At 41.4% G+C, this 243,793-nt stretch overlaps 1 protein-coding gene across 1 annotated transcript; it reads left to right on the forward strand.

Annotated features, from left to right (window-relative positions):
• The first annotated feature begins 53,879 nt into the window (after window positions 1–53,879).
• On the forward strand, window positions 53,880–242,053 carry LOC126088572 (aromatic-L-amino-acid decarboxylase-like). Its single transcript, XM_049906760.1, has 12 exons — window positions 53,880–53,929; window positions 92,305–92,398; window positions 136,057–136,177; window positions 139,135–139,248; window positions 139,406–139,525; window positions 142,184–142,313; window positions 162,561–162,709; window positions 167,165–167,276; window positions 185,451–185,568; window positions 206,481–206,571; window positions 236,020–236,220; window positions 240,970–242,053. Exons 2-12 carry the CDS (start codon window positions 92,319–92,321, stop codon window positions 241,198–241,200), a joined length of 1,467 nt encoding a protein of 488 aa, XP_049762717.1. The 5' UTR covers window positions 53,880–53,929; window positions 92,305–92,318; the 3' UTR covers window positions 241,201–242,053.
• The last annotated feature ends 1,740 nt before the right edge of the window (window positions 242,054–243,793 follow it).

The raw sequence follows: 243,793 nt of genomic DNA on the forward strand, positions 1-243,793 counted from the left end.
CTGGTCCATTGATCCAAATCCCAGTCTGTAGGGATGGAAGGGTTGGCTTGACTATGTTTAAAGACATCCACTTTTCCTAGTTCTGACTATTTCGTCTTCCTGTTCTTCTGACGCCCAGCTGTTGATAAAGCAATTCTAGCACAAGAGGAATACGATCTTGAGTGAATGATACGACATTTACATCAATAATATGACAAATGGGGACTAAAGATGAGTCTAAGAAAAATCACATTACAGTCAGTGAATACTAACGCTAGTTTTGAAATACACACCTATGGCGGAGCATTTACAATAAAGACAGAAAATTGTAGGGGCGCATACAGGGCGTCTCTCGCAAGAGTCATTGGGAGCATTTACTCTGGTGTTACTGTACATATTTTCAATTTCCTTTCTGTAGTGTAGCTGCAGTGACCCCAGACAAATACTGCCCAGCACGTCTTTCACGCGACGCCCAATGTCGACTGAAATCATCGGTTTGTTTCCCGTTAAAAACAAAATGATCTTTAAAGCGCAATTTTATGCGTCCATTCGATAGATAATTCCCAGCTTACCCTAGTGCGATACTAGTTTTATTTTTATGTATTGACGGGGACAGTAAATAGCGGATAATATTCAGTACTCTAACAGTGGCTGAGTAGCGCTGCTAGATGGCGGTAGCAGTCAGCGCAGCCCATGGGGTGCCGTCGCTTCTGCAATACTGATTATTTTTCGTGTTTTACTGTCTCTGTCAATATATAACGATAAATTTAGTATCGCAGTAGACTGATTTGGGAATTCTCTATCGGATTGTCACATAAAATACCGCTTTAAAGATAATTTTGCTTGTAAAAAGAAACAAACCGACGCTGTACGTTGGCACAGGGGGTTGCATGAAAGACAGGTGTGGGTATGGATTATTTACGAAGAAGAGCCAGAATATTGAGAAACGAGGAAATTAATGAAGTAAGAACTAGAATGACAAATAGGTATGAAGTCAAATCATTAAACTGATATGGAAATTTGTTGAGAATGCCAGGTCATAGCTGGTAAAAGAAATTTTTTGGATGAAAAACCACGTGGCAGACGGAAACGCAGCAGACCAAGACGTTCTTGGAAAGAACATAAAGGGAAAATCAGGGTGTCGCGGTTTACACAACGAGGATGCCCTGCAGGGAGAGGCTTGACAGAAGACAAGACACAGCAAAATGGTGTCATTTGCTGATCTTTGCATTAATTAATTCCGTATAATAATGATGGTTAAAATAAAAATAATAATAATAAATAGTAATAATACCGTAGATGTTAAACGACGCTAATGAAGAGAGCTTCCTTGATTCTAAACACTATATTATTAAATAGTACCTTCAAATTAGTGCCACACATGAATGTTGCCTATGAATAAGAGGCGCAGAATTAATTACTGACTTTTATTGAAATTCAGCACGTATGATTGGCGATAACTGCTGCAGCCGTACTGTCCTGACCATAAAATATCGTGATTAATGCCTGGATTACATTTCAAGCGTTCAGTGTGGTGAGGACATTTTCCCGCTGCTGACGGTGCTCCGTTTTGTCGGTGGGAAAGTTGAGCTCGGCGTCCCCACGTGTTCTATTCGCGATGAGCAGATGAGCCGACAATGTGTCGACACCGCGTTTCACTCTTTCCTTCTGTCTCATAATGATCTCAGTCAGTAGCAGCAGGATCAACAACGTAAACACTACACGCGCATTCAGTCAAGAGACATTTTCAGTTACGACACCTGACGTGCAAAGCGCCTAAGTGTTGTCCGCTAGAAAGAATGTACCACGGTGTGACCCAGATTCGTAAATTAAAAAATCGACGATGAATGTTCAGAAGTACTAGATGCAAACTGGAAGCCTTCCTTTTCTGGAACTCCTCGAATTTTTAAGAGAACTTTGGCTCTCCGATCTATCGCCGGCTCGGTAAGCGGATAATTTTTACCTCGTTATATTCAACTACATCAAATGTTGCGATGATTGATCCAATGATCCAGTCTCCACAACTCTCATTCGCAGTCTCAATTAGTTACGCTACATTCACACACAACCACGCTGCGAGCGAATTGAGGATATTGGCGATCGGTGCGAGGTGCACTCGTACGCTGGCCGTGGTAGCCGAGCGGTTCTAGGCGCTACAGTCTGGAACCGCGCGACCGCTACGGTCGCAGGTTCGAATCCTGCCTCGGGCATGGATGTGTGTGGTGTCCTTAGGTTAGTTAGGTTTAAGTAGTTCTAAGTTCTAGGGGACTGATGACCTAAGAAGTTAAGTCCCATAGTGCTCAGTGCCATTTGAACCATTTTTTTTTTAAGTAACGGTGATGGAGGTGGTTAGCGATTACGCACTCTTCTCTCCAAAGCAGATCACAAAGGCAAAATAATATTGAGATCTGGTAACTGTGCTGGCCAGGGGAGATGTAACAATTCATCCTTGTGCTGACAAAGCCAGTCCTGGACGACTAGTTTTGGTGCTCCAGGTTGCCCTGTAATTCTCTGCTGTTGGTGCTGGCAGGGCTCGTGAGTGCGATATTCAGTTCCGCAGTGACTAATACGGCTTTCGTATTCTTACTTCTTGACACAATCCTCTTCAGCGATCGTCTGTCTCGATCGCTTAACATACACTTTAGTCCGCAGTGTAACTTTGCGGATATTTATTTTCCACTTACCCCGTATGTAGTATAAATCAATACCGTGCCTCTTTAAACACCAAACACTTGGGCTGAGTTGCCTATGGGAGTATCCACCATAGGAGCACCATCAATTTGCCCACGTTCGAATCCACTTAGCCCCGACATATAGCCGTCACATCTATACGTAACACCGTTCTGACCGCGACTGACACTCGCAACGTATTGAGCGTATTGAGGCCACTGCACAGGTGCTGTTCGTGGTCAGATGCAAGCCTGTAGGCTTGGCTAGCATCTTCATTTTTGTTAAAGCAGGCATTTCTCGCACTGTTCCCATATTTTTGTCCAAGCCCTGTCCGTAAACAACATAAATAATTTAAATTTTTGTCTGTATCAATAAGACCATTGCTACAGAAACAAATTAAAATAGTTCCAATCACTGGGTTCCGAGCCAGGTTTTTGGGAGGTTACCCTGGGATGTCAGATAAATGTCGGAACACCTGTGTCCCACTACCAGCTCGCCTGGACCGCAGCTCTATAACGGAACAGATCTAAAACAAGCTGCTCTGATCCACGGAGTGGAAAATGAAAGTGTAAAGAAAGACATTACTTCTCATGTCATTAACTGTCCATTTGATATAACTGTTGCGCCATAAAACTCTTTTTTTGATGCAGTTGATAGAGGATACGGATCTGCTGCATTTTTATATAATCGCTGTCGTAACTAATCTTTGATAATTATGATCTTGATTAATGCGCAGCTCGCAGGCAACCTTACCAAGAAGTGGGGAGAGGGGTAAGGTGCTTCTTAATTAATCATAAAAGTTTTGAAGTGAATGAAATCAATCTTTTAATAATCTATCACAAATTAAATTTTAAAGGAGACCCAAAACAAATAAATGTGGAACAATTCTTTACATAATTGAGCGTACAAAATTTTAAAAACAGGCAAAAAGTAGCAAATGATGAAATTATCACATAAAATAGTGAAACTTTTTTTTCATTTTTTAAACTAGCGTGTAGTTCATAGTGAAACTAGTCACTCCCAAAAAAAATTTTTATTATATCAGACAAAATAGCAAATAGTGGTATTAATCCTTACAGTTCCACCACGTTACTCGGTCTTTAACAAGATTATTTACATGAGCAAACGGCTCCAGGAGGCAGTGACAAAGTGAGAAGCCGTTAACCTTCGGCCCAAAGAATTCACGAAATAAAACTACGACATAAAAATGAATTGTTACGCACATAGAAGAAGAAAATAACACATGTGCTTCGTGGCCCGAAGCTACAAATGAGCCTAACTCTGGTTTAGCAAAACCAGATAAATGAAAGAGAATTCACTAATGTCTCCTCAAGTTTAGTCAACAGTGGTTACCATCAACGGCACGAAACCATCATTAAATAGAGTAACTCCTTCTAAATGACTCCTTAACAGCTACGTGAAAACTCGATAAACAAGGGGTGAGAATAGACACACAGAAAAAATTTTCTTCATTTAACGAAGTTATAGGTATAACAATTAATTGACCGCAAGAACAATCACGTTTTAGCCTATAAGATAAACCAATATTAGAAAATAGTGCATGCATGCTACGTGCCACCTTTAAGCTTACCAACCAATCTCTAAGAGATGCAAACGACTGTTTTTCTCACCAGACGCGCTTCGCTTTATTGATGTAAAATGTCATCAGTGGCCAATCATTAAAGAGATTTATACCGAAAACAGTTCGTTAACAAATTATTGGCTTTTACTTACGGTAATTTCTGCTTGATTTTTCACCTAGCACGTCTTTGGTTTCTTTCTTCAGTACACACTGATACTTGCGGTCTAATTTTTCCCTGCCCTGAGGAACTATTACTTCAAAAAAGCGAAAAGCGACTGGTGAGAAAAACAAGCATTTTCTTGTAGTTGTAACGACGGAATAAAAATACCGTCAGGAAATGAATTTTAAAGGTTACACTTCCAATGGCAACATACTGCTGTCTGCGGCGTGTAATCAAATGAAGGCCATATTTCATTACCCTTTCCCTTACACAAGAGAAATGAGCTAAACGACGGCCTGAAATTCACACATTGTAATTAGATAATTTATACATCAAATACAGATGACAGTTGGCGATAAATGGCTTAATGAATCATTGCGAAAGCTCATCAGAAGAAGACAGGTCACATGACCCGAGCAAACAGGTGAATCACACACCAAAAGAACTTAATCTTCGACCACCTGCCAATTAGCTGTGAACAGCACATTGAATAACGTGTACTGACGCCTGTAATATGTTAACGCTCCCACCGAGCGGACTATATCGAAAGCAAACTTTTGTATCCCGCCTGGGAGGCGGCGCGTGGGTAAGGAACAGAAACAGGAAAAGGTACTTATCTCTCGGTACTGAAAATACGGTTTAAGCACCTTTACTAGTGGATAAACGTATGCAAACATATTATATAACTTGCAAGGTGGTGCGAAGTTGAAGCGAAGTGTCCTGGCTGGCTGTACCTGATCAAAATGGGGTGAAGCAGCCGCGGAGCTTGTAGACCTCGACAGCACCGGCTAGAGGGCGCTGTCGTCGGTGTCTCTCCTAGTGCCAACTTAGCAGAGCGGACCTACGTTGTGGCATCGTAGCTATCGATATCATACAAACGAAGTCACCAATATAGCCCACGCACGGCGCTGCCTTAATGGACTCAGTGACAGGATTTCCCAACAATGCTATGCAGCGCTTCACGAGACGGGAATATCTGGTATTGGCTCCAGGAGCATAACTAAGATATAAAGACGTCTCCGGCTACGTAATCCACATATAATTATATACGATTGTGGCCCGTTGACATGGCGCATTGTTATCCATAAAAAGCCCATCGTTATTTGGCAACATTTAGTCCATGAAATGGTCTCCAAGTAGCCGAACATAACCATTGTCGCTCAACGATGGGTTCAGTCGTACGAGAGGACCCAGTCCATGCCATATAAACACAGCCCACACCATTATTGAACCACCACCAGCTTTCGCAGTGCCTTGTAGACAGAATTTGAAGCCATTTTGACTACTTTGAAGACCGTGACTGTCTCGAGAAATATGTAAAGGTTTTTTTAATTACAGCTACCAGTCACAAACTTTGTCAACTATTGTATTACTTATTTATTTAGCTACATGTTTCGAGGGTTATACCTCATCTTCAGGCTAAATGGCATTACAAAAACAACTTTACAATAAGGTCATACTGATGTTACATACTCTTTTCGTAAAAGCTGTGGTCATCCTGTGGAAGAAGAGAAAATTTAGTAAGAGGCGATGTCACTTTGGAATCTGGACTGATGTTTGCACAAAAATGTTTTGTAACGGTCACTCACTTGTTCTTCTGGCGTGGCAGTCACGTTGTGATGCGTTGCGGTGTTTCCATTTCCGAGGCTCTCTTGGTCACTGTTCACAAATTGTCACTAACATAGCAGTAACTTGTAAACACAATCACAAACAGTTCTGTAGTGCAGTGAACAAGATGGCGGGCTAAATAAAGCTGGTTTCGATTTGACTATCCATTTGTCGATCTATATAGTGTCAGATGTTTACATCTCAACCTACATCTATAATACGACAATAAAGCGTGCAGAAGACATGTGCATTTTCTTTTTACTGCTTAGCCTTTGTGCATAAAACTGTCATAGATACTCTTCTGATGAATGATTAGGACTGTGTTTAGGGACTGTGAGGACAGTCGGCCGGAGTGGCCGTTCGGTTCTAGGCGCTACAGTCTGGAGCCGAGCGACCGTTACGGTCGCAGGTTCAATCCTGCTTCGGGCATGGATGTGTGTGATGTCCTTACATTAGTTAGGTTTAATTAGTTCTAAGTTCTAGGCGACTGATGACCTCAGAAGTTAAGTCGCATAGTGCTCAGAGCCATTTTTGAGGACAACTTTTGCTTTATTGACTAACAGTATATTACTAATTGTGTGCATCTGATCTATTTGATATTTTTAATATAAAAAATTTGTTAACGAAGTAGTCTTGGCCACTGCCCAAAACACTTCGTAAAATTTTTTGAGAGGGGTTGGGGGGCTATGTATGTAGCCTGTTTATATGTTTGTATGTTGGCAAAGCATTAATATCACTGACAGCGCTGTGCGCTCTTTCTAAGAGACTCTGTGGCGGGTCGGACTCGCAGTTAGAAGTTAATAGTTAGCAGTCATAGCGCGAGTGTCCGTCATGGAGATTTAATTTTGGTTTAACATGGATTGTAAGATATGGTTAACGGAATTATTGATGACTGTATAATTTTTGGAAGTGGATGTCACGGACGACTATATAAATTTTGGAACTGGATGTCACATGATTGAGGTAAAATCTGCTTAATACATTGGTTTCTCTGTAACAAATCTTTCCTTTGCTAATCACATGTCTATCAGTAGTTGGACCTTCAGTAGTTACGGTAATATTTTTATTTAGCTGGCTGTGACAAGCAAAGTGACAGTACCTCAGTGTCACTCAGCAGTTTAACAAGGTTCACTTGCATTCAGTTTTACTTAGCAGCTACAGAAAGAAATAAAGAAGTTCCAATACGACCTGGTGCGGATCCCAGACACTCTAACAGTACTCAAGAAGAAGTCGCACTACTATCCCACATGCGGTCTCCTTTATAGATGAACCACACGCTTCTAAAATTCTCCCATCTCCTTTGCAGATGAACTACACTTTCCTACAAAATTCCCAATAATCCGAAGTCGAGCATTCGCCTTCCTTATCACAATCCTCACATGCTCGTTGCATTCTATATCACTTTGCAACCTCACGCTCAGATATGAGGATTGGAACTTTCACAGTGGCAATAATTTATTTACGGCTCTTACAAAATAGATACGTGTTTTAAAGTTTTACTGACCTTCAAAGTAGTCACCAGCATTTTGTATAACCCCTTGCCAGTGATGTGGAAGTCGTAGGATACTCTTAGCAGTGCCAGTTGTGTTGATAGTTCGAGCGGCGCGCTCTAGTACCCGACGAATTTGTAGCAGTTCTGAAGCGAATGTTGAACTCACGAGGGAGTACAGTAGGTGGTGTAGCACTTAGCAGCCCCATCAGTTAAACAAATCAGTAACAGCTTTCACTGCACATGCTTGAGCATTGTCCTGCAAAATGATGGTCAAGTCCTGCAGAAAGTGTCATCACTTCTGTTCATTTTTGGAACACAACCTACGACCAGCTTAGAGACAGAAGTGATGACACTTTCTGCAGTACTAGACCATCATTTTCCAGGACAATTCTCAAGCATGTACAGTGAAAGCTGTTACTGATTGGCTTTCTTTCCAGCCCTGAACGCTGTCTACCGTAGCGATTCCATAATGCGTCTGAGACTGGAGCTCCCGACATCTAGCACACTCCTACCCACCCACGTGTGCCTGCGCGGACCCTGCTGAAGCAGTGGCGAGGCTAGACTTCCAGGCTTTCTTTCCAGCCCTGAACGCTGTCTACCGTAGCGATTCCATAATGCGTCTGACACTGGAGTCCCGACATCTAGCACACTCCTACCCACCCACGTGTGCCTGCGCGGACCCTGATGAAGCAGTGGCGAGGCTAGACTTCCAGGCTTTCTTTCCAGCCCTGAACGCTGTCTACCATAGCGATTCCATAATGCGTCTGACACTGGAGCTCCCGACATCTAGCACACTCCTACCCATCCACGTGTGCCTGCGCGGACCCTGATGAAGCAGTGGCGAGGCTAGACTTCCAGGCTTTCTTTCCAGCCCTGAACGCTGTCTACCGTAGCGATTCCATAATGCGTCTGACACTGGAGTCCCGACATCTAGCACACTCCTACCAACCCACGTGTGCCTGCGCGGACCCTGATGAAGCAGTGGCGAGGCTAGGCTTCCAGGCTTTCTTTCCAGCCCTGAACGCTGTCTACCGTAGCGATTCCATAATGCGTCTGACACTGGAGTCCCGACATCTAGCACACTCCTACCCACCCACGTGTGCCTGCGCGGACCCTGATGAAGCAGTGGCGAGGCTAGACTTCCAGGCTTTCTTTCCAGCCCTGAACGCTGTCTACCATAGCGATTCCATAATGCGTCTGACACTGGAGCTCCCGACATCTAGCACACTCCTACCCACCCACGTGTGCCTGCGCGGACCCTGATGAAGCAGTGGCGAGGCTAGACTTCCAGGCTTTCTTTCCAGCCCTGAACGCTGTCTACCGTAGCGATTCCATAATGCGTCTGACACTGGAGCTCCCGACATCTAGCAGACTCCTACCCACCCACGTGTGCCTGCGCGGACCCTGATGAAGCAGTGGTGAGGCTAGACTTCCAGGCTTTCTTTCCAGCCCTGAACGCTGTCTACCGTAGCGATTCCATAATGCGTCTGACACTGGAGTCCCGACATCTAGCACACTCCTACCAACCCACGTGTGCCTGCGCGGACCCTGATGAAGCAGTGGCGAGGCTAGGCTTCCAGGCTTTCTTTCCAGCCCTGAACGCTGTCTACCGTAGCGATTCCATAATGCGTCTGACACTGGAGTCCCGACATCTAGCACACTCCTACCCACCCACGTGTGCCTGCGCGGACCCTGATGAAGCAGTGGCGAGGCTAGACTTCCAGGCTTTCTTTCCAGCCCTGAACGCTGTCTACCGTAGCGATTCCATAATGCGTCTGACACTGGAGTCCCGACATCTAGCAGACTCCTACCCACCCACGTGTGCCTGCGCGGACCCTGATGAAGCAGTGGCGAGGCTAGACTTCCAGGCTTTCTTTCCAGCCCTGAACGCTGTCTACCGTAGCGATTCCATAATGCGTCTGACACTGGAGTCCCGACATCTAGCACACTCCTACCCACCCACGTGTGCCTGCGCGGACCCTGATGAAGCAGTGGCGAGGCTAGACTTCCAGGCTTTCTTTCCAGCCCTGAACGCTGTCTACCATAGCGATTCCATAATGCGTCTGACACTGGAGCTCCCGACATCTAGCACACTCCTACCCACCCACGTGTGCCTGCGCGGACCCTGATGAAGCAGTGGCGAGGCTAGACTTCCAGGCTTTCTTTCCAGCCCTGAACGCTGTCTACCGTAGCGATTCCATAATGCGTCTGACACTGGAGTCCCGACATCTAGCAGACTCCTACCCACCCACGTGTGCCTGCGCGGACCCTGATGAAGCAGTGGCGAGGCTAGACTGCCAGTCTCCCCATTGGACCTCTCACCATCCGCCACTCACCCTGCTGTGAGGGCAGATCCACCGCGTCGTGTACGCTACGAGGTGCATCGGCAGAAGATCCCGTGGGCGAAACAAGTACATGAACTATAAACAGTTGCGACAAATGCAGTACTATTACTCAGTTAAAGAACAGTCATTATAGCTTTATCTTGGAAGTCTTCCATTTGGTCCGTGTTTGCATAGAAAAACAACAGTATGGGAATTGTGAGTCCTCCTTGATGTAAAACACTTTTTGTTATTTATTTACTTATTTATTCCCGAAACTAGTTTGAGCGACAAATATCGACATATTCAGTGGCTTCTCTAAATCTATAACACGCAGAAAATAACATACACACACTGTAACACATTATTACATTTGCACTATCTGTTTTTTGAATATAGTTTTCTATAGATACCTTCATACTACCTTACTTATTGTACGACTTATATTCCTTATTTATGTCTCTGTGCGTGATGGGGAAGTGGTTCTTTTCGGTGTGTGTCCTTTCTTTCTGTGTTAGTTCTCTCAGAGCGGTAAAGAGCGTGTTGTTACAAAGCCTTGTGTTTTCGTTTATTATTTTTTTTCCTTCAACTATTGTCTTTTGTACGAAGTAATTTTCTTCTATTGCTAGTTGTCGGTATAGACGGTTGATGTGTAGATCGCTTTCTATATAGGTGGGGTTACGGTTTTTGTTACTTTAGGTGTTCTCGGTGCTCTGTGTACCTCGTTCGGAAATTACTGCTTGTTTGTCCCATGAATTGGGCCTGACAGGAGTTACATGTAGGTTAGTATATTCCAGTATTGTTTAATTTGTATGAGGTCCTTTCGTCTGGTGTTAGACATTTTTGAACCGTGTTGTCTCTTCTGAATGTTACTACGATCCCTTGCTGGTATACACTAACATGCAATAATAAAATATCACATAGAACTGTAGACATATTGAAAAAGATTAATTTTTACGTTGTAATAGAAGTCTTCATTTTTCAAGGTAAATTAATGATGGTAGGGTATTTTGCAAAATTTCAGATTATTACAAAAGTTGATTATAGTTTTCAAGAATGTAAATTACATTTCAACTTTTATATAAAATAAATTTTTTGTACATCACGGTTTCGCAGGCATTCTCTCTAATCCTAATACGCCATACGAAGAGAGGGTGTTTTAACCCCTTAAAATTGAAACTGGACGAAAACAAAAAAGTATTGCATTTTTTACCTCTCTGTGTACCCGCCAGGTTTCATTAGGATAGTTTATTTATACCTAGGAATGTTCCCTTGTTAGTGGTGCAGTTACGGCCGTGACGTAAAACATCAGGTGGTACATTATGTGACACGTTTGCGGAAAGAATGTTAGACGCAGAGAAAAAAAAAACCTAACACACTGAGATTGGTACGTATTAAGGTGCCAATGATCAAATGAGCAAAATATGTACATTTATGACACTAACACTCTGCATACGCAGTCAAACTGAAGCTCATTGCTTGCTCAGATACTAGTAGCACTCCGACTTCCAAAGATATAGCACTCACAAGTAGGTCTTCCAAGTACATCAGAAAGCCAGTTGCTACAATGAAATCTCTCATTAGCAAATTTCGCCAACCTAAACGATCTCAATTACCTATGTTAAAATGAAAGCCAACTTCCTGCACAATAATCGACTGGTAATTCAGACTGACGAGAAACGATTTGAGATTTAAAAAAGAGCCATTTGAGGGATTCGCAAGGATTAGTTTCGTCGCCACTACCATTTAACATCGATGTTATGTTCACAGTTCCAAATATAGACGTGATAGAGTTAGATGAAATGGCATTTATAATTAGTGGCAAAGTAGTTCCGAGTACTGTAAATATCATTTGTTTTCAAGTAAAGTTTAAATTCGCTGTATCTCGGTGTAAATAAAACAGAATGAGAATTGATACTGAGGAGAAGACACCTCTCTATTTCCGAGCAAGAAATCAGCACTGTAGTAGGCACGAACTATACAAGGGCACAACATTCCACGGAGCAGAACACTAGAACACCTTGGTGTAACAATGGATTAAAAATTGCTATTCAGAAACAATACAGACGATAAGGAAGGCCAATTTGTCCTATTGCGCCTGAGGCTACTTCCAGAGTCTGCGAACAGAGAGATAAAAACTTTTGACTATGTTGAGACTTTTGAAGGAAGAAATCACTGCAGCAACTAATAACAGAGGGCTGGCATTAATGAGACAACAAGCTGCAAGTACTGCAAAACCAGTTCTTATAGTCGATATTGCAGGCTCCAGAGTTTACTTTTTTGTGATATTACTATTTACTTTACGTCTTGAGAAAAGTAACAACGAACTATATTGGCGCGCAAAACTTAAGAACGAAACTAACTTTCGTATGATGTGTCACCGGCAGGTACCATACCTGTAGCTCTATGAAACTTGGACCATAAATACAAAGAGCTGCTACAAAACAGCACAGAAGGTAAATGAAAGAAAACGCAATAAGACGACAAGAAATGCCACTTTTCAAGCTTAACAATGACACCGAAATCACCGAGATTCGTGGCTGTACCCTACCGATTACAAAAGCCGGATCATGATTCTTAATACAGGGTGTCATCACCTTGGTCGGCAAAGCATACTCTGCAACGTGCTCCCATATTGGCCAAGAGATTGGCAAGGAGTTCCTGTGGTAGGACCTTCCATTCTTCCACAAGTGTGCTTGACAACTGGTGGATGGTGGTTGGTCCATGTGGGAGTGCTGCAGTTCTTCACCACAAACCACACTTGACCAGTGAGTCTAGCGTGTTTGAAGGTTTGCGGGCCAGTACGTCCGTACAACAATATAGGAGGGTCACTCCAAAAGAAACGCAATTTTTTTTAATCCATCTTTTATTCTACATGTTTGAAAGTTTTACCGTGTGTAGATACATCCTTTACGAACAATATTTTCATTTATCCACGTAATTTCCATCCCTCTCAACTGCCTTACGCCATCTTGGAACCAGCGTCTGTATACCCGCATGGTAAAATTCTGGACCAACCTTTTGGAGCCACTGTTTGGCAGCGTGCACAAGGGAGTCATCATCTTCAAACCTTGTTCCACAAAGAGAGTCTTTCAGTTTCCCAAAGAGATGCTCCCTGCCGCCGTTGGATAAGCAGCTGCAGCAGCAAGTCGTATACTCCTAGCTCACTCATTTGTTACATAGTTTAATTCTTAATTTCTTTGCGTGTTTTTGGTACTTGCATCGTTTAATTCATAAATTTCTGGCGTATTATAGTATTTGAGAGTTGTAGCATCGCGTTTTAGTACCCGAACAGTGTAAAATCGCGTAGTCTCCTTCCGCCGCCGAGCAGTGTGTCAGCAGTGCGCAAGTAGCAGCGTTACTGCATTTACTAGGCAATCTTGTATTTTAATAACCGTTTAAATTTTGTGTCGATTTGTTTGCGCTCTCTGTAGATTAGTTCAGACGTTCTTTGCACAACAGTTTTTAGCATGGATAGGGACTGCAACTGCTGTGTTCGGATGCAGGCTGAGTGGGCATCCCTTCGCTCCCAGCTTCAGACAGTGTTGGCTTCGGTCACACAGCTTGAGGCTGTTGCCAATGGGCATCACTGTGGGGGTCCGGATGGGGGTTTGTCGGCGACGGCCAGCTCATCCCACGCATCCCCCGATCGGACTACGACTGTGGCTGCCCGGGATACTGCCCGCATTGAGGCTGATCCCTCACCTGTGGTAGAGTGGGAGGTCGTCTCAAGGTGTGGCAGGGGGCGAAAGACATTCCGGAGGGCTGAACGGAAGGCCTCTCCAGTTTGTCTGACGAACCGGTTTCAGGCTCTGTCTCCGACCGATACTGATCTTCGGCCTGACATGGCTGCTTGTCCTGTTCCAGAGGTTGCCCCTCAGTCTGCAAGATCCGGGCGGTCGCAGAGGGTGGGCTTACTGGTAGTTGGGAGCTCCAACGTCAGGCGCGTAATGGGGTGCCTTAGGAATATGGCAGCAAGAGAGGGGAAGTAAACCAATGTGCACTCCGTGTGCATACCGGGGGGAGTCATTCCAGATGTGGAAAGGGTCCTTCCGGATGCCATTAAGGGTACAGGGTGCACCCATCTGCAGGTGGTCGCTCATGTCGGCACTAATGATGTGTGTCGCTATGGATCGGAGGAAATCCTCTCTGGCTTCCGGCGGCTATCTGATTTGGTGAAAACTGCCAGTCTCGCTAGCGGGATGAAAGCAGAGCTCACCATCTGCAGCATCGTCGACAGGACTGACTGCGGACCTTTGGTACAGAGCCGAGTGGAGGATCTGAATCAGAGGCTGAGACGGTTCTGCGACCGTGTGGGCTGCAGACTCCTCGACTTGCGCCATAGGGTGGTGGGGTTTCGGGTTCCGCTGGATAGGTCAGGAGTCCACTACACGCAACAAGCGGCTACACGGGTAGCAGGGGTTGTGTGGCGTGGGCTGGGCGGTTTTTTAGGTTAGATGGCCTTGGGCAAGTACAGAAAGGGCAACAGCCTCAACGGGTGCGGGGCAAAGTCAGGACATGCGGGGACTAAGCAGCAATCGGTATTGTAATTGTAAACTGCCGAAGCTGCGTTGGTAAAGTACCGAAACTTCAAGCGCTGATAGAAAGCACCGAAGCTGAAATCGTTATAGGTACAGAAAGCTGGCTGAAGCCAGACATAAATTCTGCCGAAATTTTTACAAAGGTACAGACGGTGTTTAGAAAGGATAGATTGCATGCAACCGGTGGTGGAGTGTTCGTCGCTGTTAGTAGTAGTTTATCCTGTAGTGAAGTAGAAGTGGATAGTTCCTGTGAATTATTATGGGTGGAGGTTACACTCAACAACCGAGCTGGGTTAATAATTGGCTCCTTTTACCGACCTCCCGACTCAGCAGCATTAGTGGCAGAACAACTGAGAGAAAATTTGGAATACATTTCACATAAATTTTCTCAGCATGTTATAGTCTTAGGGGGAGATTTCAATTTACCAGATATAGACTGGGACACTCAGATGTTTAGAACGGGTGATAGGGACAGAGCATCGAGTGACATTATACTGTGTGCACTATCCGAAAATTACCTCGAGCAATTAAACAGAGAACCGACTCGTGGAGATAACATCTTGGACCTACTGATAACAAACAGACCCGAACTTTTCGACTCTGTGTGTGCAGAACTGGGAATCAGTGATCATAAGGCCGTTGCAGCATCCCTGAATGTGGAAGTAAATAGGCATATAAAAAAAGGGAGGAAGGTTTATCTGTTTAGCAGGAGTAATAGAAGGCAGATTTCAGACTACCTAACAGATCAAAACGAAAATTTCTGTTCCGACACTGACAATGTTGAGTGTTTATGGAAAAAGTTCAAGGCAATCGTAAAATGCGTTTTAGACAGGTACGTACCGAGTAAAACTGTGAGCGACGGGAAAAACCCACCGTGGTACAACAACAAAGTTAGGAAACTACTGCGAAAGCAAAGAGAGCTTCACTCCAAGTTTAAACGCAGCCAAAACCTCTCAGACAAACAGAAGCTGAACGATGTCAAAGTTAGCGTAAGGGGGGCTATGCGTGAAGCGTTCAGTGAATTCGAAAGTAAAATTCTATGTACCGACTTGACAGAAAATCCTAGGAAGTTCTGGTCTTATGCTAAATCAATAAGTGGATCGAAACAGCATATCCAGACACTCCGGGCTGATGAAGGCATTGAAACAGAGGATGACACGCGTAAAGCTGAAATACTAAACACCTTTTTCCAAAGCTGTTTCACAGAGGAAGACCGCACTGCAGTTCCTTCTCTAAATCCTCGCACAAACGAAAAAATGGCTGACGTCGAAATAAGTGTCCAAGGAATAGAAAAGCAACTGGAATCACTCAACAGAGGAAAGTCCACTGGACCTGACGGGATACCAATTCGATTCTACACAGAGTACGCGAAAGAACTTGCCCCCCTGCTAACAGCCGTGTACCGCAAGTCTCTAGAGGAACGGAAGGTTCCAAATGACTGGAAAAGAGCACAGGTAGTCCCAGTCTTCAAGAAGGGTCGTCGAGCAGATGCGCAAAACTATAGACCTATATCTCTGACGTCGATCTGTTGTAGAATTTTAGAACATGTTTTTTGCTCGAGTATCATGTCGTTTTTGGAAACCCAGAATCTACTATGTAGGAATCAACATGGATTACGGAAACAGCGATCGTGTGAGACCCAACTCGCTTTATTTGTTCATGAGACCCAGAAAATATTAGATACAGGCTCCCAGGTAGATGCTATTTTCCTTGACTTCCGGAAGGCGTTCGATACAGTTCCGCACTGTCGCCTGATAAAGTAAGAGCCTACGGAATATCAGACCGCCTGTGTGGCTGGATTGAAGAGTTTTTAGCAAACAGAACACAGCATGTTGTTATCAATGGAGAGACGTCTACAGACGTTAAAGTAACCTCTGGCGTGCCACAGGGGAGTGTTATGTGACAATTGCTTTTCACAATACATATAAATGACCTAGTAGATAGTGTCGGAAGTTCCATGCGGCTTTTCGCGGATGATGCTGTAATATACAGAGAAGTTGCAGCATTAGAAAATTATAGCGAAATGCAGGAAGATCTGCAGCGGATAGGCACTTGGTGCAGGGAGTGGCAACTGACCCTTAACATAGACAAATGTAATGTATTGCGAAGACATAGAAAGAAGGATCCTTTATTGTATGATTATATGATAGCAGAACAAACACTGGTAGCAGTTACTTCTGTAAAATATCTGGGAGTATGCGTGCGGAACGATTCGAAGTGGAATGATCATATAAAATTAATTGTTGGTAACGCGGGTACCAGGTTGAGATTCATTGGGAGAGTCCTTAGAAAATGTAGTCCATCAACAAAGGAGGTGGCTTACAAAACACTCGTTCGACCTATACTTGAGTATTGCTCATCAGTGTGGGATCCGTACCAGATCGGGTTGGCGGAGGAGATAGAGAAGATCCAAAGAAGAGGGGCGCGTTTCGTCACAGGGTTATTTGGTAACCGTGATAGCGTTACGGAGATGTTTAACAAACTCAAGTGGCAGACTCTGCAAGAGAGGCGCTCTGCATCGCGGTGTAGCTTCCTCGCCAGGTTTCGAGAAGGTGCGTTTCTGGAGGAGGTATCGAACATATTGCTTCCCCCTACTTATACCTCCCGAGGAGATCACGAATGTAAAATTAGAGAGATTAGAGCGCGCACGGAGGCTTTCAGACAGTCGTTCATCCCGCGAACCATACGCGACTGGAACAGGAAAGGGAGGTAATGACAGTGGCACGTAAAGTGCCCTCCGCCACACACCGTTGGGTGGCTTGCGGAGTATAAATGTAGATGTAGATGTAGATGATAGTCACATGGAGCTAGGACAGGGCTGTAACGCGGGTGTTTCAGTGTTGTGCATCAGAGTTTTGTGATCGCTTCCACGGTTTTTTGACTGACATGTGGCCGTGCATTGTCGTGCAACAGCAAAACATCCTGATTTTGCCGATGTGGTCGGACACGACTCAGTCGATCTTGAAGTTTCTTCAGTGTCGTCACATATTCATCAGAATGTATGGTGGTTCCACTTGGTATGATGTCCACAAGCAAGAGTCCTTCGGAATAGAAAAACACTGTAGCCATAACTTTTCCAGCAGAAGGTTTAGAATTTTTTTTCTTGGGTGAATTTGCATGATGCCACTCCATTGATTGCCTCATCGTCTCTGGTGAAAAATAATGGAGCCATGTTTCATCACCTGTCACAATTCTTCCAAGAAATTCATCTCCACCTTTCTCTTACTGTTCCAAAAGTTCGCTGTATACCGTTTTTCTTGTTTGTGAGCCACTGTCAACATCCTGGGAACCCGCCTGGCACAAACCTTTTTTACTCGTAACGCCAACACTTTCAGTATTCTGCAAACAATTCCTTCCCTTATCCCAACGTAGCGTGACAATTCGCTCACTGCGATGCACCTGTCAGCGGTCACCAATTCATTAACTCTCTGCACATTGTCTGGAGTGTGTGCAGTACGAGGCCTGCTGCTGCGAGGACAATCCTCAATATTGCCGTGCCCGCTTTCATCAAGTAACCTGCTTGCCCAGCGACTAACTGTACTGCAATCGACAGCAGCATCTCCATACACCTTTTTCAACCTCTTGTGGATGTTTCCCACTGTCTAGTTTTCACAGCACAGGAATTCTATGACAGCGTGTTCCTTCAGACGAACGTCAAGTGTAGCAGCCATGTTGAAGACATGCTGTGACGGCGCCACTCACGGGAACAGGTTGAACTGAGTCTGAAAACAAGCGGGGAGGATGTAACTACACACTGTAAAACTTTCACACATGCAGAATGAAAACTGTATTTTTACAAAAATAGTGTGCATTTCTTTTAGCGTGACCCTCGTAATTTCCCACAGTTTAACATCTGGACCATCAAAGGGATCATTTTCGACAATATTCATGGGTGCATTACGTGTTCCCACGTGTCGGAGCAAGAGGATATGTCCAGCATTGTCGAACACGATTGTTTTGGTGGTCCAGGTGTTAAGGCTTGAGGATGAATAATGCTGCACGGTCGTACTGTCCTCCAAATCTTTCATCACGTTACACGCACCGGTGAACGTTATTGTGAAACTGCAGTCCTTCCACATGTGCGTCTTTTCAAGGGTGCAGTCGGTGCTGACTTCATTTCTCTGCGTGAGAATACGCGACTGCATCGAAGAGCGCAGGTGGAGAAATTCTTGCAACGAGAGGATATTTAACTTACAGGGGTGGACAAAAATATGGAAACACCACGAACATAACACGTTAGCATGCCTTGTACGGTCTGGAAAACAGTTAGCATTCAAAACAGCTTCCAGTTGCCTCGCAGTGGATAAGTACAGGCCCCATATAGTTTACAAGGGAATCTCTAACCATTCGTCCTGAGAAGTAGTGTCAAGTTCAGGTAACGAGAGGGAGGTGGGTAGTGATCGCACACCTTTCTCTCCAAAGTAGACCATAAACGCTCTATAACTGGTGACTTGGTGACTGTAGTGGCCAGGTGAGATGCGACAGTTTATCTTCGTGCCCACAAAACCGTCTTGAAAGATGCGAGCTGTGTGAGCAGGGGCCCTGTTGTTCTGGGACACAGCACCACATTGAGGAACAAACATTGTACCATGGAAGGGGCTTGACCAGCCAAAATGGTCACATAATCCATGGCATTAACCCGCTTTGGTAGAATACCCATGGGGCCAATGGAATATCACGATATGACTGCCCAAATCACCACCGAACACACGCCACATTTCACTCTTGGGACGTATACTCAGCCAGAACAATGATTTTATCTTGTAAGTCTTCCATTTGGTCCGTGTTTGCATAGAAAACAGTAATATCAGAAAATTGAGGCCACCTTGATGCAAAACTCCTTGTTATTTGTTTATTTCTTTATTCTCCCAAACTAGTTTCGGCGACAAATATCACCATCATCAGTGGATTTTTTTAACCTAAAACATGCAGAAAATAGCATGGTTATACAAACACAGTAGCACGTTATTACATTTTTACTATTCGTTTTTTTTAAATATATTTTTCTATGGACACTTTTGTCGTTGTTGTTGTGGTCTTCAGTCCAGAGACTGATTTGATGCAGCTCTCCATGCATGGACATTTTTATACTACCTTATTTATAGTATGTTACAGCATGTTTTAAGCAACTATTGTCGCTGTCTGCGACATATTTTTCTGTGCGCTTTTTGTTTCTGTTGCCGTTTTTTTACTTAGCGAACATCATATCATCTGCAAACATGTGAGCGGCTGTTAGTAAACAAAATACTAAAATGTGAACTTCGTATGTCAGCAATATATACTTGGTGTTGTGGTAAACCAGTTATTTGGTGTGTACTGAGCTGTTACGTAGCTATTCGTGTACTCACGTTAGTTGGATGGTATGTGGCTGCTTTTATACACAGAAAAACAAAACTTTCGCACTCTCTTTCTGATCCAGAACATTACGCCATCTTGCTGTTTGCGTGTGTCGCGGGAGGTGTATCGCATGTGGCGAGAAAGGCTATGAAAAACTGTAGCGCGAATTACGACGACTTATGTTCACCATTTATGTCTCTGTATGTGATGTGGAAGTGGTTCTTTTGCGTGTGTGTGCTTTCTGTTCTGTGTCGTTGGTCAGTTCTCTCAGAGCTGTAAAGGAGTGTGTTGTTACAAAGTGTTGTGTCTTCGTTTATTACGTTTTTGCCTTAGACTATAGCATTTTGTATGTAGTAATTTTCTTCTATTGTTAGTTGTCGGTATAGACTGTTGCTGTTTCTCAGAATGTGTAGATCGTTTTCGATATTGGTGGGGTTATGGCTTTTGTTCATTAGATGTTCTGCAAAAGTTGAATGTGTGCTGTCATTCTTTAGAGCTCTCATGTGCTCTGTGTACCTCGTTCGGAAATTTCTGCAAGCTGAAATAAGGTAGTATAAAAGTGTCCATAGAAAACTATATTAAAACAACGAATAGTAAAAATGTAATAACGTGTTACTGTGTTTGTATAACCATGCTATTTTCTGCATGTTTTAGGTAAAAAAAAACACTGATGATGGTGACATTTGTCGCCGAAACTAGTTTGGGAGAATAAAGAAATAAACAAATAACAAGGTGTTTTGCATAAAGTCGAACTCAATTTTCTGGTAATATTGTACTCAGCCAGAAGTTGGAAAGGGTGTTAAACGAGACTCAACAGACGGAATGGCTTTCTTCCATTGCTTCGTAGTCCACACCACTTTTTCCATTTGGATAATTGATGAGCTCGCCTTGCAACTTCCTGCTTCTGGAGGTCCCTTGGTGTTGTTTTGGTGCTGACATCGGTCCGCGAAAGTGACTTTCAGTTCCACAGTGGCTTTCGCAGATGTTGTCCTCTTATTTTGCGTCCCCATTCTCTTCAACGATCGTCCGGCACGATCACTCACCACACACTTTCGTCCGTATTGTGACGCAGCGGATGATGTTTCTCCACTTTCCCTGTGTGCGGGATAAATCTTCGATACGATGCCTCTTGAAAACACCAAACACTTCGCCTGCCTTGGTTACGGAAGCATACACAATGGAGCACCATTAATTTTCCTACGACAGGATTCACTTAGCTCCGACATAACGTATTCACAACTGCACAGAACACAGTTCTGACGACGACTTACAGTTACATCGTATTGAGAGCACCGCACAAATGCCGTTCCTGGTCAATACCACTAGGCTCGGCTAGCATCCGCATTTATGTCCAAGAAAACATTTAAAAGTGGTGTTCCCATATTTTTACCCAGTCCTTATACAGGGTGGTCCATTGATAATGACCGGGCCAAATATCTCACGAAATAAGCGTCAAACGAAAAACCTACAAAGTATGAAACTCGTCTAGCTTGAAGGGGGAAAGCAGATGGCGCTATGATTGGCCCGCTAGAAGGCGCTGCCATAGGTCAAACGGTAATCAACTGCGTTTTTATTAAATAGGAGTAGAGGGACAACCTTCGTATGACGACACACTGCATTGTTGCCAAATTTATTCAATATGGCGTCGATGACGTCATCCAAGATGGCGGCATGTAGACTTGGCAACAGCGCATGACGTCATCCAAGATGGCGACTTTTGGCGGGAAAATACGCCAATTGTGCTACATCCACTAACCTAAACTCCAGAAAAAATGGCGGAAAGTTTAAATTTTGCCAGGAAAATAGGCCAATTGTGCTATGTCCACAAACCTAAGCCTCCAGAAGAAAAAAATGGGGTGAAGTTTGAATTCCAACAGGATAATGCATAATGCGTAATGGAATGTAGTCGAATTAAGTCGGGTGATGCTGAGGGAATTAGATTAGGAAATGAGACACTTAAAGTAGTAAAGGAGTTTTGCTATTTGGGGAGCAAAATAACTGATGATGGTCGAAGTAGAGAGGATATAAAATGTAGACTGGCAATGGCAAGGAAAGCGTTTCTGAAGAAGAGAAATTTGTTAACATCGAGTATAGATTTAAGTGTCAGGAAGTCATTTCTGAAAGTATTTGTATGGAGTGTAGCCATGTATGGAAGTGAAACATGGACGATAAATAGTTTAGACAGAAAGAGAATAAAAGCTTTCGAAATGTGGTGCTACAGAAAAATGCTGAATATTAGAAGGGTAGATCACATAACTAATGAGGAAGTATTGAATAGGATTGGGGAGAAGAGAAGTTTGTGGCACAACTTGACCAGAAGAAGGGATCGGTTGGTTGGACATGTTCTGAGGCAACAAGGGATCACCAATTTAGTATTGGAAGGCAGTGTGGAGGGTAAAAATCGTAGGGGGAGACCAAGAGATGAATACACTAAGCAGATTCAGAGGGATGTAGGTTGCAGTAGGTACTGGGAGATGAAGAAGCTTGCACAGGATAGAGTAGCATGGAGAGCTGCATCAAACCAGTCTCAGGACTGAAGACAACAACAACAACAATGCATGCAAAACCGTACTTGTCTTTATTATTATTGATTATCATTTATTAACATTCACTATCGTTCATTATCATTTAAATAGACCAACTGGGCTAACCCTCCAGAAAAAATAGGCGCCAAATTCAAATTCCAACAGGATAATGCATGCAAAACCGTACTTGTCTTTATTATCATTTATTATCATTCATTATCATTTATTATTATTTATTATTATTGACCTGCCTCCACTAGAAAATTCCCTCCAAATTCAAATTCCAACACGATAATCACTGCAAAACTTTACTTGTGTTTATTATTACTCATTATTACTCATTACCATTTATTAACATTCATTATCATTCATTGTCATTTATCATCATTCATAATCATTTATTATCAAACAACTCCTAATTTTCGCAAATAATTTCAGTGCATAGGCTGATGAAAGGAGGAACGAGTGTACTTTATTTATTTGGGACATATCTTTTTGAAACTTTTCCTTCTCGTTGGTTTCGATATGTAAGGCTGACCTAAGGCATGCTATGAACTCCAGTAGTGCACTACACTTGGCAACACAACCACACCCATCAAGATATTCATTCCAATCCAGACCTGTAACTCCTCTACAGATAAATTTGTCCAGTTATTTGTCGACTCACTCGCAGTCTGACCAGATTGCCGTTTTTTGCGCAAAAACCGCTCAGACTACGCTGTGCTGCTCGGGGAAGTAAGGAAGGACTGCACTCTATTTATTTCAAGCCCTTTTATTTAGTCGTGGAGTATATTTGTCACAAAACACCCACACTGATCCGACTGAGGTCATCTGACACAGGCCACAAACACGTAAACAACTCCTAATTTCACCACACAATAGCAAACAGCTCTTAAATAATGCAGTACACAATATCAGCAGACGAGCTCTGTACTCTTAAACTCTCCAAATAAAGCACAGAACAGTGCACAGACATGCAAAATAGTGCAACAGACGTGCCCAAACACCCACAGCTGCCAAACCGACCAAAAGTCTCTGCTCGGCCTCCCCCCCCCCCCCCCCCCCCCAAACATGACCTCAACACAGACGCATTCGCGCCTAACACCTGAGAAATTCATATCGCCTATGCGCCTAAGATTACGCTCCAAGGTAGGCCGCGCGCGCGTGCGGTCGGCTGGGGTGGGGATTCCAGAGCCTCCAGGCAAGTTCAGCTTCAGAGCGCATGTGACAACCGACCATAAAGCTGCATTGTACTTCTCATGTATACCGCCGGCGTCTCAGGTCTGGACCTGCCTTCATGTCTATTGTCAGAATTGCCCGTAGCTCGTTGACACACACGATTAACGCGGCCTGGAAAACATTTACTACTTACATGCAACCGAGACGGTGTCGGAAAACCAATCACTCTGATCTGTGCTGCAGGCGCGTGTAATCATTGAGAACATTATATTTATTTTTTCGAACAACTTATTTAACCATACAGTATATCTATAACGCTATCACAAAACACCCACCCAGGTGTGCCCTGGGCCATGTCGCACAGTCCACAGACATGCACCCAGTCATAATGTCAGTATACACTATAGCAATCTGCTACTAGATAATTCTTCACACAGATGTGTATATACGCTCTGTACTCGTAAACTATCATTATAACGCATAGCAGAGCGTGCAGACCCGCTCGCAAAATAACTCATATAGGTACGAGAAGGGGTTCGCTACGCTTTCAACTACCTAGTTTCAACTCCTTTTCAAGGTCATCCTACAGCTCAGTTCCACATCAGAAATACAGGGTCATAGATCGTTGTATATGGGAAATATCTTACGATTTTCGCTAGCTTAGCAAATAAGAGGGGTCTAAATTCCCGTATAAAATATTTATTACTTTTGCATATTCATCTACACACAGAAAACAACTCTTTCTTTATATTTCTTAGGTGTAGTTTTAATAATGTCCAATTTAATTTTTAACTTATAACTTAAATCCACATCTGAATCATCTATTTATTTCTCCAATCAGTAATTTGACAAATACAGAGAAGGTATATTCTCGAATTCTAATACATATCTAACTTTCTTCCTCTAAAATACTTGTTTTGTGGCTTTAACTATTAGCTCTGTTCCTTCCTGCAGCTCTTCTAGGGGAGAGCATTCGGGGATTTTAATATTTCCTCGTATCTCCTCCATGACGCTGCAGTTAAAGCGTTCCACGTCTTCCAGTGTGTATGTCGGCAACTCTTCTGCTCAACATTCTTGCGGGATTTCTGTGTAGAACATTAAGTTTGCAACTTTTGCAAACGAGTGTCCATTAAATGTAGTTATTCCATCAGTTTTAAACTCGGCAAATGGCTGTTCTGTTGCTATGTTCGCCACACTTAGATATAATATAACCATCGCCGGCCGGAGTGGCCGTGAGGCTCTAGGTGCTACAGTCTGGAGCCTAGCGACCGCTACGGTCGCAGGTTCGAATCCTGCTTCGGGCATGGATGTGTGTGATGTCCTTAGGTTAGTTAGGTTTAATTAGTTCTAAGTTCTAGGCGACTGATGACCTCAGAAGTTAAGTCGCATAGTGCTCAGAGTCATTTGAACCATTTAATATAACCATCCTTTACTTTATGCACTGTCTACTGGATCAGATTTTAGGAACTTCCAGCTTCAATAATGCAAAGTGTCTTTCTATTTTCGTAGTTACTAACCCTTTTTATGAATCTTATTTATTATTTATTTATTTCAGTCATGCTTCTTCTAGTATTTGTGCACAAAAGTTATCTATTGTTATTTTAGCCTTTAGAATTTACTCCTGCAAACTATCTGTCACGTTCCTTTGTAAGTCATCGTTTGGGTATAGTCATTTTCGGGAATCATTCTCATTAACTAGGAAGACATTACAAACTAATAGCCTATGTACAACATGAAGACATTTGTTCCTTACTTACTATGATAGGACGGAAGAAGCGAATGGAACGTGAAAGGGAAAGAAAGTTTCATCCCGCGTGGACCGCACAATACGCCAAACCGTGTATCCACCAAAGAGTGGCAGACTTCCTACAGTAACTAGTTACTGTTATTTTTTAATTTCTTCGTTATCATCCTGAATGGTCCTTGATGCCCTTGCATAAACTTCTTGGTTTTAGATCTTTTTTTAATTCTGACTGCTGTTAGCTTATCAGTGCTAAAACTAGTGGGGAAAACTTCTGCGTCATACTGATTTTTTTCTGTTCTTAACCTTTTTTTCAGAAGTAGCCTCTATGTTTTTTAGCGTATAGCTCTCTCCCGAATTATCATCTGGCACCTTACTACTGAACTCAGTATCTTCCTGCAAATATCGAATATTCCTCATTACAATAATAGGCAGTTGCCTTGTTTTATTATTACTGCCTCTCTGTTTATCATGAAACTGATCTATTGTTACGTTATCTTTATCAACTGGTATCAAGGCCTCGTGCTGTACTGGACTAGATACTTTTCCAGTAGCACCTATTACACTGGCCAACGATGGAAAAACTTTTTTTGCTGATAATACCTTATTCTTATGATTTTTGAGGGTGGTAAATCCAAATACGATACTTAAAAAACTGTATCACTCACCATTTCTTCACAATTTACTGTTAAATTTATCAAATTAAACGATTTTTAAAGAATTTAACAGCTTTTACATAGTTAAAATAATTTGTAACGGAGCTATAATGAATGTAGATGACGTTGGTAGCACTGCTGAAAAACATTTGCTGGCAAAAAAAGGTCGATTCTATTTCTGTTTCAACAGATGGTGTTTTGTTTACTGTCAGTCTATCCTCACTTTCCCGTTTACTGTACATTTGCTCAGTACAATGTCTAATCATTGTTGTAAAAACTCTACTGACTATTTTTGTTATATTTGTGGTGAATTTTTGATTAAAAAACACCAAAGAAACGTTACAGATTTTGTGAAAAAGGTTTATCTATCACAGTTTGGATCTAAACGTAGTGATTAAGATAAATCTTAGGCGCCACATAAGGTATTTTATGTGTGTGTTGAAGAGCTGAGAAAATGGTCCGAAAAGGAGAAAAGAGCCTTTAGATTTGCTGTTCCTACGATATGGAGGGATCCAAGAAATCATTCTGATGATTGCTACTTTTGCAGTGTTGATATTACTGGTCATAATTCGAAAAACAAGAAGGTAATAAGCTACCCTAACCTTCCGTCCGCCATCCGACCAGTAGAGCATGGTGTAGATTTGCAGGTTTCTGAGCCACCAGATGATTTAAATTCTATTCCAACAGGAGTATTTTCTGATGTACAGTACGATATAGATGAACCACATGATGATGAATTCCATTGTAATACAGAAAGTCTAGAGCCCAAATTGTTTACTCAGACCGAGCTTAACGATCTGGTTAGGGATCTGGGCTTAACGAAAAAAAAAGTTGAATTTCTTGGCTGTAGATTAAAATAAAAGAACTTATTGGCAGTTGGAAACAGCATATACATGTGTAGAAGGAGAGAGGGGAGAAGGTATCTTTGTCGGACCTGACATTTGAAAATTGATGTCTGATGTTAACTTTGAATCCACAATGACCTTAAATGAGGAATAAGCATGGATATCATTCAAGCAAGTCGTTACAAAATTCTTAGGACATGAAAAAGACCCAGAATATGTTTCTATTATACCTACAATGTTAAAGAAGTTTAAAACCTTAGGATATTTAATGAGCCTGAAAGTTCACTTTTTGAACAGTCACCTTGATTACTTCCTGGACAACATGGGAAATGTTAGTGGGGAGCAAGGAGAGCGATTTTACCAGGACATTAAAGTGATGGAAAAATGTACCAAGGCCGCTGGAACACCAACATGATGGGGGACTACTGCTGGCCACTCACCGAGAAGTTCAGCAAGCGACTCATCATAGAAAAACTTACACAAGAAGCTTCAAAGAAAAAAGAGAAAGAAAATACAAACCATTTCCAGCTGACAAGTGAAACCTCTATTAGCACATACCATTGTTAATACAAACCATGCTTATGTTGTAACAAAGTGTTTCATTAACACCCTGTTTACCGTATAGCATAGGATTTTCATACTACATAGTAAAAAACAAATTGCTCGAAAACTATGAGTGATACAAAAAACCTAAGGCTAGATTTGGTTTCAGCTCATAAAAATCTATAAAGATCAGTTATCAAAGTAAAAAAAGTTTTATAAAAACAATTTTTCGTTGGCCTGTGTTATTCTTAAACCACTACCTTTCATGTCAGCTAATTCATTCTCATTAGGAACAACAAAGACTGCTTTGGACAAGGCACTTACTTCACTACCACTATCAAGAATACAATGCTGTATTACTTCTAAGCTGTCAGTTTTTATAACAGGGTGTGTTATTATACTCTGAACAGATCTCTCATACACATCTTCTAAGAAATCCTTCTCAGTTTGTTTCCAGCTAAAGTAGTTTTGTTCAGTTGCAAGTACATTCACACTTAGATTCTGGGGTTCACCAATCTCTACATTTTAGCTGCCTTTTCCAACCTGTCCACCAGTTTTAAATCAAAGCACTTGACGACTTGGCTACACTGAGCCACAGCGCCAAAGATCGCTCCAGAGAGTATTGTTCCGCTGCCTCCACTGGCTGTGCTTATTGAGACGTAGCGGCAGGCAGTTCTTGCCGAGAAGTTGTGGTGGACACTGCTTGTAGCTGAAGTTGGAGTGAGATGGGGTAGTAGTGAGTGTTTGTTCCATGTTTTATGCAGCTATTTGATGGGAGAGATAGCAGATGTTATTCTAATGGAGACATTGTAATGATCAGAGTGCGTTTCGTCAATATATATTGAGGTAACAAACTACTTTTATTTTTCTCTCTCATTATTTCAGTGACCTAAATAATGCGTCATTACAGGTTCAGTCAACAAAGCATCTGGCTTGTGTTCTTGTATTAGAGTGTAATTCTGGGTTTCTTGAGCAATTATAGTATTTCTAATTTTTTTTATATCACGTCAGTATAAATGGTATTTGAAATTTCTTGTCTTGTTGAAGAAGAACCGTGCCAGATGTGTACGTTGAGTCACACTCCCACACACAGAACAGTTATACTTGTGCTTTGGTTTCGTAGGTTTTATAGTTGCTGGGGACTTAATTAAGTAATTGTGTTAACGAAAATTTTCATTTCATTCTTTGTTGTTGTTCTATGCAGTCAGATTGCGTAATAATACTAGTCAGGGCCAGCCGTTTACGAGACTTGCGTAATCGGACAGACAGCTACTAAAAATATTTGCATTTTTTTTATTTAATAAAGCCCCCATGCACGTGGCGACCGCTGCTTAGGATCGTCCTTTGGAATTCTTCTGATTGCAAAAATAGTAGACAGTAGTATTGTTGTAGTAATTTGTAGTTTAGTAATTGTAGTCCATTTTGCATGTGTAGATTTGATAATTGGCATTCTTCTAATGGTATTTTTCAAAATTTAATTTTTATTGCCTTGTATACGCGTTTCACGATTTGGTGCAATTATTTCAATTGTTCGATTAATCGTGTTTGAGGGAAATATTTCGTGTGAATGGTATTGTTGAAGATGAGGAGTCATTGTGTGTAATTTTCGTACAGTGACGAATTTTTTATGTTTTGTAAATGATTACGCGATCGATGAAAAAGGCAAAAATGATGGATAGTGAGAATGGCGAAATTGTTAACATGGCGAACTCGCCAACAGAAGAAAACAGTGTGATGAATAATGAAGTGGAAAACAATGTAATAAGTCGGGAAAATAGCCCGGAACCATTTCAAAATTTTTCTCAATCAGAAAATTCACAGAATACGAGATTAACGATAGAAGATTCTGAAATAGTATCGAACACAGATAGCTTTATGGCTATGCAGAAGGAAGTTAGTTTTGTGGGAAATGTTAGGGGCGAAAAGAATTTCGAACCGGCTGATATGGAGCAGTTGATGAGTGCAATATTAAATTTGGGAGCACAGTTACGATCTGAATTAAAAACAGATAGGGGAACAATGGAAAAACGGTTAGACTCACTGGGATCACAAATGGGAACAATGGAAACACGGTTGGACTCACAAATAGGAACAATCAGAACTGAGATGGGAATACTGGAAACACGGTTAGACTCACGAATAGGGACATGTTTCAAAAATATGAAAGATGAGTTAAAGAAAGAAATCAGAGAAGAAGTACAACCGATTTTGAATTCTCACAATAACAGATTAATTGCAGTAGAGATTAGACAAAGGGAACAGGATAGAGAACAGGAAGAAAGAGATCGCGTGATAGTACAAAAATTTTCCGAGTTAAATTTACAACGTGCACACGATAAGAAAGAAATATTTGAGAGAATCGAGGAATCCGTACCAAATGACAGATTAAATAATCTAACACAACAATATGAACAGTTAGCTACCAAATGTGTTAATACTGAAACCCGAGTCGCGACACTTACGGAAGACGTAAATAAACAGAAAGAACAAATAGGTGATTTATCGGAAAGAGTTGAGGAGATTTCAGACAAATTGACAAGTCTTAGTTTAAATGGGGACAGAGATTCAGATGATACAGCACCATTGCCATTTGCAGAAACCGAAGAGTACCAGAACATAAATAAGCATGTTGAAAATCAGGGAAAATTTAATGAACGCGTTAAAAGGGAAGTTGAGGCATTACGAAAGCAAGTCAAACAGATCGAAGGCGAAATCGTAGGAAAAGATAGCAGAAGAAATTTAGAATCACGGATAGCAGAGGGCTTTGAAGAAAATAATTTGTTTCATTTACGGGATGCAACAAGAGATCGCCAGGCGCGCGAACTTGACAATAATCAACATTGGGACTGGGACAGACGCGGTAGGTCTTTGTCGCCATGAGGCGAAAACTTTGACTATAAACACTTTTTGACTGTTCGGAAATTTAAGATCTTCCGCAATTCTAAGAATGACATACATCCATGTGCATGGTTAGATCAATTTATGTACGCACTCCCACCAAATTGGCCACTAAGTCACAAACTGGAATTTATGTGTGGATATTTAGAAAACGAACCGGCGACGCGGATGCGCGCACTCATTAGAGATTGTAATAATCTGAATGATTTTTATCATGCATTTCTATCGGCATATTGGTCCGAAAACACGCAAGATAGAGTCAAACATAGTCTGATTATGCAGCGTAATTTTAAACAGTCCGAGTTCCGCACGCCGGCATAATATTTTGAAGACATGATTCGAAAGAATCAGTTCCTTTCCAACCCTTATAGCCCGAATGAATTAATTCGCATTTGTTTAACTAAGCTGCCACAATCCATAAGACAAATTGCTTTAGCTGGAAGATGTAAAGACGACATCGAGACTTTTAAGACTTTGTTGCAAGAACTTGAGTATGACAACGACGACGGGACTTCTTGTAACTTTTTCAGTAACAGTAATTACAATAGATTTTCAGAGAAAAGGGATAGTGATCGGAACGGGCGTTATGTGGGTAATTTTGACAATGACAGACGTAACAGACAGGACAATAGATACCAGCCTTATGACAATAACAGACGTTCTAACAGAAATTACACAGACAATTATAACAACGGTAATTCGTACCGGAATGATCAATCATATGGAAACAGTAATCGGTATCACCAAGACAGAAATTATTCATACAGTAATAGAAATTCTTACTATAGAAATAATCAGGGTAGTAGATACAACAATAATTTCAGAAGTGACAGTCGAAATTACACAAGAAGTAGTTATGCAGACAGACAGGAAAACAGAAATTTTAATAACAGACACAACCAAGATTTTGTATCTAACAGACAGGAGGGACCTAATTGGCATCCTCCACGTAACAGAACTTCAGAGAGACAAGTGCAAATCGTAGAAATGGATCCGCGAAATGACGCGAATACTCAAAGACGTGACGCAAACAATCGACAATGACTTGCAGCTTCGGTTTTCTGGCAGCAATATAGACGGTTCAGAAAGTAATGACACTACGACTTTACACTACGTACGCCTGGAAGACATGAGAGACATTTTGTTAGACGAAAAGGAAAATAATGTAGACGCATTTTTACATCCTGTTATTGAAGTATGTGTGGGTAAGAGTAAGTTCACTGCAGTTTTAGATTCTGGGAGCCCATTGAACGTCATTAGTGAATCAGTTTTTCGTATATGTGAAAGGACTATTGCCTGTCCTGTGTTACCTATTTCTAAAACTACAATTCGAGGAGCGATTTCTGGAAAAGGTGTAGAAGTTAAGCAACAGACCAACCTAAATTTCAATTGTCAAGGATACGAATTTTCTGCTAATTTTATTATTGTTCCATTACTCAGTACACAAATTATATTAGGTATGGAGTTTCTTAACGCACATAAGGCAATTTTGAACTTTAAAGAAGGAAGTGTGAATTTGACTGTTGCCGGAATGCCGAAATGTTTGAAATTTTTCGAGTGTTTAGCAAGATCTGAGTCAGATACAAAATGTTTAAGGTTTCTTACTTCTGATGTTTTCGTTGAGCATTATGACGACAATGTGTTTATTCATGACAATGACAATAGATACAGAGACGCGATGGATGATATAATTAATAGCGAAGAACTAATTAATGAAAAGGTTAAGAAAGCTGAAGTGCCAGATGACGTTGCAAGAGAAGAGCTGCACCAAATTTTGACTTCACATGCTACAGTGTTTAGTCATCACACGGGAACTATACAAGGCTTACAATATTTATTTAAAGTAAAAGAACACACACCATTTCGGGGGAAAACGTACGCTATTCCTTTGGCTTACAGAGACAAGGTTAAGAATGAACTTCAGTACATGTTAGATCAGGGCATTATTGAGCCTGCAGTCAGTCCTTATACTAGCCCATTACACGTTGTTCTTAAAAAGGATGGGTCAATTCGTTTGGTTCTGGATTCCAGACAGATAAATAACATCATCATTCCTGAAACTGACCGTCCACAAAATTTAGATGAACTTCTTCAACATTTCCATGGAATTAAAGTTTTATCCACGATTGATATGCGCGCGAGTTTTTGGCAAATAGAACTCCACCCTGATTGTAGAAAGTATACTGCCTTTTTAGCCTTTGGTAACTGTTACCAGTTTCGGAAATTACCGTTTGGACTTACTGTATCTTCACCAGCATTCATTCGTAGCTTAAATGAAATTTTACCTGTTTATCTTCGTGACAATATTACTTCATATGTTGACGACATTCTTATTGCTAAAAATTCTTGGAGTGAGCACAACAAAATTTTGGATTCATTATTACGTATTTTTGCAAGAGTTGGCATTACGGTGAACTTAGAAAAATCTGAATTTGGTCGTTCTCAGGTGAAATTTCTCGGTCACATTATTTCTACAGAAGGTATTCTTCCTGATCCAGAAAAATTAGACGCTATTCGTAATTATGCTGTTCCTACCACAAAACGTGATGTTCGTAGTTTCCTTGGTGTCTGTAATTTTCTTAGACGCTTTGTTAGATTGGACAATTTGGCCACACCTCGTTTATGTGAACTATCTGGAAAGAAATCTAATTGGTGTTGGGATGAGGAAGCTCAGTCAGAATTTGAACAACTCCGTGATGCTTTAGTTGCTGCTCCACTTCTTTCACATCCGGATTTATCTAAAGATTTTTGTTTGGCGACGGACTCATCATACAAAGGCCTAGGTGCACATTTATTTCAAGAGATAGAAGAAAACGGCGTTGTAGTCCAGAAAACTATTGCATTTGGAAGTCGTGTTCTCTCTAAATCAGAAAAGAATTATTCGATTACGGAACTTGAAGCTTTGGCTGTTGTTTGGGCTTTTACAAAATTTCGCACATTTTTGTTTGGCAGACATACTAAGGTTTATATCGATCATCGAGCTCTGGAATTTCTTATGTCGACAAAATTAACTCATGGCAGATTGTCACGATGGGCGTTGTACCTACAGGAATTTGATTTTAGTATTGTTTACATACAGGGTTCTTCAAATATTGTTGCTGATGCTTTATCACGTGCACCTATGGGTTTGAAACAAAGTACTGAAGAGGACTGCAAGGAAAACAATTATTGTTTGATGTATATTCAAGGTGTTGCGTTTGAGAACTTTATTTCGTCTTCGCTCCAGGACATCGCTAAGGAGCAAAATAAGGATCCAATCTGGAAGGACATTAAGGAGAAGTGGAGGAGAAAGGAAAGCGTAGCGATTAGACAGCATTATTTAGTTCGCAATGACATTCTTTTTAAACGAAAATCGGTCGACAACTCTGTTTGGTTAGTTTGTATTCCTGATGAGTGGGTTAATAAGCTGATTTGGTATACACATTTCAGTTATGCACACTTTGGTCCCAGAAAATGCTTTCATAAATTACGAGAAAATTGCTACTTCAATAATATGGAAAAACGTATTCGATTTGTTCTGGCCAAATGCAAATTATGTCAAAAGGCTAAGCCGCCAACAGTTTCTCACAGAGCACCGTTGTTTCCTATCATTCCAGCAAAATTAAAGGACATGGCTGCAGTTGATTTGTTCGGTCCAGTGGTTCGATCTACTAATGGTTTTGCGTACATTTTCATAGCAGTGGAACTGACATCAAAATATGTGTGTTTTACACCTTTACGCAAAGCAACAGCTCGTTCAGTATCTAATGCTTTCATCAAACATTTTCTTAAAGAAGTGGGTCATGTTGATAAGGTTATATCAGATAATGGATCACAGTTTCGTTCTAAAATTTGGCTTCATACTCTACGGCGTCGTAAAATTAAACCAATTTTCATTTCACTTTTTCACCCCCAATCTAACGCTTCAGAGAGATGGATGAAGGAAATCAATAAATTGTGTCGTCTTTATTGTCATCAGAATCACAGAACGTGGGATCAGTATCTTCATATTTTTCAAAACATTCTGAATGAACTCCCTAATGATTCAACTTCTTTACCGCCTATACTGATATTAAAAAACAAAGCACCGACAAATCGCATATCTGAAATCGTTCCTTTTCCGCATTCACGGAAACTGCGGCATTCTGAAGTTGTCAACCTGGCTCTACAAAATATTGCATCTGCGGCTGCTAGAAGAGAGAAATCAGCTAAGCGTCCTGGTCGTTTAAAAATCTTGTCAGTTGGTCAAAAAGTGTTAATTAAGTCTCATCGTTTGTCTCACAAAGGAAAAGGCTTGTGTCGCAAATTTTTTCTGCTTTATAACGGCCCATATAGAATTCGCAAAATTATTCATGATAACACTGTAGAAGTAGAAACTCTTAAATCACGACGCTCTAAGGGAATACATCATATATCAAACGTTAAAATTTTTGTGGAATGACATATTTTTGAGAGACTAACAGCTACTTGTAAACACGCAGAGAGTACAAGGACACCACGCTGTGTTTTGGTGGCGGCACATACTCAAAGCAACAGTCAAGTCTGCGCGCCGCACAGGGCAGTCGTTGACCGCAAACAATTGCTTTCTACGTCACGCGCCTACAGCTGATCGAGCGCTCAGTGCGAATGCACTGACAGCCGTAAACAAATACACAGTCTTTCTCCGAATAAAATCAGTATAAAGCTATAATGACTTGATGAATTATGTTATTAACATTCAGTATTTTTCAGAATACGGTTCTATAAAATATTTAAGAACTTCAGGTAAATTCTGTGCGTGTCCGACGTTAAGACGACTTGCTATCGAGAAAATTTCAGGAAAAATGTCATTTCGAAGAAGAAAGTAATAAACTAAAAAGGTAATTATTAATTGAGTTTATTTTTCAGGTAACATATTTCCGCTTAGGTACGTACTTTAGACATAATCTGCTGCTCGCGATTACGTGATTCATACTTTGTACTAATTTCATGTTCTATGAATTTACTTGTGAAGCGACGTGCTTGCGTACGTTAACTGATTTTGACAATGATTATTAATGAACTGGGTTGTAACTTGTGTATATTATGCATCGCTTGACTGCACTGATTTTTCACTGATGTCATATTTTTTAATTATGTGCCTGCTGTGCTTATTTATTTAAATTATAATTGTCACCTGATTAATTGTGCTGATGTGGTTAGGTATGTAAGTTATACTTTGTGATTTATCTGCTTGCGCCTTCATGTTTGCTTATTATAATGACATATGAACATTTATTTGCTTACGTTACGTAAGATATGTTTGCTGCTATGCGTATGGATTGCATATTTATACATTTCTGTTTGTTGTCACACCTACTCTTTAATTTGGTATATAGAAATACTGTTGTACTGTGTATGAACATAGAGTTTAGGTTACACTATGGTATTAGTTACAGATTGTTCGCTTGGCAGAGCCTCGTTGTAAGAATTGTGCTGCATCCACTTGTTGACATTCTGTTCACTACTGGTATATTTACTCGCTATTGCTTGTTTTGCTTACGCTCAGTGCTTTATATTTTTAAGATAAGAAAATGAACTGCTATAATTCGACGAATGACATTAGTACAAGGAACTTCATAGAAGTCACATGAGCTGGAGGTTTTATGAAAGCTGTATAAATGTATGCCAATAGGAAGGAAGCTAACGACATGGCATACCAACACAGTTATTACACTGCATTTTTCGTGAGCAATTGAAATAGGAAGTGACACTTGACACAAGAAATACTCCACATGTTTGCTTCTGTTTGCCATAATTCTTGAAGTGGTGTACACACTGTGAAATATTAGGATCATTCACACTCCGTAATCGTACTTAATTACTGAGAGTTATTCGAACTAAGTCTGTTAGAGGTCATGTATGCATTCTTTGTTTATAATTCATAATGAGTAGAAGATTTTGGTCAGATGGATTACACAGAGGTTGTGTGTTGACAGTGTGTCTTCGGATTGTATGGGATGATGAGGTTTGCATTAGGATTTTATCTGTACTTATTCGAGGAGACTGACTAGAGGAAAGAGTTGTTATGGAAGTGAAATGATACTGGCAATAAGGTTTATATGTATCGACGTATTGAAGAGGTATTATTGAGATATTGAGATTATATGAAGTTGATGGAGTTTTGGTGTATAAGAGGTAAAATAATCGAGGTGCATATATATTTTTTTTTTTGTTGGTCTATATGGAACAAGGAGGATGAAGATAGCAGACTAGAACACTAAAATGGAAGGAAGATTGTCTACATACACTTTGTTAAATCACTAAGCAGTATGTACTTTTTTTTTTGGAGAGAGGAAGTTGCATATCTTGGCACACTGACAGTTGTTCAGCAACCGTACATTTTTATTTGGCTTGGCAAACATTGGTCTTGACATGATGACTATGACGCTGACTTAACTATTATTGACTGTTATACATTGCTGCCACTACTACTTGATACACAAGTTGAACATAAAATTTTGACAGAATTGAATTTACACAGTTAACACTATTCAATTACACAGTAGTACTTAATGTGGATGAAAGATGAGTGAGTGTGTTTTGTGTGTTTTCCTTTCCTAATCCTACCCACCTATTTCCTAAATATTATTTTATTTGTTTGTAGTGGCTTGCACTGACACCCATAAATATTATAGGTTTACTGATGTTTGTGTATTTGTAATAGTAATATGACAATTATCTGACATCATTTGTGTGTTTGTTATGATTTGTATGTTTAGTGTAAGAGCATTGTAAAAGCATTTGTATGTGTATTCAAACTATTGTTCATGCTTGAACTGTCTGAGTAGTGATGGTGAATATTATGAACTGTTACCTGCACTTTTCAACATGATGTGTGACACTTAGAAATGTTTAATTTCTGCTGATGAACTGTGTGATCAGTGATAGTAAATATTATGGACTGTTACTTGTACTTTTTCTACGTGATTGGTGCCACTAGGACATGTTTAATTTCTGCTGATGAACAGTGTGATCAGTGATAGTAAATATTATGGACTGTTACTTGTACTTTTTCTACGTGATTGGTGCCACTAGGACATGTTTAATTTCTGCTGATGAACAGTGTGATTAGTGATAGGGAATATTATGGACTGCTGTCTGCACCTACTCGACATTGCTGGATGCAACTGATGGAACTGATTCTACTGAGATGATGTCACCTGTTGCTGTCTGCACCGGCTCAACATTGCTGGGTGCCACTGATGGACTGCTTCTACTGAAATGATGTCACCTGTTGGAGTCTGAACCTACTCCACATTGCTGGGTGCCACTGATGGACTGCTTCTACTGAAATTATGTCACCTGATGGTGTCTGCACCTACTCCACAATGCTGGGTGCAACTGATGGAACTGCCTTTATTGAAATGATGTCACTTGTTGCTCTCTGATACTGGGTGCGCAGATGGAGCTACTTCTATGGAAATGATGTCATTTGTCGGTATCGGCATCTACTCATCATTGCTGGGTGCCACTGATGGACTGCTTCTACTGAAATGATGTCACCTGTTGGAGTCTGCACCTGTTCCACAATGCTGGGTGCCACTGATGGACTGCTTCTACTGAAATGATGTCACCTGTTGGAGTCTGCACCTGTTCCACAATGCTGGGTGCCACTGATGGACTGCTTCTACTGAAATGATGTCGCCTGATGGTGTCTGCACCTACTCAACATTGTTGGGTGCTACTGCTGGAACTGTCAACCACTTGTTGTGAAAACATTTTAGGTGAATATTTGTATAAACTGATTTTTTGTGTATTACTGTTTGTGAAAAGTTATGAGACTCTTACCTGTACATATTCGTCATTGCTGACGCCATTGATTGAACTGTTTAACCACATAATACTTGTGTAAACTATTATGTAAAGTCACATGTATGAAAGAATTTGTATTCCTTACTGTATTTTATATATTAGGCTATTGAAAGGTCAGTGCAAAGCCAAAATTTTATCTATTTATATGATATTTACGTATTAATATTATCTTTTATTTTTGTCTGTATTTTTTTTGACGAATTTGGTGGTATTTTCACCACCAATGCTGGCAAAAATACCATCAAATTCTAGCCCGTGGAGGAAGGGCATATGAAAGGTGGCTACACTGAGCCACAGCGCCAAAGATCGCGCCAGAGAGTATTGTTCCGCCGCCTCCACTGGCTGTGCTTATTGAGACGTAGCGGCAGGCAGTTCTTGCCGAGAAGTTGTGGTGGACACTGCTTGTAGCTGAAGTTGGAGTGAGATGGGGTAGTAGTGAGTGTTTGTTCCATGTTTTATGCAGCTATTTGATGGGAGAGATAGCAGATGTTATTCTAATGGAGACATTGTAATGATCAGAGTGCGTTTCGTCAATATATATTGAGGTAACAAACTACTTTTATTTTTCTCTCTCATTATTTCAGTGACCTAAATAATGCGTCATTACAGGTTCAGTCAACAAAGCATCTGGCTTGTGTTCTTGTATTAGAGTGTAATTCTGGGTTTCTTGAGCAATTATAGTATTTCTAATTTTTTTTATATCACGTCAGTATAAATGGTATTTGAAATTTCTTGTCTTGTTGAAGAAGAACCGTGCCAGATGTGTACGTTGAGTCACACTCCCACACACAGAACAGTTATACGTGTGCTTTGGTTTCGTAGGTTTTATAGTTGCTGGGGACTTAATTAAGTAATTGTGTTAACGAAAATTTTCATTTCATTCTTTGTTGTTGTTCTATGCAGTCAGATTGCGTAATAATACTAGTCAGGGCCAGCCGTTTACGAGACTTGCGTAATCGGACAGACAGCTACTAAAAATATTTTCATTAATATTTAATTAAGCCCCCATGCAATCTCTCATACACATCTTCTAAGAAATCCTTCTCAATTTGTTTCCATCTAAAGTAGTTTTGTTCAGTTGCAAGTACATTCACACTTAGATTCTGGGGTTCACCAATCTCTACATTTTAGCTGCCTTTTCCAACCTGTCCACCAGTTTTAAATCAAAGCACTTGACGACTCCCTCTACTTCCGTTTGCTGCACATCAGCTAACTCAGAGCAACTGTGTCTCTGCGCGACATTGCTACAGTTTTCGACAAGTTAATACGCCTATCAGGTTCCGTGACCTGATTATTATTGCTACCCCCTTCATTCATCAATTCCACCGCTTTAAAACTTTGCAAAAGTGACCCTACTTCCTGTACCGCACAACTTTAGCCTTCAGATTACCATCGTTCTCGAAGATGTAAGCTTTTACCTCATCTTCGTCCATATCAGACTGAAACCCGTTTACTTCTTCCTCCCTATCAACTATAAAATTTTCTTTTTCTTCCTAGAGCCGTTTTCCTAAAGTATCCAAAATGGAAATGGAAATGCCGTGTGGCTTGGGCTTCCCGTCGGGTAGACCGTTCGCCTGCTGCAAGTCTTTCGAGTTGATGCCACTTCGGCGACTTGCGTGTCGATGGGGATGAAATGATGATGATAAGGACAACACAACACCGAGTCCCTGAGCGGAGATAATCTCCGACCCAGCCAGGAATCGAACACAGGCCGTTAGGTATGACATTCCGTCGCGTTGACCACTCAGCTACCAAGGTCGGACACAGTATCCAAAATGCAGTCAACTATATTATGAGAGTGGTTTAACACATCACTGGTACTGTCTGTTTCTATTTCATCATCCCTGTTTTCTATTCGCGTGTGTTTGCTGACTGTGGTCTGTGTTTTGTTAGTGGCTGTGTTACTGCTACCGCCTTGTGAGCGCCAGTTTCCTGATGGACGTGATTTAGTTTTCCACACACGCCTTGCTATGTTCATTTGATACAGCGTCAGATAGGGTAGCATTTTGCTCTCCGTCTTGTCTCCACGGTACAGTATTTATATTTCTGCTTTCGTCATAATAACTGCTGCGAAAGCGTAGTAACTGTCTACCCCCTCTTTCTCTACCACGGCATTGATTATGATAATTAGACCTTGTATTCCGAATCTACACACTCCCGCCATTAACGTTCCCACTGTCATCATTTCCGTTATTTAGTGAGTATTAGAAAACGTGTTATTATTTTGCATCTGCTCCCCAGCAGCAGCTACTCCTTCTACACGCTCTAAATATTCACAAGACAGCTTACCTTCTAGACCCATGATAATCATTTCCGGTTTCATCTTTTTTGTCAGTTGTGACACGTCCTGGAGCAAACATTTTACCACTACAAAATTATCTTAAAACATGGTTTTGTTTATTGTGTGACCAGTAATCATTAAGAAATGCAAACTTAAATTCAGAAAGATTTTTGCATCTTATCATTACGTCAGCTGACCACCGCCTTAGCATCTCTTGACAAATTACTTCTTATAAAAGAAAGTTTTTTCTCGCTCTGGCCATGCACTAGGCAAAACATCCTCAAAATCATTCCAGAGCTCTAATTAGTGAACTTGTTTGTCTGGATCGAAACGTAAAAATTGATGACATCCGATGAAAGCGTTGTCAACTGAAGCCACATTCTTTATAGTAACATTACAGCGACTACCAGAAGTTACTCTACCTTCTAAGTTAGTAATATATGTATTTAATTCGTCAACTTGTAATTCTACTGCTTTCATCCTGTCTGAGCAACTTTTATCAACATCTTCACAAAATTTTATATAGTCATATTTCACTTTCTTAATATCTTTCTGACAAGCATTTACTCTAATATTTACTTCCTCAAATCGTTTAGAGTGTTGTGGCTGGCAGGAGAGCCAACACCGTGTTACTAGAGGAAGCCGAAAGGCACGCGTTTTAGCTCACGCAGGCTGGCGTGAGGTCTGGAACAGGACAAGGAAATTAGAATTTAGAAAAACGGACGTAGCTGGTGGAATACTGAACTTTAATCCATTAATAATGAACGTCAGTCTTGACGGTACATGATTCATAATATCAATAGTAACTCGCTAGGTCGTAGCAAATGACGTAGCTGAAGGCTATGCTAACTGTCGTCTCGGCAAATGAGAGTGTATTTTGTCAGTGAACCATCGCTAGCAGAATCGGTTGTACAGCTGGGGCGAGTGCTAGGAAGTCTCTCTAGACCTGCCGCGTGGCGGCGCTCGGTCTGCAATCACTGATAGTGGCGACACGCGGGTCCGACGTATACTAACGGACCGCGGCCGATTTAAAGGCTACCACCTAGCAAGTGTGGTGTCTGGCATTGACACCACATTCCTCCCCCGCAAATCGGCGCACGGTTGTGGCATAAGGATTCGGCCCGCCGTGGGGAGGACCCCATGTTGACGTATGCGACGAGGTGGGGAGCCTAACAACAGGCGAGGCTGTGCCTCCCGCATCCTGCCATTCGGAGAGCTAGGAAACGCCTGAAAACCTGCTCCAGGGTGCACGCCAACATGCGGTGTATGCGCCCGTAAAGAGACAGGAGGGGCCGAAGGGTCGACCTCCATCGGGCCGTGGCACCCGACGGGAGAAGACGACAAACGGTCCGGAGCGGGCAAGAGTTCCATGCCGGAGGACAACTGGTCACGGGAAGCGATCGGCGGCGCGTGACCAAGGAAGGCGCCCGGCTGTTGCAGCGACGCGTCCACTGCGGGCGTCGCCGGCGGGAGAACAGGCGGCGGCGGTGGCGGCGGCGCGTCGCCATGGGGCAAAATGGAAGGCAGCGTCGGTAACACCTGGGGTCGAGGCGAGCCAGTAGATGGGTCCTCAGGGCGCTGACCGGACGGCACCGTCGCTGAAAGCAGACGGGGAGCGGCAGATCCCGTGCGACGACAGAGGCGCAGCTGATTGAGATGCCGACGCACCTCACCAGAGTCCCCCAAAACCAGATACATAGCGCGGCCGAGGCAGCGAAGAATGCGCCCTTCGAGCCAACGCCGTGAACCTCGATAGTGGCGGTAGTAGACAACGTCGCCTGGGGCAAAAGCAGGTGTCTGCCGCTGCACAGGAACCTGATGCTGACGAGGAAGTTGTTTCGTTCTCACTATACCCCAATGTCCTTGGTGGAGAATCTGTAAGACAGAGGACTGTAACGAACGTGGGACCACGACTGATCATTATCAGAACGCAACAGCAAAACACCACGTCGTACAAAAAGTCTCTCCTGGTGAGCAAAAAATTGGCGAACCAACGGATCCCCGATCCGTGACTTTGACAAGGGCCATTGCGTAGCAACAAAACGCAGAACGGTAGCAAGGACAGTGTCGGCAGCTGTGGCTGTAGCTACACGACGAAAATCAATCGGAAACGATTCGACCACGTCATCGATTTCCGAATCAATGAACATGCAAGCAAGTTCGGAGGAATCGAATGCTCTATCCTCAGCAACAGGCAAACGGGACAACGCATCGGCGTTTCCGTGCTTAGCAGTGGACCGATACAAGATATCGTAGCGGTACTGCGAGAGGAAAATAGACCAGCGAATGAATTTCTGCGCTGTACGTGGAGGTACAGGCTTGGTCGGATGAAAAAGCGATGGCAAAGGTTTGTGGTCTGTGATGATGGTAAAGTGACGACCATACAAGAAATCATGAAACTTTGTAACACCAAATAAGAGAGCCATTGCTACTTTCTTTGCGCAGACGAGAGCAATTTGGACGCAAAGGCAATAGGGCGATCTTGCGATCCATCTTTATGCGCAAGCACAGCACTGATCCCGAAATCCGATGCATCCACCATCAATAAAAGGGGATTCTGGGGATCGAATGGCGTAAGGCAAGTATTGGAAAGCAACGCCGATCTCAACTGGCGAAAGGCGCGTTCGCATGCCGTCGTCCAGACGAACGGAACACCTTTACGGCGTAAGCGATGAAGCGGAGCTGAAATGGAAGAGGCATGTGGAACATACCGGTGATAATAGTAGATTTTTCCCAGCACACTCTGTAGCTGCTTCAATTCTGCGGCGAAGGCAAGTCTTGTATGGCACGGAGGTGCTCGGGACTGGGATGTATGCATTGGGCATTGAGTACGTGTCCCAGGTAGGGCAAGTCACGAGCAAAAAACACACATTTGTCCTTCCGCAAGCGAAGACCATTTTGTCGCAAGACCTGAAATAATGTTCTGAGATTGACTAAATGTTCTTCTTCCGTCTTTCCGGAGATCACAATATCGTCCAGATAGTTTGCTGCAGTAGGGACCGACCCACAAACAGTTTGTAGATATTGCTGAAACAATGCAGGGGCGGATGCACACCCGAATGGCAGTCGTTTGAATCGATACAAACTAAGATGCGTGTTAACCACCAAAACGCGCTGGGATTCGTCGTCCACCGGTATTTGCAAGTACGCATCTGCTAGGTCCAACTTCGAAAAATATTTACCTGGGCACAGTTTGTCAAAAATATCTTCCGGGCGGGGTAAAGGAAAAGTTGCAATCGCTAGTTGTGGATTCACTGTTGCCTTGAAGTCCACACAAAGTCTCAATTGTCCCGAAGGTTTTTGGCAAAATTACTAAGGGTGATGCCCAGAGAGAAGCCTGCACACGTTCAATTACACCTTGTGATTCCAAATCGTGTAATGTTTTTGCGACCTCATCACGTAATGCGTGGGGAACATTGCGCGCTCTAAAAATTTCGGTTGCGCGTTTACTTTCAGTTCCAAATGTGCTTTATAGTTCTTAGTGCAACCGAGGCCCGGTGGAAAAACGTCTGCAAAGTCTTCACATAGACGAGAAACACTGTCGGAAGGCACAGTCTGGTTCACTGATAGGACCTGATTTACTATAGACAGGTTAAACAACTGAAATAAATCGAAACCAAACAAGTTCACTGCAGAACAAGAACGAAGGACGTAAAATGACACAAGCTTTGTTTGTCCTTTGTATGTTGCAAGAGGGCTGCACTGTCCTAACACAGGGATCTCTTGACCTGAATAGGTAGTTAACATTTGCGGCACGCAACGGAGGTGTGCAGTTTGTAAGTGTCTTGATTGATCAGTGAAACTGCAGCCCCGGTATCGAGCTGGAATGGTATCACTTTGCCGTTAATGTCCAAGTCCACAAAAAGTTTATTGCCCTGCTGACGACAAGAGCGACTGTCTCGTGCAACGTGAACTGACACTGGTACAAAATCACTTGCGACTTGAAGGGAGTTCACACTATTTGCACACTATTTGTGGGATGAACACAGTCACTGTTAGAGAGAGTGGCACTGGGCAGAGTGGAATGAACTACATGAATTTCCATAGGCAACGTGTCGCGAGCCTGAGTATCCTTGGTTCGATTCCGATTCCAGCGCGAATCAAAGGGCCTGGAATGATTTTGAGTTTCCGATCTGAGCTTTTTCTGGCAAACACTCTGAACATGTCCTTTTTTATTACAGAAAAAGCAAATAGCTTGGCGTGACGGGCAATTCTCATGTGAATGTCTAGTAGCACACTGCGGGCATTATTTCACTGCATTTGCTTGCTGGCGCAGTACATGTGGCTGAGAGCCAGGCGGCTTTGGCACGGCCGGGTGTGAGGACTGTTTACTGTTCCGTGCTGCTCGCCCGGTGGGCCGGCTAACCTGACACACGGCTGGTGAAGTTGCAAACGATTCTTGAGCAAAGTCAAGTGTGTCCTACCGATCCAATATGTTCATCACTTGTTGAAGGGAGGGATTGACTAGTTTCAAAATCTGTTCCCATATACGAACATCAGAAACGTTCTGTGCAATTGGATCATGGACCATAGTATCTGAATAAGGGAGTCCACATTGACACTCAAAAGCACAATCCCTAGTAAGGCCTTGCAAGGTTGCAACCCACTCCCGATTAGTTTGACCTGCCGTACGTTTTGTACGAAAGAAGGTATACCTTTTCGCAACTACATTGACTGATTCTTTGAAATATGCATCTATGCAGACAAAGGACGAAAAGTTGGTGCAACTGCATGTTGTGGCTGCATTAGCGGTGGAGCGGCGGCTGCCGCATCGTTTTGCATCGCACATTGACCCTGGACAAGCTGTCCAAGGGCATCCAGTAAGGCCTGCGTCTGCTGATTCTGTAAGCGATAAAATTCGGACAGTACATCTGGAGATGGTGGCGAAGCCATGATACAAGTAAATCAGGGAAGTATAGTTAAGAACGCGGTATGGCCTCGTCGCCAATGTTGTGGTTGGCAGGAGAGCCAACACCGTGTTACTAGAGGAAGCTGAAAGACACGCGTTTTAGCTCACGCAGGCTGGCGTGAGGTCTGGAACAGGACAAGGAAATTAGAATTTAGAAAAACGGACGTAGCTGGTGGAATACTTAACTTTAATCCATTAATGATGAACGTCGGTCTTGACAGTACATGATTCATAATATCAATAGTAACTGGTAATGGCGCCTTGCTAGGTCGTAGCAAATTACGTAACTGAAGGCTATGCTAACTATCGTCTCGGCAAATGAGAGCGTATTTTGTCAGTGAACCATCGCTAGCAAAGTCGGTTGTACAACTGGGGCGAGTGCTAGGAAGTCTCTCTAGACCTGCCGCGTGGCGGCGCTCGTTCTGCAATCACTGATAGTGGCGACACGCGGGTCCGACGTATACTAACGGACCGCGGCCGATTTAAAGGCTACCGCCTAGCAAGTGTGGTGTCTGGCGGTGACACCACATAGAGCAAAGTTTAGATTTGTTGCCTATTCTTTCTGACAATCTCCCTTCTAAAAGTTCATCAGCATCTTTGAAATTTTTGCGAACTTCGTCAATTTCGCTTTTGAAAGTACGATGTAGTTTATTTAGCTGTTGCCCTACTTTGACTTGTAGATCATGGCGGATAGCATCAGTTTCGTAATTTAGACTATTCTGTTTTGAGGTCATTTCATCCTTTAATGCTGGTGATAATATCGGACTCAATCTTACTTAAGTGTTTACTATTGGATTACATTTTATAGTTTAGTTCTTTATTACTATCCTTTAACTTTTTACTACTGGATTCAATCGATTCAAGTTTAGCAAACAGTAATTGCATCCAGTCTGGAGCATCTACATTGCCACTTGCCATCTACACTGACTTTAGAGGAATTTCTCGCATTTCCTGATCTGGCAGAATTTTAGACATATTGAGCCCAGTTTCATGATCTTATGATGTTATTAATTCAATCTTCTCCTTTTTGGCCTCTATTTCAATTACTTCGTCGTCAGAAAAACGTTCTAACTTTGCAGTATCATTGAAATTCAAATCAGATTCTACTTTTGACAAATCAAACTCCGATTTATTGATTCGACGGAACCATCCTCATTAAATTCAGTTTCTAATTCTGAGGATTCATTGTAAGAGACTGGTTCCGTCTTAACTTTCACATAGTTCTCCATTTTTAGTAGCCCGTTAGCAGCAACTAACAAATACTTTAAATATTCTTGACTTAATTTAATTGTTTGACCTCGACGAACGGTGCCGGCGCGGTGTACCAGCAAACGTGATGCGAAACGTCGCGACGTAAAGCAGGCAGCAGCAGCAGCTCTGGTGGTTGGGGGGGGGGGGGGGGGGGGGTGCTGGGCATCAGTGAGTGCGCGCAGCAGCTTGCAGGTTTGCAGGTGTCTCACAGGTCCACACAGCTCCGTGATGACGCAGACGCGATCCAGTGTCGTCTTCTTCCCTACTTCCTTCCTTCACAATCCAAGTTGCCGTGGCTGACATTCACAGTTTATTCAGCACACTCGCAAGTAAATCTTAACACTGTTCGCACTGGTCTCTGCCTATTTCACTTTGATGTCCTGTTATTGCCTAACAAGTGCGTTGTTTTCTACCAATCACTTCCACTGTTCAGTTTCCCGGAGGATACGCACCATATCTGGGAAGGCGATTATAGGTAATCATTAATAGTTGGTAATTCGCCGTCTTCTTACGACAATCCGGCAACTATTTTTGTGGTCAGCCACAAAGTGATCGAGAATATACTGACCATAGTTTCCAGTCTGCATGTCCACATTCTTGTCTAGCCCACATAAAGAAATGCTTCTATTCTCTATTTGCTTAGCATTGTGAAAGTCATTATTTTCCTAAACAGCACTATTAGCAATTCAGAGGCGACCTCTACGGTAAGTTCCTACCAAATTGTCTTTCGACCTGACTACTGATACTCAAATTAAATTAAATGATCGAAATAAATTCTCACCACTACAGTGGAAATAAAAGTCACCACTTGCCACGCGCATTTGCAAATAACACGGACGGCACACTAACGGCTACTTTAGTGAAAATGTATGCGATCCAGGATGGTCCTCGCGAGTTCACTGCCAATTATTACAGAAAATCAGCGTTTTCCAACAGTTTGTCATCCGAGGCAGCACGCACTCCGGCATTTAACAGACGCGGATCCTGAAGTAATAGAACCCAGTATATGGTCCTCGATGGCGATTGTTCATCAGAGACAAGGGTATCATCAGGAGTGCCCCAGGGAAGAGTGATAGGACCGCTGTTGTTCTGTATATACATAAATGATTTGGCGAACAGGGGGGCAGCAGTCTGCGGTTGTTTGCCGTGGTGTTCGGTAAGGTGTCAAAGTTGATTTACACATGTCTTTATCACTTCTTTAAAGAAGTTAATAACATAGGGAGCACATCGGACACCTAAAGCCTATTCAGATCGCTTTCTGAACTTTCTCTAAAAGAGAAGTTTTTGATACTCAGATCGTTGAAAATATCTACACCCTAAAAAGAGGCAGTGCTGCACGAGCTGAAAGCTACCAAGATGTTTCTGCTGTCAGGTTTTTCACACATGGGTGAAGAAGATTTGAACTTCTTTACCAGTGGACGTGTAAGTCTATCTTTTACTGGGATAATTATAGTTTTGCTAATGGTGGGCGTGACAAGAGCCTGTGAAATGTTACTAAATGGCTTCTCTAAAAAATACTTATCATCGTGCACAGAAGCGTATAACGCAGCTAATTATTAAATTAGGCCAAGCTATTACCATTACATGTGTTTGTAGGCAGGACTGACTATTCGAAAGCATTTGCTTCCCTTCTAGCAGCAGTTTGTCGTAGATCGCTGGAGCAACGAACGGTACTTCGCGACTGGAGAAAAGCGTAGGTCATTCAAGTCTTCAGGAAGACCATAGGACAGATGCACATAACTACAGGCCTATATCGTTGACGTCAATCTGATGTAGAATTATGGAATATGTTTTATGCTCAAGAATTATGACGTTCAAGGAGAAGGAAAATCTCCTCTATAAAAATCAATATGGATTCCTCAAACACACATCCTGTGAAACTCGGCTGTTTCTCCATGAGATCCATAGCGCTGTAGACAACGGTGCTCAGGTTGGTACTGTATTCCTTGACTTCAGGAAGGCATTTGAAACTGTCCCACACTGCCGGTTAATGAAGTAAGTACGAGCTTATCGAGTATCCGACCAGATTTGTGATTATCCAGGGTTTCCGTGCAGACAGAACTCGGCACGTCGCTCTAATGAAAGAAAATCGACGGATATAAAGGGAATTTCCGGGGGAAGGTAGAGAAGATTAGTGTTTGACGTCTCACCAACAATGGGGTCATTAGAGACGGAGCACAACCTCACATTAGGGAATGATGGTGAAGGAAAGCGGCCGTGCCCTTTCGTAGGAACCATCCCCGTATTCGCCTTAAGCGATTTAGGAAAATCACGGGAAGCCTAATATAGGATGGCTGAATGTGGATTTGTACCGTCGTCATACCCGAATGCGAGTCCAGCGTACTAACCACTACGCTACTCCGCTCGATGTAATTTCCGGAGTACCCCGAGGAAGTGTGATAGGACCGTTACTGTTTACAATGTATGTAAATGGTCTAGTAGATAGCGTCAAAAGCTCTTTAAGACTGTCCGCGGATGATTTGGTTCTCTGTAAGAAGGTAGTAACGCCAGTAGCCGGCACTAATTTGCAGAATAATTTGCACAGAATTGATTAATGGTGCTGGTTCTGGCGGTTGACCCTGAACATAAATAAACGTTGTGACTGCGTAAAGCCAAGCGCCGGCAAGCCAATCGGGAATGAGAGAGCAGAGGGGGCTCTGGCAAGACGTCAGACTATTGCAACGACAACGCAACAGCAGCGGCCTCTATGCGAAGAGGACATAAGCCCCGCGCCGGACTGGTCAAGGCCCAGTTCTACAGAAGCGTCAAGAGTAGCAACCAGGACAGAAGCGTCAACCCTCGTTACTTTTGCTTGTACATTCTGAGTAGCTCAAACTTGGAATTGTTATACTGAAGAGATTTCTTATTTTGTCTGTAGCCCGTTTGCTTGCAATGCATAAGCTCAACACAAAGTTAAGTATTGTATTTTTCCCTTTTGTAATAAAACTCATTAATACGATTTGTTTGAATGCTGTCTAGCGATCTGAGAAACCAGGTTTCCCAGACACCCCACATTTGACGACTAGGCAGGTTCAACAAATGTAACATATTGGTCATACATAAGAAAAGAAATCCCTACCGTACGACTACACTATTGATGACAAACTGCTGGCGACAGTATCTGCTGCAAAATATCTAAACGTAACGATCCAGAGCGACCTTAAGTGGAATGACCTCATAAAACAAATAGTAGGAAAAGAATACGCCAAACTCAGATTCATAGGAAGAATCTTAAGGAAATGTAACTGATCGGTAAAGGAAGAGGCTTACAAGGCGCTCGTTCGAGCGATTCGTGAGCACTGTTCATTGGTCTGGGACCTGCCAAATGGGCCTGACAGAAGAGATACAGAGATTCCTGCAGGGAATGATATAACTTTCTTAGAAAATAGCTTTCGGAGACTGTTATCTGAAATACTCCTCCATGATACTGACAAGGGGGAGATTCAGTCAGTAATAAAATCACTAACGACTATGGATCTGTTCTTGTAGAAACAGTGAATAGCCAATCAGTTGAAAAATGGAAGGTTCATTAAACCCTTTTACCATTGGCCGTTTACTGTTTCTACCAGTTGATGCTCCAGCCATATACAAAATTTTAAAACTGAGGACTCATGGATATGATAGGGTATGTATCAGAATAATAAAGTACTGTTCTGCACGTTTTAGCCCATTACTTAGCCATATCTGTAACATTACTTTAGGAACGATCAGTTCCCTGACCGATTTAAGTACTCAGTAATGAAGACAGTTTTATACCTATTTCCATGCCACCGTTGTTTGCTAAGGTTATTGAAAAGGCTGTCTATACAAGGGTAATTGATCATTTAGTTCAAATAATTTACTGTCAAATGTACTGTCTCGTTTTAGAAGTAGTCCGGACCTGAAAATACTATATTCTCTTTTCTCTGTGAGGCTCTGGACGGATTAAATGAAACTATATATGGAAGTCCTTTGGGTCTGGCCGTGAGTCGTGCATGGATAGCCAAATGGTAAGGCGACCATTCGCAATAAGTTGATAATCCGTGTTTGAGTCCTGGACTGGAACAAATTTTCGCTGCCGTCATTCCATTATACAGTTGACGGTACTCCTTATTCGCAGTTGCGAATACATTTCATGGATTAAATAAAAGATTGCGAACGCTAGGCGTCTTCTGTGATTGAACTAAGGCGTCTGTGTTTATCACAAAATATTATGGCAGAAGTTGGAGTATTATGGAATAAGAGGAGCAACTCACGATTGGTTCACTTCTTACTTTAAGAACAGACAGCAGAAGGTCATTCTCCGCAGTACTGAAAATAGCTAAGACGTGCAGTCCATATGAGGCACAATGAAGTGTGGGGTGCCCCAGGGGTCGGCGCTGGGGCCACTACTGTTTCTTATTTATATAAATGATATGGCTTCTATTATCATGTGTGATTTTAATATATTTCTGTTTGCTGATGACACCAGCTTGATAGCAAAGGATGTTGTGTCCAATATTGACACAGTATCACATAATGCAGTTCAAGACATAATTTTATGATTTTAGAAAAGAAATTGATGATATATCACAGTAAGACTCAGTTTTTACACTTTCTACCACACACTTCTTAAAAAAATGAAATTTTGATTATACGGAGTGGGCATATGATTAGTGATACTGAACAGTTCCAATTCCCAGGCATTCAGATAGGTAACAAGATGCCGTGGAAAGTCCAGCTGCAGGATCTTGTTCAAAAACTAAATGCTACTTTTATTATTATTTATTTTATACCCTTCATTGGACCACTCTAGTCAAAAATACAAAGTTGTAAACAAGTTATTACACAGGATACAATTTGGCTCAACAATTACTTAATATGATATTTAGGTAATATAATTATTAGTCTATTCTTATATGAAAGGTGTTTTGCTCTTCTGTCTGGCCAATATTTCTTCATTCTTTCAGATATTTTCTTTCTTTCTTCATCTGAGACCACTCTTCCTGTACTCCTTTTATTGATTTTCGTTTGTTGTCTGCTTTGCGGGTCTTGCAGTATTTTGATTTTCTCCGTCTTGCTTTTTAGGTCATCTACTGTAGTTTGGACTTCTTTTATATCTTCCTTAATTTCTGTGATCCATTTAATGTCGCTCTTGCTATTCCACAATTTTTGTATTATTATTTTTTTTTTTTACTAATTCTGTTTTCTGGAGTTCTCATCAGATGTCCAACGAATGAGATGCGTTTCTTCCTGATCGTGCTCATGACTGGTTCTATTTTCTTATATATTGTTTCATTTGATGCTATTCTCCAATGTCCATTTATTTTATACTATTTATTTATACATGTCCTAATTATTCTTCTTTCTATTTTTAGTATTCTGTCAATTTCTGCTGTATTAGTTGTTTTGAAGATAGTTTCAGTTGCATACGTTATTTCTGGCTGCTTAACTGTTTTATAGTGTTTTAATTTTGCATCTATAGATAGGCTTTTTTGTTGTATGTAGTTTTGGTACTGTAATTTGCGAAGTTCAGTTTTCTTATTCTATTCTGCCATGATGGCTTCTCATTTAGATTGCGTGTTATTATTTTGCCTAAATATTTAAATTTATCAACAATTTTGATTTCCTGTTCTCCTATTGTAATTTTGTTTGCAAGAGGTGGATCAGTTAGCATATTCTCCGTTTTTTCAAATGATATTCTAAGGCCTACTTTCTCTGCTAGTTCTTGTAGTTATTTCACTTGTTGCCTGGCTTCTTGAACGGTGTTGGCTAGGAAAGCAAGATCATCAGCGAATCCCAAGCAGTTTAAGCTAATATCTTTTGCACTTCCAATTCTTATCATCTTTGGATTGTCCTTGTACCATTCTCTCATTATGTATTCCAGTGCACAGTTGAACAGTAATGGTGATAGGCAGTCACCTTGCCTTAAGCCTGTTTTTATGAGGAATGGTTCCGAAATTTCTCCTCTAAACTTCACTTTTGATTTGGTGTTGGTTAAAGTGAGTTGTATTATTTTAATTAGTTTTGGATGGAGTCCTATATTTCTTAAAATTTTTAATACTTTATTTAGCATTAGAACAGTATCTAAATACGTGGTAGTTTAGCACCAAAAGTAGTCTACTTTGCTTATTTTCACTCGCTTATTACGTATGGTACTTTTTTGTTGTAACTCTTATGATTGAAAAAGGGTATCTTTGGCTCAGAAACCGATGGTTCAGGCAATAAGTGGTGTAAGTTTGCGAATCTCTTGTCGATTACTGTTAAGTAGCCTGGGAATTCTGACATTGGCTTCTCAATACATATTTCCTTGAATATCGTTGTTGTTGATAATATCAGCTTATTCTCAAGAGTTGGCAACTTTCACTCAATTAATACTAGGTAAAAAGCCAATCTGCATTTAGAACGCACCTCCTCGAGTCTTGTGCAGAAAAACGTGCGGTATTTTGCTGCATCCATTTTCAGTAAGCTATCACAAGAATTCAAAGATCTTGACAAGTCCAAAATGAAGAGTTTCCTCTTGGCTCACTCCTTCTATTCCGTCGAGGAACTCCTGGAATGATTAAAAACTTAAGCTACTTCCGGCGTTATTTTGTTGTTTATATTTATTTCAACTAATGTATTCTCGCCTTTATAGGATTCAGGTACGTTTCGTTTTATCTGTTATTACTCTTCTGTTACAATTTCACGTACTGGTTCGTTCCTCAATTTGGCCATACGGAACATGGTATACAAAATAAAAGTAAAATGAGAAGGTCCAATTAAGAGCGGCGCTTTTTGTCACGTGATCGGTTAGTCGGCGCGAGGGCGTTAAAGAGATGCTGAATTAACTCTGCTGGCCGGGGTGGCCGAGAGGTTCTAGGCGCTACAGTCTGGAACCGCGCGACCGCTACGGTCGCAGGTTCGAATCCTGCTTCGGGGATGGATGTGTGTGATGTCCTTAGGTTAGTTAGGTTTAAGTAGTTCTAAGTTCTAGGGGACTGATGACCCTAGCAGGTAAGTCCCATAGTGCTCAGAGCCATTTGAACCATTTTTTGAATTAACTCCAGTGGTAGACTTTACAAGAGAGGCGTTGTGCATCACAGAGAGGCTGAAATTTCGAGAGAGTATTTCCCTGGAAGAATCGGACGACATATTACTTCCTCCCGCGTACCTCTCACGAAACGACTACGTCAGTAAAATTCTAGACATTAGAGCTAATACAGAGGTTTACAGACAAGTCATTCTTGCCACGCGCCATTCGCGACTGGAACGGGCTGCAGAGGAACAGTTAGTGTACGTAAGTACTCTCCGCCACAAATCGTTAAGTGAGTTGCGGAGAGTGATGTAGATGCAGATGCAGATTGTTAAAGATCAACGTTTAGTTCGTAAGCCCGTACAGGTGGAGAAGGAGTGGAGAGTGGCTGACGCCTGGATGACGTTGGTAGGGTGCTGCATGGCGCGGCGCGGCGCAGCGGGACGAGTCCTTGCTCCTGTCCCCCTCCTCCTCCTCCCCCTCCATCTCCCCCTCCTCGTCCTCCTCCTCCTCCTCCGCCACCCACGCCTGCCGATGGCAGCGAGTATAAAAGGCTACACTGCGAGCCCCACGGCGGAAGTGCCGCCGCAGACCGACTGTCCACTCCCGACGCGACAACGACGACGGTAAGTCTGATCTGCAACGTACCCACTCACAGCTGTCCTTCAGACGTACCCGATATTCAGTCTACGCGGGCACCAGTATATGTTGGAACTAGTCTGTATATCCACCTGCCTCTACAGGTACAAGACTGCATCACATTATACTCCCCAGATGGTTCAGACGCTACAACTGGATCCTCTTTCAGTAGATGAAATTTTATGAAGCCACATCATAAACTGAAGTTTAGATATGAGTTCATTGGGGAAAAAATTAGTCACCCAGGCGCGTAACACAATGACAGCAGTATTCATCGCGGTACAGATTGGACATGAGGGGATATATAAGACACCGATGCCGAACAATTGCCGTCGCTAGAGATCACCAGCTTACACTGATGCTGTCCATGACGATAGATAGTTCCACTTGGAACTAGAAATGGTCTATTATAGTATTTCAAATCTGCGAATTTTACGGGTACACAATTTTCCTTTCTCCTGGTCATTCCTCTTACCAAGCATTCTCTCTTTTCGTCCGTTGAGCACGAACTGCCATTTGGAAGACATCAACTTTTTTCAAGATCATGCTCGAACAGCGAAATCTAGAGTCCTAGCAGTACGATATAATCTTTCTGATCTAAAGTTTTTGTCGCGTAAATCGTATCAAATTATTATAAAATCCTAGGTCCTCTTCCAATTTGCGTGTCCCCTTGATCGCTATTCGCCCTGAATACTCCGTCAGGTCTATAAACAGTCCGAATCGGGTGCGCCGTAGAAGAGCGTGCGTTAACGACCTCTGCTACGGAAGCAGAGCCGTCCAGAGTGTTCGTTTGGAAACGGATACTGCTTTGTACTGAAGAGATTTATCAGGCACAATCTAGGGCTCATTCCAGCGGTCGCCATCTGTCATGATCGTCCATTAGACAAAGTTCTCATATAAATTTCTTGTTGACCATCACATTCCCCACTACTTATCAAGTAATTTGTTTCTGCAGGTAGACACACCCGTGAAATCCGCCACTTGTTTTACAGGATAATCTTCAAAACGTCCTAGAATGTTCGTCCTTACTTCTCTTCACTTCAGTCTTGCGCTATATATTACACACCGCGGTGTACCTTAGTGAATATCCTGAACACTAATCTAATCTTCTGCAACAGTTTCCCACAACCCCTCTCCGTTCATTATATGCAGACTCCTGTGCGTACTGTTAATTTCGATACATTAGGTATATAATTTTTAGTCCAGTGAGCTGCAAAAAGGAGTTTTAGAACATTACAGAAGTCCATCATGACCTAAGGTGTTCATGCATAGCTCAAGCAATGCAGATGTATGCAACTCCACTGTAACAACAAATGGTTCCGAGCACTATAGGACTTAACTTCTGCGGTCATCAGTCCCCTAGAACTTAGAACTACTTAAACCTAACTAACCTAAGGACATCACACACATCCATGCCCGAGGCAGGATTCGAACCTGCGTCCGTAGCGGTCGCGCGGTTCCAGATTGTAGCGCCTAGAACCGCTCAGCCACCTCGGCCGGCCACTGTAACAACACAGCAATCAAAACGTATTACTAAACTTATCAGGACCACCATGTAGTAAGTCATGTATACATCAGCCGAGAGTTACACTGCAAGAAACAACTTTCTACTGTATTGTAAAGGTACTTTTAAGGCTGCCATCTCCGCAGTCGAGGGAATGGTATCGATACTTCGCAAGCTTGTGTACATTGGAAAGTTTATAGGTGTGAATACTATTTTGCTGTTGAATGGCACTAAGCGCCCTGCAACAAAAAGACAGAACACATGTTCGCGAACATCGCTAACATGTCACTGTGCTGTCTGATTGTCTTAAAAAAACACGAAAGACAAGAATGGTGCCATAAAATAACACAGCATACAGCTGCATCGTTGCGTTGTTCTCATCAATTCGAAATTGTCATGCAGCCTTCATACACTTTCTGAAACGGAAGTTCAAGACTTAATTTCCTGTCAATGATGAGATCATTAGAAACGGACAACAAATTGGGACAGAACGAAGACTGAACAGAAGATCGGTTGCATTCTTTTCACAGGAACCATTCCAGCACTCGCTTTAATCGACTTAGGAAAACCACAGAGATAATCTGAAATGGTCAGATGAGAGCTGAACTTGCCCCTCCGGAATACGAGTCCAGTCCCTCAGTCAATGCCCCACCTATCTCGGTCACTTCTTTAACTGAAAGTCATAATAAACAATAAGATGCCATTATTGACTCACTGTAGGCTACTGCTGATGTGCCAAAATGTTGTGGTTTTGTTTGGTTTTTGTCTGATGGGCAACGTAACGGCTTTTCTTTCTAATCTTCCAAACTCTTCAAAAGCCTCCAGTCAGCAGTAACGCCCTGACAATTTCGTGTCTAATCACGATAGTATTTTCTAACAGCAATTGAAAATTGACTTATTTGCGGAATCTGTAAGCCGCTTGTATGCATCCTTTTGTAAACGCAGTGTGTAAGAATGGTGAATTCACGGCCTTCAAGTAGCCTAAGTATGACAGCACACTTGCTTCCATGGAACACACAGGAGAAACTTCCCACGAGCGATGTAATGTCAGTCGGAACGGTGCTTATCACATCTGCCACAATAGATAAACACCCAAGGCGTCTGTAAATAAAGGTTCATTTACAGTGTCCAAATCTATAGAAATTATCTCATTTTTCTCCAAAAGCCCCTTCCCATTGACAGGTGGCGCAGTTGTTACCTCACTGAATTAGAGGAGTGCAATTTTAATTTTTGTGGCCCTACACAGATTTAATTTTCCGCTGTTCCCTTGTTTTATTGATGATCGCTGGTATGGTATCTTCAGCAATATGGCAGCCGATCTATTTTCTCTCGATTGCCCATCGTTTCTGGTGCATTATTCCTCATGAACTTTATGTCGACGTCGGGTAGAACTTTTAACATTCCTTCCTTCCTTCATCTTTCGTTGCTAAGCGTAGACCATATCCATAGACGATCTCTTCGACTGAGTTGAAAACAGGCCCTTAAATTTAAAAGCTGAAAACAGGTGTGACAGGAGACACCGCTGAAGAACTCGAAAGCACTGTTTCATTTGCCTGTCTGTTTTGCTGCTTACGCCGACTTGCAATATTCTCTTCGAACGGCATATCATTTACGTCTCTGAGTTGGGTTTGCAACTGTATAAAGCACACTTCTGATTTGTTTACTACTCCCGGGTCGTGGTTTGCGCAATGGTAAGTCACTTTCGTGATTAGTAACACAGCGTACGTAATTACTGTGTCTGTCATTTTGCCTCATTTCTGCTTGCACATCTGGTGTTTCTTCGTGTAACTTTGTACGAGTTCTACAGAAAGTGTTTCCACGGTCTTGTAACAGATGTTCATGGGGGAATCTGGACTACATATGAAGGGCTTATTTCACTTGCCTATAATGCTTCTGAAATTAATGATCCAAGTAAACAGATTTTTCAGCGCTCATTTAACTTTAGCACTCTGTATCTCATAATGAACAAAAGTGGACTTGTACCACTATTGAAATAAGCCCTTCATATGTCTGCCTTCTATTTCATCTTAGTAGACTTTAATAAAGCTATGATTATGTAAACTGAAGGTGATGATGATGAGGTCCCATACTCCGAGGAGCGAAGGGGACGATGCGGGAGACCCGCACGGCTGTACTAGGCAAGGTCCTACTGGAGTTGGTTTGCCATTGCCTTCCTCCTACCGTAATGGGGATGAATGATGATGATGAAGACGACACAACAATACACAGTCATCACGAGGCTGGAAAAACCCCTGACCACGCCGAGAATCGAACCCGGGACCCAGTGCGCGGGAAGCGAGAACGCTACCGCAAGACCACGAGCTGCGGACAGACTGAAGGTGACGTGGGGAAAGAGGAAAGGAAAGGAACTGATGATATGAGCTGCATCGGGACTTTATGCGGAATCAGCGGCGACGATTGAAAATGTGTACCCGACCGGGACTCGAAACAGGGATTTCTTGATTACTAGGCAGTTGTGATAAACACTGCTGCACGCGGACAGTGGTTGTCACAACTGCGCGGACTACCTCGCTACACTCCCCAGTCAACTCACATTCCCACCTACCATCTATAGCAAGCATGGGGCACATGGAGAGGTACTGTGGGTAGGCGAGAGGTCAGAATGTGAGTCGCCTGGAAGCGTGTCGAGATACTCCGCGCTTTTGGCAAGCAGTCTGTCCTGGAGATTCGGGGTTCAAATACTGGTCCGGCACACATTTTCACTCGTAGCCGCTGATTCCGCATAAAATGCCAATGCAGAGCTAATGTCATTAGTTCCTTCCCTTTCATTTCCTTTCCTTCTCCCCCCTATACGTATCACAGCTGCCGATTCCTCATGGTGTATGTTCTTTCGGAGATGCCCAGAACAGATACCACGAATTCATATATAACAGCTATGATTATTGTTTCCTTGAAATCTTGTGGTACGTTGTCACTGAACAGGATCAAAGAAGTGAACACGCCACGGGCAATCATATTCTGACAGTATTTTCTAGGTAGCATCTGTTATAGACTCTTAAACTTCATAACCTTGCGTGCTGCCTATGACGCGAGTAAGGAGCGCTGTCTAGGATGCCCTGAATGTTCGGAAAACCTCACAATTGATGGTGTTTAGCTTCTTTAAATTTTCTTTCCCAGTTCTTGAGTAATTTTCTACCTACTACTTGACCTATGGCCGGTTCTGAATCAAGCAAATGTAAGCAATGTATTCCTTTCCTGCCCTCCTTAAACCGACGCCCCCATATGTTTGGTCTCAGACTTCCGTGTGACCATTAAGCAATTTTTCTGAGAATTTTCAGTCACTGAACTTTAGGTAGATCTTCTAAAACCATCACTCCACATCTTAGGAAACTAACTACAGACTTTGGAGGAGTACGTAAGTATTATCTAAAGATAATGACGGTAAAACGTCTCATAAGACTTTTTAGAACTTTCAGGGAATCTGGGAAGCAGTGATCATAGCGGATTCCGGTATAGTCAACGGAACACGTCTTTCTCATTGTAGTAATAGCAGCGCGGTTTAAGGCGACTTGTCACGGCTCGCGCGGCTGCCCCGTCGGAGGTTCGAGTCCTCCCTCGGGCATGGGTGTGTGTGTGTTATCCTTAACGTAAGATAGTTTAAGTTAGATTAAGTAGTGTGTAAGCTTAGTGACCCATGAACTCAGCAGTTTGGTCTCATAGAACTTACCACAAATTTCCAGTTTACTCATTGTAGGAATCATTGCGAAGCAAATAGAATACTTTACAGCAAAATAAAGGATTCATCGAGATCGGTGAATAAAGTGATCCCACTACATTTGCCGCAATTTCATCATGACTGCTCAATGGTCTTGTTAACATTTTTGAACCAAGAAATTTTTCATACGCTTGTCATAACTGGATAACCAGTTTCACCACATCGGCAGCCTCCTTCGCTGAAGTTCCTGACTGGCGTTTACAGGAGCATCGTCTCGAACTTGGGATGGCTATGAAGTGTTTATGTTTCCTGGAAGAATTCATCCTCTACGGCTGTTGCTTCCTAGTTTCAGCTAAATATTTGCCATCGCACCCTGAGAACTAAGCGTATAGAAAGGCACTGTTACATAAGCGGGGAATTCTCTTTGAGATGCAATGGTTCTAACATTTGGGTCAAAACCGGACACATTGGATAGGAAATAGGAAATAGAAAATCGGACCAGTCTAGCTAAAGCACAACGTGACTGAGAATCTGTGACAGTGCGGGGAAAACACTAAAGTACTGCCTTCTCCCTCCTGTTAAACACGACTTCCATATCATAAAACAAAACACAGTCTTAGTGTGTGTACATAGAGACTGCTGTCTAATATGAACACTCGTTGTGGATGATTGGATTATCCTGGTGCTACCTGAGTATATGTAATACGCTATTCAAAAATTGTTCAAATGGCTCTGAGCACTATGGGACTTAACATCTCAGGTCATCAGTCCCCTAGAATTTAGAACTACTTAAACCTAACTAACCTAAGGATATTACACACATCCATGCCTGAGGCAGGATTCAACCTGTGACCGTATCGGTCGCGTGGCTCCAGACTGAAGCGCCTAGAACCGCTCGGCCACCACAGCCGGCAATACGCTATTCACTGATAGCGTGTGCCACGAGTTCTGCAGCGGTTGCCTGTTCGTTTTGCTTCCCTCACAAACCAAAACGGGATTCTCTAACTGTGCTGTGCGATTAGTTCGCCGTCTCACACGCTGACCGTCTGTCACTGGCTTCAACAACACACTACTCTTGTGTTAAGTGCCTCGGGACGACGAAAAATATCTTCGAAAGGGGGAAGAAATGAATAATATGAGAATGAACCACTGACGACCAGATCATAAGAGATCGAGCATAGAATCAGAGGGTTAAGGGTGGGAAGAATATCGGTCATGCATTTTCAAACCAATGACTGCAGTATTGGACTTCTGTAATTTAGGCAAATCATGGGAAATCTAAATCAGTTAAGATAGGGAGGGGGCCTGGTACTGGCTCCACCTGAATGAAGAGTCCAGCGTGTGAACCGTTGCACCACTACGCTCAGTAATATCTTCCATTTCGGTTGGCGTCTGTTTGAAAATTTTTCTCGTAGTTTTTCATTCTCGGAGAAGTGGTTGTTAGCAATCTTACTGAAAGCTAAAGAGGTGTTATTGTGTGTTCCACTGCTCTTCCCTTTACTTCAGATCGAATTGCTAGATGTTTCCGACATATGGATTTCTATCTCGAAGCATCCATTTGAAGCCAATACACTGTCCGCCTCGTTTTGACTTAATATGTTGTGGCTATGTGGCATATATAAAACCCATACCAGTTTATAAAATTTTATATAAAATGTTCGGGAAATATTTTAAAATATTTGGCTATTCTGTTTACATATTTTATAAAGCTCTCTACTTCACAAGTCAGAACCGGCAGAAGACGAAAGTTGGAGCAGACATCGCACGTGAATCAGGACTGTTCAATGTGTTACATCTGATTCATCTGAGGTTTGAGATTACAGAAGATATCTACGCCCTGCTGGCCGAACAAGAGACAAAGAACATTAGTTACATTGTTAATTGACTTTTTTATCCCTGAGTGCGTCCTGACTATTACTCTAAGGTTGCAGTATCTAACATTACATATCTATTCATGTCACTACATTGTTTACATTGGTATGAAGTTAAATATGTTTCGGAAGTAGATTCCATTTTCTAGTTTACATCTGTTTCAGTTTTTCCTCTCTTTAAAGAAGTTGATATTGAAAATGAGACCAATTTCACTAAAGCAGACACAAACAATGGCAGAAACAAGATAAACATTGTAAACTCACATTCGTACTTATCTTTACACTAAACTGAAACTAAGACCTCTTTCTCTCAAAATTAACACCTGCCTTGTTTTGTTTATATACAGTGGAAAACGAGTGAGATGTAAGATGAAAGTCTACATCGTATTCCTTAAAGGCAGAAAACACAAACCTGATGTGGGATAACATTATCACCGGAAAACGGGACACTGTTAATATCGTTTGTACAGCATAAGAAATTATTTTACTGTGTACATTGTTCATGAAATTTTATGGCAGGGAAAAACGTAGCCAGACATTCCGTAGAAGGTGGATAGAAAGTTAAGGTTCTATTTCCTGCCCAGGTATTTCACCTGGTCTGACACCACTTGGTTTCCTGTGGAGCTATGTGAAATGTCTTGTGCATAAGACATCTGTGGCAATGCCCTGGCCACAATTCTCACTGCCTGTGAAGTTATGCCAACACTGGGATTATTTCAAGGGGTACGACACCACTGGAAACTATTGAACCTACCCGTACCACTCGTCCAATTTAATGCAGCAAACTGAGGACATAAACCACTGCCATCCGGAGTGGCCATGCGGTTCTGGGCGCTACAGTCTGGAACCGAGCGACCGCTACGGTCGCAGGTTCGAATCCTGCCTCGGGCATGGATGTGTGTGGTGTCCTTAGGTTAGTTAGGTTTAATTAGTTCTAAGTTCTAGGCGACTAATGACCTCAGCAGTTGAGTCGCGTAGTGCTCAGAGCCATTTGAACCATTTTGGACATAAACCACTGATCGAAATTAAATAAATGTAAAAAAATCTTTGACAAATCTTTCGATCTAATCTACACCATGGACTACGCTACAGATCAGAGTGACAAAAGAATTAAGATTTCATATTTACATTTGTTAACTTCACCAACCTAAACTGTACCTCAGGCTATATCACTAATCAGTCTGTTACTGTACCCTACACACATGCACTGAAGAGCCAAAACAACTGGTAAACCTGCCTAATATCGTGTAGGGTTGTAACCTCCCCCTCACTTATCGACCTTAATGACAGTGAAAAATTAAACCGCGTAAACCTAATGGAAATTTGGGAAAAGCAATCGTCACCGATCGACTTTACCTGTCGGTAAAGAGGGAGGAAAGGGTTACATCTAAATGAAAGGAAAAATGCCAATGAAACTGGTGGAAATTAATTTTGAAAAGGGGTAAAGTTAATAAAGAAAGCAAATGTGCGGCCGTTACGTTAACAATTAACTAGCGGTAATTAGATATTTGAGATTTGGGGGAAATTACGGTCGCCAGTCCTAAGGATAATTACTATAGTAACTGAAAAATAAAGGTTATTACACACATAATTAGCACTAGAAGCGTGGCAACTGAAGGTTGACACGTGTAGTGTGAAAACTGAAAGTTCGTCAGAAGTAATAAATTTCGCTACACTCTGACTTAATTTAGAAAAATAATTAATAAAACCGGAAAATCGAAAGTTAATTTAGTGACTGAAGTCAATAGTGAGCTTTCTTTCTGAAGCACATCGAAATTCAGTAAAATACGGTTAGTCTTCGACTATCTCAACAATCATTTCAAAGGCTACTTGAATCTACGCAATTTAGAAATAAGAGATTTAACTTTGAACTTGAATTAAATGATTCTGAACAATTAACAATAGTAATATTTAGTACGTACCAAGCTGAGCTGCAGTCACAGGTAAGCTAAAATACGGTAACAAAACTCGCACTCTTAATTTGTGACTGTGTAATCTAAATATTGTAGCCAGCTATGAATACCTTAACTGAACTTTTAAATTAAAGCAGTGAAAACGAATGATGCTGGCGTTTGAATTTCAACGACACTCGGGTTCATTCCGGAAAAGGAAGGGACCCTGCTTGGTAATGCAATTGGGACAATGAGCAACAAAGGCTCATGCTACGTTCCTGTTGGTTTAGTTATGAAAATGTATCAGTTTGAAAAACTGAGGTCTGCCATACAGTTCTAAAACTTTACGTGCTTCCAGTCTTCCTTGTTGGTTGATTGAAGGTTTGAAGCCGTCGATCGAGGAGGTGGCGACAGTCACTCATTGTCGGCCGTCGCTGTTGCAGAAGCTGGATGTGGGCGCGCCTTCTTCTCGACACGGTCACCAGGCGAAACGGGCTCTTGATGTGCGCCAGCTAATGCTTCCCGTCCGCGACACCGTGTCAGAAACTATCATAGCAAGTCGAGCGCAATTACATGAAAGCGCGGCAACTCGCGGGAGCGTCACACAACACACCTGCTCCACTGCACCACCCCAGCCAAAACTCCCGCTTGGCCCGCGCTCCACGCGGCAGAGTTAACACAACCAAAGATCCTAAACACTTGTTCTCCACACGACCTATCGATGTATTCGTTCGATAGCATAGTTTTCCCTAGGCCAGACCCAGCGTATAAATACAAATAATATTCACAAAACAAATCAACATAAATGCATAAATACATATACACAAATAGTAAAACAATTACAATATAAAAAGACACAGAAATGTTATATCTTCAGGTAACAAAATAAGGAAAAAAATTTGCAGTGCAATAGATGGAAATAGGAGGATATGCATTTCCGGCGTTACAGGGTCCCCACGAGCACGCATAAGTGCCACAACAGGACGTGTCATGGACTCGACTAATGTCTGAAGTAGTGCTGGATGGAATTGACACCATGAATCCTGCAGGGCTGTCTATAAATCCGTAAGAGTACCTGGGGATGGAGATCTCTTCTGAACAGCTCCTTGCAAGACATCCCAGATATTCTCAGTAATGTTCACGACTAGGGAGTTTCGTGGGCAGTGGAAGTGCTTAACACAGAAGAGTGTTCCTGGAGCCAATTTGTAGCAATTCTGGGCGTGTGGAGTGTCGCGCTATTCTGCTCTAACTGCCCAAGTCTGTCGGAATGCACAATGGAAATGGATGGATGCAGGTGATCAGACAGCATGCTTACGTACTTGGCCCCTGTCAGAGTCGTATATAGACGTATCAGGGGTCCCATATCACTCCAACTGCACACACCCCACACCATTATAGAGCCTCCACCAGTTTGGTCAGTTCTCTGCTGACATGCATGGTCCATGGATTCAGCCGGCTCGAGTGGCCGAGCGGTTCTAGGCGCTACAGTCTGGAACCGCGCGACCGCTACGGTCGCAGGTTCGAATCCTGCCTCGGGCATGGATGTGTGTGATGTCCTTAGGTTAGTTAGGTTTAAGTAGTTCTAAGTTCTAGGGGACTGATGACCTCATAAGTTAAGTCCCATAGTGCTCAGAGCCATTTGAACCATTTGAACATTTTGTGTACAGGTTTCTCTATTTTTTTTTTTTTTTTTTTTGGGTCATCGGTCTACTGACTGGTTTGATGCGGCCCGCCACGAATTCCTTTCCTGTGCTAACCTCTTCATCTCAAAGTAGCACTTGCATCCTACGTCCTCAATTATTTGCTTGACGTATTCCAATCTCTGTCTTCCTCTACAGTTTTTGCCCTTTACAGCTCCCTCTAGTACCATGGAAGTCATTCCCTCATGTCTTAGCAGATGTCCTATCATCCTGTCCCTTCTCCTTAACAGTGTTTTCCACATATTCCTTTCCTCTCCGATTCTGCGTAGAACCTCCACATTTAGGTAGGAAACATTATTACATAAATGTACCTACCTGGGGGAAGTAGCCTGCAGGAAGGTGGCGACTCCCCAGTCAGCCGTTGTGCAGTACTTGAGGGAAACGGGACGCTGGTGGTGTTGCCAGCAGCAACCTGCCCGTATCTACTGCACTGTCTCCTTATTCACGTCTCATGGCAGATCTACCGATACTAGATGAGGAATAGTATTATTTGGAACACTGTCGTTCAGCCACCTTAACAGCTATAATCCAACAAGAAGAAAACACGGTCTGGAACAATAGTTCTTGCCTATAGGTACCGGATTCTCGGATCCCTGGCATCTGCGTCGATCACTTATTTCAGTTAACTTATTATTACGTTTGCTATTTTACAATTAATTACTTATGAAATTAGAGGATTGATTACAAGATTTCTCATTCTAACTGCTGACATATGCCACCCGATCTCTTTCTGTCTCAGTTCATTAAATTCATCTGTTGGTCGTTTGTGGGAGTACCAGTTCTGGAATTAGAAGAATGTACCTGCCTTCTAGATAGCCATTTAAGTGATAGGAGGTTACATCCTTAAGGTGACTGCTGTTACACTTTTGCCTTAGCGGTAGGAGTACAAAGTTTGAAGGACACAATAATTACCTTTCCCTTTTGCGTTTGCATGCTTCTTTCTCTGACAAAGTCATTTTTGTTCGTTGAAGACCTTTGTCCTTATTCTATATCTTCTTTATCCTTGCTATATCGTGAATATCCTTACTATGTTTTGCGACAGGATTCGCCAGTTTGTAGGTGTGGTCTGCTATACCCTCTATAATCTCAGACGGACTGGAGTAAAGCAGACAAAAATTTCACTATTCTTTTTTGCCGGAAGGTCAGACGTATTTCACGTTAATACCATTTCACCTATATTGAATGTGGTAGGCTCGTGGCTTCTGTCAGGGTTTCCGCCATTTGTAACGTATCCTTCCACAGACGGGGAGTTTTTCTCCGATAATTAGGCCGTTACTTATTTATTAATGATTCAGCTGTTCGTAATATCTCATGTGGGAGCATTAAGCAATAAAATATCTTCTCGAATGCTGCAAAAAATCCACGGAGATCCAACGTTTGCCGAGCAATTAAATCTCGCTACCGTCCCTACTTCTCTGAGGTCTCTCTGGAATCTGTGTCTTTTTTCCGCTTATTGCCCCCTCGTCATTAAAGGCGTCGACCGGTACTTCATTATCCCAACTTCGTCTATTCTGCTACATCTGTTTCTTCTTTCTGAATCCTAGCCTCTTAAACCCCCTTTCTTGGAATTCAGATTAGTTTCTCTATTAGTGCTCGACGAGCAAATTCTTTCCCTGTGTAAGACTCCCGGTTCCATGGTTGTCTCGATACGCTAGTATTTGTCACATTTGGCGGGATGGCTCTTTCAGATAGGAATTCATACGAATCCACCAAGAAATCTATAATTTCCTGTGTAGTCTGTAATCTTACCCTTAAGAGTTCTTTCCTAACAATTGGGAATTCTTCTTATTACCAGATTAAAAAATTGTTCCTAATTGTTATCAAGTAATATTCTACCATAGCCGACTCTCAATGGCTAAATGTCAAACGAAACATTGATTTTGTTTTTCTGTTAGTATCGTTGTTCTAAATAACTAAAAATTTTATACATGCCTGAAAACTTTTCCCATGAGGAGTTTTTATTATTTCATTACATCGACGTCATGGCATCAGCAGTGCTTGGAATGTAACAGTCATCTGATTCCCTACTTGATCGATTTCCCAATTTCCTGGCTCTCTAATTACAAGCCGGCCGGGGTGGCCGAGCGGTTCTAGGCACTGCAGTCTGGAACCGCGCGACCGCTACGGTCCTTTTGGCGCATTGGTAAGCATCACAGGCTCGGATGGAAGTGATGCTTACTGCCTATTCACGTCAGTGATGCGGGTGGCTACTAGTGTTAGGTCCGCCCTGTTAACCGAAATAGTGAGGAGCAGTGAAAATTAACACCACACGCAATCCCTGAATCCCAACCTAAGAAATGGCAAATATGTTTCGTTGGAGTGTTTAACACTAACAAATCATCCTCAACCACTATGGCACAGTTTTGTTAACTCTGACCCTCTTCAGAACTAAATTAAATTTTCTGGGAACTTTGAGTTGGTTCCTCCAATTTCAGAGAATATATTTCGTTTGCTAATGTTCAGTTCGGATCGTAATTTATTTCATCACCTTAAATAATTAACAAGTTGGGATACATCATAAATACAGCTGTTTGGATACATGTGTAAAAAGGGAATAAATGATGTTTACTTTCCGCCTTGAAAATATTTTTAATGTCTTCGTTTAGCCGCCTTTTGAGTTAATTTCCCTGTCACAACCATACCTTCACCCTCGAGTATACACGCCTTCTGCGTTTATTTGTCTCAGGCTAGATTTTCCCATCTGGGAATTAGTGTCCGATGAAACTAGGGCTAAAACACTGTGCATGGACTGCGCCGAGATATATGGGAATTCTGTGGTTTAGCAATTTATTCAGTAACGTACATCGGCAGCAAATAAGTAAAACGAATCATGAAAAGTATGGTACAATTAAATAATCCGACTCGAAAATTTAATTTTCCTCTCTCTCGATTCTGTGGCCCTCGCGAATCAATTTTATTCAGAACTTACGCTATCCGACATCATGCCAACTTCGTAATGGAGTGAAATGCCGCCAAGGTACAGAATTCCTCCCGAGGCGTCACAAGGAGCTAAATGTCGCTGAAGTGCGCTCACGTCATTAACTGTTTTAAGATAAACATATAACCATGACTATCCAGTGCAGCGTCGTCCTACAAATCGCTGCTCCAAGACTCCTCTACGCGCGTTAAAAACGTGACAGGTTGGAGAAACAGGCTGCAGTGAGCTGGAAAGTTGCACCACCATCCCGTCTCAGATAAGGTCATGTCCATAAGCGAGACACTAAATGAAGAAACATCACCCACAACTGACTTAGCAGTACTTCATGTTACTTCGACTACTAAGAAGCTTTAATAAAAGGAAAACGACTTGCGGCCGCTTGCGCATACTTTCCTTATGTTACAGCAGCCTGAAGAGATCTGTAGATTACCAGAACTCTATTGTATACTCGGAGTGAAGCGTGTTTTTTTATTCTGTAACCTCACGATTTTCTGAGGATTTCGTTTTTCAACGAAAGGACACGTTCCAGAAGCTCCAGCCGAGACCTATTTGTCTACTTTCAAATCCATCCCTAGAGTTCCTCACCTTCTCCTTTCTTTTATCATCTTCATAAACAACATCATCAATACGATAAACACAGTACAACTCTGTACATACTCTCATTGTACGAAGTGCATTCAAGTTCTAAGGCCTCCGATTTATTTTCTAATTAAGTACTCACCCGAAATCGATGGAACTGGCGTTACGTCTCGACGTAATCGCCCTGCAGACGTACACATTTTTCACAACGCTGACGCCATGATTCCATGGCAGCGGCGAAGGATTCTTTAGGAGTCTGTTTTGACCACTGGAAAATCGCTGAGGCAATAGCAGCACGGCTGGTGAATGTGCGGCCACGGAGAGTGTCTTTCATTGTTGGAAAAAGCCAAAAGTCACTAGGAGCCAGGCCAGGTGAGTAGGGAGCATGAGGAATCACTTCAAAGCTGTTATTACGAAGAGACTGGTGCGTAACGTTAGCTCGATGTGCGGGTGCGTTGTCTTGGTGAAACAGCACCCGCGCAGCCCTTCCCGGATGTTTTTGTTGCAGTGCAGGAAGGAATTTGTTCTTCAAAACATTTTCGTAGGGTGCACCTGTTACCGTAGTGCCCTTTGGAACGCAATGGGTAAGGATTACGCCCTCACTGTCCCAGAACATGGACACCATCATTTTTTCAGCACTGGCGGTTACCCGAAATTTTTTTGGTGGCGGTGAATCTGTGTGCTTCCATTGAGCTGACTGGTGCTTTGTTTCTGGATTGAAAAATGGCATCCACGTCTCATACATTGTCACAACCGACGAAAAGAAAGTCTCATTCATGATGTCGTTGCGCGTCAACATTGCTTGGCAACATGCCACAGAGGCAGCCATGTGGTCGTCCGTCAGCATTCGTGGCACCCACCTGGATGACACTTTTAGCATTTTCAGGTCGTCATGCAGGATTGTGTGCACAGAACCCACAGAAATGCCAACTCTGGAGGTGATCTGTTCAACAGTCATTCGGCGATCCCCCAAAACAATTCTCTCCACTTTCTCGATCATGTCGTCAGACCGGCTTGTGCGAGCCCGAGGTTGTTTCGGTTTGTTGTCACACGATGTTCTGCCTTCATTAAACAGTCGCACCCACGAACGCACTTTCGACACATCCATAACTCCATCACCACATGTCTCCTTCAACTGTCGATGAATTTCAATTGGTTTCACACCACGCAAATTCAGAAAACGAATGATTGCACGCTGTTCAAGTAAGGAAAACGTCGCCATTTTAAGTATTTAAAACAGTTCTCATTCTCGCCGCTGGCGGTAAAATTCCATCTGCCGTATGGTGCTGCCATCTCTGGGACGTATTGACAATGAACGCGGCCTCATTTTAAAACAATGCGCATGTTTCTATCTCTTTCCAGTCCGGAGAAAAAAAATCGGAGGCCTTAGAACTTGAATGCTCCTCGTATTAACTTACACGTGACTGTGAAACATTCGTCATACAAACCACCCAAGAGGAGTCAGTTAATAAAAGTTTTGCACCAGGCTGTGAGCCACGATAACGCATTCGTAATCAATGAGACAACTTCACACCATCATGTCATACAAATCCTGAAAGCAGCAGTGTCTACGTATATGTAGTGGAACACTCACGTACACTCACTTGCAGTGAAAGCAAAATCTCTGATTCACTGTTGCTGGCATTTTATCTGGCGCTCGTTGATGGACACCCTAACACATAACTTCCTCGCATACGCTGGCCCTGCTCCAAACGTTCTCCGTTGGGGAGAGACCCGTCAATCTGCTGACCAAGGCAGGGCTTCGCAAGCATGACGCCGTACAGTAGAAACTCTCCCCGTGTACAGACGAGCATTATCTTGCTGAAATGTAAGCCAAGGATGGCTTGCCGTGAAGGGTAACAAAACAGGACGTACCGCTTTGCTTTAAGGGTACCGCGGATGACAAAGAGAGGGGTCCTGTTATGAAAAGGAAAAGCATCCCAGAACGTCTCCCCTGGTTGAAGGGGCCGTATGGCGGGCGACGGTCAGGTTGGTATCCCATCACTGTTCAGGTTGTCTCCAGACACGTCTTCGGCCTGGAATCTCCTTTACTGGAACAGAATTGTCTCCAGTAATGAGCCCCGCTTCGAACTGAGCCCCGATGACGATCGAAGACGCGTCTGGAGACACCGCGGACAGCGGCAAGTACCAATCTAACAGTCGCCCGCATATGACCCGACACCCAGGAGTGATGGTCGGGAGCTCCATTTCTTTTCACAGCAGGAACTCTTTGGTTCTCACCTGCGGCACCTTTACATCGACATCTACATCTGCATAGATACTCCCAGTCCGCCGTACATGCGCGTAGCGGAGGCTACCTCGTACCATGACTAGTCATTTCTTTTCCTGTCCCACTCGCTAATAGAACGAGGGAAAAATCACTGCCTGTATGTCTCAGTATGGGCTCTGATTTCTAGTATCTTATCTTTGTGATCCTTACACACAATGTATGTTGCAGGAAGTAGAATCTTTCTGCAGCCAGCCTCCTGTGCCGGTTCTACAAAGTTTCTCAATAGTTTTCCTTCAAAAGAATGTCCCTTTCCTCCAGGGACTCCCATTTGAGTTCCTGAAGTATATCCGTAACGCTTGTGTGCTGTTCGAACCCACCAGTAACATATCTAGCGGTCCGTCCCTGAATTGCTTCGATGTCTTCCTTTAATCCGACTTGGTACGGATCTACATATACATCTACATCCATACTCCGCAAACCACCTGACGGTGTGTGGTGGAGGGTACTTTGAGTACCTCTGTCGGTTCCCCTTCTATTCCAGTCTCGTATTGTTCGTGGAAAGAAAGATTGTCGATATGCCTCTGTGTGGGCTCTAATCTCTCTGATTTTATACTCATGGTCTCTTCACGAGATATACGTAGGAGGGAGTAATATATTGCTTGACTCCTCGGTGAAGGTATGTTCTCGAAACTTCAACAAAAGCCCGTACCGAGCTACTGAGCGTCTCTCCTGCAGAGTCTTCCACTGGAGTTTATCTATCATCTCCGTAACGCTTTCGCGATTACTAAATGATCCTGTAACGAAGCGCGCTGCTCTCCGATGGATCTTCTTTATCTCTTCTATCAACCCTATCTCGTACGTATCCCACTCTGGTGAGCAATATTCAAGCAGTGGGCGAACAAGTGTACTGTAACCTACTTCCTTTATTTTCGGATTGCATTTTCTTAGGATTCTTCCAATGAATCTCAGTCTGGCACCTGCTCTACCGACGATCAACTTTATATGGTCATTCCATTTTAAATCACTCCTAATCCCTACTGCCAGATAATTTATGGAATTAACTGCTTCGGGGGGTTGCTGACCTGCTATATTGTAGCTAAATGATAAGGGATCTATCTTTCTATGTATTCGCAGCACATTACACTTGTCTACATTGAGATTCAATTGCCATTCCCTGCACCATGCGTCAATTCGTTGCAGATACTCCTGCATTTCAGTACAATTTTCCATTGTTACAACCTCTCGATATACCACAGCATCATCCGCAAAAAGCCTCAGTGAACTTCCGATGTTATCCACAAGGTCATTTATGTATGCTGTGAATGGCAACGGTCCTACGACACTCCCCTGCGGCACACCTGAAATCACTCTTACTTCGGAATAGTTCTCTCCATTGAGAATGACATGCTGCTTTCTGTTATCTAGGAACTCTTCAATCCAATCACACAATTGGCCTGATAGTCCATATGCTCTTACTTTGTTCATTAAACGACCGTGGGGAACTGTATCCAGCACTACTCAAGAATAGGTCGCGCTAGCGTCTTATATGCGGTCACCATTACAGATGAACCACACATTGCTAGAATTTTCCCAATAAACGGAAGTCGACCATTCACCTTCCCTATCTCAATCCTCACATGGCCCTTTCATTCCATTTCAGTGCACCACAGCTGTACGTCGACGATATTCTACGCAGCAGTTTTTTTGCCCTTCATGGCAAGCCATCCTGGGCTTACATTTTTGGAAAATAATGCCCGCCCGCACAGAACGACAGTTTCTAATGCTTGTCTTCGTGATTGCCAAACCATACCTAGATCATCAAGGTCACCCGATCTATTTCCAACTGAGAACTTCTGGGTCGTTATGGGCAGGACCTTTCAAACGACTCGGGATTTTGACTATCAAACGCGCCAATTAGACAGAATTTGGCACGATATCCCTCAGGAAGACATCCAACAACTCTGTCAATTAATGACAAGCCGAGTAACTGTTTGCATAAGGAACAAAGATGGACCAACGCGTTATTGAGTTACTCAGTTTGTGAAGCTCTTTCCTTCGAATAAATCGTCAACTTCTTCTGAAATTGTAATGATTTGTTTCTCTGTACACCTACATCACATCTACCGATTTCCGTCCCACTGGGATAATTCCTTCGCGGTCCGTCGTTTCTTTCTTTTTTTTCTTGGAATGTATCCCGAACGTGAATTATATGGAAGATTTAATGCATCAATATAAAAATCTGGGCCCCTCACAGACTGCTGGTTCAGTTCGCAAACAAATCGTGCTTATGATTTGTTGCCTGAACCGGATTGACTATGGGATAATAGGCGTAAAAACAGACAACAACAAAAATCTGAAACAGGTTTTTGTTAAGGTGTATTAGCAAGTTATCAGTGTTTTAATTATTTATTGTTCATTACATCATAGCCTTTTAGATTATCGATTTTTCTGAATCTAGGTATTTAGTCCTCGTTCTTCGATTAAGTTACCTCAGTCACTTCAAAATACTTGGTAAAGAAAGTGATAAAAAGTAAGTTGAGCGTAGCTCTTGTATCAGGGTTGGTGGGATTAATCCACGGAATTTATCGCGCAGAAAAATTTCATGTCACTGGGAAGTACTCTAGTTCTGACTTTCAATAAATGTTAGTAATAATAGCTAGAAACGAAACCGAAAGCGAAAACTTGAAGTGCTCCATGAGAGCTGATAAACACCAGTAAAAAGACGAATACGAAAACAGTAGGATAATTTGTAGTGATTTTATGTTGTAACTGAAAGTGTCTGTTACGTTACATCAGCGGCAACTTTCATTATATGCTCATATACACTACTGACCATTAAAATTGCTACACCACGAAGATGACGTTCTACAGACGCGAAATTTAACCGACAGGAAGAAGATGCTGTGATATGCAAATGATTGGATTTTCAGAGCATTCACACAAGGTTGGCGCCGGTGGCGACACCTTCAACGTGCTGACATGTGGAAAGTTTCCAACCAAGTTCTCATACACAAACTGCAGTTGACCGGCGTAGCCTGGTGAAACGTTGTTGTGATGCCTCGTGTAAGGAGGAGAAATGCGTACCATCACGTTTCCGACTTTGATAAAGGTCGGATTGTAGCCTATCGCGATTGCGGTTTATCGTATCGGGACATTGCTGCTCGCGTTGGTCGAGATCCAATGACTGTTAGCAGAATATGGAATCGGTGGATTCAGGAGGGTAATACGGAACGCCGTGCTGGATCCCAACGGCCTCGTATCACTAGCAGTCGAGATGACAGGCATCTTATCCGCGTGGCTGTAACGGATCGTGCAGCCACGTCTCGATCCCTGAGTCAACAGATAGGGACATTTGCAAGACAACAACCATCTGCACGAACAGTTCGACGACGTTTGCAGCAGCATGGACTATCAGCTCGCAGACCATGGCTGCGGTTACCCTTGACGCTGCATTAGAGACATGAGCGCCTGCGATGGTGTACTCAACGACGAACCTGGGTGCACGAATGGCAAAACGTCATTTTTCGGATGAATCCAGGTTCTGTTTACAGCATCACGACGGTCGCATTCGTGTTTGGCGACATCGCGGTGAACGCACATTGGAAGCTTGTATTCGTCATGACCATACTGGCGCATCACCCGGCGTGATGGTATTGGGTGCCATTGGTTACACGTCTCGGTCACCTCTTGTTCGCATTGACGGCACTTTGAACAGTGGACGTTACATTTCAGATGTGTTACGACCCGTGGCTCTACCCTTCGTTCGATCCCTGCGAAACCCTACATTTCAACAGGATATTGCACGTCCGCATGTTGCACGGGCCTTTCTGGATACAGAAAATGTTCGACTGCTGCTCTGGACAGCACATTCTCCAGATCTCTCACCAATTGAAAACGTCTGGTCAATGGTGGCTGAGCGACTGGCTCGTCACAATACGCCAGTCACTACTATTGATGAACTGTGGTATCGTGTTGAAGCTGCATGGGCAGCTGTACCTGTACACGCCGTCCAAGCTCTGTTTGATTCAATGCCCAGGCGTATCAAGGCCGTTGTCACGGCCAGAGGTGGTTGTTTTGGGTACTGATTTCTCAGGATCTATGCGCCCAAATTACGTGAAAATGTAACCACATGTCAGCTCTAGTATAATATATTTGCCCAATGAATACCCATTTATCATTTGTATTTCTTCTTGGTGTAGCAGTTTTAATGGCCAGTAGTTAGGTTATGAGAAACAAAGAGGCTTCCACCTGAAACAACCTATATCAGTATCTGACCAAAAATCTCCGAACACCATTATGTAATGCAAAATTGACCACTAGATGTCACAAGAAGCGGACGCGCCAGTATAAAAGGAGGCGAGGAGTATTGTGTTGTCAGTACAGAAACAGTAGCAGGTGAAGGGGCCAGTCAGGGCAGCTCAGAGACCTCGAACGTGGACTAGTCACTTTATGTCTGTCGAGTAACAAATTCATCACGAACATACCAACCGTTCCAGAGTTGACTGTTGGTGCTGTGATTGTGAAGTGGGAACGTGAAGAAACAACCACAGCGAATCGAAGACCAGGCGGATATCATGTACTGACGGACAGGGATGTTGAGCATTGCGGAAGGTAGCTATAAAGATCGCATGAAATTAGCAGAAGGAATTCCAAAGTGCTACCATCAGTCTTGCTAACACAATGATTGTGCGCAAGGGATGACGGGAAACCACTTTTTTTTTTTTTTTTTTTTTTTTTTTAATTGTATGGCTAGGGCCCCCAGTCGGGCAGGCCGTTCGGCGCGTGCTGGTCTTTCAATTTGACGCCAGTTCGGCGACCTGCAGTCGATGAGGATGATAGGATGATGATGAGGACAGCACAACACCCATTCCCTGGATGGAGAAAATTCCCCGACCCAGCCTGGAATCGAACCCGGGCCCAGAGGATTGACAATCCGTCACGCTGACCATTCAGCTACCAGGAGAGGACAATGGGAAACCACTGACATGGAGTGATGAAGCTCAATATACCCCGTGGCAGTCCAATGTGAGGGTTTGGCTTTGACGATTGCCTGGAGAGTATAACTGCCATGATGTGTAGTGCCCACAGTGAAGCATGGAGGAGATTGTGTTATGGTACGAGGATGTTTTTCGTGCATAGGGTATGGTCCCGTTATTGCGCTTAAGAAAACGCTAAATGCCGAAGGATACAAACACATTTTACAGCGTTATGCACTGCGTACAGTAGAGAAACAGTTCATAGATGATAACTGATTATAACAACATTACATTGCACCATGTCATAAAGCAGTATTTTTTGAGGTAATAGTTTGTGGACAATAACATTCCTAAAATGGACTGGCCTGTTATAGTCTCGGCCTGAACATATCCAGTACCTTTGGGATACATTAGAAAGTCGACTTCTCACCGGACACCAGCGTCCAACTTCTCTGATTTCGCCTCTTCGGGAAGAATGGCTACCATTCCTCCACAGGCACTCGGGCACCTCATTGGATTGTTGGTTGTTGGATGGTTGATTTGGGGAAGGGGACTAAACAGGTCATCTGTCCCATTGGATTAGGGAAGCATGGGGAAGTAAGTAAGCTGTATCCTTTCAAAGGAACCTCACGGCATTTGCCTGAAGTGATTTAGGGAAATCACGGAAAACCTTAATCAGGATGGCCGGGCGCGGATTTGAACCGTCGTCCTCACGAATGCCGGATACTTTTCATCAGAGAGCATATGTAGATCGAGCGCTTTTAATCCATCATACATTGGAAAAAGAAGTGGATAATTTAGCGGAATTATATCACAGTGTATGGAATCTACGTCAGGTCAGACCAGTAGGGATGACCGCGAAGGATAATGCGAGCGCTCACAGGATTATTTGAAACACGGGAGAGGGTAATTTAATACTAAAAATTTTAGCATATAGTTACTCTATCTGCATCTCGCAAAAAATGATTCGTTCAAGCGAATTACAGCTGGACAAGGTTCTCGAGAAAGAATTGTTTGCGTTGAAGGACTTGAGGGGATGGTACTGGATTATGTGGGGAAATATTCATCTATACGCATTAGTCAACATGTACATGAAATACATACTCCAAAGAAAAGAATGTGACCAGGGTTGGTGAAACAACAACTACACACCGATCGTGAAAAACATGTGCAAGCACCAGAGTTTACTTCTATCAGTGGTTTATGCAACACAGCATTGCAGTCTAGGACTTCCTACAAATTGCACTGCGTACGTGCGAGACGGCTTTCAGCCGCGATGGTTTTCAGCTGCCTCAATAGCCATGGCTGATGCAAATCCATAAGCCACACTCATCACGCATCACCAGCAGTGATTCATTACTAGGCTGTAAGCTTGAATTATGCGAACCCAGCTGATACGACCTTATTTGATGTCGCACATTTAAATGGTGGACGTCACATAGAGTGGTTTATGGTGAGGTGCGAGAGGTGATAACATAGTTACTGCAGACTGTATGTTTCGTTTCCGTAAGAGGGTAGGATTGCAACGCTACGGTACAGTATCCTATTTCAGTACATGCATACCTACGTGAGAATCTGAGCAACAGACACCATCATGACTGAATTACAGGAGCCGGCCGCGGTGGTCTAGCGGTTCTAGGCGCTCAGTCCGGAACCGCGGGACTGCTACGGTCGCAGGTTCAAATCCTGCCTCGGGCATGGATGTGTGTGATGTCCTTAGGTTAGTTAGGTTTAAGTAGTTCTAAGTTCTAGGGGACTGATGACCACAGATGTTAAGTCCCATAGTGCTCAGAGCCATTTGAACCATTTGAATTACAGGAGACGTCCTTTCCCACAGACTCCTATGGTTGTTTTCTATAGGTTTACATGACGTAGTTGGTACATGAAATCCCTGGAGAAACTGTAGAGGAACAAGTTATTAGGTTTCAACCAAGTTATCTCATTGTGCAGCAGACAACAAGGATGTTTGAGAGAGAATGGCAAAATATTAAGCATCGTTGAAATGCGGTACCGGTTGGTCAGTTCGATGTGAACTGAAGTTGTTGTTATAAGATGTGATGTGTTTACATCAAAGAAACTAAATCTCTGACCGTTAGTTTCCTACCTCATAGTACTCAGTTTAGTATTGTCTGTCACATGCATAACATAGACCCTAAAGGTTTGCGACATCCATAAAAAATTCATTAATTTTTCTCTTGCCTCGTGTGATACGCATCAGCAGCAGGACCGCCGCTTGGTTTCCTTTCGCTATGTTTCTTCTGCCGTCTGACCGCCTGAGCCGTTAATGTGGATTCGCCACGGGACAGGAGCAAGCTAGGAGTCCGACCAAGTTCAAGGGCGGTGCGGTGTGATGGCGCAACAGCGCCTGACGTCGCTTACCGCTCCACTGGCTTGCCTGCCATTCTGCGGAGGAACCTTCACAAAACTGCGTGACTTCTCGCCACAGCCATCTCGCTGCTCAGCACTCATGCTAACCACCGTCCTGAAACATCTTCGTAATTAGTACTGCGGCCCACCTATATTTCAAACTGTTTCTTTGATAGTCGGATGTCTGAAGGATCCCAATAACAAAGTGTTCTGGTGGAGTACAAATTGTAATTCAGCGGCAGAACAAAGCAGCACAGGGAATACGGAAAGGGAAAACATATGAGGTACGATTCCTTGAGAGCTAGAATGCAGCGCGGAATCCGGGACGGAGAAGCATCAACAATGTCAGAGAGTCGTTTCAAAATTATTCGTACTCTGTATTAACTTTTCAGAGTATTCACTAAAGACGAAATCAGCTATAGCAGTGTGTGGAGAGCCAAAAATGGATGTAAGAGGGGCGTTCTATAAGTAATGCATTGCATTTTTTCCTCGGCCTGTACCAGTTGAAATAAATGCGGATTTTGTTGTGGGACGTCATATAATGTTCTCGCTTCAGTCTCTATACATTCATGAAGTTCCGATAGGTGGCGGTTCGACACGTGGCCTTCAAAATGCCATCTGTAATGGAGGTGCGTTCCAAACAGGGAGCTGTCATTGAGTTTCTATTGACGGAAAACCAGAGCATCGCAGATTTTCATAGGCGCTTGCAGGATGTCTACGGAAACCTGGCAGTGAACAAAAGCACAGTGAGTCGTTGGGCGAGGCGTCTGTCATCATCACAACAATGTAGCGCAAGCCTGCCCGGTCCGCTGCGCGCCAGCCGGCCGCACACAGCTGTGACTCCTTCAATGTTGGGACGCGCGGACACTCTCATTCGAGATGAAACCCGTATCAGAGTCAAAAATCTCGCTGCACAAGTGGACCTCTGTGTTGGCAGTGTTGACAAACGTATCCACCATTTGTGGTACTCGAAGATGTGTGCTGCAGGGTTCCTCGCCGCCTAATAGAAGATCATTTAGAGCAACGAAGGACCATCTGCGCGGAATTGCTTGCGCGTTACGAGGCTGATAGAGACAAATTTTTGTCGAACATCGTTACAGATAATGAAACATGGGTTCATCGCTTTGAACCGGAGACAAAACGGCAATCCATCAAGTGGCGCCACACCACCTCCCCTCCGAAGAAAAAATTCAAAGCCGCACTCTAGCCGGTAACGTCATCGTGACGGCCTTCCGGGATCTGAAGGGGTTATTCTGTTTAATGTCCTCCTTCACGATGCGACGATCAACTCTGAAGTGTATTGTGCTACCCTTATAAAACTGAAGAAATGACTTCTGCGTGTTCGTCGCCACAAAAATGCAAATGATGTTCTCCTCCTCCATGACAAAGCAAGGCCTCACACAAGTCTGCCCACCTGCGAGGAGCTCACAAAACTTCATTGGACAGCTCTTTCTCACCCACCCTACAGCTCGGATCTCGCACCTTCCGACTTCTATCTGTCTGGCTCAATAAAGGCCGCACTCTGCGGGAAGCAGTACGTGGATGATGGAGTGGTGACTGATGCAACAAGATGTTTGCTCCGACGTCGACAAATAGAGTGGTACCATGCAAGCACTCAGGCCCTCCCAGTAAAGTGGCATAAGGCATTTGCAGTGATCGGGGATTAGGTTGAAAAATAGGGTTTTGCAGCCAGAAGGGTGGGGAATAATGGGGATATTCGAATCCTGAAAGAACCAACCTTCTTTCATAACGTAGTGAACGACCCTCGTACTTTCCAGCATAAACTGTGAAAAAATCATTATAACGCGTTTTGTAGCTGAAAGTTATGGAAAGGCATTAGATGTGATGTAAATAGCGAGACGTTCCTCCGTAAGCCCTTAAAAATTGCAGCACCATTTCGAGACATGAACTTTTCGAGGTTTTGGAATCATTCTGGAGAGATATTGATCCACGCATGTTGCACTGCTACCCACAATTGTTCATAATTGGTGTTGGGTTCGTGAGCGTACACACGTATTGACGTCATCCCATAACTGCTCGACACTATTTATGATCGGGTAACCTCAGGAACCACGTCACGGTCGTGAATTCACTGGAGCATTCATCAAGCCAACTCCGTGCAAAGAAAGAGGGGTGACATGTCATACAGTCCAGCTGAAACGTAACGTCCCCATCAGAGTTATTGTAATGACGGAAATGGCCTGCAATAGCTCCATGAGGCATACGCCAAACAAACTCGCGTCCATCTCTTCTATAGATATGAACCAGGAATTCATCGGTGACCGCAACAATGCTCGGAGACAAAGACACTGCGTAGGTTTTAGAAGTCCAGACCCACTCACGTCCCTTTGTTGACACATCGAGGCCGATTGCAACGGGTCCACCGTTCTATAGTCCACTGATCATGTTCGCGGACCCATACTAGTAGTTGCAATCGGCCTCGATGTGTCAACAAAGGGACGTGAGTAGGTCTGGACTTCTAAAACCTACGCAGTGTCTTTGTCTCCGAGCATTTCTGACAGAAATAGGTTCCTGATGTCCCACATTCAAAATGACGTTGATCTGACTGACACTAGACCTTCGATCACCCCATGGACCTCTGCAGATGTAACGTGATGTCCGTTCGCCATAGATTTGTAGTCGTCATGTGTAGGGGTTTATGAGTGTAGAAATATTGTCTCTGTGATTCTGAAGTTCCATCGCAGACATTGTTGAACATGGCAACCAGAATTATTGTGCAATATCCGACACGCTACGACCCGTGCGATTTGCAATGATTATCATCCGATTTTCAAAGTCTGTTACCTCGTACCTTGCTGCCATGTTCATTACACAGACTGCTCAGATCTCGTTCCACTCTATTTCAAAAACATAACCGCAACATTCGGACGTCATACACGGAATATTTTCAAGTGGGGCAATCCTCCCCGTGATTTGACGGCACAGTTATATCCGCCATTACTGTGTAATTTAGTTCCAGAATAAAGCGGCACAGGAAAGACGGAAACGGAAAGGTGGTGTTACTTCTTGACAGCTATAAAGCAGTGTGGAATCTTTGACGGAGAACCATCACCGGCGTCAGAAGTGTCTTCAAAATTGTTGGTACTCAACATTAATGTATTACAGTATTAACGAAAGATGCAGCTGCCCATTATATTGTAATATTGTAAGGAATATACCTCTGTGAAGTATGGCAAGAAACGTATATGCGTTCCAGTATAAACCATGTAAACATCGCAACAGTAAACTAATATATGCAGAGGAAGATGGATGCTACTTATCTTCGACTCCCAAATTACTATAAGACTCAAAAATAAATCATTTCATTGACCAACATTTTGCAAAGTCTTCTCTGCCCCTACCACACAGCCTGCTTCAGTTTCTTTCGCCAAATTCTTCCTTTTAACTGGTTTTTTTACGTTATACAACACTCCAGGGTTTCCCAGAGATAGACGACCAACGTCCTGGAAGATCTTTAGCATCTCTTCGTCTTACGCACTACGCTTCAAGACTGTTACTAAGACAACCTTGAATCTCTTGCCGCCTTATACAAATCCATTCCGTTCTCGAGAACGACATTTTTACGATCTTGTCTCGTCGAATTAGCTGTATGTTTTTAATGGCACTCTGCCTATAACTAACAAGCTACCTTTACTTAGCTTCTATTTTTGGCTTCAGCTTACTTCACAGAATAAAGTGAAAACTGGGAAGGAAATTAAATACTTTTCTCAACATTCATGTCATACTAAAAGCACTGCGAAATAATCATATATGTTTTATATGCTATTGTTCTTAATGAGATTACCAGGAACTCCATCGCATAAACGACAGTTCTTAAGAAATGTGCAGAGTGCAGTTATTTGCCTACCAACTTGTTCTTTATTTTACAGACTGTGCCTGTCGCTAAGCGTGCTCTTACCTCTGGACACATCTTCAGCATGTCGTAGGAAACTGTATATTTCTACCCATTCAGCCGTTTTTACAATGTACAAGGAATTGCATAATTTTTTTTACACGTTCACCATGTTTACCGTAATTTTCTGAAATCGATGTCTTCTCTATAGTTACCTTTGTGGAGTCTAGACGGTATTTCCGATAGTTTTTTAATGCGAAAGACATATGAAATTTGTCGTCTTTCAGTTTTATTGCGTTTCCATAGCTGTATCTCTTTAAATCAAAACGGTAACGATTTCTCAATAATCTCTTTCTAATATCCTCCAATTAAATTTCTTGTTGAACTAAATGATGTTCTCCATTTTCAGAAGTGTCATCTTAGCAGCTTTTTTTAGTGCCTTCATATTTGTATCATAATTTAGGTTTACATTTTGTCAATTGTGCTGACAACGGCCTCCTCTCCTGTTTCGAGACAGGCCAAGAAAGATGGCGCTGTGGCTAATACACTGGATTCGTGGTTATGAGGACGTGGGTTCAGTTCCCTGTCCGGTTTGGTTTTACGTGTTTTCCATGGATCGATCATTGCAAATACATCCATGATTCCTTTGTAAACGACAAGTCTGATTTCCTTCCCTGTACCTGCCCAGCCCGAGCTTGTGCTTCGTCTGAGATGACCTCATCGTCGACAATACATCACGACCTAATCTTCTGTCCGTCCTGCGGGTCCTTTACAGGAAGAAGGCGTGTGTTGTAGTAGTGAAGTTAGGTGGGTGGGCGGAAGGAGCTGGAATGGAGAGAGGTTAGGAGGGAGGGGGCATTTTTTTCCAACTTAACTTCATGAAAAGACTGAGAAGGTACCGCTGAACCCCATGATGAAAGGAAGACCACGAATCGACACTGGAGATGTTTGGAATCAGCACGATTCAGTTTTTGGTGTAGTCTCGAACTTTGTTATTTTTGTTGAGTATTGTGTTTGGTGCGGATAAGGATGTATTTGGCTATCGCTATAGGATCAGTTAGTCTGAGAATGAGAAGTCACTAGAAAAACATACCCAGACCAGTCAGTATGATGGTGCACTGCCATATTCAAAATGTCGTAGTGGCCCCTTATGGTTAGAGGGCCCGCATAACCTACACATAAAATGAGTTTCTAACCCCCTTTCAGCAGCGCGGAGAGAAACATCGACAGAAACAATAACAGACTTTCCAAACAAACACGGACCTACTTCACCAGACAACATGTGACAGTGTTTCACGAATCGGAACTCATATGACTGATGTAGCGATCCGCCGACTGGCTTTATAAGCTCGCCTGGACCAGCAGTGTTTATCAACCGCTAGGAACAGCTCTGGCCAGTAGTTATGCCGGCCCTAGCATTGTATTCATTCGCCGTAGCATTGCAGTAGCAAGTTGTATTTTGTATTGTGTAGAGTAGATATTGATCAGTGTTTTTCTTCCAATTTCTTGTTTCCTTATTTGGTTTGTCACCACAAGAGTTGTGGATTTTCTTGTTGTTCTCGCGTTTAAAACTTAGTGTATGCCAAGACAGCGTTTGTTTTTTCTTTAACTGTAATGAAGCCTGTTCAGATTGACTGTTAGTTCTTTTTCCTGCCGACCGCAGGACGCAACACAAAACACAGCCTCAAGTGGCAATTAACATCCATCCATTGAAGTACGGCACAGACCATGCTAAAGTGCACCCAAGATACCACCTTTGTCATCACTGTCCATCCGCTCCTGGATAACCAGCTCATGGTTCTACCTGTTGGTATTAGTTTGCGAATAATAGAAATCGTTAAGGACGTGTCTCTGAAAACTGTCATTACTATATTTAAGGCAACTGAAATATTATGGTAATGGCTACTTCCAAGAGGTTTAGAGGCATTGTACCCGCGCCTCACATAATTCTAAGAGGAAAACAAAGAAGGAGAAGAAAACGAATTAACAACTCGTTGACGAAGCACAAACTGAGATATGTAGCATGGGGGAAGGAATCGACCAATAGAAGGACCAACCCTTGAATTCGACTGAAATGACTGAAGGATCTCAAATTAACTCTAATAAGGATAATCGTAAGGAAATTTTTTTCTGTCCTACTCTGTTTTAAGTAGAACATAGCGTATATCACTCGCACTGATGGTAACTCAGAGACTGGCGGAACGAACAGGGGTTGCTGAGATCAACGGCAGCGGTGTTGACGAACTTAACGGGTAACCAAACCCAGCCTCGAGTGTATCAAGTCGTCTGAAGCGTATACAACAGCCCAGAGAGCGGTCCAAATCACAAATATAGATCTATCAAGGTCATTTCTCTACTGTTCAATGGCGAGTAAGTAAAGGCTTCAGAGAACAGCAAGAGACCAACTGGGGTGAGCGGGACCGCGGTACTCAGCACTCGTCATAGGGCGGCTCCACCTGACGCGCTTGCCGAGGCTGCGGCGCCTCATAAGGGTGCAAGCTGCGGCCGCCGTGTGTAGCATAAGTATCTCTGACGTCTTCCCCCTGTCGATGCTCGGGTTTCGTGGGGAATCTGAACCACCGTTGGATATTACAGATGTGAATTCACCTTGCGAGGTGCCGGAATGGAGAAGTGTGTGTGTAACACTTGGATTCAACTGAATTTGCATGAGAGCTGCTCATACACTCAAATCCCTCTCCCCCTCCCCCCTTTTTAACTACCACCTTAACTTATGCAACAATGGAGAAACGAAAGCTAAGAGAATTAATGAAATGACCCTGTAGATGAGTAGCAAAAAAGTTTGCACACACGCTACAATTTAATAAAGTTACTAATCAATTTTTAGCTCAATAGTTATAAAAATGGGCAGGAAACGAAATTATCAACTGACTGCTAAATGATCAACAAATCAAGTCTCAACAACATTTATCTAATAAACCAGCAAATATGTGATTCATTGAACAATGCTTTAGTAGCGCAAGGTCACAAAATAATGGTGTTGAGAATAAATAGTTGGCAGCTCTTTTAAAGGGGCACCTATTCTGAAATACTGAATACAGTAATCTGTTACGAGTGGGTTGGTTACAGAGATAAAGATGAACCCCAACTGTGCGACAGAATATCGATAGCAAATGAGAACGGTGAAAACTCCACATGCAAAATCATGAATACTGTAGCGCCAAAACGATAGCATACGCTGCTGAGGGCGTTAGAGAACAATGACAGGTCCCTATTTCGCCGGTGCTGGGAAAACAGATGGTGTAGCCACCGACCTCTGAACTGCGGGGCTCTCCGATGATTGATGACGGAAGATAAAACCCGGTGATATTAATTCTGAAAAGAATCTAAACTTCTGTCAAGGTCACTGAGACGGTCTTACTCCTAAGTCTGCGCAAAAGTATCTCCAGGGTAGAGGAGACTCCCCTATCTAATGCACAGTGCACCGACTCCAAAAACCAGTGCTCCGAATGTTTTCAGTCGTAGGACCCTGTTGTCTGGGGAAGCTATAATTTGTCTTCCACGAAGCTCAGTGATTCCAATGTTCCGGTACTTCCATGACCCTCCAGCAGGAGGGTATTGAGGCCTTTATAAAACCTTAGAGAAGGTCAAGGAGCAGCTGACCTGGCCGACACTTTATAAAGATATTAGAGGTTTAGTGAAATAATGCACAGATTGTAAGAAGGGAAAAACCTAGTAACTCCCTAGCGATGGGATTGCTGCAGTCGGAGCGGAAAGAGCATCCGTTGGACAAACTGTTTGTTGATTATGTGGGCCCGCTTCCCCGGACGAAAAAGAGCAATTTGTATATTCTCGTAGTGGTAGACGCCTTCTCCAGGTTCGTTTGGTTGATACCTAGCCGGAGTGTGATCGATCTTATTGCCATCTCTCTTCTTACTAATATGCAACAGTTACCCGAGTAACTGTTGCATTTCGGCCCCTCTTAAACCAGTACGGTGCAGCTCTATAACGTATTGTTATGTCTATAGGACAGGTCCCCATCACAACGCAAAGTGCGTCTAGTGACGTGGTGTTAAAGGCTCCATTTTCAAGAGTACACTACGTTGACCTCGTCTTGCAATTGTCTTGTTAGTCTGTGTGTTCAGTCTGTGGGCCTACGCACTTGCGGCGAAGCATGCGGTAGATTCAAATATCGCAATGTGGTAGGTCCCTATTGTATTAATAGGTAATTTGTACTTAGTTGTGTTGAGTCTTTCTAGTTTGCGCATAATTTTGGAGGCTTTGTCAATTGTCAGTTTCATATGATGGTTAAAAGTATGTTTTTCGTCTAGATGCAGTCCTAGATAACGTGTGGCTTGCTCCCTCTGTATGCTTGTATTGTCTAATTTTAGAACTGGATTCCTCTGTAGTGTCGCTCTGAGAAGTAAATATACAGTTTTGTTGGGAGCGATTTTTAATTTATTTTCTTTGCATCAATTGTTAATTTTCTGAAGAAGTTGCGTGCCTTTTGTCTCTAGTGCTGCTCTCGAGTTGTCCGACACCACTACGAGTAGGTTATCTGCGTACGCCACCACACCTCTTACCCTATCGTCACCATCCAGCGTGTTCGGCAAGGGCTCGATTGTGATATCCCAGAATATTGGTCCGCAGATAGAGCCTTGTGGACATCCCTTCGTTATTTTCTTAACAACCACTCGTATACCAGCCCTCCACTCCGCCACTCTGCCTCTGCAGTAGTCGAGAAGGCTATTGTAGAGGTAAGCTGATAGCCTCATTTCCCTTAACCTGGCGAAGAGGGACGGCTACCACAGGTTGTCAAAAGCCCTGGCTATGTCGATTAGTTTGGCGGCCAAGTATTTGTCACTGGTACTAAAACGTATGGTGTGGGATAGTGAATCTCAGCTCATAGGCCCATGTTTCATAGACGGTATACTGAACACTCAAAAGTATCGCAACCTCCTATCAGACCGCCTTCCACGTATGCTAGAAGACGTTCCTCTGCAGACTATAAGATACCTGTGGTTCCAACCTGATGGCTGTCCAGCTCATAGGCAACGAAGTACTGCAGCATGTCGCGACGAATAGTTTCCAAATCGTTGGATTGGACGCTGAGAATCTGTAACTTGGTCGTCCCGTTCGCTGGATTTGACGCCTGTAGACGTTTTTTCTGTGGTGAAAACTGAAAGATGCTTTCTAGAAGAACATACCAAATACATCCGATGATATGCAACGAAGTATTACTACAGCCTGCTCAGACATCTCTGCTAAAATGCTAGCATATGTGCAGCAGTCGTTCCGTACCAGACTGGAAGTGTGTACTGACGCTGCCGGTGGTCAGTTTGTACACAACCTGTGATTGCAGTTGTCTAGTTACTGGCCAGAAGCCATAAAACTAGTGTATGCACTTGTTTCGTTCTTTAGTGTGTGCTACTACAGGTATTGTACAAGTGTCGATGTGGGAACTTTTCGAAGTACGATACTTCGTGAACAACTCGCACTAGAATCCCTGCGACAAACACCACTGGCATTCAAATTTACCCTACTTTTAGTTTGTTAATTTCGATAGTCATTGTTCCATTTAAAAAAGTGTATGTTTGCACAAAAAATACTCTTTCTAAGTATTATTACAATCTGTTGGTTGGTTAACAATGCGAGCCCCTGACTACCAATCCATTCTGTGATAACAACTCATCAATAACACTTTCCATTTCCGCAATATTTGCAATATATATATCAATGGGCACAGGATCATATCATGTTTGGATCGTGGATCAGGGCAACTGTATCCCCCTGTCGAATGAATTAGATTTCTTGTTACACAAGGTCGATGGCCCTGCGCGCATACGCCGTAATCAAGGCGAACGGCTACTCGTAACGTGAACCGCACCACAGATGCAGGGCAGTGGAGGCAATATTATGCTGTGGGGGACCAGCGGTAGTAATCGAAGACTCCATGACACTTGTGAAGTACGTGAACATTATTGCGGACCACCTGCATCCCTTCACGCTTTGTGTCTTCTCAAATGGTGACGGCACCTTCCAACAGGGTAACTGTCCGTGTCACAAGGTCAGAATCGCGCTACAGTTGTTTGAGGAGCGTGACAGTGATCTCACGTTGATGTCTTGGTCACCAAATTTACGTGATCCGAAACCGCTTGAACACATCTGGGACGCTATCGGGCATCTGAATCCTTCTCGCAAAACACTGGCAAGTAATTTACGGAAATTGTGAGACATGTGCGCAGACTTCTGTGCAACATACCTCCAGAAACTCATCAAGGACTTGGCAGATGCGTTCCATGCGGAATCGATGCTATGTTCCATTCCATAGGTGATCAACCCGCTTTTAAGAAACTTGTAAAGTTTGACTCATCAATACCTGTCTGGACATTCTAGCGGTACTGGCTGAATAAGTGCTCATTTATGTTGATTTAAGTATTTTAACTTCCAAATTAATGTATGGTATTGTTCTTTTCAAGAAATATGGAATTCATTTTACGTAACAAAGGTGAGTACTTGAATAACATGTTACGTGAAATTACTTCTACATTGCATGTGAAGAGCAAAAAAAGAATGGCTCTGAGCACTATGGGACTTAACTGCTGAGGTCATCAGTCCCCTAGAACTTAGAACTACTTAAACCTAACTAACCTAAGGACATCACACACATCCATGCCTGAGGCAGGATTCGAACCTGCGACCGTAGCGGTTGCGTGATGCCAGACTGTAGCGCCTAGAACCGCTCGGCCACCCTGGCCGGCTCTGAATAGCAATAATATGGAACAATTTACTAGTCAAAGCATTACAATCAATCAACAGAAATACTTGCTTGTAACTTAGCAAGTGCGGGTCCCACGTCCGGATTAGGCATGGGAAAAACCAAACGGTTAACACCGATATCGGTAATTTTAGTTGTTAATAACCGATGTCTTTTGGTTTTTGTTTGGTCTCGGTTATAACAGGTGTTTTTTTTAATTTTTACTAATAACCGAGCAAAAAACGCAATATCAACTATCCATAGCAGCATTTTTAAATATACATTTTTTTAAAAAAATGAGTAGTTATTGTTCGTAAAATTTGCAATGGTTTTTCAATATTGCGTTATTATAGAAAATGGGAAAAGCGTTCAGTGATATTTTAATAACAATGCGAAATGGTACAGTATTGCTGAGACAATAGTGTCCCTGTTGCCGCGTGTCATGGCTTAAGACATGTGTACGTGCAGCGTGCAGGACTAGCCGCTATCTGATCTACAAGGTAGTTTCTCGCTGTCGTCGCTGCTCATCGGTTGTATAGCAGAATGGTACCAACCCTAGTGTGGAAATATTTTTACGAAGTGAAGTAGCAGTAAAGTACAATGTCTCATTTGCTTTTAGAGATTACAGATTTGACACCCATTTCTGCGAAGTAATGTGACAGGAAGGATATTACAGTAACAGTAAAAAACTAATAACTTAACAATTCATTCATGTTGTTGTTGTTGTGGTCTTCAGTCCTCAGACTGATTTGATGCAGCTCTCCATGCTACTCTATCTTGGGCAAGCTTCTTCATCTCCCAGTAACTACTGCAACCCTCATCCTTCTGAATCTGCTTAGTGTATTCATCTCTTGGTCTCCCTCTACGATTTTTACCCTCCACGCTGCCCTCCAATACTAAACTGGTGGTCTCTTGATGCCTCAGAACATGTCCTACCAACCGATCCCTTCTTCTAGTCAAGTTGTGACACAAATTTCTCTTCTCCCCAATCCTATACAATACCTCCTCATTAGTTATGTGATCTACCCACCTAATCTTCAGCATTCATCTGTAGCATCACATTTCAAAAGCTTCTATTCTCTTCTTGTCCACACTATTTATCGTCCATGTTTCACTTCCATACACGGCTACATTCCATACAAATACTTTCAGAAACGACTTCCTGAAACTTAATTCTATACTCGATGTCAACAAATTTCTCTTCTTCAGAAACGCTTTCCTTGCCATTGCCAGTCTACATTTTATATCCTCTCTACTTCGACCATCATCAGTTACTTTGCTCCCCAAACAGCAATACTACTTTAAGTGTCTCATTTCCTAATCTAATTCCCTCAGCATCACCCGACTTAATTCGACTACATTCCATTATCCTCGTTTTGCTTTTGTTGATGTTCATCTTATATCCTCCTTTCAAGACACTATCCATTCCGTTCAACTGCTCTTCCAAGTCCTTTGCTGTCTCTGACAGAATTACAATGTCATCGGCAAACCTCAAAGTTTTTATTTCTTCTCCATGGATTTTAATACCTACTCCGAATTTTTCTTTTGTTTCCTTCACTGCTTGCTCAATATACAGATTGAATAACAACGGGGAGAGGCTACAGCCCTGTCTCACTCGCTTCCCAACCACTGCTTCCCTTTCTTGTCCCTCGACTCTTATAACTGCCATCTGGTTTCTGTACAAATTGTAAATAGCCTTTCGCTCCCTGTATTTTACCCCTGCCACCTTCAGAATTTGAAAGAGAGAAATTCATTCATAGCATACACTAATCAGCCAACGTTACGACCACCTACCTAATAGGCGATGTGTCCACCTTTGGCACGGATAACAGCGGTGATGAATCGGCAGTGAGATATTTGACACCACTTCTGCATACACAAGTCACGTAATTCGCGTAAATTTTGATTGGAGGGGGGAGGGGGGGGGGGCGATGAGCTCTGACGCCACGTTCAACCACACACCAGACGAGTTCGATCAGGTTCAGATCTGACGAGTTGGGGAGTCAGTACATTTATTGGAACTGTGTTCCTCGAACCACTACATCACACTCTTGGCCTTGTGACATGGTGCAGTATCTTATTGAAAAATGCCACTGCCGTCGGGAAACATGATCATCATGAAGGGGTGTACGTAGTCTGCAACCAGTGAACGATACTCCTTGGTCGTAATGGCGCCTTGCACGAGCTCCACTGGACCCATGGATGCCCACGTGAATGATCCCCAGAGCATAATGGAGCCGCCACCAGCTTATCCCTGTCCCGCAGTACAGGTGTCATGGAGCTGTTCCTCTGAAAGACGATCGATTCGCGCTCTCCCATCGGCATGATGAAGAAGGTATATGGATTCATCAGATCATGCAACGCTCTGCCACTGCGCCAACTTCCAGTGGTGATGGCCACGTGCACATTTCAGCCGTAACTGCCGATGTCGTGGTGCTAACATTGGCACATGCACAGGTTGTCGGCTGCAGATGCCCATCGTTAGGAGTGTCCAGACACACTTGTACTCCGCCCAGCATTAATGTCTGATTTTAGTTCCGCCACTGTTCGCCGCCTGTCCTGTTTTACCAGTCTGCGCAGCCTACGGCGTCCGACATTTGTAATGAGGGGTGGCCACCCAAGGCGTCTGAAGCGTGTTTTCATCTCGGTTTCACCACCCGTTGAAAATACTCACCACAGCATTCCTCGAACACCCGACAAGTTGTGCACTTTCCGAAATCCTCGTGCCGATCCTCCTGACCATCACAATCCGCCCTCGATCGAACTCCGATAGATCGCGCGCCTTCCCCATTCTACACACGGACAGCACTCTCACTGATACTATATGTACCGTGCGTGCATCTGACAAGGAGACATTCCTGACTAGGTGACGCTGCTATCGCTTGGACGGGTTTATATCGATAGTACGTCGGTGATCGTAATGTTTTAGCTGATCAGTGTACAATAAAAATAGAAAGTATCACATTTGATACCCGTGTCTACATAATGTCCCTTTATCTGCTTGTAGCCTAGGAAACGGACAAACTAAAATGAAAAACAGAGTTCATAAACCTTTGTTTTCACCATTTACCACTGATTATTCTTAATACACAAATAGTGGTACGATCCCTGTTTACAACACGATTCTTGAGGAAAGTTTCAAAAAATTGGAATCAGTGGCGGTCTTTTGTGGTATTCAACCATTTACCACTTTTCGAGAAAAGCAGCGAATGATGGATGGACTAAGTTTTCGTTTACTTGCCCATTTAAATTAATATTTTGATTCTATGTCTCTTGAAACGGACAAAGTCAGATTTTTCAAACTTTGTTCGATTTCTAGGTTTATTTCTGGAAATAATAGAAAGAAAAAATCGAAAACCGGTTATTTCAGAAACCTGTTATTTTGAGCGGTTTCAACAGTCAAGTTAAACCGTCGGAAAAATAACGAGATAACCGAAAACCTGTTGTTTCGGTGATAACCGCGATCCCTAGTCCGGATCGAGACGAAGGACGCGAATTATTGCTTCGTTTCATCGCGACGAATCTCGTGACCTACGCGCGTTCGCTGACACGCGTTCGCTGCGAGTACAACGGTGCTTGCTTCCGCGGACGATTCCGTACCACGCTATGCCACAACGTGCGGCTATCGCTGTCCTTGACAGGATTAATCAGGCTGTCCCCGTTTCCCTGGTCTATCCTTCTCCAATTGAGCTGCTGCCTCAAATGCTTTCGACGAGACGGTGAACTCTACTTTCCATTACTTTCCTTCCTCCTCTTTCCAGCAGCCTCCCCAAGCGCCGTAGAAGCTCCGTAACAGGTGTCTCCGCTTTACTCGACTGGCCGTGCTTATACTAGTCTCAGCAAAGCGCACCTGGCGGGTGATTTGATAGCATTGGGTAAATCGGGACGAGGAAAGCCATTGCGGCCACATTAGCCGCAGTGCCCAAAGCGCGCAGCAAACAGTTATGCGAACGTGCGTGCCACTTCCGGGCCGAATGGAAGAGGCGACGCTAAGCGTGCGCACTGCGAGTTCGCCGCCGGACTGTGGAATGGCTTGACGGAGCGCGCCTCTCGTGTTGCAGACGCTGGGCCAGCCATGGACGCCGAGCAGTTCAGAGAGTTCGCCAAAGCCACCGTCGACTACGTCGCCGACTACTTGGAGAACATCCGGGACAGGTAAGTCACCACGCTCCGTGCTCTCTTCTCCTACATCTACGTGATTTCTCTGCTATTCACAATAAAGTGCCTGGCAGAGGGTTCAATGAACCACCTTCAAGTTGTCTCTATACCGTTCCACTCTCGAACGGCACGCGGGAAAAACGAGCACTTAATTTTTTCTGTGCGAGCCCTGTTTTGTCTTATTTTATCGTGATGATCATTTCTCCCTATGTAGGTTGGTGCCAACAGAATGTTTTCGCAATCGGAGGAGTAAACTGGTGATTGAAATTTCATGAGAAGATCCCGTCGCAATGAAAAACGCCTTTGTTTTAATAATTGCCCCTCCAATTCACGTATTATATCTGTGACACTATCTCCCCTATTTCGCGATAATACAAAACGAGCAGCCCTTCTTTGCACTTTTTCGATGTCATTCGTCAGTCCCATCTGATGCGGATCCCACACCGCACAGCAATACTCCAGAATAGGGCGGACAAGCATGGTGTAAGCAGTCCCTTTAGTAGACCTGAAGCACCCTCTAAGTATTCTGCCAATGAATCGCAGTCTTTGGTTTGCTCTACCCACAATATTATCTATGTGATCGTTCCAATGTAGGTTATTTGTAATTGTAATCCCTAAGTTCAAATGGTTCAAATGGCTCTGAGCACTATGGGACTTAACAGCTATGGTCATCAGTCCCCTAGAACTTAGAACTACTTAAACCTCACTAAGGACATCACACAACACCCAGTCATCACGAGGCAGAGAAAATACCTGACCCCGCCGGGAATCGAACCCGGGAGCCCGGGCGCGGGAATCCCTAAGTATTTAGCTGTATTTAAAGCCTTCAGTTTTGTGTTACTTATCGCGTAATGGAAATTTAGCCGATTTCTTTTAGTACTCATGTGAATAACTTCACACTTTTCTTTATTCATGGTCAATTGCCACTTTTCGTACCATACAGATATCTTATCTAAATCATTTTGCAAGTCGTTTTGATCATCTGATTACTTTACTAGACGGTAAATGACAGTATCATCTGCAAACAATGTAAGACGGCTACTCAGGTTGTCTCCTATGTCTTTAATATAGATCAGGAACAATAGAGGGCCTATAACACTTCCTTGCGGAATGCCGGATATTACTTCTGTTTTACTCGATGACTTTCCGTCTATTACTACTAGCGCTGCAGAACTGACGCTCTTGACAATCCTTCACGGATGGTCCCAGATTCTTCCCAAGTAGGACATGAAGAAGATCCGGAGAAGAGCATAATGTTCCGCCAAGGGCTGGTTGGCAGACACTACAAGACATGCATTGTGCAACACGGAGAGGTACACTGTTAAAAATTTCAGAACGTACATTGTAACAAGAGTCAAGCAAGGTATTATTACCGTCTTTCGTATATTCTTCACGAAATGACCACAGCGGCAGAATAAAAGGTATTAGAGCTCATACGAAGGCTTGGCTAAGTGGTGGTTTCCACGCTATTTGCAAACGGAACAGAAAAGGAGCGAAAAATTATACACTCCTGGAAATTGAAATAAGAACACCGTGAATTCATTGTCCCAGGAAGGGGAAACTTTATTGACACATTCCTGGGGTCAGATACATCACATGATCACACTGACAGAACCACAGGCACATAGACACAGGCAACAGAGCATGCACAATGTCGGCACTAGTACAGTGTATATCCACCTTTCGCAGCAATTCAGGCTGCTATTCTCCCATGGAGACGATCGTAGAGATGCTGGATGTAGTCCTGTGGAACGGCTTGCCATGCCATTTCCACCTGGCACCTCAGTTGGACCAGCGTTCGTGCTGGACGTGCAGACCGCGTGAGACGACGCTTCATCCAGTCCCAAACATGCTCAATGGGGGACAGATCCGGAGATCTTGCTGGCCAGGGTAGTTGACTTACACCTTCTAGAGCACGTTGGGTGGCACGGGATACATGCGGACGTGCATTGTCCTGTTGGAACAGCAAGTTCCCTTGCCGGTCTAGGAATGGTAGAACGATGGGTTCGATGACGGTTTGGATGTACCGTGCACTATTCAGTGTCCCTCGACGATCACCAGTGGTGTACGGCCAGTGTAGGAGATCGCTCCCCACACCATGATGCCGGGTGTTGGCCCTGTGTGCCTCGGTCGTATGCAGTCCTGATTGTGGCGCTCACCTGCACGGCGCCAAACACGCATACGACCATCATTGGCACCAAGGCAGAAGCGACTCTTATCGCTGAAGACGACACGTCTCCATTCGACCCTCCATTCACGCCTGTCGCGACACCACTGGAGGCGGGCTGCACGATGTTGGGGCGTGAGCGGAAGACGGCCTAACGGTGTGCGGGACCGTAGCCCAGTTTCATGGAGACGGTTGCGAATGGTCCTCGCCGATACTCCAGGAGCAACAGTGTCCCTAATTTGCTGGGAAGTGGCGGTGCGGTCCCCTACGGCACTGCGTAGGATCCTACGGTCTTGGCGTGCATCCGTGCGTCGCTGCGGTCCGGTCCCAGGTCGACGGGCACGTGCACCTTCCGCCGACCACTGGCGACAACATCGATGTACTGTGGAGACCTCACGCCCCACGTGTTGAGCAATTCGGCGGTACGTCCACCCGGCCTCCCGCATGCCCACTATACGCCCTCGCTCAAAGTCCGTCAACTGCACATACGGTTCACGTCCACGCTGTCGCGGCATGCTACCAGTGTTAAAGACTGCGATGGAGCTCCGTATGCCACGGCAAACTGGCTGACACTGACGGCGGCGGTGCACAAATGCTGCGCAGCTAGCGCCATTCGACGGCCAACACCGCGGTTCCTGGTGTGTCCGCTGTGCCGTGCGTGTGATCATTGCTTGTACAGCCCTCTCGCAGTGTCCGGAGCAAGTATGGTGGGTCTGACACACCGGTGTCAATGTGTTCTTTTTTCCATTTCCAGGAGTGTAGTACCCACTGCCACACACCGTAACGTACCTTGCATAAAATAGAGGTAGATGTAAATGATAACAGTGTTTTAATCAAAAGAGTTGATGCTATTTCTCCTCTTTCGTGACAGCGTTCTAACGAAATGTAATGACCAAGGTGGTGATTTCTGTTGTGGATTGGCAAGAGAGCCAACCCGTAATATTAGTGGAAGCCGAAAGGCACGCGTTTTAGTTCACGCAGGCTGGCGTGAGGTCTGGAACAGGTCAAGGAAATTAGACTAGCAAAAAAGGACGTAGCTGTGGAATACTTAACTTTAATCCATAAATGGTGAACATCGCTCTTGACGGTATATATTTTACAGCATCAATAGTAACTGGTAATGGCGCCTTGCTAGGTCGTAGCAAATGACGTAGCTGAAGGCTATGCTAACTATCGTCTCGGCAAATGAGAGCGTATTTTGTCAGTGAACCATCGCTAGCAAAGTCGGCTGTACAACTGGGGCGAGTGCTAGTAAGTCTCTCTAGACCTGCCGTGTGGCGGCGCTCGGTCTGCAATCACTGATAGGGGCGACACGCGGGTCCGACGTATACTAACGGACCGCGGCCGATTTAAAGGCTACCACCTAGCAAGTGTGGTGTCTGGCGGTGACACCACAATTTCATTATGTGCTAAACATTTCAATGAATGGTATACCTATTCCTACTTTAACTAGAGTTGGCAGAAGTCTTCATTTTAGCTCGAAAATTAAGCATTCATAGACACCATACGAGGCAATATCATCGGCCTTCGAGCAGTACTCAAAGAGCACTGTCCTGTCTCTGTAGGATATCTACGCATCAACAGGGAGTGCAAAGACGATCACTTAGATCATTTCACACAAACGAGTAAAATATCGTACCAACAAATCTAATTTTAATGTAAGCAACGAAATAGCTTTAAAATATATATAATGAAGCAGTGATGAGTCACACAGTAAAATCTTCAGTTCCCTGTATCAAATTCCTCGACAAATCTTTTAGATATACGTCTGGAAGTCTGTCGATAGCGTTCCCTTCCACGCTGTACTTCAGTAATTTTGGTCATACTTCATGGGTGTTAGGTCTTTCATTAGTCATGTAACTGTCGACGAACCTCTACAGTTGCTCCTTGTATTGGTAACGGAATCGTTTAACGAAAGACAGTCAAAACTACAAACAGAATCCGATGTTGATCAAATAAATTACTGTGCATCATTATACTTATTCAAGAGGAAGCTCTGGTGGATGGCTTTTCGTCCGGTTTTAACATAGCGGGTGTTGCCGCTGGATCGCAGGACTTAAAGACCTGTTTCAATGTATTAAGTTATCTGAAACTTTCTCTGTGTGATGCATACAACGAGAAATGATCCTCTTCCTACGTATTTAGAAGCTAACTCATTACATTTTTATTCATTTAGTGTCAAAGGGAAGTCTTCCAAATTTAGAATTCTTACAACTCGTCTTAAAAAAAACTGAGGTACTTCCGCAAAAAGACTTAATATTAGTCAGTCAGTTCCTCCGTTGTTATGTTTAGCCTATACTTTTTTTCATTTTTCCGAGTGATCCATCATCTATTTTTTTTTTTACTGTACCATTATGCCTACCCCTTTGAAAGTGTGATTTCAAACAACACCTGCGGAGTGTTATGTCTATTCTTGTGTGTGATAGAGCCTTGACAGGCACGTGGAACGCCACAACAACTTGCTCTTCATTACTTTTCTTTCAGACTGAGCCGGCCGCGGTGGTCTCGCGGTTCTAGGCGCGCAGTCCAAAACCGCGCGACTGCTACGGTCGCAGGTTCGAATCCTGCCTCGGGCATGGATGTGTGTGATGTCCTTAGGTTAGTTAGCTTTAAGTAGTTCTAAGTTCTAGGGGACTGATGACCACCGCTGTTAAGTCCCATAGTGCTCAGAGCCATTTGAACCATTTTTTCAGACTGAAAAAAGTTCTTACATACTCCCATAATGTGCAGTTGCAACTTTCATTACCCTTATTGCGAATATGTGTAGATGAATTGAACAGTAGGCCAGATACAACCATCCTTAACCGTGACTGCGCAATGGGAGAAGGCATATAACGTCATTGGAAGTAACGGAAGGTCCGAACACAAAATTGTCTCTACTGAGGATTGAAATTTTCTAAGAAGGTAATAAACAGGACAATCTGGATCAATACATCTACATCACTAATATTACTAATATATCTCGTAACGCTTGTGATATAATTTATTGAAAACTGTAAGTCAACAAATGAAAATTCGAACAATTAAAAGCATAATAAGTATATAATGCAAAAAGGTATATTGGCTAGTACAAGGGATGGACAACACAAGGTTTCTGAAAGTCAAATTGAACTACAAATGACATAAAAAATGAAACACAGAAAGACGAAAAAAGAGATGGAAAGATTATTTCTGGAGATGAAACTGGCTCCATACGTGATCCATGAAGTAGAAGAAGAAAAATGGAACGTTTCCCACATATTATTTTTTTGACGGTCGAAGGAAGAAGGTCGGAGAGCATAGTTATGGTCGTGGCATCGTCGATAGTGGTATCATTGGAAATATAACACTATCGTAGCTAACTAGGAGTCCGGAAGGAATAACATTACTGAGAATGCGAGAGAGTCTAATAACCATATGGACCAAAGAATAAAATATATGTGTATTTGTCCCCCACGGTTCAAGCACATAATGGAAAACGAAGTGTCAGAACGGAACTTTGGTACACGTGCGTCATCCTAACGACTGTGGTTGCCATTTGTTAAAATCTATTCTTCGCGCCCATAAAGAAAAATCGTTGTTGGTTCTGAATTATATCTTCGAAATGGTTGTGTGGCTCTACAATTTCCAAGTTACAAACAAACTTTAATTTTCATTCTAGTCTAAATAAGAACTGCTGCTAGTTCAATTTAGCTATACTTCGCTTCTCGGGCTGTTACTGATCCGACTAAAGAAGGAAAGAAGCTGGAAGACAGAGAGACAGTGAAAAAAAATTGGAGGTACTTTTTGGTAATCGATGTCTGGTTACGAACAGAACTGCAGTTTCGTTGAAGAGAACTATAACACAAAAATTCAATCTTTTATCACTCTTCTTTCTCACATTCGTGTGTTGAACACAGTCCGGTATACGCTAACTCTTGTTTTTAAACAAGTTTAAAGTAAGTTTAACTAGATCTTGAGTTCCTTACTGATAGTGATCTAGCATAGGTAGTACCATTTTAAAAGATTTGATAAAAAATTTCACTATTGAACCAACCTGGTTGTTATAGATTTTATCATCAATACTTTGATAATTTCAACTTTGTACATTTTACAGAACCAAACAAGACCACTTCACCTGCAAATGACAGAAATACAGTAAATAATTTACTGTCGAGCATAATCACAATGATTTCAGAACGAAATTACCGATTTCCTTACGTCATCGTCTATTATTAACAATTTGCTTTCCGCATTGGTGGATGCTGTTGGGTTGCTTGGGGGAGGAGACCAGACAGTGAGGTCATCGGTCTCATCGGATTAGAGAAGGGCGGGGAAGGAAGTCGGCCGTGCCCTTTCAAAGGAACCATCCCGGCATTTGCCTGGAGCGATTTAGGGAATCACGGAAAACCTAAATCAGGATGGCCGGACGCGGGATTGAACCGTCGTCCTCCCAAATGCGCAGTGGTGGAAATGAACTACGGCAACCGTTCAATGTTCTCAATTTCTGAACGAACTCTTTCACTATTTCAGCTTTACTGAATCGCTGTCCTCTAAACGCATCTTCAGACAATCCAAAAAAAAATCCTTTTGGGGTTTTTTAATCGGGTCTGTAAGCAAGGTCACAAGCTCTTCTGCAACGGATTCCGCCTAATCGAGCGTTCTTAATGTACCAATACAAGTGTTCGAGTGTTCGAGAACCGTTGCGATGTTTAATGCTGAGACAAGCGTGTTATGCCAAAAGAGAGGAAGAGAGAGAGAGAGAGAGAGACAGTAGTAACATGAGCGTTTCAGCATTCTTTATCCTCGTGCACAAAGTCAGTAACAGAATATCAACAGCTGCACCCAAAACATCGCTTGTTTCTTTTTCGTATTTTTTGTAATAGATGCAGCTTCACATTTTCTCCTCATTTCTCTTGCTGGTAGACCCAGGTTACTCTAAAAGCCAAAATTAATTTCTTCTCTCCTTCTAAAGACACAACTGTCTCTGACAAATACACGGACGAAAGTGTTTTATCCCTTGATACGTAGAAAAGTAGCCGACAGTGCGCAACATTTCCTATAATCGACATCATCATTGATGACTATACATTTTTGGAAAGAATTTTTTTAACTGTGAGGCTTCGATAACAGCGGTCACATTACTAACGTCAAAAAATGAGTAGATATCCCATTCTATGGTATTTCAAATAGTCAAAGGAAAAGGGAAGGAAGGAAGGAAGGTTAGGATTTAACGTCCCGTCGCCAGTGACATAATTAAAGATGGGCCTCAGGTTCGAAATATGTAAGGATGGGCAAGGAAATGGGGCGATAGCACGAGCACACCTCTCAGTCATTCACTGCGCTGTTGACGGTATTTGTGTGTCACAGAACGGCCTTGGGCGAAGCACCTCTTCTGCATACTCCCACGAGTATACATTCAAGGCCGTTCCTCGATCCGTTTGTTATACAAGACACTACATAAAATTCCTGTTTACATTTCATCCATCGTTACGTTTACCTTTGATACATTGGTATTTGATTTAGTGATGAGTAAAAATGTGACTTCCTTACGCAGTATACAGACGTGTTCTGCAAAGAGATCGCAGAAACAGCTCACGTTAACTCCGGTACGCCCGAAGGTGTGCCGTAAACGCTCTGTAGATTTTGAACGTCACTAGACCACTATGTCAGGTAGATTCCGTACAAAAGTGTGATGGATTTTCTGCATGTATTTCATTGGTATCCCAACAGTTTACATTACATATCTGAAATGAGGTTGGCTTAAAGTTTAGAAGAGATTAATGCAAGAGCATTACGCTTTTTAGTGACAAGTGTCGCAACTCAGATGATGTTATTTTTTTACAGCCTTTGATCTTAATTCTGAGCGTCTGTTCCAATAAATTTCCCTGCTGCGATATTGCTAAAATGAATGTGATCCTCAACAAATGCATTTGGAGCTATAATATGCCGTAAATTAGAGATTTATACTTAGCCATACCTTTTTATTTTTTCTCTTTATGGCGCACAAACGGACACTAATATTTTAAGCTCACACGTGCACACACACACACACACACACACACACACACAAACGCGTGCATCTGTAATTTTTTCATATCAAAAAAATCTTTACGAGCACGCATTGAAATATTTTCAGGAATAAAATTCTTTCCTTCCTGTTTTCTGGTACACTCTTTTTTAATTTTCCTTCATCCGTAAGGAAACTAAAATACTGATCACACGTAAAAATTCTCTAGAACATGAGAACTATTGATACAGCTTCGTATTGTGACTACTTTAAAACAAACATGACTTTGAAATCTGTATAATACAGGGGAAATGACTCAAACTGTCATACATAAATCTTATCTGCAGACTAAAATAGCTCGTAATGGGTATTTATTCACGGGACTGAGTAGCAGAACACTCTGAAACTAAAAAATTATCTAGAACTTGTCTTGTAAATATATAGCGATAAAGTCTCGTACATTAGCCCTACGGTACCCTGAATTACGCCGTGTCTCGATGGTTTTCAACACGTAAAGCTCGTCATACCACCAGAATTACTGTAATTAGACTTTTGTGGTACTTACCTAAAAGGTAGCGTAGAATCCCGGATTGATGTTGGTGACATTCAATAGAGTACTCTATGCTCACGCCCTAGATTAGGAATCTATAGCTGACTCCACAGATATTCTTGCTCACTGAAAGCATCATAGAAAGTTCATCTTTGCGAACTGAATTCTTGTGAGAATCTTTATCTCAATGTATACTGCTCTTTAAGAAGAATTACACACCGTAGTAGATGAACATTACGTAATGGTAAATGTTCCTGTCAGCCGTCCAATATAGCGTTAAATTAGATTCACGTTTTAAAATTGTCAAATACATGTAGTACCGTACTTTTTTAGTTTGACTCAACCCTAAACACACACAATCTTGAATGACATTCCAAAATCCGTTAGTTTCTACAGTTCGTCGTTTGTTTCTGTAACTGTCACGTCACGATTAAGTGGCATGCATTGATATAATTCTATGAACCTACCGCCTTCAACACTTAAAAGATATCTGATCGATTGTTTCTAGCTGGAAGCTCTTCACTCCCTTAAACCTAAATTTTCATGCATTAAAATTTGATTCTAATGTAATATAAATAACAGACGCTTTGGCTTACAACATAAAATTATTCATCGCGTTGTTCAAGGTTTCGCCTAAAACTGCAAACTTTTATTGGCACCTTTCGTTCGAGATTAGATTGTACGTTTTGTGTTGAAAAATGACGACGAGCTAAATCCACTACAACTGATGCGAAAGTACTGTACTGCTTGGCATTAGAAGCTATTTATAAACAGCCAATTTAAGAAATTTAAATTATCTCACTCGAAGTAGAAGGTCCAAATGCCTCGATTGAGACAGCTTGCTTTTCACAATGGACAGTATTGTAGTGATTAGTATTAATTAATGAAAACATCTGTATGATAAATCTATTACTTTTCACACATATTACCTGGACAATATTTTGATATGCAGGAGTGCGACATTTTAATCAGATTTCTTTCAGGTAATATTATGGTAACTTTTGTTTCTTTGGGTTTCCTGCTCTTAAAGTTACAGGGCACTCTGTTTAATCAGTGTATTATAAGCATGATTTGCGCGCATGCAAATCGGCACTCTGTGAGGACTTCCTGTTTCTATTACGATTCAACCAAAGAGAAAATTAACAAAATATGAAACCCATGGAGGTAATAAAAGAGGTTAGGTGGCATTACGTCACAAACTTGAAGCCGGTGACCGGTATCTTAACTAGCCCAAAACATTACGTTCACCGCATTGATACCCCCATAGTACACCGCGGTGACACTTCCTTGTGACTTCACTCTGACTGAGTAGTATTGCTAGAGCAAATACGCATTCAAGAACAGAAAAACGTTCGAAATTGCCTTCCTGACATTATGTTATTCATGTAAGCTCTATAATTTTTAGTATTTAAAACAGTTATTGAGCGCACACGACAGAAATAATGAGCAAGAAGCACTTCTAAAAGTAGTCTGCTAATGTTTTGGGCTACTTAAAATGGCACCTACTATGGCTTCGAAACAACGTACAGCATAAGTCCGTAGTGCCACCTTTCTTCTTTTTTTTCACCTCCATGATAAAACCGAACAAAACGTTATGCTGTCAATATGAGGTACAGGTACAGCTCGCTTCATGGAGCCCCAGCGATCGATCACTTTGTAGATCGCTTACGTGTGGGTAAATGCAGCAACTGGTCGTTGATCGTATGGAAATCCCATACCCCTTACGGGGTAGGTCCGGCCACCTTGGTGCAGGTCTTATTACATTCGACGCCACATTGGGCGACCTGGGCGCCGGATGGGGATGAAATGATGATTAAGACAACACCCAGTCTCTGAGCGGAGAAAATCCCCCACCCAGCCGGGAATCGAACCCGGGCCCGTAGGACTGCAATCCGTCACGCTGACCACTCAGCTATCGGGGCGGACAGGGAATCTGATGAATCGCACACTCGATTCGTGCATGTAATGCCACTGCCTGGCTCATTAGCGATAATGTGTGGCAATATGCGTGCTACTCGGTTGTCTAGTTATTAAGCGTGTTTGTGTTATTTTGTTTCGTTTCGCATTGAGAAGAACTTTATTTCACAATTTATAGTTATAGAGGGGTCACGAATCGCTCTGAGAATAGAAGTTGCGAGTGGAGTTACCGGTTATGTAAAGAAGTAGTCAAAGATACACCCCCTGGTTTTGCAGTGATAAACATTTTGAAGCTTGTGCTGTAGAAGTAGAATGATGGGAAGTTCATACTAATAGTCACAATACAATAGGCTCCATATGACGATTTTGAATTGTTTGTGTAAGAATTACACATGTTCCTTCTTAAAAGTTGTGGCTTCTAAACTGAATGATGAGCTGTAATATTAATCGGACATCTTAATTTAAATGTTCAGGTACAATCTGTTACGCAACTACACTCAAGTATCTCGTCACTTCCATATAATCTAAGTCTTCCTCAGACAATTTACAGCAAGACTTATGGTAATTAGCAGTGCTGCTATTGACACCATTTCTATAGAAACATTGAAATTGCAAAACAAATTACTTGCAGTTAAAGTATAACTAAGTCTCATGACTGTAAAAGGAATTGAGGACTATTAAACGAAAAACGAACTGTATTAGCACACTGGAAGATGTACACAACCCACTTGGAGTCAGTGAAAAATGTAACATATTCTGCAAGGTAACCTACAGTTCCTGAGATAAGCGTTTCAAAACAAGTTTAATAAATTTCAATTCCATTTTTTTAAATTTATTGTTTGTAAGTGTTCGTGGCGATAGAGCAACTGCAACTGCAGCTAAGCGTAGCATTTCATTTTCCAAAGCAGGTATTCACAACATAGCGGTGTTCGTAATACTTGGCAAATCACTCGTGTGTGGCGAGGTAGAGACAAACGACCAATGTCAGCGAAATCTCATGCGACGGATCGCTCGTCTGACGTTATGCGCCATTATTTAAGGAGAAGCTGCCTTAGTTGGAGGGAGTTTGTAATGAATGTGTCAGAGTGTTGTTATAGCCAAGCCACTATCAAGTATAAAAAGTTGAGGCGTATATAGAGTGGATTCTAATCAAGCAATATTTCTGAGGTTATGTTACACTATAAATTGTAGCAATAGTCAGAAATATAATACGGATATATAACTTTTCCTTAATGTTGAGAGGTAAGTAAATAATGTTATGAGTAGCAAAGTCTTACTTTAGGATAGTTAGTTACACGTTTCGGGCGTAATAGATAAGTTTGGCATTTCCATTCACTCGTAATGCCTTCTGAGCTTCTGTTGTTAATGAGATTAGTAAAATTGTCACTAACTTTTCATGATATTGCCACTATATAAATGTCTGGACATTTCCCGAACGTAAATAACAATATCAGTCGTCAACTTTTTCAGTGCTTGGTTTTGTACTGCAGTTTCTCGCTATATGTATTTATTTGTTTGTGGTTACCTACTAAAAAAGGAAATTCATTGCTTCTTTTGCAAGTGATTATTATGGCCAAGAAATTCTTAAAACTGGCAGGTAATAAAAAATCCATTAAAGCAAGGAAACTTTTTGGATTGTATCACATTATTTGCATGTAAACGAAGAGATTAATAACGTACGCACAGCGTAAAACGTTTTTGGTGTAATATGCATGATTTGTGTTTTTGAATTCGTAGAGTAATTATTTATATGTCTTATTAATAAGAGAAGGGAGCTTGCGAAGAAAGATTCGTAGTAGCTGTAGAATAATGTTTTTGTATTCTACTTTGAGGCGTACTAGTTTATGAATGTAGATATGAAAGAAAACAGTACGGAATTCAGTGCTATTATTGTTTTATATTATTAAAAAAACCTTATATTTTTTCAAACAAAAATTGGTGAACAGATGCTCTGTAAAAGTACTGCAGAAGCCGAATCGCTGTGCTCTGTGGATACCACTGATGTAGGTGAATCGAATGCAGCAGTAAGTGACGCTGATGACTAAGAAAGTAAAATTCTTGCCTAGTGCTGAATGTGTTGTAGCGAGTCTGAAATCCGCAAAGAAATTCACAAAACGAACTGTAATCTGCGCAAAGCATCAGGACATACGTGTCATATACGCGAATATACTTGTAACCACTTCCTTGTAACCAGGTTACAGTTCATTTCCTCTCTTACAGGAATTTCGATGATACGGGTAAGACGTGGCTACTGTAAATATTGTACTCAACTTATATTATTACGTGTTGTTGTCATCAGGAAGACAGCATAGTAATTTAATTACATTTGCATAACAGTACTGGAAAAAATCACCGTCCCGTTTAGTAAGGCAGAAGCATCATTAAACGCAGGAAATTTTCGATTTATATCATGCCTTTCTTCTATTGGACTATGCTACCTTTGGAACACTAGCATCGCTGCAGTTGTCAAATTTTTCTGCCCTTCAGAGTTGTTTAAATTCCACGTTTTGTATCAGTGTTCTCGTAAGATTTTGATTTACACGAAATAATTGCGAAAAGTTTTTAATTTAATTTACTCACTGGCAACATAACATGATGAGAATATAATGGATTTCGAAAGAAACTCTGAATCTATAACTGCAGAAGAAACAGCGACCCTATAGATGTATAAAGATAATTTCGAAAGCTGCGGAGTTGCTGACATGTACTAATTTACACTGGAGGATGCTCGAATCCTTTCCAATAGTTCATGGGTTCAAATAACGTTACGCCACAGCCTATTTTATTACTATTATTACTATTATTATTACTTTGAATCCCCTCAGCCAGCATACCTTTAGTGTATTCACAGCAAAATGTAATCTTACGAGGTTGCGTGCAATCAGCTATGCAAACATGAAATTGTTGGGTACCTATGCCGCCGCCTCACTATTACAAGTAGTTGAAGAACATGCCACTGTCGTGACTATCTGCAGGACAGAGTCACTTATAGAAAAATTATTTCATGAACAGCATTCAGATCGTTGACAAACATGTGACCGCTTAAGAGTTGTATGTAGAGTATTTACCAAAATATGTGCTTTTTTTTCTAAGAATCGAACCTTTATTATTTTCATTACTTACCTGCCTTTTTTACACATGCAGAGAGTGTCTCTCGTCCCAGTTCTGAACTGAGATCAAAGTACTTTTTTTTGTATCCTGAGCAGCACGCGTGTGTTCATGCTCCGACTGCGGTTGATAGGATTAATTTTTAATCCTATCTTGATATCTGAGTAGAAAGATAATACACTTTGACCACATCGATGGCATCCCAAACTCGAAGTCATATAGCTATCCAAAATTTTCTGTAGCGGAAATGGACGCCATACGTGTGTAATGGATTGGGGCTAAGAAATGAAAGAGGAAGCCGCCTGGTAGAATTTTGCACAGAGCACAACTTAATCATAGCTACACTTGGTTTAAGAATCATGATAGAAGGTTGTATACATGGAAGAACCCTGGAGATACTAAAAGGTATCAGATAGATTATATAATGGTAAGACAGAGATTTAGGAACCAGGTTTTACATTGTAAGACATTTCCAGGGGCAGATGTGGACTCTGACGACACTCTATTGGTTATGACCTGTAGATTAAAACTGAAGAAACTGCAAAAAGGTGGGAATTTAAGGAGATGGGACCTGGATAAACTGAAAGAACCAGAGGTTGTACAGAGTTTCAGGGAGAGCATAAGGGAACAATTGACAGGAATGGGGGAAAGAAATACATTAGAAGAAGAATGGGTAGCTTTGAGGGATGAAGTAGTGAAGGCAGCAGAGGATCAAGTAGGTAAAAAGACGTGGGCTAGTAGAAATCCTTGGGTAACAGAAGAAATATTGAATTTAATTGATGAAAGGAGAAAATATAAAAATGCAGTAAATGAAGCAGGCAAAAAGGAATACAAACGTCTCAAAAATGAGATCGACAGGAAGTGCAAAATGGCTAAGCAGGGATGGCTAGAGGACACATGTAAGGATGTAGAGGCTTATCTCACTAGGGGTAAGATCGATACTGCCTACAGGAAAATTAAAGAGACCTTTGGAGATAAGAGAACCACTTGTATGAACATCAAGAGCTCAGATGGAAACCCAGTTCTAAGCAAAGAAGGGAAAGCAGAAAGGTGGAAGGAGTATATAGAGGGTCTATACAAGGGCGATGTACTTGAGGACAATATTATGGAAATGGAAGAAGATGTAGATAAAGATGAAATGGGAGACACGATACTGCGTGAAGAGTTTGACAGAGCACTGAAAGACCTGAGTCGAAACAAGGCCCCCGGAGTAGACAACATTCCATTGGAACTACTGACGGCCTTGGGAGAGCCAGTCCTGACAAAACTCTACCATCTGGTGAGCAAGATGTATGAAACAGGCGAAATACCCTCAGACTTCAAGAAGAATATAATAATTCCAATCCCAAAGAAAGCAGGTGTTGACAGATGTGAAAATTACCGAACAATCAGTTTAATAGGCCACAGCTGCAAAATACTAACACGAATTCTTTACAGACGAATGGAAAAACTAGTAGAAGCCGACCTGGGGGAAGATCAGTTTGGATTCCGTAGAAATACTGGAACACGTGAGGCAATACTGACCTTACGACTTATCTTAGAAGAAAGATTAAGGAAAGGCAAACCTACGTTTCTAGCATTTGTAGACTTAGAGAAAGCTTTTGACAATGTTGACTGGAATACTCTCTTTCAAATTCTAAAGGTGGCAGGGGTAAAATACAGGGAGCAAAAGGCTATTTACAATTTGTACAGAAACCAGATGGCAGTTATAAGAGTCGAGGGGCACGAAAGGGAAGCAGTGGTTGGGAAGGGAGTGAGACAGGGTTGTAGCCTCTCCCCGATGTTATTCAATCTGTATATTGAGCAAGCAGTAAAGGAAACAAAAGAAAAATTCGGAGTAGGTATTAAAATCCATGGAGAAGAAATAAAAACTTTGAGGTTCGCCGATGACATTGTAATTCTGTCAGAGACAGCAAAGGACTTGGAAGAGCAGTTGAATGGAATGGATGGGGTCTTGAAGGGAGGATATAAGATGAACATCAACAAACGCAAAACGAGGATAATGGAATGTAGTCGAATGAAGTCGGGTGATGTTGAGGGTATTAGATTAGGAAATGAGACACTTAAAGTAGTAAAGGAGTTTTGCTATTTGTGGAGCAAAATAACAAATGATGGTCGAAGTAGAGAGGATATAAAATGTAGACTAGCAATGGCAAAGAAAGCGTTTCTGAAAAAGAGAAATTTGTTAACATCGAGTATAGATTTAAGTGTCAGGAAGTCATTTCTGAAAGTATTTGTATGGAGTGTAGCATTGTATGGAAGTGAAACATGGACGGTAAATAGTTTGGACAAGAAGAGAATAGAAGCTTTCGAAATATGGTGCTACAGAAGAATGCTGAAGATTAGATGGGTAGACCACATAACTAATGAGGAAGTATTGAATAGGATTGGGGAGAAGAGAATTTTGTGGCACAACTTGACCAGAAGAAGGGATCGGTTGGTAGGACATGTTCTGAGGCATCAAGGGATCACCAATTTAGTATTGGAGGGCAGCGTGGAGGGTAAAAATCGTAGGGGGAGACCAAGAGATGAATACACTAAGCAGATTCAGAAGGATGTAGGTTGCAGTAGGTACTGGGAGATGAAGAAGCTTGCACAGGATAGAGTAGCATGGAGAGCTGCATCAAATCAGTCTCAGGACTGAAGACCACAACAACAACAACGTGTGTAAGAAAGATACACTCACCTTCTTAGGAAATTAAAGTTGATCACAGAAACGGCCATCAAGAACGTCGACTTCTTACGTGTAGCTGATAGAGAAAGTGTAGCGATTTTCAAAAATATTTTTCAGAGCAGTTTATGACTAGGCCATCGTGTAAAACTCGAGCATCAACAGTACTAATATGCGCACATTGAAAGATTCATAGTGTGACCAACATTTCAGTAAACATGTATTTTCAAACAGTAGCAAATTTTCTGTTGTACTTATAACGCTAGATGAAATATCAATTACACACAGCAATAACTGCAGGACAGGCGAAACATCAAACACGTTTTTTGGTGACAAGGCGTTTAGTTTAGCCAGAATTTGTGTTCAGACGTAAAGCATAAAGAAATTTCACGTATCTAAATTTAATTCTCAATTATGCATTACGCAGAGATCACAGAGCGCCAGTGTGCGTACTTTCTCATTTCCACAGACAACTGGGGAATATTGTTCCGACTTTTTTAGGCAACTCCTCTAAAAACTAAACGCCGCTGGAACTGGCCATAAAGGCCCAACGGTACCGACCGGCCGGCGTGTCCTCCTCCGCCCATAGGTGTCACTGAATGCGGATATAGAGGAGCATATCATCCGCACACCGCTCTCCCGTTCTTATATAATTTACGAGACCGTAGCCGCTACTTCTCAGTCAAGTAGCTCTTCAAATTGCCTCGCAAGGACTGACTGCAGCCCGCTTACCAACAGCTCTCGGTAGACCGGATTGTCACCCATCCAAGTGCTAACCCAGCCCGACAGCGCTTAACTTCGCACCTACCATTGCGGGAAGGCCGTTCGCTAGGAAAATCCTCGCCTTCGTGAAATAGTTCCGCACTGCGCAATACAACTGAAGGATCACTTTTCAGTGGCTGACTACAACATGTGTCCTATGCTTTGAATATCTGCTGTCTTTGGCCGGCGAGATCACGTGACATTAGCTAGGATTACCTGACAAAAGTACATCGCAATCCTGATTGCAGTGCTTCAGAAGCTACCGTACTGTATTTGGTAGAATGTGCAGTGTACACGATGCCGCGCATCAAAGATCTTCCCAAAACGTGTTGTTTTTTCGCTGGGTTTCGTTTCCTAAAGTGCCGGGAAGTTCTACGCCAGTGTATAAGACCTTTACCATTCACAGAACTGATAAGTTGTATATCCCCAAGGAAATTATATTGTCACTTAAACGGAAAAAAATGTACTCGCAGCCGGGGCATATTGTATTTTCATCCGGGAAGAAGTGTATTTTTAACAGAGAATTTCGGAAAAAAATCCGTGAATTTTTATTCTTGTCCATCGAACACACCCTATATGAGTCAAACAAACCTGTGACCATTCATACCGCTCTTATTTGAACACATACAGTATTCCTTGATAGCCCTGTTTGATACATGTCCCACACATTCAGGTACTGTACGTTACTTTTGTCCTCTAACATTGGGCTATACAAGGTGTAACAAAAAGGTACGCCAAACTTTCAGGAAACATTCCTCACACACAAAGAAAGAAAAGATGTTATGTGGACATGTGTCCGGAAACGCTTACTTTCCATGTTAGAGCTCATTTTATTACTTCTCTTCAAATCACATTAATCATGGAGTGGAAACACACAGCACCAGAACGTACCAGCGTGACTTCAAACACTTTGTTACAGGAAATGTTCAAAATGTCCTCCGTTAGCGAGGATACATGCATCCACCCTCCGTCGCATGGAATCCCTGATGCGCTGATGCAGCCCTGGAGAATGGCGTATTGTATCACAGCCGTCCACAATCCGAGCACGAAGAGTCTCTACATTTGGTACCGGGGTTACGTAGACAAGAGCTTTCAAATGCCCCATAAATGAAAGTCAAGAGGGTTGAGGTCAGGAGAGCGTGGAGGCCATGGAATTGGTCCGTCTCTACCAATCCATCGGTCACCGAATCTGTTGTTGAGAAGCGTACGAACACTTCGACTGAAATGTGTAGGAGCTCCATCGTGCATGAACCACATGTTGTGTCGTACTTGTAAAGGCACATGTTCTAGCAGCACAGGTAGAGTATCCCGTATGAAATCATGATAACGTTCTCCATTGAGCGTAGGTGGAAGAACTTGGGCCCCAATCAAGACATCACCAACAATGCCTACCCAAATGTTCACAGAAAATCTGTTTTGGTGAAGTGATTGCACAATTGCGTGGGGATTCTCGTCAGCCCACACATGTTGATTGTGGAAATTTACAATTTGATCACGTTGGAAGGAAGCCTAATCTGTAAAGAGAACATTTGCACTGAAATGAGGATTGACACCATGTTGGATGAACCATTCGCAGAAGTGTACCCGTGGAGGCCAATCAGCTGCTGATAGTGCCTGCACATGCTGTACATGGTACGGAAACAACTGGTTCTCCCGCAGCACTCTCCATACAGTGACGTGGTCAACGTTACCTTGTACAGCAGCAACTTCTCTGACGCTGACATTAGGGTTATCGTCAACTGCACGAAGAATTGCCTCGTCCAATGCAGGTGCCCTCGTCGTTCTAGGTCTTCCCCAGTCGCGAGTCATAGGCTGGAATGTTCCGTGCTCCATAAGACGCCGATCAATTGCTTCGAACGTCTTCCTGTCGGGACACCTTCGCTCTGGAAATCTGTCTAGATACAAACGTACCGCGCCACGGCTATTGCCTCGTGCTAATCCATACATCAAATGGGCATCTGCCAACTCCGCATTTGTAAACATTGCACTGACTGCAAAACCACCTTCGTGATGAACACTAACGTGTTGGTGCTACGTACTGATGTGCTTGATGCTAGTACTGTAGAGCAGTGAGTCGCATGTCAACACAAGCACAGAAGTCAACATTACGTTCCTTCAATTGGGCCAACTGGCGGTGAATCGAGGAAGTACAGTACATACTGACGAAACTAAAATGAGCTCTAACATGGAAATTAAGCGTTTCCGGACACATGTCCACATAACATCTTTTCTTTATTTGTGTGTGAGGAATGTTTCCTGAAAGTTTGGCCGTACCTTTTTGTAACACCCTGTATGTTACGACAACAGCTGTTTACAAATGTATATTACAGTCCTAATAAAGCATTCTAGCAAACACGTGAGAGTGTAATCCTTTTTTATTTCATTTTTTATGTAGAATGGAGGGGATTTGTTTCTGGACATAAGTTCCTGTTCAATATCACGCTATTCAGCCCACACTACGAGTCCTCAAAGTGTGCAATGGGAATTTTTCCTTTGCATAATCCAAACAAGTTGCCAACTGAGATTCTCTAAAACGTCCAAAAAGTAAGGCTGTCAGTGTACCGATGGTTAGTTTCAATACTATAGTACTTTACTAGGTATACTCCTAATGGAGGTGCTTCGACATTTGAACGGAAATCCCGAATCTGTTAAATGAAGAAGTACACAAGCGGGCAAGAGAGGAAAGAGGAATCATACTAGCGATGATACGAGCCACAATTGGGGAAATCCATTGCCAGAAACAACTTAGACGAATGGCAGGTTGTTATTCCAATACATTCAGGGAGTGATGAAACTGGTTATTGTCTTGTTGAACATATGGGACTGCTACACCGAAACTACGGATGGACGTGATTGGAGAGCAGGTTCCAGGAATGACACCTTTCTTCAAAAACAAAATACCCCACGCGGCTACAGTTACTTCAAAAAATGGTTCAAATGGCTCTGAGCACTATGGGACTTAACATCTATGGTCATCAGTCCCCTAGAACTTAGAACTACTTAAACCTAACTAACCTAAGGACATCACACAACACCCAGCCAGCACGAGGCATACAGTTACTTCTAGAAACCTTTACTCAGCACAGTCGTCATCCATAATGGATAAATGTTTTACTTATTTGTCTTGTTGATCTCATAAGAGGCGATAACGCCCGAAACCGGTAATTTATTACTGAAATTGTACGTAATTATATCAGAAAATAAACAAGTTTTAAGCCAAGACTTCCACTTCCTTATGTTTCTCCACCCCAAAAGAAACCTGTAAAGTATGCATTCGGCAGACTTGTCAGACATCTTAAGACGATCTACGCCAGTGTTTCGATGTATCTGAAAAGCAACTTTCGTTAACAGTTTCCAGGATGTTTACAAAAGTTACCACGCATACAATGCGGAAGCACAATCTACATCCAGGGCCGGTTCGAGAACATGTTACCACATAATCGACTTTAAGATGGATTCACATTTGACGGAACGTCAAAAGATACTCCTTTGTAGTTCAAATAGTGGCAATTCACTCACGCCGTCAATAGATTGTCATCGAACGTCACATCACGCCACGATTTCTCGGGAAGAACGTTTCGACGCGCCATAGCGAGCCTAATTGGCGAGCAACTTTACATTAAGTACACAGTGTGAACTAACACGAAAGTATTCCCCACTGACTGCTATCGCGAAAAGATCTTAATGTGTACTGGAAGAAAACACTAGGTTAAAGTATTTTATTTTATTCACTGAAGGAATACGTTGCAAAAAAAAAAAAAAAAATACATACCTTGTTCAGTGTGCTGTACTCACGATTTTTCCAGTGGAATAGGAAAACTGAAGCGTCATGCAGAAGTTTAAAATAAGATTCGTAATAAATTAACGACGAACATTAGATTGCAGAAATATTTGTAAACACAGTTGAAGCACATTAAAGCGGCCTATCTAGACACAACGTAGGTGAACCATCAACTTCTGTCGAGGTGATATTGGACGCCTAAATCTTGAATTTATATTCGTATTTTTATTTGTATCTCGTTTTACAGGTAAAAAAACTGTTGTTTAGAAATGCAGAAATATTTATAGAACGATGACACCTCCTCTTCCAGCTCCTTGTAAAGAGTGTGGAACTCTCCTTCAGTCTCGATCTTTCAACATTTTTCAAACTCAGACTCTTTTTGCCCTCTGTTTCTCATCATCAAGTGCAACGTCAATCATTGCAAACGGCTTTAAGCTAAATTACGACATTTTATGACGACCTACCAAGAATTACGAAATAGTGCCTATGGTGAGTGTTTTATGAACCAACAGTAACGTCACGACGTTCTTTCGACGTCGACATACCGTGTAGTCTGAAAGCTCGGGAATTCCTCTGTCCTTTGACGTTCAAAAACGTGACAGTGATGTTTCCGAAAAGTGAATCCACCTTTATCATTCGGCGCCCCCCCCCCCCCCCATCCCCCTTTCCGCGCGTACATTTTCATCCATGTCAATTTTTGGTATTGTTTATGATGCACACTGTAATATCCAAATCTTGCAACTACTACCTAATTGTGTACAAATCTCCCAATCTCGCGCCTGTGTACTGTGTAACAGATTAGCAGGGGTTTATATTTATTTTACTAGTTTGGAATGTACAGGACAATATCATAAAACAAACAGTTATTTGAATTACATATCCTTGATATTACAGCAACAGTAGACTTGCATTTTTAAAATTTCAAACCGGATGATATGCCTCCCACTAAACATTATAATTTAAACTTTAATTTGTACCCATGAAGTCTATTTTTAGCATCGTTTCATCCAAATCATTTGAGCATTTTAGTGAGACTGTGTACAGTAGCAAACCACCGCACTGAATACAAATTCGCTTTCCTCTCCTCAGTTAAGTCACGGGCACATTGTTTTTTCTAACTGTGAAGCATACGACTTGTGATTCATCCTGCATAAATCAGTTTGCCTTGCTTAGAACAGCTCCCTTCGTTATTCTGAATTTGAGATACTTTGTTGACGTCGTCTATCAACGAGGTTACAATCCTGTCAGCTACTGAACGATGCAACAAGATTTCAGTAACTCTCCTGTTTATATTTCGTAGTTACGCTTTTGTTATTGTAAACGCACACCGACACAGCTTTAGTTTGCTTTGTTGTGCATTGTAATTCAATCTAATACTACATCTTCATAGGGATCTTAAAGCGTGTTTTGAAATCTGAAGTCAGTGCAAATAATTTTCCTTTAAATAACATCGATTTTAATGTTTTCCTATACTCAAGAAAAAGAAAGCCCGGAAAAAGCCAAATGATTTAGAAAAAAGCCATACTTCTGGACCCCACCTAAATCACTCATATGCCAGTCAAATAGAATTAAAAAGTAAACAGAGTTAGCTTTTAAAAAGCTGATTTGGCGACACTGCTTGTTTGGGCCCTTTTTTATTTTTAACTGGCTCTAGCTACATCATTTCAAGTAAGCCTACACTAGCATAGTACCGGTATTTGTCTCGCCTCTACACCGATGATAACAAAGCACTGGCAACTGTTGAATGAACATTGCTTTCCTTCGTAAACGAGGAACCGGCCATTTCTCGTAACGATAAAATCTTATAGTGAGTTTTTGAGCAGGTAAGGAATGCTAGCTGTCAAGTACACTTTTTTCTTTTTTATGGCTTCCCTAAAGACTTGACGTCCATTCTGACGTAACACACGTCAAGGTCACTGTTTCTACAAAACAAATTGCAAAGTAGGAAGTCACCGTTATAGACGCTGTTGTGCCACAATTGATTCCATTGTCTGCTCCGTCACAAGGACGAATGCACTTTCTTCAAAAAACAAAAACTAAATCGCCACCGGTAACCCTCATGGTGAAGTTGGAACCGCAATTCGTTTTTTTCGCGACTACTTTACTTCCGAATACCAGTGTCAACTGTTCTAATATTATGCCCAACGACACGCTCACTTTAGGCAACAGTGCTTCAGCAAAGGCCTGTGTAAAATTTAAGTCTTTAAACGCACTGAAGAGTCTAAGGTTTACACTCCTGGAAATTGAAATAAGAACACCGTGAATTCATTGTCCCAGGAAGAGGAAACTTTATTGACACATTCCTGGGGTCAGATACATCACATGATCACACTGACAGAACCACAGGCACATAGACACAGGCAACAGAGCATGCACAATGTCGGCACTAGTACAGTGTATATCCACCTTTCGCAGCAATGCAGGCTGTTATTCTCCCATGGAGACGATCGTAGAGATGCTGGATGTAGTCCTGTGGAACGGCTTGCCATGCCATTTCCACCTGGCGCCTCAGTTGGACCAGCGTTCGTGCTGTACTTGCAGACCGCGTGAGACGACGCTTCATCCAGTCCCAAACATGCTCAATGGGGGACAGATCCGCAGATCTTGCTGGCCAGGGTAGTTGACTTACACCTTCTAGAGCACGTTGGGTGGCACGGGATACATGCGGACGTGCATTGTCCTGTTGGAACAGCAAGTTCCCTTGCCGGTCTAGGAATGGTAGAACGATGGGTTCGATGACGGTTTCGATGTACCGTGCACTATTCAGTGTCCCCTCGACGATCACCAGTGGTGTACGGCCAGTGTAGGAGATCGCTCCCCACACCATGATGCCGGCTGTTGGCCCTGTGTGCCTCGGTCGTATGCAGTCCTGATTGTGGCGCTCACCTGCACGGTGCCAAACACGCATACCACCATCATTGGCACCAAGGCAGAAGCGACTCTCATCGCTGAAGACGACACGTCTCCATTCGTCCCTCCATTCACGCCTGTCACGACACCACTGGAGGCGGGCTGCACGATGTTGGGGGCGTGAGCGGAAGACGGCCTAACGGTGTGCGGGACCGTAGCCCAGCTTCATGGAGACGGTTGCTAATGGTCCTCGCCGATACTCCAGGAGCAACAGTGTCCCTAATTTGCTGGGAAGTGGCGGTGCGGTCCCCTACGGCACTGCGTAGGATGCTACGGTCTTGGCGCGCATCCGTGCGTCGCTGCGGTCCGGTCCCAGGTCGACGAGCACGTGCACCTTCCGCCGACCACTGGCGACAACATCGATGTACTGTGGAGACCTCACGCCCCACGTGTTGAGCAATTCGGCGGTACGTCCACCCGGCCTCCCGCATGCCCACTATACGCCCTCGCTCAAAGTCCGTTAGCTGCACATACGGTTCACGTCCACGCTGTCGCGGCGTGCTACCAGTGTTAAAGACTGCGATGGAGCTCCGTATGCCACGGCAAACTGGCTGACACTGACGGCGGCGGTGCACAAAATCTGCGCAGCTAGCGCCATTCGACGGCCAACACCGCGGTTCCTGGTGTGTCCGCTGTGCCGTGCGTGTGATCATTGCTTGTACAGCCCTCTCGCAGTGTCCGGAGCAAGTATGGTGGGTCTGACACACCGGTGTCAATGTGTTCTTTTTTCCATTTCCAGGAGTGTATATAGTTCAGCTTTCTCGCGTGGCAAACCAGCATCGAACGAAATGCACTCGCATTTCGGAGGACTGCAGTTTAGATTCCCGTCCGACAACGCAGACAAGGTCGGATAGTACGCTCATAAGATAGTTTGTAGGGGGAGGGGGGTTAGACTTGGTGGTATGGTGTATTTTTAATATTTTGGAAGATAAATAGCAAAGTATCCATAAAAAGGTCCAGTTCCGACTCTGTTAAAAACCTGTGTTGCCCGCGGCTGTGGGCGCCCTTTTAATTATTTATTTATTTACCATCCATGTCATCGTACAAACGATGAATGCAGATAAACGTGTTCGCTCAGCTTTGCCTCCCCATTTCTAGCTCGTGCTGGGTCTGCAATGACGTCGTTCTCGATGGGACGTTATACACTTGTGGATGTTACATGTCTTAGATCGGTAATAACACACTTTAGCTGTCGAATGAACATTTATTTGAGCACAGAACAAGGCGAATACAACATGGCTGTACAAACGTAGCGTGCTGAAAAGGGAGGATGCTAAGTTCACCCAACCTGGATATGATGTGACGTCATTATGACGTATAACGCTTTAGTCGATTAACACACCTATCGACTTTTACGAACGTTCGAGATTCTAAACTGTTGTCAGCTAGTGGTTTGTTTTTACACGATCGATTCTGATAACAGCTCAGTGTGGCAGCGTATATGTATTTCGCCAAAATAAAAGAGCTGGATATTAATAGAAATATTCCTGACCGTGGCCCTGAAAACACCACGGACAACACGTTTCGTAAAAAAGTGAAGTCTTCTTATGTCCCGACCAGATTAGATTGAGTGATTGTTGTATTGAATGCTTACGCTGAAAATAATATTTATTTATTATCAATATTTTAGTATGGTTTCATCGAATTGGTCTTGTCAGTACATATTAGATTGTAGCAGCATACTCTTGCTGACTTTTTTTTCTTAATTTATATAGCTGAAAGAGAACTCGTGCAAGTTTGTTAGCTAAGTAATTTATATGTCCATCCCAAGATAGTCTTTTATCAACCATAATTCCAAGTAATTTTACACTCGGACCGCAGAGACAGGTACCTTAGTGTCCAGTAATGACTGGTGTGTAGAATGATTGAATTTCGAACTTAAAAAGAAAAATTTGAGACATTGTTGAAGAAAAATCGTCGACCGGAGATGAAATACGAGGGGAAGTGGATTTCTCAATGTAATCTTAACCAAAGGTTAGTGTCTTGACACATCTAAAGATTTTGGCTGCTGAGTGCTTCTTCTCACCGAGTACGAATAACCGACGCACTTCAGCTGGGTCAGAAGTACATCAATTTCTGCTTGAGATTCACAATAACCACGCAATTGCCCGTCGTCATCGATGCTGAACTCTTTTCAGCTTTTCTCTCATTAGTCTCTCGAATGCTGAACACATAATTAGAGACGAGCAACGAAAAACAACGCACAGGACACACACACAGTACAATACACGATTTAAACGCAAAACACATTTAAACGAATGGTGCAGAGCACAGCGCTACCCTGTCACAACCTCTCGAAAGTTCACAAAAGTCGAATAGTCGATATACGGTTTATATCGTTTTCGATGTAGCGTGTATACGTCATAATGACGTCACATCATATCCAAGTCCGGTGAACTTAGTATCCTCCGCTGAAAAGACATATACAAAGTAAGTCAAAGATCCTCGGGTCCACAGATATGGCGCTTTAAGCCAGAGGCGCCACAGAGCCCCCCCCCCCCCCCCCAACTACCCTCCCTCAGACATTGAGGAGCACGGCGGAGGGAAGCGTTCTCACTTGAACACCAAATCTTTGTGCCAGCACAGCGGATAGGACGGCGTCCAGCGCGAGAAGTGGGCGCCTTGGAAGCCACACCGACAGGGTCACGTGCGTCGGACTGCTGCGCAGGTGGTGCAGCGTCGCTGGAGATCACGACAGCTGCGTCAGTGGATGAGGTGGCCACGATGGCAGGCAGACCGGAGGCGTTGGAGCGCGGTTCGGCGAAGGACCATGCCAGTTTTAATCGGTTAAGGTGGTTGCAGGGCCGCACGTACAGAGTCTTTGCACAGCAGTACAAACTCACACGATGCCAGGTTTTTGTGTACAAACACTGGTGGCGAGGAATGAGCGTGAGGCAGGGGATGCTGAAGGCAGGCAACGTGTGCACACATTCCTTCTACAAGGGCCGGAAGGCCGATTGCGTCAGTCGGGGTTGCATCCTCGACGAATTCAGCTGGCACGACTAGGGTTTCTCCATATTAAGACCTCCACCAGCGAAGCATTCAGATCCTCCTTTTGGGCAGAATGGATACCGAGTAAGACCCACGGAAGTGCCTCAGACCAAAGCCCACTGTGCACATGAGAACATCTTTTAGAGTTGGGTGCCATCACTCAACCAGGCTGTTTGCCCCTGGGTAATAGGCCATAGTGTGAAATTTGGCAACTCCGCACAGCTTGCACAGTCGAGCGAAAAGCGTGGACTCGAATTGTCGTCCCTGATCCGTAGTAAGTGAAAGGGGGCACCCAAATCTCACGACCCACGCCGATATGAAAGTGCGAGCTATGGTCTCTGCCATTATGTCGACAAGAGGGATCGCCTCAACCCAGCGGGTGCACGCTCGATCATAGACAGTATGTATTTGTACCCCTTGGAAGGGGGGAGAGGGCGACCATGTCAATGTACACGTGCCGATGGTGAAAACTGAGAATGTCGAACTGTCCTAAAGGAAGCTGCACGTGTCTGCTCACTTTACTATGTTGGCAAGGCACACATGCATGGGTCCAGGAGTGGCAATTGTGCTCCACGCTGGGCCAGACGAAACGTTCAGTGACCAGTCTCGTCATTGCCTGCGTTCCGGGGTGGGCCAGGTTGTGTAAAGCGTCGAAGATCCCGTGCCAAAGAGTGGACGGCACCAAGGGGCGAGGGAGCCCGTATAAATGTTGCAGAGGACCGAGGTTGTCGACCCATGCAGGACAACAGGTTTAATAGTGATGACTCGTTGTCTGAAACCACTCACTGTGTATCCGCGTCTTTAGTATGTAGTCAGGCGAGGTCATCTAAGTTCAAGGGTGAGGAGAGCACCGAGATAGATAGTCAGCTACAACATTTTCTGCATCGCGGATATAACAAGTGTACAAGGAATGTTAGCAAATGAAGTCCATGTGCTGGAAGCGTTGCGGCAGGAGGTCCTTTGCTGGTTTGTGTTTTGCGTCAACGAGAGGTTTGTGGTCCGAGTAGATAGTGAAAGGACGCCCCTCCAGGTTGCTCCGGAAGTGTTTGACTGCCTCATAAACCGCAAGAAGCTTGCAGTCGAAAGCCGACCACTTACACTGACTGCTGGTTAGTTTTTTTGAAAAGAAATAGAGTGGCTGAGTGGAGTCCGCAGTGAACTGTTGTAAGACAGCGCCCACAGCTGACTCGCTAGCGTCAATTGTAATAGAAATATGGGCCTCAGGGTTGGGGTGGACGAGAGTGACTGCTTTCACGATCGCAGTTTTTCAGATTATCAAATCCATCGAGCTTGGGCTTAGTCCAGTCCAACTTTCACTTTCCCATGGTATTTTTACCAGAGGGGGCATCGATAAGGGCTCATTGGACGGAAGCAGCCCGAGGGATACGGCACTGATAAAAGTTTACCATACCCAGAAAACGATGGAGTTGAGCTTAATCCTCAGCAAGAGGCAGTGCAAAAATGGTTTCGATAGAAGAATCCATTGGTCGGAGGCTGTTGGCTGCGACCATATGGCCAAGGAATGTAGCTGATGTAGAATAGAGTTGAGATTTGTTGTGGTTGATCACTACGCTGTTGGGTGCGAGCGCCAGACGAGGAAAAAATCAGTATGTCATCCAAATAAGCGAAAGCGAAAGGCAGACATAGCAAAATCGAATCAATGAACCGTTGCCATGTCTGAGCAGCATTTTTCAAGCCATAAGGCATGTAACAGTATTCAGATAGGCCTAAGGGTGTGATGATGGCCATCTTCAGAATATCCGGCACACGCATGAGAATTTGGTGATACGCCTTCGAACAATCTAAGACAGAGAATAACTTTGAGCCATTCAGTAATTGTGTGAAATCCTGGATATGAGTAATGGGATAGTAATCAATAACTGTCCAAGCATTAAGGGACCTGTAGTCCCTGCACATGCATAACAAGTTGTCCTTCTTAGGAACAAGGTGGATAGGTGAAGACCAGTTGCTGTCCGATGGTCGGAGCAGTCCAGAAGCCAATAAATCCTCAACTGTTTCTGTCGCTTGCACAAGTTTGGAAGCGTTAATATGTCTAGCTTTATAACGTATGGGTGGGCCGTCCGTGGCGCGGATTCAGCCATTGCTGATGGCCAATACCCACGAAGGGAAGCTGGCAGGGGAGGCGAGAGGAGGAGCACGAGTGGTTCACCGGCCATGCTAGGCCAGAATGGGGTGAGCGGGGTGTTGGCAGCAAACGACGATAGAGGGCGCGGTGCGGCAGCCATGTGATGTGAGAAATCCCGCAAAGCGATAACATAAGGGTCTTGTAAATTCTCCTGCGATGGAGCGGAACCAGCAGCAGGAGGATTGAAACTCGACACAGGAACAATGCAGTGTGAAGAAGCATTAGAAGTGAATGACGGTTCCAAATGATGCAGCTCGGTGGACAGACAGCGAATCATCTACATCTACATTTATACTCCGCAAGCCACCCAACGGTGTGTGGCGGAGGGCACTTTACGTGCCACTGTCATTATCTCCCTTTCCTGTTCCAGTCGCGTATGGTTCGCGGGAAGAACGACTGTCTGAAAGCCTCTGTGCGCGCTCTAATCTCTCTAATTTTACATTCGTGATCTCCTCGGGAGGTATAAGTAGGGGGAAGCAATATATTCGATACCTCATCCAGAAACGCACCCTCTCGAAACCTGGCGAGCAAGCTACACCGCGATGCAGAGCGCCTCTCTTGCAGAGTCTGCCACTTGAGTTTGTTAAACATCTCCGTAACGCTATCACGGTTACCAAATAACCCTGCGACGAAACGCGCCGCTCTTCTTTGGATCTTCTCTATCTCCTCCGTCAACCCGATCTGGTACGGATCCCACACTGATGAGCAATACTCAAGTATAGGTCGAACGAGTGTTTTGTAAGCCACCTCCTTTGTTGATGGACTACATTTTCTAAGGACTCTCCCAATGAATCTCAACCTGGTACCCGCCTTACCAACAATTAATTTTATATGATCATTCCACTTCAAATCGTTCCGCACGCATACTCCCAGATATTTTACAGAAGTAACTGCTACCAGTGTTTGTTCCGCTATCATATAATCATACAATAAAGGATCCTTCTTTCTATGTATTCGCAATACATTACATTTGTCTATGTTAAGGGTCAGTTGCCACTCCCTGCACCAAGTGCCTATCCGCTGCATATCTTCCTGCATTTCGCTACAATTTTCTAATGCTGCAACTTCTCTGTATACTACAGCATCATCCGCGAAAAGCCGCATGGAACTTCCGACACTATCTACTAGGTCATTCATACTCCGTGTGTGAACCAATTCAGCAGAGGCAGTGGAAATCTGGGTGCGTAATGCCTTGTTACGTGTGCAGAGCTCGCCGGTCTGTGTATGCATGTCCGATAAATCAGAGAGTCATGTCATAATACCCTCGAGCAGACATGCACATGTGGGAAGTATAGCCAAGGCAGAGAGCAGAGTTGTGCCGAACTTGTTTGAGCACAGAATGGTAGAACCAGACGCGTGGCAGAGCGATGCGGCCTGCAGGTCTGGCGAAAGTTTGTAATGGTGTAGAAAGTCCAACCCGAACACAGGTTCATCTATGTCAGCAATGTGGAAAGTCCAAGGAAAGGTGGCGGCTGTTGATAGGTGAAGCGACTTGTTGGTGGAGCCAAGGACCACAATGGGAGAGTGATTTGCAGCAGTCAGAGCGAGGTTAGCAGGAGAAAGCATTTTGCCCATGTGCTAGGCCGGGATAACGCTGACGTCGGCGCCGGTGTCGACGAAAAAGCGAGTGCCCAATGACAAGTCCGTGACGTAGAGGCATCGCACCACTGGAGCAAGTGGTGTGGCATCAGGCAGTAGACGCCATGGACGGTCATGGTGGGATGTGGCACCTAAACATGCCCGGCAGAATCATTTGGGTACGCACAAGGCACGCAACAGTTGCGAGCGGCGTCACCATAAGTGTCATGGTACCAGCATAGTGGGTAAACCTGGAGGCGAGGCGGTGTGGAGTGGGTGGGCGACGCAGCTGACTATGTCATTGCATGAGACTACTTGGTAGTGGTGGGCAGGAAATCGCGTATCTGTTAGAAATCGCAGTGACTGAGAAGTCACAGATATCACAGTAGCAACTTTACAGAATCTAACTGCGATTTCAGTCACAGTTAGCAGTCGCAAGTAGTATTTCACATTCAAAGACGTGAGCCATCTATTGGTCGAATTTAGCACTGCTTTCTGCGATTTCAGTGACAAGTCGCAACTAAGAGTCGCAAGTAGCAACTAAAAAGCGCGGTTAACAGTGGCATCTGTTGGCCGAAGTTCGTACTACGTCCATCTCTGCGGTACGCTATGTAGTCTAACTGCGATTTCCGTGACAAGTCGCAACTAAGAGTCGCAAGTAGCAACTAAAAAGCGCGGTTAACAGTGGCATCTGTTGGCCAAAGTTCGTACTACGTCCATCTCTGCGGTACGCTATGGAGTCTAACTGCGATTTCCGTGACAAGTCGCAACTAAGAGTCGCAAGTAGCAACTAAAAAGCGCAGTTAGCACTGCCATCTGTTGAGCAAAGTTCATACTACGCTATTCGCTACCGAGTCAAACTGCGATTTCTGTGACAAATCGCAACTAAGAGTCGCAAGTAGCAACTAAAATGCGCAGTTAACATACTTTTCCTAGTGTCATCTGTTGACCGACGTACGTACTTCGTTATGAGAGCCTTGTGCCTCACGAGATCTATGTGCTGCGTGTGCATATGAAGGGCTTATTTCAATAGTGGTACAAGTCCATTTTTGTTCATTTTGAGATACAGAGTCGTAAAGTTAAATGAGCGCTGACAAATCTGCATTTGAGATACCAGAAATATTCAAGCATATGGCTTCTTGCTAGAGATGAACCTTTATTTATGTTTGTTTGGATCACTAATTTCAGAAGCATTATAGACAGAAAAGTGGAGGTGATGGACTTGTACCACTATTGAAATAAGCCCTTCATATTATATGACGACATGCACATTCAGCATCAGTTATGGTTGGTCAAATACTGCTGTGACTCTGAATGTATTATATTAATAAGAAACAACATTGCCTTTTCCTCCTGAAAATATTAAGTAACGTAACAAATGTGTTTGATTCTGCTTCCAATATGACAGTTTTGGTTAATACTCCACATGCCTACAGGACTTTGCAATGTTAACACAGCAGAACTCAGACGTCTGTATAAGTGTAGAGAAACGAAAACAGTCATATGAATGCCTCACTTTTGTTCCGACACAGTTAAAGACTCGGGAGAAAAGTTTTACACCTGGTGTTCTACATGGCAACTTCACACACAATAACGTTTTGCCGACACTACTACCACCTACATAAGTAAGCTTTTCCTGTGTTACTTTCAAGTAATGCACTTAAGCTATTCCTGATTTAACTGGAAAATCTGTACTTCCCACCTTCATATCAACAGCCTCAAAATGCATATTGTAGACTTCGGGATAAGTTACAGGTCAGTGTCACACCAAGATTGTGGAGAAAGGGGGGGGGGGCGGCATGTCACTCTCCAACAAGTGTTTACCAATAAGTAAGTGGCGGAAAATTATGGGTATAGGACGGCTTAAACATGTGGAAAATGAGATTTTTATTATTCACTCATTGTATTTGACATTTATTATTCCTTTAAAATCGCACAACAACTTCAATAAAACACAGTTTAATCATTCACACACTTATTTCACTTTTAAACTGCAAATCCTCTAAGAGTTGTCTCGAATCTTCACGAGTCTCTCTCAAAAACAGCCTTGATGTGGATAGATACGTACAGCAACCAGTAATCAGGGTCAGAACTGTGTCTGCAAAAACACAAGGATTATTAAACAATTTTTGCTGTCATTAATTACTAGCAATATAATTGACAGAGTAGATTGCTAATATTTGCTATAATGAATATCACATTTGCAAGAACGATCTCACTGAAGTAATTAAGTCCATCTAAACGCTTAGAAACTAACCTCTCGTCTGACGAAAACGGCCTAAAGACGCAGTGGCAATTTCTTCAGATCTGTTGACAATGATATTTTGAGTTATCACTTTACTGAGTGACTGAAATGTAGTTCAGGTACCTGTGAACATAACAATATGTTAGAATTCATTTTCTAAATACGAACTATTACGGTACTGTACGGCTACTTACATATTAATTACACTATTAATATTTTGCAGTTGCTTCTTTAATACAAAATTAAAGCCAACGGAAGAAAAAACGTAAAACATACTTGCCAATGACAGGTTTGTTGAGATGCAATTTTCTGTGTTGACAGATGTAACTTTTTCATACGGTGGTCAGTCGCAGAAATCGCAGGAATCACAGAAATCGCAGAAGTAGCAGAAGTCACAGAAATCGCAGAAGTAGCAGAAGTCACAGAAATCGCAGAAGTAGCAGAAATCGCAGAAGTAGCAGAAGTCACAGAAATCGCAGAAGTAGCAGAAATCGCGGAAGTAGCAGAAATCGCAGAAATAGCAGTGGCGGAGGGATACACGACCTATGTTCCTTAACTGCGACTCTTAACTGCGACAAATCACAGTTAAGAATAACAGATACTGAAAAGTAGCATTCACAGAAATCACTGATATCGGAAAATCGCAGTTTAGCCCATCACTACTACTTGGGCTGCTGTTCGGGCCGGGTCAGCCACTGTCGGGAGGTAGCAGGCAGTACCTCCTGTAGGCCGCCAAGTGGCAGCACCTGACAGGCCGTTGAGCTGCTGAGGTGTGCGCACTGACCCCTGCCAGCAGGGCGCAGAACCGAAGGTGCAGGCATGCCAACTGAAGGCAATGGTGATGTCATACGTGGCAGGCGGTGTTGGTGACGAATGATTGCGTAGGCCAGATCGGCCATGCATATGTGAACCTCGAGACGGTGAGCTATGTGAGATACCAGGTGAAGTTGTAGGTCAGACAGAGGTTTGACCATCCACAAGGTCCACAGCACGGCGTCTGGTAGTGCTTGATCATCAATTAATGCACGAAGGTGCCGTCAAAGCTGCGAAGGTGTGTGGTCATCGAGGAACTCGTTAGGGATGATGTAGTGGATAGGCTCTGCTGGTGGGCGAGAAAGGCATTCGATGAGCAATGTTTTCGCCGTTAATACTTGAGCAAGGCGAGCGGTGAGGGGAGAAGATCACTGATGAGGTCAGGATGAGCTTGGAGGTGGCTCACCAGGCAGACAAAACGTGTGTTGTCCAAAATCTCGTGGATATCCAGTATATGATCCACTAATGTGAACCAAGTCTTAGAGTTGTCCTTTTGCAATGCAGGCAGCTTAGGAAACCTGCTGGGTAACATATGTTGATGCAACACTGGGAGGCGAAGATCTGCGTGAGCAGGGTAGGAAGCCCACAACACCGGGAGTGAAGTAGCAGTGCACGATGAGTTGCCCGAGATCTGCATGGGGGGCCGGCCGCAAGCAGCACAAGATGTGGAGTGTAACCAATGGCGTGATGTGTCCCAAATGCAGGCCCGAAGGTGAACGTGATGCAGGTGTAACGTCCAGTGCCATTGCAACAGCGGGCAGAAGGCAGTCACGGTGCAGCCACAGGGGGCTGATCCAGATACTGGCACAGGTGGAATGGCCGATGCCGTTACAAAAGTGGGTGGAAGGCAATCATGCTGTGACTGCAGACTGACAGTCACGGAAACTGGCACGGTCGAGGCGACCCGTGTCGCCAAGACGGCATGAGGGGGCGGTGCCACGACATCACGCATATAATAATGTGTGACCCCATGCACACTAACTTTCGAATAACAGCTCTCTATTTTTGTTGGCACATCAGACCAAACCGAAGTGTCTGCTTAGCTGAGGGGTGAACCACAATGCCCATCACTCGATTATCACTCACAATGTCACTAAGCAGCGGGTAGCAGCTGTCGCTGCGTAGTTGCACTTGATGGTGGCCGTGTTGGGCTCGTCACAGTTAAGTAGCTGCCGCTATGGCTGAGCCCAGGTAATTGTTCATTTTTCACCAAATACACATTAGGTACACTAGTAAATATGCAAGCATAGTTAATAGTGTGTGGGGCACTAGCACAAAAGTACACTGGTAGATCCATTGTTCCGAAGACAATATGGACCAGCATATGAAGTCTGTTAATTATGAAATGAAGCAGAAAATAATTCCTGAACATACGACGACGATGTAGGGCCTTATTAGTGTCATTACTCATTACTTTCCATCAGCGTATATATATTCCCACTAAGCTTTCTAATCCTGTCTGAGAAACCCTTGATGAATTCACTCTGCCTTTGTCATACACTGTTTAATTTCTCACGGTAATATCTACAACTATTTGTCCTCACGTAATGCAGTAACAAGTCTGCCCTCGAAACTTCAAATGTTTGAGCATTGCATAACTCCTCATGATACAAGGCGTGTTTTTTAAGTAAGTACCGTTTTGAAAATAAAAATAGACTTGCTAAGATATCTCAATAATTTTATTTTTACATGAAAGCCTGTACCTTAATCTACTTTTCTAAATAATTTCCGTCAATATTGAGGCACTTGTCATAATGTTGTACCGGTTTTTGAATACCCTCCTCACAGAAGTCTGCCGCCTGACTTGTTAACCACTGCATCACCACTGTTTTGACTTCGTCATCGTCTTGAAGACGCTGACCGCCCAGGTGTTTCTTCAAGTGCAGGAACAGATGGTAGTCACTGGGCGCAAGATCGGGGCTGTACGGAGGATGATCTAGAGTTTCCCATCGAAAAGATGTGATGACATCTTCGGTCTGATTCGCCATATGAGGACGGGCATTGTCTTGCAGCAAAACGATGCCCTTGCTCAACTTCCATGAACTGTTGCTTTGATCCTGGTGTGACGTAGGCCACCCATGTTTCATCGCCCAGAACAGTTTGGCTTAAGAAATCATCACTGTCGTTGTGGTACCGCTCAAGGAAAGTCAGTGCACTGTCTAAACGTTTGGTTTTGTGCACATCCGTCAACATTTTCGGTGCCCAACGTCCGCACAATTTTCGGTAATTCAAGTGCTCGATCACAATGCCACACAACACACTACGAGAAACATTAGGAAAGTCATCCCGCAGGGAGGAAATCGTAAAGCATCTGTTTTCTCTCACCTTATTGTCCACTTCCTGCACCAAACTTTCATTAACGACCGAAGGACGCCCACTCCGTTGTTCATCATGTACATTTGTGCAGCCACCTTTAAATACTCTCACCCACTTTCTTACCATTCCATCATTCATAATGTTTTCTTCGTAAACTGCACAGATTTCACGATGAATATCGATCGCTTTTAGGCCTTTAGCACTAAGAAATCTTAAACACGCAGTACACAACGTAAACAAGGAAGAATCAGACTGTAATGGCGTCAGTGCGTAGATTAAGGTACAGGCTTTCATGTAAAAATAAAATTATTGAGATATCTTAGCACGTCTTTTTTAATTTCAAAACGGCACATACTTAAAAACACGCCTCGTATATTACGTATGTTATCACATCTCATATCAAACATAAATTATCCATATGTGATAACTGCCCCTCCAACCAACATCCACGCTACATGGCAGTTAGCAGTTTGTCTATAAACACATCCGCCACTTCTTTACCTGCGAAAGGAGAGACTAGGATAGTATCGCAGATATTTAGAATGGCTCTTAACGCACTGGATGAGGATCTGTCCTCTCTTAATGCAACTATCTGCTTATGCAAATCCATGGTGTGCACCTGTATTTGTGCCACTTAATTCAGCAAGGTCTGACCTACCACAACAGTGGTAACCCCCCATTGCAATACCTGTTTGTACAACAAAAGAAAAAATACAGTAAGGGACAGTGGGGCCGACTAAGGGTGGGGGGGAAGGTACTTTTTGCCCCTCCAATAGTTAAAAGTAGGGGCCTCTCCCCCCCCCCCCAATATTCAAACATGCATTTCTCACCGCTCTCTCCCCCTTCCTCATCCTTAACTGCGAAATTTGTTAAAACTTGCACATACATCTTTGCATAATAGTATGTAATGATTATGTAGGAAAAAATACCGATTTTACGAGTCATTGCGTATTCCTTTCTGCTACTCCTGCAACCTCTGCATATGACGAACTGTCGTGACAGGGTTTGTTCCATGCATCTGTACTATTCGCAAACTTTTACTGTACGGAGGTATGCGGGCAACGAAAGCTCACCATGAGCTCACAGCGCTTTGGCTGCTAGGACGAACTCCACTTCCTCCCACAGCAGCCTGCTGGCAGCTTGTACAAGAAACTAATGAGCAATAGTGACACCGAATTTGATGGCGATCGCTAGAAGGACCAGGTAACGTTAAAGACTCTTCATTCATTTTGGTATATTCTATTGACAATCGCTAGGTACAACACCACACAAATGAGCACGGCTCCAGGGATTTTGCCGTCCCGCGCGAACATGTCAAGCGACCCCCACCCCCCCCTTTTTCGACATAGTGAACTTTTCCCACAATATATTTCATACATGGCGCCTTATTTTCACATATCACATTCATTCGTCTCTTTGTTGCGAATGCGTCCTTAAGATCAAAGCAGCAGTCAGTGATACTTTTACAGTGCAATACATTTTAAGCCATTTTTGCTGGAGGAAACGTTTCTTTCGTAAATCGGAGCACACTGTTTCTGTGCCATGGATAATTTTCAATAAGACCCTAGATTTTATGACTAATTTGTATTTCCCATTTATTCTCACATTCCTTCATTTACGCAAGATGGGTTTGCCGCCCCCCCCCCCCTAAAATCTGTCGCCCTGGGCGATGGCATGGTTCGCCCCCCCCTCCCTCCCCCACCCATCCTAGAGCCGGCCAGGACAATAACACTATTGCTACTTCTTGTTAGGCGCACAGTACTATTACGCAGGCCGCAGCTAATGTTGGTAGTGAACGTAAATATTCCGGAGCTGGACATCGCCAGTGGTCAGTTGGTCTTACTGTGACTCGGTTCAATTGTTAATCTTTCGTCCCTTACTGTCCAGTTTAAAATGGACAAGTTCATAATTAGGTAGAAATGTGGGAAGTGTTAGCGATGGTGAAGGTAGACCCAGTGTTAGTGGTGCTGTGTGTGACAACAAAGGCACAGATAGAGACGGAACTGTGGCGGTGACAAAAAACTCTGTTCCCGGAAAAAAACAACGCTGTTATTTAGTAACCTTGCAACGCTGTTATCGGCCCTCTTGGAAACAGCAATTTGCATGGATCGATTACAATAAGGTAAAAGATGTTATTTTTTGCAAAATTTGCAGACAAATGTTTGAAGAAAATCGTTTGCAGTTTTCTCACAAAATGGAAAAAACTTTCATGGAAACTGGTATTTCGAACTGGAAGAAAAGTTAGAAAAATTGAAAGCGCATGAAGCATTGGGCTGCCACAGAGAAGCTGTTCTGAAATTCAAATCCTTGAAATCGAATGTCAATGTATTAGCCAGATTTCCAAAGAAAAACTGACACAAATGAAAGAAAACGGAGCTTGTTTACTAAAAATCATATCTTCCCTCCGTTATTTAGCAGTGCAGGGGCTTGCAGTCCGTGGGCATACTGATGAAACAAGTAACTTTGACAATTTATTACGCCTTCGATGTGAAGATAACCAGCTACTTTTAATATGGCTACAGCGCGAAACTTACAAATGGACATCCCATGATGTGCTAAACGAAATTTTCGCCATTTTAAGTCATACACTTCTTAGAAAATTATTGGAGGATATCAAGAGTGCAGAGTATTTTGCAATAATAGCAGACGAAACAACAGACATAGCCACCAAAGAGCAATTTAGTATCTGTATAATATTTGTTGATGCTTGACTAGAGATAGAAGAATATTTTTTAGGGCTATACTCAATACGAAGTACCACAGCTAAGGCTCTGTTTGATATTATTATCTACATTTTAAGACGGTTTGATTTGCCTACATCTAATTGTAGGGACCAATGCTTTGACAGTTCAGATAACGTGGCCGGATTATATAATAGTGTCAGGCAAAGTTTATGGAACTGGAGAAGAGAGCTATGTTTCTGCACTGCCTTGCACACTGTTTAAATCTAACACTACAAGACACTGTGAAAGCAGTTCCAGAATGTTGAAATGCATTGAATGTTATGAAGGACTTAATACATTTTCACCTAAATGATTAGGTCTTTTTGCTCACCTGAAGGCAGATGCCTCTACAAACTTGAAACCACTCTGTCCTATAACGTGGGCTGTAAGATACTTGGCAGTGTCTTCAGTTTTGTCCAACTATACAGAACTTCAGGAATTTTTTTCTAAATGTTTCAATAAATGACAATTCAGACACTGGGGCCAAAGCAAATGGCTTTTTGATTATTATGCAGACATATGATTTCTTTTTCATGTTATCACTTCTGGTAAAACTGTTTGGTCACATTGATACCGTAAACATAGCACTACAGAGGAAATCCCTACACTTAAAGGAGGCCAATACGCTGATTTCCACTCTTGTAACTTCTATTAAATTTATGAGAAACAATTTTGAATCATTCTGGGGTGAAGTAACTTCAAAATGTCAAGATATGGATGTTGATTCCCCAAAATTATCCAGTAGAGAAAAGTCCCTAAGAAATATGATAACTCCATTAATTCATCTGTAGAAACATTCATTGAAGTATGTGACAAATATAGAAGACTGTATTATGAAAGAATGGATACATCCATCAGCTTCTTGGAATCACGGTTCAAAACTCAATCATTCATGTTTGTAAATCAAATTGAAGAATTTCTTCTTGGTGATAACAAACATTCATTCGATATTTTATCTTTCTACGAATCATATATAGACAAAGAACACTTTCTTCTCCACCGAAGCGTGTTTCATGAGATTATCCAAAGTAGTGATTCTGCGAATATTAGTGCTTTGGATGACATAGTGAAATACCTAAAACAGGAAAATCACCTGTTTGACCTACTGCCTGAACTAGTGAAATTCATAAGTGTAGTGCTGACGATTCCGGTAATGTCCTGCACCGCTGAGCGATCATTTTCTTGTCTGCGGAGGGTGAAAACGTATCTTCGTTTTATAATGAGGCAGGATCATCTTAATGCCATCACCCTTCTCAACGCTCATATAGATGAATCGGTGAAACTCAACCTTGATGCCATGTGTGATGAGTTCATATGCAGGAATGATCTGAGGAGGAGTACATTTGCCATCAAAAATTAAGGTATGTTTCTTCAACTTTATTTATGTATTTGTTTTGTACCACTACTGATCTATACACTGACTGAAATGAAATTGTGATTGACGTTTCAACGAGTCGAGGGGTAGGGGCTAGTCGCCAGCCAATCGTAGTTTGCATGATTTTCAGCTGTTTGCATTTTTCATTATCCTCACAATCTTTTTTTTGTTTCTTGAAAGTTGTTGTGCTGTGAGGGGAATTTCCCAAGAATATGATGTCATAACTTAAAAGGGAAAGTATGCGTGCATAGTACACCTCTCTCCTTCAGCACTTGTGTTGTTCCATATAATTCTCATTGCACAGGCCATTTTAGGTAGCTTAGAATTTAAGAATGTGATGTGGGAATTCCATTTCAGATTGTCTTGCAAGTAAACAAAGCAATTTTGTTTCAGTGACACTTAATTTTTTGGTTTTCCAAAGAAATGTTTGGTTGTAATGGATTTTTAATTTTGGTGTGTGTGGAATTGTATAGTGGTGTTTTTTTTTTTTTTTTTTTAAGGGTTAATCAGTAGCTTATTCCTCACAAACCACTCTGAAATCTGTTCATTTGTGACTTCAGCATACAGCCTTTCTATTTCCACCTTCAGTCAATAAATACACTGGTGTCATCTGCAAATAGATAGGACTGGTTTGGAGTGTTGAACATGTAGGGGAAACGCAAAGTTATCTTTCAAATCTAGTACCTAATAAAATGATTCTTCTCCCCCAAAAATATTTTCAGGTCGGTGCCGCTGATAAGAGAGCACTTATTACTAGTATCACTGTTACACTTCTTATTACCAACACTTTTAATCCTTATGTCTGAGTGCCAACCACACACATTTTTACATTTTCTGCATAATACATACATCTAAAACAAATACTCCTGATAATTGGGCACATGGAGCACTGTACCCCAACAAGTTAAAGTGACCACGTACCTAGCTGCCTGCAAACTGGATGGTGGTTAGAGTGCCCTATATATTCACTCAAATGACTGGCTAAGTACACCTTCATCTGTCAAAACTTTCATACAATTCTCAAATCCAAATAATTCGATGTTGTCAACCAGTGTCATAGAAAAAGGTCAAACAACAGGTTGCATCCACTCACCATACTGAAATACTGCTGCTGATCACTGTCCCACAATATTGCTCATTGTTACTGGCTTTCTTCTGACATCAAATGTAACAGTGACAGGGATGCAGACACCACTAAATGCCAGGATAGTCATTACTTCCCCAGGATGGCTTGCACAGGATGGTAGGTTGGATTCTACGAGTGCCACGATGAGCACAGAATCAGAAAAACAAGATCAACAGTAACTTTCCTTACCCTGCAAGTAATTCATACATACATTAATGGCGGCATCATGATGGCATGCACAGTCATCAAAGGCAGCAGTAGCCACCTCAGACTAACATTAAGTGGTGTGCTCGGTTCTTGGCAGTGTGAGTGCACCAGCAAGAGTGCTGCCTCAGCAGAATTGCAGTGGCTGGTCCAACCTTGCAAATGTAAAGTCATTGTCAGGCATCCACCAGGCAACAGTATTTGTGCTGGATGGTCACTGCTTCCAGCAGTCCGATAGGTGCGTGGGCTGACTGGTGCTGAAGATGTGATCCTTTGGAGACACCCGGAGTGCTGGATGAAGATAAACTATAGGACGTCGTTTTTTTGTGGCATCAGTTCAAGACACTGAACCATCAGGTCTAATAGCAGCCTGTAGACCAGTGGTTGGCTGTTGACACTGCTAGACATAGCTGAGGACATAGCTGAAGCTGCTTTGCCTATATGGGACTGGCAGCTCTATGGAGAATGACATGGCACTGGCTGTAGTCCGAGACAGGAGACTGAGAGGCACTCAGCAGAGAGCATTTGTAGTTGCTCTGTTGAACTCTGTTGTGAGAGGGTGCTGCCTCCAGTGAAGTAGATGAGTGTGGCAGTGCAGTGTTGTACTGTGCCACAGCAGGTGGTGACACAGCCCACTACTGTAACAGACTGGGGCCTAGCACCATGCTGCAACAGTAAGATTCTAGCACCCCACAGCAGGATTTAACAGCCAGCTCGCTTGCATGCCTTGTCAGGGCAAACATTATCACAAGAAAATGAAAGAGGCTATTCTGTTCCTCAGTATCATCACTCCACTGTAATGGTACGTAGGACTATACTACCTATCCTAAATCAGATACTCTCAGTGTTGTTTTAGGTAATTGTGGATTCCATTCAGGTTGTAATGAGGTGGTAAAAGTGATAGGAGTGGAAAATCCTTTTTTGAGTGGTCCCAGGCAGATTTCAATATCCTCGTGTCTAGTGCTTGAAGTCCGACATGTCAGGATATTTTGTACAGGCGTCGTTGTATGCTTGTGAGTAATGTTCAGCTGCATGTTTTTTCTTCGACTTGTGTCACACATTGGAGAGACAATTACTCTGAATTACTAGTTCCCATGCAGTCTCCTTAAATTCTGGTGTGATACACATATTGCTTTGATTATCAATATTATACTTATGCATACTAACTTAATGGGCAGACACAGCGCCTCAACAATATAGTCTGTTTTTACCGGGCAAGTTTGATACTTGCTTTCTAGCCAACCAACCTCTTCCCCAGCCTATAATTTCATTCAAAGTGTGCGAATGTGTCACCAGAAGGAATACAATGACATAGCTTGTGCAGTGAAAGCAAGGCAGGTGAGTTCTGCTGGTTGCAGCATCACTGAACCCATTGACTCTCTAAACCAAACAAGTGAGTATGAATTGGAGCATGATTGTGTGTGCTTGTAGCTCAGCTAGCTACCACTGCTGAGAGTTGTTTTTCATAGATATGTTGTATTTTGTACTTTTCACCTAACTGATGGAAACCATTGCAAAATTAGGAGATAGATGAATAAGTTACATCAGCATGTAGAGGATAATGCAACAAGAGAAGTCAGATATCCACTTTTTTGTGCCTTTAGTTTTGGTGACCTATCAAGTTGCTTGTTTTTGTCTCTCTCGTTTAGATTCTGCTGCCAGATAACACAACTCAGCATCTGCATTCTCTGTCCTACTACAACTATTAATGCGCTCCAGTGAGCCTCTACAAGTGATCAACATCATTCCCCAGTATGAGCAGGTGTTGAGGTGAAATATTAATCAAGATTAGAGGTTACGTCCTATCAACGAGAGGTCATTAGAGACACGTGAAATTCTGTAAATTTTCAGTTATACCATCCAACACAATATCTGAGAGCTATAGCAGCAATAAAAAAAATATTTTTGGTAAAACTGAAACTCGAGACATCATTAGTGTTTTGTGATGAAAGTTGGCTGATTGACGTGGTTAAAAATTGTAAAACTGCCACAAGATAATGTTACAAGAAATTTATTACAATAGTCAAAATATTCTTATCTTACATTTTATTAACTTTGTAAATTGATCATAGTCATAGTGGAAATACATCGTTTCTGAACAAATAGTAGTGGTTTGTAGGGCCATAGATTGTAAAAATGATTACAACAAACACTTTTTGCCTAAAACAAATTGACAATAATCAGTTAACAGTTTTCAGAACTACAATTCTTTACATGTGGTTCTCATCCCAAATATTTTAATCAAGTGATATATTAAATACTAATGCCATTGTCACTAAATGTTAACCCAAAATTTGTTTGCAGGCCTGTGTTACCTGATGTTACACCTGGTTTCATGAGTAAGCTGCTACCATCTGAGGCACCATATGAACCAGACACATGGCAAGATGTCATACATGATGTAGAGCATGTCATTATGCCTGGAGTAAGTCAGTCAATTGACTAGCATTCAATAATTCTTATGTCTCATTTACTAATCCTCTGGGATGTTGTATGTAGATGGCAACTACTTTTATCCTAAAATATTTATGAGTAATATGACATTTAGCTCTGATGACTATCAATGCTGCATAAATTGCAAGAACCTAAAACCATTAAAATTATTTGTTTATATGTAGCTGATAATTTAATATTTGTAAAAGTTTCAGTGCATTTGCATCTGTAATAAAATTAGCTTACAATTTTTTTCCCTCAAATGTTCTGGGTGGACTTGCTGTTAGTTTGTAACTATTACATGTTCTAACTTTCTTCATATATAAATCATTGAATACACTGATTAATGATTGGAATTTAAAATAATCTGCCCTACTACTGTTGTTATCAGGGAGTTTAAGCCTATTTGCTTAACTGAGTTTATTCATTTTATGCTAAATAATGCTCATAATTTCCTCTGCTTTGTTTCTTCTAGATAGTAAGTGATTTTTGCTGTTTTGATAACAAAGTGAAAGATTTTGCAATTCTCTCTTCATGGCACAAGATAATTTGATCCCAAATTTTAGTCACCTTCTGTCTCAGCTTCCATTGTAACTGTAACTGACTGGATTTACAATGTTGTAAGAATATTTTCAAGAAAGACTCAATTTTTTCAACCACTGTGTACCCGTTGTTAACATCTTCTCATTGTCTGTTGAGCAACATCCATCTCTGTAAGATGCCTGAGATAGAATTTATGATCTTCACCTTAACTTGATTGTAAGGAGACGTCATTTTGCTGTTGTGCGATGTCCTTGTATTATAGTTGTGACTGTTACAATTCGAAAAAACAATAGCTGGTCATCAGCAACTGTAGGTGCCCTCAATTAGTACTTTGCAAGATGCGATCAATAATAAAAACACCACATATAATCCTTCGTAATTATTTGTACCAAGTCATAATTAATACTCTCTCTCTAATTGCTCAATGAAGTTGAAAAAAGTTCCTGTTAGTGCCTGTACACTGTTAGAATTGCTGCTTTGTTTCTTTCCAAGTCTATTACTGAAGCACAGCACCCAGAGAACTGTTCAATGCAATACTCATCTAGGTCTATGACCTGGAACTTAATTCCATTTTTTTGAGCATACAGACACTCTCCCTTTCCCCATATTGTGCCTCAGGTGAAAAAGCTTTCAAAAACCTTCCAACTAACATAAATCAAGAAGTTTATAATCTCTATCAATTAGAACAAACTTTTTTTTTAAATAAAATCATCTGATTTGTCATTCCTTCTGCAAATTACTGACCATTCAGATTAAAGGATTTGAAATGCCTGTTGTCTTCATAGCAAGTAGCATGATTCATTATAGAGCTGCATGACAATTCGTAGTGTACTGTAAACAGGAACCTGTTACTACAGCTACATATTTTGTTTAAAAATACAAATGTATTCGAGTTAATATCAGGATAACAATCAAATATCAATCGCAACTATTTAATATACCTGCAGGAGGAGCACTTCTTTTCCAAAGGAGTGGTCTTCCTGATAATTTTCTTTGCCTTTACAAATGTCTGCTTGTGTCTATGTGCAGATGGATATGTGTGTGTGTGTGTGTGCGCGAGTGTATACCTGTCCTTTTTTGTCCTTAAGGTAAGTCTTTCCGCTCCCGGGATTGGAATGACTCCTTACCCTCTCCCTTAAAACCCACATCCTTTCGTCTTTCCCTCTCCTTCCCTCTTTCCTGATGAAGCAACCGTTGGTTGCGAAAGCTTGAATTTTGTGTGTATGTTTGTGTTTGTTTGTGTGTCTATCGACCTGCCAGCACTTTCGTTCGGTAAGTCACATCATCTTTGTTTTTTGATAATTTTCTTTGTTATATTTAGCTCTCACAAGCAATATAGTGATAGCTTGCTCTTACTACACTGTGTCCAAATGTTACTTCTCTTTGGTTAATGTTTATGTAGACTCATTCTACGCAGCTGAAGGTTCTTACTTATGGGCTCTACAGGAAATGATTAATAAATGAATAAGGTAAGCCATGTATTAAGCTTTCCATGGTCACATTACTGTGAAGAAGGGCATTTCCTCAGGAGAGAGTGGTTTTCACACTTGGATGTAACTGTACTTCTACCTCCTTCAGTTGTGTCATACACAGAACATCACATTAGCAAGGCATACCACTAAACTTGGACAAACCTGTAGTTTACAAAGAACACTCCTTAGTATCTTCACTCAAAACATGACACATTAAAAACATGATCATCTTCTAAAATCAATATGGTGAAATGTAAGAGCAGATGCAATATTGATGGGAACTGAATGGACACATTACAGATGGTCGAAGCTTCTACCATTTTATAGTAGCACAAGTAAAAGCTGAGGAAGGGAGAAGGTTTAGGGTTCAACACTGTACATATGAACAGTTCATTAGATACAGAACTCAAGCTCCAACTGGATAAAGCTTGGAAAGGAAATCACCAAAGTTCTCCAAGAAACCATCCCAGCATTTCTTAATTATTTTTCGAAAATCACAAAAAATCTTAAGCTGCATAAATTTCTGTGGGCATCCATGACTCCTTTCTGTTTTGCTTGGTTGTGCTGAAACAATCTGCTGCATTTCCAAGGATATAGGGTGCTTCATGAATGTTTGATGTTTGTTTCATGCCACCTTCATGGTGCTGCAATTTTAATGACGAAAGTTTCCCTATGGTCAAAGGATGTATGTTACCGTGTTACTGCATCTCCATGATAGGCTGTAATGCAGTTCAAAAGTTTTTATCTTCTGTCTGTTATCTGAAACCTTCATTGACAGTTTCCGTGTGGACATACACTCCTTTTTATATTGTATAATGTCTTCGTTGTGTTCCGTTGTCATTATTATTTCTATAAAAATCATTGAAAGCTTAAAATTGTATTATTTTAGCACAATTTAATGCTGTTGTACATCAGTATGTGTTTGTACTTACAGGTTACACATTGGCAGTCTCCAAGTTTCCATGCATTTTATCCAACATCACTTTCCTACCCTGCAATTGTGGGAGAAATTCTGAGTGCTGCAATTTCTGGTGTTGGATTTAGCTGGGTAATAGATTTGTCGTGTTATTTGTCTATGTTTGTCATACTAATTGACATAGAAAGCCACATGTGAAATATAATGCCAGTTTGTACATCTAACAAAAAGTTGTATACATAAATAGCATGCGTTTAAAATCTGTTAATGTTACATTGTGATTTTGCAGATTGCAAATCCAGCTAGCACTGAACTTGAGGTAATAGTCATAGACTGGCTAGGAAAAATGTTGGGTTTGCCATCAGAATTTCTACCATCATCTGATGGGCCAGGAGGTGGTGTCATACAGGTAGTAAATTGTTGCCTCTTTCTACATTAGATTATATTACTTACAATAATGACAGATTACGATTCCATTGAAACTATGGTTTATGAGAAAAGTTTCTTTAAATAACATGTGACTTAATTTTCATTATATAACCAACGTCAATCAGTCACACAGTGTAAAAGTGGCTCCTACTATCACATTTTCTAGATACAATCCAAAGCAAAAACATACACTATGTGATCAAAAGTATCCGGACATCCCCAAAAACATACATTTTTCATATTAGGTGCATTGTGTATTGTGAGGCCACCTACTGCCAGGTACTCCATATCAGCAACCTCAGTAGTCATTAGACATTATGAGAGAGCAGAATGGGGTGCTCCGCAGAACTCACAGACTTCGAACGTGGTCAGGGGATAGGGTGTCACATGTGTCATATGTCTGTACAGGAGATTTCCACACTCCTAAACATCCCTAGGTCCACTGTTCCTGATGTGATAGTGAAGTGGAAACACGAAGGGACATGTACAGCAAAAAACATACAGGCCAACCCTGTCCGTTGACTGACAGAAACCGCTGACAGTTGAAGATGGTCATAATGTGTAATTGGCAGACATCTATCCATTCCATACTGCATCCGGATCCACTGCAAGTACTATGACTGTTAGATGGGAAGTGAGAAAACTAGGATTTCATGGTCGAGCAGTTGCTCATAAGCCACACATCACGCCAGTAAATGCTAAACAATGCCTTGACTGGTGTAAGGAGCATAAACATTGGACGATTGAACAGTGGAAAAATATTCTGTGCAGTGATGAATCACGGAACACAATGTGGTGATCCAATGGCAGGGTGTGGATATGGTAAATGCCCAGTGAATGTCATCTGCCAGTGTGCATAGTTCCAACAGTAAAATTTGGAGGTGGTGGTGTTATGGTGTGGTCATATTTTTCATATAGGGGGCTTGCACCCCTTGCTGTTTTGCATAACACTATCACAGCACAGGCCTACACTGATGTTCTGAGCACCTTCTTGCTTTCCACTGTTGAAGAGCAATTCAGGGATGGCGATTGCATCTTTCAACAGCTGTTCATAATGCATGGCCTGTGGCAGAGTGGCTACATTACAATAACATCCCTGTAATGGACTGGCCTGCACAGAGCCCCGGCCTGAGCCCTATAGAACACCTTTGGGATGTTTCGGAATGCTTACTTCATGCCAGGCCTTATTGACTGACATTGATACCTCTCCTGAGTGCAGCACTCCATGAAGAAAGGGCTGCCATTCCCCAACCCAAGATACCTTCCAGCACCTGATTGAATGTATGCCTGTGAGAGTGGAAGCTGTAATCAAGGCTATGGGTGGGCCAACACCATATTGAATTCCAACATTACCAATGGAGCACACCACAGACTTGTAAGTCATTTTCAGCCAGGTGTCCGGATACTTTTGATCACATAGTGTACCTCTTGGACACACAAATCTGTATGAGTTATGTCTCGTAAGATCCAAAGTATATCAAAGTGTCATGTGCACACTCCAACAAAATTATTACTTTTAATTCAGATGTCAGATTTCATAGAATTATTGTTAGAAGTAATCACTGAATAATATGAAGCTCTCATAATGTATGACGTACCTACATTCATACATTTCTCTCTTTTATTTATCTATTCTCTATCCCTTCTCGTCCCTCACTCTTATCTGCCATTTTTGCTGCTATGTCCCTTGTGGTTTTTTCCCCTTTGCCTACACATTGTTCATTTCTCCTCCAATTTGCCAAATGATGTGTTTAAAAACATCCTCCTTGTCTTTGCACATCTCTGCATATCTTCATATTGAACCATATCACTCACACTATATTGTTACTCGTTGCCCCTCTTTTTCTGTTCTTGTCTACATTGTAGTAAGGACAGTCATGACTGTTACATATAAACACTGATAAATTTAAGGATTAATTCAGTTTTTCAACAATTTTGTGTATGTGCTACATCATACTTTCGAACGTGTGACGTGCTACAATAATATTTACGCGCAGTATTTACTCATTACCTGTGATTTATTACATAAAATTAAAGATTAATGCTTTTATGATGTTGTTGTTTCATGTATGATTTAGGGTTATAGTTCAATTACAGTGGGGAAATGGCATCTGAACAACATACTGAATGATTTCAGTATCAACTCCCATACGAAAAAAATGTGTAAGAGGTGATAGTTCTGTTCAATAGTTAGCACAACCTTGAAACAAAAACATCAATTTCTATTAATAATAACATAAAGTATACAATAATCAACATGTAGAATTTTGCAGTGAATTTTATAATTTTGTAGTAGGACCACTCCTTCAACAGCACACTGTGACAAATCTCAGGAACTGAAAGTCCTAAAACAGTCATGACAATGATTGAAAAATAATAGCTTCTGCAATAAGATCACAATACCATGTACTCTGGTTGTAGCATTAATATGAGTTACAAACTAACTACATATCAGCCTTGCATGGACTTGAGCTCACTTTAGGCCCTGGAATAAGTCTCAAAAGTGCTGCTTGGAATAAAATGTGTGATGAGTATTTTATACAGTCCTTAATATTGTCTAACCAAATTTTTTGTTCTTTACAAAAGTAAACAATTATATGCTTGTATACCAATATATATCAATAATATCATATTCTAGGGTTCTGCCAGTGAGGCTACGCTGATTGGTCTGCTGGCGGCAAGAGAGACTGCAGTGCGTAAAGCTAAAGCCCTCAACCCACACTTAAATGAAGCTGAATTAAGAGGAAAATTCGTTGCTTACAGCTCTAGTAAGCCCCTTCTTCTCATAATTACTTTAATTAGTTGACACTATATAATTATTAAGCTACAGCAACATATTAAACTTCCTTTCAATTATTTTAATTTCATTTTGCTTTAATTCAGCACGTGACATGTCTGTTTGTGTGTGATCAAAGAACACCGTGCAATAATTAAATACAATTGGGGTATGTTTTATGACTTTTCATCTCTGGCTTTCATTACTCTGAGTGGAAGCTAATTTCCTAGTTCACTAACACAAATGCCAGGATGGTTTCTTAATCAAGGCCACGGCCAACCACCTGACCTGTCCCCATAGGCTGTCTGTCTTATCCTCATAAAGCATGGTATGTATGCTGTGTGTTGTATATTCTGGCCTATTGATTTGCATTGTATTATCATGACAAATCCTATATCATTCTGATAGGGACCTAGGATGACTAAAGACAAATAAAAAATAAAAATTAGCATTGTTGTAGAGTAGGTCCCAAGTTCTTCGATCTACTTAAATAGTAGTAGTAGTAGTAGTAGTTTATTCATCCAGAGACAATTTACATTGCATGGATTTCGTCAAAAAAAAAAAAAAAAAATACATAGTATATATATATACACACATATAGGGTGAACAATACTATACAAAATACAGATGTGCATAGTAGACTATGTAACATCAGACCACATTGAAATAGCATGTACAACTTTGATTATTTACATTGATGTATGAGAAAGACTTTTTACATGGAATACACAGTTGATATTTAGATATAACACATACAATTCTAGCACTTTTGTACATATTATTTATTTAGATCATAGCAACAGTCAGATAAAAATTACTATTGGCACAGAGTACATAAATATGATGGTTTAGTATGGAGCTATTCCAGGTATTCTTTTACACTATAATAGCAGTTGGTCATTAAAAATTTGAATACTGCTTCTTTAAATGAAGACAATTTTTTTATTTCTTTTAACTTTACCGGTAGTTTGTTATACAATTTACTTCCTTGTATGTTTGTTTGTTTCTGCGCCAAAGCCTTGTTAACTCTTTTTATATGAACGTCATTGCACTTTCTTGTGTTGTAAGTATGTAGATCCGAGTTGGATTGGAAATTGTTAATATTTTGTTTTATATTAATTACGCTTTTCTGTATATAGAGGCACGGTAGGGGTAGAATATTCAGCTGTTTAAATAATTGCTTTGAAGGAGTTAGCCTTGAACTGTTGGTAATTATTCTAACAGCTCGTTTTTGTAGAGTGAAGATGGTTTTGAGATTTTTCTTACTATGACCCCAGAAGATGAGGCCATAGGTAATAGCAGAATGTATATAAGCAAAGTAAACAGCTCTGCTACATTCCCTACTACATACAAAGCTAATAACGCGTAAAGCAAAGCAAGCAGAACTTAACTTATGTGAGAGATACAGGATATGGGATTTCCAGTCTAAATTTTCATCTATATGTACACCTAAGAATTTTGTGGTAGCAACTCTCACAATTTCTTTATTTTGTATTCTGAGATCTAGATCAGAGTGTGACTTTGCTTTCCTGTAATGGATATAATTAGTTTTAGAGATATTTATGGTTAATTTGTTCACTTCAAACCAATTTTGCAAATATTCTATAACTCTGGTTGCAGATGTTGGCAATACCCGGTTTATGTCAGTTACTACAATGTTTGTGTCATCCGCAAACAGGGTTATATGAGTACCATTTACTGGAATCTTGATATCATTTATGTAAAGAAGAAATAGGAGAGGTCCTAGAACACTCCCCTGCGGTACCCCTATTGGCACAGTCTGAATATCCGATCTGTAAACAATACTTTGGTTTTTACTGTTTGTTGTTGCAATTTCTACTACCTGTTTCCTATTATGGAGATATGACTGAAACCACTTTTTAGCTACTCCTCGTATACCGACATATTCTAATTTGTCTAGCAGGATATCATGTTGGACAGTATCGAATGCCTTTGAGAGGTCCAAATTTATTCCTATTGTACTGTTGTTCTTATCTAGCCCCGTTACAATATTTTCAATGAATTGGGTGATGGCTGACTCTGTACTCATTCCTTTGCGGAAGCCGTGTTGGTTTACAGACAATAGATTGAATTTCTCGAGGTAATTTGTAATTCTGTTTTTCATGACTGTCTCTATTACTTTTGAAAATACCGATAATAAAGCTATTGGTCTATAGTTTCCCACATCATGTATATTGCCCTTTTTATACAATGGTTTTACTTTTGCAATTTTTAATCGTTGTGGAAAGACGCCTTCCGAAAATGATATGTTTATGATGTGTGAGAGTGGGTCTGATATGACACTAGCACATCTCATCATGACTGAGCAAGGTATCTCGTCAATCCCTGAGGACATTTTATTCTTCATTGTTTTTATTATTTGATTAACTTCCAATTTGTTTGTGGGAGGTAGCAATAATGAATTCACACTTTGTTCTTCTGGGATTGATGTTCTACTAATCTTAGGACAATTTTTATGCAGATTGATTGGACTATTTATGAAGTAGTCATTAACGTAATTTGCTAAAGTACGATTTCTGACTAGCACACCTTGATCATCTTTTAAAACAAAGTCATCTGGATTTCTAACATTTTTGCTTGGGCCTATTTCTTTTTTTACTACATTCCATATAGCTTTTGATTTGTTTGCTGACCCAGCAATTACACTGTCATTGTGCATTGTCTTGGCTTTTTTGATCACCTTCCTGTAAATTTTCTTGTATGTCTTAACATAATCTGAGAAGTGTTCATCTTTGTTATCTTTTTTGAGTTGACTGATATGTTTTAGTGTTTGACTAGATACTCTAATAGCGGGTGTTATCCACTGGCTTGTGTTCCTAGGCATGACATTGATCTTTGTGAGCTTTTTTGGGAAACACATCTCAAATAGGGACATGAATGTACTAGAAAAAGCATTGAAAGATTCCTCGGTTGTAATTTGTGCAAAGACATCTTCCCAGGTTTCATTAGCTAACAACTGGATGAAAGTATTTACTTTTTCTGTATAGAAGTGTCTTTTGTATCCCCACTTATATTTCACTGCCTTGGGGATAGAGTAATTTATGTATGTTAATAGTGTATTGTGATCCGAAAGACCTAAGTTTACGTTTAGTGGCTCAGTGATACCATTCTCCATATTTGAGAAAATATTGTCTAAAAGAGAAGATGACAGTTCTGTTATTCTGGTGGCATCTGTAAAGAGTGGTTTCATGTGGAAGCTGCTGAGTATACTCAAAAGCTGTCTTTTTTCATCACTTTCAATTAACAGGTTAATATTAAAATCTCCACATAAAAATAATTTCACTTCATTACTATAAAAAGTGTTTAATGCTGCTTCAATTTTTTTGAAGAATATGTTTTTGTCGCCCAGTGGAGATCTATATACTGTAATGACAACTAGTTTTTCACTCTTCTCTTCAGTTTTTAACTCTATGGCACATGATTCAAAATGTTTTTCTATATTTAGATGGTCCAATTCTGTTTTCACTTTGAACTGCAGTCCTACTCTAGAGTAAATGCATACCCCACCATTTTTAAAAACACTTCGACAATAATGTGTTGCTAAATTAAATTTGTTTATATTTATGAGACTTAATTCACTAGCCTTGCACCAGTGTTCAGATAAACAAATACAAGAGACATCTGCAAGATTACTTAAAGCTACTTCTAGATCTAGTACTTTGTTTCTGAGGCACTGGATATTCTGACACATTATCCTGACTGTTTTGCAAGTATTTTTTCTTTTGTCATTACCTGGTAATGTGCTGCTTTTTCCATAGTAGTTGTGACTTATCTGCAAATTTTCTTGCTGATTTGTCACAATCTTTTCCATTTCTTTGTCTGAAGCCATAAAAAATCCTTATTTAATGATGTGGATGTACCTTGTCTTTGACTCCTCCTTAGGCAGTGTTGTGTTGCTGCAACTGTTGTTGATGGTTTTGTTGCTGCTGCTACTGTTGTTGTTGGTTCAGAACATATAGTCCTTCATTAGTTGTTGTTTATTTTCTTCCATATTTCTGCTTCATATTTGAATAAAATTTTGCATCTACTTAAATGGAATACACAGGGTGAGTCACCTAACGTTACCACTGGATATATTTCGTAAACCACATCAAATACTGACGAACCGATTCCACAGACTGAACGTGAGGAGAGGGGCTAGTGTAATTGTTTAATACAAACCATACAAAAATGCATGGAAGTATGTTTTTTAACACAAACCTACGTTTTTTTAAATGGAACCACATTAGTTTTGTTTGCAAATCTGAACATATAAACAAATACGTAATCAGTGCCATTTGTTGCATTGACACTTGAAACCTCCGACGTTCAGTTGCGTGTTGTAACAAACACAGGCCACGGTCGGCAAGCAGCATCTGCAGGGACATGTTGAACTCTGAAAAGGCGGAGATGATACTCATCTATGGCGAGTGTCAACGAAATGCAGCTGAAGCTTGCAGGGTGTATGCAGAACGGTATCCGGACAGAGAGCATCCAACGTGCCGCACATTGCAAAACATCTACCGCCAACTGTATGCAACAGGTATGGTCATAGCACGCAAATGGGTCCATAACAGGCCCGTCACAAGAGAAGCGGGTGCAGTTGGTGTGTTAGCTGCTGTTGCCATGAACCCACACGAGTACACGGGACATTGCGGGAGCCGGTGGACTGAGTCAAAGTAGTGTCATGCGCATACTGCATCGTCACTGCTTTCACCCGTTTCATGTGTCACTACATCAGCAATTACATGGTGATGACTTTAATCATCGAGTGCAATTCTGTCAATGGCCATTAACAGAGAATGCGTTGCAGCTCTACCTGTTTACCGATGAAGCAGGTTTCACAAACCACGGGGCAGTGAATCTACAGAACATGCATTACTGGTCCGTGGACAATCCTCGCTGGCTCAGACAGGTAGAGCGAAAGTGACCGTGGACTGTAAATGTATGGTGCGGACTCATTGGTGACCACCTCATTGGTCCTCACTTCATTGCAGGGGCCCAAACAGCTGCAACATACATCATGTTTCTACAGAATGATCTGCCAACGTTGCTCGAAAATGTCCCACTGGAAATGCATCGACGTATGTGGTATCAGCATGATGGTGCACCTGCACATTCCGCAATTAACACTAGGCTGACCCTTGACAGGATGTTCGACGGACGTTTCATAGGACGTGGAGGACGCATAAATTGGCCAGCCCGTTCTCTTGATCTTACACCTCTGGACTTCTTTCTGTGGGGTACGTTAAAGGAGAATGTGTACCGTGATGTGCCTACAACCCCAGAGGATATGAAACAACGTATTGTGGCAGCCTGCGGCGACATTACACCAGACGTACTGCGGCTTGTACGACATTCATTACGCCAGAGATTGCAATTGTGTGCAGCAAATGATGGCCACCACAGTGAACATCTATTGGCCTGACATGTCGGGACACACTCTATTCCACTCCGTAATTGAAAACGGAAACCACGTGTGTATGTGTACCTCACCCCTAATGGTAATGTACATGTGCGTCAGTGAAAAAGACCAATGAAAAGGTGTTAGCATGTGGACATAATGTGCTGTTCCAGTCTCTTCTGTACCTAAGGTCCATCACCGTTCCCTTTGGATCCCTACGTAATTCGGTGCTCTCCGATACACACGATCGAACAGTGGAGGAGTGGTACTCAAGCGTCAACTTTAGGTTACAATATCTCCGGATGTAATTAACATTTTACAATGCAACAAACGGCACTGATTACGTATTTGTTTATATGTTCAGATGTGCTAACAAAACTAATGGGGTTCCATTTAAAAAAACGTAGGTTTGTGTTAAAAAACATACTTCCGTGTATTTTTTTATGGTTTGTATTAACCAATTACACTAGCCCCTCTCCTCACGTTCGGTTTGTGGAATCAATTCATCGGTATTTGATGTGGTTATTACGAAATATATCCAGCGGTAATGTTAGGTGACTCACCCTGTATAGTCAATTTTGAGGACATCATACTATGACAAGACAAAGAATAACTCTCAAATCAGATCTCATAATGTTCACATGACCTAACTGGTACTCACAGAAACTGTCACTGGCACTTCTGTATATGTGTCAGGTTTTGCCACCAGAAGCTTCTTGAAAATTACAATTTTTTAATTATAATAGTTTTATAGTCCAAACACAGAGTTAAATAAAAGAACACTTTTGCACAGAAAAATTAGACAACTTGAACAGTAGTAATAGGTTTTTTGGGTTAGAACACCTAGAATATGTAAATTTAAAATATCAGTTACTTTTGAACAAATGAGTTTTTTGGAAAAATGAACTTTTGTTTGCAAGCAAACAATAACTTTCAAATTAGGTATGTGACAGCTAGTTTTAATAATTAATTACATTATATAAATATATTGTAATATGACTTGTTAACATTACCAGTCATTTGGAATTTTCTTTGAATGAAATGTTTTGAATCAAATAAACTGTACAATTATAATCAGCAAGATGAAAACAAAGGGCTCAGTTATAAATTTCTACATAAAATTGTGTAAAGCAAATGTTTTAAAATTCTTAAAAAATTATGTCCCTGATGACATAGTTAGCAGAATATATAAAATAAAACCCAATATTAATTGCAAGAACATTTACCATCCTCCCTTTAATTGTGTTTGCTTATTCTAAAAGAAATGAGAGGATGAAGAAATTTGTATCAGAAATACTAACTTTATTGTGCAAAATCATAACTGAAAGGAATGCTTGTATTAATTTCTGATGGTTTCAAATAAAGTTTCACTTGATCAGTCTGAAGGTATCATGTAATTCTGCTGTAAACACATACCAAAAGGTATACCACTACATTAAACCCAGTACTGAACACTTCATATGCAAATTTTGTCTATTCCCTCACGTTCTAGAACAATTAGCCAAAAACCACTACTGAGTAACTCAAGAGGACTTTATAGAAGTAGTCTGCAGTAGCTGCTTGTACTAGCTGATGTGTAACATGACTTGTATGACATAACCCCTAAGGCTTTTCTTCAAGATGGCTTTTGCAGAAGATTGTGCAAGAATTAATGAATGAATGATTGAATGATTGAAAAGTCTATTACCTGACCCCTTCCACTTTTGATGTACATAAGTGTTCTGTCAGATATGCTATGTGAGCAAAAGTATCCAGGCACCCCCAAAGACATATGTTTTTCATATTAGGTGCATTGTACTCTCACCTACTGCCAGGTACTCCGTATCAGCAACCTCAGTAGTCATTAGACATCATGAGAGAGAAGGAATGGGGTCCTCTGTGGAACTCACGGACTTCGAACATGGTCAGGTGATTGGATGTCACTTGTGTCCTACACCTGTACAGGAGATTTCCACACTCCTAAACATCCATAGGTCCACTGTTTCCAATGTGATAGTGAAGTGGAAACGTGAAGAGACATGTAAAGGACAAAAGGCCGACCTTGTCTGTTGACTGACAGAGACCGGTGACAGTTGAAGATGGTCATAATGTGTAATTGGCAGACATCTATCCAGACCATCACACAGGAATTCCATACTGCATCAGGATCCACTGCAAGTACTATGACAGTTAGGTGGGAGGTGAGAAAACTAGGATTTCATGGTCGAGCAGTTGCTCATAAGCCACACATCATGCCAGTAAATGCTAAATGGTGCCTTGACTGGTGTAAGGAGCATAAACATTTGACGATTGAACAGTGGAAAAATATTCTGTGCAGTGATGAATCACGGAACACAATGTGGTGATCCGATGGCAGGGAGTGGGTATGGTGAATGCCCAATGAATGTCATCTGCCAGTGTGTGTAGTTCCAACAGTAAAATTTGGAGGTGGTGGTGTTATGGTGTGGTCATGGAGGGGGCTTCCACCCCTTGCTGTTTTGCATAGCACTATCACAACACAGGCCTACACTGATGTTCTAAGCACCTTCTTGCTTCCAACTGTTGAAGAGGAATTCAGGGATGGCGATTGCATCTTTCAACACAATCAAGCACATGTTCATAATGCACGGCATGTAGCAGAGTGGTTACATGACAATAACATCCCTGTAATGAACTGGCCTGCACAGAGTCCTGGCCTGAATCCTATAGAACACCTTTGGGATGTCTTGGAACACTGACTTCATGACCGACAACGATACCTCTCCTCAGTGCAGCACTCTGTGAAGAATGGTCTGCCATTCCGCAAGATACCTGCCAGCACCTGATTGAACATATGCCTGTGAGAGTGGAAGCTGTAATCAAGGCTATGGGTGGGCCAACACCATACTGAATTCCAGCATTACCGATAGAGGGTGCCACAAACTTGTAAGCCATTTTCAGCCAGGTGTCCATATACTTTTGATGACATAGTGTATATTAAAAAGCTTAAGATTACCTCTAACTATTACTGATTATATGAGCTAATTGAGCCAGGCCCAGGATTAAACTGTACAAGAAATGGCTAAAGTAACCTCTGAACAATTATATACATATCTTTTAAGCAGTTAATGCCATGACACTCGGATACACACCTGAATTATGCAGTTACACACTCTTGAAGAGTAGATTTCAATGGCATACAGTGTGACCACTTGTACAAAAATATTTGCTCTTCAGTGGCTGCTTCTTTAGCTCCATTTTATAGCTGGTTGCTAAGATTATACATTACTGGGTATACATAACCTCTTTTCCGGTTGTCTCCATGAAAGACATGCCTGTCAGTGATGGCAGCCATGGCTACCTGAGTGAATCTATTGCATATTTCATTTCATTTTCTGTTGGTCCTTTAACCATTTGCTGTCTAAGGTAGAAAATATGATATTGTACAAGTCATTGTGATTTACAATACACATTTTTAAATCATGCAGGAATATTTACATTGATTTAGGCTTAATATAATCACAGTTGAAAATTCATCTTTCATGCATGATATTTAACATAAGTGATTCAATCAGTTATTTTTTACCTATAACTCTTGATCAACACTTCATGTTTCTTTTTTTAATATTTGGTAATAAATTGTTATATTTCAAGATATTCACATATACTATAACAACACTTTTGTTGCATATAGTTATTGACAGGAGTTTTAAATTTTGAAATTTCTTTTATTGTTTTAATGTTATTAGGAAGTTTATTGCATAGTCTGTTTCCTGTTTGTGGTGGTCCATTCTGTTTTAGTGTTGTGTATGCTTATTGAACATGTCTATCCTGATTTCTCCTTGTATTATACAGATGGATACTCTGGTTAGTTGATACAAGATTGTTGCAATTTTCTAAGATTTTCCTAACAAATATTATTACTTGTAAAATATGTAGACATACTAGCGGAAGGATGTGAAGTTTCTTAAATAAGGGCTTGCATGAGCTTCTTGAGGCAGCATTTTCTATGGCTTCCACAATTCTGTTTTGGCATATAAAACAACTTTTGCTAGCAGATGTGTTTCCCCAAAAGATTATGCCATATCTCAGTAAGGATTCTTCCTGGGCAAAGTATACCTTTTTTGGTGTCTCTTTTAATGTGCAAGCAGAAAGTATAACAAAAGGTATTCTATTTATTTCTAATGTATATTGCATGCTGGACTCATCTTAGATTTTCTTGGATTCATATTCCAAGAAATTTAATAGGGCTTGCATTTTCAAGGGTTCTGATAATAAACTCTATGTCTAGTGTTAGTGGACATTCATTTATCACTGTGTGTAAGTGCATTGTAACTGTTTTTTCTGTGTTTATTACTAAATTGCTTCCAGAAAAGCAGTCTGTAGTGTGGGTGGTACACTTTTTAATCTTATGAAGTAATTATTCTCTGGTCGTTCCTTTTGTTATCACATTTGTGTCATCAGCTAATTTTATGTAATTATGGCGTGGACTGGTTAGTTCCAAGTCATTTACAAAGAGAATGGAGCCTTGTGGTACACTGTACTTAATATTCTGCTTTTCTGAGCAGTAGGACTTTGTCTTGTTCTCTTCTTGGACAGCAAGCTCAACCAATTGCTCTCTATTTTGGAGATATGATTTTATCAGTTTATACCTTGGGCCCCTAATACCTACAGACTCAAATTTCTTAAGCAAGGTGTTGTGACTGATGACATTGAATGCTTTAGAGAGGTCTAGAAATATGGCTGGTTTATGCTCTTTTATTGCATTTTAGGCTTCGTTTAGGAATGCAGAACTAGCAGTCTCACTAGATTTATATTTTCAGAATCCGTGTTGTGTATTTGAAAAGTAATTATTTTTTCTATAAAATCGATTAGTCTTTTATAATAGATTTTTCAATTATTTTGGAAAAAACCAGATAGTATTTAAATAGGCCTTTAGTTTGATACTTCTGTTTTTATCCCTTTCTTGAACAAATGTTTTACTTTGGTATCTTCAATTTTTCTGGGAACACCCCTTCTGATGGAATACAGTTACAGATGTGAACAAGTTTATTTGTAGACCTTATAATTTTTCCTACCATTAAGAATGTTTCATTTGGATTGGTTGCAAAATATTCTGTGAGTTTAATATCCAATTTATTAGGGAGTATTGGACCAAAACACATATTTTTATTGCTTCCAGAAAGACATTTTCACTCTGCATGGAGTGTGCACTGATATGAAACTTCCTGGCAGATTAAAACTGTGTGCCAGACCAAGACTCGAACTCGAAACCTTTGCCTTTCATGGGCAAGTGCTCTACCATCTGAGCTACCCAAGCACGACTAACGACCCATCCTCACAGCTTCACTTCTGCCAGTATCTTGTCTCTTACCTTCCAGACTGCTCTTTGCAGGAGAGCTTCTGTGAAGTTTGGAAGATAGGAGACGAGACACTGGCAGAAGTAAAGCTGTGATGACGAGTCGTGAGTTGTGCTTGGGTAGCTCAGATGGTAGAGCAATTGCCCGTGAAAGGCAAAGGCCCCGAGTTTGAGTCTCGGTCTGGCACACAGTTTTAATCTGCCAGGAAGTTTCATATTTTTAATGGTGGATAACTAAAACTTTATCCACGTTTGGAATGTCACTGTGTGAAGTAATCCAAAACAAAATTCAATGATCAAAAGGTCAGAATATTCTTTTTTTAAGTACAACATTAAAATTCCCATATAAAAACTTCCAAGTAATTCTATGAAATCATTTAATACCCTTTCCATCTGTCTCATAATGCTTAAAATATACAGTCAAACAGGATAATTTCAGGCAGTTTGCATAGGTTATGTAAAAATGCATTGTTTGTTGCAGAAGTGGTGGGAATTATGTTTAGAAAATAAAATATCATAGAAACAGAAAGTCTATGTGTACCTGTACTTGCAGGAGACAGAGAAATAAAGTGTCCAAATCACTTCATGGAATAGGGTTATTTCAGAAACACTTGATTTTTTTAAATCTCTAGATGAAGTTATAAAGTATATGAAAGGAATTCAGACATAAATTGACCCTTCTTTAAATTCTACATTCTTTCTATTTGATTTTAGTGACTTTTAACACATTTTAAGAATATTCATCATTATGAATAAGTAATAAGGGTTGAGATAATGAATTTTATATATTAAAGGTCAATTCTTATCTTCTAACAAATTAAATTGGAAATTTTTAAAGTTCTATATTGAAATAATAAAAACAAAACAACAACATTCTACTAAGTGTTTGAACTCAGTTTTTTTAATCAACACTCAAAATTAAGTTGCAAACATAATAAGGGTTGAGATAATGAATTTTATATATTAAAGGTCAATTCTTATCTTCTAACAAATTAAATTGGAAATTTTTAAAGTTCTATATTGAAATAATAAAAACAAAACAACAACATTCTACTAAGTGTTTGAACTCAGTTTTTTTAATCAACACTCAAAATTAAGTTGCAAACATTTCAGGCACTGACCATAAATTTATAATGGCCTACGATTTTAAAGCACATCTCTAAAAATAAACAACCATCACTTCTCAACTGTTGTAGGAAGTACTTATGAAACTTGTTCTTTTTGATTGTGGGTTTATCATGGACATAAGGAAACACAAATACATTTCTATTTGTATTGTGTGGATGCAAGAATTTCACACATACTTCCATTCACCAACATTTGTGGTCATTTCAACATACTGCCTCATATGCTCCTTGTTTCTGGATGTGTGTTTATAGTCTACAACAAGAAAAGCCTCTTCTTTTGGCAGTAAAACTTCCTTGGATGATTGATTGTTTTAACTGTAACTACAGTTATAAGCACTATCACTTATTTTCACACTGTTTTTGTTTTTATGGATGTCAGGGCCCGTAACTGCTTTCGCAGGAGGAATTTCTAGTTCATAGCAGTGAGAACTACCAGGTTTATTTGGAGTATAGTGAATTTCTTGGAATATTTCTCCAAGACTGGAAGCCCATACCTCTATGTTGGTTTGCTGTCTTTCTTCATCATCAAGCAATTTCTGTGACACATGATCTGGATCAAATGGGATTTAGCCTGTGATGCAAAATCCACTCTTTATGTTTACAGTAGAGTTTGCTGAAATCTTAGTCAGTGTCAGCTTAAGAAGGGATGGAAAAGCATCCTTGGAAATGGTCCTGCAAGAGTATTTCTTCCATTCAGTTAATATGTCTCAGCAGATTGTTTTCACTCATCTGGAAAAGCTTACATACAGTGGTAGAGGAGGTGGCTGTTGTTAGGGAGGAGGACAATGAATGAAGTATGGTGCCACTCACACTCTCCAATAATGTTTAGAGACACATGACTGGATAATTTGTCCCCAATCATCACAGTTGGTTGATTTTGCTTCTTCAAATTGGGGAAAATGACTGTAAAGTAGTGATCTTCAAATACCAGTAGATCAAATCATCCGCTCTTATTCCTATTAACATGAGTTCCCTGTGGACCTCCTTCTTGCCAAATGTACCACAAATGCTCGATTTATAAGGGACATGTGGGGGAAGCAGTTCACCATTAGCACTTGCTGCTGTTGTTATGAAAACACTAGATTTCATGAGCGGTCTAAGGCGCTGCAGTCATGGACTGTGCGGCTGGTCCCGGCGGAGGTTCGAGCCCTCCCTCAGGCATGGGTGTGTGTGTTTGTCCTTAGGATAATTTGGGTTAAGTAGTGTGTAAGCTTAGGGACTGATGACCTTAGCAGTTAAGTCCCATAAGATTTCACACACATTTGAACATTTTTGAACTAGATTTCAATGAATCCATCACTTTTTCAGTATGCTTACTCCCTCATTTTATAATTATCTGCTGCTTGCCTGGTTCATCTGATATGTGGGTTTTGTCATAGCTGATTAAGTTGATAGGCAGGGTATTTTCCAGTGTTGGCTTTATATTGGAGGAATACATTTTAACTGTTGCTTCATTCACTTACCCATGAACTCTTTTAATACTTGCATTCAGGTGAACAGAGAGATCTTCTGAATGCTGCTTGAGGAATAAATGCACCCATTCTTCTCCAGGTAAATTGTTAGAAAGTTTTGTCTTTTTTCGGCCAGGCTTATCAAAGCAGCCTTTCACTAAATGTCTAATATCCAATTTAGAGAGAAGATATTCCCCAGAGTGCAGCCCTCAAGATACCTTGCTTCAGCATTTCCTCATTTTCCTTATTAGTATTGGTTTTCCTACAAACGTTTTTGGATGTATTTCCCACATTTTATTTTGTAAGGTTGATCTAGATATACCATACAAATCACATGCTTTTCCATCTAATAATTTGCATCATTGAATATCATAACAGCTTTGTCTAAAAGTTACAAGGCATAATTGCACTGTAATTTAGCATCTTTCATTTTTTATACATTCTTGGCATTGTCCGAAATCACCCCACACAGTACACGTTTTTGTAAAAACTGTCATTATTTTATAACTTTAGATGAAAAACTGAAGAATATGTACAGCTACTGCCCCAATGCTCTAGGCTATTAATCTCATTGACAACTGCAGTTATAATGTCTACATCTACATCTACATCTACATCTACATAGATACTCAGCAAGCCATCATGCAGTGTCTGGCAGAGGGATCCTGGTCATTTCCTTTTCTGTTCCACTCACAGATAGAGCAAGGGAAAAACAACTGTCTATATGCCTCCATAAGAGCCTTAATTGCTCATATCTTATCTTCATGGTCCTTATGTGCAGTGTATATTGGCAGCAGTAGAATCATTCAGCAGTCAGCTTCAAATGCCTGTTCTTTAAATTTTCTCAATGGTGTTCCTTGAAAAGAATGTCACCTTCCCTCCAGGAATTCCCATTTGAGCTCCCAAAGCATCTCCATAACACTTATGTGTAGCTCAAACCTACTGGTAACAAATCTAGCAGCCTGCCTCTGATTTGCTTTGATGTCTTTCTTTAATTCAACTTGGTACAGACCCCAAACACCAAGCAATACTATAGAATAGGTCACACTAGTGTCCTGTAACTGGTCTGCTTTACAGATGCACCACACTTTCCTGAAACTATCCCAACAAGCTAAAGTCGACGAATCACCTTACCTACCATAGGCCTCACTTGTCGTTCCATTCCATATTGCTTTGCAGTGTCAAGCCCAGATATGACTGTGTCAATCAGGACACTACTAATGCTACATCTGAACGTTACAGATTAGCTTTTCCTACTCATCTTCATTGGCCTACATTTTTCCACATTTACAGCTAACTGCCATTCATCATACCAACTAGAAATTTTAGTAATTTTTGAGAACATTTCGCCTGAGTACAGTGGTTTTTTTGTTACTTAAAAATGGACATGAACAGTCACAACCCCAATAAATGTTTTTTATATGAGTTTACCAGTTTTGGTCTGCCTTAGACCATCTTCAGACCTCACATATTGATGGTAGGTGATGGTGGCTGTGAAAGAGCCAGGCACTATGACTCCACAAATGTTAGCTGCAAAGCCAAACCATTTTTGTACACTGAAGAGCCAAAGGAACTGATACAACTCTCTAATACTGTGTAGGGCCCACTCAAGCTTGCAGAAGTGCCACAGCACAGCATGGCATGGACTCAATTAATGTCTGAAGTAGTGCTGCAGGGAATTGACACCATGAATCCTGCAGCGCTGTCCATAAATCCATAAGAATACGAGAGGGTGGAGATCTCTTCTGCACAGCACATTGCAAGGCATCGCAGATATGCTTAACAATGTTCATGTCTGGGGAGTTTGGTGGCCAGTGGAAGTGTTTAAACTCATAAAAGTGTACCTGGAGCCACTCTGTAACAATTCTGTACGTGTGGGGTGTCACATTGTCCTGCTGGAATTGCCCAAGTCCATCAGAATGCAGAATGAACATGAATGAACGCAAGTGAGCAGACAGGATGCTTACATATGAGTCACCTGTCAGAGTCATATCTAGACATATCAGGGGTCCCATTATCACTCTAACTTCACATACCCCACACCATTACAGAGCCTCCGCCAGCTTGAACAGTCCCCTGCTGACATGTGGGCTCCATTGATTCAAGGGGTTGTCTCCATACCCATAAACGTCTATCTACTTGATACGATTTGAAATGAGACTCATACAACCAGGCAACATGTTTCCAGTCATCAACAGTCCAATATCAGGTTGACAAGCCCAAGTGAGGTATAAAGCTCTGTGTCATGCAGTCATCAAGGGTACACGAGTGGGCCTTTGGCTACAAAAGCCCATATCAATTATGTTTTGTTGAATGGTTCGTACACTGTCACTTGTTGAAGGCCCAGCATAGAAATCTGCTGAAATTTGCAGAAGGGTTGCACTTCTGTCACATTGAGTGATTCTCATCAGTTGACGTTGGTCTCATTCTTGCAGGATCTTTTTCCAGCTGTCGAGGATATGGTGTTTTACCAGATTCCTGGTATTCATGGTACACTTGTGAAATGGTCATACTGGAAAATCCCCATTCATTGCTACCTCAGAGATGCTGTGTCCCATCACTCATGTGCTGACTGTAACACTATGTTCAAACTCACTTAAAGCCAGATAACCTGCCATTGTAGCAGCAGTAGCTGAACTAACAACTGCACCACACACTTGCTGTCTTATAAAGGCGCTGACGACCCCAGTGCCGTTTACATATCTCTGTATTTGAATATGCATGCCTATACCAGTTTCTTTGGCACTTCAGTGTATCTAGAGAAGAAGAGCGGTCCTATCACACTTCACTGACAATAACGTTGTCTCTGATGAACACTTGTCGACGAGGGCAACATTCTTGGTTCTGTAACTTAAAAAGTATTCAAGCCCTCTCATATCTGTGAAGCTATTCTATATGCTCATGCCTTCATCAACAGCCTGCAATGGGGCACTGTGTCAAATGAATTCTGTAAATCTAGAGATATGGAATCTGCCTGTTGCCCTTCAGCCATAGTTGGCAGTATATCATGTGAGAAAAGGGCAAGCTGAGTTTCATACAAGTGATGCTTTCTAAAGCCCTGCTGATTCGTGGACATAAGCTTTAAGCTTTTCAGTCTCAAGAACATTTATTATATTCAACCTGAGAATATGTTCAAGGATTCTGCAACAAAGCAAAGTTAGAGATATTGGTCTGTAATTTTGCAAGTCCGTTCTTTTAACCATCTTATATTCAGGAGTCATCTGTGCCTTTTTCCAGTTACCTGGGTCTTTGTATTGAGTGAGAGATTCATGCTAAATGCAGTCTAGCTAAGGGGCCAGTGCCATAGAATACTCATTGTAAGACCGAGCTGGGATTCCATCCACACCCTTTCAGTTGTTTCTCTGTGCAAGCAATGCTTATTACTATGTTGTTCATATGGGGATATATCAATGGTCAAATGATGGCATGTTTGTATGAGTGTCCTGCGTGAATGATTTCTTGAACGTCAAATTTAAGATTTCATCTTTCTTTTTGCTATCTTCAACTGCCACACCAGACTCATCAACAAGCAACTGGATAGAAGTCTTAGACCCAAACCAGAATTTTCTTGGGTTCTCTGCCAGATCTTTTGCTAAGGTGTGATGATAGTTGTTGTGTGCTTCACACATAGATCTTTTCACAGATGCACAAATCTCTACTAACCTTTGCTTGTCATCAATTTTCTGGTCTCTTTTGAACTGAGAGTGCAACTACCTCTGCTTTCTCGGAATTTTCTGGATTTTGTTACTAAATCATAGTGGTTCTTTTCTATCCTTAATCCACTTACTAGGCACATAACTTCAAAACCATGATTTACAATGTGCTTAAACTTTGCCCACAATTCGTCTACATCCATCTTACTGGAACTCAGTAATGTCAATTCTCTTTTATCTGCTATTTCTAGCGGAAGCACTCTCCTAGTCTTCTTCGCTGATTTACCAACTTTCGTAACCGCTGTTGCTGTAGGGACAAAACGATCACTGATCCAATTTTTTATACTGACATTATTGATAAGGTCCGGCCTATTTGTAGCTACAACATCTGAGATATTTCCATTGTGTGTAGGCTGCCAAACTAGCAGCTCAAGACAGTTTTCAGAAAATGCATTCACACAACTATCTGTCTATACCATCTGCAATGAATCCATAGACATTCCAGTCTGCACTTGCTCACCTCCAACTACTGACATGTGATATGGGAAAAAAATTTGGAAATTTGTGGTAAGGTCTTGTGGGACCTGACTGCAGAGGTCATTGGTCCCTAAGCTTACACACTATTTAACCTAACTTAAACTAACAACAACACACACACCCATGCCCGAGGGAGGACTCGAACCTCCAACAGGGGGAACCACGTGGGTCATGACAAGGCGCCTCAAACCACGCAGCTACCCTATTAAAACTGTTAACGTTGAGGGCAAGTTTGATTTATATGCTGTCCAATTGCCTGCATTTAGGCATTATAATATTAAGGATGAAATTGTATTTTTCAGTAACAAGTATCAAAATGTTATTATTAACAAGGTGAAGATGTATATATATATATCATATAAATGTTAGGGTTGAGGACTACCATTGGATAACAGTGCTAATAAGAAGTTTTTTGAGGGACAAGGTAATATGGAAAAAGTTAAATTGTGTGTCAGTAATAAACTAGGGCGTTTTAGCTGTCAAGGATTCAATTCTACTAGAGTTCCTTGGAAGAGGTATACTGGTAAAAATGCATATCGGTTTGTTGCCTATAGTAGGCCAGAGAAATCAGTGCCTTAGGATAAAGTAACAGCTACCCCATGTGGTTATGATCTTGGTATTTAAGCACTACTGACAATAAATTTTCTTTGAATGATTCTAGAACTATCACAGCAGAATAAGGTGGCCCTTAAAAACATCCAGCAATTAACTTGTTTTCACCTGCACCTGTTACACGCAACCAGATAATTTCACTGTCATGCTCAGCTTCAACCTCAGTAGAGACAATTTTGTTGTCAGCTGCAATGAAAGCTGCCCCTTCTGTGGTGTCTGATCTGTCTTTATGATATGTGTTCCATAACTTGCTAAGAATCTCAGAGCTTACCACTTTTGTTTTCAGCCAAGTCTCGGCTCCAACAATAATTTCAGAACAAGAACTTCTCTGGATGGCAGTAAATTCAGAAACTTTGTTACAAATACCTCAACAAGTTACTGATAAAATTTTGACAGTTGATCTGTCTGTACTCTGAACATAGTCTGACTTCCCTTCCTGTGTAATGACTGGTGAGTGTTCATCAGAGGATTTCAAAGCACTGCCTAGCCTAAAAGCCCACATGTACACACCACAAGTACTCTACTACCCAAGTAGCTGCTTTTTTTATATAGTGTACTCATGACCTATCCAGGGGAATCGTACAAATTCCCATTCAATATATCAGGTCTAGAAATCTGCAGTCAAGACTGTCACAGAGTTGATGAAGCCTTTGGTTGAGACCCTTCATTTGGCTCCAAACCAGAGGACTCAGATCAATTCAGGGAACAATGATGTAAATTTCAAGCTCTGCTTGTACCTCACACACAAGGCCAGCAGCCTTCACCACCTCTGCCAGCCACCTGTATGAACTGAGGGTAGCCTCAGGACCCAAGCAACAGAAGTCATCGATGCCAATGTAAATCCAACTTGCAGATGATTGCACCCAGCATGCTCGATATCTGCAAGCAAGGCAACCTCCACATCTCAGATGAGAGCTCCAGCACATTGGCTTTCTTTCCAGCCCTTAACACTATCTGTCTAAGAGGCTTCATAAAATGCCTGACGTTGGACCTCCTGACAGCTAGTAGACCCATTTCCCCATGTGCCTGCTCAGACCCTGCTGAAGCAGCAGCCACATGTCCATTCACAGGGTGAATGGGTGAGGCCAGGCAGTTAGTCACTACATTGGCCCTCCACCTTGAGCATCAGGAACGAGTTACACCTACAGCTCACCCTGCTGTGAGGGTGGATCCATCACTTTTGGTACACAAGGAGGTGCCTCAGCTGCAGAGCCCATGGGATGCACCAGATTCTCCACCTCAGTTGCACTCCAAGACAGCAACCTGAAGGTGACTGACCATAGCCAAAAGCACATTCAGCTGTTTGCAAACTATGGCCAGCTCTTCCTGCATCTGCACTCAGCGTGCATACATCCTACCTATCCTACATGTACACATTCTACCCATACTGGTCACAGCAGTGCAAGAGTTTCCACTTGATAATACTGTGTGAACTTTCAACAGGAGACTATCCATCAGATATTTACCTAGGTAAATATTTGACCCAAAATGAAAGTCATGGTGCATGGAAAATACAGTCTCACACTTAAAATAATTTTGCAAATGGAAGTGAAATTTAGTGATCATTCATAGCTATGCAGCAGGAAAGAGAAAAAAAGAATCATACTGTCCAAAATCCTCCTGGTGTCCAAAACTACCCTGTTTGACAGTACCCTCTCGGAGGTTTGTACACAGTTAGGTCTACTAGTTACTTTGTTCTTTAACTGATAATGTGGCAGTTTCCAGAGTGCTGTTTGGCTATATTGGGTACTCATTTTGGTCTGTGATCTTACACTTTGGCAGAGTATTACACATATCTCACAAGAAAAAGAAATTGTAAATATAATTGTAGACAGGAAAATAAAATGGTCAATTAGGAAATAAGTATTTTTCCTGTGCATTTTTAACATATAATATGTATTACATACAAAAACTTCCTTTATATAAAAAGAATCTACCAATTCTGTTTAGCATTTCATGTGACAGAGTTTTCATTGTATAGATATATTGCCACTAACAGATGCATTTAATGAAAATTATGTTAAAAACCACTAAATTTACAACATTTTCTGGAAATTATCCTAAATGAGGACATATAAGTATTTCTAAGGGAAATTCACACTTGATTGGATAAATCTATGTTTCAATGTGTATTGCAGATCAGAGTAATTCATCAGTGGAAAAAGCTGGCCTCTTGGCAGCTGTTCCAATGAAGTTACTTCCATCAGACAACAAATGCCGAATGCGAGGAAACACACTTTTGAAACAAATACGTGAAGATCGTGCTAATGGTCTCATCCCAATATATGTGAGTATTCTGAAAATTTGGGTTAAGTGTGAGTAACAAAATAATTAAAAATAAGAACTTTTAACCAACAAAAGGGGCCACTCACTTGTGTGAATGCTTAAGTCTCCTCGAGTATTTGAGGGAGGGAAGGGACGGAAAGGTATGAAATTTGAGCTCTAGCATGATTTTGTCATTTGGGTACTATACACATCAAATAGTAATATGCAAATTACATCACAAATAGGAAGTACTACCACACCTGGAAATCTTAAGATTAAGATTAGACATGAAATCAGATCAATGCAATAACTATACTCTTTCAACCATTCATCATGTTTCAAATATCTCATCAGGATCAAACTGAACAAGTAAAGCTATACATTAACAAAGGGTAGTGCTTATATAAAAGGAACTGAGCCTGTAAGCTGCATTAACACTTTGGAGATCAAGCCTGAGTGTATCTCACGCCACAACTTTGTGTTAAAAAGACCACACTGCAGCGTAGATATGGTCATGATTTCCATGATGCGCAAGCCACCTGTCACTTGAGAACCAACCTGTTTCATATGAGAACAACATATGGACATCTTGTGACCTGGATCTCAACTGGTGCTGCCTTATGTTGTCAATTTCTAGAATTATTTAAACAAACACATTAGCAAACAGTTGCTGTCATGAATGATTGAGCTAGAATGATTGCACTGAGGTAATTTCATGTCTGTACTTGTTAGATTTCACAGTTTGTTGTAATTCTGCTACAAATATGTCATGCTTCTTAAGTCAGAAAGAAATTTAGGAAACTCAAGAGGAAGAAATTGCTCAGTGACTCACTTCACACTGGCCGGTGTGGCCGAGCAGTTCTAGGTGCTTCAGTCTGAGACCCCTCGACCACTATGGTCGCAGGTTCGAATCCTGCCTCAGGCATGGATGTGTGTGATGTCCTTAGGTTAGTTAGGCTTAAGTAGTTCTACGTTCTAGGGGACTGATGACCTCAGATGTTAAGTCCCTTAGTGCTCAGAGACATCTGAACCATTTGAACTCACTTCACACTCTTTTCTTGGGAGGATTATTATACTACTATCTGTGAAAATTAATTTAAAATTGGTTACCTATCAAAGAAGTAAATTAAATATGAAAAGTAAATCTTGATTCTTGGCCTTATTAGTATATATTACTCTTGAAAATACATCAGTTGCATTTGTAGTGCTAAAACTTTAAATAACAGTGCAAATGGCTGATTTCCTAGGCCCAATATTCTTCTAAGTGGCTGGTCTCCAAAGTGTTAAAAACATGCTATCACTACATTGCTCTACAGTATTTGTTATTGAACAAACTAAATTTGATGTACTTAAAAAAAACAGCAAAGCTGCTATTTGTATAAATAAAAAGGCCAGCTGCTTCCTTCCTCATGTTAAATGACTGCTGTTTGTCTTCTGCTGGTATTTATATGATCACATTTTTTATCATAGAACAACAGATGTGTCATGAGAAAGGAGGCCTGTTTACAATGAACATTCCTGTTTGTCATGTACCAGTGGCTAATATGGAACTCCATTGCCTAAGAATTTAGATAATCATATAATGTTTAATAGTAGTAGTAGTAGTAGTAGTAGTAGTATTTAATATTCTTTTGTTCTTTTGAATTTGTAGAGATCCCCAATTTCTGGCTTTGTGTTATAGGAAATTGTTGAACATTTTTACAGAAGATTTAATCACCCAAGGTTCCAGGAAAATATTTTTGTGTCTTGTATAGTAGTTGTGCAAATTATAGAACAATAACAAAAATTCTTGGCTGGAGCAGAACATAAAATAAGGGAAAGGCAACCGCTCACCTATAGCAGATTGATGTGTGGAACAGTGAAATATGTAACAGAAAATAGTATTCACACTAGCTAACACTAACTCTTTATCTAGCAGAAGGACACACACACACACACACACACACACACACACACACACACACACACACACACATAACCACACAGACACCCAAACTTTCCTTTCCTTGGCCATGGGAGTGTGTGTTGTGCTGTTTTCTATTATATGTTTCTGTTCTCCGCGCAGCAATCTGCTGTAGGTGAGTGGATGCCTTTCCCTTATTTTACATAGCTGTGCAAAATACAAATTTTTCAGATTTTTTTATTATTAGCAATGAGTTCATTAATACATGAATTTTCTGTGATATTGGCATTGGATAGTCAATATCAGTTAAGAGGCTACTGCTACATTTGTAGTTATCTATTTTGCACAAAACTTTTTTCTCTTTTTCCCAATACATAAGCTGTATCAAAGGAATAGTCAGTCAAGGGGCTAATAAACCATGCTACATATAATGTGGCTAGTGCGTACATTCAGGAGGTAAAAAAAAGACACACTACAAGTCAAAAAGTCATACTACCTAGCTCTTCTCTCTCTCTCTCTCTCTCTCTCTCTCTCTCTCTCTCTCTCTCTCTTTTAAGCATCACTATAGGGGCCAACAACAGTTTTGATCACAATTAAACTTCTGTATCAGCTTATTAAAATTGTCTATTACTCCAAAACAAACTGTAATAGTCTCGGCAAACATTCATATAAACCAAAATCAAAGTTAATGTTTCTGATTGAGTTTTAATAAAGTTCAAGCACCACTTAGCCACTATGCATGTGCTAAGTAATTATGAGAGTAAACAAAGCTCCATTGAGCCTGGTAGTTGTGTAAACTACACATTCACATGTTAAACACTATACACACAGTTTAAGCAGGCCCTGGAAACTGTTCATGGTGTTTGTATCTCACGGGTAGAGGCAAGTCAGATAACAGCACCTGAAGAAGAGGGGACCTTATATTTGTCCGCCACAGAAATGTATGTGAGTGGCCAGTGATATTGGCAGTGCTCTCTCCAAAGCACATATATCAGTACATCCATACCTTTCACTTGCACATCCAGTGGGTTCCTGATCCCTCAACCCTTAAACCAACATGTAGGGCTGAAACCTGCCTGGCCAATTCATGGAAGGACAATGCATCAGAAGTGACTGGGAGTTGGGCAGTGTCATGCTGGAAGGCTCCTGCAAAGAGTCCAAGGCTGTTGGTGTCAATGGTGCTGGATCCATAGAGTATTGTGCAGCCCCATAGAATTCTGGGATGGAGGTGTCCTTCAAGGATGTGGCAGCTCTGGTGAGTCAACCATTGATGAAGTCAAACTGATGTCCTTGGACATGTCCCTCTGTTCACAAGAAGGGAATACCAGTTGGCCACTCGCTGTTGCCCTAAAGTGGAGAGAGCTGCGATGTAGTTGTAATAGTGGACTCACCATTGAGGGAGGTTGTTGACCAATGTGCCACAACTGGAGTTGGTTGCAGCACTAGAGCAGCCTCTATAAAGAACCACTAGCTTTTGCTAAAATCAGTGATAAAATTTTGTGCTGATAACGGAGTTTATATTTATCTAATGAATTAATATATCTTGTAATTCTTGATTGTTGTTTTTATTTTAAAAAAATGTACTTGACAAGTTGTCATCTTCTTTACATGTCTACCCAAAGCCATTGGATTATCAGCACATTAATTAGTGTAATCTTGAGAGTTGATTGCAGTAATGAGTAATTGTGACTTAAATTGTGTTTCCTTTGAATGTGCTATATAATGGCAATGGCTTGCAGCATTGTTAACACCAGTTCTGTCAGATCACCTAAGTTAATTGCTGTCAGGATTGTCTAGCACTTGGCTGGGTGACTGTCCGCGTCTGCCAAGTACTGTTAGCAAGCACGGTGCACTCAGCCCTTGTGAGCCTAATTCAGGAGCTACTTGACTGAGAAGTAGTGACTCCAGCCACAAAAACTGACAATGGCTGAGAGAGCCAAACCAAACAGTAATAGTACTTGGTGAACATATGAACTAAAATAGAAATTAATAAGAGACAGTTCCTGTTTGAGTTTGAATACTACCAGTATGTAGCCACTAAGCACACATTTAGCAAGTATGAGATTAAACAAAGTTCCATTAAACCTGGTGGTGTTGGAAACAAAACATTTACAAATGGAAACACTGTGCACACAGTTCTGGTAAATTTTCACGGTGGTCAGATCTCATGGGTAGATGCAAGTTGTATAACAGTGACTGAGGAAGAGACCAGCCTTATATCTGCCCACTGCAGAAATTCATGTGAGTTGCCAGTGATATTAGCAGTCATCCCACCACAGACACCCTCACCAGACATGGGCAACATTACACATATCAACACATCCATATCTTCCATTTGCTTGCACAGCAGGGTTATTAAACTTTTGGGGCTACTTGTTCCTTTGTTGAGGAGAAGAGAGGAATATGTTGAGGAAGTTTGAATTTCATAGGTTGAAACTTTTCAAGTTGTAATTTGCACAAACAAATATGTATTTCCCTATGTTAACAAGTTTATCTTACACAAAAAGGTTATTTTCAGCTGCTACACTTCAAGTTTACCAGACATCTTTGCTGATTTATTGTCTGTATTTGCAGGTTGTAGCAACCTTTGGAACAACAGGAACTTGTGCCTTTGACCCAGCTGATGAACTTGGACCCATATGCAATGAAGAAGGCATATGGCTTCACATAGATGCTGCATATGCAGGTATAGTGGATGCCTTACTTTTATCTTCCATAACATGAAGTTTTTATATTTTCGCACTTTTTGTGTATAGTCGTTTAATAACCAGTCATCAAGCAATTTCACTTGTGAATCCGCTGGTGAGCCAAACGTTTGACTGTTGCCTACCACAAGATTGAATACCACCTGTTAGCACTGCAAGTAAGTGATGCCATAAGAAAAGTTGATAAGCAGAGCAAAGAAAATAGGCAGTCATCCTAGTGATGATATGGGCTGCAAGTGGGGAATTCTACTGTCATAAATAACTTTGAAAGGGAGCATATTGTTGTCACCCAGCACCCAGGATGAACATCTTGGAAATGATGAAGTTGATCAGCTGGTCACACCCCACTGTTGTGAACATCTACAGACAGTGAATGAAGGATGGTGAAATCAGGAGTAGACCACAAGATGTTAACAAGCAGGTCTCATCATGGGATGCGTAGGTTGGAGGCTTGCCCAACTCTGCAAAGCAGGGTAGGGAATTTTCTGTGGCAGAATGATGTTGGTGCAGGCACAAGTGCTTCAGAGCTCACAGTGTACATTGTTTAATGTCGGACTTCACAGCAAATGACCACTCATATCGTATGATTGCAGTGGGAATGGGGCATTGAGATCTGACTGTGATGAATGGTGCCTTGTTGTCTTGACAGATGAATTAAGTTTCTTGTTACACCAGGTCAATAGTCGTATCCAGATAAGCCATCATCCAGACAAATGGCTACTCAAGACATGCACTGCTCATCAGGTGCAGACTGGTGGAGACAGTTTTATGCTACAGGGTACATTCATGTGGACTTCTGTAGGAACTGTGATAGTAATCAAAGGCACCGCAGCAATTATGGACTATGTGAACATTATTGTGAGCCACCTGCATCCCTTCATGATTGGTGTATTCCCCAATGGAAGTGCAATCTTCTGGCATGATAACTGTCCATGTCAAAAGACCCCAATCATGCTGCAGTGGTTGAGAAGTGTGATAGTGATGCCATGTTGATGTCTTGCCCACCCAAATTTGCCTGACCTGAAACCAATTGAACACATCTGTGATGCTGTTGGACACTGGGTCAACAGCCACAAATCACTAGTCCATAAGTTACAGGATCACATGACGTGTGTGTGTGCATCTGGTGCCACATACAGGTACCTCTGGAAACCTTTCAAGGATATTTTGAATCCATGCTGCACACATTTGATGCTGTAGTGTATTCGAAAGGTGGACCAGCATGCTATTGATCAGGTGATCTTAATTTTTTGACTCATCTGTGTAAAGTATCAAGAAAAAGTACAGTGGTCAACAGCTTTGTTAGGTTGCTACTATGTGTGATGTAAATGAGAATGAGCAGCAATAAGTAATATCATTAGCAATTTCCTGTCTGATTACATTCAAGAAAGATGCAACAGAGTAATTACTGTCTATATGTCTCTATACCTTATTTTATTTCCATGATCATTATAAAAGATAAACAGTGAAAGCAGCAGAGTTGTCACGCAGTCTTCCTTGAACACTGATCCTCTCAGTCTATCTAACCAGGTGTCAAAAGAGCGGTGTCACCCTTCTTCCAAAGATACCCATTTAAATTCCATGAAGATCCCTGTTACACTTCTATGTGAGCTCTACTGACATGTTTGGTGTGTACTGTCAAACCTACTTGGTAAGCACTTTTAACGATGGAGCAAGACACAAGAATATGTTGTGTGATTGTCTCATGTAGGGTTTCCTTTAAGGGTGCCTCACACTTTCCCAGAACACTCCAACATCTCTCCGGACCTTACTATAAAAATTATAGTAGATGTCATGGATACCCCTTCTTAGGGATGCAATTAGATTTATCCTGTCAGCTTGTTGCAATCTCGTTTGTTGTGCGAATGTAGTAACCTCCATTTTTGCAACAGTCTCCAAATGGTAGCATTAAGGCCAGGTTGGTCTTCACAGTCATTTATTTCTTTGCTTGATTTGTGTTTATGTGGAGTGCAGTTTATGATGACTTTGAGCTTTAACCAAAGCCTGTACTTGTCTGATATGAACTATGTGTTCTCATTTAATCTTTTAAGTAGGTTATTTGTGAGTGTCTATGAGCTCTACCAGAGAAAAACATTTTCCTAGCTTTCTTGGCAATCTGTTTGCTCTCTATGATTATCATCCCTGTGTACACATCATGTTTGCTAATTCTCTACCTGTAATGACACTATCAAAAATATTGGAACTGTTTATAGTTAGTAAATCTGACCCATTCATTTGAATGTGGGCTGTCAAACTTGCTCAGGGAAACTGTATGACAGTGTGTACAGCACTGCCTCATAGACTGTTTGTCTCTTCTACCAGTTATATAATCATAATTTAAAGTTGCCACTTACTACCAACTATTGTGTCTGAATTTGGTTGCCAAAAGAAGCATTTGCAGTCAGATTCATTTTGGATCTCACTAGACTTAATGTTTGTACTTTCTTCAGCAAGTGATTTATCTTTCTGGTACATGATCAATGCAATATCCAAAGTTTTCCTACTTTCTCATTAAAGAGTTAACTGAGTTCCTAATGTGATACGCAGGTGACTAATTTCTTTGATAGACAAGTTGGGGTTTTGTTCTAGGGATTTTGCAGTTTTGTCTACTCTGAAAAAACTAACATCTATGCTGAGACCCCACAAATGAGCAGTCTTCATCATTTTCATCACTCTCTATAAAGAATCATGAATAGCATCAGTTTACTATAACAGACATAGTTGATGATAACATGAACCGTGATCCACAAATGACTGCACATGTTGCTTTCTATTGCTCTTGAAAAAGACTTCTCTACCTTCTCACACCCAAAATGCTCATTCAATTTGTTCTCCTTACATGACACCATTTACCGGAATAGGGACTATTGCAAACCTAATATTCAATCTGCTTGCAAGTAGCAGCCTCTTCTTGTTCTTCTATGGCTTCTTGGACTTTGACTAAGGAAAGACCACTGCTCTAGCAGCGGGAGAGATAAGGCCAACTGGCTCTTTCATTACCAGTAGTATTGAATGCCCAGACCTATTCTTTGGAAGTATGGAATCAGTCATTTATCCATTAGCCGCATATAACTCTATCCATGAACCAGTCCCAGAGTTTGCAAACAGCTAACCAGTCATCATGAGGTGACTAGTTGAAGTTGGATTAGGGTTCTCTGTAGACCACACAGGCTATAGGAAAACTGGTAAGTTCTCTGATACACTTGCAGTTGTAGGAGACCATCCTGCTTCTACACCATTGACAAAATTAACAGTGGCTATATGAAATGATCATTGGTGTTGATGGCCAGGAGTCCCCACTTGGGGAAGTTCAGCTGACAAGTTAGAAGTCTTCTCATTTGACGTCACATTAGATAACTTGTTATCAGTGATGATGAGAACAGCACAACACCCAATCCATGTGGGGACAAAATCCTGACCCAGCCAGGAATTGGACCCAGACCCACTACATGGCAGTCAGATGTGCTGGCCACTCAGCCAAGGGGGTGGACCAACAGCTATATGAATCTGGTTGACAGTTGCTGACAGTTTCCAACTGTTTGAACCATGGCTTTAAGAATGTCATGTGGGCTTCACATGACTGATGCTTCAGAAGTCCATGCTGTATCAAGATCCCATGATGGCCACATTTCATTGCCATATCGACTCATGAAAGCTACCCATAAGACTAGCTCTTGCCAGGGCAAAAAGGAGTAAAAAAAGATGAGACTGAACTGGCCTCTTATCGGTAAAGAGAAAAGTGTTGACTTACAGTTGCCAAAGTTTCTATGTGTCTTTAGACCCTAGCCTTTTCCATTTCTTGATTAACTTCAATATACACTGAACAAAATAGATTATAGGCATGTTTCTTGTCCAACACACTATTATATATTTAATTTCCCTATGAGCTTATCACTGTCATATTAAAATTGCATTGTTTCTGTGAGACCTATGAGATGCTTTCTTATTCACTCTCTAATTTATTCCACAGGTTATAGTGGATTACTTTATGAAAATCTTATTTATAGACAATAGATGCTGTATTTAATAACATTTCATATTCCTGTAATTTTTGTGAGATCTGTTGCAGAGTGAAAATTGCATCAGCTCATGGAAGGTATTTTGCTCCTATTCAGACATATCCCAGCTGTCAATTCATCCTAGTATATACAAAAACTGCATCAGTTCATGGAAGATATTTTCCTATTCAGACTTAGCTCAGCTATTAATTCACCATAGTATATACATTTAAAGCTGTGAATCATTGAGCATACCATCTCCAAGAAAACCACCCTGAGAAAGTATAATAGGTTGATAACAACCTTCAGAATACTAATGCAAAGTTCTAGTTATAGCCGGGGCCAGAATTCATGCACTCCCCTCTTTGTGATGCGCAGCATGTGAGACAGACTATGTGGCATATTGCTCCTTAGATTTACTGGAAGACCTGGATTAATGATCTACATTACCAAACTATTAAATCGTTCTAAATAAGGGTTAAAATTGTCACTACTCCTATGTCCAAATAAAAGTCTTGTAAGAATCTACTTTCTGGAAAGATTCCAGATGTGAACACAATACTGAAAAAAATAGCAGCACAAACAGTCACTACACCACCTTCAGTTGGCATTTAATGACTCTAGCTGTTACCTAATTATTTGCACTGATTATATCTACAAGTACAAAACAAGATAACAGTTCAAAGTCAATAAACAACTAATAACAAAAAAACTGCACCCTTCAAGTTTCTGCAGAACAAATAAAATTTATTGCCCTCAGTTACATCTCACAAAGGCCAACTCAAAAGAATAACAGTTCAGGCTAGCAGATGGCACCAAGCTCGGATATAAAATGGATTTTCCTATTGATCATTTGCATTCTCAGTAAACTGCACCATTCACCTAGAAAAATATAAGATTAAGCAGATTTCCACCCTCATACGCATGAAAACACTTGTAAGCTGTTTCAAGATATCCATGTTGGCTGTATATCTTTCCTGATGATGAAGGATCACTCATTCCCAGTCTGCAGCTCATAGTCTAGTGGCTAACATTGCTGCCTCTGGATCACAGGTTCCCAGGTTCAATTCCCAGCCGGGTTGGGGATTTCTCTGCACGGGGACTGGGTGTTTGTGTTGTCCTCATCATTTCATCATCATCATCATCATCATCATTCGTGACTGTGGGTAGACTGGACTGAGTAAAAACAAATTGGGACTTTGGGCGGGCGCTGATTATTGTGCAGTTGAGCGCCCCACAAACCAAACATAATTGTCACTCATCCCCAGCTTGATATGGTCATACTCTTAAAAACATCACCTTTGTCCCACAGGGCCCACTCCTTGCCTCCTTCAAGCATGAGTGATGTTGGCCCCCTGATCATGTGAGCACCCAACCATTTCAAAAGTTTATTACTATCAGGTGTTAGAAAACATCTGTGAATATGGCAGTGAAGCCAGCATAGTAGACTCTTATCACATCCCATTTAGAAGGTTTTTGGAAAGACCAACTCATCATCTCCATGCTGAACAAAGTCATAATCTCCCAGATACCAGAAACCAGCTCTGAAATCCACAATAGCCAATAGAGTGAGCCAGGGCTGCAGCTAACTGGTTTGGCTGGCCGTCAAGGTGGGTGGTGGTGATGGCAGGTTGAGGTCAGGATATTGGGAAACCAGCATCCCAGGGCAAGAGTGAGCAGTTGTGTGATGAGTGGGAGCCTGCTAGAAGCCTGATGAGATTTCAATGAACCAATAGTGACAAACCAACAGTACCGTATTTACCCGAATCTAAGCCGCACTCGAATCTAAGCCGCACCTGAAAAATGAGACTCGAAACAAAGGAAAAAAAGATTTCCCGAATCTAAGCCGCACCTGAAATTTGAGATCGAAATTCAAGGGGAGATAAAAGTTTTAGGCCGCACCTCCAAATCGAAACAAAGTTGGTCCATTGTAATATGAGACACAATTTAGGTCGAATGAATGACGATACAGCTACAGTAGTTTGGTTCGAGTCGTAAGCTTTACCAGGTAGCCATTGCTATGCGTCAGGCGCTCCGTCCGTATTTATACGGGTACCCTTCCTTTTTCATGTGCTTCGTCTGGTTTGAATCGATTGCTTATTTTGTTTGATCTGATAAGTGCCGTTTTCTCTGTTATAGTTGTTTACGTCACTCTAAGCTGAAAATGCAAAACTGTACTGTGTCATGCATTGTTTGTCGCATTCTGATAGTGCGTGTTTACGGCCTGTCGCCGTTCGCGGCATGGCTTACTTTTGTGCGTGCTACCGCCGCTTACAACTAAAAAGAGGCGAATCGTCTCATTAGCGAAGCAATGTCAAGAGACTGCTATTTGTTGTTACTTACACTGCTGCTTTCTTTGAGAATGATCAACAAGAACCAAATAATAGGCTGCGTATGATAGAACATGTTCTGAACGAGAGTTAGGCGAAAATTTTTCTCCGTTTGAAAATCTTTGCGGCCGCTTCTTTAGTACATCAAATTCTGCACAGAAATTAGAGTCATCTTAGATTTAAAAATCTAGTCAGTTGCCGTGGTTCATTTCTGACTGTATCACTATTAGGCTAAGAATAATACGAATATAAACAGACACGATAAGTGTATTCTTCCGCGTTTGCTGTTGTCTCACTCTAGTTTCGTAGTTTATTAGGCAGACAGGATTTAAATGAGATAGCAACAAACACAGAAGAACACATGGCAAAATGTTTATATTCATATTATTGTTATGGTGAATGGTGAAGAGAATATTGCTTGTGATTCACATTTCATCAGGTTACTTTTAGCAACCATCTCTTCTCACAGGTAGGAAAAAATTCAGAACGTAGAGTTGGCCATATTGAAAAACATCCCAAACAGTCTTGCCAGTCGGATTTTCGTAGTACATTGAAATTCTAATACATTCGAAGATGAACAATACAGAATTTGTATTTACTTCGTTGGATAATGTATGAAAATGCAGTGGTCGAAACTCGGGGCAGAGAAAAAAAAAAAGCTCGTCTTCCACCCTTTTTTTTTTTTTTTATTTATTTACTGACGCAGAGGTTTTGGCGCCATTATTTATCTTTGTGCCTACGAAGCATGTCTGTGTAGCGCTACATATATTCGACGGCAGAAGTTAGTTGTGGCGGCACCTACCAACATTTTTCAGAACTTCCGCTTGCTTTGCACTCGATTCTAAGCCGCAGGCGGTTTTTTGGATTACAAAAACTGGAAAAAAAGTGCGGCTTAGATTCGAGTAAATACGGTATACATAATTGACTGTGATATTGCTCAGGACAGCCACAGCTTGCAGTGTGTCAGTAGTACACAGCCATTGAAGTAGGTGCTCACCAGGACATGGCTCATTGCTACAGGCCAGTAGCAGTGAGGGAAGCAGAGGCATCAGCACCAGCAACATTGCAAGGCCACTGACCTCGCAGACCCTGCACACCACATCATCCACACTACCCGGTGGCAACTAGCAGCCTCAGAAGTAGGTGGATGGGGCATGTATGATCTCCATGTAGACCATGCATGGAAGAGGCAGCTACCATCAGCTGAGACACACAAATGGTGCAGGCAGCAGATAGTTTACCTGCAGAACTGGGAGTAAACTAGATGCCACTGCAAGCCCACCACTTGCAGAGTTCCGAGTGCATAGAATTGCACTCTACGTGAACACAATGCTGTCACTAGCAGCATCTAAATCCATAGATCCATGGAACATGTAGGTATGGACACAATGACTGCAGACCATTTTTAGCAGACTTTGGTTGCCAGCAGACTGACATATATTCTAACTGAAAATTAAGAATATTTGTAAGGCCCTGAACCATGCTCATTTTGCTAGAGCACTGAAGTCATAACAGAACTACAGCTTGGATATGAGGTACTCATTCCATTCGTGCCACTGTTGCTCCTTCTTCCTGCTGTGTTGGTACTTCAGTGTTTCTAGACCTGGCAGCACAGCAGCTCTCAGCACATTGACATGCAGTATTGCATAACTTGCTTAGTTGACTTGACTCACTTCCATGGCCTGTTTTGTTAACCAAGGGAGATATCTTAATTTTCCTATCTACAGAAAGTACATCTTTTTATAGCACATCAGTATCTATCTCTAAGGCACTGTGGATAGTAATTAAATGGTTTAAAAGGATGTTTTATAATACACAAAATCAGAATTTAGAATGCAAAAATATTCAGTTCAATTAAATATCTCTGTCTCTCTTACAATTTTACAGCTTGAGGTGCCTCATTTATTGGCTTACCCCATAGCTAGCAGTCCTAATTAGAATTTTAAGGGAATAGAATGGCTGGCCAGTACTTATCTTCTAGGAGCCTGAATTCCAAGTACTGTTTATACATTAATTTAAAAGCAGAAAAAATTATTCCTAGTTTTTGGAACTGTTAGTTCCTAACTCAGGAAGGAGAGATGAAGAGGTTTTCCAAAGTGAATTCGTCTTGTGATACAATGAACCTAATTCCAGAACTTACAAAACCTATTTTATTATTTCATTTTATGTTATTGCGAGTTCTATTGGTCCTGATAGCAATGGAGTTTCAAGGATATGGAACAAGTCAGTATTTTTAAAATGTTAACAATACAGCAGCACACAATTTGGTTAATTCATGACAAAACTCATTGTAACGACATGGGACACTAGAAGAAATAAAAACATATTACATACATCAGAATTAGCACTTATATGTACACATTCGGATTAACAATATCAAAGTACTTGAGTAACAATATAACATTACAAAAACAAATAGTTTCATTTATGCATACATTGCATGGCTAACTCAGTTGTATAATAAAAACTTGCTCCTATGTACTAAAAAAATCACTAATTGAATAGAATGACTTGTGTATCAGGTATTCCTTCAGTTTGCTCTTTGAACTCTTGTGTTTCAGGTGCAAGACTTTTGATGACACTGGGTAAAGCATTGTAAATTTTGATGCCTGTATAATTTACTCCTTTCTGTACAAGAGTATAGTTCGACTGGTTACAATGAAAGTTCTCTTTTGACCTTGTGTTGTGACCTTGATATTCACTATTGATTTTGAAGAGAGAGTGGCTTTCATTCATGAAACATACAAGGGAGTATATGTACTGAGATTTCATTGCAAATACCTGTAGTTTCCCAAACAGATTCCTGCATGAGTGCCTTGGTTGCACACCTCTCATGATATGTATAGCTCTCTTCTGAGCAATAAAAACCTTTTTTGCGAAGGGCTAGTTGCCCCAAAAGATGATTCCATAAGCCAAAAGCGCATGGAAATACCTGAAATAAGCAGCTCTTACGGCCACCTTATGTGTAGTTGATGCAGTTATGCATGAGGCGAATGTTGCAGAATGTAGCCTTTTTTTCTAGATCTAGGATATGGTTGGACCAATTTAGCTTGCAGTCTATCTACACACCCAGGAAATTCCACTTCTGTCAGTAATTATTACCCTTTGTTTCCTATCTGTAAGGTAGGATTTAATCTATGTTCCCATTATTCCACTTAACACATAGTAGTCAGCTTTATTTAGCAGAATTTCGTGGTTGACGCAGTCAAAAGCTTTGGATAGGCCAATTTTCTGTTAAGAGATTCAAGAATTTGATTGGTGAAAGAGAAAATAGCATCATCAATTCTTGAAAAGTGGTTTCACACAGGCATATTTTAATCTAAGTAGGACAATACCTTGTTTTAGGGATTCATTAAAAATGTGACACAAGACTGTATTTATATAGCCATGACAGTGCTTGAGTATCTTAGCTGAAATATTATCAACCAACCAAGAGTTTTTTGACTTCATCTCTCTGATTGTCTTATTTATCTCTCTAATTATTATGGGGGTTATCTGCATCTGGCCAACTCTGGCATTGTTGGCTTTATGCAGAAGGACTATCGCATCATCCACTGAGCCTTCACAGCCAATTTTTTCTGCAGCTGTTAAAAAATGTTTATTGAACATATTAGCAACTCCCTCAATATTTTTTTACAACATTTCCATTCTGAATTAATTCTATATCAGTCATGTACTCTGCTTTTTTACCACTCTCCCTTTTTATAACTTGCCAGATGGTTTTTGATTTGTTGTTTGACTTATCAACTTCAGATGTTATTTACATAGTTTTGGAATTTTTATTACTCTTTTTAAAATATTACAGTACAATCTATAGTCCTTCTTTTTGATGGGATGGGATCATTAGATAACCCTAGGGACTCATATAAATTTCTTTTTGTTCTACAGGAAATTTTGATCCATTTAGTAATCCAGGGTTTTGGTTTTGCAGCCTGAGCATTGTTTCTCAAGATTATTTTTGGGAATAGAGCTTCGAATAATGACACAAACTCATTAGAGAACAGATCAAATTTTTCATAAATATTCCTCTCCATAAATACAGGAGTCAAGTCAATCTGCTGTTAAGAGAAGGTTAAAGGTTTCTAAGTTATTATTACTGACAGGACTGACAGTTTTAAAGGAGTATTTAGGTTTACAATAGAGTTTGACATCATTTACTGTAAGCAGTTGACCATCAAGATCTGACAGACCACTGAGAGTTTGACTTACAATAATACTGCTACTTCTGTATCTGTCCAGGAATATATTACCAATTGGGCTCTTACAAGCACTAGTAACTCTAGTGGGAATGTTAACTATTGAAAGTAGGTTCAATGATTCCATCAGGTGTTCTAGTTCTCATCTGCTGTAATTTGTAGTTAAGAAGTTAATACTAAAGTCACCCATGATAATTAAATCCTTGTGTTTTGAATGTATTTGTTTCAGAAGTTGTTCCATATGGTTTATAAAGATACATATTTTCCTTTCAGGGGCCCTGTAAACTGCCAAAATTATAACTGACTTATTATTTGTAGTAATTTCAGTCCCACAGGCTTCAAAATGAGAATCTACACTGTAAGTACTTATGTCTAGGGATTTATACTTTACATTAGTTTTAATATAGACTGCAGTCCCTCGTTTCCCCTTTATGGATCTACTAGCTGGCTGCTAATGAGTATCCATCAATTTGAGGCATTTCAGTTCCACTTGTCACTTGTGTTCTATAAGACCTATTACTTGTGCATGGTTTACAAATTCAGTGTCAATAGAGTTGAGATTTAGAAGTTCCAGTTTGTTTCTGAGATCATTGATGTTTTGATGGAACACACAAAGTTTACTCCTACTGGTAGTTCTTGATTTGTAACTTCACTTTGATAGCTTAGCATCTCACCATAAACTCAGACTGTTTGGTAAATTATTACACCTTGGATTATGACCAGTCTTAACATTTAGCCTAAAAACGCCTTAGAAACAGATTGCTGATGTTCGTCTAATGATATTGACCAAGTGATTATCTCTTGAGGCTTATTTTCCTATTTCACTCAGCACTTTATTCACTGCAAGTCATTTTCCCAGGTCATATTGGTGCTGTCCATGAGTCATGTGAAATCGGTGGCCAATATTGTTTACATTCACTATAGTAATCTTTTTGAGGTATTTAGCAGTCATGTGAAATCGGTGGCCAATATTTTTTTACATTCAATATAGTAATGTTTTTGAGGTATTTAGCAATTGATTCATATTGCTCATCAGCTGCACTTACTTCATGATTCACACCTGACCATTGTGGTAAATCATGACGATGCAGGATGTTGAGAACAACAACATTAGTATGAGTTAAGTGACTCAAACATTCCTTTAGTTCCTACCAGGCATTTGATGTTTCGTTTTTAAGGCTATTGTTTGATCCTCCAATCAGCAAATGTAATAATTTGTAGATAACTTACCAACTTCTGCCAAATTTGCATGCTTCCTCAATTCAGTTAAACCTGCACCTGGTTTGATGAATCCCATAGCAGCAATCATTGTAGAAGCCTCATTTAGTATGTGAGAGGCAATTCTATGCCCATGGTTGTCGGCAATAACCATCAGTTTTCTTCTTGATTTTTCTTCCTTGGAGCTTTGAGATTGTGGGTGATGGTGTTGGAGAGTAGCTGCGTGTTGATCATACTGATTATCTTCAGAGCTGTTATTCACCTTAGCACCACTTATTTGAACGTCTGTCGTACACCGATTAAGTGGCTTCACCTATAAATTGTGATAAAATGGTTTTGTCACTGTAAACACTATAATCCTTAGAACTGTTTTTCACTTGTAAGACTGGTGAGCACTAATCAGATTGTTGAGTCTGCATAATTCACTCTTCCACACTTGAAAGTAATGTACATTATTCTCTAGTGAAGGGTCTAGTTTACCACATCAATAATGTAATGTGCTTTTGTAGTACACACATATTATTGTCTTTTTGGAACATTGTTTGCAAATATTCACACAAACATTTTCATTTTCATTCGATTTACTTTGGTTCTTACTGTTATTGAGTTCTTCCGATGCACTAAATGCTTCATGCTGTATTACTTTTTGTTTTAAGTGCAATAAAAAAAGCACTTCATATGTTACTTTTTTATACACCCAGCTCTATCACAAAGGTCATTTAAAACAGTTCATTGAATTTGTTGAAACACACAATAAATGATGTATAGTTCATAGGAGTTTCTAATCCTGTGAACCTTTATAGGGCTAGAAATGAAAACAATTGTGAATAGCACAACTTAAAGTATTGTGATGGAAACTACTCATAGGCAAAGTGAAAAGTCTCATAGTATCCCAAATCAGAAGTTAATATATTAGATGCAATTCCCAGTTCTCATATTCCAGGTTGTAACATGAACCATCCAGCAAATAACTGCTGTAGTGCACAGTTGTCATCAACACTTCTGTTGCCCATGGAAATGAATGTATTCATTTGTGGGCAGAAGTGAAAGTGGATAGGTGCCTACATGGCTATAAATTGGCTGGATGGCAGGCTCAAATTACCTGCCAGCCTGAGATGCTGTGCTATTCTCAGTTGACAGCAACCCCACTGGACACAGATGTAGTGCACCTTGTTGATAGGTTGATAGTAAGGTGTCGGCCACCAATATCTCTGGCAGAATTACAAGAGTTGCAAGGCTTTTTTTAAGTTTAGTGAAAGCAATTTTTTCTTCATTTGGCTATTAACCTAGTATGTCCTGATGTTCTCAATTAATTCTCACAATGAATAGCTCTCTGTTCAACACTGTCTTCCTTCATTCAGTGTGGATGACTGTTGATTGGATGACTGTTAATGGATGACTGTTAATGGACTTTTCCATTTCAGATGTCATAGGAAAGTACATGGATGCCATGGAATCTTATATAAGCTGCACATGGACTTCATGAAGTAATCTTTTTCCAGAGGGTGGCAGGAAAATGAGAAATGAAGACCATTAAAAATATAGTGATGTTTTAGTACAGATACTGATAGGCACACAAACAATTTTACTGTGGACATGGTGTTATGTTACAGTATAAGACAGATGTTGCAAAATCAGCTGGCATGATATTATTGTTACAAAAATGAAAATTATGTCTGTCTCTTACTCAATCAAAAATTCATCACTGTTGCCTCCTCCTTTGTGAAATTGGCCTTTGGGGCTGTTCTACGATATAATTTCATTTCTACCATGATCTTCCCAAACTTATTTAGTCTTGTAATCCATATGAGAATTTGGATTCATTTGGTTTGGTATACAGTCACTGTTCATTTGAAGAATGTTAATAAAAAATAAAATAAAAATAGAAGCTATTAAGAATTTTCCTACCTAAATTTAATTGGTCCAGAAATATCAGTTATGAAATATGCATGAAAAGTGTGTATAATTTAACTGATTATATTCACCTTGGATCATTTTACTTCTTCAACTCTATTGATCTCTGCTGTATCAATAAAGTCAGAGAGGTAAAGCACAATGTCATTCAGCATTATATGAGTTATCTATGGGTAAATGACCAGAATATAGTTTTTAGGCATTGTAGCTTCAGTGCTTAAAGGGAACTTCCAATTCTTGTAGTGCAACAGATCCTGAAACAAAAGAGAATCAGAAAGATTAATTTAGTTATTTTTAATGTTCAGAATAACTTTTCTCCATGAAGATGCACCCAGACTGTGAATTTGTTCTCAGACATTGGTTGAATAAGTTGCTTCTTCTAAGCAATCGTAAATTTCCCTGACTGCTGTCTAGCAGTTGGAAGCCGCTGTGAATGGTTGTGTTGGGGGAACTACTGAAAGTCAGTACCAGATATATTAAAGGTACCCAGAGTACTGTCCTCTCCATGAAATACATGAACTATTACTACTTTGAATGGTGAGTCTGTGGTAGGTTGGAGGGTCTGACACAGGTGAGGTAGGGACCTGGGAGGGTGCAGGGTATTACATCCACATCCCTTACCAACAAGTTCAAAGTGCTGTCTACCACTGAAACTAAAACACAGCCAGTGTGACACATTTCACTTGTTGGCAAGCCTACAAGTAACGACAAAGTTAGTCCAGATACTCAAGGATAACACAGGAACCAAAATTGAGGGCAATGATGCAAAAGCAGAAATTCTGATCGCTGTTTCACGAATATGACCCTAGTTTGATTCTCACACTACTGCAAACATTAGTAATAGAGATATTATTTCCAGTGATATTGAGAAACAGCTGAAACTGTTACAATTAAAGATGTATCCAAGACCAGGTGGAGTCTCTGTCATATTGTATGCGTAATTTGCAACAGAGTTAGCACCATTTTTAATCATAATATACTGTAGATCCCTCAGAGAAGATACTGTATCAGTGGTTCAAAGAGAGCACAGGTTACACCCGTTTACGAGAAAGGTAGAAAAAGTGTTCCACATAAACATCATCCAATTTCATTGACATCCAATTGTTATAGAATCTGAGAACATATTCTGAGCTCAAACATATTGAGATATCATGAAAAGAATGACCTCCTCCATGTCAACCAGCATGGACCTCTGAAGCATCAGTCATGTGAAACACACTTGACATCCTAAAAGCCATGGTTCAAGTCAGTCAGGTGGTTGAAGTATTTCTTGACTATCAAAAAGCATTTAATTCTGTACAACCACAATGGTTATAACAAAAGTAAGATCATATCAAACAAAATTTGCGACAGGGTTGAAAGTGTTTCCAAGTATGATACAGCGTGTTATCTCAGATGGAGAGCCATCAATAGGTTCAGATATAACTTCAGATATTACCTAGTGAACTGTTTCGGTTCCTTTTCTGTTCACTTTGTACATAAATAGTATTATTAGAATTTTTGCAGATGATACTCTCGTCTACAGAAAAATACTATCTGAACAAAGCTACATAAATGTCCAGTCATATCTGATGTTGTTGTTGTTGTGGCCTTCAGTCCTGAGACTGGTTTGATGCAGCTCCCCATATATCTGATCATATCTGATAAGATTTCAAAATGGTACAAAAATTGGCAACTTGCTTTAAATGTTCATAAATACAAAATTGTACACCTATTTGCACATAAAAGCAGTGAGTAGCAATTTGAAATAGGTGATTCATACAGATTCCTGAGTGTAACAACTTGGTAGAATATGAAATGGAATGTTCATATGGGCTGAACAGTTGGTAAAGCAGGTGACAGATTTCGTTTCATTGGTTAATACAGTTAAAATTCAACTGATCTGCAAAAGAGACTGCTTATGAAACACTCATGTGTCTGATCATAGTGTGACAACTCCTTCCATTGCCTCCACTTGTGGCAGTAGATGACAGGCTTTGCAGACCAAAAACCAGCAATCAGCAAAGTGCCTGCCAACCAAGGCACCACACATCCTCCGAACACCCTTGCTGGTTACTTCCACCAGCTGTAGAGCTAGACGTCCATGCTTCCTGGACCCCATGTGGCTCAAATCATCACTTGAGCGGTCTCTTCTTCCATTTCAATGAGGCAACATCTCCCGGCCATGCTCTCGGCAGCTTATACCTTGCAACATCACATGGCTCATATCGTCATGTGCCACACTTCACTGGAGTATGCACAATCAACAGGATTCTTATCCCATGTGTAGTGACAGTGTTTTGTCATGGTTTGTTTAACAAGAGATGTGCTACTGCATTTTCCATGCCACTTTCCCAAGTCACATTCCCTTGAGGTGCTTCCATTGACTGTGGTTGTACAAAGTCTGATGCTGGACACTGGGTTTGTTCCCCCTGGACTACTGCAATGTGGTGTAAATAATGCAGTGAAGTGCAGTGTGCACCAAGAGTACCAGGGGGGTTTATTACCATTCCATCCCCATCCATTTTTGCACCACTTTACTGCCAAATGTGCCACTGAAGTGGGTTTTCCCATGCCACCGGGTGATGCTGTTCAAAGGCTGTAAGCCATTCATAGTCTGGCCTGTCCAGAGACTCCACCACAAGTAAAGGCCCTCCTTGATTAAGAGATAGTAACTCGTTAAATTTTACTGTAGTTGTTGGCTCTTAGCAATAATATCTCCGAACCAGCTTGCATGACTCTCCAGCACACCTCATTATTTACTGTTATCTTATTTTAATTTGTGCATGGTTATAGGCATGTATACTCCTTAGAAGCATAGAAGGGAATCTAAAACATTGTTTCAGTAGAACTCTGCTCAAGTTTGTGTGACCTTTACTAGATTGGTCTAACAGAAGATATTGAACTTATACAAAGAAGGACAGCTTGAAGGGTCACAGGTTTGCTTGGCTCATGGGAATGCATTACAGAGGTGCTGAAAAATATGAATTGACAGACTCCTGAGAATAGCTGGCAACTATCCTACAAAAGCTTACTTACAGTGTCTCAAGGATCATTATTAAGTGTAGACTTTAGGCATGTGCTTCGGCCCCACACATATTACTCTCATAGGGACTGCAAAGACAAAATTAGACTAATTAGCCCGCAGATCCCACAGGAGCATTTCAACAGTCATTCTTCCCACACTCCAATAAGTGAAGGGAATGGGAAGAAAATTTATAGTTTGTACAGAGGGAAACATCCTATGCTGTCCTACCCAAGAGTCATCCCACCCATTCCATCACCTACCCAACCTACTCAACATCCTAGTCCTTGCCTACATTACTCTCACTCCAAACTCCACATCACAGGGATCATATCCCTGAGGAAGACCCAGATGCAAGACATGTCCAGTCGACCCACCCAGCACCTAATACTCCAGTCCTGTCACAGGCTTAGCCTACCTCATCAGAGGCTGGGCCACGTGTGAAAGAAGCCATGTCACATCACATACCAATGTTTCTTCAGTCACTTCACAGCTTTTTATGTCAGTATGACAACCAACCAACTGTACACTAGATTGAATGGCCACTGCCAAACTGTGGCCAAGAATGAAATAGACCACCCGGTGATACAACATGCACCTGAGACCAACATATTCGATTTCAGTTGCTGCTTCATGACCTGCGCCATTTGGATCCTTCCCTCCACCAACAGCTTTTTTTATTTATGCATCAGAGAGTTATCCTAGGAACACATCGTTCATTCCTGGAACCATCCTGGCCTCAGTCTCCGTTGACTCTCCTCAAGCCCTCCACCCAACAGCTTCCCCTCCATCTGTGCTATCATTTCACCTCTCCATGTCATCTTCAACATATGCAACTCCTCACAGACTCCCATACATCACATGCTTAGCCCAGGCACCCACAACTCCTCCCTCTCACATCCATAGCCATCAAACCAGGTGCCTGCCTCCAAGCCCACCCCAATGTCAGTACCTACCCCCCCCCCCCCCTGTCACTCTCACCCTCTATCCACCCCACCCAATACAATCCCCACTCAGTCCTGCACTCCTGGCACTGTGCATGCAGTTGGCATTATGTAAGGGCATAGGCAGGTGTGTGCATGTGTGTTTTGTGTGTGTATTTGTACTTTAGCAAGGGCATAGGCAGGTGTGTGCATGTGTGTTTTGTGTGTGTATTTGTACTTTAGCAAAATCTAGCAGATTTTCTGTCTTTTTGTGCATGCCTATCCATGACTCAATGCTTCATCTCCTAGCCGGCCGGTGTGGTCGTGCGGTTCTAGGCGTTCCAGTCTGGAACCGCGTGACAGCTACGGTCGCAGGTTCGAATCCTGCCTCGGGCATGGATGTGTGTGATGTCCTTCGGTTAGTTAGGTTTAAGTATTTCTAAGTTCTAGGGGACTGATGATCTCAGAAGTTAAGTCCCATAGTGCTCAGAGCCATTTTTTTCATCTCCTAAAGTATTCAAATTGTTCCAGAACTTTCTTTCTACAACCATTTCTGTTTTTGTTCTTTACAGGTGCTGCCCTAGTTTGTCCTGAGTTTAGGCATTTAATGTCAGGAATTCACTATGCAGATTCTTTCAACTTCAACCCACATAAATGGATGCTTACTAACTTTGACTGTTCTGCTATGTGGTATGTACTAATATATGAAAAAGAAAATCGCAAAGTAGCAACAGTAATTTGTGTAGTGAAAGCTGAGCACTGAAACAAAATTATTTTGAGTTCATCTTTTCAGCCTCATGTAAATTTTTTACCAGAATAAATGTTCTCAGATGTAAGTCTATTGAAAATATTTTAGATTTTATGTTGGATTCTTGCTTGTTTCTGATAGTCTAAGTGCACAGATATGCTCATTTTCATCATCATCATCATCATCATCATCACCACCACCACCATCACCACCACCACCCATTTTCATCATCATCATCATCATCATCACCACCACCACCACCACCATCACCACCACCACCTTTCCTCACCTCCTGTATGTGCATCCTTCACTATGCTTTGTCCAGCCACTGTTCCCATCCAATATTATATGCTATCAAACAATGGAAAATACAGGATGGAATGTAACAATATTTGCCACTCACCATATAGCAGAGATGCTGAGTGACAGATAGGCATAACAAACACATCTCACACCAAATATGTGAGTTGCATTTGTGTGTGTGTGTGTGTGTGTGTGTGTGTGTGTGTGTGTGTGTGTGAGAGAGAGAGAGAGAGAGTCTGTGAATATTTTTATGCTAGTTGCATTTCTATTTTTGAAGTAACTGAAGACCTACTTCTCCCTGTCTTTTGAAGATCTTCAATTATAGCTGTTTCCATAAACTTTTTGATCAAAGTAAACTGTAGATGGGGGTCACATGACAAGCCATGCTCTGCTAATGACCCTGTCACTATAACTGTCTTATTTCAGCAGGATTCCTTACAATCCTAGCTGGCTTCTTTTATATTGTCTCCAACCATCCTGATTTAGGTTTTCCTTGATTTCCCTAAATCGTTTCAGGCAAATGCCAGGATGGTTCCTTTGAAAGGGCATGGCCGATTTCCTTCCCAATCCTTCCCTAACCCGAGCTTGGGCTCCGTCTCTAATGACCTCGTTGTCGATGTTAAACATTACTTGCTAGCTGACTTAAATGAGTCTATTAACATTCAGACAAATTGTTATAAGGTGTCGATAATGAGGTATGATTTTAACTTTTTTTGGATTGGAGTCCTTGTCCCTTGCTTTATTTTAGGTAGGAGCTTATTGAAACATTTGAACTGGAGTACATAACACCATTCTGAATCCTAAACAAAGAGGAGGCAAAGTCTATACAAAAATTACTTTTGTTTCTTGTGTTGAGATTGTCTAGATCACAATCAAACTGAAATCTATTTTTAGTGTGAGCAACAAAACTATTAAGGAAAAATGCATTGAGAAATGAATAAGAATTCCAAGATCCTAAAAAAGACCTACAATTCATCAGTCAATGTAAGTACAAAATGTTGAATAGGCTAGTATTGGAAACCTGTGAACAAGCTTCATTCTAAAGTATTTCATGTACTACACAATAGAATTTGGAAGACTTTTGTATTCCATTGGCTGCCTATTGGTATAGGGTGTCATCCAAAGATACAACACTATCTAAATGCTGTATGTTGTTCACAATGTTGATCTCTTCATTTTTGGATATTAAATGGTCAGTTGGAAAATTTATGTTTAACAAAAAACCTAATGTATTGGTTTTGCTGATTTGAGAACTACACTGTCTGACAAAAAAGTGGGCCACCGCTTGGAAGGGGAGGAGGAAACAAAATGAAAATTCACAGGTTGAGAGGATATGTGATGTTATTTCAGTGATTACACAATCAAGTCAAACTTACAAAGAACTTAGCAGTATGGGCCCAAGCATCAGTATGATGTTGCACTCGCTCTTGCCTGAATGCATACACACTGATTTGTTCCAAAATGATGTCATAAAGCCATTGTATTCTTTTGTAAGGCAAACTGGCCTATAGCTTTTGTAACTACTAATGGATGTACTGGATACTGACACTGGGATGGAGCTGATATCCAAGCTGATCCCATACATGTTCAGCCTCATTTTTTAAATAAGCTGGTTCACAAATTTTGTATGCTGTTTACCAAGGTCTTAATCACACCTCTTTTTTGTCTGGTGTTGTGGTTAGAATATTTAGGAAGGTAACGGTCAGTATGTGTGGCTTTCCTATGGTTCAACAGCCAGTCCCCTCACTTGATAACAGACATGACCAAAAAAATTCAGTTTGTCATTATTCCCCATCTACATAGTAAATTGGATTTTTGAAATAATAGTGTTAATATGTATCAGGCAGACATTCAACTCTTCTGCACTTGTGTGTCATACCATGAAAGTATCATCAACATAGTAGTAGTATTTTACATAATAGAAGCATTTTACATAGTAGTAGTATTTTACTGGCAGTCTGTGATGACTTTGTTCAAAAGTCTCCATAAACAAACTGGTCACAGCCAGACTAAGAGAGCTGCCCATAACTATCCTGTCAGTCTGTTCATAAAAATCATTATTGTATTGAAAACAGCTTGTCGTGAGGCAGTGTCTGAATAACTCCACTATATTTGCTGGAAAAATATCCAGTTTGCATAATACAGCGTCATTCATTGCAATCATGGTAAAATGTTGAGCAATTATGGTGTAGAAACTATCTTCAGACCCATCAGGAACATAAAAGAATGTTTAAGATCAGATATTATGACATCCTTTGACTACACTGAGTGTATATAAAATTCCTTGTAGTTGTGGACTGGTTTATATTTGTACCATGAAAAGGACTTAACACCCATCTGGTTTAACACAGGAGGAATGGGACATATTGATAAATTGGCCATAGCAGAATTTGTTTGCCAAGAGTGTGATCATGAAATAAAATTCAGTAAGATGAGTGTCGTATCAAACATTGCATTATCATGCACACATGTGTAGAGAGGAGACTGAGATTCATAAACACCAGAAGAAATTTAATAGAAAAGAGGATGTTGAATTAGATATAATTTGGATGTCAATATTGCATCATAAAAATGACAATAGACTATTTTCTGTTGAGAATGTTAGCATTATCAGAGATAATCTCATAGCTGTCATCATGTGATGGACTGTGGTGCCCTCTACACTGTCTACATATTTGGCACTTCCTCGAGTTCTAGTTGCTGTTCACTGCTTTACCTCTGAAGATGTCTTCCGCAGTCAGAGATGAAACTCTGGGGGAAAGTTTTGTGCATTGAACATGGCTTATCAGCCCAGAAGTTTTAAGTGAAGTCTTAGTGTAGTACTGCTCCAGTCACAATCTGCACCAGTATTAACTGGTGCAGACAGGACAGGGTAGGCACGAAACATTGCCTCTTTGAGGCTGGCTTATAATTGGATGAAAGTGTTGCTCATTTCTGGCATCTATTCTAATAACTATGCTCTTGGTATTCTTACCAGCAGGCATGTCCATTAATAGTGTGTGAGTGGCAGCTGTTACCAGCAAATGACAGTGGTAACAGTTTATCGTCTAAGTAGCTTACAGTCCATTGGCTTTGGCAGACTACAAAATATGGCTATCTTTTCAGGCTAAGGTCAGATCCCATCAACATAGGAGACTTTATGGCCTAGGAAAGTTATCTTGCTTTAATGCATGATGCACTTATCTTCTTTTAATACCACTTGTAGCAAGCTGGGTATACTGGGAGATTAGTGGGTGGTGGTGACAGGTCATGGGGCCCAGGGTGAACACTGTTAACAGTTAAAAAGAGCTTTTATTGATGTCTGTATGTGATGTAGTGTGGCAGGCATGCCTCTCCCCATGGCCCCTGGCTAGTGCTGTTGAACGGGCAGTGGCTTCCACCTGTAGCTGCTGAGCTGGCATCCTGCATTGCCTTTGGAGACCACAGATGTTGACATTAGTGACACTTTGTACTGGGCTGCCATGGTGTGCCCCTTGGGGAACAGCCCCTCGGCTTTGTGTGTGGCCATAGTGGTGGTGTGTGGGGCCTGCTGTGTGCAGGACTCAACCAGCTGCCCTCAGACAGGAACCAGATAGCAGCTGGCACTGTGGCTTCAAGTCCCACTAGGAGCTCAGCATGGTGGCAGGTACAGGCAGCAGATTGGCAGGGTGTTGGAAGTCACATGAATGAGTCAGTGCTAGTGTCACTTGCAGCACAGTCTTGAACCCATGGCTGCAACTGACAGTGCCCTGTCCTCTCGGTGCCCAGTGCAGCTCTGATGTTGTGGTTGTACTGCTGGCTTCAGGTGACAACAAATGATTCCTGCCTCAAAGTACAGATGTGCTTATATGCCTCCAGTACCCATTTGTTTCACTAAAACCTTGTGTCTAGTTGTGTTGCCATAATTAAGAGACTTGCCCTGGTGTGGTGACACTAACCCGCTTGCAACACCTTTTACCGCTAAGCTCAGCTGTCTTTGCTTTGCATGTTTGTTAATGTGACCCACATGCCCCCACACTGGCAGCTGCCAATCCACAACTGTTAATGGCAGCTTCCACTGTGCTTCTTCTTACTTCTGCTGAAGGCTTGGTAATTTTTTGTCTAAAGACTGGGCAGCTGGACTACACTTCACCCCTTCACAGAGGACAGCCACTCCCTTGGGTCTTACCCCAGCGCAGTTCTCTATAGTAATTATTTCTACTCTTAATCCATAAAACTAAATGGGATACTCTTAATTACTACACAAATTACTGTATTAATCCCTGGTTCTGTGCATTTATTGTTCATCTCTCCCTTGAGGTATCAAGTCCATGGGACCCCCAGATCAGGCCTCCACAAGGCTTTCCATTTCATATACATAAGAGCTAGGCAGAGTGAAATCAGGCTCACCATAGCACTAGGAATTGCAACACTTAGGGTCATGCACACCTACCACCTACAATTCCAATACTGTTCCAAATGGTACAATAATTGCTCTGCAGTTATCGTCCCCTGACGGGCTATGTCATCCAGCTTAATAAATGGTACATGCTAGGTCCCCAGATGTAATTAAGAAAAGTAAGATTTTTGATTGGACGACATCTCTAAAGGTTTGTCTGACCAATACAGCTGTGGCTGTGTCACATTTAGTAAACTCACTCTTGTCATAGTAGCTAGTAAACGAAACATGGATGCTGTAATATCATGCATAGTCCCATTGATCAACAGTCCACCACCTCATAATTCAAAATGTCATGCCCCCATGAGTTTACTTTGCTCATACAAACTAACAACCACCACTACATCATTGTACAGTGAGTATGTCTAATGTAAACCTGCCTTCTGAAAATATGGTTCCAGTTTGAGCACATCCTTTTGTCAAGAATGTCCTCTCATTTACTCATGCAGAGCTGCATGGTGCATGTACTCCTGCTCATCACAATCTCATGACTCAAGCATTTGGTGAGTACATATGGTAAGCACCCCACTCTGGCATTGCTGGAGCTCATCCTCAGTCATCACCACATGTTGCTCACCATCTTCTCCTATGGTAGCACCCATTCCTCTCCTACTTGCACAAAATTCCCAACTTCTGCTAACTTCACTGCCTAAGTGTGCACTGTGTATCACCTGAAAACTACATGCTTTCCTACTACCAGTACCTTCACTGATACATAATCACATGCTCTCCATTGCTACATTCACTGTAGCACCATGGTAGTAGAAAGACAAGTTTTAGCTGCTCATGCTGTGATTCTGGTGGCAATTCCAATTGCATCTTCCTAAACCCTGTCAAAAACTGTTCACATGAAAGAAAAATGAGGCTTAACTGTCCATGTAGTACTTGATGGATAGCTTCCTGCAAACTCATTAACTCCACTCTTGCATCCCAGGTATTATCCCCCACTCACTGCAATAGCCTCATCTCCATTACTTTTGCATCTAGTACTTGCATTTGAGCTTTTATTGCTTCCAGATCTTGGTTCAGAGCACTAGCTGGCATAATCCACAGACTCCATAGTCAGTTGCTGGAGCCTGCATGTATTGTTTAACATGCCACTTTCCAAGTTCGCAATCTGCATGGAATGTCACACCAGAGCTACTTTATTTGCCTCCACCAACCCCTTCTTGACCTCTGCCATTTTGTTCAACTTACTTGCATCACCTTCGTCTGCTGTCCCGAAGATGGCCTTGAATATACTACCTGAAGCATCTATCCATCCCCTTTTCACTGTCCTGGATTTGTGCAGAACAACTCTGATCACGTCCTGCATCTGCTGCTTTAACTATACATTTGTCCCAGGAAAATTCCAGTGCTCCTTTGGTGCAGTGCCTGTTGACATTCTAGTACTTGCACACTCCACCAGACAGTGTTTGCCTCTATCCCCACCTGTACACTACTATCCTCTTCTCTTCCTCACCTCCTCTAGATTGCTACTTGCATCCCACATGATGGCCCGAGATCCTGGAGTTGGTGGCCATATGTGCATGAGGTGTGCTTGCTAGTGTGTGTGTGTGTGTGTGTGTGTGTGTGTGTGTGTGTGTGTGTGTGTGTGTGTGTGTGTATCTCTTTACTGATGATGTTTGTGGCTGAAAGCTGTATGTGAGTGTCTTTTCATCATGCCTGTCTGCGACTTGATGTGTCATCTTTATGGTAAGCAGAAGTCTAACATTTCCTACATTGTTGATATTCCTGCCTGGATTTTCCATTGTTTTGTATAGTACACATTCCTCTGGCAGGTAAACATTTACAACAGTTTCCCTCAGAAAGAATCGAGAATGTCTTCCCATTAAGTTCCACTATACATCATCTAAGGTCAATCATAGCATGATGTCGAGGCAAAAAGTCTAACCCCATGACCATGATGTAATCCTAATTTATGTGAGACACCGCTTGCACACATTGCTTAAACTAAGTTGCTTCAAAAGAGAAACTCGTCACTATTGGCTCCAATGGCTGTAATATGTTGGTACATGTGTTCATAGTGCTTCTCCATCACTTTAATAAACACAACAAATACACATAACAGAGAATTTATTCACAGGGTGCATATACGAACAATTAAAAAAAATACCCAGATTTTTCCCAGATTTCCTAGTTAAAAATACTTTTTTCCCTGGGTGAAAATACACTTTTTTCCATTTTTAAGTGACAGTAAACTTTCCCTCAGAGCTGTAAAACTTATCAATCCTTTGAATGGTTAAGGTTATGTACACCAGTGTAGAACTCACAGGCACTTTAGAAAATGAACACCCCCCTCCAAAAAAAACATGCATCTTGGAAAGATTCGATATGCAGCAACGTATACACTCCATATTTTCGTATCACGAAAGTATATATTCGACTTCCATCAAACAAAGCATGTTAGTTCCTGAAGCATTGAAATAAGATTGTGATGCACTTTTGTAAGCCATGCATAGCTCATCTCGCATGATCTCACCAGCTTCAGAGCATAGGACATGCAATGTATTCAGTCAATAGCAACATCACTGTTAAAAAGCACAAACACACAAATTGTAGAAGTTAATGGTTTAAATTAATATACATATTGTAGCTACAAGAAGAGCTAAGCTTTCACATATAATGTAAGTCTTTTTTGCAAGTGTTACTCTTTAAGATAATCATGCAAATGTGCCAGTAAAATTTTAAATAATGACATAAATGTCTGGTATTCTGGGATCGAGATTCTTGTAAGTGGCTGGCCTTCAAAGTGCTAAGCTTTAAATGAGAGTCAAATGCTCTGTGATTTAAGGAATTCAAAGGACATTCTCACATGTAACACAATCCATCTTTCGTAAAATGAAATTTACTTTGACAGTAACAATTTTCAATTTGTAATTTGAAATACTTTCCCATGACCTGCTAGAATTCATTTCACCAATTGCCAGAGAACACCAGAAGAAAGGTGTTACTGCATGTGTGCAACTAAGATGACACAGGAAGCCTGTATTTTCATACATATATAGTATTAAGAGATCTTTCATAGCATTAAGAGATCTTACGCAACAGGACATCAGATGGTACTCTGAGAACATAGGAATTTCGTAAATCATACTAAAACACATAATTCATTTTGAAGTGCACATTTGTATGTCCAGATTCAGAAAGCTATAAGTCCCAACCTGATATTATGCTTTACAGTGTGCTTTTTGGGGTGAAAATTTTATTAGAGTACCAATTCCGTATTATCTCATGTTTGGTTCTTTATTATGGCATAATGCCTACATGTCAAATGATGAAAATGTGCATTTGAAATTCACCAAATAGTTGAAACTATCCAATGGTGGGGAATGAAACACTTCGTTTCAAATAAATTAACTGCCTCTGTGGGAAAGATTAATAAAAGGCAAATTTCTTTAGCAAAATGAGAAAAATAACTTTGTTGTTCTGCAAGGTGATTAATGCTTGACTGGAAGAAATGTAAAAATAGAATAAAGTCAGATAACTGAAACTAATAACATATTTTAGCCTTCCATATTTTAATTCATTTGATTTTATTTTTAATTCAGTTGCTAGCTCCCAGCCACAGAATTCTATTTTGTTTTAATTTGACGTGAGAACTGTAAATGGAGAGGAAACAGCAAAATCACTAAACATAAAAACTGGTCACATGTAAACTACTCCTCCTCCCCCCCACACAACAATTCAGACTGCTCTGCACATTTGTGAATCTGACAGCTTGGGTGCGCCATAAAAAATTTTCTGGGTAAGATCTGGCTGCTTGTTGCTACTGCTGATACAGTTAACAGCCACACTCCAAGTAGCCAGAAGCAGGAGAAGGTACTGCTCAGACACACCTCAACTGCATATGTGCATGAACCCATTGGCAACTGTTGAAATGAACCTAATGTGAACAGTTGTGACGTCACACTCATAAGAAGCAGTTTGTTGTTATGAAGAATTGCATAGTCTTCATCATAAAGCCTTTGACACACAGTATTGTTCAGTAGCGGTGGGATACAGTACAATTCTTTGTTGGAGTAGCAGTTCTTACCAGTCAAATTTACAAAAATTTAACTGAAAACTAAAACAATGAAAAATTCCTGAAATTCTAAAAAATTCCCGTATTTTTCCCAGTTTTCTCCCTGATGGAAAAGTTCCTGGTTTTGTTCCAGATATTCCAGTTGTCCCACGGTGTACACATCCTGATTCATCAATAACATATTCTCCTTCACTATCTACAACAGTCTGCCAACTGGGGAAACTTTTCAATTCCACGGCTGAAGTAATCATGTGATTTTGAGGCCAAGAACTAATAAAGATGTGTTTGGAGTGCCTTTTCAACCAGAAAGGAAGTTCCTTGAAGGCTGCTCAATAGAGAGCAAAAAAGGTGAACAAGGTGGCTGCAGAATTGTGTTCCAGCCCAACTCCTTTATAGTTTTTTCTGTCAGTCTAGCAGAATGCAGTCAGGCGTTATTGTGGAGTGGCATGACTTCATGCAGTCTTCCTGATTGTTGTTCTTGGATTGCACCAGTAATATGTCTCAGTTGTTGTCAAATAAATGTCAACAGTGGTGGTTACACCTTGGGGAAGCAATTCATAGTACACCACACTGTTGCAGCTCCACTAGATGCATGACATTATCTTTTGTGGATGCATGCAGATATTTGTACAGAGAGTTGCTGCTTCGTTTGGGCTCAACCATTCCTTTAATTTCCTTATGTTAGCATAAAGACACCATTTCTCATCATCATTAATGATACAAGAAAGGAATGGTCAGTGTTGTTCAAGAGCCCATTGATGAAGAGCAAACAGAGACGCACATATGGGTACCTGCTGATTTTTGTGATTTTGGCTTAGCGCATGTGGTATGCATACACCCAATTTTTGAATCTTCCCTATTGCAGGAAAATGTTGCATGATCACAGATCACAGTTCAACACATCTACCTGTTCTTGATTACAGTGACATGGATCATAGAGGATTAATGCTTTTAAACAATCTTCATCAAACCCCATAGGTCTTCCTGAATATGGAGCAAACATTCAGACAGGCTGAAAGGTGTAATCACTGCTCTCTTTGCCATGTCGGTACATGCCACTGGGATCTAGTTGTAAGCTTTTTAATAATCCAACACAGAAAATTTTTGTGCCCGCCATAGCATAGGTGAAATAAAACAATTGTATGGCATTGATGACCAAGGGTCCCCACCAGGGGAAGTATGGCCACCAAGTTGCAAGTCTTTTCAGCTGATGCCATATTGGGTGACTTGCATGTTGATGAAGAAACAATGATGAGGACAACATAACATCCAGTCCTGAAGTGGAGAAAATTTCCACCTGATTGGTAATCGAACCCTGCTCTGGTGAATGGCAGTCAGGCTCACAGATCACTCAATTAAGGAAGCGGACAGAGCATACGTAAATTCTTGGATATTAGGTATTGAGTACTTATCTGGGACTCTTTGTGTGTTCAATCTATGGTAATCAGGGCAGGTGTATTGAGTACTTATCTGGGACTCTTTGTGTGTTCAATCTATGGTAATCAGGGCAGGTGTGCTGTCGGCCATCCTTTTTGCACATCAGATGTAATCAGGATGCCCATGGACTGTCTGGCCTTTGTATAACACAAGCATGGAAAAAAATTGTAGTCTATTCCATGGAAACATGATAAAACTGTTGGATCTGGAATAATGTGTATATAACCCATGGTATTGTGCTTAATGCTGCTTGGCTGCACCGACCCTTACGTCTTGGACTGTTTACTCACATTATTGATTACCCGTATTATGTTTTCCACATAAAAGCTCCCTGAATTCCCTATAGTCTCTCACTTTGTGTTCTGCTTATAATGCATGTATTTGTGAAGTCTACTGTCAGTACAAAATATGATAGGAAATCAGCACCTAATATCAGTTGCATAATGTCTGCCACCATGAAACTCCAAATATTGAGTAGAAAATCCAATTTCTACCATCAGTTCCTTGCACCTGTACATGCTGGTGCTAGAGTTGTTCACAGCTAGGAACTGTAAGGGCTCATGCATCATCATCTTAACTGTACCCATGATGAAAAGGGTGCTGACCTCTGAGGTGAAGTCTCAGCTTAAAAACCCTAAGCCTGAAATCTTGTTGACCACATGCAGCCAATATGATGCTGCAATTTGTTGGAATAGCAGTAAGGATGCCACCATAGGCCTTACCTTCACCATGTGTCCATCTGCACGCAGCTGTGATATGACTCTTCTTATGTCAGTGGCACCATTTGTGAGTGCTGCAATCTGTGGTGTCTAATTTGGACTGTCCTTGTCATTTGGGCACCTACACAGTGTTGTGCACTTTGTAGCTCACAGGCCAAACTGTCTGTGGAACCAGTAGAAGTTATTGGCACTAGCTAGACCTTGACTGATGTCTAATGGCTGTACGTTGAATGTATGCCATGATCACATCCTCTCATCAAAGTCCCATAATCGCATGGCAGTCTTTCCAGCCATGGTCTATATCTCTCAGAGTTCATCAGCAGTATTCAGTGACTGTTGATAAGATGTGGCTGCACAGTTTGTCATTGGATCCTCCAAGAATTCCAGTGCATGTTTGTCACCTTCTGTTATCATGCTTGTAGTTGTCGCTGCAACGGATGCCACAGTAGTCGACTCCATTGTGGCACATGCTCTATCAGATACTTGCAGTAGTTACTCTGACAGTTGTCCCTCATTGTTGTTGTTTTAGTCTTCAGTCCAGAGACTGGTTTGATACAGCTCTCCATGTTACTCTATCCTGTGCAATCCTCTTCATCTCTGAATAACTACTGCAACCTACATCCTTTGAATCCCCTTAGTGTATTCATCTCTTGGTCTCCTTCTATGATTTTTACCCTCCACACTTTTCTGCAATACTAACTTAGCAATTTCTTGATGCCTCAGAATGTGTCCTACCAATTGATCCCTTCTGTTAGTTAAGTTGTCCCATAAATTTCTCTTCTCCCCAATTCTATTTAGTACCTCCTCATTAGTTACATGATCTACCCATCTAATCTTCAACATCCTTCTGTGGCACCACATTTCAAAAGCTTCTATTCTCTTCTTATCTAAACTATTTATTGTCCATGTTTCACTTCTGTACATGGCTACAATCCATACAAATACTTTCAGAAAAGACTTTTCTGATACTTAAATCTATACTCAGTGTTAACAAATTTCTCTTTTTCAGAAACACTTTTCTTGCCATTGCCAGTCTACATTTTAATTCCTATTCTAAATTTTTCTTTTGTCTCCTCAACTGCTTGCTCAATACACACATTGAATAACATCAAGGGTAGGCTACAACCCTGTCTCAATTTGTCCCCAACCATTGCTTCCCTTTCATGCCCCTTGATTCTTATAATTGCCATCTGGTTTCTGTACAAATTGTAACTAGCCTTTTACTCCTTGTATTTTACCCCTGCTACCTTCAGAATTTCAAAGAAAGTATTCCAGTAAACATTGTCAAAAGCTTTCTCTAAGTCTACAAATGCTATAAGCATAGGTTTGCCTTTTCTTAACCTATCTTCTAGGATAAGTTGTAGGGTCAGTATTGCCTCAAATATTCCACCATTTCTATGGAACCCAAACTGATCCTCCCCAAGGTCAGCTTCTACCAGTTTTTCCATTCATCTGTAAAGAAATCATGTTAGTATTTTACAACTGTGACTTATTAAACAGATAGTTAGATAATTTTCACACCTGTCAACACCTGCTTTTTTGGATTGGAGTTATTATATTCTTCTTGAAGTCTGGTGGTATTTTGCCTGTCTCAACATTTTCCTCATCAGATGGAAGAATTTTGTCATGGTTGGCTTTCCCAAGGCTATGAGTAGTTCTAATGGAATATTGTCTACTCCCAGGGCCTTGTTTCAACTTAGATCTTTCAGTGCTCTGTCATATTCTTCATGCAGTATCATATCTCCAATTTCATCTTCATCTATGATCTCTTCCAATTCCATAATATTGCTCTCAATTACATTGCCCTTGTATAGACCCTGTAAATACTCCTTCCACCTTTCTACTTTCCCTTCTTTGCTTCGGACTGGTTTTCAATCTGAGCTCCTGTTATTCATACAGGTGGTTCACTTTTCTCCAAAACTCTCTTTAATTTTCCTGTAGGCAGTATCTATCCCACCCCTAGTGATATATGCTTCTACATCCTTACATTTGTCCTGGTTCAAATTACTAATTGCCAGCATAAATTGTTCATAGTCTTCTGTGATCCATTGTTGTGTGAAAATGTTTTACAGGGTCACAAACTATATGTCCAGTTGTGTGGGTGTGAACAGTGGTACTCGCAATTGTAGATTCAGTTCAGGTATGCACTCATGGCACAACTGCAATTGCTGCAGCTTGTAATCACGTTGTGTCCATCTTGTTGTCATCCCTCAGTGTCAAATGTTCAGAAGCTTCAATATCTTGTTGCAGCTACCAGATTGCATCACAAATGGTTTACAAAAAGCTGTTTGCGCCTTCCATTTTCAACAAATGTAATGTGAAAATTGTAATTTTGAATTAAACCATGCTTGGTTTTGGGGTTACAAATTATGTAGGTCAGACATGAAACACACATATATTTCAAAACATTTATTTTTCTCAATCACAGTCAGAATCAACAGTTCTACATCAGCAAAGAATGAAAGTCTGACTCCAAAATCCACTATGTTTGCAATGAATAAACAGTGTCCTTCATTGGTCAGTCTCTCATTCCCACAATCTGAAAAGTGATGGCTTTCAGAGATCTGACAAAAGATGTGAGACAACTGGCTAGTGATGAGTACAAATATTCTTTTCAGTTTAAGAAAAAAAGCTGAAGATAGAAAATTGATCAGCCAAAACAGAGTCAAAAGCTTAACATGAAAGACAGCATACAGCCTAATGTTATAACATTCACCAAATCCAAAATCATACTGCTATTATTAAATACTCTGAAAGTAACAAACTAAGTGGAAGATGTGGATGACTTCATGGAATGAAGACAGCTTCTGATTTATGAGCTCTGAAAGTAACAAACTAAGTGGACGAGGTGGTTGACTTCCTGGAATGAAGACAGCTTCTGATTTATGAGCTGAATGAAACAAAAGCTAGGAATATATATCTCAGATTAGACTATTGATTGTATTTGTCTGGACATGAGTTATATTCAGAGAGTTGAATGAAACTTAACTAAATAAAAATTGAGACAATTACAAATCGTTTGGTTGGTACATTAATTCACATATTGTGTTCCATGTTTCCAATCACAAACAGCCATCTTCCCGGATGTTGAAAAAATGAAACAATAGTAAAATTGTTCTTGTACTGGGGCAAACGTAAAATGTGAATCAAAAATACACCATACAAATAGAATGCTGAAAATAGGAAAAGGCCAATTTTGTGAATAACATGGTAGAGCATAAAGACTGTGAAAATCTAATTGTAATGGGTGCTTTTAGTGCACAGGTTTACTCACAGAAAAAAAGGTATCAACTTATCAAATAGGAAGCAAAAATAAAGAAAGAGAAAATTCACTAGATCTATGTGCAAGAAATAAGCCAATAATGAACAAAGTCTATATTGTGCAAGCCTCTTCATCTTCAAATAACTACTGCAACCAACATACATGTGAACATGCTTACTGTACTCATCTTTTGGTCTCCTTCTATGGTATTTATCACCATCACCCCTCCACACATCCACTCTCTCATTCTCTCTCCTCTCTCTCTCTCTCTCTCTCTCTCTCTCTCCCTCTCTCTCCCCTTCCCTCTCTCTCTCTCCAATGACTGCATGATGTCTCAGAATCTGTCCTATCAACTGATCCCTTCTTTTAGTAAAGATACGACGTGAAGTATTTTTCTGCTCAGTTCTGTTCAGTACCTCCTCATTAGTTACACAATCTACCAATCCAATCTTCAGCAGTCTTATGTAGTATCAAATTTCAAAAGCATCTATTCTCTTCTTGTCCATGATTCTCTTCCTTACAAACTACACTCCAGACAAATGTCTTCAGAAAAAGACTTCCTAACATTCAATCTTTATTCTTTACTAACAAATTTCTCTTCATCACAAACACTTCTCTTGCTGTTGCCAGTCTATGTTCTATATCCTTTTCACTTTAGCTTTCACCAGTTATTTTACTGCCCAGGTAGTAAAACTCATCTACTACTTTTAGTGTCTCATTTCCTGATATAATTCCCTCAGCATCAGGTGATTTAATTTGACTACATCCCATTACTCTTATTTTGCTTTTGTTGATGGTCATGTTAATCCTCTTTTCAAGATACCGTTTATTCTGTTCAGCTGCTCTTCCAGGGCATTTGCTGTCTGTGAAAGTATTACAATGTCATTGGCAAACCTCAAAGGTTTTATTTCTTCTCTTTGACCTTTAATTCCTTTTCCAAATTTTTCTTTGATTTCCTTCACTGCATAATCCGTGTACAGATTGAATAACATTGGTGATAGGCTACAACCCTGTCTCACTCCCTTTTCAACCGCTGCTTCTCTTTAATGCTCCTCCACTCTTATAATTGACAACTAGTTGCATAAGTTGTAAATAACGTTTTGCTCTCTGTATTTTACCCCTTCTACATCCAGAATATCAAAGGGTGTATTCCAGATGACATTGTCAAAACCATTCTCTAAGTCTGCAAATGCTATAAATGTAGGTTTGCCTTTTCTCAATCTATCTTCCAAGAGAAGTCATAGGATTAGTATTGCCTCATGTGTTCTTACATTTTTCTGGGCTGAAAACTAATCTTCCCTGAGTTCAACTTCTACCAGTTTTTCCTTTCTTCTGTATCAGCATTTTGCAACAATGACTTATTAAACTAATAGTTTGGTAATATTCACACCTGAAATTGTATTTATTACATCCTGCATTAATTTTGAGAATATTCTGTCTGTCTCATACATCTTGCACAAGAGGCACAATAGTTTTGTCATGACTGGCTCTCCCAAAGATATTAGTAGTTCTGTAGGAATTCTCTAGGGACCTTGTTTCAGCTTAGGTCTTTCAGTGCTCTGTCCAGTGCTCTGTCCAACCTCATCTTCATTTGCATCCTCTTCACTTTCTATAATATTGCCTTCATTTCCCTTATACAGCCCCTCAATATATACTTCTGCCACCTTTGAACTTTTGCTCCTATGTTTAGTACCGGTTTTCCATCTGAGCTCTTGACATGCATAAAGTTGCTTTTCTTTTCTCCAAAGGCCTCTTTAATTTTCCTTCCGACCTGGCCTCACCATCCTTCCCCAGGTCCCTCCCCAAGAACAACAACCTTTCAGCGGAAGAAAGGACTGCCCTACACAACCTAAAAATGGAGTCTGACCTGATCATCCTCCCAGCAAACAAAGGTTCCACCACTGTTGTGATGAACTGGAGTGACTATCTGGCAGAGGGCCTCTGACAGTTGTCCTGCACCCCCACCGACAAGTTCTGCCAAGGTGAGCCCATCCCAGAAGTCCATCATAACCTCCAGTCCCTTTCCAGAACCTCTCCCCTGAATCCATTTTCCTGCTCACACCAACAGCCCACACACCCACCTTCTGCATGCTCCCCAAAAATCCACAAACCTAACAATACCGAGTGCCCCATTGCGGATGGTTACAGTGTCCCCACCAAAAGAATCTCAGCTCTTGTTAACCTACATCTGCAACCAATTGTTCCAAACCTAGCCTCCCACATTAGATACCAACCATTTCCTGCACTGGCTCTCCACCATCCCTTCACCCTTACCTCATGGGTCCCTACTTGTCACTGCAGATGCAACCTCCTTGTGCACCAACATCCCTCATGCCCATGGCCTTGCCACAGTAGAACACTACCTCTCCCAATGCCCTTCGGATTTCAGACCCACCACTTCATTCCTCGTACACCTTGCCAACTACATCCTAACCCATAACTACTTCACCTTTGACGAGAAGATATACAAACAGATTCGTGGCACAGCCAGAGGCATCTGAATGGTATCCTCCAATGCCAATGTCTTCATGGGCCAGCTAGAGGTAACATTCCTAGCTTCCCAAAACCCCTAAACCCTGTTGTGGTTCAGGTTTATTGATGACATCTTTATAATCTGGACCCAAGGCCAGGACACCTTATCCTCATTCTTCCAGAATCTCAACACCTTCTCTCTCATCCACTTCACCTGGTCCTTGTACACTCATTGTGCCATCTTCCTAGGCATTGACCCTTCCTCTCTGTTGGCTCTGTCCACATCTCAGTCCAAATCAAACCCACCAATCACCAATAGTACCTGCACCTCCCATACAGCCTGGTCACCCATGGCAGATGCATCTGCAGTGATGAGAATTCTCTCGATTGGTATGCTGAAGGTCTCACATAGGCCTTTGCTGACTGGCAATACCCCCCAACCGAATACACAAACAGATCCCCCATGTCATATCTCCACATGCACCTGATCCTCACATTAATCCCAAGAACAAATCACAAAGAAGTGCCCCCCTTGTCACCCAATACCACTCGGAACTGGAACAACTGAATCATGTTCTTTATCAGGGATTTGAGTATCTGTCATCATGCTCTGAAATGAGGGACATCCTACCGAAGATACTTCAATCCCCTCCCAAAGTGGTGTTCTGCCACCCACCCTACCTCCACAACATCCTAGTCCATCCCTATGCCATTCCCACCTCCAGTCCCCTACCACAGTAATCATTCCTTTGTGGAAGACCCAGATGCGAGAATTGCCCTATCCATCCACCCAACATCTCCTACATGAGTCCCATCACAGGCTTATCCTACCCCATCAACACTGGCTCTATTGCAACCACTGCACAGCGTTTTACATTGGTTGGTTGGTTGGTTGGTTGGTTTGGGGGAGGAGACCAGACAGCGTGGTCATCGGTCTCATCGGATTAGGGAAGGAAGTCGGCCGTGCCCTGTCAAAGGAACCATCCCGGCATTTGCCTGGAATGATTTAGGGAAATCACGGAAAACCTAAATCAGGATGGCCGGACGCAGGATTGAACCGTCGTCCTCCTTTTACATTGGTATGACAACCAACCAGCTGTTGACCAGAATGAATGTCCACCACCAAACTGTTGCCAGAAACAAAGTGGATCACTCAGTGCAACAACAAGCAGCAGAGCATAACATGCGAGATTTCAATGGCTGCTTCACAACTCATGCCATCTGGATCTTTCCCATCACCACCAGCTTTTCTGAGCTGCACAGATGGGAGCTGTCCTTACAGCATATTACTCACTCCCGTAACCACCCTGGCCGAAACTTAACCTGCTGCCCCTCCCCATTAGTGTGTGTGTGTGTGTGTGTGTGTGTGTGTGTGTGTGTGTGTGTGTGTCCTATAGTTTGAGAAAGGAATTTTATTCTGAAATTTAACAAAGCTTGGTACCTTTGGTTTGTGTATCTATCAACAACACAGCACTTCTACCTTTTGGTGAGTCATCTCCTTTATTCCTAAAAAAACCTTTCCCCTAGTTATACAGAGTGTATTATACTGGTGTAAATGCATATAGTTGAAAATACATGATACTAGAAACAAGAAAATTCTAGTAAACATAGGATCTAAAACACATACCTTAAGAGCTATGAACACTTCATCTTCAGTACTGTGAATTAATTCTCTTCTGCTACAAGCTCTTTGCTTTCCAAATTTTGGGAGGAGGTAGTATGAACCAAAATAAGAAGAAAAATGTCCAGTAAACATGGGATCTAAAATGTCCACCTTTTTTCCCCCTACTTGATCCTCTGCTGCCTTCACTATTTTCTCTCTCAAAGCTATCCATTCATGTTTTTCTATATTCCTTTTCCTTGTTTCAGTTAATCATTCACTAATGGTCCCTCTGAAACTTTAAAAACCCTCTGGTTGGTTCAACTTATCCAATTCCCTTCTCCTTGATTTCCTACCTTTACTGCAGTTTCTTCTGTTTTAATGTACAGTTTGCAATCAATAAGTTGTGGTCAGAGCCTACATCTGCCCATAGAAATGTCTTACAGTTTCAAATCTGGTTCCAAAAGCTCTGTCTTACCATCATATCATCAATATGAAACCTTCCAATGTCTCCAGGTCTCCTCCATGTATGTAATTTTCTTTCATAATTCTTCAACCAAGCATAAGCAATGATTAAATTATGCTCTGTGCTAAATCAGGCAGCTCCATCTTTCATTCCTTTCCCCCAGTCCATATCCTGTGATTATTTATCCTTCTCTTCCTTTACCTGTTATTGAATTCCAGTCCCCACCACAATTAAATTTTCCCCTCTCTTAACTATCTGAATAACTTCTTGTATCTCACCATCCATTCTTTCAATCTCTTCGTCTTTGGAGCTAGTTGGTATATAAACTTGTGCTACTATGGTGGGTGCTGGCTTCATGTTTATCTTGGCAATGATAATGCATTCACTATGCTGTTCACACTAGCTTACCGGTACCCACATTCCTGTTTTCCTGTTCGTTATCAGAACTACTCCTGTATGACCCCATTTGATCTTGTATTTGTAACCCAGTATTTGCCTGATCAGAAGTCCTGTTCTTCCTGTCAACAAACTTCACTAATTCCCTCTTTATTTAACTTCAACCTCTCCATATCCCTTTTAAAAGTTTCTAACCTACCTACCCTAGTTAAGAAATCTAACACTCCATGCTCCACCATAGCAAGGTCCTTGGTTCGTGGGGGAGATTATAAGATGGATTATAAGACATGGAAAACAGACAGAGGCATAAACTGCTAGTTCTTGAATTTGTTGAAAACAAGGCTTCCTTAGCATGTAGCAAAGTAATTCTTAAAATAAAGACATGGTTACTGACTGAATCAAGAATACAGGGAAAATTCAGGGAAGAGGATTTCAGCATGTTGCTAAGAAAATAGCTGAAATCAGCTGATGAAGAATGGAACACACTGAAAGTGGTATTGATAGGTTCAGCAGGTAAAGTGTGTGGATGTGAAATATATGAAAATCTACAGAAATAGTTTGGTGAAATTAGGGTATGAAAAATGTAGTTGTAAATAGGAACTGTACCATACAGCCTTGCATGAAAAAAGAATACAAGGTAATCTAATAAAAAACAGAAAACAAAAAGTCTGATTACATGGTTAAAAAAAGGAAAGGGTAGTAGGTTGCAGCTGTAAAGAAGCATTATAAAGGAGGGTTCACTTCAAGAATGACAATAAAACAAATTTTAAGTAAAATTTAGTGCTATAGTTTTATTTTATACAGACCAATATATTAAAAAGAAGGTGTGCTGTATTACTAATTCCATTCCAAAGGGTGCTTAATAGTCATTACATGATAACAATACATAATTTTTTCAAATGAGATCCACAGAACTCTAAAGAAAAATATATTATTGCATCTACCTTTCATTTATATGGCTCTAGTCTGTCATATATAAAGGGTGCCTTTTCAATGTATATGGAAAATCAAATACCTATTGACAATTCTGTAAGGAATCAAGAAATTATGTACTGTTTTTCACGCATAACAATAATAAGTTGACTCTTGGTTTTTTTCCACAGATCACACATGACGATTCAAAGAAATAAAAAAAAGTAACTAATACATATGTAAAATGATCACATTATGTAGTTTGAGCTACTTAATCTAAACAATGCATGTTGGTTTCAAAGTATGGGATAAGCTTCAGGAGTGACCCAAGAAAAAGAAACTTATTGCAGGCTTAGGTGCTAATACCACGAGGAGAGTGTCTTTAAGCAAATGTGGTATTCTTTTCCTTGAACATATATATTGCATACTGTCAGCATGGAGCAGGAAATCACCAGCTCAGATACTTCTTCTGAGAGCCACAAGTGGCTGCTTATTCAAGGGTGGTGTCCAAAGTTCATTCATAAAAATAAAGACACTTTGATGTTAATTGTTGATGAAAACATTGGTCAAATGATAAAATGGAAGAGGAATTTTTGTCTGAATATTATCTGTACTTTCTGCAGGCGATGTGTCTGTATGAATTGATAATTCGCCCTGTTTAAAAAATTTATCCTTCATTCACAAATCCTATGAGACAGTGTGCAAGGAAATTTCTGTTACTAAGTCTATCAGAGTTGAGTATGTCATAGAAAAATTGGCTTTTCATCTACATGAGAACATGGCAGTCACATTTCAATGTTGCCTTGACTTCCTAGCATCTGAATTTTTTTCTTTTGTTATTTCAAGGTTGAAGGATGCAACAGAACTTAGCAAGAGTTTCTGTGTAGAGCGCATTTACCTTGAACACAAGATGCAGGGGAAAAAACCTGATTATAGAGTAAGTATCACACTGTATGATTAGCAATGAAAACTTTCTGAATATTAATTACTATGTAAACTTAATAACATTCACAGCAGCAGCTTAATTATCCCTAGATACTTTTTAATGGTGATATTGCATATATGGTTTAACAATAAAGTAGCAGTTCCTATGTTAGAAGTGTACCTATAGGGCATTTGATCAGACACACAGCTAATATATATTCAGGTATTACTTTTTGTGTAAAATGCTCTTTTTATTTGCACAATCAAGTAAACACCAATTATCATCAAAAGAACAGGTATGAGTCTGCAAAAAATGCTCAAAATTTATGAAATATTGATTAGGTTTGTGATACAGCTTATTTCTCGTTACCTCAATTTTTTCTGGCATATAATCACTCACAACATAACCAGATATGCCTGTGTCATTATTACATTAATGTAGAATCATAAAAGCTGGGAGAATGGCTAAATACACAAAAATTTGTGTTCAATCCAAAGACCTAAAGATTAGCAAATATTTTATTTATTTATTTATTTTTTATGTATATTTCTAAATCTGTAAGTGCTTGTAGAAACATGAATGTGAATGAGGCATTAATTTACATTCAGTTTTTTTATCTTTCAAACAAAGATAAGAATGGAAATAACTACTATTTACAAAATATAATTAAGTAAATAATTTTGGATTACTAGAGACCACGCACCAAATAGTACAAGTGATTAGTCCACAACAGGCACAGAGAAAAGACAAAGAAGAAAACTTGGTGCTTTTGGATAAATCCTTTAACAAACTAGAGGGGATACACACACACACACACCTTGGTTGGTTGATTCGTGGGAGGGAACCAAACAGTGACATCATCAGTCCCATCAGATTAGGGAAGAAAGTCTGCCGTGCCCTTTCAAAAGAACCATTCCAGAATTTGTCAGAAGCAGTTTAGGGAAATCACAGAATACCTAAATCAGGATCGCCGGATGCAGGTTTCAAGCACTGTCCTCCTGAATGCTAGTCCAATGTGCTAACCTTTGCACCAACTTGCTCAGTCTCACACACATCCTCGTACACCTGTGCATTGGGCAGCTAAACACACAATGCAGGGATTTCAGTTCAGCAGGTGGACTGGTGAGAGGGGCTGTCATTGTTTGTATGTGCAGAGGGAGAAAGAGATGAGAAGCAGGAGGAGGGGTTGAGGAGGAATAGCTGGCAGCTTACAAGGAGGCAGCCAGTGTGTGGGATAAGAATTCAAGAGGGGTAGGCAGCAGATGTATGGGATAGGTGTGCAACACATGGTCACCAGAGCCTGCTGAAGCTGTGGACTGCAAAGGGTCAAAGGGCATAGGAGTAGGATATTGTAGCATAGAGGGTGTGGATGCAATGGATTAGCAAATACTAAGTTCAGGAGGATTATAGAAGCAAAGGATGTATTGGAAGGGTGACACCCATGTATATAGTTCAAAAAAGGTGGTTCTGGAGGACCCAGATGGCAAGGGTTGTGAACCAGCCACTGAACTCAAACATGTTGTGCTCAGTAGTATGTTCTGCCACTGGGTGGTCAACTCTGCTCTTGGCCACAGTTTGCCAGTGGCTATTCATTCTGATGGACAAGAGGTTAGTGCACATGTCTATATAAAATGCTGTGCAGGTATTGCAGGAGAGCTGGAATATGACAGCTGCTTTCATAGGTGACTTTGCTTCTGGTGGGGTGGGATAAGACTGGAGTTGGATGTACTAGGTGGGTGAATTGGGCAGGTCTTGCAATTGGATTGTCCACAGGTATATGACCAAAGTGGCAAGGTTTTGGGAGTGGGAGTAGCATAGGGATGGACCAGGATATTGTGTTGGTTGGTTGTGCAGCAGGATACCACTTTAGGAAGGGTTGGAAGGTTTTAGCTTAAATAACAGCTATCTGATAACTTACATTTCTGTGTGGGAAGTGAAATTTACAAATAAGTCATTTTTGGTATTTAGCTTCTAATTAAATATTATTAGTTTTAAGTGTAGTATTTTCCTCATGTTGCCAACTAATCTGAACTTGTATCATGTGATACAGCTAGTGCTTGGCATCACACATTTCATTTATTAAATTTAGGCTAATGCCTGAGTCTTTACGTAGTCCACAGGTACTATCATGCCTCTCCCATGTTTAAAAATATGCATTAGTGGGGAATCTATTTGCTTCAAAAACAGACTATGAAATGTCCTGAAGATCCCTTGTATGCTGTTAAAATAGATAAACAAGAATTATGTACATGTAGTTCTATAGCACTAAAAAAAACCTGTGTATATCAGTTGCACACCATGTGATGCTGTACTTGGGATAGAAAGCAGTATCTCTCCTTTCTTTAGTTTTTCTAAAACAATGAAGTTTCTGAGTCACAGTTATTTATCACTAGTTTTACTATACCACAAGTAACATGCTGTTCACTGAAACATAGAATATGTCAACAATCCATATCTTCTTGATCATGCACGTTCACTATCAGTTTGTTGAACTAAAGATCTCTGAAGCTTCAGTGAAATATGGTCCGATTTTAATTGTTAGAAGCCATAACAAAGGTGATGGGTAATTTTGGAGGGGCAGCTGTATTACATTTTCTCATGATCTATTTGTCCAAGGTGACCTGTGTGCATGCACAAAAGGAGTGGTTAAAAAATTACTTCACTGTATCTTTCTTTCCACTAGCCATCTGTACAAGGTAGTCTCTGCATTCACTTTTTTTCATTGTTTTCTTGAGTTGTGATGAACCATTAGCTCAAACCTGTAGACTGTTTAAAGCACGTAGTTTCCCAAATTTCTTATATTAGCTATCTTACAAGTTAAGATTATTGAGTGGCTTTGCACACCAATTAAGATAAAACCCAACACTGGTGGGAAGTTCTCTGTTAAATTTGTGTACTCTTATCATGTAATTATTTGGAAAACTGTTACAGATTTCTGCATAATTCTTATTTGTAGTTCTTATTGCCTTATTAACACACTAGGATTGAATTAGGTCATACCTGTGGGGAATGTTGAGAACAATTATGTTGATATTATTCAGTTAGTGTAAAGCTGTTCTTAAGTAATTAACAGCTCTAAAACCTTCATTGTGTGAAACATAATTTGAACTGCTGCAATATGCCTGTCTTTCATAGTCTTATGGAAAATGTCACTTACTGTACATAACATTTAATCCCTGTGAGCACCAGGTTTCATAGAACCTAAGCACTTACGTTATTGTTGGTGTTCTGCTAATTTCTTCATTTATACTTCAAAGGTGTCTGTCACCCAGCAAAATTCCTTTGTTTTTCTGCTATTTCAGAAGCGGTTATTACATTTCATCCCTTCTTCAATTCTCTTCATAGTTGAATTCCTCTTGTTTTTGTTTCCAAATGATGCCTGGTGCAGATCCATGGTTCTTGTAGTAGATGTACTCATTATGTTCAGTTCAATCTAATGCTTACTTTGAACTCTTGATACAGTTACTTGTTGTTCTATGCCAGTGAATGAATTTGATGACACAGTTAATGTTGCATCTGCACTAGAATTTGCCATGTATGAAGCACTTTGGGGTGCACTGAAATTTTTATGGATATCATTGAGCACTTCAGTCACAACTGTTCTGGCACACACACTTTCAGTGTGCATCACAGATTTTTTTATATATTAGCTAACACCTATTATATTCCAGTAGAGTGAGGACAAATTTCTGCAGTGATTTGATAGTTTTGATGTGCTTAACCAAGTTCAGATGTATGTCACATGCTACAACACCCCTTTTTGTAATTGTTGTTTTTTCACTAAAGTTCTTTTGCATTGTACAAAGCACAGAATTTTGTAGAACTCTACAGTTTTGTTTCTTTTTATCTTTATCATCTGACACACTATGAAATTTTGGAGGAACTTCACAGGAATTTTTATAAAAATTACCTCAAAAGCCACTGAGTAACTCTTGAGTGGTGTACCGTAACACTGGCTCTGAAAATACATTAGGTAATAGTACTAATAGTTTATAATCAACCAAGAGGCTATGTTATATGTTTCATTAGACTGCAAGTGACAGTATTAATTAGATTATGTAGAGACTCACTGTTTGTAGAGATTTTAATGTTAGGGTATGTACAGAGTTGTTTTTGTCCAGCTTGGAAGTCCTTCTTCATGACTGGATTTACTGACACATTGTGTTAGTGAATGAAAGCTCTATATTGTTTCACACAGTAAAGCTCCCAAGGAGAATTGAAGTTGTAATGGAATGGATATTGACTATGTATTTCTAAATCCCAATACTTAAAGTACTTTATACATAAAACTGATGATCCGTTACTTATTTGGCCATGATTGTCCAATATTTAAAACAAAAGTTGCCAACAATAAAAAGGCTAAGCTCCACTTTGTAGTATCATACCCAGAGTCTGTTACAGTCCTCTGGCCTGGAATAGAGTGGAAGCTCTAAACCAGAGTCTCAGATGATTCTTGACTGTTACTGGCTGGAGAATTGTAGGGCCCCTCAAAAGATCAGGGCAAGCAATACATACAGGAAGCAGCAACTAGGATAGTGGATTACACGTTTCTTGCCAAAATTGGAGATATATCAGCCACATCATTCTCAGAGCATGTTCTTCCTCACAGATCAAAAATAGGAAATGTTAATATGATGTTAGTAAACTGTAGGAACAATCATGGTAAGGTCCCAGAACTAGTGTTGTTCATTAAAGATAATAATGCCCAGGTAGTATTAGGAACAGAGAGTTAGTTGCATACCATTAGAATAGGTTAGACACCATTGGTGCTAGTGTATTTATTGCAGTAAAGAAATCTGTAATATCTAGTGAGGTTATTATGAATTTCAAATGTAAAATAATATGAGTAAATTAAGCATCAAGGTGTGGGTCAAATGTGATAACCAGATGCATTTATAGACTGACTGCATCAGAAGTTGTAGTTGCAGAGTGCTTCAGAAAAAAAATGTAGAATTTTGTGAACAAGTTCCATGGCCATGATATTGTAATATGAGGAGACGTCAACTTGCCAACTATAGAATGGGAGAGTCATGCAATCAGAACTGTTGCCAGAGACCAGGATTTTTGTGACATTATTCGGAATGTCTTGTCCAAAACTTGCTTCAAGCAGATAGTTGGGGAACAAACTAGTGAGGGTAGCATATTAGATATCCTAGCAACAAACAGACCTGAACTTTTTGGATCAGTTAGTGTGGAGGGGGTCATCTGTCACCATCATGCTGTGATAGCATCAATGACTGAGAAAGTTAGGAAAATATTGTTGTTCGGCAAGAGTGACAAAATACAAATCAGAGTATCTGAGTAATCTACATCAAATATTCAGTGCTGAAGGCAGTGTGGAAGACAAATGGATAGAATTCAAAAGCATCATTCAATATGCCTTTAAAAAATATTTCTGAGCAAGGTTCAAGCAATGGGGAAGACCCACTGTGGTTTAGCAGCCATATTATAAACTTGCAACGTAAAGAAAGAGAGCTTCATCACAGATTTAAGAGAACTCAAAACCTAGCTGGCAAACAAAAGCTGAATGAATTGAAACTGAGCATAAGGTGAGCAATGAGAGAAGCATTCAATGACTTATTAAGTAAAATTTTGCCAACCACTCCAACTGAAAACTTCCAAGAAACTGGTCTAGTGGCTAGCTTTGCTGCCTCGGGACCAAGGGGTCCTGGGTTCAATTCGCGGCCAGGTTGGGGATTTTCTCTGCTCAGGGACTGGGTGTTTGTGTTGTCCTCATCATTTCATCATCATTCATGACAGTGGATAGATTGGACAATGTAACAAACTGAACTGAGTAAAAATTGGGACTTTGTATGGGCGCTGATGACTGTGCAGTTGAGCATTCTACAAGCCAAACATCATCCCAAGAAGCTATGGTCTTACATAAAATCAGTAAGCAGGTATCAATCATCCATTCCATCACTCTGTGATCATACTGGAACCAAAACAGAAGCTGACAGAGAGAAGGCTGATATACTGAATTCAGTCTTCTGAAACTCTCTCCCTCATAGATCATCATACACTCCCTCACATGAATTTCAAAGTGGCAGTAGTAATAGGATAGAAAAGCAACTACAATCACTTAGCACTGGAAAGGCGTCTGGACTAGATGAGATACCTGAAAGATTCTACAGAGATTGTGTGAAAGAACTTTCTTCTCTTCTGGCAGAAACTTATCGCAGGTTGCTAGAGCAACAAAGGGAACCTAATGACTGGAAAAAGTGCAGGTCGGTCTCATTTTAAAGAAGGATTTTAGGACAGATGCACATAATTAGAGGTCTATATTTATGATGTCAGTCTGTTGTAGAATTATGGAACATGTTCTGTCGTCACATATTATGACATTTTTGGAGAACAAAAATCTATAAAAATCAACATGGATTCTGCAAACAGAGATACTGGGAAACTCAGATCACTCTGTTCATCCATGAGATCCAGAGTGCTGTAGACATGAGTGTTCAGCTTGATGCTGTGTTCCCTGACTTCGGGAAGGTGTTTCAGATAGTTCCATAAGGTCACTTAATGATGTAAATATGAGCTTACTGAGTACTGGAACAGATCTGATACTGGATTCAAGTCTTGCTTGCAGATAGAACTCAATGTGTCACTCTTAGCACAATAAAACTGACAGATGTAAAAGTAATTTTAGGAGTACCCCAAGAAATTGTGACAAGACCATTATTGTTTATCATATATATAATACAACCACAAAAGAAATGGCTTGTTTGACCGATTCTGGAGTACTACTAATCAGTTTGTGGCCCTTACTAGGTTGAATTAATAGAAGAGACAGAGAAGATCCAACAGAGAGTGGCACATTTCAACATGGGATCTCTTAGCTGATGCAAGAGCATTATGGAGATGTTCAACAAACTCCAGTGTCAGGTGATACAAAAGAGGCATTATGCATCACAGAAATGTTTACTATTGAAATTCCGAGAGAGTACATTCTGGAGAGAGTTAGACAACATATTACTTCCTCTTACATAGAACTTGGGAAATGACCACAATGAGAAAATGTGAGAAATTAGAGCTATATGGAGATTTACTGACAGTAATTTTTCTCACATGCCTTTTGCTAATGGTACAGGGAAGAGGAGATCAGATAGTGGTAGCATAATTACTCTCCACCAAACACCATCAGGTGACTGTGGAGTACAGATGTAGATGTAGATCTATATAACTAAGTCATAAATTTGGGATGTAATCTTAATGTTTAAACAGAACTCACAGGAAGAACACTGAAAAGATGCTTATGAAGCAAACTGAGTAATCAAAAACGTAACACATGCTTAAACATATTCAAACAGTAATTCTAATCTTATTTCCCCCCAAAATGAATGCAGATAAAATTAACCAGAAGCAGAATTTGGGATGAATAACACCAAAAACTAAAACATCTTCAGTAAAAAAAGAGAAATCTCCAGCAAATTCAAAGAATAGACTATAATCAAGAGTAGAAACACCATATCACCAGAGTTGTAAAATCATCTAGTGCATTAAAAATGGCAAAAAAAGATATCGTCAAAGACTGTAGCAAAATAAAGCAATCTTTAGACTTATTAAAAAAGAATTAAATTAAAGAAGTTATGTCAATGAAGTTTTATTCCCAGGAAAAAGCTGTGACAAAAATAACATCACATTGAAATTATTTGCTAAAAACTTTGAGGAATATTTCTTAACAGTTGACTTACTAATGATTAGATTAGGTGTACTTTTTGTTCCACTTGATCCACAGTGAGGAGACCCTGGGAGATTTGGAACACATCAGAAGACAAGAATAGACAATAAATATTTACAAAATAAGAAGAGATACGCTAATGTACCTTCCACAGATCCCAGATGAAATTTCCATTGTGCATGTGGTGTCAGTAAAAAAAAAAAAAAATCTTAAGTATATTTACATTTAAAAATCCTTTTAAATGTAAATATGCTTAAGATTTTGTCACCAAACATTAAATGTATAGTGCACTTAGGTGCTTATGATAATTCTTAGACAGCTGTAGCCAAGCACCATAATTTAAAAAAAAAAATAAAAATAAAAAGCATCTTACCAAATTATATTTACAACAGTAAACACTGTTTATGTCACTGACAAGCATTAGCTTTAAGAATACTGCCCTTAACGACATTACAAAAATTACCATGTCACTAAAAAGTAGTTATTTTTCTGGCTGTGATGTTGGTCACAGCAAAGTGTTAACATTTAATGCTGACTTGATAGGACCATCCTTGAGCTATTTTTGCAATCAGCTGATCAGCCATCTCAATATGTAGTTTGACAGTAAAGAGCATAAGGTGTGACAGTTAAGAAATTCAAGACTTTATTGCCAGGCAGTAGTCAGTGAGGCAAGGCAGATATCAGAAGTGCTGCAGAACAAAAATCTTTGTTTCCCCTTGTCCTAACAACAGGTGAGTCTAGTTATATGCACTTTCATGTGTGTCTGTTACTGGAATTAAAAATTTGACCTCCTGAAGGTAATTGATGACCAGAAATTATATCTAGTGCATTTTTATCTATATAATAAAGCACTATAATCAAACCATAGAAAATTCAGGCTGGACTAACAACAATATTATGAAAAGGATAGATTGCTATTCACCATATAAAGAAGATGTTGAGCTGCAGACAGGCACATCGAAAAGACTGCTAAACATTTGAGCTTTCAGCCAAAAGGGCTTCTTCTAATGTGTAAATCACGCACGCATTCTTGCAAGTGCAAGTCACACATACACATGATCACTGCATATGGCCACCAAGGCAATTGTGCTTAATCGGAGAAGCAGTCTGGGTGATTGGGATAAGGAGGAGCCATGGTTGGGGAGGGGAAGAGATAGCAGGATAGGGGTGGGGGAATGTGTAATGCTGCATGTGGAAGCATGCAGGAATGTGGTGGGAACAAGATAGTACTGCTAGGTGCATTAAAGAGCTTAGGGGGGAGAGAGGGGGGACAGAAAAGGAGAGAAGTAGAGAAGGGGGGGGGGAGAGAAAGTGAGGGAGAGGGAGTAGTGGGTGTGTTGGTGGAATAGCCTACCTGTGTACCTATGAAGTGCTGGAGTCAGAGCAGTGAAGGGGATATGTGAGAGAAGGACAGGGACTAGCACAAGATGAGGCCAGGGGGTTACATGAATGTAGGATCTATTGCATCGAGGTTCCCACCTACACAACTCAGAAAAGCTGGTGTTGGTACGATGGATGCAGGTGACGCTGGCTGTGAAGCAGTCATTGTAGTGACATAAGTCATATTTGGCAGCATGTTCAGCAACTGGGTGGTCCAGCTGTCTCTTGGCCACAGTTTGTTGATGGCCATTTATGCAAACAGACAGCTTGTTGGTTGTCATGCCCATGTAGAATGTGCCACAGTGGTTACAGTTCAGTTTGTAGATCACATGATGCTTTCATGGGTAGCCCTGCCTTAGATGGGATAGGTGACCTGACTAGAGTAGATGATGGTAGGAGGCAGTATAGGACAAGTCTTACATCTGTAACACAAATATGAGTGATGAGACAAAGGGTTGGGAGCAGGGTTGGAGTAGGGATGGGGCAAGGATATTGTGTAGGTTCAGTGGAATACCACTGTGGGATGGATGGGAAGGATAGTAGGTAGGATATTCCTCATTTCAGGGCATTACGAGAGGTAGACAAAACTCTGCTGGAGAATGTGCTCCAGTTGTTCTAGTTCTGGGTGGTCCTGAGTCATGAGGGGAGTGCTCCTTTGTGGCCAGATGGTGGAAATGTGGGAGATGACTGGAGATACAAGGCATAGGAGATCTGTTGCTGTACAAGGTTGGGAGGGTAATTTTGGTCTGTGAAAGCCTTTGTGAGACCACTGGTATATTTGGGAATGCTCATCACTACAGGTGCAATGGGCATGATTGGCTGGGCTGTATGGAACTTGGTATGGAATGGATGGCAACTGTCAAAGTGGAAGTATTGCTGGTGGTTGGTAGGTTTGATATGAACATAGGTAGGCATTTTTTTAGGTGGACATTAACATCAAGTAAAGTAGTGTGTTGGGTTCATGAGTGGGACCAGGTGAAACAAATTGGGGAGAAGGTGTTGAGGTTATGGAGGAATGTGGATAGGTGTCCTCATCTTACTCCAGTAACAAAGATATCATCAGTGAATCTGAACCATGTGAGGGACTTGGGATTCTGTGTGATTAGGAAGGATTCCTCTAGAAGGCCCATGAATAGGATGGCATAGGATGGTGCCATGTGGATATCCATTGCTGTACCATGGATCAGACTTTATGTGATGCATTCAAAGATGAAGTAATTGTGAGTGAGGATATGGTTTGTCATGGTGACCAGGTAGGAAAGTTATTGGTTTGTAATAAGTCAGGCATTGGGAAAGGTGGTGTTCTGTAGTATCAAGACAGTGAGCATTAAGGATGTTAGTGTAGAGGGAGGTGGTATCATTAATGACAAGCAGGGTTCTGTTTGATAAAGGAATGGGTTGGTGTCTTTGATATAGGAGGGTATGTTGTGGACAATACGCTGAAGATGTTAGTCCGTAAGAGCAGAGTCTCTCTGTGGGGGCACTGTAACTGGCCACAGTGGAGCATCCTGGATGGTTAGCTTTAGGGGCTTTACAAAGCGTGCAGAAGGTAGGAGTGTGGGGAGTGTTAAGGTGAGGAGAGAGACAGACTCAGGGAAAGGTTCTGGGACTGGCCTAAGGATTTGAGGAGAGACTGGAGATCCTGTTGTATTTCTGGAATTTGGTACTATTGCAGGGTTTGTAGGTGAATGAATTTGACAGCTAGCAGATTCCTTCCACTAGGTAATCTCTGCAGTTCAAAAACACATTGGAGGAGCATTTGTCTGGAGGTAGGATTATACAGTCAGGATCACTCTTTAGGTGGTGGATTGCAGTTCTTTCTGCAGATGTAAGGTTAGCTTCCATGTTGAGGAACTTACGGAATGATGGTGAGGCAAGACTTGAGGTTAAGAAATTATGGAATGTTGATAGGGGTGGGAGTGAAGTGTTTACCCTCTATTGGTAAATTTTTTGTGCTTTTCAGTCCCTAATTCCCATATCCCATCTCTCACATTGAAACTGTTGCCCTCCAGGAACCAGAGCAGCATGCATAATGCTATCTCAAAATATTCCTTGGACTACCACTATCTGCCTCCAAACCTCCCCATGTCCCCTCATAGCCGACGAACCCTGCCTCACAGACCTACTACATTTACCAGATACTCAGAAACTCCCTCTCACCACCACACACAATCCAGAAACTAAACACAGTCATTAACCTTTCCTCCAAAAGTCTTAGTCCCACAGAAGTAGCAGTCCTTCCCTAAAGGCCTTACCTTTTGCCCCACTCCTAAATTCAATAATGCTGGACTTGTTAATGACCTTCTCTCCTTCTCCTGCTCCCTACAGTGGAAAAGCTTTTTCACCATCAATCCTACCAATCAAACTCAACTCAAAGCCAATGTTGAACTCTGCCTCACTCAGTTCACTCCCCCACAAACTTTGCCTTACCATAATTCCTGAAATCCCTAAACGTGGAAGCTAACCTTACATCTACTGAAAGAACCACAATCCACCACCCAAAAACTGATCGCAGTCTTATAATCTGACAAAGGCTCCACCACTGTGAGCTTGAACTGCTGATATTGCCTGGGGAAAGGACTGATCCCAATCTTATAATCTGACAAAGGCTCCACCACTGTGGGTTTGAACTGCTGCTATTGCCTGGGGAAAGGTCTCTGCCAGCTGTCAGATTCATCCATCTATATACACTGCCACAGCAACCCCCGTCCAGTCTCTCTTCAAATCCTTAGGCCAATACCAGGAAAGACTTTCCTTCTCATCCCATCTGGTAAGTTCTCTGACCCTGGGTTCTTGGTGACATTTCCAAACTCTTCCCATTTCATAAACCTAACCAGTCATTTTCCTTCATCGTTCTTCCTTTGCCTTCAACCATCCTTCGAAAAAAAGGAGCCACTGGCTCCAAAAGCTTACAAATCTAAATATCTTTATATGTGTAATCACATGCCACCTCTCAGTGAGTAAATTTTTTATCAATCCAATTACACTGTATTTCAAAAATTGATTATTTTAGTTGATATTCTCAGCTATTAATTTCCATTAATTTGTTATAAGTGTTTGCTATGATTGTAACGTTTCATCATTGCCTTTGCCCTGAAGAAGAATGCCATGCTACTTCTGGTTGGCTGAAAACAAAATAAGAATTAACATTGGTGTCCCAAGAGGAGAAGCAATGAATAATTATCACTAGGTCATGACACACCTGGATCATATTGGATAACAAACTTCCCAGTCAAGCCCCACTGACATCCCACAACTTTCATTAGTAGCGATTGTAACCAAGAGGTTATCATTGATCAATGCTTGACCACAAATGGCAAGTACAGCAATGGGAGCAAGAGCAGAAGCTGACTTATCATTTCTGGTGTCTTCCATATTGCTGCTCAGAATAAGCTTTGCTATGTGAACTTTGTTTGTCTATGCCTCTCTGATTGTCCCAGTCCACAGCAAACTTTCAATTCTCTATTAAAAAATTGCACAACATATGCCTAACTGACTGCACACTGGTCATGTTCGGGCAAAATACAGAACTTATTTATGAGCTTTGGGCTAGCAGCACTGATGCCCATCCATCCCATTTGCCACCAGAACTCCACATCCCTAACAATGCCATTCCTGCCATCCTTCCCTCTTTCAATGCTGCTATGACATGAGCCACCATATTTTTCATGAAATTGAACATGCATCATTTTAACTAACTCTCATTGACTCTCCAGCTATTCAGTTGTGGAACTATGATTTTATCTCATTTTTGTTGATGCATCCTGCTTTACCATAATTGTTTAACAACAGAACTATTCTTTGCTGGAGGGTGCTGGTAGGACCAGCCCATCTTTCTCAAAGTGGAGTCAGTCTACAGATACAGTGTTTCAGTTTTTGTTCATCCCTACCATGGCTGTATTCCTCCACCTCCTGGCTCATGCATGTTCATTGCAACCCCACACCAATACTCAACTCAGCTCACTCCAGAAGCCCTTGGCACTGCCACACCACAACCCATGCTGACTAGCCTCGTATCAAGCTGAATTATGATTCACCCCCCTTAAATTAAACTTGCTGTTATTTTTGTTTCAGTGCTCTTACAGCAACCATGTTTACTTCTACAATAATCGATTACTATTACTTACAGTCACCGCACATTAAAAGTTGTGCTAAGCTGGAACGTGGGAGTTCATGGACATCACATGGGTGTGAAATGTGGTAATCCACATTTCCCAACCACCTCCATTGGTAAACAATACCCATATAATGCTTTCATACTACTTCAATAACTCTCCTGCAAGGATTACTCTCCTCCAGCTGTCTCTTCTTCCTTTCCCCTTTTTCGTACACCTTAACTTCCTTAGTGATGACTGAACTTCATACGACTGTTTAAATTATTTTTCTAAGATCACAAATCATTTTTCTAAAGTCACAGATTTTCCTCATGATTTTCTGTTTTCCTTAATTCTACTCAATTTAATTTACTTACTACATTTATATGAGTAGCTTAACATATCACTGTTGCTTGTGGTTTCACTGTCTGTAACACACCTGCCACATTACCCAAATGCTCCACATTTTCCACCCTCTGTCTAATACACTGATACAGAGAAACTTAACCTTAAGAATTAGTTTATTTACCATGTGTTTTCTTTTATTCATTATCACAATAATATGTGTTGTTACTGATCTCCACTTCTGTTTCATGTCATACTTCAGCAGTGCTTTGGTTGTGTTATCTGACTGTGAGCTCATTTACCAGAAAGATCACATTCATTATTACTCTTTGAGTACTCTTTTCCTCAGTAATTTGTTCTTTTGTCTTCCTTGTGGTCATGCAAGCCACTTTACGACACTCAACTTGGCTCATTTTGGAAGCCTTTGGCACTGCCACCCCACAACCCTTGCTGGATTTCCTCATACAAGCTGAATTCTGACTCACCCCTCTTAAATTAAACTTGTTTTAACTTTCTTTTCATTGCTCATACAGCAACTATGTTTGCTTCTACAGTAATTGATTACACTTATTTACTGGCACTAAATATCAAAAGTCACACAAGCTAGCACATGGGCATTCATGCTTACCAAATTGCCACATTTCATGCTGTGTTTTCCCATGATTCCCCCTGAAAATTCTGTCTCCTGTGAGAAGACTGAGGAATCCACATAAGTCTGGTCACATCACATTGCTATCATAATACTTCCTACACACAGTAGTTAACACTAAAGCTGCCAGAATTTTTGAGCCCCCTAAACTCCACCATAGGAACAAAAATGTTCTGTCTTTAGTCAGTGCATTTACAATTAGTTCATATACTTTTTTTTCAGGGAATGAGTTTTTCTCTAACAAATAATCATTCTAATGGTCTGTTATTTTGTTTTAATGCTAAACACCAACTACAGTCATACTAGGTATTTAACAACTTTTTTAATATTTTCATGCAACAAAATAAAAACTGAATATCTTCTCAAACCTTCCACAGGCACATTTTTCATAGTGACTCAATGAAATTAATATTTTATGTATGAAAAATAATGTGATCAGTTGACTACATTTATTTTTTTGACCATTTTATTCTTTTGATTTAGGACCAAAAACTGTAGTGTTCATGATCAAGGGTGAGAATGCACTATGATTGAAATATCCAGTTAGCAAAGAAAAATTATTTGTTTATTAATTCCAATGAACAGAATACAACAGATTTCTAGAGATGTAAGTTGTACTACTTGGCTCAGGCTGAAGGTCAGTCACTGACAATTGCACTGGGATGTTCTTACATGGACAGAGTCTTTGAGGCTATGGTTGGTGGTGACAGTAGGTTGCTCAAGGATGGATAAAGTCTGTAAGGTCATAGGTCCTGATGAGCACAGGGTGCTCGAGAATGGATAAAGTCTGAAGTAAGTGAGACCATAGGCAGCAGTGAATGAATGGTGCTCAAGGATGGATAGACCAGACACTCTGGCAATGGTAGCACTGTTTTACATCAGTGTCTCTGGAAATGAGGTTGGCACCACATAGTACCATGGTGGCTGCTGGAGGTTTGGTTGAAAACCACCCAGCATTTTGTGTTGATGACTGACTGTTTTTGTTTGATCTGGAAAAAAAGTGCCATTAACAGACCAGAGCTTTGGCAATCCATGGCGCATAACTGTATATTTAGTGGCTCTGTTACAGGTAGTAGCCTAGGGATATAGCATCCCTCCCCTAAAGCAGAGATGGTGGAGTCATCTCAGAGATGTTGTTATAGTTAAAGGGAGGAGGCACCCCAGTGAAACAGCCATGGGATGGGTGCTTGCTATGGTACAGGCAGGAAACCAGGGGGTGTTGGCCAGAGGCTGACAGCCTGGACCAGCTGTGACATATGTGTTTGGCACAGATGAAAACAGATAGGAGGAAACTTGGAGAAGAAAGCGCTGCAGTGTCAGCATCCTGAATACTTAACTAGCCACTGTAGCTGGTGACAGATGTGAACTTGTCATCTTGAAAGGTTGATCTGGATGCTGAAGGTAACAACAGAGGTGTAACCCATGTGGCCAGGCTTTGTGTCAAAATTTCCAGGAATGCACAATGCGAGGGCCAGGGAAGTCTTACATATGGCCTGAGGAGGATGTCCAGATGGGCAACAACTGTACAATACAAGAGGCCCATGCGGCCGTACACGGTACTGGCTTGAGGGGTTTTGGAGAGGCAACCAAGCAGGGGTGGCACAGAGTGTGGACTGTTGGGAAGTGTGTTGTGTCCTATGATGTTGCCTGTTGGGAAATAGCACAGAAACATCAGGCAACTGGCCCTTCCAAGAGGAAAGACAATGGGCTTGAATGAGGCTAGCAGAACCACTGGGGCTGGTGGAGCAAAGGGACTGGTGCCGACAGCATTGGTGCTGGTGACACCGGTGGTGGTGGTGCTGGTGGTGGTACTGGAAGGGTCAGTGGCAGATGCACCAGTGACAGATGTGCCTGTGATGGAGGTGCCAGTGACAAACGTGCCAGTGTATTCATAAGGATTAGGGATAGACAGGGAACCAAGGAGTAGCGCAGAGGAATATACTGGCTGCAGCAGCATAAACAGTGTCATAGCAAACTATGAGTTGGTCCTGTAAATGAAGATAGGACAGGGTAGCAAGGTCTGCACTAGGGTTGAGGATCTGAAGAATGTTATAGGTAGGAGCACTTAAGTAGTCAAGGCGAAAAGTTCATTACGAATGCCGTTATGAATAGGAGAGGCTCTTAAGCACTATTTGAACTGGGCTTTGATTCCATCTCTTAGTTGAATTTCTGAGGTAGCAGTAGTTAAGTCATCACCACAGGGGCAAAGGCACCGTCTGGGTGGGTAAACTTGGAAGTTTGGAGTCATGTCGAAGGTCCTGTAAGCAAAGCACGAGCTGTGCTGATGCTGCATTTGGAAGCTGTGCTGTCATAAGGAAAGGGAACAGTGCACATAGAGGGTACACACATATCAGCAACTCTACAAGCTCCAACCTGATCAAAATAACTGGAATGGATTGTAGCACCAGCAATTTGAAGTTATAGTTCATTCATTCATCACAAGGAAATAATAGACAGTAAATCTGCATGCTGCATCAACAATAAAATATCACTGTACAGTTTAATGCTATTCATATCTGCCACAGTGAAATTTAATCACATAAATTAGAAAGAAAGCTGCTGCTCTGAAAAATGCAGCTACCTCCTCATTTATGTTAAGTAGCTGCTTTTTATCTGATATTTGTAGCTATTTACTTGATTACAATAGTATTTTTAGAGAAAATACTTACCTTCATCTGTAAATGTTGAGTCCTATTTGCATTACATTACTATTTGTTATACAGCAGTACAATGAACATGCTCTGTGTCATGCTACTATAACAACAAAACACTATGTGTTCACATTAACTGCTTGGTATGTTTTTGGGTTACTTCTTCTCTGGTGGCTAAGATTTTCTCTACAGAAATAAATGTAAATACATTAAGGTTACAAATTTCAATATTGATCAATACTGACAAGTGACTGGACAGTAGCTACTTCATGGCAGTAACCTGTTCATATTTTCTTTTCATCACAGTTGTAAAATGTAGAGACCATTCTGGCTTTAGAAGCTATGAAGACATGCCAATTATAATTTGCAATGTCTGCAAGAAATGCATAGGCTTGTTCATGCAGTAGAGCATGTCCATGACTGACATGTCAGCTCAGCAATATGATCAGTAGGTATAGCATCCTGCTTTGTTTCTATGTGATCAAAACAACATTAAGATGTAAGAGTTTAAATGGCATAGTTGAGGAATATCATTTACTTTACAAAGCAGCTGTACACATTTTTGGTGTTTGTTCTTTAGAGAAAGAAGAGATTTTTTTCAATGTGTATGTCCTAACAACCTTTAAGAACTCGTATATGAGAAAATTGATATGTACTTATCAAATTGTTCCCAAATAGACAAAAGTGTCTTATAGGCAAACTACACTCCTGGAAATTGAAATAAGAACACCGTGAATTCACTGTCCCAGGAAGGGGAAACTTTATTGACACATTCCTGGGGTCAGATATATCACATGATCACACTGACAGAACCACAGGCACATAGACACAGGCAACAGAGCATGCACAATGTCGGCACTAGTACAGTGTATATCCACCTTTCGCAGCAATGCAGGCTGCTATTCTCCCATGGAGACGATCGTAGAGATGCTGGATGTAGTCCTGTGGAACGGCTTGCCATGCCATTTCCACCTGGCGCATCAGTTGGACCAGCGTTCGTGCTGGACGTGCAGACCGCGTGAGACGACGCTTCATCCAGTCCCAAACATGCTCAATGGGGGACAGATCCGGAGATCTTGCTGGCCAGGGTAGTTGACTTACACCTTCTAGAACACGTTGGGTGGCACGGGATACATGCGGACGTGCATTGTCCTGTTGGAACAGCAAGTTCCCTTGCCGGTCTAGGAATGGTAGAACGATGGGTTCGATGACAGTTTGGATGTACCGTGCACTATTCAGTGTCCCCTCGACGATCACCAGTGGTGTACGGCCAGTGTAGGAGATCGCTCCCCACACCATGATGCCGGGTGTTGGCCCTGTGTGCCTCGGTCGTATGCAGTCCTGATTGTGGCGCTCACCTGCACGGCGCCAAACACGCATACGACCATCATTGGCACCAAGGCAGAAGTGACTCTCATCGCTGAAGACGACACGTCTCCATTCGTCCCTCCATTCACGCCTGTCGCGACACCACTGGAGGCGAGCTGCACGATGTTGGGGCGTGAGCGGAAGACGGCCTAATGGTGTGCGGGACCATAGCCCAGCTTCATGGAGACGGTTGCGAATGGTCCTCGCCGATACCCCAGGAGCAACAGTGTCCCTAATTTGCTGGGAAGTGGCGGTGCGGTCCCCTACAGCACTGCGTAGGATCCTACGGTCTTGGCGTGCATCCGTGTGTCGCTGCAGTCCGGTCCCAGGTCGACAGGCACGTGCACCTTCCGCCGACCACTGGCGACAACATCGATGTACTGTGGAGACCTCATGCCCCACGTGTTGAGCAATTCGGCGGTACGTCCACCCAGCCTCCCGCATGCCCACTATACGCCCTCGCTCAAAGTCCGTCAACTGCACATACAGTTCACGTCCACGCTGTCGCGGCATGCTACCAGTGTTAAAGACTGCGATGGAGCTCCGTATGCCACGGCAAACTGGCTGACACTGACGGCGGTGGTGCACAAATGCTGCGCAGCTAGCGCCTTTCAACGGCCAACACCGCGGTTCATGGTGTGTCCGCTGTGCTGTGCGTGTGATCATTGCTTGTACAGCCCTCTCGCAGTGTCCGGAGCAAGTATGGTGGGTCTGACACACCGGTGTCAATGTGTTCTTTTTTCCATTTCCAGGAGTGTATATCAATTTTGTGTCTGAGAAAATCTGTAAATGGTTTATACATCCTTAGACAGTTCTAAAAACACACACACACACTCACACACACACACACACACACACACACACACACACACACGTGTGTGTGCTCACACAAATGCAACTCACACTCGCATGACTGCAGTCTCTGGCAACTGAAGCCACACTGCAAGCAACAGCACCAGTGCATGATAGGAGTGGTGACTGGGTGCAGGAAGGAAGTGGCTGGAGCAGGGAGGGCAAACAATAGTAAGGTACAAGTGGCAGACAGTGAAGTGCTGCTGGGGAGTGCACATGGACAGGGTGGGGAGAGGGCAGGGCAGCTGTGTGCAGTTGGGAGTGTTGTGGAAAATGAAAGAAGTTAAAATACTGGGTGTGATGATGGAATGAGGACTGTGTAGTACTGGAATGGGAACAGGGAAGGGAATGGATGGGTGAGGACAAAGACTAACAAAGGTTGAGGCTAGGAGGGTTATGGGAACATAGGATATATTGCAGGGAAACTTCCCACCAGTGCCATTTGGAAAAGCTGGTGTAGGCGGAAAGGATCCAAATGGCACAGGCTGTGAAGCAATCATTGAAATGAAGGGTGTCATGTTTGGCAGCATGCTCAGCAACAGGGTGGTCCACTTGCTTCTTGGCCACTGTCTGTCAGTGGCCATTCATGCAGACAGACAGCTTGTTGGTTGTCATGCCCACATAGAATGCAGCACAGTGGTTGAAGCTTAGCTTGTGCCTTTGATGAGATAGGTGATGTTTGTGACCGGACTGGAGTAGGTGGTTGTGGGAAAATGTATGGGACAGGTCTTGCATCTAAGTCTGTTACAGGGATATGAGTCATCAAGTAAGGAGTTGGGAGCGGGGTTGTGTAGGGATGGACGAGTATATTGTGTAGGCCAGACCATGAGACTTTGGGAGGTGGTGGGAGACTGGAAAGATAAAATACAGGAAATTTGTTTTTGTACAAGGTTGGGAGGATAATTACGGTCTGTGAAGGCTTCAGGGAGACCATCAGTACATTTCAAAAGAGACCACTCGTCACTGCAGATGTGATGACCACGAGTGGCTAGGTTGTATGGAAGGAACTTCTTGGTAGGAACAGGTGGCAGCTGTTGAAGAGGAGGTATTGCTGGTGGTTAGCAGGTTTGATATGGACAGAGGTACTGATGTAGCCATTTTTGAGGTGAGGTGACACAAATGGGGGAGAAATTGAAGTTCTGGAGGAATGTGGATAGGGTGTCCCCACCCTTGATCCAGATCGCAAAGATGTCATCATTGAATCTGAACCAGGTGAGGGGTTTAGGATTACGAGTGTTTAGGAAGCATTCCTCTAAGTGGATGGCATAGGATGGTGCCATGTACATGCCCATAGCTGTGTTCCTGATTTGTTTGTCAGTAATGCCTTCTAAGGAACAGTAATTGTGGGTGAGGATATAACTAGTCATGGCCAAGAAACAAGTGAACTACCCTGTTGCTGAGCACGCTGCCAAACATGACAGCTTTCATCTCAATGAATGCTTCACAGCTTGTGCCATATGGATCCTTCCCGCCAACACCAGCTTTTCTGAATTGCGCAGGTGGGAACTTTCCCTGCAACCTTCATCAGTCATTATCCTCATCCATCCAACCCCTTCCCTGTTCCCATTCCAGCACTACACAGCTCTTATTCCACCATCGCACCCAGTCTTTTTACTTCTCTCCTTTTCCGCTACCCCACCCACCCCCTCCAACTCTCCCCTACCTGTTTTCTAACTTCCTGACAGCACTCAGCTGCCCTACCGACCCCCCACCTGGGCCCTACACTCACCCCAGCAGCACTTCACTGTCTGTCACCCCTACCATACTATCCCTTCCCTTCTCCACACCAGCCTCCTCCTTACCCTCACCCAGTCACCTCTTCCAGCATCCACTGGTGCAGCTGCTCGCAGTGTGGCTTCAGTTGCCAGAGATTGCAGTCATGGATGTGTGAGTTGCATTCGCATGAGAGAGAGAGAGAGAGAGAGAGAGAGAGTACCAAACATAATTACTTCTGAGAAAACACAAAATTGAAAAGGTTAAAAAACCTTTATGTAAGTCGTTCAATATTCTTTTAGTGTATAAAGCTAATTTTATTCTCAACTGTATTTCGTTATTCAGTTTTTAATGCAGTTGATTTTGATATCACTTGATTGTGTCCTCACACACCTGTCAGAGATTGCAATTATTAACATCATTGCAGAATTACTGGGATTGTCTGTACAATTTTAATTAAAAGCAGTCACAATCACAGTAGCTTATTTAGTTCTGATTCCAGTAAGTGGTTTCAGTCAATAGAAAATCATCAGACCAGAGGCTCCAAATGACATGATGAGCCACTTCACAGAGCTTTTACATAATACCGGTTGGTATCTTTTGCAATTGCTCCATATTGCCTACTAGTACCTGTCACACTGTTCAGATGAAACAGGTACCAATAGTTACTATTCAGCAGCCCCGAGAACAGAACAATGGGGCTCTGGAAAAGCGCAATCAGCAACTCTGTTAACTAGCTTCTCATATAATCTGGAGTGTCTCATACTGAAGGTGGTCTTATGGGATGACTGTACCATTTTTCATTAAAACATACAGTGTTATGAAAAATCTACTCACTAACTGGCTGCAGAACACACACATAAAAGATGGTTGTAATTGGCAAGCTTTCAGAGCCAGCAGCTCCTTCTTCAGGCAGAAGGGTTGAAGGGGAAGGAAGAGGGGTGAAGGAAAAGGACTGGAGAGGTATAGGAAAAGGGATAGATTTCAGGAAAGTCACCCAGAACTGCGGGTCAGGAGAGACTTACCGTACGGGATGAGAAGAAAAGTCTCCCCCTCGTCTTTTATGTGTGTTTTCTGCTGACACTTGGTAAGTTGATTTTTTATCTACCAAATTAAATAATGTTGTCAATAATTGATTGTTTTTGCTGTAATATTATGAAAAAGGTAGATTTCTGCTCACTGAAGATATGACATGCTGAGTTCCAGATAGACACAATGAAAAGACTGTTACACATTGAGTTTTCGCCCAAAGCCATCTTTTGAAATGAAAACACATTCATTCACACAAGTTAGCATACCTCACACACACACATGATGGCTATCTCTGGCCAGAATGCAACTGTGTTGCATGAAAGGGAAGGAGCGATCTGGCATGGGGTAGGGAAGGGGGAAAGAGCAGGGTATGGGTGGCAGGAGAGAAGTCAGCACTACCTGGAGGAGAGTGCAGGAACAAGATGATGGTAGGACAAGACTGCCAGGCATAGGATTGGGTGGCTGCAAGGGAGGAATGGAGGTGGGGATAGGGAACAGAAAAGGAGAGAGGCAGAGAAGGGGAAAAGGCCAGTGGACGCATTGAGAGAGAGTGGTGCACAATGAGGGCGAGGGGATAGGACAGGTAGGGTAGAAATTCTTGGGTAGTGGGTATGGGCAGGTCACCATAGTTTGAGACTGGGATAATTTAACAAGTGGAGAAGATGTTGTAAGAATAATTCCCATCTATACAATTTAGGAAAGCTGATGGTGGAGAAGAGCATCCAGATGGCTCAGGTTGCAAAGCAGATATTGAAATCAAACATGTTATATTCAGCTGGGTTGGGATTGGGATTAGCATAGGGATTCACAAGGATGTTTTGGAGGTTGAGTGAGCTATGGAACAACAATTTAGGGGTGGTAGGAAGGATATTGAGTAGGATGTTCCTCATTCCAGGACATGATGATAGATAATCGAAGCCCTGATTAAGAATGTGATTCACTTGACCAAATCCTGGATGATACTGGCTGATAAAGGGAGCCCTGCTTTGTAGCTGTTTCTTGAGGGTGGTGGGAGGCTGTGTGTGTGTGTGTGTGTGTGTGTGTGTGTGTGCGCGCGCGCGCGCGCGCGCGCGCGCGCGCGCGTGTGTGTGGGTGTGGGTGCGTGTGTGGGTGTACATGTTACAGAAAATCATTAGGTCTGGAGGATATTTGTGAGGAGAGAGTCAATGTCCATGAAGGTAGCATACCAGATCAAGGTGGACCAGGTAAAATGGCTGAGAGAGAAGGTGTTGAGGTTATGAAGGTATAAGGATAGGGTGTCTTTGTCCTGAGCCCAGATCATGAAGATATTATCCAATGAACCTGAACTAGATCATGGGGTTGGGGTTTTGGGATGCTAGGAAGGTTCCCTCTAGATAGGCCCGTAAACGAGTTCCTATAGCAGGGTGCCATGGGGGTGCCTATGGCTGTGCCATGTATTTCTTTGCTTACCTTCCCTTCAAAGGAGAGATTGTTGGTCATTAGGATAAAGTTAGTAAGTTGTACGAGGAATGAGGTATTGGGTTTCGAGTCTGAAGGCTGTTGGGGAAAGATACTATTCAATAGTGGCTAGACCATAGGTGTGTGGGATGTTGGTGTATAGAAAAGTGGTGTCAACAGTGATGAGTAGGGATCCAAGAGATAAATGGGTGGGGATGGCAGCTAGTCAGTGAAGGAAGTGGTAACTTTGATGTGGGAGTCTAGATTCTGGTTAAGGGGTTGGAGGTGTTGGTAAGTGAGGGCCAAAATTCTTTCAGTCAGAGCACAACAACCAGCTACAATAGTGCATACAGGATTTCTGGGTTTTTGGATTTTGGGGAGCTTGAAGATGGTGGGTGTGCAGATTGTCACAGGTCACAGGGGTGAGAGGAGAAATGGATTTGGGGGAGAGGTTCTGAGAAGGACCTAAGGCTCTAAGCAGGGGTTGGAGATTATGTTGGGCTTCTATTATCAGATCATTCTGGCACAGATTATATGTGGAGGAGTCAGATAATTGGCAGAGGCCTTCTGCCAGACAGACACCGCACTTCATAATGACAGTGTTGGAACTGTTTTTGCAGATGGGACAGTTAGTCAGGATATGTTTTGAGCCCGTGTGGCTGTTCTTTCTTCTACTGAAGGGTTAGTGTTCCTAGCAAGGGACCTGGGAAAGGATGGTGATGTGAAGTAGAAGGTAAGGCATTCATAGAAGGTGACCAATGAGTGGTTAAAAGGGAGATGGAGTGGGATGGGAGGTATGAATGCAGGTGGATAATGCTGTGAACTGGGAGAGGCAGTGTTCAATGTTAATATTGTGTTGGCTTCGGTTGGAGGGTTGATTGCAAAGAAGTGTTTCCATGGCAGGGATTGGGAGAAGGAGTGTAGTTCTTTGAAAAGTCCAACATTGTTAAATTTGGGTATAGTGCTGAAGACCTATGAATTGAATTGAAATTTTTGTGGTCTGAGATTTTTGTTGGAAAGGTTGTCAACAGTGTTCTGGGATTGGTTTGGTCCTGGATTTAGTGGAGTGTTGATAGGGAGTGTTAGGGGATGTGGTTAGTTGAAAAAATCAGCTAGGCAGGATGTGGTTGCTATGAATGGTTGATGTGAAGGAACACTTATGGGTAGGATAGGTGCTGTATAATGGTGCCTCAAGGCATCAGGTGAATGTCAGCAGGCTACATACTGCAACTTATGGAGGTGGTGTCTGGAATGCTCTTCTAGGTGCTGGAGGCCAAGTGATTCAATTCCAGGGGTATGATGTATGTAATAGGGATTGCACAGTAGCAATAGGGGACAGAGGTGGTTCTGGATTGCCTGTGCCATGGAAATGTGTTTTGCAGTACCATGTTTGTGAGGAATAGGGACTTGTGGAATCTGGAAAAATGAAGGGTATTGTGAATGGTGGGGTAGGATCTAGAAAAAATATTTTTTATGGTTAGGCTGTTGGAGAGATGCCGTGGTTTAGGCAACCTTTAAGGCACAGTATGTGGGACTGAGTTTTAACCAGGAGAAGTGGTACTTTCCTGAACTGGTGCAGAAAGATGGAGCAGAGTCCATTGTGGCCTGGAAGGATTTGGGGAAGTTGGAAATGATGTAGAAAATGGGCAGATGAAGGCATTATGTTGTTGTGAGGGTAACTGGATAACAGAAAAAGATGCATAAAGTACACACATATATGTAAATATATGCAAAAATACTTAAAAATATGCACAGATATATACAAACTGCAGAAATACATAGAAACACAGAAAAATACATTTAAAAATGTGGGGAAAAAAGGTTGAAACTGACAATGTATAGGAGTATGCATGCGTTTGGAGGATTGATTAGGTCAATGCTCACAAGTTCGTGTGACACAGGTAGGTGTGTGAAATAATGGGTGAAAATATGTAAGGATGTGGAAAGGAAGGTGATCAATAGGAATAATTATAATTATTGGCAGGAATAATTTGCGGCATGAGATACTGCACCAATAATCCATCTGGTCACGTGTCTGTGTGTTGTGTGTGAATGAGGCCAGTGATACTGTGTGGCTCAGATGTCAGTGTGTATGCAGTTTGGAAAGCGATGATAAAACATAGGAAATAAGACAAAGAATAGACACTGAGTAAAGTACTGCTTTAGAGAATAGTTACAGAGGAAAACATCATAGGGTTGTGGGATGGAAGAAAAACTTTTATGCAATATCAAACAATAGAAGGTACAGGTTGGAATATCAACAGTGTCATGAAAAGGATAGATTGCTATGTGCTACAAAGGTGATGTGTTGAGTTGCAGACACGCAGACTGAAAGACTATTACACAATGAGCTTTCAGTCAAAGCCTTTGACTGAAAGGAAAAAAACAAAAACATGCTTACACAGTCACACAAGCAAGTACATCTCACACATTCATGATGATTATCACCAGCCACTCCAGCCAGAATGAAATTGTGTTGTGTCATATGGAAGCAGCAGTCTGAAAAGGGGTGGAATAGGGAGGAATAGTAGGATTCAGGTGGAGGGAGAAAAGTCAGTCCTGCTTGGTGGAGTGTGCAGGGACTAAATGGTGGCAGGACATGGCTGCCAGGTGGAATGCCTGGAGGCTATTGGGGAAGGAGATTGGGTAAAGGGCAGGGAGGCGGAAGTGGAAAAGGAGAGCAGCAGAGAAGGTGAAAAATAGTGGTGGGCATGATGATACAAAGTGGTGCAAAATGAGCGTAAGGGAACACGAAGGGAGGAGATGATAGGACTATCATTATGAATCACAGTGACTACCTGGCAGAAGGCATCTGCCAATTGTCTGTCTCCTTCACCTATAAACTCTGCCAGAGTGATCCCGTCCAAGAAGTCCAACATAACACTCAGTCCCTTCTCAAAGCCTTAGGCTCTTTCCAGAAACTCTGCCCTGAATCCATTTACCTCTTCATTCCCCCCTGCACACCCACTTTCTACATCCTCCACAGAATACACAAACCCAACAATTCTTGACGTCCTATTGTAGCTGGTTATTGTGCTCCAACTGAAAGAATTTTGGCCCCCTGTGACCAACACCTCCATCCCATTATCCAGAATCTAGCCTCCCATGTCAAAGATAGTACTTCCTTCACTGACTATTTACCATCCCCACCCCTTTACATCCTGGATCCCTATTCATCACTGTTGACACCACTTTCCTACACACCAACATCCCTCACACCTATGGTCTTGCTACTGTTGAATAGCACCTTTCCCAACAGCCTTCAGACTCCAAACCTAATACCTCATTTCTCATACAACTTACTAACTTTGTCGTAACAACCAGCAACCTCTACTTTGAAGGAAAGTTTGCAAACAAAAACAAGGTACCACCATAGGTATCACTGTGGCACCCTCCTATACGAACCTGTTTATGGGCCACTAGAGGAAACCTTTCTGGCCTCACAAAACTCTAACCCCATGATCTGGCTTAGGTTCATTGATAATACGTTCATGATCTGGACTTGGGGCCAAGACATGCTATCCTTATACCTTCCACCTCCCTCTCGTATGCCACCTTCCTGGATATTGACCTCCTCCTCTCTGATGGCTCCATCCACAACTTTGCCCATATTAAAACCACCAACCCGCAACAGTATCTGCATTTTGACACCAAAAAATCCCCCCCCCCCCCCCCAATGCTTGCTTTCAATGACTGCTTCACAACCAGGGCTATCTGGATCCTCCCCTCCACCAGCTTTCCTGCATAGGACAGATGACTCTTTCCTGTACCACACATTTTTTTCTCTGTAAATTCTACCAGCCTCAGCTTACAGTAATGTACTGTCCCCCACATCCTCCACCTGACAGATTCCCCTTCCTCTGTCCTATCATCTAGTCCTAATTCAATCCTCTAATCCTCATTGTGCACCACTCTCTGCCAATGCACCCACCCATCTTTTCCCTTTTTTTGCTTCTTTTTTCCATTCCCCATTTCCTCTTGCCCCTTCCCCCACTGCTTCCTGGCATTGTGCCTGGCAGCTTAGTCATGCCACCATCTAGTCCCTGTATGCTATGCCATGCTGTGCTGATTTGTCTCTCCCCCCCTTTCCCCCGCCCCCATACCCTGCTATTTCTACCCATTCCCCACTCACTCCAGATTGCTCCTTTTGCTTTATGTGATAAAGTTGCATTCTGGCTGGAGCAGCTGGAGATAATTGTCATATGTATGTGAGGTGTGCTTGCTAGTGTTAGTGTGCAAGTGTTCTCCTTTCTGAAGAAAGCTTTGGCCAAAAGCTCAATGTATAACAGTCTTTTCATTGTGCCTGTCTGCATCTCAATGTGTTTTTTTTATGGTAATAAGTAAGCTATCCATTTCTTAATAATGTTGGTATTCCAACCTGGACTTTCCACTGTTTTATCATAACCTGTGATAGACCCTCTGCACAATAAACTTTCACAAAAGTGTATCATACTACCATGGATTCCACCTCCAGAAACATATATCAGTATGTCAGAAGGTCTTCTGCACTGAATCAGGCAGCATAAATATGATCATATTGTGCAAAAGTTTATAGATTTGATGTTGTGAAGGTGATTGAAGCTAGTGAGACAACCTATACAACAAACATGCAACTGTGAATCATTACTTTTACCTTGAAATAATTTAATAAAATTGTTTTGAGTGTAGAGCAAGAACTGATTGCAACCACCATCAGAACATTATCAGTGAAGACTATATTCCACATTTATAGATAACTGACAAAATGTTGTTGGATCAGTACATTAAATTGTATATGAAGATACACTGATGCCAGATTGAGATCCACAGAAGAATCCAAATAAAATGTAATTAATTCATACAAGAAGTGGCTTAATGCAACCCTCAATTAACGGACTCTTGAATATTGCTCAGCATTGTGGGACTCTCACTGGGTAGGAGTGATAAAGAATACCCAAAGATAAGTGATGCCTTTCTTCACATGTTCATTGGGAAAGTATAAGAGCATCATGAAGATGTCCATCAAACTCCCCTGGCAGACATTACAAGAGAGGCACCATGGCTAGAGTACACTCCAGTAATAGTTAGACAACATACTACTTCCTCTCAAGTACATCATGTCAAATAACTGTGGCAGCAGAATCAGAGATATTCACTTTCAAATGGAGGCTTACCAATAGTAGTTCTTCCAGGTCACCATTCGCTGTTGAAAGATGGAAGGAAATAAATTAAATGATAATAATAAAAGAAGACCTTCTGCCAACCCCCAAAGGGCAGTTCACAGCCACGCAGGGTAGCCGAGCGGTCTGAGGCATCTTGTCATGGTCCATGTGGCTCCCCCCGTCGGATGTTTGAGTCCTCCCTCAAGCATGGGTGTGTGTGTTGTCCATAGCTTAAGTTAGTTTAAGTTAGATTAAGTAGTGTGTAAGCTTAGGGACTGATGATCTAAGCAGTTTGGTCCCATAATATCTTACCACAAATTCCCAACTTCTTGCAGTTCACAGGGTATTGACATAGATGTGGAAGATTGCCATCTTACTATAAAGTGTTTACATGGTTGCCTTAACTTCGTGTGGCTCCACACTGAATCTAGATATATTGCTCATGAAATATGAACCCTAGCACAGAACTGTGAGAAAATTCTGAGTAAAAAATTATTAATTCACTCACAAAACAAGTGAAAATGCATTTTAAGGCCAAAAAACAGTTGACAATAAGTTTTGACCAAGGATACTACTGTTATGATATCTCACTGTGTACTGCTTAATTTTCTTCTGTTTTGGAAATCTTCAGGGAAACCACCTTCTTGTGTGCCTTATAATGTGTCAAATCAAATTATACAATACAGCAAACATCATCATAATGGGAGCTATGATATGTAAATGGTGAGGACCTATTCAGTTTTAATCCTTTTGAGCAGAAAATGGAATTATGTCAAAACATAAACCACCACAAAAAATTATTAAATGATAATAGCTAAATTATAGTGAGTGTTGGTCAGCTTGCTAGTTTCAAAAGGATCTCATATTGTAGAGCACAAGGTGACTCACTTTGAATTTGAGGGTCATAGATCAGTGTAAATAAGGCATGCCTAGTAATGAACTGTGGTGTTCAGATCAACCCTTGAATTAATAATCACTTTAAATCATTTAAATAATTGTTAATCACTTCCTTTGCTTGTAGACATTCCCTTGTAAACTTAGATACTGAACAATACTGTACCATGTCATGCCACAAATACTGTATTGCATAAGACTGTCTTTCCTTGTAGTGTTTACTTTGAAGTATATGTTTCAGCATTGGCAGATTCCCCTTGGACGACGGTTCCGTGCACTGAAGTTGTGGTTTGTTCTACGCCTGTATGGAATTCGTGGGATTCAGGACATAATCCGAAAACATGTGCAGCTGGCTAAATATTTTGAAACACTTGTCAGAGCAGATCCTCGCTTTGAGATTCCCTGCGACCAAAGTATGGGTGTTGTGTGTTTCCGTTTGAAGGTTTGTTTTTGTTATTGAACAAAAAATGAAATTAATGATACTTAAGTTAAGTGTTGAAATTAACAATTTTCATGTGTAGTTTAGTTTTTGAGCTGATTGTAAAACTGAGTTGAACCTGAATGTTTATAAAGGATCAGGAAAATGAGGTGAGATTAATCATGCACATTAAGAATTTTTCTATTCGTGGAGGTACATGACAAACTGAAATACATCAAATGCAACCATATTGGCTAGCCTTAGCATAGCCTGAATAAATGTTATCACACAAATCTGGAGGAATGTTGTGGTGAGCCAAAAACTGCTGAGCAATTTGGCACACCTACATTTACTTATTATGCTTACATATGCATGCAGTGTATTATATATATTTTTAAACTATTGAGGAAGTATTTGCTATGCACTGCATAGACGAGGCATTGAGGAGCATACAGGCACATTTTAAAGTAGGCTGAAGAATATTATTCAGCTTAACAGATGAAGTCCTTCATTAGATGGAGAAATACGTACACATTTTTTCATACATGCACAATTCACACAATAATAGCAACTGTCAACTCCAGGTGCTGTGGTCTCACTGTGATGAGTAGCAATCTTGACTGAATCAGATTGTGGACATTACATTGCATAACAAAATTAAAGGACCACCTTTTTGTAACCCTGTCATTCTCTCCCATTGTGATGCAGAAGTTTGAAATTTAGGTCAAAGGTGCTTACAACCTTCTTCTGTGATGATACAAAAGTGTGATGCTCTGCCGGCCGCAGTGGCCTCATGGTTCTAGGCACTCAGTCTCAGTTCGAATCCTGTCTCGGGCATGGATGTGTGTGATGTCCTTAGGTTGGTTAGGTTTAAGTAGTTCTAAGTTCTATGGGACTGATGACCTCATATGTTAAGTCCCATAGTGCTCAGAGCCATTTGAACCATTTGTGATGCTCTGTGTTGTCACCCTCAGGTTTGGTGACACTTCAAACAGTAAGCCATCGACATTTGTAAAAAAGAAAAACAAAAAGAGCCAGAGCTCGTATGACCATGTGAGATGTAAGTTGGGTTAACAACATTACATTGACAACAGATTTCATCATGATTCTGCCCAGTGCCACTGTGGATGTGTCACACCATGAAAAGGTCATCACACCTCCCCTTATCCACATTGCTACCTCTGAGGAAAACATTTTGGAAACATCACTGGGCAGGATAGAGAAAAAAAGAGTCTCAGGGTGTATCATAAATGGTATGAATGAAACCATCCTTTCCCTTAGAGTATTCATTTTCACACATTCTGCAGGCCAAAATGACAAGTTTGCAGTGTAATTTGCAGTAGTATCGTGTTCTTGACAACCTCTGACACTGCTGAGACCTACTGGATGATTCAGCCCCTCTCTAAGGACATCACTGGTCTAAAATGCCATTAATCATGACCACACGCCTTTGGAATGTAGCATGGCTGCAATTTTTGCTCTGATGTACAAGGTGGAATGTGACCCAAAGCAGAAAAGTGTGTTTAAGCTTTGTCATCCTTCCTTTTTTCTGCCCTCATGTACCATGTACATGAGAGGGGGGATACTGCTACATTGATACATGCTTGAATAAGATAGCAAAAGGTCTCTCTAAGACCCTCCAGTTTGACAATACCCTCAGTGCCACCTATGCACCTTTGTTGGGCACTTTAAAAAGTCTCTGTACAGGGACAACCAAGCCTTACTCACCAGTAAGATAATCAACCCTCTTGACACTAACACCTGCTGGCCCCATGCAAAATCTGTGAGTGTCACCCCGAAGGGTTGCCTATACCACTGGTAGGTAGGGATCAGTGGATGGGTGTCTCTGTATGGAGACACTTTTAAAGTGCCCAAAAATGGTGCACAGATGGCACCAAGGTTGTTGCTGAACTGTGGAGTCTTAGAGGGACCCTTTGCCATTTTATTCATGTGTCTGTGTCAATGGTACATTCCACATGCACATGCTGCAGGTGCAAAAAAGGGGGGCATGAAAAAGCATAAAAACAATCTTCTGCTTTGGATCACATTCATATTTCATTGAATGGTTTTGAACACTTCCTTGTGGTTTGCACCATGTGTACCAGACCAAAAATTGTGGTCATGCTGCACTCCAAAGCAGTGAGATCACATTCAACATGGTTGCAGCCCTTTGATTTCCTTAGTTAGCTAGTTAGTTACATCTTCCGTTGATCAATGTCCAATCTTACAGTAACTGTTATGATGTGGAATGTGTCCACAAAGCTTCAGACCAGTGCAGTTATGGGAACCAAAAAATTTGCTACAGGCAGAGTTAGAGAAGGTTGAAACATCTAAGGAGTATCAGCATGTTGAAGGTTGTCAAGGAGATTGTCCTGTTGCATTTTGCAATACAGACTGTAATTTTCAGCTGCGAAATGTGTGAAAATGAATGCCCCAAGGGAAGGGGTGGTTTCTTTCATGCCCTTTATTACATGCCCTGCAGCCTTTTCATGTCAATTCTAAGCAGCAATGTGTCCAAAATGTTCCTCTCATCTGTCCATAAGAAAGCTGCACAATTTCAATGCTGGGCATCACTGTTCTGACCTCCATCCTGGAGGCTTCAAGAGATGGGGTGAGATGTGGGTAGGGGGACTGGTGACAATGTATGAGTGCTGGCCTCTTTTTAAAAAAAGAAAAAAAAAGAAAAAAAAGAAAAAAACCACATGCCACTGTGCTGTTTGAAGGATTGCCAAGTCCAAGGGTGATTTTGCAGGGTGCCACACTTCTGCACTATTACAGAGGAAGCTTGTAAGCACCTTAGAGCCAAATCTCAAACTTCTGTATTGAAACTGGAGAAAAGGATGGGGTTTCAAAAAACTGGCCCTTTAATTTTGTTGCACACTGTAGAAGAGACATGGAGTAGACTGGGGGAGGTATAGAAGGGCAGGAGATGATGCTGTAGTGCTGCCTTTGGGAGTGTGCAGACATGTGCCAGGGAGAAGTTGGTGGCCTGCTAAGTGCAGCATTTGGAGAAGCTGAGGAAGGGAAATGACTATGCAGTCAAGCATGTGGGACAGAAAGCACGTGAGGCTGGAATGGCATCAGGGATCAGAATAGAGGCATGTGAGAGACATGGAGTAGCAAAGGTTGAGACCAGTGCAGTTGTAGGAACAAAAAAATATGCTGCAGGTGAGTTCCCACCTGCACAGTTCAGAAAAGCAGGTTTTGGTGGAAAGAATCCAGGTGGTATGGATTTTGCATTGATCTTCATTCATTAATCCCTGTTCCCTACCTGCCCCTTCCATACTTCAATTGCAGCCTAACAAACACCTCCTGTCCCCCAGCTCATCTATAAAGTCCTTCACTTTCTTTGCTTGTCTTCTCTCCTTTCCTTCCTCCCCCCCCCTCCCCTTAGTGCCCCTCTCTAGCAAATATGCTGCTCCTAGGAATGTATCATCCTGTCTCTGTACACTCCCAAAGGCAACACTACAGTATCTTCCCCTACCCTTCCATTTCTCTCCCTGTCCATCTAATATTTCAATATTTCTTCTGCATGGCAACTGCCCACCCCAGTGGAGATCGCTGCTAACCACAATGGGGCCACAGTGCTCATTTATATGTGCATGAGTTGTGCTAGTCGGCAAGTACTCTACCAACTGAGCTACCTAAGCATGACTCACAACCTGTCTTCACAGCTTTACTTCCACCAGGGAGTTCCATATCAGCACACACTTTGCTGCAGAGTGAGTATCTCATTCTGGAAAGATCCCCAGGCTGTGGCTAAGCCATGTCTCCACAATACTTCTGTGAAGTTTGGAAGGTAGAAGATGAGGTTCCTGTGGAAATAAAGCTGTAAGGATGGGTCGTGATTCATATTGGGGTAGCTCACTTGGTAGAGCACTTGCCATGAATGGCAAAGGTCCTGAGTTTGAGTCTCAGTATGGCACACAGTTTTGATCTGCCAGGTAGTTACATTCACTATGTGCTGCAATACCTGAAAGTTTCTGTTAGGTGAATAACATAGCAACTTACGTCCAGATTCAAACAATTCCATGTAAATATCTACAAAATTATGCTACAGTTTTATGAGTCTGAAGGACTTAATACAGCATAATGTTGTGTGTGAAGAGTACTGGTCATGCTGCTTTGTCCCAGAGATCAAGCAAAGACATAATGACAGGTGACATTCAAGAAAATCCATACAGCTCTTTTGCTCTAGAAAAGTAATACTTGTGCTTCTTTGAGAGCAGCAAGCTATTAAACAGCAAATCATTTTTTTTATCAAAATAACAAGATTAAAATGTTTGATTTCATGAATGTGGATGCACTGTTGCAGAAAACTAATAGAATGCAACACATTAACCAATTAATAATAAAAAAATATTTTGGTTCTTTGCTCTGAATGTCTACTACACCTGGCATTTTTACTCAATGGAGTACCAACTGATTATCATAGACTTGGATTCTTGGTGGAGGAACCAGGTGGCAGGAAGTTACAGAATGATGTTAAAGCAAAAGAGGTGGTTTACACATGGTAACTCAGTCTGAATTCTTTTTTTCTGTCTGTGGAATCAAAACATTAATAAAATATTGACAAACTTGCATTGATCTCAATAAAGTCTGTGTTGAAAACTGATAACATGTTTTCTTCTGTAATAAAAAGTTGTTAAGGTTATTTAATGACTTTGTATATAGAAATCGTACAAAGCAGTTATATACAGCTAATCATTTTCTTGTAAAATTACTTTGCTTTGTTTCAAAATTATATTATTTAATGAAAATTTGTTTCTACAGGGTCCTGATGAGCTGACCAGAGACTTAGTTGCACAGCTTACAGCACGAAGGAACATTTACTTGATTGCAGCAACTGTCAATGAACAGATTGCAGCACGATTTGTTGTATGTAGTACTGTGACAGAAGAGAAGGACATTGTAAAATCATGGCAGGAAATTTTGTATGTTGCAAATAAGATACTGGACTCCAATGCTGATGATATGAGTGTTAAAATTGTAGAAAAGGTTTAAAATATATTTGAAACATATGTGGGTCATGTATTTTACAACAGACTGTATACTATGAAATATGTATAACATTTTTAGCTTTAATGCAACTGTGTGTTTCACATACTGCACCATCACAAAAAATAAAATAAAATAAAAATATAACAAAAACATAAAAGGCCTCATACAGCAAGTATTGTAAGATGTCACATACTGTTAATATATAAATCATTGACGAGAAGAATGTTTTACATAAAATGTTTTCTTGGTTAAACACTGCTACAATCTCTCTCTCTCTCTCTCTCTCTCTCTCTCTCTCTCTCTCTCTCTTGTTACACTTTTGGAATGGGCTATGCTGATTTGTTATGACCCTATCAAGCATCTTCAACAAACTCCCATTACACATACAATAAGAAACTGAGGGCCACTATAAATTCAAACAAAAATTAACTTACCTGCTTATAATTTAATAGCATATACAGTCCAGAAGCACTCAATGAATAAAGGGATGCTGATCACTGGCAAGACAATGGCAGATTTTAGGGAATGCTAAGAAAAGGATTACTGTGGTGAAGTTTTCAGTGAGTGCAATACTACCTCTAATTTTTAAAATATTTGTTTGATTAATTATTTTTACTATTTCCCCAAAAAATTAACTTAATGCAGCACTAGGTAACCATTATGAAAACACTGGATCACTACAGGTAATCACAAAAAGCTCATCCATGAAATAGCCAGAATGAGTAACTACCCACAAATACTTTCATATCATAAATATTGCTGAAACATATGAATATAAGTTGTATAAATTCCAAGAACATGCTCATAGCTGTCCATTTGAAAACTGACAGCTAAGACAATAAAATGAAATCAGCACTGAATATTGTAGAAAAGACAGGAAAGGGGCCATGAAAGATGACACTGTTGCTGTTAAATGGAATTAGAGTCTTATAACGGACAGTTCATGTGGAGCAAGTATTACAAATAACTTAAAAATTAGCAAGAAAAATTGTGTAAGCAGTTGCAAGGTGACAGGAAATGTGAATATCAAAAATGCAATACAGATGTGATGTAATGAAATTAAAATTTCTCTCATCCTCATGTAAAATGAAGAAAATCACAAGATGCTCAAAGGCAAAAGTTTATATGAGGCTGCTGATGCTGCTAAGCTATTAAAATGTTCTGGTCTTATAATGTGTAATGTTCTTAGTCACAAGAATAATACATAATTAATTCAGGATATTTTTCCAAATATATGTTATTGTATGCTTCTATAAAATAAAGTGGGAGAGGTACAAATAAGTATCAGACAGTCTATTTTCTGACATCACTTTCCAAAATCTTTGAGAGAATAGTGTACCAGAGAATTGAACCCCAGTTGCACCAATATGACAAGCTTACCCTGTCACACTTTGAGTTTCAAAAGAAACACTTTTGTGGAACAGATGTTTGTACATTCACTGAGATTATAAAAATATTAAAGGATAAAAAATATTACTAATTGTGTTCTTCTAGAATTTGCAGAAGGTATTTAATTGTGTAATTCATATACTTTATTTTACATTTTATGGAATAAACAGTTCAGAACACAAACTTTTTACTCATATTCAAGTGTATTGTATCACCCCAAGCAAAAGACATACTTTGTTATTGTTCCACATTTTTTGCCACTTTGACTGCGATAAACTGATTTCACTGATGTTCATCCTTGGCATGCCGTTGTAGAAGGTGTCACAAATTCAGTTTAGTAATAAAATCCATGCAGCTTGCATGTTTATATTTATATATACCAGCATATAAGGTGACTAAGGTTTTCCTTTGTCTGAGACTCCATGTGCCAGATAAATCTGATTCAAAATTATAGATTATAATATTTTATTGTTTATGTAATTTTTGCTTAATCTTTCATCATTTGTGTCAAGGGTTTTATGCATCATGATACTGTGTAATTTAAAATATTTGTGAGAGGAGTGAAAAATACATACTATATCACGAATTGTAAACCAAATTTGTGCTTTTTAAGCAATGGAAAGTCCAGTTTGGAATGTCAACAATATTCTGAAAAGAATAGACTGCTACTCACTGTAAAAGATGACACATGGAAAAGCACGATGAAAAGACTGTTATGCACTGAGTTTTTGGCAAAGGCCTTCATCAGAAAACAAGAAAACACACACACACACTCACGTACATTCACACTAGAAAGCACATGACATGCATGCATGACTGCTATCTCCAGCTGCTGTGGCCAGAATGTAAGTGTCATGTAGAACGAAAACAGCAGCCCAGAATGGAGTGGGAAAGGAGAAGAATAGCAGGCTGGGAGTGGGCAGTGGTGCGGAAGTAGAGAGTGTTGTTTGGCGGCACTTGCAGGGACTAGATGACAGCAGGACATGGCTGTGAGAGATAAATTCTGCCGAAATTTTTACAAAGGCACAGACGGTGTTTAGAAACGATAGATTGCATGCAACCGGTGGTGGCATTTTTGTTGCTGTTAGTAGTAGTTTATCCTGTAGTGAAGTAGAAGTGGGTAATTCCTGTGAATTATTATGGGTGGAGGTTACACTCAACAACTGAGCTAGGTTAATAGTTGGCTCCATTTACCGAGCTCCCGACT

The sequence above is a fragment of the Schistocerca cancellata genome, chromosome 6 (genome assembly GCF_023864275.1).
Source record: "Schistocerca cancellata isolate TAMUIC-IGC-003103 chromosome 6, iqSchCanc2.1, whole genome shotgun sequence".
Classification (NCBI taxonomy): domain Eukaryota; kingdom Metazoa; phylum Arthropoda; class Insecta; order Orthoptera; family Acrididae; genus Schistocerca; species Schistocerca cancellata.

Excerpts from the sequence above, each read along its gene's own strand:
- LOC126088572 (XM_049906760.1), top strand. The coding sequence starts at position 92,319 with ATGGACGCCGAGCAGTTCAGAGAGTTCGCCAAAGCCACCGTCGACTAC. Across the intron at positions 92,399-136,056 it reads TTGGAGAACATCCGGGACAG|GCCTGTGTTACCTGATGTTA; the intron begins GTAAGTCACCAC and ends ATTTGTTTGCAG. Across the intron at positions 139,249-139,405 it reads CTGGTGTTGGATTTAGCTGG|ATTGCAAATCCAGCTAGCAC; the intron begins GTAATAGATTTG and ends GTGATTTTGCAG.